Consider the following 268,789-nt stretch of genomic DNA (forward strand, 5'->3'; position numbering starts at 1 on the left):
TGACTTCAGGATATATCCAAAATCTTCCAGAGTTTGTATTTAAGAACTTGAACTTTCCCCAGATAAACTCTCTCCTATAAAACAGTTCGGTGGAAGAAAACAGCCAGAGTTTGCCTCTGGTGTCAAAGGTTCACTCTAACTGAAGGCTGAAGGGTGCAGAGTTAACACTGTGAAGATGGGGGTTTTTTTCTCATGTCAAGTGCAGAACATACCGGTACCTTGTTTACTGTGTATGGGAAATATGGATCAAACTGGGGAAGACCATTTCTATCATTGCAAATATAACCTGGCACCCGGGATGGGGGAAGCCTTCATGGGGGGGGGGGGGGCATGGCAGGCAGAAACAACACAACAGTAGTAGGAAAAAAGGGACAGGGACACCAATGAGATGTGGCACGTGGGTGGAGAGCTGAGTGCTGGGGCCATTGAAATATTATAGCAGCAGCTTCAGAGAGCATTTTCCATCTCACAGATAGGCTGCAGAGAATACCTTCTCCTGCTTTAGACTTACCCCTCTACCCACCCACCCCTAGAGTGACATGTCTTATATAACCTCCCTATCAATCCACTCATTACTTTACCTCACCCATTTCTATTCTTCTATCACCTTCTCCCACTACTCCAACCAGAGTTACACCTAATCACACTGACCACCCTTCAACATCTTCAGTCCTTCTGTGACTGTTCTCTTGTGCTTGACTGCTTAAATATTTTAAATTTAAATGCTTTACTTTTTGTCTATTAGATTGTAAGCTCTTTGAGCAGGGACTGTCTTTCTTCTGTGTTTGTACAGCGCTGCGTACACTTTGTAGCGCTCTAGAAATGTTAAATAGTAGTAGTAGTAGTCTGTTAAAATCCTATATAATAATTCTCACCTCCAACGTTCTAATCTTGCTGCCTGTGTCCGTGGCTCCTTCGTAGTTGCTGAGCTAGGCTCCGTAGTCAGGCTGACGTCACTGTTGCAATTATGCTGTGAACTTCAGAACCCGCAAAAAAAGAAAAAAAAAAACATTCCATGCCTCACAGCTGATCCATGTCCAGCGACCCTCCTCTCTCCCCTGCCCCCCCTGCAGCCACCCATGTCCAGCAACCCTCCTCGCCCCCTGCCCCCCCTGCAGCCACCCATGTCCAGCGACCCTCCTCTCCCCCTGCCCCCCCCTGCAGCCATCCATGTCCAACGACCCTGCTCTCTCATCTGCCTCCCCTCCAGCCACCCAGGTTGTGTAGCGAATTCTTCGGGGCAGGCAGAAAAAATCCCCGGTCCTGCCTGCCCACTGCTGGCGCTGACCCTCCCCCGCTGCTGGATCGCTATTCAAAATGGCCACCGACACTTACAAGGGCGGCCTCCAAGACTATAGCAGAAGTCTCGCGAGTCCGCCATTGGAAGTCTCGGTGGCCATTTTGAACAGCGATCTGGCAGCGGGGAAGGGTCAGCACCAGTGCCAGCAGCGGGCAGGCAGGACCGGGGATCTTTCCTGCCTGCCCGAAGAATTCGCTACACAACCTGGGTGGCTGGCGGGGAGGCAGGTGAGAGAGCAGGGTCGTTGGACATGGGTGGCTGCAGGGGGGGCAGGGGGAGAGGAGGGTCACTGGACATGGGTGGCTACAGGGGGGGCAGGGGGAGAGGAGGGTTGCTGGACATGGGTGGTTGCAGGGGGGCGGGGGAGAGAGGAAGGTCGCTAGACATGGGTGGCTGCAGGGGGGCAGGGGAGAGGGAGGGGGTGAGGGGTGTCCTGAGACCAGAGAGGTGGGGGTGAGGGTCCTCAGACCATAAAGGGGGGAGGAGGTCCTGAGAGAGGGGGGTGGGGGCACATACTCACTCACTCTCTGTCTCTCACATACACTCTCTCTAACACACTCTCTGTCTATCATACTCTGTCACACACATACAGTCTCACACACACGGACACTCTGTCTCTCACACACTCTGTCTTTCACACAAACACACTCTGTCTCTCTCTCTCATTCTGTCTCTGACACACTCTCTCTCTCTCTCTCTCTCTCTCTCTCTCTCTCTCTCTCAAACATACACTCCGAGGAAAACCTTGCTAGCAACCATTTCATTTCTGACAGAAACGGGCCTTTTTTACTAGTATAATATAATGTAACTTGAAAATCCCACATTTTGCTATCATGCCAGTATCATGTTGAAGCAGAACATGGCTAAATACTAAAGAATTTTGTTCTAGTTTTTTTTTGGAGTAGGAAATAAAACAGTGGTTCTCAAGCCTGTCCTGGCGGATCCAAGCCATCAGGTTTTCAGGATTTTCATGAAGAATATGCATGAGAGAGATTTGCACGCACTCTGTCCGTTGTATGCATATTCATTGTGGATACCCTGGCTGGGAGTCCCCCAGGACAGGTTTGAGAACCAACATACTGTAGTCAGCATTATGTGATAAGCCACTGACACCTCCCCCCTCCCCCATTTGTATACCAGTTTTTCTGGAGATTTTATGTGGCTAGTAGGTTGTAAGGAAGATGAGAACCATACCATACCATATCACTGAGAATCTTATATTCTGCATATTCCACACGATTCTATGCGGATTACAAAAGAATGAAACCTCAACAGTTGAGGAATGGGAATCCCTGTCCAGCATGCATTTGCATGCAAGCAGGCTACCCCATCTCCCCAACAGGACTGGAATCCAAGCCCCCCCCCCCCCCCCCGCAGGAGCCTAAACTCCAGTCCCCCTGACTTCCTCCCCCCAACACAGGGTATGGGGAGCTGGAGATCCAGTGCATCTCCAGCTCCCCTAACCCCGTCACACCCAAAAAATAAGGCCCTAGTGGCCCAGTGGCCTTCAACCCCAACCTCCCCACCTGGTGGTCCAGTAGCCCCCTCTCCCCCCCATACCTTTGAGGTGGAGGAGGTAGTAGCACACTCCCTCTTCTTTAGCACTGCTTTCAAAAAATGGCGATGCCCAGCCCTGCCTAGTGCATCCTGGGGGATGCTTTTGGTGGGGCCTCTCTATTATATACCATATACCAGGTGGGGGAGGGGGTTGGGCTTGTGGCCCACTGGGCCACCAGGGCCTTATTTAGTGTTTATAGGGCACTCCCTTCTTACCTCTAAAAGGGAACTGAACAGAAGAGACTAGAAAAAAGCAAGCCCTTCTGGCAAAGGAAAAACACTTTAGAGTTCAGGTTTTCTCTTTTATAATAATGCTAAAATTTATTAGAGTAAATAAATGGTTACAATAAAAAATTTTTTATCCCAGTATTACAGAAAACTGAATTCTTATTTATATCAGTCCAAATTTCAGTATAATGAAAATAACATTTTTCTCTCTCTCTCTGTATTTACGTTGGAAGCTGTCAGATTCTGACCTAGTACAAGATGTGCTTAGGCAGAATACTGTAGCTTAATTTTGTCCAATCACTTAATGCCTTATATTTTCTCTCTTACTTATCTGGTATTCTTCAACTCTGACCTCTAAGGTTACCTTCACATAATTCTGTTTCTTTGGTATTTTTCTCAAATATTCATCATTTGCCCTTTGTAACCTCTTTACCTATCACTCATTGTGGTCCTTCACTGAAAATGTCCCTGTGTTACATTCAAAGCCTGTTTGAAACAAATAAACAAACAAACAAACAAACAGACAAACAATAGCCCATTACTAGGGTTAAACAAGCCTGTCAATGGTCTGTGAGAAAACCAAGACACAAGCTAGCTAATTGCCCTACTAGATCAGAAAAAGGAATGTTATACAAAGCTGACTGATTTGAAAAACCAAACAGCTCCATACATCTCCCTCGTTATGGGCCCTTGAAACGATAAGTGAAAAGGGACCATAACTCAGTGAGGTTCTTCTCGAGTGGCATCTTATTCAGAATTGGCATGCAAAGCAACAAAGGGCAAAAGTTCATTCTAAATCAGAGGTTTAGAAGGTGACATAGAGGGAGCATGGAGTACCATAACTTTACTAACTGATAACATGTTGCACTTAAAAAAAGGTAATAAGGCAAGAAGCAAAACAACAAAAACACATAGCAATAAGGCAAAAGCCCAAGAGAGAGAGAGTAACAATGTTTTAAATCCAGATCTCAGAGAAGCCCACCAAGGGGAAAGCACATTCATAAAATTGGAAACAAAAGCATCTCCTGTAACAGCATATTTTAAATTCTGTGCTAATTTATGCAGGTCTTGTAATTTCTGTTCTATAAGCAGACCATTATCAGTTAAATTAAAGCAGCACATAGCTTCAAATTGGTCACAGCCATGATTAGCGCGTAATAAAAGGTAATCTATCACTAAACGATTTTGCACAACTGCTTTGCGAAGGCTATGTGTTTCTTCTGCAAGAGCAGAAATTAACGTGGAAGTTGTATTAATAGTTTTTGCCAATGCACAGGCTAGCTTGAGGACAGCAAGGTGGGTGTGAAGAGCTAAACCAGGAACACCTACCAGAGAGACAGCAAGTGCTAAAGATTGCCCTTTAGAGAAAAGATGTACATCTGAATCACAGTTAGAGTCAAAAGACGTAAATATAGAGCGAGTCCAGCGATGCTGGGTGAAATTCACAGGCCTAGGAAGAAAAGCACCAGTAGTGAGCCTACCAATGGTACAGGGGCCTCCTGAAGCATTTACAGGAATATAAGAAAAGGCCATTCTTCCACAAAGAAGGTACCAGCCAAGAGGAAGATAAACAGGAGCAGTGGCATAGGAGACAGGTCTAATTAAAGCAGTACAATGTAAACCAGGATATGTAACATTGTTTACGTGAACAGAAGCATTAACAAACATGAAACAGTCAGTTGCTTTAGTAGTGTTAAGCAAAAGAAAAGAAAAAGGTTGAGAATGGGTATGTAATGTGGGTGTTTTTACAGCACCCAGAGAATACAGAGTAGATGCGAAACTAAACTGATCAGTGATAGCATCAGGGTAAATTCTAAACTGGGTAACGTTTTTAATTTCAGTAAAATTAGAAGCAACCCCAATAAAACATGCAGCTAAGGTTTCACTAGCAGTAAAAGTACTATGAACACAGAAATCAGAAGAATTTAAAGCTGTTTGTGCTAACTGAATAAAGGAATTAACATATGAGTTTACACCTAGTAAGCAGAAAGGACTTAGGGTTAGAAGGAGAGAAACAAAGAAAGAAATCATCATAACTCAAAATGTAACTTAATTAATTAAAGATTATACAAAAAGAGTAATATGCCTTCAAGTCAGACCAACAGTTTAAATGCTGGATTAGAGTTTAACAGTTCATCCAGTAAACGGAGCAGGTCTTAAATCACACAAATGAGTCCAACTAAAGTCTCCTCCCAGCAATATAGCTGTAGGAGTCACTGTTTGGATACTATACAGTCCCGTACAGATTGGGTCTTGCCAAGTTTTATGGGTGAAGTTCTTCTTATATACCAGCTGGCCAGGCTGATATTTGTAAACAGGATCACCTAAGACTGTGGCAAAAGTGGATTCACGTAACACCGTCAACTGTTGCGTTGCAATCTGCAAGTTGCGAACAAAAAACAGACAATTTATCAGGTGATACAATTACATTTGGTAGGTGTGACGAAATAGGCAAAGGCATTTAAGTGCCCACTGCACAATTCAAAAGGAGTAACTCTAGAACCCCTTAAAGACGTGTTTCGCAAAGCATATAATGCTGCAGGTAATGCTTGAAGCCAGGTCTGAGGCTGTTATGGTCATTAGGGCAGTGGCGTATATATTCAAGGCGTATGTGTTGCGTACACACAGTTTATCTGCAGCAGGGAAGGGAGAATGCAGATAAACTGTCTGACATCTCTCACTTCCCTTCTCAGCAAAGCTCTGCAATTCCCCACCCCCACCCCCGCCTTCAAATCACCTCCACTTCAGTCTTCACCTGGGCAGGGGCAGCGGCACTCATAGGCTACGTGTGTCTGCACCAGGACACTTTCTCTCACTCTGAACCGTCCGCTCAGAGTGAGAGACAGTCCCGGTAGCCTATGAGTGCTGCTGCTCTGGCACAGACAGGAGTAGAGCTGATTTAAAGGTATGGATGGGGGAGGGGGCAGCAAAGAGGGCAGGAGATGCACCCCCTGTGAAAAATTCCTGGATATGCTGTTGCTCCAGGGCCACCCTTATTCCACCCAAGGAGCATTCCAATATTATTCAGATAGTGCCGAGGCAGTCTGTAGGAACACTCAGTAGCACTACCCAACTAGTGCTACTAGATACCCCAGTCAGCAGCACTAATCTGGTTAGCAGGGGCAGCAGGCTGGACAAGTGACACTGAATATTGGGTGGAATAACCAGCTGGATCCATGTCATAAAGGATAGACTGAGCCAGGCCTTGTTTTACCTCCAGAGCCCTTCAAGTTCCACTTTCTCTAAGCATGCATACACATTCAGGGCTGACATGGAATAAATCCACTGCTGACCTAGACTGTTGCTTGTGACATGTAGTCAGTGTTACCAGATATAAGCAGCACTTTACAGACATATATAAGATGCAGTCCCTGCTTTTGAAGCTTACCATATACTAAAGACGGACAAGATGCATAGACAAACACATCTGAGGGAACGTCTGAGTTAGCTGTCTCAAGGAAGCAGCCTGGGGTAAGTTAACGAGCAGTATCCAGGAACAAACAGGTACATCTTGCACAAGCAGCCTCAAAAGAAACAAGCCCCATTCTACGGAGCCCAAAATCCACAACACAGACACGCAGAGAAGAAAATTAGATGTTTGGGGATTCGGGGAATAGGCTTAAAGTCTCAAACTGAGTTAGAGCTTTCTCTTGTTTTGGCAGGTAAGTCCATTCTTTTCTTGATGCCAGAAGAGACCCACACTTGGAAGCCTGTACCTAGCTGTATAAAACTTTGATCACTTTTTTTTTAATCACGGTTGCTTGGGCAGGAACAATAGAACTGAAATTGAGACACAATACTCTGCTCAGAATCTGAAAGAATGGCAGTGTGGAAAAAGTGACGTGTATATGTTTTTTAAACATGATGTAACCCTATGGAGCAGTGTGTTTGAACCCAGGCCAGAAGCCTCACTTTCCACATCCCCAGAGGCATGCTGGGATATCTCCTCTTGTTTCCACAGCTTCTGTTTGCAGGTGTTCCTTTGTGGTGGTGCATCTAGACATCTGTCTTCAAAAACACCCCTCCCCTGCTATACCAATGAACAAGTAAGGGCGCTTGCAGACATAACTTTGGGATGCATTCCAACATAGATCTGTTGAAGGAGTGTCTGTGGGGGTGTAGTATATATGGAGATGAGTAGAGTTGTGGGTGGGGAAGATGTGCATAGATTGTTGGTTGAGTGTGAGTGGTGGGTATGTAGGAATGTGTGAGATGTATGTGTCTGGGAACTAGGGGGACAGGCGGAGGTATTGTGTATGTGTGCATGATGTGTATTAAGTATTGTGAGGAAGGAAGAAGAGGGACTGTAAGGGCCCTGCCACCTCAAGGTCAATGCTCTCCTACCCCTTTATGGAACCCCCAACAGAGGGCGCCCAGGTTCTTCTAGTAAAAGGTTGCCAGGCACCCAAGGAAAGGTGAAGAAGGTTCAGCAAAGATCCTGGTTACCCAGACAAGTTGGGAGGGAACCTCCTGAAAAGGGGGAAGGCATTAAAACTCTTAGAGCTTGGGAAAGAGAAGGGGAGGAGCATTTTCCCAAACACATGGAAGTGGAGGCCCTCAAGCCACTAATAGTCCAGATGAAGTAAGGGAGGAGCCCATGGAGTTTGAGAGCTTAGTCACTATAACATCTGAAGAATGTAAAGACATGGAAATAGAAAACTGACTCCTGGAAGGCTTGTGCATTTGTATCCAGCATTAGGTCCCTGTATCGTTCCTTGTCAATTGAGAAGCTGGAAGTTAATCCAGCTGCTTGCTTTGTAAGTAAAGTATTTTTGGGGGTTCTTTTTTTAATTGCTGCTAGCAGATGAGGGGTGGGCTTAATAGATGTCAGGTCTTCTTATGAGCGATTGTGCAAGGGATCTGCTAGCTGTTTGAGCCCTAGGCTTGTAAGAGGGGCCAAAAAGAAGATATGAAATAGATATTTTGGGTGCTGAGTAGTTTTTGTTTCCACCGGCATTTTCATGGAATGAGACTGTTTGGGAAGCAGGGAGTTTGGGAATTTTCTTTATTGCCTAAAGACTGAACCATAGACTGTTTCCCTGGTAAACTCTTTCAGGAAAAGGAAGAGGCATTAAGTTGTTTAAAAGGAAGGGACCTTTCTTGAAAAGCAGTAAAGGGAACTGCTATGGAGGAACTCATTTGCATAAAGCTTCCAAAGTCCTTGGTCAGACTTTTTTTTGAGAGGGGGGTTTCCGTACAAAGCAAATGAAACTGAAACCTAGAGTTGCCAAAGTGGTGCATGTAGCCACCAGGTTTCTGTGTTTATTTTTTTTCAAGTTGTGATGCCTTGACCATATGCTCCAATTTCACCCTGAGTTAAAGGGGGATCAACATAAGAACATAAGAGTAGCCATACTGGGTCACAGCAATGGTCAGTCTAGACCAGTATTCTGTTTCTAACAGTGGCCAAGCCAGGTCAGAAGTACCTGGCAAAACCCCAAATCGTGGCAACGTTCCATGCTACCAAGCAGTAGCTTACCCATGACTGTCTCAATAGCAGACTATGGATCTTTCCTCCAGGAACTTATCCAAACCTTTTTTTAAACCCAGCTCTGCTAACTGCTGTTACCACATCCTCCAGCAAAGAGTTCCAGAGCATAACTATTCGATGAGTGAAAACATATTTCCTCCTATTTGTTTTAAAAGTATTTCCGTGTTGTCTTCTTTAGGAGTCTGGTGTTGAAATTCCCAGGTGGTGCTAAGTTGTCATTGTTGAGTTCCGAATCCGCATCTCTGATGGCACTTTGGTGACAGGTGTCTACTTGAATGTTCATTTCACTTGGTGAAATGCTCTACTGCTCCACACAATTCTAAGAGTGGAATGATATGATTAGGTTGTGGTGCCAACTTGGCTTTGCCGAAGATGAATCCCACATGGGATAACCCAACTGCAGCTGTAGCTTTCAAGTAGGCCACTTCAGCTTTCAGAAGCATCCGAGACGATGCAGATCTCTTTGTGACAGGCAGTACTGAGCGCTGCAAGGATGTAAGTGCATGGGATGTGCAGTTGTTCAAGAGTCTTTCCATTTCTCCCGTAATATTTAGCCTTAATAAACTTCTTCAGAGAGAGTGTTTTCTATATTGGAACTGAGCGGGCTTCAGAGCTAATTAAGTATGCATCCTCTGAAAGCAGCACACACTGTGAACAGAGCACTGGACTTAACGCTACACAAGTTTTCCTTGCCCTTAAACTGATGATAGCATTCCTCTGTCACCACACATTTGATGCTTTGAGTAAATGCACTGAGACTTTATTAACTGAAGCCCGCTGAAGAATCCCAAGTTTTTCACCATTTCCTCCAAGATTTCACCGAGACCCTCAAGATTTCACTGTTCTGATGTCTCGCTGGGTGATTGGCATGCAGCTGAGCTTAAACCAGAGTATAGAATATCACTATGAGAAGACTCAGAACTCTTGAACCAAAATCAGACAAGGAAATATGACTTTACAGTTCAGATGTGCTGGACAAACGTTTTCTGTTCTCCACCAGCTCTCTCTCGCTCTCTCAAGCAAGAGAGGCTATAACTATTCACATGACTAATTCATCTACCTAACAAATTTTATAAATATTCATTCACAATTCCAAGCAATAATACAATAATCATCTTAAATGCCACTTGCTTAAAAGCATAAACTTTATTACACAATATAATCCCCAATAAAGTAACCTGTTAAAAACGACATCCACTCCTCAAAGCAGTGATATACCAACCCTTCACTTCAATGAAGCCACGGAGTCAGCTTCACAACGTTGCAGGTGCGTTTTGTTATACTACACAGCTCCCTAAGTTTTCACTTAAACATCGCAGGGTGGCTGGAGGAGGAGGGGGGAAGAGGGGGGCAGCTACCCTGGAACTGGGAGGGAGGGAGAGAGGGGGGGCAACTACCCTGGAACTTGGAGGGGGGGCCAGATGGACCCTGAAACTGGGAGGGAGAGGGGGGCAATGACCCTGGAACTTGGAGGGGGGCGGGCGGACCCTGAAACTGGGAGGGAGGGGGCCCCTGGCACACACTCTCATTCTCACACACACACACAATCACAGCTCCCTAATTTTTCACTTAAACATCGTAGGGTGGCTGGAGGGGAAGGGGGCAACGACCCTGGAACTGGGTGGGTGGGAGGGAGGGCGGACCCTGGAACTTGGAGGGGGGCCAGGCGGACCCTGAAACTGGGAGGGAGGGGGAGAGGGGGCAACAACCCTGGAACTGGGTGGGTGGGAGAGAGGGCGGACCCTGGAACTTGGAGGGGGGACAGGCGGACCCTGAAACTGGGAGGGGGCCCCTGGCACACACTCTCATTCTCACACACACACTCTTGCACACAGTCTCACTCTCTCTGTCACACACACTCACACATTCACGCTCTCTCTATCACACAGTCACTCTCACACACACTCTGAGGAAAACCTTGCTAGCGCCCGTTTCATTTTTGTCAGAAACGGGCCTTTTTTTCCTAGTAATAATAATAAAAAGCAGTTGAAGCACATTTTTAGCTGTAGAAGTGTGCAAACTTGTTCATGATTGAAGAAAAATGCAGTAGCAGAATTACATTCCATGTTCAGTTAAAAAATATATTAAACAAAATCGTTTCCCCTTTTCTGTGTCAGGCCTGGGCTCATGAGCTCTGGTCTTAAGGGCAGGTGGGACTCAATCCTTCCCGTGAACTGTAAATGCTGCCCGGTCAGGTCTCCCAGACACCAGTTATTAGATCAAGGAGCAGCAAATGAGGCTGGAAATCAAACCCCAAGGCCCCATCCTGCCTGCAACGGCACTGACCTCTGACATGCATTCTTTACAACCTGCCAAAATATTGCAAAGGGAAGATTGCAGCCCTACCTAAAATTGGTAAATGTCCGTTTCACACAATGAATAGGGATCAAGGGTTGTTCTTCCGCTTGGCTCAAGGTGCTGTACCTCCAACACCCACAGAGCATGCTTGCACAAAAACAAGTTGCCACTAGTCACTAGACCTGCTGCTTACTCAGTTTACATGTACAAGTTGAAAGTGGAAGTGGAACTTCAGCGGGAGAACGCGAGCAGCACTGAGCATCCAACCCGGTCTGCCATGCCGGGTTTTCCAGCAAGCTGCAGTGTCAGAGGAAGAGTTCGCGTTTACCCAGCAGCTGCAGCTCTGCCAAGCACTAGTCGGGATCAACTTTCCCACCCAGGGCAGTTATGCCACCAGCAGGAAAGTGAGTCTGAACAGGTAAGAGACAGATTCTAATCCGAATGAACAATTTCTTACATTTTCGTACACAATGCCGGTTTAATTCACAGCAGATCCTAAAATGTGCACCAGGTACAGTCAGTAGAGCAGGAACAGAGCTAAGACACGCTGCACCGGCGGTGACCGAGGTTCCCCAGGCGTGAGGGATACCGGGGAGGCAAACATTAGTTTTGGAGTTAGTCCTGGCCTGCGCCCACGCTTTTTTTCTGATGGAGAGCTCGCCAAGGGAGCTCTGCAAACAGACATGTGCGGGGTTTGTTTTGACATATGGAAGGGATAGGTTCTCGCATGTAATTTTCTATTCCTTAAATATTTTCCACCGCGTGAAAGTTGGTTTTTTTTTTTTCACCGAGGAAAAAAGATGGGGTTTTTTAATAGTACGATTTCTTGTCCACTTCTGATGTAAGTTTTATATCGATTTTATTCACATGTAAGACTGCCTGGAAAGCAAACAAACAGCTTTTTTTGAGTAGCTGGGTTTTGTCTCTATGACAATGAAGAGCGTTTTTCTGTTTCATACTAGCAAAGAAACTGCCCTTTGTGCTGTAGAAAAAAAAATATTAGCAAGGATTCATTTCGTTAGTTTTTGTTGTTTTTTTTTTCAAAGAAATATGCAAATAGGATGTGAGATGTTTTCTGACTTTTTGTAATCAAATATTCACCCCGAATTCTTTTGGTCCCGGAGGGTGACTGTTGGAAAAATCTTGAATTGTGAATGTTGTGAAATCAGATATCCGGGCTACATCCTTCCGAAAAATGTGTTGGAAGGCTCAAAAGTCTCTCCCTTAACACCCGCCTCCGCCTTGTTCCTTGACCTGCCCACAAACACCTGTTTCACCCACTATATGCACGTATTATTTTCAACTTGGAGCCCTCATACCTGAAAATAGTTTGTGGCTGAGCTCAGTGGCAGAATGACTGATCCTCAGCCTGAATTCCTGGTTGCCACCACATGGCAATTATTTGAAGGGAAGCAAAGGTTAATGCTACATAAGAACAGAACATAAGTGTAGCCATACTGGGACAGACCGATGGTCCATCTAGTTTTATTTATTTATTTATTTATAGCATTTATACCCCGATCTTTCCCGCTCGATAGCAGGTTCAGTGCGGCTTACAAAGTGTGGTACAAAGTATCACAGAGATAATACAAAGTATGGTACAACGTATCACAAAGGTAACCCAGTTATAGAGAATAGGACGAGATGTGGGGGAGAGGATTGGAATGGGTGGTGCTAGTGGTGTGGATTAGGTTCGAGATTTAAGTTGGGTTGTTGGGGTAGGGTTGTTTGAAGAGGTAAGTTTTCAGCAGCTTTCGGAAGGGTGGATGTTCATTGGTTGTTCGGATGTGTCGAGGTATTGCGTTCCAGAGTTTGCTGGCTATAATGGAGAAGTTGGATGCGTAGTAGGTTTTGTATTTGAGGCCTTTGCAATTGGGAAGATGAAGATTGAGATATGTTCGAGAAGATTTGGACCGGTTCCTGGCTGGTAGGTCGATCAAGTCGGCCATGTAGCTTGGAGATTCGCCATGGAGGATCTTGTGGATCATTGTGTGGGCTTTGAAGTTTATGCGTTCTTTGATAGGGAGCCAGTGAAGTTTTTCACTTAGTGGTGTTGCACTTTCAAATCGTGATTTGCCAAAAATGAGTCTGGCTGCTGTGTTTTGGACGGTTTGGAGTTTTTTTCATGATTTGGGCTTTGCAACCGATGAAGATGCTGTTGCAGTAGTCGGCATAGGTGAGTACTGTGGATTGTACTAGATTTCAGGAAGTTTTCTGTGGGAGGAATGGTTTTACTCTTTTCAGTACCCACATCATGTTGAACATCTTCTTTGTTGCGGTTCATTATCCTGCTTCCAACAGTGGCCAATCCAGGTCACAAATACCTAGCAGAATCCCAAAGAGTAGCAAGATTCCATATTACCAATCCCAGGGACAGCAGTGACTTCCCCCTGACTATCTAAATAGCAGACTATGGATCTTTCATCCAGGAACTTGCCCAAACCTTTGAAACCCAGATATGCTATGCTTACTTCTGTAACCACATCCTCCAGCAACCAAGACAAAGCTAGGCTCTGATGAGACTTGAACCCATGACCCCAGGTTTACAGGCCCATTCCTTTTCACTGAGTCTAGAGGATGATGTTCAGCAGCGATCACAGAATTTCAGCGTTTTATCCATGCACAACTCTGAGCGTCTTTTTCAAGACACCCAAGTGTTCGACACAACCAAGTCCATTCATTCACATTAGGTACCGTCTCTACACAAAGGCCCCTGAGGCAGGCACTTGGCTGAAACACGGTGCCGTATCGGGCATTATAAATAAAGTTTTTTTTTTATTTGTTACTTCGTCGTCCTGTTGTTCCTGAAGTTGCCCTGCTGGTCACACTATTCCTTTGTTTCACGCGAATACCTGGAACTGTCATTCAGTGGAATCTAGGGGAGACTAAAAAGTGTCAACTCAAGCCAGGGCCTAGATGCTGGGTAAACGTTTAGTCTTACACCCGCTCAATTAACTTCCCCACGCACATTTTGATGATTAAACTTAACGGTTACGGTTACCCCAAAACCATCCTTCTTCTTAAACAACCCTGTAACAATGTTTATTTATATTTCCTGTTACTGCATTTACTGCAAAATATAGGCCAAGGCGGTTTATAATTCAAATCAATATAAAGAACTCCAATGAAACTATAGGAAAGATTCATAAAATGTTCATCCCTAAAACCGTCACCCGCTTCCATACAAAGAGAATAAACTGTGTAGGTTGTCTCAAGAAGACAGGGCACCCGTGTCTAACTCAGACCTCTAAAGGCTTGTCTAAAAAATAATCCTTTTTAAAATTGGCCAAAGACAATTCGCCTCAAATCTGAGTTGGCAAATTATTCCACTCAAAGGGTGCCACAAAAAAGAACTCACAATGCTTGAGTCCAGCCTGGCCAATCTAGGACAAGAAAATACTAAACGATGGTCATTGAAAGATCTAAGGCTTTCACTTGGAGTATAAGGTGTTGGTGATGAGGGGCAGTTCTAAAACAGGGCATCCATATGTACATGTCACTTTCACAAGCAAGTAGGCATGAATGTAAGTGGTAGCAGAACACCTAAATATTTTGTAAGGGTATATCAGGTAATTGCAAGGGCGGCGTTCACAAGGGTGAGGCACGGGCAGGGCTGCCACTTACAGAATACAATAAAACTTATGCGTACGCATGCCTCATTAGATCACCGTTAATTATTTTTTTTTACAAAATGGCGGCCATTTTGTTTTCTATGTAGGAGAATATCAGGCATATTTTCAAAGCACTTAGCCTTCCAAAGTTCCATAGGTTTCTATGGAACTTTGGAAGGCTAAGTGCTTTGAAAATATGCCTCCATGAGATCAATGAGAACCTCTTCCCTGAGGGAGTTTTGCGAAACCTGGCCACGTCGGTGGGGGTTCTCCTGCTACTAAGCACTGTTGCCGTCTTACTAAGATAAGTGCAATGTTGCAATGCATGTTTTTGTGAAAGAATTTTTTTTTGAAACAATTTTTTATTGATGACACATAAACACGATACATCAGATAATATACCATTTCTCATTTTTTACAAAAAAACTTCACTACCATTTTCCTGTAAATGAAGAAAGAATGATATGTTCATATGGAGTGAGTTGCATTAAGATCTGATGATCCCCTCTCCCACAAAATGTTTAAAGAGATTATGTTTGTTTTTTGATAATAATCTGTAGTATAATCTCCTGCTAAAATATTGATGTTTGGGACACTGTACATATTATATTGTAAATGATTATGAGGCATAATTTCAAAGCACTTAGACTTACAAAGTTTCATGGAGGAGCATTTTCAATATGACGTTTAAGTCGGACTTTGGACGTTTTGCCCTAAACGTCCCAAATACGAATAGAAAACATGACCATTTTCAAAACCCCACAAAATGTCTGTTTTTTGTTTTTTTTTAAATTACTGTTTGTAACAAGTTTTTGTGCTCTGTACGTTTATCTTTTTCATGCCATTTTCAAAAAAGAAAAAAAAAGTACAAGTGAAAAACTTATAAAATCAAGCCATTGTGATGTAGGAGGGGGGCCAGCATTTTTAGTAGACTGGTCCCCCAGACATCCCAGGAGAGCGATGGGGCACTGCTTTGGACTTCATATAAATGCTTCCAGATACTCATCTAACCATTGCTTAGTACATAAGTACATAAGTAATGCCATACTGGGAAAAGACCAAGGGTCCATCGAGCCCAGCATCCTGTCCACGACAGCGGCCAATCCAGGCCAAGGGCACCTGGCAAGCTTCCCAAACGTACAAACATTCTATACATGTTATTCCTGGAATTTTGGATTTTTCCAAGTCCGTTTAGTAGTGGTTTATGGACTTGTCCTTTAGGAAACCGTCCAACCCATTTTTAAACTCTGCTAAGCTAACCGCCTTCACCACTTTCTCCGGCAACGAATTCCAGAGTTTAATTACACGTTGGGTGAAGAAAAATTTTCTCCGATTTGTTTTAAATTTACTACACTGTAGTTTCATCGCATGCCCCCTAGTCCTAGTATTTTTGGAAAGCGTGAACAGAAGCTTCACATCCACCTGTTCCACTCCACTCATTATTTTATATACCTCTATCATGTCTCCCCTCAGCCGTCTCTTCTCCAAGCTGTATAGCCCTAGCCTCCTTAGTCTTTCTTCATAGGGAAGTCGTCCCATCCCCGCTATCATTTTAGTCGCCCTTCGCTGCACCTTTTCCAATTCTACTATATCTTTCTTGAGATGCGGCGACCAGAATTGAACACAATACTTAAGGTGCGGTCGCACCATGGAGCGATACAACGGCATTATAACATCCACACACCTGTTTTCCATACCTTTCCTAATAATACCCAACATTCTATTCGCTTTCTTAGCCGCAGCAGCACACTGAGCAGAAGGTTTCAGTGTGTTATCGACGACGACACCCAGATCCCTTTCTTGGTCCGTAACTCCTAACGTGGAACCTTGCATGACGTAGCTATAATTCGGGTTCTTTTTTCCCACATGTATCACCTTGCACTTGCTCACATTAAACATCATCTGCCATTTAGCCGCCCAGTCTCCCAGTCTCGTAAGGTACTCTTGTAATTTTTCACAATCCTGTCGCGATTTAACGACTTTGAATAACTTTGTGTCATCAGCAAATTTAATTACCTCGCTAGTTACTCCCATCTCTAAATCATTTATAAATATATTAAAAAGCAGCGGTCCTAGCACGGACCCCCTTATCTTATCTGCTGAAATAAATAAAAACCCACCCAAAACCTGTTACCCCCAACTGTACACCACTACAATAACCCTTGTAGGTGAAGGGGGCACCTTTATGTGGGTATAGTGGGTTTCTGGTGAGTTTTGGAGGGCTCACAGTTTCCACCACAAGAGTAACAGGTAGGGGGAGGTATGGGCCTGGGTCCACGTGTCCGCAGTTCACTGCACCACCACTGGACTATTCCAGGGGTGTACATGCTGCTCTAATAGACCTGGCTATAACATCTGAAGGTGTCATAGAGGCTGGTAAGTAATATGTTTATTCACATCTTTAGGGGGTGGGAGGGGTCAGTTATATACTGGGGGGAGTACAGGGGGGGGGGGTCATTCCTGATTCCCTTTAGAGGTCATCTACTTATTTAGGGCACCTTTTGGTGCCTTTTTCGTACTAAAAACAGTTTTAGATCTAGACCATAACATTGAAGTTTTAACCCTCGACGTTTTTGTTTTGTTCCATTATGGCTGTAAAACGTCCAAGTGTTAGGAACGCCCTAAGCCCGCCCCCAAAACGCCCCCCTTGTGATTTGAATGCACTGCAGACAAATTGCATAGACAAACATCTGTTACATCAATAATCAAGCAATCTATGCTCTCAATCCCTAAAATGTAAGTTGTTAATGGAGGAAAAGACTTCAGAAGCTCAACCAGCTTGTTAGCCTGTAAGCTTTTAACTTTGTGCGGTTGATGCCAAATTATCCAAACGTCAAGGGAATTCCTTGTATTAAATGGATATTGGGTTAGCTCTTCATTAGTCTAAAAAACCTCCGGGGAGTAATATAAACTTTACTCATATGCCAATATATCTTAATTGCACTTATCTGAGCTTAAACGTGGTTGAGCTTCTGAAGTCTTTTCCTCCATTAACAACATATATTATAAGGATTGAGAGCATAGATTGCTTGATTATTGATGTAACAGGAGTTATTCAGCAGTCACCCATCAGGTATTTGAAATAGATAAACATCTGCAAAATAGGTTTCAAAAACACTGATTTGGACGTTTTTAGAAGAAATTCGTCCAAATGCTGATTTATGACACTTTTTGAAGGTTTTTCTTTTTTGAAATTGAGGCCCATAGTAACCTATGGAACTTTGTAAGTCTTGAAAATGAGCCCCAGTGTGTATTTGTGGTTTCAAGTTTATTTCCATTTAATTTACTGCACCAGAGACATATATTATCTGAGCGGTTTGCAATATAACAAAACTGAAAAGGAAAGGAACTACAATTTATTTAGATTTTGCTCACACCTTTTTCAGTAGTAGCTTGAGATGAGTTACATTCAGGTACACTGGATATTTCTGTGTCCCAGGAGGGCTCACAATCTAAGTTTGTACCTGAGGCAATGGAGGGTTAAGTGACTTGCCCAAGATCACAAGGAGCAGCAGTGGGATTTGAACCGGCCACCTCTGAATTGCAAGACCAGTGCTCTAACCACTAGGCCACTCCTCCACTATAGCAACATTCCATCTAGAATCTCCAATAGTAGCAACATTCCATGTACAATTTCAGATAGCAACAGAATCTAAAATAATTTATTTGGATTTTGCTCACACCTTTTTCAGTAGTAGCTCAAGGTGAGTTACATTCAGGTGCACTGGATATTTCTCTGTCCCAGGAGGGCTCACAATCTAAGTTTGTACCTGAGGCAATGGAGGGTTAAGTGACTTGCCCAAGATCACAAGGAGCAGCAGTGGGATTTGAACTGGCCACCTCTATCTGAGTTCTAACTCAAAGCCTGAGACCAGATAATCAAAGATACGGAAATCATATTAAATTCAGAAGAAAAGTTAGAAACCAGTTGAATAAAGGGTGAGTTTAAGAGCACACATGGCATCCCACAGCGCATCCAATGTAACTATTGCCCACCTTACCAGTGTAGACACCAATGTTCCAGGAGCCCCTTCCCCCGCTTAAGCCTCTGTACTCACAATCAATTGTTCCAAATGCTGTTTGTGTGGGTCCATGCTTGGAATTTTCTCGAGGTAGGAAGTAAGAGCTGGAGAATCCTCCAAAGTTCAGTCCCGGTGGAAACATCCATTCTCCTGAGCTGTCCTCCTACACAGCACTTGAACAGCTTCCAGGTTGTGGTGGAGCCAACCTGGAAGCAGGGCTCAAGGAAACTCTGCTTGCATCACTGCTGGAAAAACCTTCACCCAGCACAGCTGAAGAGGTCCTTACCCAAAAGAATCCAGCCTAGACTGCCTCAGAGGACTGTCTGTAAACCTGATTTAAACCTATCAAGGTTACATTCCAATCGAAGATAAAGCGATAGAGAATTTCAAAGTTCAGGACCATTAATACTGAAGAGTTTTGCTCAGATTGTATCAAAAGAAATCTGCGTAAACGATGGAACAGGCAGTGGCGTAGCCAAAGGTGGGCCTGGGTGGGCCCAGGCCCACCCAGTAGCAGCACACTTATGGGGTGGCTGGCAGGGATTCCCAAGCCCCACCAGCTGAAAACTCCCAACAACTGTCCCTCCTGCATACCTTGTAAATAGCAAGATGGCATGCAGGTGAGACAAGGAGAGACCAAATCACCCGTGGGACAGGGAGGGGTTCTTCTGCCCACCCATCTTGGGTCCAGGCCCACTCAAAGTTGGGTGTCTGGCTACGCCCCTGGGAACAAGTAATAGATTTTGAGCAGAGGAGCGAAGGCTTCTAGTCAGTTCATATGGTATTTTGAACCTTGATAGATAAAGTTGTTGCCCGGAGTGCAAAACTGAAAGTCATAAGAATGAGCGATTGTGAGCATCTTGTCTTGCCCTGGCTTTTAGCTCTAATCATGCTCCTACTTGTTGGCTCAGATCTCCTTTTTTTCTTTTGATTTGCTATTTCTGTGGCAGATCTTTGCCTTTTTTTTGTTTCTGTCTGACAGTTATTGGGTGCATGAAAATCCAATTTCAATATATATGCCACCTGGAAAGCGTTCTAGTTCTGGTGACTAGTTTCATGGTTTTTCTTTCTGACCTTTGCCGCTTGTAAATATTAAAAACAATTTGGTTAATACAGAAAATATTTCTTTTCTTCATGCGTTTATCCTTTCCTCCTTCGATTCCTAAAAAGCCGCTTCCCTTCACTATCCTGTTATTTTTTGCAGAAGTCTAAAAAACAGGCACTGGTGGGGGGGGGGGGGGGGGGGGGGGAGGGAATTAAGTAGGACAAAGTTGCCTTTCAAAAACTTCTCTCGCAATGGGAAAGGAAAACATCCCGGGGAAAGTCCCTTAGAATTCACCAGTTTATGGCTGCAGCACAAAAGTTGTTGGTTTTTGAACTTAGCATAAACACTGAACTTGATAAAGTCAGTTTTTAAATTTGAAAGAGATTGCACAGGAGTGGCACTTTTTAAGTTTAACAATAGTTTAAAACACAGCCACAATTTTTAAAAGCAATGATTAAAAAATATACATAAATGATAGAAACTAAACACTGAGAAAATATCGTAACAGTGTTCAAACCAAGGATTATTTTCTTTGGTTTCTGAGGGCTTTTCTCCAATTATCCATATTAGTATTACAGCTATTTTGAATGTCACAGGCTAGTTCAAGCAATTGATAGTATTGCTTGAACTAGCCTAGTGGTTAGGGTGGTGGACTTTGGTCCTGAGGAACTGAGTTCGATTCCTGGCGCAGGCAGCTCCTTGTGACTCTGGGCAAGTCACTTAACCCTCCATTGCCCCATGTAAGCTGCATTGAGCCTGCCATGAGTGGGAAAGCGCAGGGTACAAATGTAACAAAAATAAAATAGATACTATTGGAGATTCTACATGGAATGTTGCTACTATTGGAGATTCTACATGGAATGTTGCTATTCCACTAGCAACATTCCATGTAGAAGCCTGCGCGGCCACATTGGTGATCTGCAAGGGCCGACTCCTACATGGAATGTTGCTAGTGGAATAGATGTAGAATCTCAAATAGTAGCAACAGTGGAGGAGTGGCCTAGTGGTTGGTCCTGAGGAACTGAGTTCGATTCCCACTTCAGGCACAGGCAGCTCCTTGTGACTCTGGGCAAGTCACTTAACCCTTCATTCCCCAGGTACAAATAAGTACCTAAGCCGGATTGAGCCTGCCATGAGTGGGAAAGCACGGGGTACAAATGTAACAAAAAAAAAATATTAGATGACCTATATCATACATTAGCCTTTACTGCAGTCGTTTGATTTGTAAGAAAAAAGTGGAGTTTTCTTGGGGTCCTGTTTACAAAGGCACAGTAACCGTGTAGATGCCCACAATGTTCCTGTGGGCGCAGTTAATGCAAGCTCATTTTTAGCGTGCGCTAAAAACGTTAGTGCGCCTTTGAAACGGCCCTTGGTTTGTTGGGGTTTTGTTTGTTTGTTTGTTTTTGATAACCTAATCTGTCAGTAAGATTGCCGTTATTTTGATTGTGTATGCTAGGTAACATGAGAGACAGCTAAAATGTGTTTGAGGCACATGCTGCAATGTTTTGCTTTGTTCTTTTGTCAATTTATGATTGTTGTATGTTTTCTACCGTGCTGCCAGTATACGATTTACTGACAAATTAATAAAGATATAGTAAAAAAAAAAAAAAAAAAAAGGATTCACCAGTTTTATAAGTAAAGTGCTGTGATCTCTGCAGCACTTGAAATGGTTCAGACTGTCCTAGAGAAATGGTTTTCAGTTAAAAGGAAAAGGGTTAATTATGCCGTCCACTTCTAGATCATTCTATTTGGATTTTACTGTTTTGGTTTTGAACTTAAGATTGCATGTGTAAATATTGAGCCCATTTATCTGAGACATTGTGAGTTTTAGCTTCTAATGACATTACAGTCATAACACACTCGGACCACGTTCTCTTTTCAACTCCAGATGTTGGTGACATCAGGGGAGTGACTTATCCCCAGAGAGGTAATAAGGCTCATTGTAATGAAGCTCGTAATGTCCTACGTAATTCCCAGTGAATAACTTGCTACCAGAAATGTTTCTAGGCCTCAAGTTCAGTGACTGCTCAAGTAATGCTGTAACAGAGGAGACGGGCTCATATCTTGATGCACTTGGACATAAACAAGCTTAGCTGCAGCGTTGCAAGGAAAGTTCACTGAGTGCAATGAAAGCCTTCAGCTGCATTTTAAAAGCGATTTTCTCTATTCAGTTCCAGATCTGGTCAAACATAGCAGGGCTGCAAACGCAGAGCAAATTGTTTCCTAATACATTTCATTTAAGAGTTAAATCAAGTCTTAAAAAATGAATTAACAGTTTCGCTTAGGAAAAAGGGAAATGGGACTTGATATATTGCCTTTCTGAGGTTTTTGCAACTACTTTCAAAGCGGTTTACATATATTCAGGTACTTATTTTGTACCAGGGGCAATGGAGGGTTAAGTGACTTGCCCAGAGTCACAAGGAGCTGCAGTGGGAATTGAACTCAGTCCCCCAGGATCAAAGTCCTCTGCACTAACCACTAGGCTACTCCTCCACTAGCAACATTCCATGTAGAATCTCAAATAGTAGCAACAGAATCTCAATAGTAGCAACATTCCATGTAGAATCTCCAGCAGTAACAACATTCCATGTAGAATCTCAAATAGGGAAAGGGAAATGGGACTTGATATACTGCCTTTCTGAGGTTTCTGCAACTACTTTCAAAGCGGTTTACATATATTCAGGTACTTATTTTGTACCAGGGGCAATGGAGGGTTAAGTGACTTGCCCAGAGTCACAAGGAGCTGCAGTGGGAATTGAACTCAGTCCCCCAGGATCAAAGTCCACTGCACTAACCACTAGGCTACTCCTCCATTAGCAACATTCCATGTAGAATCTCAAATAGTAGCAACCACTAGGCTACTCTTCCACTCCTTGGGATTCTGGAATCTTGCTATTTTTGGGGGTTCTACATGGAATGTTGCTACTCTTTGCGATTGTGCATGGAATCTTGTTAATGGCACTTGATATACTGCCTTTCTGTGGTTTTTGCAACTACATTCAAAGTGGTACTTATTTGTACCTGGGGCAATGCAGGGTTAAGTGACTTGCCCAGAGTCACAAGGAGCTGCAGTGGGAATTGAACTCAGTTCCCCAGGATCAAAGTCCACTGCACTAACCACTAGGCTACTCCAAAAAATGTATCAATATTTGCAGCTAACTTTCGCAAAGCTGGAGTAGTGCTACTGTGGCAAGGGCATTTGGCAAATTGGCCTGTAGTGCCAGTGTGTGCCGTGCATCATTTCTGGCGCTCAAAAATAATTTTATTTTTCAGCGCCAGGGGCCTAGCCGGCAGTAATCAGGCAGCACCGTGTGCTGCCCGGTTAGCACAGGACCCCTTATTGCCTCCTAAATAGGTGGTGGTAAAGCCTCCCCAGGGAATGGCAGTGTGGGAAGTGTTTTACCATACTACACAGCCATTTCCTTTCTTTTGTTTAAAAAAAAAGCCTTTTACCTGCTACAGTAAAAGGAAGCCTCAGCGCACGGCAAATCTACACACTGATGCCACGACAGCTTACTGCATTGACCCTTAACACCAAGTGCATGTTTTCCTAACACAAGCCTAGCACAAAGCTTTAGCTCCCCAATGTAGTAACCAAATGGTATGCAAATAGGCCCGGTGGATCAATACAATAGCTGCAGAATGTGTATATCCACTCCTACCGTAGCTGAGATTATATTCTTGCACCTTTCTGTCTTCAACTTTCTTTAATGTAATCCCCTTATTTTCTAACTCCTTTTACTCTATTTTATCTATCTATATGTTCCCCCTTTTCTTACACTCTATGCTGTCACATATTTTGGGGGGTTTTTAAAAAAAATTTTTTTTTGTTACATTTGTACCCCACGCTTTCCCACTCATGGCAGGCTCAATGCGGCTTACATGGAGCAATGGAGGGCTAAGTGACTTGCCCAGAGTCACAAGGAGATGCCTGTGCCTGAAGTGGGAATTGAACTCAGTTCCTCAGGACCAAAATCCACCACCCTAACCACTAGGCCACTCCTCCACTGTTGCTACTATTTGAGATTCTACATGGAATGTTGCTATTCCACTAGCAACATTCCATGTAGAAGTCGGCCCTTGCAGATCACCAATGTGGCCGCACAGGCTTCTACATGGAATGTTGCTAGTGGAATAGCAACATTCCATGTAGAATCTCCAATAGTAGCAACATTCCATGTAGAATCTCCAATAGTATCTATTTTATTTTTGTTACATTTGTACCCTGCGCTTTCCCACTCATGGCAGGTTCAATGCGGCTTACATGGGGCAATGGAGGGTTAAGTGACTTGCCCAGAGTCACAAGGAGCTGCCTGTGCCTGAAGTGGGAATTCAACTCAGTTGCGCAGGACCAAAGTCCACCACCCTAACCACTAGGCCACTCCTCCACTGTTGCTACTATTTGAGATTCTACATGGAATGTTGCTATTCCACTAGAAGTCGGCCCTTGCAGATCACCAATGTGGCCGCGCAGGCTTCTGCTTCTGTGAGTCTGACGTCCTGCACATACGTGCAGGACGTCAGACTCACAGAAACAGAAGCCTGTGCCTTCTACATGGAATGTTGCTAGTGGAATAGCAACATTCCATGTAGAATCTCCAATAGTAGCAACATTCCATGTAGAATCTCCAATAGTATCTATTTTATTTTCGTTACATTTGTACCCTGCGCTTTCCCACTCATGGAAGACTCAATGCGGCTTACATGGGGCAATGGAGGGTTAAGTGACTTGCCCAGAGTCACAAGGAGCTGCCTGTGCTTGAAGCGGGAATTGAACTCAGTTCCTCAGTTCCCCAGGACCAAAGTCCACCACCCTAACCACTAGGCCACTCCTTCACTCTTAATGTGTTCAAACATCTTTATTGAATTTTGTAATAAAATACAAAAAAAAAATACAATCATCGTTTCTACTGAAAAAAGAGAATCAATAAAGTAATAATTAACTATTACTTTAAAGCATATTGTGTTGACATTGTAATGTCACATATTACGCCATAGCTTGCATTGTTATGTGAATATTTTTACTGCTGTAATTGTCTATTGCCTGTGTTTGATTTCTTCTTGCTGTACACCGTCTTGAGTGAATGCCTTCAAAAAAAAGGGGTAAATAAATCCTAATAAATAAATAACAGCTATGGATGCCACTGTATCAATAATCAGCCTTGAGCTGGTGTAAAGATTTAGTACTTCAAAATGAATAATAAACTATGCAGGTTTTATACTTCAGGAGCTGTGTAATATCAAGCGATTTGCATGTGCTATGCTTGCTCACTGTGCTACCCTTTAGTGCAATGGTTTTACATGATTTTCCCATGCTAATCTCTCTTCCTCAAGACCCTTCACTGGCTCCCTATCCGTTTTCGCATCCTGTTCAAACTTCTTCTACTAACCTATAAATGTATTCACTCTGCTGCTCCCCAGTATCTCTCCACACTCGTCCTTCCCTACACCCCTTCCCGTGCACTCCGCTCCATGGATAAATCCTTCTTATCTGTTCCCTTCTCCACTACTGCCAACTCTAGACTTCGCGCCTTCTGTCTCGCTGCACCCTACGCCTGGAATAAACTTCCTGAGCCCCTACGTCTTGCCCCATCCTTGGCCACCTTTAAATCTAGACTGAAAGCCCACCTCTTTAACATTGCTTTTGACTCGTAACCACTCGCCTCCACCTACCCTCCTCTCTTCCTTCCCGTTCACATTAATTGATTTGATTTGCTTACTTTGTTTATTTTTTGTCTATTAGATTGTAAGCTCTTTGACCAGGGACTGTCTTTCTTCTATGTTTGTGCAGCACTGCGTACGCCTTGTAGCGCTATAGAAATGCTAAATAGTACTAGTAGTAGTAGTAGTAGAGGAGTAGCCTATTGGTTAGTGCAGTGGAGCTCCTTGTGACTCTGGGTAAGTCACCCTCCATTGCCCCTGGTACAAAATAATACCTGAATATATGTAAACCGCTTTGAATGTAGTTGCAAAAACCTCAGAAAGACGGTATATCAAGTCCCATTTCCCTTTCCCTTATGACATCACAATATCAGAAGTGAGCCAAGTATCAGGCAATCAAGCCATTGTGACATCACTGATGAGGTTGGCTCTTATTGGTGGACTGAGCCTCCACCTACCCTCCTCTCCTCCTTCCTGTACACATTAATTGATTTGATTTGCTTGCTTTATTTTTTGTCTATTAGATTGTAAGCTCTTTGAGCAGGGACTGTCTTTCTTCTATGTTAGTGCAGCGCTGCGTATGCTTTGTAGCGCTATAGAAATGCTAAATAGTAGTAGTAGTAGTAGTAGTAGTAGTTCCTGTATTTGGGAGTAAGAGATTAACCCAGGTAAACCAAGAGTAAACTGCTGCATTAATGGGTAGCACAGTTTACGGCATCATCCCCGTAATCCGTGGGTTCTCAAAAGGGAAAGGTAATAAACAGAAAAGAAAATAAGATGATACCTTTTTATATTGGACTAACTGAATACAATACTTAGTCCAGTAAAAAAGGTATCATCGTATTTTCTTTTCTATATTGTATTATTTCTATTTATTACCTTTAAAAGTGGACCAACACGGCAACCACATCACTTTACTCAAAAGGGAAAGGAATTTGGTCATGTTACCAAGCTGTGCCCGAACTCATCTGGAAAGAAAGGCAACACAACTGCCTTAGCCCTGCAGCAGGCACAGCCCTTCAGTCACACAGGCAGTTTCTCTAGTTACAGTACGAGCTGGTTAACTTTAGGAACCATCAAGCCGTACAAACTGGCTGTGTCCTCTTAGAGGAAACATCGCCCCCCCTCCCCAATCCCTTTCTGCCTATCTCAGTTTCCCAATCACAAAAAAATCCCTCTTCTCTCCTCTCCTCTCCTAATGCTGACTCCCTAAATTCCTAGCTCTGGCTCCACACCAACAGAATAAAACATATGCTGTTCGGAAGGCCATTGCATTCTTCCTCCATCCCTCTCTCCCTCCTGCCCAGCTCCAAAAAAAAAAGAAAAAAGTTTTTACTAGGGTTGGAAAAGTCTCCTCTCCCCGCTCAGTGCAATACAAAAATAAAAATGCTTTCCTGGGGTTGAAGCCTAACTGCAATCCGAAAAGTAAATATACTATGTTGGGGTTTATTTATTTTTGTTACATTTGTACAATGCGCTTTCCCACTCATGGCAGTCTCAATGCGGCTACCTGGGGCAATGGAGGGTTAAGTGACTTGCCCAGAGTCACAAGGAACTGCCTGTGCTTGAAGTGGGAATTGAACTCAGTTCCCCAGGACCAAAGTCCACCACCCTAACCACTAGGCCACTCCTCCACTGTTGCTACTATTTGAGATTCTACATGGAATGTTGCTATTCCACTAGCAACATTCCATGTAGAAGTCGGCCCTTGCAGATCACCAATGTGGCCGCGCAGGCTTCTGCTTCTGTGAGTCTAACGTGCAAGACGTCAGACTCACAGAAACAGAAGCCTGCGCAGCCTTCTACATGGAATGTTGTTAGTGGAATAGCAACATTAACATTCCATGTAGAATCTCCAATAGTAGCAACATTCCATATAGAATCTCCAGTAGTATCTATTTTAGTTTTGTTACATTTGTACCCCGTGCTTTCCCACTCATGGCAGGCTCAATGCGGCTTACATGGGGCAATGGAGGGTTAAGTGACTTGCCCAGAGTCACAAGGAGCTGCCTGTGCCTGAAGTGGGAATCAAACTCAGTTCCCCAGGACCAGAGTCCACCACCCTAACCACTAGGTCACTCCTCCACTGGTGTTCACCAGTGCACCCCTAAATTTTAGTTCACTATTTAGAGATGCACTGCAGAACACAGTATACGAGTACTACAACCCCCAGTGTTTAAGCAAAAGAATCATCTCTTAATTTCCAATTGTCTATTGCAAATAAGTAAACAAAGAACTTACTGTAGATAGTTGAAACCAAGAGGGCTGTACTGATTACAGTTCAATACAAATACAAAGGGTCTTTCTGCAGAAGAAATAACTGAATGCCGTTCAGTTGACTGATTGTTCTGGATGCTGAAGGACTGGTGAAAAAACGATGAGGACTCCAGGAGTGGAGAGGCAGAGAAAGGATGCGGAGTGCTTTGTTTCTGTGCCTAAGATGGAGATTTCTTGGAGTAGAGGAAGGGGGTGCAAAAGAAGACCAAAAGGACTAGAAGCTCAGGGAATGAGTAACATGCAGCATTTCACCTATAAAAACAGAGATTATGTTGCCGGAGGAGACGGAGGTAGCGTAGTGCGCTTGCTCGGGCGGGACATTCCCCCACCCCTGCTCCTCAGTTAACCTGTTGGGAAGGTTGAGCTATCTTTGGGCTCCTTTTGGGCGTGGGTTGGGCTGGGTCGGGAACCTAGCAGGATGCTGTTGCTTGCTTTAGCTTATAGGCTGTCAATACAGTACAAACAACGTAAATGTAGCCCTCTTCTCACCATACAGTTTGGGCTCCAGCTTGCTCTTCGTGAGTCAGCACCCGAGACCAGGGCCAGAAAACCAAGAGTTTCTTTTAGCTTCTTCACTCGCTGAGCTGGGCGCAGAAATCCGGTAGGGTGTTAAGTCAGGTTTTATCTTTTATTTTGCTTTTCTTCGTTAGTCTGGGAGTAAATAAACTTCACTCTCATGCAAAGAAAAGATACTTAATCTCTGCAACAGGCGGTTTGTCCAGACTTCAAGTATTCGGGACGCAAACAATCCTTTTTAGTATCCACAAATCAATTTGTATTCCAAAAAGATAACTTATTGAAACTGAGGTTAAGTTCCAGGTCAAGACTTTTGGTTCAGTTTAGCAGTCCATTTGTAAATCCTAAAGTCAGTCCATTACCCGTCCTTTTTGGATGAAAAATCTAAGGCTGGGCCTGCAGCAAGCTGTCTCCTCTTAGGACCAGACCTCCCTGTTGGTCCTCTCTCTCTCTCAAAGGCGTACTTCTCAGGGCTCCTTCCCTGTCCCAGGCTGGGCTCCATTGCTTCCCACCTGGAGCCCTCTTCCACTTCACAGTTAATGCGTTTACTATCAGAAACCTCCACCTGGTTCAGCCTTAGTTTATTGAACCCATCCAGGATACCCCGTGTTCATATGGGTCCTGGCGGGGTAGAAGCAACCAAAGACCATGTGCTCTTCACAACATCAAATTTTATCAACTCCAAACTCCATCCCTACTATCTTTTAATAACCAGAAACATTTCCCTCAGCACTTTCTCATAAATACTCCCCTTAGGGCTGGGCCTCTCACTCTCCCTTTAGAAACCACTTTCCTCCCACCGGTGACTCCAGGGAGGAGTTTCTCAACAGTTTAGTAATCCCCATTATAATGGGGGATTACATAAACATGCAAACACAAGCTTCAGGGGTAGAACAGGAGGGATGACCCCTTCCATCCTCCCTCCTGAGGCTGATAATCTTGTGCAAAATGTCTTCCTGACCAGATTCTTCTTACCGCCCTCCTTCCCAGCTGTCCGCAAAAGAAAAATGTACTCAGCTGCATCCCTTTATCATAGCTGCCTACAAAAACACAGTGCCAGCCTAGGATACCCCCTCCCTCCCCACTCTCCAAAAGTGATACCTTCACCCAGTGGTGTGCTGGTAAATTTTTAACAACAGGCTCTCTCTCTCCAGTCCACCTCGGCGCCCCCCCCCCCCCCCCGTCCACCACTGCGCCCCCCGTCCACCTCTGCGCCCTCCCGTCCACCTCTGCGCCCCCCCCCAAAATTGCAGAGCTGGCTATAGCCGGGGGGGGGGGGGGCAATGCATTACTCTCTCCAGGAAAAAAAAATTAAATGATCCCAGGTTCCAATCTAATTCATGTTTAATGTGGGATAAAATGCCATAAATAAGTAAATAAATATAAACTTTTAATGCTGAGCACCTGATTCTCAAAGTGAACATATTCCAAACGCTATAATGAAAATAAAATGATTTTTTTTCTACCTTTGTTGTCTGGTGACTGTTTTTCTGATCATGCTGGCCCAGTATCCGATTCTGCTGCTATCTGCCCTCTTAACTCCGTTTCCAGGGCTTCCTTTCCATTTATTTCTTTCCTCCTTTCTTCTTCATTTCTGGTCCTCAGCTTCTGCCTATTTTCTTCATCCATGTGCAGTTTTCCCTCATCTCCTTCCTCACTCTTCTCTCCCCTCCATCCATGTCCAGCATTTCTTCTCTCTCCCCTCCTTTCCCCTGCCCTGCATGCACCCATACCCAGCGACCCTCCTCTGCCCTGCCCTGCTTGCACCCAGATGTCCAGCAGTGACCCTTCTCTGCCCTGCATGCACCCAGATGTCCAGCATTGACCCTTCTCTCCCCTGCATGCACCCATGTCCAGCAGTGACCCTCCTTTCCCCTGCCCTGCATGCACCCATGTCCAGCAGTGTACCCTCCTCTGCCCTGCCCTGCATGCACCCAGATGTCCAGCAGTGACCCTCCTCTCCCCTGCATGCACCCATGTCCAGCAGTGTACCCTCCTCTCCCCTGCCCTGCATGCACCCATACCCAGCGACCCCCTCCACCCATGCCCAGCAGCGACTCCCTTTTCCCCCCTGCCACCCCCTCCCGAGTTGAATTGCGAATTCTTCTCCTCCCTCCCGATCCGGTCCCTCACCGCCTGCTTGTTTTTTTAATTCTTCGGGGCAGGCAGTCTTGCCTGCCCGCTTCCAGCGCTGACTGTCCTCCCTTGCCGATTCGCACTTCAAAATGGCCGCCGAGACTTCAGCCGAAGTCTCGCGAGGCCGCCTCTGGAAGTCTCGGCGGCCATTTTTAAAGCGCGAATCGGCAAGGGAGGACAGTCAGCGCTGGAAGCGGGCAGGCAAGACTGCCTGCCCCGAAGAATTCAAAAAACAAGCAGGCGGTGAGGCGGATCCGGAGGGAGGGAGGAGAGCCAGAGCCGGCTTGCTATTTTCAACAACCAGCTCGCAAGCTGGAAGAAAATTTAACAACCGGCTCTTGCGAGCCGGTGCGAGCCGGCTCCAGCACACCACTGCCTTCACCTTTATTGTTAAGCAGGTGTTGAGCCTTTCAACGGTGATGATGTCATCAGTGACCTATCCTGCATTTGTAAAGGATGAGTCTTCATGGAGTGCAGGCCTTTTTTTTTTTTTACCTTGTTTTCTAAGACAGAGGAGAAACTATGGTGTTATCTGATGCAGAGGCAGGATTTTGCGGCTTTCCTCATGATGGGAGTAGTTCCAAGCTTTTACCACTAAACATATGATCTAGGTTTCTGAATGAGCCCCAGGGAGGAATACGGGGAGACTAAAATGAAAACTCCTATCGTTCCAACGCCTTCCTTCCTTATTCCAACTTCAGGATTAAGTACATGGAACATGAGCGTGTGAGGATGGACTGTGCTGGTTTTCCCAGAATCTGTAGTCTTTGCAGATTGTAGACTGTTTGTTTTTCTGGTTACAAAGAGCGGTGACCGAAATAATAAAGGGGGTGGAATGACTCCCCAATGAGGAAACACTATGGAGGCTAGGGCTATTCAGCTTGGAGAAGAGACGTCTGAGGGGAGATATGATAGAGGCCCATAAATCATGATTGGGTTGGGTAGATGGGTAGCCGGTGGTGGGAGGCAGGGATAGTGCTGGGCAGACTTATACGGTCTGTGCCAGAGCTGGTGGTGGGAGGCGGGACTAGTGCTGGGCAGACTTATACAGTCTGTGCTGGGGCTGGTGGTTGGGCGGCGGGGATAGTGCTGGGCAGACTTATACGGTCTGTGCTGGGGCTGGTGGTTGGGCGGCGGGGATAGTGCTGGGCAGACTTATACGGTCTGTGCCAGAGCCGGTGGTGGGAGGCAGGGATAGTGCTGGGCAGACTTATAGGATCTGTGCCAGAACTGGTGGTTGGGAGGCGGGGATAGGGCTGGCCAGACTTATACGGTCTGTGCACTGAAGAGGACAGTACAAATAAAAAAGTAGCACATATGAATTTATCTTCTTGGGCAGACTGGATGGACTGTGCAGGTCTTTTTCTGCTGTCATCTACTATGTTACTATGCTTGTTTACTCTTTGCAAAAGTACAAGAACTAGGGGGCACACAATGAAGGTACTAAGGAATACATTTAGAATAAATTGGAAAAATATTTCTTCTCTCAGCACCTAATTAAGGTCTAGAATTCATTATCAGAGAATGTGATAAAAACAGTTAGTTAACAGTGTTTAAAAAAAGGTTAGGCAAGTTCCTCCAAGAAAACTGCATAAACCAGTATTAAGATGGACTTAGGAAAATCCACTGTTTGTTTCTGAGATAAGCAGCATTGAATCTGTTACTATGTTGTGATGGCCAGGTACTTGTTACCTGGAGTGGTCATTGTTGGAAAAAGAATACTGGGCTTGTTGGACTCTTGGTCTGTCCCAGTATGGTGATTCTTATGTACTTACATAAGAACCTCAGTAACCAGTGATGAAATTTGCATCCTACCCCCCCCCCCCCCATCAAATGGTTATAGTCATTTATACTTTTAATATCTGTGAAAATGTTGCATTAATTTTTAAAAGTTTGAATAAATCAATGATTCAGCTTACATAAATATTAATAAGGACTGCAGGCAGAGCCTTCTCTTGCAATAGCCCACGTACACAATTCTAGGTTGTGAATAACTCAATCAGTTCAAAATGAACCAAACCAAGTCAACACTTTCCTGTCAATACCAATCTCTTTCAGATCCGTATCAAATGCCACCAAGAGATCTAACAATACTATTTATGTGTTGCATTTGTATCCCACATTTTCCCACCTATTTGCAGGCTCAGTGTGGCTTACATTATGCCGCAATGGTGCTCACCATTCCGGATTGAGAAATACAAAGTGATATTGCATTAAAGTTCATATGTGACGGAGCAAATTAAGCAATCAAGTATACAGAATTCATTTCCGGACTGAGAACTAAGTGATATGGTGTTAAAGTTCATTAGTGACAAAGTAAATGACACACTTAAGTATAGAGATTTTGGTTATGTCCAGTTCTGGTATAAGTTTCATTGTCTGGTATTTAGGATGGGTCATTGTGGGATGCCTTATTGAACAGGTTGGTTTTAGTGATTTTCGGAAGTTTGTTAGGTCGTGCATTGTTTTTATGGCGTATGGTAGCGCATTCCATAGTTGCGCGCTTATGTAGGAGAAGCTGGATGCATAGTCCTTTGCAGCTGGGGTAGTGGAGATTCAGGAATGTGCGTGCTGATCTTTTTGTGTTCCTGGTTGGTAAGTCTATGAGGTCTGACATGTAGACCGGGGCCTCGCCGTGAACGATTTTATGAATCAGGGTGAAGATTTTGAACGCAATACGTTCTTTAAGTCGGAGCCAGTGTAGTTTTTCTCTTAGGGGTTTGGCGCTTTCGTATTTCATTTTCCAAATATGAGTCTGGCAGCTGTGTTTGGGCAGTTTAGAGTTTCTTAATGATTTGTTCTTTGCATTCGGCATCTAATACTAGGAGTGAACCCGCCCCCCCCCCCCCCCCCCCCCCCATCCCCATTCTCTCCCTGGTCTTCATACATTTGAAAACGACTGACTAAGTGCACAGTACACAGAGGGTCGATAATACAGAAAGGCCAAGGACTAGCAAAAGAGTATTAAAATACTGAAAATGTCAAAATCAAACGAAGTGTTTTATTAAATTAGATGAAACCCATGTGGTCACATTTCACCCTCAGGCTGTGTCGGAGGTAGAAGTTTCAAGTTTCAGGTTTATTTAGATCTTGATTTACAAAATTACATAAATATATAGGAGAGTTACTGAAAGGAACTACAATATGCATGAGAAAGTAAAGGAAGGAGAAATAGAGGAAGGGAGTGGGGCAGAGGGACAAGAAAGGGTGCAAGAGTAGGAAAGGCATAGTAATTCTCTACAGGCTAAGGCTCCCAATCCTGTTCCAAAATAGGACAAAAGATGTTAACGGCCCATAATGGTCAGGAAAGAAATAGGTCTCTAGAGCAATCTTAAAGTGCGAGTGTGACTATATAGAACAGAGATTGGGGGAAGGGCAGTGTTGTTCAAAGTACTTAAGTAAAAATAAATGCATATTTTGATACTTAAGTAAAAGTAAAAAATACAGTGAAGAACACATTTAAAAATGTACTTAAGTAAAAGTAAAAAAGTTATTGCCAAATAATATAATACTTTTTGAGTAAAAAGTAAAAGTATCCAAAACTACAATGAATGCAACTATTAACGTTTTATCCAACAACTTTATTGCTCTACAATTCAATCCACTTTGCTTTTAGCAAAACTAAAGGTTTGAAAATGACCGTCACTTATACGAGTGTGCTTGTGAGTCATTAATCCAGCACAGCTAAAAAGGTTCAACAACTAACACTTGCAGAAAGTGAATTGTTAAGTTTGATAAAAAAAAAAGTTCCTTCAAATCAGGCCAGGTCTGACTGAGTCTTCAGGTTTTGATCAAGGGAATCTCTGAAACACTTGATTTCCATATAGCAAAGACTACTTTTATCATCATTATTATATTTCTCATCTGCAATAGAAGTATAATGTGCAGCTTCATGTTTATCTTCATTACCAAGAAGGCTTTCACAAAGTTGGAACCATTGTCTGTTGTCATTCTAACATCTGATGGCAAACTCTGAATATCTTCGAGAATCAATGCAAGAACGTCAAATTTGTGGGAACCCTTCAGTTTTAATGCCAGCTAAGCAGACTTCCTTCGTAAAGACTCTTATCAATCCGGTGGACAGTTACCCCAATGTAAAATTTCCCATGGGATGATTTATCAGTCTGTTGTGGTAAAAACATGTCTGTTCACCAAGAATTGTTACAGCTTCATCTCCACTTTAAAGTGACCCAACTCATCACTGTTCTGTTGGGCTGGAGGCCACTAACCAGTTCAACAAACACAGGCAACTCTACTGTTCTTCTAGGTTATATTCACTGAGATGATCCACTGTTTGTGTGACGAGGTTTGCAATAGCTAAATCCTGCTCTGGGTTTTGCTGTTTTATTTGGTTTACTGAAGACTCATCAATTACATCTCCTGCTTTTACTTCTTACTTTTAAGTTTAATTTCTTTTATTGATTTTCGATACGAATATAATCAAGAGCTCACAACATAACAACAAGTAACATCTTACCAAGTATGGCAATACCGGAGCTCACATGTAAGAAGTAGCTATCCATATCTAGGTATAAAATTAAGTTAAGAAAAGAGAGAGGTAGAAAAGGGGGGGGGGGAAAGAGGGGGGAAGGGGGGGGGGGCTGGAGGGTACAAATCAAAGTATAAAGCATGCAAAGGCCATAAAATTTACCGATGGCTTCAGATTAGTTCCATGTTAAGAAAGAAAATTAAAGATAGATTACAACAGGGACGTAGCTACAGGTGGGCCCGCCCAGTTTGGGCTCAGGCCCATCCAGAGAAGACTCCCAACACCTTTGTCACTGACGTGTCTCCTCACACCCTCTCCCACCCCCACCTTAGCGCTTCTCTTTAACGCTATCGGTGCTGCCTCCTCACCTCACAGTCTTCGTTTTCCACCCCCGTGGCAGCGCTTGCAATTTGCTATCATCGGCGCGCTGCCTGACACAGCTGACAGACGCAGCGTGACGTCCTACTCCGGGACTTTCCCTCTGCCACGTGCGTTCTGCCCTGCGTAAACAGGAAGTTGAATTAGCGCAGGAAGGCCCCGGAGCAGGACGTTGTGCCGTGTCTCTCAGCTGTGTCAGGCAGCGCCGACGATAGCAAATTGCAAGCACTGCAGCGGGGTTGGACACGTAGACTGTGAGGTGAGGAGGCACTGGACTTGCAGGGGGGAGGTTGCAGGGAAGGGGAGACGGAGAGGTGCTGGATTTGCAGGGGGGAAGGGGAGAGGAGCTGCATATGCGGGCGGGGGGTTGGAGGGAAAGGGGAGATGAGGTGCTGGACATGTAGAAGGGGGGCTGGGATAGGTGCTGGATATGCAGGGGATTGGGGATGGCTGAAGGGAAAGGAGAGAGATGTGGACCATGTGGGGAGTAAGGTAGAGGTCCAGCATGGAGTGGGGTTAGGGACAGAGCATGGGTGCCCACCCATCCAACCTGCTGGCCTACCCCAAAAATTGCTTTCTGGCTACTCCACAGGATTACAAACACAGTTCCTGACCCAAACCCCAGAGCTAATAGATTTTAATTTGAAGCTTCAGCATACTGGTCACGCTGCTTCCCACATTTACAAATACCTTCTTTACTTTTTACTTTTAACTGCATCAGATGCAACTGAGTAAAAGTAGTAAAACTTGGCAAAATTACTACTACTACTACTACTTAGCATTTCTATAGCGCTGCCAGAGTTACGCAGCGCTGTACAAGTTTAAACATGGGGAAGGACAGTCCCTGCTCAAGAGAGCTTACAATCTAAAGGTAACAAACTATGTAGTCAGTGTAGGTATCATGAATGGGGAAGGTGGTTAGGCGCCAAAAGCAAGGGAGGAAAAGATGGGCTTTGAGTAAGGACTTGAAAATGGGCAGGGAGGGCGCATGGCGTATGGGCTCGGGAAGTCTGTTCCAGGCATAAGGTGATGCGAGGCAGAAGGGGCGGAGTCTGGAGTTGGCGGTGGTGGAGAAGGTACAGATAGGAGTGATTTGTCCTGAGAGCGGAGGTTACGGGTGGGAACATACGGGGAGAGGAGGGTAGAGAGGTAATGGGGGGCAGCAGATTGAGTGCACTTGAAGGTCAATAGGAGAAGCTTGAACTGTATACGGTAGCGGATCGGGAGCCAGTGAAGCGACTTGAGGAGAGGGGTGATATGAGAGTAACGGTTCACGCGGTAGATAAGACGTGCGGCGGAATTTTGGACAGATTGAAGGGGGGATAGGTGGTTAAGCGGGAGGCCAGCCAGTAAAAGTAACAAATGTTATCCTGTACTTCTTTACAAGTGAAAATAACAAACCTGTACTTAAGTACTGTAACTAGTTGCATTTACTTAGTTACTACACAACACTGGGGAAGGGCGCTCCAGAGCTTGGGCCCAGATATGGAGAACATGGTTTTCCTGACACTAGTGAATGAAACTTCTGGAAGCGAAGGAACAATAAAGAGGTGGTGTTGTAGTACAGCGAAGCTCCCGAGAGGGAGCATACCGGAGGAGATATTGAGAGAGGACAGATTGTTGGCCGGTAGTTAATGTTTTGTGAATCAGGGCAAGGATTTTATATTGGATGCATGTATTTTATTTATTTACTAGTAAAAAAGCCCCGTTTCTGATGCAAATGAAACGGGGGCTAGCAATGTTTTCTTCTGTGTGCATGTGGGAGTGTGTGTGTCCCTGCCCTCTGCCCTCTCTCCCCTCCCCCCTCTGAGTCCTTCACTGTTACAGAGCCAGCGATTTGATTTCGTGCTCTGCTGTTTTCCTTCACTGACTGTGTTACAGAGAGGGCGGGGCAGACACTCATAGGGAAACCGGATATCTCGCCCCCTTCACACTTCCGGCTGGAGGCTTCATAGAACGTTGGTGTTGCCTTTTATATAGAGAGATTTATTTATTTGTAGCATTTGTATCCCACATTTCCCCAACAATTTGCAGGCTCAATGTGGCTTACATTTGCCGTAATGGCGGTTGCCATTTCCGGTTAACAGAATTACAAATGGTAATGTGTTAAGTTGCATACAAACATGGTAACATACATGTAACATAACATACGTGAACAGATCATGGTATAGATATATATCATGTGCATATAAATGTTAAGGAAGAATAATTATGGTAAATACATGAAACGTTCCTGAGTATGAAAAATTGGGTTGTATCATTATTTAGGTCATTGACTATGGAGAGACCATATGCTCAGGTAGCCAGTGTTCTGGTGAAGGAGGGGTTACGTGATCATTTTGCGTCCTCCTAAAATTAGTTTTTACCACTGTGTTGTGTACTAATTGCAATTGGCGCAGCTCATAGTAACATAGTAACATAGTAGATGACGGTCAGAAAAGACCTGCATGGTCCATCCAGTCTGCCCAAGACAAACTCATACGTGTATACCTTAACCTTGAATTGTACCTGTCCTTTTCAGGGCACAGACCATATAAGTCTGCCCAGCAGTATTTTCCGCCTCCCAACCACCAGTCCCGCCTCCCATCACCGGCTCTGGTACAGACCGTACAAGTCTGCCCTCCCCTGTCCTCGCCTCCCAACCACCACCCCCTCTTCCCCCCACCTGCTCCGCCACCCAATTTCAGCTAAGCTTCTGAGGATCCATTCCTTCTGCACAGGATACCTCTATACATATCCCACGCATGTTGAACTCCGTTACCGTTTCATCTCCACCACCTCCCGCGGGAGGGCATTCCAAGCGTTCACCACCCTCTCTGTGAAAAAATACTTCCTGATATCTTTCCTGAGTCTGCTCCCCTTCATCTCATTTCATGTCCTCTAGTTCTACCGCCTTCCCATCTCCGGAAAAGATTTGTTTGCGGATTAATACCTTTCAAATATTGAACGTCCGTATCATATCACCCCTGTTCCTCCTTTCCTCCAGGGTATACATGTTCAAGTCAGCAAGCCTCCCTTTGATAAATACCATTAAATAGGGCATTGCAGTGGTCGATGCCTGATGTAACAAGTGAGTGTGAGAGTGCAAAGTGCACCTGTCTCTAGAAGTAGACAGAGAGACCTGATTTAATGAGGACGAAAAGAAGGATCTAGATACCGCAGAAGAGATGTGGGCTGAGAAAGTCAGGTTAGCATCAATCGTTACTCCTAGTATCTTCAGGGATTCTAAGAGGGGAATAGGGCCGCCAAGAAGAGTTTAATTGCGTAAGTCGGGTGGAAGAGGATCTCGAGAAAAAAGTTCACTTAGGTTGTGTTAAGATTTTCAGTTTCATAGGACATATCACAGAACTAAAAACAAAAATAAAACATATATGATTCAAATCATAAATAGCATGCTTGGAAATATATCAATATATAAATATTGAATCATAAATAACATACTCTCCACATACAATATAATGGAATAAATACAATAATAAAATCATTTATCCTATATAATAATTCTCACCCCCAACGTTCTATGCGTCTGCCTGCCTGTGTCCGTAACTTTCTTCACAGATGGGCTCCGAAGCCCTGAGGGTTGGCAGCGGGAAGGGGGGCTCGAGAGGGTTGCGGCAGGGGGGGTCCAGGGGTCAGGAACTCTGGGGGGAGGGTCAGGAAATCGGAGGAAGGGGGGTCTGCAAATCGGAGGGAGGGAGGCAGGGAGGTGGGGTCTGGAACTGCGGGAGGGGATCTGGAACTCGGAGGGAGGTCTGGAATTCAGAAGGAGGGAGAGAGGGGGTCTGGAACTGGGGTGGACGGGGGTCTGGAATTCGGGGGGAGGGAGGGAGGGGGGTCTGGAACTTGGAGGAGGGGATGAGAGGGGGAATGCACCACCTGTACAAAAACTAAAAAAAAACAAACAAAAAAAACAGGGGGACGACCCTGGAACTCAGAGGGAGGGAGGGGGAACGATGACCCTGGAACTGGGTGGGAGGGAGGGGCCCCAGGCACACACACTCTCTCTCACAGACACACTCGCACCCAGTCTACACTCTCTCCGTCACACACACACACACTTGCACATTCTCTCTCTCTCACTCTCACACACACTCTCTCAAAACATACAGGCTCCGAGAAAAACCTTGCTAGCGCCCGTTTCAATTGTGTCAGAAATGGGCCTTTTTAAACTTATATATATATATATATATATATATATATATATATATATATATATATATATATATACTAAAACATAAAATCCCATATATAGGATGCATACATTACTAGCAAAGCACACATATCTATGTGCACCAATATTTATCAATGAAAATTGTGGGAATATTGTTTTTATATAGTTTTATGTTTGTTTTTAGTTCTGTGATTTGCTCTACCCTGGACGCAGCCTAACTGGAAAACTTGGCTACATGGGTTTCTACCGTTGACTAAGGTCAACAGAACTGACTTGTGTCCTGTGGCTTTCAAAAACACGAACTGGAAGGCCTTTGGAACCCAGGCTTTGTCTAGGTTCAACCAGCTGTTGATATGCTACTTCGCCAGAAGTTTTGCTTAAAAAAAAAACAAAGTCAAATTAGAGACTAGGCAGTAGTGTTTTAAGCTCTGGCTCAGAGCCCTGTGTTGTTTTTTTTTTTCTTTCAAAATTGATTTCACCGCCATGTCCTTTCAGCAGTTGCAGTAAATAGTTTTGGGTTACTAGAGAATTAGTCAGCCTAACCAAGGGGTCAAACTCTTATAAGCTTGAGTTAATGTAAAGGCTAACCATATTGCTTCATGGTGGTGGTGGTGGTGAGGGAGGGACACAGATTTTGCCCTACTATGTGTAGGGATAGGTAGCTTTGATTTCCAAATTAAGTTTCCCAAGAGAAGCAAAACTATGGGCCCTGTTTTAAGGTGCGCTAGCATTTTTAGTGCGTGCTAAACATTAGCGCCCGCTAACCGTGTAGACACCCATAGGAATATTATGGGTTTCTACACTGTTAGCCGCCTCTAGCGCAGCTTAGTAAACAGGGCCCTATGTCTACTAGGTGCAATGATGATAAAGCCAACGCTCTCTTAGCTTGTTCTCTGGACGTGAGGCCGATTCGTCCTGGTAGTAATGCCAGAGGTTGTAGCTCCGTCACACTTCTTTCAATAGGGAAAAACATGACCTGTGAACTACCCTGAATAGTACGATAAACACGGATACGGTTAGAGAGTTCTTTTCACAGGAGTTTGCAGAATGCTACCTGGAAAAAAAGACATTGGCCAATGATACTACCTGTGTTTTGGGTGTTACCTAGTACAACAATTGTGGTTTTAACATAGAGAAGGCTTTATTGTATTAGAGAAGGCCATTCCCTGGCAGTGAAAGCGTTATTGGAGATGTCCTCCTGAGGCCTGTAATCTTAACAGAGTATTAATAAACTAGTGGAACCATGCCCGTTTCCTCAACAGGAAATGGGCCCAAGGAAGGCTGTCATGTAGCTTTTTTTTCCTCTCTCCCCTGCCCTCCCCTCCATGTCCAGCGATTCTCCTCTTCCCTGCCCTCCCATCCGTGTCCCGCGGATTCTTTCCTCTACTGTCCTCCCATCCCTGTCCATCAATTCTCCTCTGCCCTCCCCTCTTCCCTACATCCCTCCCCTCGATGTCCCACACGATTCTCTCTCCCCTTGATTTGTACCTGAATGTTCTCTGGCTGGCTTCCGTTCTGTTCGTAACATCCCTCCGACATCAGCCAGCCTCCAGCATTCCCTTCCTCTCACTATTCCGCCCTTGACATCAATACATCTTGACGTGAGGGCGGGACAGTGAGGGGAATGGAACGCTGGAGGCTGGCTGACGTCAGGAGGGATGTTACGAACCAGGCAGCCAGGCTTGGAACATTGGAGGTGCAAATTATTATATAGGACTAGTAAAAAAGGCCCGTTTCTGTTTTAAAGGAAACGGGCGCTAGCAAGGTTTTCCTCGGAGTGTGTGTGAGAGTGGACTGGTGAGAGAGAGTGAATGTGCGAGTGTGGTATGTGTGTGTCAGAGAGAGAGAGAGTGAGACTGGGGTGCGAGTGTGTGTGTTAGAATGAGAATATGTGCCATGGTCCCCACCTCCTCACAGTTCCCAGGGTCGTCGTCCCCCCTCCCAGTTGCAGGAGGGTCCCCTCCCTCCCTTCCTTCCTCCCCTTCGTTTTTCCCAGTTGCAGGGTCCCCCCTCCCTCCCAGTTGCAGGATCTGTCTGTCTCCCCCCTCCTTTTGTCCTCCACGTTTTAAAGGCACTGTCTATCCAGTTGAAAACAGCTTTACTTCTTCTTTCAGATGGAACAACCATTTAAAAACGACAATGTGAAGCCAGCAGCTCCTAGGTTTGCTTGTTTTTGAGTGTATACCAATGATGGCTGCATAGGGGAGTGGAAACAGAGATTAACCAATGGGCTTCCTTGCTTACCGTAGACTGCTTTGCTCACTTCCACTCCTGTCTATTAAACGTCCTGCAGCAATCTCATAGGTTTGCTTGCTTTGTTTGAGTGAACGGGGATGACGGTTTGCGCTGGAGTTGGTCCCGCTGCTCTTTCCCTCCCCCCTCTTTCGAGTCGCCACTGGACCCCGACCCCTGCCCTGAGCCATCACCCCGCCTCCTCCACATTGGACACTCGCCGCAGCCAATCACTTGCCGTCTCGCCGCCCTCCCTCTTCGTCCTCTCGACAGTCCGAATCCGGACTTGGAGAGGAGAGGGAGGGCGGTTAGTGTGCGCGGGTGGTTCGGGAGGTTGGCAGCCAGTCTCGAATGATTCCTAGGCAGGGGGAGGAGTAGGAAACACGCTCTGCGTGTTTCCATACTCCTCCCCCTGCCTGGGTTGCTGTTTGCTGCTGGCTGGGTCGCGGTTTGTTGCTGGGCGTCGGGCTGGTGACTTCACCTGAGGTGTAGCCAATCAGTGGCACTTCATTGGATTCGATGAGCTGTGTGGGATTCATGACGTCAGTGTTGATCTACCGCACCTAGCAGACCACCTCCGAGGGAGCCAGGGTTTCAGGCAGCCTCAGAACGTTGGATGGTGAGAATTATTATATAGGATGTTCATTCGTAATACTGTTAGACATTATTGGATGTAATCAAGCCTAAAATCTCAAGAAAGAGTTTGGGTCAATTTTTAAATCTCCGCGGACTGGCCTTTTCTTTCATGTGAAAAATATCTTTATTGAGTCACCAAAGAACAGAAGCCTCTGTCTTATATATATGTTTGCTCCGTCATCTGCTTAGACTCTTTCAACCTTGTAGTTTACCAAATTTAATCAGAAAATATTAAAAAAGAAAAATCAACTTGACCAATCATCTTTACAGAAACAAGCAAAGTCTTAAGTTTCTTATGAAATGATTAAGTAGTTATTATCAGTTCTGATAGTAGGAAGAGAGCTCCGATATGGAATCACAAAGCTAGAAAAGAATATTGGACTCCGCACGTTATGTAATCGTAAGGAAAATCTACCATAGGGGAAAGAACTAGGGGCCTGGTTACTAGGTGTGCTAGAGGCTAACCGTGTAGACGCCTATAGTATTCCTATGGGTGTCTACACGCGCTAGAAATGCTAGTGGACCTCAGTAAACGGGGCCCTGGGTCAGTAAACTAACTTGCAAGTTGCAGTTTCCGTTACAGGGGCTGCCGTAGACACTCGGCTATATCTACAATCTTCGATTGTCTCGCTTAACTCTACACAATGTAATCCTAACCAAGTTGTAACAAATTGTATTTCCTTCACTTATATCATATTGTAAGCCACACTGAACCCGCAAAAAGGTGGGAAAATGTGGGATACAAATCAATAAATAATAATAATACACTTATTTTTCTTCCAGATTGCTCACATTGTCCGTTTTTCCTCACGGCTCTGTGAAATTTGTTTATAGGTGTCAGGGTCTTAAGTCACGTTTGTTTATTTCATTTCTATCCCACTTTATCCAATCAGTTTGGTTTCGATGTGGCTCACAGGATATGATACTAAGAATACAGATCAAGCTCAATTAACAAAAGATAACAAGTACTGCAAATAATCAGTATGTACAGCACTGTATAATGATTTATAGGTTACATTACAAGATTGTTAAATCAGAATGATGATGAATTTATTATTGGCTTATTTTCCACCAAACTCGTTATACCCACACTAGCCCACTCCTCAAGTCCACTTTACTGTCTCCCTGTCCGCTTCCGCATTCAGTTTAAACTTCTCGTACTGACCTTTAAATGCATCCACTCTGCAGCCCCCCATTACCTCTCCACTCTCATCTCTCCCTACATTCCTCCCCGTGAACTCTGCTCGCTGGACAAAGCTCTCTTGTCATCCCCCTTCTCCTCCACTGCTAACTACCAGGCTTCGCTCCTTTTCTCTCGCAGCACCTTATGCCTGGAATAGACTTCCTGAGCCTGTACGTCTAGCTCCATCTCTACCTGTTTCAAATCTAGGCTGAAAACCCACCTTTTCACTGCTGCTTTTGGCTCCTAGCCACTACTCATTTGCCCTCCCCTTGTTCCTTCTCACCCAGTACTTCCCTCGCCTTTAATTGTCTTGTCTTTCTGTATTATTTTAGATTGTAAGCTCTATTGAGCAGGGGACTGTCTCTCTGTGTCAGGTGTTCAGCGCTGTGTGCGTCTGGCAGGGGCGTAGCCAGACACCCAATTTTGGGTGGGCCTGGGCCCAAGATGGGTGGGCAGAAGAACTCCGCCCTGGTCCCACAAGTGATTTGGTCTCTCCCTCTCTTGCCTGCATGCCATATGGTCTCTCAAACATCCCCCCCCTCCCTTTTAAGTACCAGATTTTCATTGCTCATGTTGGCCTCACAGCCTTCCCTCTGATGCAACTTCCTATTTCCGCACAGGCAGGAATACATCAGAGGGAAGGCTGTGGGGCTGATGCAAACAGTACGCATCAGTCGCTTCTTCGCTGCAGGCGAAGATCTGCTATTTACAAGGTATGCAAGAGGGACAGTTGTTGGGAGTTCTCAGCTGGTGGGGCTTGGGGATCCCGGCCAGCCACATCGTGCTTGTGCTGCTACTGGGTGGGCCTGAGTCCAAAGTAGGTGGGCCTGTGCCCACCCAGGCCCACCCTTGGCTACGCCACTGGCGTCTGGTAGCGCTATACAAATGCTAATAATAATAATTTGAAAGAGTAGCATATTGAAAGTAGAGTAGAAATGGTAATATTTTATATTGAGTTCTTTCCTTATTGGTGTCAATCAGTGAAGAATTTCTTGAAAAAGAAAGTTCTTTAGGAATTTCTAGAATTTCAGGGGCCCTTTTGCAAAGGTGTTCTGAAAAATGGCCTGCCGTAGTATAAAATGCATGTTTTGGGCACACCGGTAAAAAAAATGCCTTTTTGAAAGTTTTTGACGAAAATGGACCGGCGGCAAAATGAAAATTTTCCACGCGTCCATCCATTTTGGGTCTGAGACCTTACCGCCAGCCATTGACCTAGCAGTAAGGTTTCACGCGGTAACCGGGCAGCAAGGTCTATGCGCGCAGAATGACGATTACCAACCGATTACCGGTTGCGCGCCAGAAAATTACAAATAATTTCTGATGGCACCTAGCAGACGTGCATCAAAAATTAATTACCGCCAGGGCCACGTGGTAGCCGGGTGGTAACTCAAAATTGACCGCGTGTTGGGCGCACATAGGCGGCTTAGTAAAAGCGCCCTTCAGGCAGTTGTGCTCCCATCTGACTAATTTGGGGAGGAGTTCCACCGTTTGGTACATTGGTAGGGGAACCCTGGTATGAAAACAGCTTTATATACCACTGTTTTGGTTTTTTTTTTACAACTGGGGTAGTGGAGAGTCAGGAAGAGCATTATATAGGGGGGAGAAGAATAAGAGGTTACATATAGTAAGGGGCTGACCCTATAAAGTTTTGAAACAAGATCACAGAATTTAATATTGCATATCTATGTAGATGGCTAATTTGCCTTTTATCAGAGGCTAGCTCTAAAATATGTTATCTGTGGGAAATCTGGGAGATGGGACTGGTGGTTGGGAGGCGGGGATAGTGCTGGGCAGACTTACACGGTCTGTGCCAGAGCCGGTGGTTAGGAAGCGGGGCTGGTGGTCGGGAGGTGGGGATAGTGCTGGGCAGACTTATACGGTCTGTGCCGGAGCCGGTGGTTGGGAGGCGGGATAGTGCTAGGCACACATATACGGTCTGTGCCAGAGCCAGTGGTTGCGAGGCAGGGCTTATGGTTGGGAGGCGGGGATAGTGCTTGGCAGACTTATACAGTCTGTGCCAGAACCGGTGGTGGGAGGCAGGGCTGGTGGTTGGGAGTCAGGGATAGTGCTGGGCAGACTATACGGTCTGTGCCAGAGCCGGTGGTTGGGAGGCGGGGCTGGTGGTTGGGAGGCGGGGATAGTGCTGGGTAGACTTATACGGTCTGTGCCAGAGCCGGTGGTGGGAGGCGGGGCTGGTGGTTGGGAGGCGGGGATAGTGCTGGGTAGACTTATACGGTCTGTGCCAGAGCCAGTGGTGGGAGGCGGGGCTGGTGGTTGGGAGGCGGGGCTGGTGGTTGGGAGGTGGGGAAAGTGCTGGGCAGACTTATAAGGTCTGTGCCCTGAAGAGCACAGGTACAAATCAAAGTAGGGTATACACAAAAAGTAGCGCATATGAGTTATCTTGTTGGGCAGACTGGATGGACCGTGCAGGTCTTTTTCTGCCGTCATCTACTATGTTACTATGATGGATATGCCTGAATCCTTGGAGCTATTTCTTAAAGTGAAGGCAGTGGGAATTTGAGGCTTTGGAACTGGCAATTTTATGCTTCTAGTAGATTTGATGAAGGCACCACAGGCAGCGCATTTGGAAACTGTTCAGGCTCTTCCCTTCTGAATACAGAGTCCATGTTTGATTTGTATAGAGGTGAATCCTGACACTACAGGCTTTAGGGTACACTGTCAGTTTGTTGTTCTTCCATACTCTACTGTTTTAGTAAGCCTTGACAAAATGATGACAGCTTTTCCAATGCATAGATTTAACTCTGTTTCAAGTGACTTGGAGGCATATTCTCAAAAGTTCCATAGGTTACTATCCAGCTTATTTTCGGAGATCGCCGGCCATCTTCCGACACAAATCCCGTAGCCGGCCAAATTGGTATAATGGAAAGCTGATTTTGGCCGGCTCCAACTGCTTCCTGTCGCAGAGCCGGCCAAACTTCAAGGGGGCGTTTCGGCAGGGTAGCGAAGGCGGGATGGGGTGGGACGGGGCGTGGTTACAAGATGGCTGGCTTCAGATGATAATGGAAAAGAGATGGCTGGCTCTGACTAGCATTTCGCCGGCTTCACTTGGTCTATTTATTTTCAGGACCAAGTCTCAAAAAAATGCCCTAATTGACCAGATGACCACCGGAGGGAATCAGGGATCACCTCCCCTTACTCGCCCAGTGGTTACCAACCCCCTCCCACCCAAAAAAACCCCCATTTTTTACCAGCCTTTATGACAGCCTGAAATGTCATACCCAGCTCCCTGACAGCAGTATGCAAGTCCCTGGAGCAGTTTTTAGTGGGTGCAGTGCACTTCAGGCAGGTGGACCCAAGCCCATCCCCCCACCTGTTACACGTGGTGGTAAATGGGAGCCCTCCAACCCCCCCCCCCAAAACCCACTGTACCAACATGTAGGTGCCCCCCTTCACCCATAAGGGCTATGATAATGATGTAGAGTTGTAGGGAGTGGGTTTTGGGGGAGATTTGGGGGGCTCAGCACCCAAGGTAAGGGAGCTATGCACCTGGGAGCTGTTTTAAATTTTTTTTTTAATTTTTAGAAGTGCCTCTACAGTGCCGGTAGGTGTCCTGGCATGTCAGGGGGACCAGTGCACTACAAATGCTGACTCCTCCCACGACCAAGTTCCTTGGATTTGGCCGGGTTTGAGATGGCTGGCATTAGTTTCCATTATGGGCAAAAAATGATGCTGGCCATCTCAAACCCGGCCATCTTTGACATTTGGCCAGCCCCAACCTTATTATCGAAACGAAAGATGGCCGGCCATCTTTTTCGATAATACGGTTTGGGACCGCTTTTATGTAACTTTGTAAATCTAAGTGTTTTGAAAATACACCTCTTGGTATATTGGTAAATCCTGAGTATATGAACATATTGTTACCCTGTAGTGATAGAGGGAGCTTGTCAACTTCTTGTTCCATCACATTTGTCTAATGGTGATGCCAAAGTCCTGATATGCTTAGGGAAAATGATCTATGATGCAGTGGAAATATTCGTCAACGTGAGCTATGATAGCAGGTATCATCAGCAAGTAATAGTTCTCTAATGAGGACTTCACACATCTTGGTTTTTGCCTTGAGATGTGAGAGGTTCAATCAATCAGTTGTAATTTATGTCTTGCCTTTTCTTAGCAGCTCAAGGTGAGTTACAGCGTAAAATACAATTTAAATCAAACGTGAAGGATGAAGGCTGAACATTCTCTCATAGATCTTGTAGACAGACAGACTCCATCGATAGTTGATTCAAGTACACACTTCAACAAGAGTACAAAGAATATCCTGAAAAGTGTAGGGGCAAAGACACACCCCTGTTTGACCCTGCTGCATATGTCCAAGGCTTCTGAAGTTGAGGCATCATATTGGATGATGTTTCTCATGTTATCATGGAAGGACGTAATCAAGTTAAGAAGCTTAGGAGGACATTTCTCCTGCAACTGCCTCAGGGAACAGATCAAGGTGATGGTTGAGTGCTGATCTTGGAAGCAGCATGCAACTTGTATATGACTGTGTCAGCAAGGATGTGGAGTTGGTTTAGGATATAGGATTAGATTCTATGTGTCATGCCTAAAAAATTGGTGCCGAAATGAAATTTGCCTAAGTGTATTCTATAAAGCAGTGATTCCCAAGTCCGGTCCTGGAGTATCCCTTGCCAGTCAGGTTCTCAGGTTATCTACAATTGAATATGCATGAAAAAGAATTGCATATATTGGAGGCAGTGCAATCAAATCAAGTTCATGCATATTCATTATGGATATCCTGAAAACCTGACTGGCAAGGGATACTCCAGGACTGAACACCTATAAAATATGGCTTAATTTAAGCGAAGTTTATAGAATAAGCCTGCATTTCTGTATGGTATATAGAATACACCGAGTGATGCTCCTTGTGACTAAACTTTCTCACTGGCAATTACGCCAAGTAGAACTTGCTGTAAAGCCTACTGCCTAAATTATTCCCGGACCAGGTGTATTCTATAACAATGTGCATAGATTTTAGAAATACCCACTTTTCGACTACACGACTTAGAACTGACGGGCACCACGTTACAGAATACGCTTAAGACAGTTCTGCACATAAATTCTAATGCTTATTAGTAATGATAATTGGTTATTAACATCCAGTTATCAGTGCCGATGAGCTTGTTAACCAATTAGCTGAATCGCATTGTTATGGAAATATGCTTCGATTTCCATGCAGAAATCTCTGTGCGATATATAGAATCTGGGGATAGGGGAAAATTCTATAAATGGCACTAAAAAAAGTGTGTAGCGGTATTCTATAAACCATACCTAAAGTTAGGCACGCTTTATAGGATAGCGCTTAAGCCCAGGGATCACATCTACATTGAGGTGCATTAATTTGCACCAACAAAAAAATGCCCATGCACACTATTCCATAATGCTAGGTGCCCAAACTCCATAGCGTGCACCCCAAAAATTGGTGTAGCTATAGGAGGGGCATGGCGTGTCAGGGGCATTTCAAAAAATTGTGTGTGTTGTTACTGCATAATGGGTCATTAGCATAGTAAATGATGGCAGATAAAGACCTGAATAGTCCATCCAGTCTGCCCAACAAGATAAACTCATTTTACATGGTATGTGATACTTTATACCCGAGTTTGATATGTCCTTGCTTTTCTCAGGGCACAGACCGTGGAAGTCTGCCCAGCACTGTTCCTGTACTAAAAGTTCTGAAGATTCTGGAATCCTAAAGAGTTAAAGATTCTGGAATTCCAATTAGTAGCAACATTCCATGTAGAACCCCAAAGAGTAACGTGAGTAACATAGTAAATGACGGCAGATAAAGACCTGAACGGTCCATCCAGTCTGCCCAACAAGATAAACTCATTTTACATGGTATGTGATACTTTATATGTATACCCGAGTTTGATATGTCCTTGCCTTTCTCAGGGCACAGACCATAGAAGTCCACCCTGCACTAGTTTTATTCTCCAAATACCGGCATCGCCACCCAATGTCCGCTAAGATTCCATAGATCCATTCCTTCTAAACAGGATTCCTTTGTGTTTATCCCACGCATGTTTGAATTCCATTATCGTTTTCATCTCCACCACCTCCCGCAGGAGGGCATTCCACGTATCCACCACCCTCTCCGTGAAAAAATACTTCCTGACATTAGTCCTGAGTCTGCCCCCCTTCAACCTCACTTCATGTCCTCAATTCATGCCATTGCATCCAACTTGAGCATCAGGCATTTACACCAGGTTTCAGCAGGTGTAAGGTTGGCAGTCAAAGTTAGGGTACAGGAATTGGGGCTAAGAGCGATTTCTCTAAAGGGCATGTGCCAGTCTTTTCCAGCACTCATTTTTGAATGCCATTTATAGAAACCCAAAAACAAAAAACCAAGACTCGTTATCTGCTTATAATCCTGGCTAATTGCAATACAGATCCAGATGTCTCCTATTGATTACTATATATATCTCTCTATATAAAACGCACCTCCAACGTTCGAATGAAGCCTCTGTTAGCCAAAAGTGAAGGGGGTGAGATCGCATTGTGTCTGCCCCGCCCACGCGTCAAACGTGATGACGTCGAGGGCGGAGCAATGACACTCATCCAATCACAACGCTCGGCAGCGAAGCGTCAGGGAAGGAGGCGGCGCTCTCAACGTCTAGCCTTCCCTTCGCTGTGTTCCGCCTTCTTCTGACGTCAAGGATGACGTCAAAAGAAGGCGGAACACAGCGAAGGGAAACCTAGACGTCGGGAGCACCACCTCCTTCCCTGACGCTTCGCTGCCGGAACCGCCACGGAGGTACATTTAAAAACAAGACAAAAAAATAAAAACCATGTTGGGGGGAGCGAAGAGGGTGGCCACAAAAGAAAAACAATGGGAGCGGGAGGGCAGGGGAGAAACGACACCATGGATGCGAAGGGTGGGGGGGGAAGAAGAGGGCGGCCCAGGCTGGGACATGGGAGAGAGAGGAGCATGGATGCAAGGGGGGGTCATGGAAGGGAGACAGGGGACTTGCTGGAAAAGGATGAATGGAGGCGGCAGGGGACAGAGGAGCATGGATGGGCATGGATTGGGAGGGCAGGGCTCAGGGAGAGAGGGCAATTGCTGGAAAGGGATGAATGGAGGGGGCAGGGGACAGAGGAGCATGGATGGGCATGGATTGGGAGGGCAGGACTCAGGGAGAGAGGGAAATTGCTGGATAGGGATGAATAGAGGGGACAGATGGGCATGGATGGATATGGATTGCAGGGCAGGCCTCAGGGAGACAGGGCAATTGCTGGATAGGGAAAAATGGAGGGGCCAGGTGACTGATGAGCATGGATGGGCATGGATTGGAAGGGCAGGACTCAGGGAGACGGGAATTGCTGAATAGGGATGAATGGAGGGGACAGATGGGCATGGATGGATATGGATTGCAGGGCAGGCCTCAGGGAGACAGGGCAATGGCTGGATAGGGAAAAATGGAGGGGCCAGGTGACTGATGAGCATGGATGGGCATGGATTGGAAGGGCAGGACTCAGGGAGACGGGAATTGCTGAATAGGGATGAATGGAGGGGACAGATGGCCATGGATGGATATGGATTGCAGGGCAGGCCTCAGGCAGAGAGGGGAAATGCTGGATAGGGAAAAATGGAGGGGCCAGGTGACAGATGAGCATGGATGGGCATGGATTGGAAGGGCAGGACTCAGGGAGAGGGGAATTGCTGGATAGGGATGAATGGAGGGCACAGATGGGCATGGATGCATATGGATTGCAGGGCAGGCCTCAGGCAGAGAGGGGAATTGCTGGATAGGGATGAATGGAGGGGCCAGGTGAAAGAGGAGCATGGATTGGAAGGGCAGGACTCAGGGAGAGGGGAATTGCTGGATAGGGATGAATGGAGGGGACAGATGGCCATGGATGGATATGGATTGCAGGGCAGGCCTCAGGCAGAGAGGGGAAATGCTGGAAAGGGAAAAATGGAGGGGCCAGGTGACAGAGGAGCATGGATTGGAAGGGCAGGACTCAGGAAGAGGGGAATTGCTGGATAGGGATGAATGGAGGGGACAGATGGGCATGGATGGATATGGATTGCAGGGCAGGCCTCAGGCACAGAGGGGAAATGCTGGAAAGGGAAAATGGAGGGGCCAGGTGACAGAGGAGCATGGATTGGAAGGGCAGGACTCATGGAGAGGGGAATTGCTGGATAGGGATGAATGGAGGGGACAGATGGCCATGGATGCATATGGATTGCAGGGCAGGCCTCAGGGAGACAGCGGAATTGCTGGATAGGGATGAATGGAGGGGCCAGGTGACAGAGGAGCATGGATTGGACTCACACTTTCACTCTGACTCTCAAACACTCACTCTCACATACACTCTCCCAAACACACACACTCCGAGGAAAACCTTGCTAGCGCCCGTTTCATTTGTGTCAGAAACGGGCCTTTTTTACTAGTATATATATATATATATATATATATATATATATATATGTGTGTGTGTGTGTGATAAAGAGAGCCCTCAGCAAAACCCACTTTTTTTTAGGGCAATACATTTCTTTGCCAAGTGGTATAGCACTTCTTTCATCGGGCCTCTCTTAATTTTCTGTATGTGCTATTGCCTAACACCTTAGTACTCTATTCAAAATTAAATCAAAACATGAACTTATCTGAATCAAAATATGTTGTCTTATCACTTCACAACTTATTGGCCTCCCCTTGAAACGCCCGACTCTGCGGGTTTCATAAAATCTTTCTTCAGGGACTCAGGTTAAAGCCGTGTAGATACATAATGTGAAGTCATCTTCTCTCGGCAAGTTTTACTTGAAAGAAGTGCTATACCACTTGGCAAAGAACTGTATTGCCCTAAAAAAGTGGGTTTTGCTGAGGGCTCTCTTTATCACTCACACACACACACACACACACACACACACACACACACACACACATATATATATATATATATATATATATATATATATATATATATATATATATATATATAAAGTAATCAATATTACTGTTTTGTACATAATAGGAGACATCTGGATCTGTATTGCAATTAGCCAGGATTATAAGCAGATAACGAGTCTTGGTATTTTGTTTTTGAGTTTCTCATGGTACCATAGACTGAGGGATTTGTTCTGATTTATAGAAACCGGCTCTGTCTGGAAAGTACCAGCGGTCAGTGCCAAATCTGGATAGCCAGTGCCAGCCATTATCTGGATACCAACCTTGAATCTGGCAGTTAAAAAAAACAAACCACTGACCACCCTGGCTGAATATGGAACTGGGTTTCCTTTTATGTAAAATAAATGATATCACCAGATGAGATGCGAGTGTCTCAGAACTCTGTGCCAAAACCCAGTTCTACAGCGTTTCCGTTGATTTTATTTATTGGTCTTATTTTACTTGTGCATAGAGAGAAACATGTAAAACCAGTTTGGTTTTATACAAGCACGGACTACTCTGGGTTGAGAGTTGACAGATAAGCTACCTCTCCAAAGAATTAAATATCTTGAAGTATGCTTTTACAGGAGGGGAGGGTAATCATGTAATTGGCATAAAAAACCCACCCTACTTAAATAATTAAAACCTCTGTTCAATGCTGGTTTACTGGTAACTCACCAAATCTGTGACTATTGAATAAACAAGTGATGTAAGGACTGATGCACAAAGAGGCGTATTTTCAAAGCACTTAGGCTTACAAAATTCCACAGTAACCTATGGAACTTTGTAAGTCTAATTGTTTTGAAAATGAGCCCCAAAGCTTACCGTGCTGTCAATCTTTGCTTTAGCCTGGTTGTAACCAGGCTAAAGCAAACGTTATTTAGCGAGTTATAAACAAAGGGGTTTTCTTTGGCTCTAATGTGTGCCATTAGCAGCCACCGAGAACCCTATGCAAATGTATTACAGTGAGCTCATTAGTATTCTAATGAGCATTCAGTGCCATGCACAGCTCCAGAGCACCTAGCCTTAACGAGCTAGATTCTACAGCTGCTCTGGAGCTGTTGCAGAGGAGGGAAATGGGCAGCTGCAAAGGCGGCCTGCTTGTACTCCCTACCTCTCCCCCCCACCCAGCGCCCCCTTGAACCAGAAATCCCTGGTGGTTCAATGGACTGCCTCCCAACCCCCCCCCCCCCCCCACTGTAAACATCAATCCCTGGTGGTCTAGTGATCCCCCCATCCTCCCTCACTCCCCCCCACATACCTTAAATGTGCAGGAGGGCAGGAGCAACACCTCCTGCCCGTGGGCCTGGCCCTCTCAAAGTAATGGTACCTAGCCCCTACTCGGTGCATCCTGGGATGCACTGGGAGGGGCTAAATACCATATAAAGCGTATTTTCCCTGGGATGCACTTGGCAGGGGCTGAACACCGCCCTCCTGCCTCCTGCACATTTAAGATACATGTGAGGGGGTCACTAGACCACTAGGGAGTGATGGTTACAGTGAGGAAGGGATCGGGAGGTGGACCACTGGACCACCATGGCTCTTTTGCTTGGGGGGAGGTCCAGGATGGGGTGGGGAATTTTTTTAATATCTTGGGGGTGGGTGGGTTGTGAGGTGGTCACTAGACCAGGGAGTTTTTTGAGTAGTGCAGGAGGGGGCTCGAGGGAGGTTCACTGGACTTCAGTGGACCCTCTCTTGCTCCGCCCCCACACATATCTAAAAAAACTGGTGGGCAAGCTGTCAAATACATTTGACAGCTTTGAGTTGCAAACAGCTACGGATACACAAAGGGGATCCGTGCGTCTCATTTGTATGTGATCCCCTTTGTGCACTGGTCGCTGTTTGCGACTTGATAAATTTTCCGGCAGCACCCATATTTAATGGGTGCCTTTGTACATCTGGCCCTTAATAACTGTTTTAAGGTGTCGCAGATCAATCTACTACTCTTGATTCATAAATCTTAATGTGGTGAGAGGGTTTCTTTCTATATGACAGAAGCCAGTAGTTGAGAAATTTTGCCATGGAAGTAAGGGTTCATTTTCAGAACTGTTAAATTAAGATTATGCCACCCCTGAGGAAGATCTGAGTAGTGCCATAGCAATGACAATGTGTTAATTTGCATGAAAATGGCAGCCTGATGCATTTAAAACATGCATTGCCATCTGCAGTTAACAAACAAGACAGAGGCATGAAAAGCTTCTCTTAGTCATTTCCCAGCAAAATCCATCCTCACATGGGTTTAAAGCATGTTGTACAGAATGAGAACAGATCTCGGTTGATTTCAGCCCTAGGGCTTTTAAATTGGTAATTTACAGTTTAAAAATCACATTAACCTGAGGAAGTTATCTACCCATGGTGAGAGAATTGAGAAGGAATAATTAAAAAAAAAAAAAAAAAAGTCTAGCCACCTTTCAAGGACAAAATAATTGTATTTCAGGAATGTACATTTTAGGTCTTCCAGTGAATGTTTCACTTTGTGGAGATGATTAATCTTAACAAACTCCAGGGATTACCAGGTGTACAAAGCAGTCAATCCCCTTTTATCTAGTAACTAGTAAAACAGGCCCGTTTCAGACACAAATGAAACGGGTGCTAGCAAGGTTTTCCTCGAAGTGTGTATGTTTCAGAGAGAGAGAGAGAGAGAGTGTGTGTGTGAGAGAGAAAGTGTGTGTGAGAGATGGAGTGTGTGTGTGAGTGAGTGAGTGAGAGAGAGAATGAGTGAGACAGACAGTGTGTGTGTGTTTGTGTCAGAGAGAGAGAGAGAGAGTGAGTGTGTGAGAGACTGTGTGTGTGTGTGTGAGAGAGAGAGAGTGTGTGAGAGAGAGATAGAGTGTGTGAGAGTGTATGTGAGAGACAGTGAGTGTGTGTGTGTGTGGGGGGGCTCTGAGTTCCATGACCCCCTCCTTCCCTCCCTCCCTCCCTCCCTCTCCTCCCCTCCAAGTTCCAGGCCCCCCTTCCGTCCGAGGTGCAGGCCCCCTCCCTCTCCTCCCCAGCATGTTCCTTGCCCCCCTTTCCTTGGAGTGTGTGTGGGTGAGAGATGGAGTGTGTATGTGAGAGAGAATGAGTGAGAGAGACAGACAAAGTGTGTGTGTGTGCTTGTGTCAGAGAGAGAGAGAGTGTATGTGAGAGACAGAGAGTGAGTGTGTGTGTGTGAGAAAGTGAAGCCTTCAAGCCTTGAAGCATTCGTGCGCTCTGTAAGGCTCCATCTCCTCAACTGACAACACGTAGTTCCGGAACGTTGCAGGAATTCTTCAAGGCTTCACTTTCTCGGCTTCAGAATGTTGGAGGTGCGTTTTATTATATAGGATTTGAGTGTTTAAATTTATGACTGAGTCTGTATTTCTGTGCTGCATAATTAATCTGATTATTGGTTTCATCTGTGGAGCAAGCATTTTCCATGTTTAATGCTTTACAAATCAAAGCCAAAATTGTATGACTCCACTATGCATGATATTTAATATCTAGCTGAATAAAATTCTAGTTTTCTGATTGTTTCAGCCTTGATTAAACTCTAATAGAACTAAGGAGGTCTTGGTGCCTTGTTTTTTGTCCTGTTTTCTCTGGAGCACAGCTGCCAAAAATAGATCCTGTCCAGCCACAAAATAAAGTCACTATTCACAAACAGATTAATGCATGACTGAGTCTGTGTTTGGTTTGGATAGGTGTATATTGAACATGGCGAAGGGCACACCCTCAGTTAGATGGGGGCGACCAGGTCAGAAATCTTCCAATATCTGCTGGTTTGCTTAATTCCCGGAACACTGCTGGCGGGGAACGGGCAGAACCAGGATTCATAGGATTAGGAGAGATTCCTTTATACCGCAGCATCTGTGTGCGCTTTACAGGACAAGATGTGAACACAGGGAGCTTTGAAAACATTCCACGGGTCACAGCCAGTACCTCTATTATTTAAGAAGTTCTTTTGTTTTGCAATTTTGCTGTCAGAAACAGTTACTAGGAGATCTCCGTTCCCTTGGGGGGGGGGAGGCTGGGCCAGCTCCGGTTATAAAACTTCCACGTGGACTTCTGGCTATATTTTTATTAACTGAATTGGAATGACAGATCCTGTTCAAAAAGTCAAAACCCAGGACTGACTCCATCTATCCCCAATGACCTGCAGCCATCTGGTGAATCCCGGTATAGACTAGATTGGGCTGTTGTCCACGGGATCTATAGGTGTCCTGGAGACCTGCTGTACAATCCTCTTTCTATAAGCGAATTGTCAAACTGGGTTGGAGGATGAGAGGATGTGGTTTCACTGACTTGACCGTCTGTGATGTTAGATCTTTCTCTTCTGAATTCTATGAAAGATAAAAACAAATCGTCAAACAAGGCTCCAACTTTGAGAACATAGTAACATAGTAACTGACGGCAGGTATAGTAATATAGTAGATGATGGCAGAAAAAGACCTGCACGGTCCATCCAGTCTGCCCAACAAGATAAGCTCATATGTGCTACTTTTTGTGTATACCTTACCTTGATTTTTATCTGCCATTTTCAGGGCACAGACCGTAGAAGTCTTGTCCAGCACTAGCCCCGCCTCCCCTCACCGGCTCTGCCACCCAATCTCGGCTAAGCTTCTGAGGATCCATTCCTTCTGAACAGGATTCCTTTATGTTTATCCCACGCATGTTTGAATTCCGTTACCGTTTTCATCTCTACCACCTCCCGCGGGAGGGCATTCCAAGTATCCACCACTCTCTCCTGTACGGTCCATCCAGTTTTCCCGCGATCCGAGTTTGATTTGTCCTTGCCATTTTCAGATCACAGACCATAGAAGTCTGCCCAGCACTGTTCTTGTACTAAAATTTCTGAAGCTAACATCGAAGCCCCTTAAAATTTACACTCCAGGCCATCCCTATCTATTCAAGTCACGATCAGGGCGTAGACCGTAGAAGTCTGCCCAGCACTGATTTTGCTTCCCGATTACCGGTGTTGCCACCCAATCTCGGCCAAGATTCCGCAGAACCGTTCCTTCTAAACAGGATTCCTTTGTGTTTATCCCATGCGTGTTTGAATTCCATTACCGTTTTCATCTCCACCACCTCCCACAGGAGAGCATTCCATGTGTCCATTCCACGTATTGATAGCTAAAACAGCAGCACAACAAAAAGAAAGAGATGGCTGGAGGTCACATAGCAGGGTATTCAATAAATGGTGCCAAAATTTCAGTGCCGTAAAAAAATCGGTGGAACGTTAGTGTATAAATGGCATTCCGGGTTGAACGCCATTTATAGAAAAGCACTTAGAGCCCATTTTCATGTCAAAAGTTGGGCACTGGAATTTATGCCAACTGAAACCTGGTATCAATGCTGGCACCCAACTCCGGGCATTTTGGCGTGGAAATGGGGCTATTCTGTAAGCCTGCGTGCAACTTTGAGGATCTCCCCTGGCCACACCTCATTTTGAGTTGCACTGTATGGGACTTAGGAGCGCAAAGTTTTATAGAATAGAGCGTGGGCAGAAGCGCATGCAAATTTCAATGATTTCCGGTTAATTGCATTAAGTGTTAACATTAATTGCGATTCATTGGTTCGTAAGCTAATTTGCAGATCTGCATGCGAATTTTGGCGCCAAAAATCTCAGCGCCATATATAGAATCTGGGTGATAGAGGGTAATTTTACAGAGGGTAGTAAAACTTATGTTCTAAAGTATTGAGCGCTGGGCTTGTTTTCTATAATGGGATCTGGGTGCCAGCAGCCACATACTTACATGTAAGTGTAACCACTTATGCCCTCTCTATAGCTGACGTAAATGTGCACACCTAAATATTGGCACTTGCGCAACATACAGGGACCCTTTTACGTAGCTGTGTAGGCATCTACGCACATCCAGTGCGCATCAATTTGGAACTACCGCCCGGCTACTGTGTGGCCTAGGCGGTAACTCCGTGTTTTTTTTAATGTGCGTTGAAAAATATTTTTTATTTTCTATTGCGCGTCCCTAACCGGGCAGTAATTGACTGTGTACATGCTTTGACAATTACTGCCCTGTTAACGTGTGAGATCTTACTGCTAAGCCAATGGGTGGCGGTAAGGTCTCAGACCCAAAATGGACGCACACTAATTTTTATTTTGCTGCACATCCATTTTCGATTTTAAAAAAAGGCCCTTTTTACAGGCAGATGAAAAATGGATCTACGTGCATCCAAAACATGCACCTACACTAATGCAGGCCATTTTTCAGCACTCCTTAGTAAAAGGACCCCACAGTATTTTATAAGCTTTGCACCAAAGGGGGTGACCTACCCATGCCCCTCCCATGTCAACACCCCCTTTGCAGTGCCACGGTATAGAAGTTAGGTGCTAGGTTTATGGAATACAGTGGTAAGTCAGTTGTACGCGTAACTGCAAATTAATGCCAATTAATGCTTGTTAAAGCTAATTATTGTCAATTGAGTGCCAATTTAGTGCCAATTATTACCAATTGAGTGCCAATTAGTGCTATTTATTGCCAATTGAGTGCCAATTAGTGCTAATTATTGCCAATTGAGTGTCAATTGAGTGCTAATTAACTAATTAAGGGGCCCTTTTACTAAGCAGTAAGGCTAATGCATGGGGAGCATGCCAAGTTGGCAGCACTGCCAGGGTAGCAGGAGCACCCGGTGGTAATTCCGAATTTGGCATGCAGTTTCCCGCAGTAAAAAATAATTTTCTATTTTCTACCACAGGGGATGTTCCCGGTGGTAATCAACAGTGCGGCCACATTGCCTGGTTACCACGTGAGTAGCGCGTGAGCCCTTATTGCCAAGTAAAAAGGTGGCGGTGAAGGCTCAGGCAGTAAATAGCCAGCACTACTTTTAATTTTAGTGCACGGCCATTTACTGCCCCCATTTAAAAAAGGCCTTTTTACCCGCTGTAGTAAAAAAAAAATGGCCCAGTGTGCGCCAATTTCACATGCCCACACTAGCGCATGGCACTTTTTTACTGCAGTTTAGGGCCCCTATGTTACATGCATAACTGATGTTATTGTATAACTGGATGCTCAATTGTGTGCCTTTCTCCATACGTCCTATGTAGAATGAGAGGGATACTGCCCGTCCCCCCAATATTTAAAACCATTTAACCAGCCCCCAAAACACCTCAGTGCTGGTGCCTCCTCACTCCCCTCTTTCCCTCTTCTCCATTCAGGGTCCAGCATCTGAGCCTCCTTCTGCCCCTCCCCCCCGGAGGTCTACCTCAGAGCCATCACTGGCAGAAATTCCTATAGACAACCTGCACAGGTCCTTCAGGCTTCACTCTATTGTGTCCCACTGGTGGAGAAACAGGAAGTGGCGTCATCAAGAGTGGGATGCAGTACAGCAAAGCCTGCAAGGCTGGAGCAGTTTGCCTATAGGAATCACCGCTGGCGACGGCTCTGAGGTAGATTGGGGGGGGGTTCAGAGACAGATGGGCAGATGCTGGGCTGCAGGTGGGGGGGGGGGGGGGGGGAGGAGCAGAAGCTGGAAATCTGTGGCAGAGGAGAGGGAGAAAGTTGAAGATGTGACTAGGGGCAGATTGAATGTGAGAAGGAGAGAGGGATGAAGGGGTGGAGAAGAAGGTTAAAAAAACCTGTATTTTATAGTTGTATGGGGAAGGGCCCACCCAAAATGCAGGTCATATATAGGTACTTATTTTGTACCTGGGGCATTGGAGGGTTAAGCGACTTGGCCAGAGTCACAAGGAGCTGCAGTGGGAATTGAACCCAGTTCCCCAGGATCAAAGTCTGCTGCACTAACCACTAGGCTACTCCTCCACTAGCAACATTCCATGTAGAATCTCATATAGTAGCAACATTCCATGTAGAATCTCAAATAGTAGCAACATTCCATGTAGAATCTCAAATAGTGGCAACATTCCATGTAGAAATCTCAGATAGTGGCAACTTGCCATGTAGAATCCCAAATAGGGAAAGGGAAATGGGACTTGATATACCGCCTTTCTGTGGGTTTTGCAACTACATTCAAAGTGGTTTACATATTAGATACAGGTACTTAGGGGCAATGGAGGGTTAAGTGACTTACCCAGAGTCACAAAGAGCCGCTCTGCATATCCTAGTACTCAGGGATTAGAGCCTGTGAGCCTTCACTGGTTTATAGACTCCCTACCTTCAGGGCATAGGTAGGTCACAGTGCCAGTCCATCTGGGGTCTCAACCCACAGTTTGGGAACCACTTCTGTTGTACTAAAGCAAAGCAAAGGTATGTCTGCTAACCATGTAAAGACACTCAAAGAGGAAACGGGAACATGCGCACAGCCTGTTACTTAATGTTCTTGGGGTTTTTTTTCCATTTATTTGCTGGAGAGTAGGTTTAGGTTACTGATTGGTCTAATGAAATGTGTTTTTCTTTTTACCAGAGGCAAAATAAATATTCTGCTACTGAGATGAACATCTTCAGGGCTGATCCTGTCTGCTGTTTCCTTTTGTGGGGGGTAGAATGAAAAACTTAAAAAGCTCCCGCTGGCTCAGCTCACTGAAACAACCGCCAGACTTAAATGCAATTAATTCACTGCAATCGGCAGCTATTTGTTCAGAATAATTTTGTGGTTGTTGTTGGTTTTGAATACTTGGAAAGTTTTGAAAGCTGATAAAAATGAGTGTTTCTGAAATGAAGAGTGTTGTCCCTGTGGGATGAAGATTGATTGATTTAGGAACTGAATAGCACATCTGATTTGTATGGCTTTTCTGAGAGCTACGTTCCTTCTTTTGCCTTTACTGAGATGCTGAGTTTATGGGTCTGTGTGTCTGTAACATGAAGGCTTAATCTTATCATGGAACAGATGGGGCTGGTTTATGGTTACTTTTTATCTCTCTGTGCCTTTGGGAACCAGGGGAAAACAAGGTGCTTGCCTTAATAAGGTTACTCAGTCAACAAATTAACGTCTGGGTTTTTTTTTTTTAACTTCCTTCTTTTTTTTATTCTCCATCCTATAGCAACCTAGAATTGACCCACTTCGGGATACTGATTTTGGGGGGCATCTTTTGGGTGAAATGTTCGTTAAACAGAATGGTTGTAAGAGCATTTGGTTTGCAAAGTTACATTTTGACCTACTTGGCAAAGAAAGAGACGGATGAGGGGAGATATGATTGAGGTCTACAAAATCCTGGGTGGTGTAGAACGAGTAGAAGTAAATCGATTTTTTTACTCGTTCCAAAAGTACAAAGACTAGGGGACACTCGAGGAAGTTACATGGAAATACTTTTAAAACAAATAGGAGGAAATATTTTTTCACTCAACGAATAGTTAAGCTCTGGAACTCTTTGCCGGAGGATGTGGTAACAGCAGTTAGCGTATCTGGGTTTTAAAAGGGTTTGTACAAATTCCTGGAGGAAAAGTCCATAGTCTGCTATTGAGGCAGACATGGGAAGCAACTGCTTGCCCTGGGATTTGTAGTATGGAGTGTTGCCACGATTTGGGTTTCTGCCAGGTACGTGTGACCTGGCTTGGCCACTGTTTTGAAAACAGGATACTGGGCTAGATGGGACCATTGGTCTTACCCAGTAAGTATTCTTATGTTCTTATGTAACTTGGCTCTTTATGTTTTAAAGAAAACAGCCTTACTGTTTGGGCCATCCATCAATGTGGTGAGACAGAGGTATAATTACTGCAGGTTGGTTTATTTCCCTATTTTCAGTAGGAGGTTTAATGTTCCATCTTGGGTAATGGTTATAATTTTATCCTGTCCCTAGTGGGGGCATCACATGGCCAGACATTAACCCTCCCCCACCACATCAGGATTGTACAGGTCCCCTTAATCTTAGCCAAATGGCAAGAAGGGACCATCCGCAGGCTTTGTGCCTGAATCTTAGCCAAAAAGATACTGATTCATAAGTAAAGATCTACAATGGTGCTCACCAGGACACAGAAATTAGAGACATAGATATAGTGATAGAATAGACTTTTTCAGCCATTTATTTTCTAAAACGAAATAACGAGTACTGTGATTTGCAAACTTGTTCTTGGTACCTCCAGTTTGTTGAGCTTTTGGGATACCCGCAGTGACTATGCATGAAACATATTTACATATATTTAACCCTTTACACACCTTTGAGACCTCTAAGATCCTTCCAAGGATCATCGCTATCTGTCCCCTCTTTAAAAGAAATTGTATGATGTGATACACGCCAGCGAGCCTTCTCGGGAGTAGCTGCCACACTCTGGAATTTACTCCCAGTGAAGCTATGTCTAACTTGAGACTACCTCTAATTCAGGAGGCAGGTGAAAGCCTGGCTCTTTTCCCAAGCCTTTAATACATAGGGTGACCGACTGTACACTCATTCTGCATCTGGACTAGTTTGCTGCACACTGTAACTTAGACCAGTTCCTTATATCGTGATTAACTATATAAAGAACTTGCCTTTAGTTTAGCCAACCATCTAATTATCCCAAATGACACTGTACCACCCATTTTGTCCCCATCTATACATAAGTGTACATAAGTAATGCCACACTGGGAAAAGACCAAGGGTCCATCGAGCCCAGCATCCTGTCCACGACAGCGGCCAATCCAGGCCAAGGGCACCTGGCGAGCTTCCCAAACGTACAAACATTCTATACAATCAAGCCATTGTGACATCACTAATGAGGTTGGCTCTTATTGGTGGAATGAGCCACTATGACATCACAATAGGTTAAATCACTGCTCTATGTAATAAAAGTGAGCCAAGTAGAGGACATAAGTACATAAGTAATGCCACACTGGGAAAAGACCAAGGGTCCATCGAGCCCAGCATCCTGTCCACGACAGCGGCCAATCCAGGCCAAGGGCACCCGGCGAGCTTCCCAAACGTACCAACATTCTATACATGTTATTCCTGGAATTGTGGATTTTTCCCAAGTCCATTTAGTAGTGGTTTATGGACTTGTCCTTTAGGAAACCGTCTAACCCCTTTTTAAACTCTGCCAAGCTAACCGCCTTCACCACATTCTCTGGCAACGAATTCCAGAGTTTAATTACGCGTTGGGTGAAGAAAACTTTTCTCCTATTTGTTTTAAATGTACTACACTGTAGGGGTCACGTGGTGCTATGCAGGAGGGAAGTCGCGTCTGAGCGGAGCTCCTGCGTTTTCCCCTTAACTTTGTCAATTATCTGACCTCCCCGGGATCCTAAACTCTTAGGGAGTACCTGGATTGAAGTGCTGGTTGGAGCGAAAAGAGTTGTCGAGTGGAAACGAATCGCAACTGGGAGATGGCGGCGAAACTCCAAAAAAAGGACAAAAACAAAGTAGCGGAGCCCAAGATGGCGCCCGCTCCGCAGTCGCCGAACACGAGCGTCTGCTCAGTGTGGACTGCCGAAATTACAGCAGAAGTAACGGCGGCTGTGGAGGCGGCATTGGATAAAAAACTACAGGCGATCTTTGACAGAGCAGACTCGGCTCATGAACGCCTAGATGGATTTCACCTGGACTTAGATCATGTTCAACAAAGGGTCAGCGATATCGAAGACCGCATGGTGAACACCGCACAACCTACTGAAGCCTTACAAAAAAAAATAACAGACCTGGAAAATAAAATTGACGACTTGGAGAACAGATCTAGACGCAACAATTTGCGATTGATTGGGCTATCAGAACAGATTAAAGAATCGGAGCTGGGCAGCTTCCTTGAGTCCTGGATCCCAACGGTGTTGAAAATGAATAATCAGTCAGGACCTATGCGAATTGAACGCGCACACCGATTGGGACCGAAAAATCAAGGCCAGAACCGACCAAGGGCGGTGATTATGAAGCTTCTTAATTATGGGCATAAACAAGCTATTTTACAGGCCCTGCGTACAGGAGCGGAACTTAAGCATGATGGTCAACGTGTCCTGTGCTTCCAAGATTACTCGGCGAGAGTGGCAGCGGCAAGGAAAGAATTTGCGCCGGTTTGTGCGGCACTTCATGGAAAAAAGATTAGATTTGCTCTAATTTACCCGGCGAAACTGAGGGTGCAGCATGGAGGTACCGAGAAGTATTTTGTGGATGTACCAACAGCTAAAGATTTTATTCGAAACCTAACACCGGTGACAACAGACTGACGGAGGCTGAAAGGACAGAACATAAATTACTGAGGTTTGACGTACATTTGTATGTACATGCCTGAGGCAGACATGCAAGAGAACTGGCTACCCTTGTTGGAGCTTGGGGGTAAAACTGTTAACTGTATGAAAATGAAAATGTTTTTCTTTTTCTCTTTCCTTCTCTTTAATGGGTTTATACAGTATGTTGTTTCTACATTGTATTAATATAGAAGGTAGACACATGGATGTGGAAGGTCTCCTGGAAGGCCTTGGTTTAGATCTTGATAGGGGATCCCCGGAAAGGGGTTAAAGGATCATGCAAAGGGGATCAAGCACCTTTACGTGACGAGTTCAAAGGTGAACTCAGGGATGGGGGAGGGGGTTGGGAGGGGGGGAGGGAGGGTAGAGAAAGAGCTTTGGAGAAGAAGGGGATTGGAGGGGAAGGGAAAGAGAGGGTGGGCGAGGGTGGGGGGAGGGGGGATGATATACCAAAGTGCTTTAGACCTAGAACTCAGAAGTAGGAATGGGAGAACACGGGAAGATGAGGAGGAAAGAAGGGAGAGGTGGAGGCTGGGTCACCTTTCCCTTGATATAAGTGGTATCAGCCTAATTGGAGTAATGCTCAATGACCATGGTTAAAGTGGTTTCTTGGAATGTTGGGGGAGTGACATCTCCGGTAAAACGCAGTAAGATATTACAGACCTTAAATAGGAAACGGGTCCATATAGCCATGCTGCAGGAAACGCATCTAACTGCCAAGGAACACAAAAAACTATGTAGGTGGTGGGTGGGAGATTATGTGGACAGCCCCTCCCCAAACAGGAAAGCGGGGGTGATTATTTTGTTCCGTAAAGGGCTTACATTAGTAAAGAAAAAGGTGGTTGTGGACCCTAAGGGTAGATTTGTTATGGCAGAAGTACGGGTGCACAATCGGAATGTACTTTTGGTAAATGTATATGCACCGAATCAATATGACAAGCGATTTTACCGAGAGTTGATGAGGCGGGTGCACTCTTTTGATCACATGCCCATTATTATGTGTGGTGACTTCAACTCAGTTGTTGATCCTCTGATTGATAGCACAGGTACCTCGAGGGTGGGGCCTATAGACCTTTCAAGGGGGATCCCGAGGCTGTGTTCTTCAATGGATTTGGTGGACACGTGGCGTTTGTTCCACCCGGGGGAGAGGGATTACACTCACCTTTCTAGGGCGCATGGTACACTATCGCGTATTGATTATATTCTGATATCAGCTAGTGAAGTTAGCTCATTGCTTCAGGCGGAGATAGGAGCGACCCAGGTGTCAGATCATGCCATGGTGTGGGTGCTCCTGTCCCTTGGGGGAGGGGGGAGTCGGAGACCTGGATGGCGCTTCCCCAGGGAACTTTACTATGATAGACAATTTTTGCCCTACATACAGGCCCAATGGAAGGAATATACTGAATTTAATGAGGACACATATCTGAGCGACCCGGTGCTGTTTTGGGAAGCAGCCAAGGCGGTACTGAGAGGCTCCATTATATCATATCATGTACATAAGAGAAGGTCTAGGGACGCAGAGATCCTCCGTATGGAGAAAACAGTAAGACATGCTAGACAGAGGTTTGGGGCCATGCCTTCCAGCTTACACAAGACACAACTGTTGGAGGCTCGGGCTTCCCTGAACCAATTAATACATGCCAAGGCACAAAAATCAAATCAATTCTATCGCTTCCAGTTATATAAATATGCCAATAAGCAGGGGAAAATGTTGGGCCGCTTAGTGAAACAAATAGGGGGCTCGCGATTTATATCTCAAATAAAAGATACAGAGGGAGGGCTTCATCACACTTCTGCAGAGGTGAATGAAGTCTTTAAACAATTTTATGAACAACTGTACTCAGTCCCTGAGGAACAGGGTTTGCAGGCGGAAGGGTATATAGAGGGTCAACAGTTGCCCCAAATCACTGACCAGCAGCAAGAAAGTCTTAATGCAGACATTTCGGAAGAGGAGGTAAGCTGGGGTATACGAAACAGCCCATTGCATAAATCACCGGGAGGGGACGGACTTACGGCTGAATTTTACAAACTTCTCAGCCAAGAGGTTGTGCCTTGCCTAACGGAAGTGTTTAACCGATACGTACAGACAGGAATTCTGCCCGAGTCCTTGCGAAAGGCACAAATCGTGGTGCTGTTAAAAGCAGGTAAAGATCCTCTACAAGCTGGTTCGTACAGACCTATTTCCCTTCTGCCGTTTGAGACCAAACTGTTTGCCAAGATCTTGGCAAACAGATTAGGAAGAATTCTCCCAAGCATAGTAGAGGAATCACAAGTGGGTTTTGTGCGGGGGAGAACAGTGATACGAAATATGAGAAAAATCTTGGGGGCTTTGGAGACATTGCACCGATATTCAACCCCAGCTTTAATAATAAGTTTTGACGCCGAAAAGGCTTTTGACCATGTCAACTGGGATTTTATGTTCGCTATATTGAGGGCCTATGGGGTGATGGGATTTTTCCATGCAGCAATAAAAGCCCTATACCAAGATAATACTGCTGAAGTTCTAGTTAATGACCAGATGTCAGAACCATTTGAAATATCTCGGGGAACTAGACAGGGCTGTCCTCTTTCACCCCTCCTTTTTGTAATGGTGATAGACCCCCTGATTAGGGATATTAAAGGAATGGAGGAGGTGAAGGGGGTACAGATAGGGGAGGAATCCTTTAAGATTTCTGCGTTTGCGGATGACCTATTGGTGATAATCGAAAATCCACAGGTGTCCTTGCCAGTTCTCATGGAAATATTTGCCGAGTTCAGAGATTTTTCTGGGTTTAGTCTTAATCTAGATAAAACAGAGGTAATGTCTCTATTTATGAGGGATCACCAATGGGAGAGCTTACATTGCCCCTTTAGGAGGCAGGCTGAGGCGTTTAAATATTTGGGAATATTACTTACTAAGGATCCTAGACAACTAGGCGAATATAATATAGCGCAGCTGCTGAAGAGTACCAGGGAAATATTGGAGAGATGGGATGGATTGCCGTTGTCGTTGATGGGGCGGATTGCTCTGTTTAATATGGTGTTGTTTCCCAAGTGGCTTTATTGCATGCAGACGATCCCACTTTACCTCAAACAACGGGACTTAAGAGCACTTCAAAATATGCTTTCCAGATTCTTTTGGGCTAGGAAAAGGCCTCAGGTCAAGTTTGAATTTCTCAAAGGGAAAAGCGGGGAGGGAGGATTTGGAGTCCCAGATATTAAACTTTATAATATGGCTTGTCTCTTGCGTCACTTGGGGGACTGGTATCAGCAGACGGAGAGTTTCACTCCCCTGGCTATGGAAGTGGAGCTGTGTGGTCCCCTACATATTTTTTATGTACTGCAGGCACTGCGGAAAGATCTGCCCACATACATACGGTCTAGTGTCTTGATAGAGCCCTTAAGAAGAGTATGGAAGATTTGGCGAAGATCTGGTCTTTCGACTGCAGATGTAGTAGCTTGCTCCCCCTGCAGGGCAATGAGGCATTTCGTCCGGGCATGGATAACCAAGTGGTGAGGTCCTGGGGTGAGGGGGGGATACTGTTCCTGCACCATGTGTTGGGACCAAATGGCGAGATGAAGTCCATGGAAGACCTTGGGTTAAATTCATTAGACTGGGGTAACCGTTTCGCATATGAACAGATACGACACTATGTGACTTCTCTTACGCGCAGGGCATTGGGTGTTGATTTGACCACCAAATTGGATGCCCTGTTAGAGATGCCGTCGGGAGATCCTGTTTCCATCTCCATGTTATATAAGAGACTGATTATGACCAGACCGCAAAGAGACCTGGGCTTGTTGGCAACCAGATGGGCGGGAGATATACAAGCACCAATTTCGTCTCGGGACCTACTGAAGGGGTTGAGGGGAGTTTTGAAATGGACACGAAGTGTAGAGCTGCGGGAATGTCAGATCAGAGTTACTTACCGTGCTTACACCTCCCAATCTAGACTATATCACATGGGATATTTAGAGTCGGCAGCTTGCAGGCGATGTGGAGGGTCCCAAAATGACTTTTTCCACGCCTTTTGGAAGTGCGGGGCTATTAGAGCGTTTTGGGTCAGGATAACTAGGTTTATGGGTAGTATCGGGGGACATCGGGTCCGAATGTTACCTCAATGTATTTTGCTGGGTTGTCTTCCCCCGATTGAGGGAAACACGAATCACCAGAGTGCACTCGTTCATAAGGCTTTCTTGGTGGGTATGAAATGTATCTTAGTGAACTGGATCTTAGATCACGGTCCCTCTTATTGGCAATGGCGAAATCGTTTTCATGCTTTGCTTTTGATGGAACTCCAAGACTCCTTGCTTAACTTTAAAACCCAAAATAATTTTTACCTGACCTGGAGGAGATACCTTCAGGTGATATCTCCTAAAGCAAGAAGCTATGTTCTTAACAAACTCACTGCTTTGACTAGTTCTCCTTCAATAGCTGGCTCCAACTAGAAGAATTTGAGGCTCCCAACTATAAAATTGGATGGTTCTCGGGTAGAAGGGTATGAGAGGATAATTGGATAATGGGTCAGTATCGTGGATAGGTGGGGGGGGGGGGGGGGTGGGGGGATGGGAAGGGGTTCGATTAGTATTAGCCCTTTTAGATGCTTATTTACGAGGATGATTCCAACTGTTAATGGTACAGAATTCGTTTACTAAGCTATGTTACGGGTTGGTGTATGGGAACTGTTGTTGGGCTGTGAATTGGGGAAAATATATTCAACGATCGGATATTGTAAAGGACAATAGTAATATCCATTGCCGAGGGGAGTAAAGGGGGAGAGCTATAAGAAAACAGGCTCTATCTCCTAGCTCTTGAATGCGAGGATTTACAAGCATGGACTGAAAATGTGGACTTTGCTGATTAAACAATTCCAGACACAGCCCTCAACATGCAAGAATATTTATTAATCAAGGACCAGTGGGAGAGAGGAGGGTATAATACAAAATAATTGATGATAAAGCATTAACTTGTATCTAGTTGGAATATATAATCTACATGTTTAAGATTGCGAAATGTTCAGTCTGTTATATCATCAATAAAAAATTGTTGAAACTTAAATGTACTACACTGTAGTTTCATCGCATGCCCCCTAGTCCTAGTATTTTTGGAAAGCGTGAACAGACACTTCACATCCACCTGTTCCACTCCACTCAATATTTTATATACCTCTATCATGTCTCTTCTCCAAGCTGAAAAGCCCTAGCCTTCTTAGTCTTTGTATTATTAGGTCTCAGTTTGCTGTTTTGAAGCTTTCCTCTTTCATTGTATTTATGTTTATACTTCATTTTACTATTATGCTGTTAGCAAAATTCTAAGTTTGATGTTAAACTGTACCTACTGTACACTGCTTTGGGTGAATCTCTTCATAAAGGTGGTTAATAAATCCCAATAGATAAATTTGTATTCCTTGTGGGTATGTAGAAACCCCAACTGGCTGGAGGTATCTGAGGACGTTTGGGAACCATTACCTTGGAGTTCAGCTTAAGTGCTTCCTAATCTTTGTGTGGCCATGACCCCATTATCACAGCCTGATAAAATTGTGTGACCCCCCCCCCCCCCCCCCCCCCCCCCCCCCCGAGATGCAGAATAATGGTGTACCTGTGGAGAACCCAGCCAGGTGGCACACTCAAATGCAGGTTTTGTGGCCCTATTGAGGTCTGTACCCACAGTTCGGGAAGCTGTTTCATAGATGCTGTCATGGGGCTTCTTAAACTTGTACTGGTGATACCAGAACCAGCTGGGTTTTTAGGATATCCATAACGAATATGTATGAGATCAGTTTTCATACGTACAAATTAATCTCATGCATATCCATTGTGGGTATCATGATCCCTTTGGGGTCACCACAAGCTAGATGGGACCTTTGAAAAGAAGAGATATATGTGCCATGCATTTCTGTTGCAGTTGGTGCCTTAGGTAAGAATCGTCAATTGTGCTCCACTCAGCTGGTTCCTGTCCTGGTCTGTGGAGGGTTTAACCAGGGGTGGGAGGAGAGTGAATGCGAGACCTCTGACTCTCCCCTTGGAATGGTGAGTGGCAGGGAACAGATTTCCCCTTCCTGGCTCATGCACATGCCAAACTTCCCTCTCCTCCCACCTCCCTCCCCAGCCTTCCGGCATCCAGGTCCTTCGTCTGACCTGTGCCAGATGGGAATCTGTTTGCAAGTTTACATCAACTATAAGCAGTTTGGTATAAGTTTATGAGTCCCTGCTTGTGGAACCCTTTGTCCCATGATGCACCAGGTAACCACCCTGTCTTGAAGTCACCACTGCGCACAGCAGCTTGAGATTAGAAGGGGATAAAAAAAGGCAGAGAATAAACTTCAGCTAGATTTATACATTTTCTCTCGGCCTGTTTACTCTCTCTCTGTTTCTAAAGAAGAGCACACAATGAGGACTGCCTCAGCCATCTGTCAACCCCCCCCCCCCCCCACCCAGTATAGTTTGAAGTGCACCTGTACACTATATCTTGCAGTTGGTAGTTGCCTTTCACGGCCTATATCCTTTGCAAATAACCTCCGCCTGTGTTACAAACAGAATTTGCAAATATTTAAACTAAAACACCAGATTAACAGTTTGTAAAATACCAATTAAGCCTCCTATTGATGATGTTGACGCTGGATCATATGTTGCCTCAACTCTGCAAAGGGGAAGAAGTCCAAACCGCCATAAAACAACAAGAAACAAAGGAAGGTGGATAAAAATACACATAAAAGGGTGTGCGACTAAAGTTGCCTTTATTCATTTGGATTTATCAACCGCCCCTATGAAGAGATTCACTCATATGACCGTATTATCGAAACGAAAGATGGATGTCCATCTTGTTTCAAAAATATGGGTTTCCCTGCCCCTGGATGGGGACGTTTTGCAAGGTTGTCGAAATCGAAACGAGGATGTCCCTTTCGATTATGCCCCGCCACATATCCTACCTCCCGTTTGAGTTGTTGGAGGCCATGCCATGCCAAATGAAATGACTGCTGTATATACTGTCATACCACAAGCAGTTGGATAGAGCACTGGTATTGGAGGAGATCTTGATAGATCTTGAGGAGCTCTTGATAGAACCCATTCCTTGTGGAATTGTGTTTTCATGGTTGTGTCCTTTTTAGATTGTAAGCTCTGTCGAGCAGGGACTGTCTCTTCATGTTCAAGTGTATAGCGCTGTGTACGTCTAGTAGCGCTATAGAAATGATAAGTAGTAGTAGTAGTTAAAAGATTTGACACGGTCACCATGCTTCGGCTAAAGGAGCCTGCATCAGGAGTCAATATCAACTCAGGCTGATGATACAAAGATGCATAATCATAGACGCATAAAACACATAGCACAACGCTGTGTGCTGCAACCAAAGTTTGCCACTCTGGCGAATGGCTTTAGTCACATGCTGTTGTTACTAAAGACGTTCATCAGATCGGCAAGCTTTGGTTGCAGCACAGAACAAATTCTATAAATGATGCCTTAAAAATTGGCACCAAAAAACCACACGGTTAGCGTGATTCTATAAACTACGCCTAAAGTTAGGTGGTGTTTATAGAATATGCGCATGCACCTTTCTTGCAACTAAAATTTAGGCTTACCCATTTAGGCCACCTAAAACCAGGCCTAATTACCTGCACCTAAGTTAGGCACAGATTGGGTGTATTCTGTAATAGCGTGCATAATTTTTTGACACCCACAACCCGCCCATTCCACACCTATAGCCATCCCCCCTTTTTGACTGCGCACATTAGACTTTACATGCGCCGAGTTATAGAATACTCCTAGAAAGTTGTGCGCGTACATTCTAATTAAAGCCAGTTAGTGCTGATTGGTTGTTTGGTACCAATTATTGGCACTGATTGGCTTGCTAATTAAATTCTGCACGCAGTTTGACCATGTGGCCAAATTAGCGTACATAATTCAGGAAAAAAAAGCTAAAACCCCACCTGTTTCAAAAGGCTTACCCCACCAACCCAACTTAAATACCTGAACTCCACGACACTGTAACACCACAGTCCGTACTGATCACCAAACAATCTCATCTGTTCTTGCTATCCTCTTTATGGTCCCACCCGATGTTCCTTCATGTGGTCCCTACCCTTCCTACCTCAACTTAACCATTATTTGGATTTGTTTTACTCCGGAGTCTATCAACACCTCTCCGGTACCATGTAAGCCACATTAAGCCTGGAAATGGATGGGAAAATGTGGGGTACAAATGTAATAAATAAATAAAATAACTTGAGGTGCTATATATAGAGAATTTTGGGGTGTGTATTTTATGCATCTGTGATTGTACATCTGGATAACCTCAGCCTGAGTTGATATTGACTACGCGTGTCACGTCTTGTAAACAAAAGCTATTTTATCTCCACCTTCCTTTGCGCCTCATAACTCTGACCAGAAACTAATGTAGTGACTCCAAATAACATCCTTGGGCTGTTTTATGAAGAGTTTAGGTGTCTATCTTTGGCAGCAAGTTTCCTAAATTGATTCTTTTGAAAATTTAATAAGGTTGACTTCCTAAATTTAGGTTCACAGTGTTATTAGGGTCCCTAAGTTTATGCTCTTAAAAGGTAGGTGGCCACAGGGGCAGAGTCGAGGTGCGGAAAGGAAGATAGGTGCTAAGTACTTTCACTGTTCCCCTAACTTAAGGGTCCTTTTACCAAGCTGCAGTAATAGGGGGCCTGCTTAAGCGTCAGCACGTCTTTTTGACGCACGCTGAGGCCCCCTTTTACCGCAGCAGGTAAAAAAGCTGTCTTTTTTTTTTCTGAAAAGAAATGGGAGTGCGGTAAGTGAACTTATTACTGTGTGGCCGTTTTGGTGGGGGGGAGCACTTCCCGCCACCCACTGAAGTAGCGGTAAGGGCTCCTACGTTAATCCGGCGATAACCAAATGTATTTGTAGCAGTGGAGATGGTGCGCACTGAGGGTGGGAACGGTAAGCCTGTGTTATACTTACTTCCGCTTAGTAAAAGGGCCCCTTAAGATTCCTAAATGTGGGTACATGAATAGAGTTGTGAAGAGAAAGAGGTGGGAGGTTGACCACGGATACGAAAGACTGGCGAGATGAACACTTTTACTCAAGCGGCCGAGACACAATGTTTGTGTCGAGTCTTTTTTATCAATCAACATTTGATAACAATGCAACTCCTCCTGTCCATCCAGAACTGTGTATAACAGTCTCGCCCCTTTGTTCCAAATCCAGGAAGTGGGAAGACATTGGGGGTGTGACCAGGTGGAGTTAGGGGCATGGCTGTGATGAGTGGGGTGGAGCTAGGGGCGTGGTTGGGAGTAATGATATGGAGCTAGGGGAGTGGCTGAAATCTCTCTCTTGGCTATCCGGCCCCCTTGGCAGCTCTGTATACAGCTCCTCCTGTCCATTTATCCATCCCTCCGGGCTACCAATAATCCAAGGCTGCTCCTGATACTCCTGATCACAATCCAGTTCTCTTTCAGGCACAGACCCTTTTCTCTGTCCTCATTCCAGCTCTGCACTCCTCAGAGCTGTACCCTGGCCTTGAACAGGCTCCCCCTGCTCTGGTTCCTTGCTCCCGGGCTGGGTTCCCCTTGCCCACCCAGAGCTCCTCGCTCTCTCTCAGTTGCTACTGTTAGAGGCAGCATCTCTCCTTGTTTCAGCCTTAGTTTATTCTACCACTCCAAGACCCCCCCTCCCCTCCAAGGGTCCTGATGGGGGTACAGGCAACCCAAAACCCTGTGTTTCCCCTCTGCAATCCCTGTTATCAACTCTTCCCCAACTATCCATTATTGTAAGCCACATTAAACCCGAATCTGTTTGGGATAATGTGGGGTAACATAGTAACATAGTAGATGACGGCAGAAAAAGACCTGCACGGTCCATCCAGTCTGCCCAACAAGACAACTCATATGTGCTACTTTTTGTGTATACCCTACTTTGATTTGTACCTGTCCTTTTCAGGGCACAGACCGTATAAGTCTGCCCAGCACTATCCCCGTCTCCCAACCACCAGCCCCGCCTCCCACCACCGGCTCTGGCACAGACCGTATAAGTCTGCCCAGCACTACCTTCGCCTTCCAACCACCAGCCCCGTCTCCCAACCACCGGCTTTGGCACAGACCGTATAAGTCTGCCCAGCACTATCCCCGCCTCCCACCACCAGCTCTGGCACAGACCGTATGAGTCTGCCCAGCAGTATCCCTTTCTCCCACCACTGGCTCTGGCACAGACCATATAAGTCTGCCCAGCACTATCCCCGCCTCCCAACCACCAGTCCCGCCTCCCACCACCGGCTCTGGCACAGACCGTATGAGTCTGCCCAGCACTATCCCTGTCTCCCAACCACCAGCCCCGCCTCCCACCACCGGCTCTGGCACAGACCGTATAAGTCTGCCCAGCACTACCCTCGCCTTCCAACCACCAGCCCCGCCTCCCACCACTGGATCTGGCACAGACCGTATAAGTCTGCCCAGCACTACCCTCGCCTTCCAACCACCAGCCCCGTCTCCCAACCACCGGCTTTGGCACAGACCGTATAAGTCTGCCCAGCACTATCCCTGCCTCCCACCACCGGCTCTGGCACAGACCGTTTGAATCTGCCCAGCAGTATCCCCACCTCCCAACCACCAGTCCCGCCTCCCACCACGGGCTCTGGCACAGACTGTATAAGTCTACCCAGCACTATCCCTTTCTCCCACCACTGGCTCTGGCACAGACCATATAAGTCTGCCCAGCACTATCCCCGCCTCCCAACCACCAGTCCCGCCTCCCACCACCGGCTCTGGCACAGACCGTATGAGTCTGCCCAGCAGTATCCCTGCCTCCCAACACTGGCTCTGGCATAATGTGGGGTACAGATGTCATAAATAAAATAAATGAATCACTCAACAGCACTTTCTTTCTGCAAATTATTCCAGAACCCACCCTCTTGGGCTGGATCCCAACTCCTCTTTCACCTGTAATCCTCCTCTCGCTGACCCTGGAGAGTTTTTACTCCTACTTCTTAGTAATCCTCCATTATAATGGGGGGATTACATTAGCAACAGGTAACCATGATTCGGATTATTCTTCCCAATGTGCGTCATTTTGCATTTGTCCACATTAAATTTCAGCTGCCGTTTGGATGCCCAGTCTTCCATTTTCCTAAGCTCTTCCTGCAATTCTTCACAATCCGCCTGCGTTTTAACAACTTGGAATAGTTTTGCCGTCTGCAAATTGAATCACCTTACTTCTTGTTCCGATTTCCAGATCGCTTATAAATATGTTAAATAGCATGAAAGAGATTTGCGTGCACGCTGCCTCCATGGTATGTAAATCTATCTCATGCATATTCAGTAAGGGTATCCTAAAAACCTGACTGGCTACGTGTATCCTGAGGACTGGGTTGAGAACCCCTTGTTTTAGTTTAATCTGCAAGAGTACAAATGAAAAGTACAGCACAAGAAAGAGGGCATAGATTTAACCAGGGGCGTAGCTAGGAGAGGGCATGGGCCCCCACAGATTTAGAGCTGGCCCTCTGCTTTCACTTCCCCCGCCACCGACCTTCCCCCGCTACATTAGACCCCCCCCCCTCCCACCAACCCTCCCCTGCCGCCGCCGTCAGGTACCTATGCTGGCGGGGGTCTCCAACCCCCCCCCCCCCCCCCCCGCCAGCTGGTCCTCTTCAGCGCCGGTTTCCGGCATGTTGCTGATCTGGATTTTACTACTACTACTACTACTTATCATTTCTATAGTGCTGCTAGACATACGCAGCACTGTACACTTGAACATGAAGAGACAGTCCCTGCTCGACAGAGCTTACAATCTAATTAGGCCAGACAAACAGGACAAACAAGAGATCAGGGAATATTAAAGTGAGGATGATAAAATAAAGGTTCTGAACAAGTGAATAAGGGTTAGGAGTTAAAAGCAGCGTCAAAAAGGTGGGCTTTTAGCTTAGATTTGAAGGCGGCCAGAGATGGAGCTTGAGGTACTGGCTCAGGAAGTCTATTCCAGGCATATGGTGCAGCAAGATAAAAGGAGCGGAGTCTGGAGTTAGCAGTGGAGGAGAAGGGTGCAGATAAGAGAGATTTACCCAGTGAATGGTGTTCCTGGGGAGGAATGTAGGGAGAGATGAGAGTGGAGAGGTACTGAGGAGCTGCAGAGTGAATGCACTTATAGGACTCACAGAAACAGAATCCAGATCAGCGAACGCGCCGGACTCAGAGACCGGCGCTGAAGGGGATTTCGGCTGGCGGGGGTTGGGGACCCTGGCTGCAAAGGTACCTGCCAGTGGTGGGGGAGTGTTGGCGGCAGCAGGGGGGGGGGGGAGGTCGGTGCCGGGGGTGCGGGGCCAGGGTGGCTTTGAACCCCCCTCCTGCTGAAGTCTGGCTACGCCCCTGGATATAACAATTAAGGGTTGTTTTGTACAGCAATAAAACAATAACTTCATGGATCACCAGCTTAGTAATTCATTTTTACATGATAAGTCAGTTCAGAGGAAGACTAATTAACAAAACCTTTTTTGTTTTTAAATAGAGCAAATTGGTTCCTGAATTTTTTTATTAATTTTTAAACGACTGTGTGCCTATACCCACATTGTATTTCTGTTCTGAAAGTTGGTAATTTGAGCTCCATCTGGCAGGTTCACTCTCTCCGCATACAATTCTGATGTATTAGAGTTTGAACATTTGGTGCCAAAATAATCAGCCAGTCACCAGAGGGAACAAGCGAAATAAAACAAGGTCGAGATGGACACAGTGAACCACTAAAAAAAAAGCTGCGTATTAGCTCGCTATAGATTTCAAAAGTCTCCCCTGCAGACTGTAGTTACTAATTAACCCACAGAGCATGCAGTGGCCCTGTCTGCTTGCCAGTGTCGAAAACTTCGATTTCCTGGGGAGACGGTTTAGAGCAGAGAATGAGTCGCCTTTGTCCCCACACTGAAACGTGTCCTTCAGAGGTAGAAAACTTTCAAAAAGGGGAGATTTTTATGGGTCAAAAAAAAAAGAGAGAGGGAAGCTATTGTCCTGAAGATTGGTGCCATAGGCTGGCATTTTAGGCTTGCTTGGCTGTGTACCTGATTTATGCAGTGCTGCCATGGGACTGTTGATGTGGGAGTGAGAAATCTGGAATGCTTTTAATCTTATGCTACTGCTTCACTGAATACTTTACTTTACAAACTGTTAACTCTATGAACTCCCTCCCCCGTCCCCCTGCAGCCATTTATTCTAGAACAAACGACCAAAAAAAAAGAGAAAATGATTGAATTTCTAATCAACGCAGAATATAGTAACAGAGTAGATGTCGGCAGACAAAGACCTGCACGGTCCATCGAGTCTGCCTAACAAGATAAACTCATTATGTATCGTATGTATACCCTGTTCTTGATTTATCCTTGCCATTTTTATATTCACAGTCAGAGGTAAAAGCCAGCATTATTAGGGTGATTCTGTAAAGAACTATGCACCCACATTAATACGTGCCCTTTCTGTTTGCAAATCAGTAGCATAGCCATGGGGGGGCATCGGGCTCAGGCCCCCTCTAAAATTGTGTCACTGAATGCGTGGCTGGCAGGGATGCTCAAGCCCTGCCAGCCAAAGAGATTTGCCACCGCAGTTCCCGCCCTTGCTGTCTGAGAAGCAGGAGGTCAGCAGGGTGCTCTAGCTGCCAGCACTTCTGTGCATGCTCATTTCATGTACAATTGACTGCTGGCATAGGAAGCTGGAGCAGCTTGCTTGCTTCCTTGCTTCTCAGGCAGTACGGCCCCAGGCACCAGCAGAGAATGTATTCAACTGGCAGGGCTTGATCATCCCTGCCAGCAAAGGTATGATTAGGGGGGGAGCAGCAGCAGGAGGGGAGACTGAGAGGAAATGCTTGGCCCTCCCAGTCCACCTCTAGGTCAGGGGCGTAGCTAGGTGGGGCCACGGGGGCATGGGCCCCCACAGATTTAGCCCTGGCCCCCTCTTCTTTCGACCCCCCCCCCACACCAACAACCTTCCCCCGCCACTTTCGATCCCCCTCCCGCCGCTGCAGACCCTCCCCCACCGCAGCTTGGTACCTTTGCTGGTGGGGGTCCCCAACACCCATCTCCAGCGCCTTCGCTGATCTGTTTCCTGACGTGCACACATACAGGACGTGCATGCAGGACATCAGGATTCAGAAACAGATCATCAGCGAAGGTGCTGGAGTCGACCGGTGCTGAAGAAGACTTCGGCTGGTGGGGGTTGGGGACCACCACCAGCAAAGATACCTGGCAGTGGCGGGAGGGGGTCCAAAGTGGCAGGTGGGGTCGGCAACTGGGGGAGGCGGGCTATACTGTGCCCCCCCCCCCACCTCTGGCTCTGGACGCCCCTCCCACCGAGGTCTGGCTACGCCTCTGCTCCAGCCAGTCAAGTTTTCAGGATATCCACAATGAATATTCATGAGAGATATTTGCATGCAGTGGAGTCAGTGCATGCTAATCTCTCTCATGAATATACATTGTGCATATCTTGAAAACGTGACTGGCTGGGGTGCCTCCAGGACCAGGTTTGGGAACCACTGGTCTAAGCATAATCTATAACATGATGCATGTACATTTTAAGTCACATAGTTGAAAAGGAGGCATGGCCATGGTCGTGGAATGGGCAGGTCATGGGCGTTTCTAAATCTATGTGTGTTGTTATAGAATACACCCGGTCTGCACCTAATTTAGGTATTGGGATTTACGTGTAACTGCCTGCAACTAAATTTAGTTGCACGGACAGGCACTCAGCGTATTCTATAATCTGCACAGAAATTTAGGCTTATTCTATAAAGTACGCCTAAATTTAGATGCACTTTATAGAATATGCCCAGGCGTATTTATTTTCAGTGTGGATTTTTCAGACGCCATATATAGAATCTAACCTTATATTTTAAAATTGTTAATGTGGGTTCATTTCATTTCCATGTATAAGTTTTATAAAATGATTGTCTATATGCCCCTACACTTAGAATTCTGTAGGGAGATAGGTCCGTTCAGGTTGGTTGACATGTCAGAGAGTTCAGGGCACATTGTGATGTCATAGTGCATTATGGAGATTGTCTTGGATGGAAATTTAGAACGTTCAGAGCACATTGTGATGTCATAGTGGATTTTTAAGGCTTCCCTGGCATTGGATATTGCCGGTGACTGAAGGTGACTCCATTTTCTTTTTTGATACTTTTTCTTCCAGTTGGTTTGTACTTCCATCCAGGGGCGTAGCAAACTTCAGCGGGAGGGGGGGGGTCCAGAGCTCGAGGTGAGGGGGCACTATTTAGCCCCCCCCCCCGTGCCGCCGACCCCCTCCCGCCATTGCCGACTTTGCCCCCCTCACTCCCGCCGCCAACCCGCCGTCGCCTACCTTTGCTGGCAGGGGACCCCAACCCCCGCCAGCCGAGGTCCTCTTCTTCTCACAAAAGGCTTCCTTCTGTTTCTGACGTCCTGCATGTACAATGTCAGAAACAGAAGGAAGCCTTTTGCGAGAAGAAGAGGACCCTGGCTGGCGGGGGTTGCGGTCCCCCGCTAGCAAAGGCAGGCGACGGCGGGTTGGCGGCAGGAGGGGGGGTCAGGCGGGTCATCTGCAGGGGGTCCAGGGCCAAATCTGCGGGGGCCCAGGCCCCCCTTGGCCCCACATAGCTACAGCACTGCTTCCAGCACAATTACAACCAGAGCTGGGTTCTCTTACTATGGAAATGAACTGGAAATGAACCCACATTTACAGATGTCCAAAACACGAATAGAGCTTCTGAAATAAGCACCTTAGGCTTCTAGGTTTGGCTGAAAATAGGGCAAAAAGTTAGAAGCTCAGCTTTTTTTTAAATATTAGGCCCTATTTTTTAATATTGTTTGTGTGAACTTCTGCTTGAGAAGCCTGTAGCAGTTAGATTGTTGGTGGAATCTCTTTTTGTTGTTAAATAGACATATTCCTCCTAATAATTTAACTGGCCAGAAAAGGCTCCTGGCTGGTTAAATGGCACTTAATTGGCTATCCAGCAATATTGCCAGTTAGTACTTAGCAGGTAGCCAGTTATATTGTGCAATATAACCAGCTATCCGCCAATATATTCAGCACATTGCCAGCTAAGGTTTGTGGCCAAACAGCACTGCTATCTTTGCCCAGTTTCAGCTTAACCGGCCAGTGCGGAATATTGACTTGGCTGGTTAAGCTGAAACCGGCCCAAAATAAACCAGATGTTCAATGCTAGTCACCAGGAACAGCCCGGCATTGAATATCCAGGTTCAGCTCCGTCCATGGGAGGCAGCCCGGCTACCTCCTACAGACTAAATATCGGCCCCATTGAAACCAACTTTCACGCGTGTGGACGTTTGGGTCCACTGAGGTGGATTTTGCCAGCTAGGTGTGGTCTTTTTAAGGAGCGTTTTCCACTTAGGGGGAAGGATGAAGTCTGCTTTTGTTATAGAGGAAAAAGAATCTGTTTGCTTTGCAGCTGAGACATTAATTGACCCTGGTTCTTTTATTGTATTAGATTTTATATTACCAGTGGTTAATTCTGGGATTTTGCTAGTATTGCTGAGACATTAATTGAGCAATCCCTCAGTCCTGGTCCACTACATCGTTGGCTCGACCACCTTCAAAGAACCCAGTAGCCAGGAACAGGATTAGAACCCCGTCACCAGTACAAATCACATTTTGTGTGGCTCCAGCTGAGTTTGCAGATATTTATGGTTTTTTTACAGTTCTTGGAGAACAAAGACCATTTTCCCCAACATTTCTTCGTATGGCACAGTGAAGTGAGATGCTAGGAGAGTGATTTTTCTGAGACCTGGACTACTGTATTTTGATGATTATAACATGCTTGGCGAGGTGAGGTGCGACACAAGAATAAATTTAGTATTATTATTATTATTCCTCCTAAGCGCATCCCGCCTTCGGCGCCCTACCTCCCCCACCCTTCTCCGCTCTCTCTTGCTCCTTCTCCTGCTATCCGCGGGAGACATCAATCCCAACCCAGGTCCACCACACATGTCCTCATCCTCGTCTCATCTATGCAAACGTTCCCGCGATATCTCCAATCTCATCTCCATTCCCCTCCTCCCCCCTTCCTCCCTCCCCTTCTCGTGTGCCCTGTGGAATGCCCACTCAATCTGCAACAAACTTACCTTCACCCATGATCTCTTCATCTTCCATTCCCTTCAACTGCTCGCCCTAACTGAAACCTGGCTCACCCCCGACGACTCTGCCTCAGTCGCAGCCCTCTGCCACGGAGGCTACCTTTTCTCCCATTCGCCCCGCCCAGTTAGCCGCGGTGGCGGCGTTGGCCTACTACTTTCGCCCTCCTGCACTTTTCAACCCCTCCTCCTACCACAGTCTCACTGCTTCTCATCCTTTGAAGTCCATTCCATCCATCTATTCTACCCGCTGCCACTCCGAGTTGCAGTCATTTACCGCCCCCCTGATAAGTCCCTCCCCTCCTTCCTTACTGACTTCGATGCCTGGCTCTCCGTTTTTATTGAGCCCTTATCCCCATCCCTCATTCTTGGTGACTTCAACATACACACTGATAACCCATCCGACTCATAAGCTTCTCAATTCCTCACTCTAACCTCCTCCTTCAACCTCCAACTGAGCTCCACCACCCCTACTCACAAATCTGGTCACTGTCTTGATCTCGTCCTCTCTTCTACCTGCTCGCCCTCCAATTTCTGCACCTCTGCTCTTCCCATCTCTGACCATCACCTGATCACATTCACACTTCATCACCCTCCCCCTCAGTCCCGCCCAACACTAACCACTACCTCCAGGAATCTCCAGGCTGTTGACCCCCCCACCTTATCCGCTAGTATCTCTGATCTCCTCCCGTCCATCATGTCCTCTGAGTCTGTCGACAAGGCTGTTTCCACCTACAATGCCACTCTCTCCTCTGCCCTAGACACCCTTGCATCGTCCGTTTCCCGTCCCACAAGGCGCACTAATCCCCAGCCCTGGCTTAACCCTTGCACCCGTTACCTTCGCTCCTGCACCCGATCGGCTGAACGCCAATGGAGGAAATCTCGCACCCATACTGACTTCATTCACTACAAATTCATGCTATCCTCCTTCCAGTCCTCCCTATTCCTTGCCAAACAGGACTATTACACCCAATTGACTAATTCCCTCAGCTCTAACCCTCGTCGTCTCTTCACCACCCTCAACTCCCTCCTCAAAGTGCCCTCCGCTCCCACCCCCCCTCACTCTCTCCTCAATCACTGGCTGACTGCTTCCGCGACAAGGTCCAGAAGATCAACCTCGAATTCACCACTAAACCTTCTCCTCCTCTTCATCCTATCACCCACTCCCTCAACCAACCAACCCTGCCTCCTCCTCCTCTTTTCCTGATATCACCGAAGAGGAAACCACCCATCTTCTCTCCTCCTCGAAATGCACCACCTGTTCCTCGGACCCCATCCCCACCAACTTACTTAACACCATCTCTCCTACTATCACCCCCCCTCCCATCTGTCATATCCTCAACCTCTCTCTCTCCACTGCAATTGTCCCTGACACCTTCAAGCATGCTGTAGTCACACCTCTCCTCAAAAAACCTTCACTTGACCCTACCTGTCCCTCCAACTACCGCCCCATTTCCCTCCTACCCTTCCTCTCCAAAATACTTGAACGCGCCGTTCACAGCCGTTGCCTTGATTTTCTCGCCTCCCATGCCATCCTCGATCCGCTTCAATCTGGCTTTCGCCCATTACACTCGACAGAAACGGCATTATCCAAAGTCTGTAATGACCTGTTCTTCGCCAAATCCAAAGGTCATTACTCCATCCTCATTCTCCTTGACCTATCCGCCGCTTTTGACACTGTCAATCACAACTTACTTCTCGACACACTGTCCTCTTTTGGGTTCCAGGGCTCTGTCCTCTCCTGGTTCTCCTCTTATCTCTCCTATCGTACCTTCAGAGTACACTCTCATGGTTCTTCCTCCACCCCTATCCCGCTCTCTGTTGGAGTCCCTCAGGGTTCTGTCCTTGGACCCCTTCTTTTCTCAATCTACACCTCTTTCCTGGGCTCCCTGATCTCGTCTCATGGCTTCCACTATCATCTTTATGCTGACGACACCCAGCTTTATCTCTCCACACCAGACATCACTGTGGAAACCCAGGCCAAAGTATCGGCCTGCTTATCTGACATTGCTGCCTGGATGTCCAACCGCCACCTGAAACTGAACATGGCCAAGACCGAACTTCTTGTCTTCCCACCCAAACCCACTTCTCTTCTACCTCCACTCTCTATCTCGGTTGATAACACCCTCATCGTCCCCGTCTCATCTGCCCGCAACCTCGGTGTCATTTTCGACTCCTCTCTCTCCTTCTCTGCGCATATCCAGCAGATAGCCAGGACCTATCGCTTCTTCCTCTACAACATTAGCAAAATCCGCCCTTTCCTCTCTGAGCACACCACCAGAACTCTCATCCACTCTCTCATTACCTCTCGCCTTGACTACTGCAACCTATTCCTCACTGATCTCCCACTTAGCCACCTATCCCCCCTTCAGTCCGTTCAGAACTCTGCTGCACATCTTATCTTCCCCCTGAACCGATACACTCATATCACCCCTCTCCTCAAGTCACTTCACTGGCTTCCAATCAGGTACCGCATTCAGTTCAAGCTTCTGCTACTAACCTACAAATGTACTCGATCTGCAGCCCCTCCTTACCTCTCAACCCTCATCTCCCCTTATGTTCCTACCCGTAACCTCCGCTCTCAAGACAAATCCCTCCTTTCAGTACCCTTCTCCACCACCGCCAACTCCAGGCTCCGCCCTTTCTGCCTCGCCTCACCCCAAGCGTGGAACAAACTCCCTGAGCCCATACGCCAGGCCCCCTCCCTGCCCATCTTCAAATCACTGCTTAAAGCCCACCTCTTCAGTGTCGCCTTCGGCACCTAACCACTATACCTCTACACAGGAAATCTAGACCGCCCCAACTTGACATTTCGTTCTTTAGATTGTAAGCTCCATTGAGCAGGGACCGTCCTTCTTTGTTTAATTTGTACAGCGCTGCGTAACCCTAGTAGCGCTCTAGAAATGTTAACTAGTAGTAGTAGTCATTGCCCCAGATCTCACCCGATCTGTTCACAACTGATGCTGCTTTGCCAGTTCTTTATCTAGGGACCAGTTAGAGTCAAGGCAGTGTTCTATTTTTCATTTCTTTTTCTGTGTTGTTTGTCTTCTGTACCAGACTTCCTAAATAGATGATTTCTGGCACCTTTTCTAGTTCAGATTCTTTTAATTTGATTGATGTGTTATTTTCCTAGTCATAAACTTTGTCATTTTACTGGATGCAGTTAACACAATCTGTTTACCAGTCTGCATTGCCTGAAGAGAACTTGCCAACAGGGCCACATCACCTGCAAAATCCAGGTCTTCTAATTTCATGTTTGTTTTTAAGCCATGTGATTCCAGTATGTTTAACTCCTGTTGCATTCCACATTAATCGGTCTTTGGCTAAGCTGAATAACAATGGTGACAATACACAGCCTTGCTAGACTCTAGTTATTTATTTATTGTTACATTTGTAACCCGCGCTTTCCCACTCATGGCAGGCTCAATGCGGCGGGCAATGGAGGGTTAAGTGACTTGCCCAGAGTCACAAGGAGCTGCCTGTGCTGGGAATCGAACTCAGTTCCTCAGGACCAAAGTCCACCACCCTAACCACTAGGCCACTCCTCCATTGTTGCTACTATTTGAGTTGCTACTATTTGAGATTCTACATGGAATGTTGCTATTCCACTGTAGAAGTCGGCCCTTGCAGATCAACAATGTGGCCGCGCAGGCTTCTGCTTCTGTGAGTCTGACGTCCTGCACATACGTGCAGGACATCAGACTCACAGAAACAGAAGCCTGCGCAGCCTTCTACATGGAATGTTGCTAGTGGAATAGCAACATTCCATGTAGAATCTCCAATAGTAGCAACATTCCATGTAAACTCTCCAATAGTATCTATTTTATTTTTGTTACATTTGTACCCTGCGCTTTCCCACTCATGGCAGGCTCAATGCGGCTTACATGGGGCAATGGAGGGTTAAGTGACTTGCCCAGAGTTACAAGGCAAGTGCCTGAAGTGGGAATCAAACTCAGTTCCTCAGGACCAAAGTCCACCACCCTAACCACTAGGCCACTCCTCCACTGTTGGTGCTATTTGAGATTCTACATGGAATGTTGCTATTCCACTAGCAACATTCCATGTAGAAGTCGGCCCTTGCAGATCACCAATGTGGCCGCACAGGCTTCTGCTTCTGTGAGTCTGAGAAGCCTGCGCAGCCTTCTACATGGAATGTTGCTAGTGGAATAGCAACATTCCATGTAGAATCTCCAATAGTAGCAACATTCCATGTAGAATCTCCAATAGTATCTATTTTATTTTTGTTACATTTGTACCCTGTGCTTTCCCACTCATGGCAGGCTCAATGCGGCTTACATGGGGCAATGGAGGGTTAAGTGACTTGCCCAGAGTCACAAGGAGCTGCCTGTGCCTGAAGTGGGAATCGAACTCAGTTCCTCAGGACCAGAGTCCACCACCCTAACCACTAGGCCACTCCTCCACTATTTTAAATCAATTCCTTTAACCATATTCCACCCCTAGCACCGGATTGACTGTTCTCATACAAAGTTTTGATTACTCTGATGAAGTTGGCAGGTATTTCTTTTGATTTCATAATACTCCATAAACCACTACTGTTGATGCTGTTGAATGCTTTTCCAAAACCCACAAAATGTATAGCTACTGAGATTTTATATCCAGTAACCTTTTCTGATATTCTCCATAGTGTGAAAATTTGTTCTGCGTAAGATCTGTCGGCCCCTGAACTCTGCTTGTTGTTCTCATAGTGAGTTGTCTTATCTTCCGCCTTAACCGATATACTCATATCACCCCTCTCCTCAAGTCACTTCACTGGCTTCCGATCAGGTACCGCATACAGTTCAAGCTTCTCCTACTCACCTACAGATGCACTCGATCTGCAGCCCCTCCTTACCTCTCTACCCTCATCTCCCCTTACGTCCCTACCCGTAACCTCCGCTCTCAAGACAAATCCCTCCTTTCAGTACCCTTCTCCACCACCGCCAACTCTAGGCTTCGCCCTTTCTGCCTCGCCTCACCCCATGCTTGGAACAAACTCCCTGAGCCCATACGCCGGGCCCCCTCCCTACCCATCTTCAAATTATTGCTCAAAGCCCACCTCTTCAATGTCGCCTTCGGCACCTAATCACTTCATCTCTTCTCATGAAATCTCATCTACCCCAACTTGACATTTCGTCTTTTAGAATGTAAGCTCTTCTGAGCAGGGACCGTCCTTATTCGTTAATTTGTACAGCGCTGCATAACCCTTGTAGCGCTCTAGAAATGTTAAGTAGTAGTAGTAGTTGTCCACTTGAGCCTTGAGCTTGGCTAAGAATCATCCAACTGTAAACTTTTTCGTGTACAGATAACAGAACAATTCCTGTCTAGTCATTGCAGTTCAATAAATCTCCTGTTGCTCAGCAGCTTTACAGTTGTACCTTTCTTCCAGTCACTTTTCCCTTTCCCATTCTGCATTATACAGTCATCGTGACCATTCTGTCATTTGATTTGATCTTTTCTTCAAGAGTTAGGCATGAAGATTGGTAGGTTTAATAGCTCTGTGCAGGAGCATAATCAGAACCTGATTTTTGGGAGGAGTCTAGGGGTGGACTGGGGGGGGGGGGGAACCAAGCATTTCCTCTCTCAGTCCCTGTCCTACTACTACTATTTAGCATTTCTATAGCGCTACAAGGCATACGCAGCGCTGCACAAATATAGAAGAAAGACAGTCGCTGCTCAAAGAGCTTACAATCTAATAGACAAAAAATAAATAAAGTAAGCAAATCAAATCAATTAATGTGTACGGGAAGGAAGAGAGGAGGGTAGGTGGAGGCGAGTGGTTACAAGTGGTTACGAGTCAAAAGCAATGTTAAAGAGGTGGGCTTTCAGTCTAGATTTAAAGGTGGCCAAGGATGGGGCAAGACGTAGGGGCTCAGGAAGTTTATTCCAGGCGTAGGGTGCAGCGAGACAGAAGGCGCGAAGTCTGGAGTTGGCAGTAGTGGAGAAGGGAACAGATAAGAAGGATTTATCCATGGAGCGGAGTGCACGGGAAGGGGTGTAGGGAAGGACGAGTGTGGAGAGATACTGGGGAGCAGCAGAGTGAGTACATTTATAGGTTAGTAGAAGAAGTTTGAACAGGATGCGAAAACGGATAGGGAGCCAGTGAAGCGACTTGAGGAGAGGGGTAGTATGAGTAAAGCGACCCTGTCCCCCTGCTGCTGCCGCCCTGCCCCCCATTATACCCTTGCTGGTGGGGATGCTCAAGCTCCCCAAGTTGAAGACATTCTCTGCTGGAGCCCAGGGCTGTGCTACCTGAGGAGCAAGGAAGCAAACCGGCTGTTCATATACATTGATTGCTTTATATATTTTGATTAAGAAAATGAAAAAAATATATCTCTATATATAAAAGGCACCACCAACGTTCTAAATGAAGCCTCCAGCCGGAAGTGTGAAGGGGGAGAGATATCCGGTTTCCCCATGAGTGTCTGCCCCGCCCTCGCTCTCTCTGTAACACAAACAGTGAAGGAAAACACAGCAAAGTACGAAATCAAATCGCTCTCTCTGTAACAGTGAAGGACTCAGAGGGGGGAGGGGAGAGAGAGCAGAAGCCCTCACTATCTCTGTAACACAAACACAGCACAGCAGGAAACAACACTGAAGGACTCGACTCCCAGGGGGGAGGGGACAGAGAGGACAGACAGCACAGGGGAAGGGAGAGAGGGCAGAGGGCAGGGACACACACACTCCCACATGCACACAGAAGAAAACCTTGCTAGCCCCCGTTTCATTTGCATCAGAAACGGGGCTTTTTTACTAGTATATATATAAAAGATTTTAAAAGATTTCAGATTGATGAAGACCTGAGGTGAAACACCTACTTCCATTATTTCCAAAGCCGACTGCTTAAGTGGAAGGTCACCTCTGAAGAACCGTTTTCTACATGTTTGTTAGATTTTTTACAACAGCAATCATCATTTTAGTATTTTGAGGTTGCCGGCAGTGGCATCAAATAAAACAGCCTGTTTCAACCCAGCCTTGCAACTTTCTATGGGTAGTACAGTGGTACGTGACAGAGGGAAGGCCCTAGTGGGGCCAGCCTGAAGCAACCCGTTTTAATTGGTGCCACAGCCAGCAACCCAACATAAGTGTGGAAAATCATGTTGGGGGGGGGGAGAGGAGATATGCTGAATCCATGGAAAGTATGGAACTTACATTCCATTATAGAAAAGGCTCCCACCAGGTGCTCTGTGGGCACCTAATGATAAACCCCCTGTTATAGAATTGCCCTCAATGAAATGCAATTCTACCTCAGCTTCATCCAAACTGCGGCCCTGGAAACACCTAACAGCAGACTGCATATAAGCAGGGGCGTAGCTGCGTGGGGCCACGGGGGCATGGGCCCCTGTGGATTTGGCCCAGCCCCCCCCCCGCCGCCAACCCCTTCAACCTCCCCCACCCACCGCCAACCCTCCCCCACTGCCACTGGCGGGGGTCCCTAACCCCCACCAGCCAGTCCTGTTCTCCAGCGCGGCCGCGTTACTGATCTGCAAGGGCAGGCTTCTGTTTCAGTGAAGCCGGCGCGGCCGCGTTGCTGATCTGCAAGGGCAGGCTTCTGTTTCTGTGAGTCTGACGTCCTGCACATATGTGCAGGACGTCAGACTCACAGAAACAGAAGCCTGCCCTTGCAGATCAGCAATGTGGCCACGCCGGAGAAGAGGACTCAGGCTGGTGGGGGTTGGGGACCCCTGCCAGCAAATGTACCCGACGGTGGCGGTGGGGGGAAGAAGGGGTTGAAAGGGATGGCGCTGGGGGGGGGGTCAAAGGTGGCTGGGGGGGGTCAAAGGTGGTGGTGGCAGTGGGGGGGGGGGGGGTCGGCGGCGCTGGGGGGGGGGGGCTAAAATGTGCCCCCTCACCTCGGGCTCTGGACCCCCCTCCCGCCGAAGTCTGGCTACGCCCCTGCATATAAGTAGATGCTGTCTTTTGGTGCACCTGCTTTTTAAGTGTGGATACCTACGCCATTTAACAATATAATGACCTACCTGTAAGACATGCTTCATACCTGGAAAATGCTGTATAAAATGACCCTCTTAATGGGACTTTATTTTCAGGACTGGGGCCCGGGCATTTCAGATCGATCCACACTGTTTTGCAGGCTTGTCCTGGTTAACTCTGATTATCTGTGAGAGGAAATCCGCCAGCAAGCGGAGAACTCAAACGGCCCACGGTAAAGTCAACAGTACACAAAAAGTGGGAGAGCGACCAAGGATACCAGAAACAGGAAAATGTTCTTCAAAACAAAGATTTATTGGAGGTTTGAAGACTCGACACCTCATCACCATCAAGTCATCTGTGACATCTTCAAGGCGTTTTAAACATCACTCTTCTGCAGCACCTTGCACAGCAGACTCCTGATGCAGGCCGAAACACGACGTTGTGTCGAGTCTTCAAACCTCCAATAAATCTTTGTTTTGAAGAACATCTTCCAGTTTCTGGTATCCTTGGTCGCTCTAACTCTGATTATCTGACACCTTCCTCGTCCAGTTCTCATAGGTTATGGATTTCATTTCAGTTGGTTTGCCCGTCCCTAGTTTCTGTTATGGAACTTAGTAAAGATCACCATTTCTTTGTGCATGTGATCACGTTGACGTATCCATCAAAATAACCCCCTCCCTTTATCTCTGCCACATTTACAAGTCACATCTTGATATGATCACAGGTACCCAAGTCACTTGAATAGTGGCATTCTCTGGGTGTGCCATGTCACAAGAGCCATAAAGGTGTCTGGTGCGTGCAAACAGCTCTAGAGTTCATCTTTGCCACCAGTAGAAACTCCTCTGAAAACAGAAGGGCCATTATCTCTCTGGGAACTTAGTACCATGGACTGTAGGAGGAAGCAGTCATTTTTCTTCATCAGTGAGAAGTGTGACAAGCAGCGGCTGTAATAGAGTAATTAATGCTTACTCATGCCAGGCTGTGATATGTTAAGAAATCCCTAAATGGAAGTGACATTTCATACAAATGAAAGCAAAAACAGAGTAGCCCAAAGTGATCTTTAATGCTCTGATTCCTATACTGAGGGGGAGATATCTTCTATTTCTACTACTACTACTTATCATTTCTAAAGTGCTACTAGACGTACGCAGCGCTGTACACTTGAACATGAAGAGACAGTCTCTGCTCGACAGAGCTTACAATCTAATTAGGACAAAGAGTAGCAAGATTCCATGCAGAATCCCAAAGAATAGCAAGATTCCGGAATCCCATAGTAGCAAGATTCTGTGTGGAATCTCAAAGAGTAGCAAGATTCCGGAATCCCAAAGACTACTACGTATCATTTCTATAGTGCTACTAGACGTACGCAGCGCTGTACACTTGAACATGAAGAGACAGTCTCTGCTCGACAGAGCTTACAATCTAATTAGGACAAAGAGTAGCAAGATTCCATGCAGAATCCCAAAGAATAGCAAGATTCCGGAATCCCATAGTAGCAAGATTCTGTGTGGAATCTCAAAGAGTAGCAAGATTCCGGAATCCCAAAGACTACTACGTATCATTTCTATAGTGCTACTAGACGTAGGCAGCGCTGTACACTTGAACATGAAGAGACAGTCTCTGCTCGACAGAGCTTACAATCTAATTAGGACAAAGAGTAGCAAGATTCCATGCAGAATCCCAAAGAATAGCAAGATTCCGGAATCCCATAGTAGCAAGATTCTGTGTGGAATCCCAAAGAGTAGCAAGATTCCGGAATCCCATAGTAGCAAGATTCTGTGTGGAATCCCAAAGACTTCTACTTATCATTTCTATAGCCCTACTAGACGTACGCAGCGCTGTACACTTGAACATGAAGAGACAGGCCCTGCTTGACAGAGCTTACAATCTAATTAGGACAAAGAGTAGCAAGATTCCATGCAGAATCCCAAAGAATAGGAAGATTCCGGAATCCCATAGTAGCAAGATTCTGTGTGGAATCTCAAAGAGTAGCAAGATTCCGGAATCCCAAAGACTACTACGTATCATTTCTATAGTGCTACTAGACGTACGCAGCGCTGTACACTTGAACATGAAGAGACAGTCTCTGCTCGACAGAGCTTACAATCTAATTAGGACAAAGAGTAGCAAGATTCCATGCAGAATCCCAAAGAATAGGAAGATTCCGGAATCCCATAGTAGCAAGATTCTGTGTGGAATCCCAAAGAGTAGCAAGATTCCGGAATCCCATAGTAGCAAGATTCTGTGTGGAATCCCAAAGACTTCTACTTATCATTTCTATAGCCCTACTAGACTTACGCAGCGCTGTACACTTGAACATGAAGAGACAGTCCCTGCTCGACAGAGCTTACAATCTAATTAGGACAAACAGGACAAACAAGAGATAAGGGAATATTAAAGTGAGGATGATAAAATAAGGGCTCTGAACAAGTGAATAAGGGTTAGGAGTTGAAAGCAGCATCAAAAAGGTGGGCTTTTAGCTTAGATTTGAAGACGGACAGAGATGGAGCTTGACGTACCGGCTCAGGAAGTCTATTCCAGGCATGTGGTGCAGCAAGATAAAAGGAACGGAGTCTGGAGTTAGCAGTGGAGGAGAAGGGTGCAGATAAGAGAGATTTACCCAGTGAACGGAGTTCCATTTGAACCTTTTTTTGTTCGCCATTTTATGTCCATAACCCCGTGATAAATTGAATCCAGTGGATTTTAGGCCTGTCGGGTGGCAAGTAACATGAGGCCTCATAGTACAATTGGGGACAGAGAAAGTACCTGTGTATAATACTCAAAGCCCATCTCTTCTCCCTTGCTTTTGGCGCCTAACCACCTTCCCCATTCATGATACCTACACTGACTACATAGCTTATTACCTTTAGATTGTAAGCTCTCTTGAGCAGGGACTGTCCTTCCCCATGTCTTAACTTGTACAGCGCTGCGTAACCCTTGTAGCGCTATAGAAATGCTAAGTAGTAGTAGTAGTATAATATATGTAACCCACTTTGGTTGTATCACAGAAAGGCAGTATATCAAATCCATGACCTATGACCTGAGTTCCTTTTCTTCCTTTTCAACCACAGATACAGCACTTCCCACTGCATTTGTGTCTGAGAGTCTTATGTATTGTCCTTTTCAAAGTGACGATCGAGTGGAGATTTTGTCCTAATCTAGGAACACGTATTGATTGACAATTTCCTAGACCCCTGATGCAGGCAGGCCAGTTAGGCCGAAACACGAGTCGTGCCGGGGTTTTTTAATAAAGACATTTCTGAACACCATCTGCGAGAGGTTCCATTGCTTTGCTAAGTTCAAATCCTACACTGGGATTTATAACAGATACTCAGCCTCTGGTCAACTCTATAATCCATCCACTCACAATTGGTAAATGAGTACATGGCTTTAGCCAGGGGGTAAAGATGACTGGGGAAGGCAATGGCAAACCACCCTGCTCATAGTCTTCCAAGAAACCGTCATGCGAGTGGCAGTTTTCATAAGTCAATCACAATTTTCGTACAGGGCATTAAATTAACCTTTTTACATGATGACAAGTATGTAAGGGTCCCCCCCTCCCCATGGAAAGAGTCAATTAAACCATCCCTCCTGCAGCGTCACTCAAGAGTACCATTAAGAACTGAATGCACCACCCTGGCTTTAAGGCTTCATACATACAATACACTTCCCACTCTGTAACCTTTTTTTGCAGCCTACTTGACCCCTGCACAATCCATGAGCAGCTTCCATAGGGTGTAGGGATCAACTAGGAAACCAGGAACAGGGAAAAAACAAATATTACAAAGGTAATAACTTTTTTCCTTAAAGAAAAAAAAAAGTGGTGGGAGGCGGGGCTGGTGGTTGGGAGGCGGGGATAGTGCTGGGCAGACTTATACAATCTGTGCCAGAGCCGGTGGTGGGAGGTGGGGCTGGTGGTTGGGAGGCGGGGATAGTGCTGGGCAGACTTATACGGTCTGTGCCAGAGCCGGTGGTGGGAGGCGGGGCTGGTGGTTGGGAGGTGGGGATAGTGCTGGGCAGACTTACACGGTCTGTGCCAGAGCCGGTGGTGGGAGGCGGGGCTGGTGGTTGGGAGGTGGGGATAGTGCTGGGCAGACTTATACGGTCTGTGCTCTGACAAAGACAGGTACAAATCAAGGTAAGGTATACACAAAAAATGGCACATGTGAGTTTATCTTGATGGGCAGACTGGGTGGACCGTGCAGGTCTTTTTCTGCCGTCATCTACTATGCTACTATGTATTAAGGATACAGCATTATATGATATCACTTTATATCCGCAGAGGAGCATTTCAACATAGCCAAGCATAGATCAGCTGTAATTACTGCTTCAGTGGAGGGGAGGGGGGAAGGTATTGATATGTGCCTACCAGTAAATAGACATCAGGGTAATTGTGTTTGATGCTCTCAAGGTAGTGAAAAACTGCAGCAGGGCAGTGGCCAGAGCTAGAGGGATGCTAAAGTGTATGAAAAGAGGGAGGTATAGACATAGGTATAGTGCCTCTGTATGGGTCAGGGCTGCCGAGAGACAAAGCTGGGCCTGAGGCAAACAACCTTCAGGGCCTCACTGCCACCTCCCTTACTGCCGCCGCCGCTGCTCCACCCCCGCCGCCCCCCCCCCCCCCCCTCTGCTGCCACCACCGCTCCGCCTCCCGCAGCAGTGAACGAACGAGAGTGCTCTGCCAGCTACAGGTCCTTCTTCCTGCCTCATCCCGCCTCCTGTGAAGTAGCTTCCTGTTTCCTCATAGGCAGGAAGAAGGACCTGTGGCTGGCAGAGCAGTCTCTTGATCATGGCACCAGGCCCTCCTTGGAGGCCTGGGCCGTGGAATCTTGCTCCCCCCCCCCCCCCCCCCCCCCCGACGGCCCTGGAACAGGTAATTGTACCTGGAGTGTTGCATGCAATTCTGGAGGCCTTTGCAGGAGCATAGCCAGACAACAGATTTTGGGTGGGCCTAAGCAAGAAGTGGGTGGGCACCAAGTGGTCTCCCCCCCCCCCCCCCCCCCCCCACTACGACCTGAAAAATATCTCACCTGATGGGAAAACACGTCTTTCCACCTTGGCAGTCTGCAGCAGGCATGCACTGAAAACTGAGCATGTGCAGGTGCCGGTATCTTAGAGAGTAGCGTTTTCATTACGGCAGAGCTTGGGATCCCTACCAGCTACCCCTAAATATGTGCTACTGTTGGGTGGGCCTGAGCCCTAAGTGGGTGGGCCCTGGCCCACCCAGGCCCACCTGTGGCTACGCCACTGGGCCTTTGGTAGGATATAGACAAGGTGGAAGCAGTACAGAGAAGGTTTACTAAACATATAGGAGGGAATTCAATAAATGGTGCTGAAAATTTGGAGCTGAAAAGAGTGCTAAGCGCTGTTCTAGAAACGGAGGACGCTCTTTCTAGAATAGTGTTCAGCACGGATCCAGTGCCTAACTTTGAGGTGCATTACTTATGCCTGTTTTAAAAGCAGGTGTAAATGCCGGAGCCCAGCTTAGGTGTGCCCTGACACACTCTCTTCATGTCCGCTTTTCAGATAGGTGCAGTTGAAGCTGGGTGCCGTGCTTTATAGAAGAGCATGCAGGAAGATGCACACGCAGATTTTTAAGACTGCCAGTTAACATCAATAATGGGTTGTTAGCGCCCAGTAATTGATGTTTCTGAGCTCATTAGTCAGTTTATTTGAGGCTCATGCACAAAGCGGTGCAGAAATTTGGGCACGATATATAAAATCTGGGGGAGCACCTCTGAATATATAAATAATTTGAAACGTCTACATTAGAAGTTTCAAATTGTTCCCTGCACATCCTGCTGAAAATTGACTTCCTTAGTGGTAGTAAGAGATAGAAGATAACGATGACATATTCATTTTGATAATTTAATAAAATAATGTCAGCTAAGTAGAAATCTGGTTTCCAGCTAGCCCTTGTCATCAACCGAAGTATTTAACAACTGTTTCCTCCTATGAAAATGCAGACACGTGTCATATGTGCAACTGTGTTTCTCTTTCTATTCAGCACCATAAAAGACTAATTTTTATAATTGCATTTGGTTTTACATATTAAGTTTTATATTGTTTGTGTTTTATGACGGTGCTTGTGCCAATTGCTTTTATAACTGTGCAGCATTCACTGAGCTCAGTGTAGGAAGTGCGTGCATAAGAACATAAGAGTAGCCATATTGGGTCAGACCAGTGGTCCATCTGGACAGTATCCTGTTTTCCAAACACTGACCAAGCCAGGACACAAGTACATGGCAGAAACCCAAATCGTGACAACACTCCATACTCCAAATCCCAGGGCAAGCAGTTGCTTCTCATGTCTGTCTCAATAGCAGACTATGGGCTGTGCCATGACAGAAACGATTGGCCAAATATTTAAAAACCATGATCCAGATACCAGCACCTGTTGTCCGGATAAATGTTGGTGTCATGACCTGGTCTATCGAGTACTTTTCAGCAGGGTTATCTGGAGTGGAGGAGTGGTCTAGTGGTTAGGGTGGTGGACTTTGGTCCTGAGGAACTGAGTTCGATTCCCACTTCAGGCACAGGCAGCTCCTTGTGACTCTGGGCAAGTCACTTAACCCTCCATTGCCCCATGTAAGCCGCATTGAGCCTGCCATGAGTGGGAAAGTGCGGGGTACAAATGTAACAAAAATAAAATAGATACTATTGGAGATTCTACACGGAATGTTGCTATTCCACTAGCAACATTCCATGTAGAAGCCTGCGCGGCCACATTGGTGATCTGCAAGGGCCGACTTCTACATGGAATCCGACTTCTACATGGAATGTGGCTAGTGAAATAGCAACATTCCATGTAGAATCTCCAATAGTAGCAACATTCCATGTAGAATCTCCAATAGTAGCAACAGTGGAGGAGTGGCCTAGTGGTTAGGGTGGTGGACTTTGGTCCTGGGGAACTGAGGAACTGAGTTCAATTCCCACTTCAGGCACAGGCAGCTCCTTGTGACTCTGGGCAAGTCACTTAACCCTCCATTGCCCCATGTAAGCCGCATTGAGCCTGCCATGAGTGGGAAAGCGCGGGGTACAAATTAAAAAAAAAAATCATTACTGACTGCTCCAGTACTATCCATATAGAATGTACTTCTATAACAGGGCACCAACATTTAGGCTGCGAGCGTACACGAAATCCGCAACATTTTTCTGACCTCCATGAAGAACATGGGCCAAAAAATCAAAAGACAGAACTGACGGGGTGGTGTGCTGGAAGAATGCGGCTGTTGAGAACATGTGGTTCTGTGCTAAAGGAAGGTAGAGCTGTGACTAGGTCTGAGAAAAAATAAGTTGTATCCGCACGCATCCGCTCATGAGTTGGAGTGCTGTTCTTTGCATAAATATCAGTAGTGCAAAAATGTTATGCACAGCATTTGCATACACGAATACCAGTACACATTTTCTGCTCAGACCAGGACACAAGTCTGGATGCCCTTTTGCAGAGGGTATATGAGAGATGTCCGAGATGGAGCCCTTTTTGCACCAGTTGACATAACCTTCGGATTCTCAGTGATTTCTTCACTCAGCCGTTGCTTTCTCTGGAGTGGAGGAGTAGCCTAGTGGTTAATGCTGTGGGCTTTGATCCTGGTCAGTGGGTTCAATTCCCACTACAGCTCAGGGGCATAGCTACGTGGGGCCACGGGGGCCTGGGCCCCTGTAGATTTGGCCCTGGACCCCACTGCCGATGACCCTCTCGACCCCCCCCCCCCCTCCTGTCGCCAACCCGCCATCGCCATCTGCTACCTTTGCTGGCGGGGGACCCCAACCCCCGCCAGCCGAGGTCCTCTTTTTCCTTCATACAATGTGCAGGATGTCAGACTCAGAAACAGAACGAAGGAAGAAGAGGACCCTGGCTGGCAGGGTACCCCCGCCAGAAAAAGGTAGAAGATGGCAATGGCGGGGGGTCGGTGGCGCCGGGGGGGGGCTAAAATGTGCCCCTTCACCTCGGGCTCTGGACGCCCCTCCCGCCAAAGTCTGGCTACGCCCCTGCTACAGGTCCTTGTGACTCTGGGCAAGTCACTTAACCCTCTATTGCCCCATGTAAGCCGCGTTGAGCCTGCCATGAGTGGGAAAGCGCGGGGTACAAATGTAACAAAAATAAAATAGATACTACTGGAGATTCTACATGGAATGTTGCTACTATTGGAGATTCTACATGGAATGTTGCTATTCCACTAGCAACATTCCATGTAGAACGTGCAGGACGTGAGACTCAAAGAAGCAGAAGCCTGCGCGGCCACATTGGTGATCTGCAAGGGCCGACTTCTACATGGAATGTTGCTAGTGGAATAGCAACATTCCATGTAGAATCTCCAATAGTAGCAACAGTGGAGGAGTGGCCTAGTGGTTAGGGTGGTGGACTTTGGGTCCTGAGGAACTGATTCCCACTTCAGGCACAGGCAGCTCCTTGTGACTCTGGGCAAGTCACTTAACCCTCCATTGCCCCATGTAAGCCACATTGAGCCTGCCATGAGTGGGAAAGCGCAAGGTACAAATGTAACAAATAAATAATCCATCCGAGGCACCCTTCAACTAATTCCAGCTACCATATGTTATGAACAAACCCTCTGAATGCTAATAATCACATCATCAAAATATCTGACCTTTCTCCCTCTTACCCAGTCTCCCCACCCGTCCACCCCCCCCTTCCCGATTAGTATTGTCCACATTATATTGTTCCACATTAACTGATCTTATTCTATAATCAGTGCCTAAATTTAGGTGCCGATTATAGAATATGCTTAGTCAGTGCCGATTTCGTTTTTTAAGCACTATATATAGAATCTCCCCCTATATTCAGGTGCTTTCTCTTGTCCCTAGAGGGCTCACAATCTAGGTTTTTGTACCTGGGGCAATAGAGGGTTAAGACGCAAGAAGCTGCGATGGGAATTGAACCCAGGTCACTAGGATCAAAGCCCACTACACTAACCATTAGACTACCCCTCCTTCTCAATTGGGGAAGACTTATTCCTTTCTGAGGTATATATATGTATGACTATAGGCGATAAATTAGATTTACAAACCTAACACTGTGAGCTAAGGCAGTAATATAGGAGGGCATTTTTAAAATAATATTTTTATTAACAACATACCAGCAAGCAACATATAAATCAACAGCCAACAAAGAAGTTAAACTGGAATAACGTAAAGCGGCTACATAATGGGGCTGAAGTTCAGCTGGCAGCACGGTTAAAGCCCGCTGCCAGGGCTGAACCTGGAAATTCAATGCCTCGGTGCTGTTTTATGTTGTTCCGCACTGTGGCATTGAATTTCCTGGTTTTCACTGGCTGGCTAGCACATGCCCTGTTAAGGTGATATTCAGCACTAACTGGGCATCAGCTGGTGCATAAAGGGGTCATTTTACTAAGGTGTGCCGAAAAATGGCTTGCGCTGGTGTAGACGCGTGTATTGGACCTATGCGGGTCCATTTTTCAGCACATCTGCAAAAAAGGCCTTTTGGGGGGGGGGGGGGCGAAAATGGACATGCGGCAAAATGAAAATTGTCTGGGTCCATTTCGGGCCTGACAGTTTACCATCACCCATTGAATTAGTGGTAAGGTCTCAAGCGTTAACCGTGTGGTAATCGTCGGTGCATGTACAATGCCGATTACCGCCTAGTTAGCATTGCGCGTCAGAAAATACAAAATATTTTCCTGCGTGCGTAGCGGACGCGCGTCAATAAATGAAATTACTGCCCGGGCTACGCAGTAGCCGGGCGGCAATTCAAAATTGATGCACGCAGCTTAGTGAAAGGGCCCTAAAGATAGGTCAGCACTGAATATTGGGGCATAACTTTGACCTGCTCCCCCTCCCCCCAAGATAGCTGTCTCACGGTTACGCGCTAACTACAAATATTCAGCGGAGATAACTGGTTATCCCTTGCTGAATATTCGGGGATAGCCAGCTATCTGCAATGTAACCGGTCAGTGGCCATCGCTGACCGGTTAAATTGTTTTGAAGGGCATTTTAAAAGGAACGTTCAAATGGGAAATCAGACAGCCACGTTGGGACGCCTGAAGTTCCCTTATTTTAGAACAGGATCTGCTGACATAGATCTTGTTCTGAAATGGACATCTGTGTGCAGCTAAAGTGAAGCAGGAATGTCCATTTTAGAAACCAACACTTTCAAAGTATGGCCACAGGAACGGTAGGCCTCAGTCGTCCACTTCACAGCACATGACTGTCTGTGTTGTGAAATATCAACATAGATGTTCATTAAGGCTCCAGCTGTCACCTAACCCACCCCCCCCCCCCATCAACAACAATTCTTCATCCACCTCCAACAGTCCCCATGCTTTCTGATTCCCTTCCCAACCCCCCATGCTCTCACATATCCCTTTGAATCCCCCCATTGATCTCCAATGTCCCCCTCACAAATCCTCAGACAGTTTGCAGCCCCTTGAGCATTTCTGTCTCCTACTCCCCACCCATCAGGAACTACCCATGGTGTAGATGGGCCCGTGTCAGTATTCTCAGGCGGCAATGGTCCCGTCCGCTCCTAGCACTGTGTCCCATAGGGTGGTGGACTTTGGTCCAGGGGAACTGAGGAACTGAGTTCGATTCCTGGCACAGGCAGCTCCTTGTGACTCTGGGCAAGTCACTTAACCCTCCATTGCCTGCCGCATTGAGCCTGCCATGAGTGGGAAAGCGCGGGGTACAAATGTAACAAAACAAAATACAGTTGCGTAGCTATAACAACCCAGATAGGCCGCAAGGCAGGCCTCCTATCTGTTAAAAGGGCTAGTAGTTCAATCATATTGCCCCCTTACCAGACATCACCACTTGCAACATCCCACACCTCTTCTTGATCCATCCCCAGCTCTTACCAGGGTTCTTCGTGGTGTCAAGTAGGGGGTATGAATGAGCCCTGGACCCTCCTGTCCTGTTGTCACCCTGGTTCAGAATGGCATCTCTGACCCCCCCTAGTGGTAGTCTCAGAATACCACTGGTAGGGGGCATAATGCCAAATAATGGACACCAGAGAAGCTCTCAGTAAGAGTCGGGGGGGGGGGGGGTGTCCAGGAGGGAGATGGGAGGGTTTAACTGGTGATATCTGGGAGGAGTTCAGGAGGAGATGAGGGGCAAATGGTGATGCCAGGGGGTTCAGAAGGGTCGGGGTTTCATTTTGTTTCAGTATGGGGGAGGGCATTGTGCGATGAGGGGTAATATTTTTTTGCACCTACCCCACTGTTTAGATCTCAGGTCTAAGCTAGCAGCTGATACTCATGTGTGCCTCGGGATAGGTGCTCTCTCCAACAGGGAAAGTTTTAAAAAGAGACATCTAATCACAAACCAGTCGCCCACCAGGCTTCCTTAAAATCTTCGCCCTAGGAATGTACATGGAAACAGTACAGAATACAAAAGATATTGGCTCTGTCCCTTGGAGGGTGAGCGCTCTCTCCACCGCAAGCGCAAACTCTTTCTAGCCCAGTGAGTTATAATTTACCTAACACCTGCAGCTTTTATAGTTCAAAGTGCCAAAAGGAAAAAAGAAAAAACCCTACCTTTAGGATGATAAGAGAGCTTACTTGATAGGACTGAAAATGTTAATGTGTATCTTATGCTGATTTCGTGATAGAAATTTCTTCGGAATCATGACAGCATTGTTTAATTATGTCTGCAACTTGATCAAATGAAATATCTCAAAGCAAGTCCGAACACTTTGCTAAAACAAGCCATTGAGCATTAGAGTGGCATTTTCCATGAATACGTATTTAAAAACTCCTCAGAGCGTTCTGCCAAGGGACCTTCCAATTTTGTATGTGATCCGCCCCTAGGCCCATTAGCAATTGTTAACTAGCTTAATTGTGGCTCATATTTCTTTTTTTTTTTTAGAAAACAATGTGCCTGGTTAGTAGCTGTTTGCCTTCCCTGATACAGCAGACTTAAATACAGTGCTAACCTGACCATCTTGATAGCACAGGGAGGTATGCCAGCGGTATGGAAATAAGCAGGACAGTTTGCATTGGAATGGGTAACACGGAACCAGAAACCACCCCCAGTGTACACATACCATCACCATCTGTTGTGTTTATCTTATTAAAAAAAACTCATTAACGTTTCTTTGCAGCTACGCCTTCCAGACTGCCTGCTGGAGAAGAGAGGACACTGGGCTGGTGGTTCAACGTTTGTCTTTTCCGAAGCACCAAAAACCGATGGCTCTTTAGCTTTCGTCTCAACATTGCTTCACCAGCACGGAGACTCTGTATGGGGACAGCGAAGGAATGTAGCTTCTTGAAGAAACTTTCCCACTACAGACGAAGCACTGTACAGTGGGGTACATGAAATAGCCACCGACCCCTGACTTGCACCTGCAGCTGGAGTGTTAACAACATTTTGACAAATGTGAGACTGGTCTCAGGTGTTCCTCGTAGGCAGTTGGCACCCAGAGACGCTGAACCCCAAGGCCGTGGATGTGAAACCATTTCTGTTCCCGGCCCGGTTTCATGAAGACTGATACAGACGCAATGCTGGACCTCAGCTTTCTGACGAAGGAGGAATACGAACAGCTTAGGAAGGTTCTGCAGAGGGATGAGGAGCTGAAGAAAAAGGACACTGACCGAATCAGGTAAAAAAAACTCTAAATATACCAGATTTAAAGAGAAGACAGTTTCCTAAAGCAGGGGTCTGAAGCCCCAGTCAGTCAGGTTGTCAGATACCCACGATGAATATTTTTGACATAAATGTACATTGACATCTATCTCATGCAGTGGCGTTCCTAGGGGCACTGACACCCGGGGCGGATCGCCGATACGCCCCGCCCCCCTGGGTACAGCGTCCCCCGTGCAGCGCGACCCCCCCCCCCTAGCGAAAGGACACCCCCCCACCCCGGCGAAAGAACCCCCTTACCCCCGGGTGCACGCCGCTGGGGGGGTGCCGCGCGCCGGTCAGCGCCGTTCATTTCCACACTCCCTCTGCCCCGGAACAGGTTACTTCCTGTTCCGGGGCAGAGGGAGCATGGAAACGAATGACGCTGACCGGCGCGCAGCACCCCCCCAGCGGCGTGCACCCGGGGCGGACCGCCCCCCCCCCCCCCCTTGGTACGCCACTGATCTCGCGCATATTCATTGTGGGCATCCTGAAAACCTGCTTGGTTAGGTATGTCCTGAGGACTGAGCTGAGAGCCCCTGCTCCAGAGGCTTGTGGTCTGCTGTCTTTACATTTTTCTTTATTGTTTAATTCCTGGTGAAAAACTGCATTCAAATATTCTTGATCCTTGCTGTCTGAAGCTAAGAGAAGTTATTTAGGTTCTCTCAAGCCAGCTGCTTGCCTGTGTTTACAGTAATGCCGTATGAAGAGCTAAGCAGAAAACAGGAGCGCAGAACGTTCCGATTCCAAAGCCAAAGCCCTAACTGTGATAAATGTGAGCCAAATCAAATAGTGCTGGAACGGCACTTCTGTCAACCCTTTCCTGAGAGGGTGAGGAGAAATGTGGTAGAAACAGAGGAAAAGTGTAGGCAGATAAAGACCATATGGCCTATCCATTCTGCCCATCCATACTGTCTACTCTCCCTATCACTCCCTATGTACTTGTCCCAAGCTCTCTTTCATTTAGATGCTGTTTTTCGTCACTTCCACCGGGATGCCGTTCCTTGAATTTCACCGTCTTTTCTGTGAAGAATTATTTCCTCAGGTGACTTCTGAGTCTGTCTCCTTTCACTTTCATCCTGTGCCCACTCGTTCCAGAGCTTCCTTTCAATTGAAAGAGATTGGTTTCCTGTGCTTCTATGCTGCATAGGCATTTAAATGTCTCTGTCATATGTCCCCTGTCCCAACTTTCTTCCAAAATATACATATTGAGACATAGGAGTCAAGTGGAGGAGTGGCCTAGTGGTTAGGGTGGTGGACTTTGATCCTGGGGAACTGAGTTTGATTCCCGGCACAGGCAGCTCCTTGTGACTCTGGGCAAGTCACTTAACCCTCCATTGCCCCATGTAAGCCGCATTGAGCCTGCCATGAGTGGGAAAGCGCAGGGTACAAATGTAACAAAAATAAAATAGATACTATTGGAGATTCTACATGGAATGTTGCTACTATTCGAGATTCTACATGGAATGTTGCTATTCCACTAGCAACATTCCATGTAGAAGCCTGCGCGGCCACATTGATGATCTGCAAGGGGCCGACATCTACATGGAATGTTGCTAGTGGAATAGCAACATTCCATGTAGAATCTCAAATAGTAGCAACAGTGGAGGAGTGGCCTAGTGGTTAGGGTGGTGGACTTTGGTCCTGGGGAACTGAGGAACTGATTCCCACTGCAGGCACAGGCAGCTCCTTGTGACTCTGGGCAAGTCACTTAACCCTCCATTGCCCCATGTAAGCCGCATTGAGCCTGCCATGAGTGGGAAAGCGCAGGGTACAAATGTAACAAAAATAAAATAGATACTATTGGAGATTCTACATGGAATGTTGCTACTATTCGAGATTCTACATGGAATGTTGCTACTATTCGAGATTCTACATGGAATGTTGCTATTCCACTAGCAACATTCCATGTAGAAGCCTGCGCGGCCACATTGATGATCTGCAAGGGGCCGACATCTACATGGAATGTTGCTAGTGGAATAGCAACATTCCATGTAGAATCTCAAATAGTAGCAACAGTGGAGGAGTGGCCTAGTGGTTAGGGTGGTGGACTTTGGTCCTGGGGAACTGAGGAACTGATTCCCACTGCAGGCACAGGCAGCTCCTTGTGACTCTGGGCAAGTCACTTAACCCTCCATTGCCCCATGTAAGCCGCATTGAGCCTGCCATGAGTGGGAAAGCGCAGGGTACAAATGTAACAAAAATAAAATAGATACTATTGGAGATTCTACATGGAATGTTGCTACTATTCGAGATTCTACATGGAATGTTGCTATTCCACTAGCAACATTCCATGTAGAAGGCTGCGCAGGCTTCTGTTTCTGTGAGTCTGACGTCCTGCACGTATGTGCAGGACGTCAGACTCACAGAAGCAGAAGCCTGCGCGGCCACATTGATGATCTGCAAGGGGCCGACATCTACATGGAATGTTGCTAGTGGAATAGCAACATTCCATGTAGAATCTCAAATAGTAGCAACAGTGGAGGAGTGGCCTAGTGGTTAGGGTGGTGGACTTTGGTCCTGAGGAACTGAGTTTGATTCCCGGCACAGGCAGCTCCTTGTGACTCTGGGCAATTCACTTAACCCTCTATTGCCCCATGTAAGCCGCATTGAGCCTGCCATGAGTGGGAAAGCGCGGGATACAAACGTAACAAAAAAAAAACTTTTCAAAATGGTTGGGGGTGCTGAAAAATTTTTTTTTTCATGGCCAGTTCGTTCTCTCCCCCCCCCCCCCCCGCCCCACCTTAAAATCCTGTCTGCTGCAGTCTTCACCTGGGCAGTGGCAGCGCCACTCACAGGCTGCCTAAAATCTGCACCAGGACTTCTTCCCCATAGGAGCCAACTTTTCAAAATTATTGGGGGTGCTAAGCCCAATGGAAATAATCCCTCCCTGGACACATACAAGGAATTTTTCCAATATTGGGGGTGCTCAAGCACCCACAGAGTTGGCTCCAATGCTCTCAGTCCCCCTGTACTGTGCAAATATAAAGAGTTGCAAATTTCAAAAACTGACATATTTCAATCACTATACTATAGGTTAACAAATACAAATAAAACAAGAAATGGAAAATATGATATCATTTTTATTGGACTAAATACATTTTTCAATTAGCTTTCAAAGGCCAAAACCTCTTTCCTCAGGTCAGGACAGTATATTGCTGTTATGGTATTCTGTTCTGACACAAGAAAGGAGGGTTTGGTCTCAAACATTAGTCAAAAATGTATTAAAATTAGTCCAGTAAACATTACTTCCATTTTCTGTATTTATTAACACAGCTACCACACTACTTTATCCTAAACTAAAAATAAAATTCATTTTTTCCTACGTTTGTGGTCTGGCCGTTTACTGTTTCTAATTGTGTTGGTCCCAGTCTCTTGTTTCTTCTTTCCTTGATCTTAATTCTCCCCCCTTTCCATCCAGCGTCTACCCCCTCTCTCTCCCCTTTCCTTCCAGCATCTGCACCCTCTTTTCCCCCTTTCTATCCAGCATCTGCCCCCTCTCCTCCCCCTTTCCATCCAGCGTCTTCCCCCCTCTCTTCCCCCTTTCCATCCAGCGTCTGTCCCCTCTCTTCCCTCTTTCCATCCAGCATCTATTTTCTCTATCCATGTGTAGTTTTTCTCCTCTTTCCCTTTCCCTCATATAATAACATAGTAGATGACGGCAGAAAGACCTGCACGGTCCATCCAGTCTGCCCAACAAGATAACTCATATGTGCAACTTTTTGTGTATACCCTACTTTGATTTGTACCTGTGCTCTTCAGGGCATCTCTGTCAGTATGCATCTCCTTCCTCTTCCTTCACTCCCCTCCATCCATGTCCACCATTTTTCCTCTCTCTGCGCCCCGCCATCCATGTTCATCTCACTTCCTCTCTTCCCTCCCCTCCATCCATGTTCAGCATTTCTCCTCTCTCCCCTCCTCCATGTGCATCTCACTTCTTCTCTTCCCTCCCCTCCATCCATGTGCATTTCACTTCCTTTCTTCCCTCCACTCCATCCATGTGCATCTCCTTCCTGTCTTCCCTCTCCTCCATCCATGTCCAGCATTTCTCCTGCCCTCCCCTGTATCCATGTCCAGCAGCTCTCCTCTCTCCCCTGCCCTCCCCTGCATCCATGTCCAGCGACTTTCCTCTCTCCCCTGCCCTCCCCTGCATCCATGTCCAGCGACTCTCCTCTCTCTCCCCTGCCCTCCCCTCCATCCGTCCAGCAACTCTCCTCTCTCTCCCCTGCCCTCCCCTGCATCCATGTCCAGCGACTCTCCTCTCTCTCCTCTGCCCCCCCTCCATCCATGTCCAGCAACTCTCCTCTCTCTCCCCTGCCCTCTCCTGCATCCATGTCCAGCAACTCTCCTCTCTCTCCCCTGCCCTTCCCTCCATCCATGTCCAGCAACTCTCCTCTCTCTCCCCTGCCCTCCCCTCCATCCATGTCCAGCAACTCTCCTCTCTCTCCCCTGCCCTCCCCCTCCATCCATGTCCAGCAACTCTCCTCTCTCTCTCCTCCATCCATGTCCAGCAACTCTCCTCTCTCCCCTGCCCTCCCCTCCATCCATGTCCAGCAACTCTCCTCTCTCCCCTGCCCACCCCTCCATCCATGTCCAGCAACTCTCCTCTCTCCCCTGCCCTCCCCTGCATCCATCCATGTCCAGCAACTCTACTCTGCCCTCCCCTCCATCCATCCACATCCAGCAATTCTCCTCTCTCCCCTCCCCTTCATGTCTAGTGATTTCTCCTCTGCCCTCCGCTCCCCTCCATGTCCAGTGATTTCTCCTCTCTCCACTGCCCTCCCCTCCATGTCCAGTGACACCCCAAACCCCACCTACCCATGAGTTCCAGTTCCAACCCCCCCTTCCCGACCTTTTCTCCCTCAACGGCCCTCCTTGCCTTCCTGCCGCCCAGCCAGCACTTAAAACTCATTTTACCTGACTGAAGTCGTGACTGCAAAAGAAGCAGAGTAGAGCAGGCTCGCTTTCAGCCTTCCCCTTCTCTGTCAGCGTCCCGCCCTCATTTCCTGTTTCTGCAAGGGCGGGATGTTGAGAGAGAAGGGGAAGGCTGACGGCGAGCCTGCTCTACTCTGCTTCTTTTGCAGTCACGACTTCAGTCAGGTAAAATGAGTTTTAAGCGCTGGCTGGGCAGCAGGAAAGCAAGAAGGGCTGTTGAGGGAGAAGAGGGGTGGGTGGGTCGGGCTGGGGACGTTGGAACCGGAACTTCGGATGACTGACGGCTGGGAAAATATTGGGGGTGCTCCGGCACCCATGGAGTTGGTGCCTATGTATTGAGATCTTTAAGTCTGTCCCCATACGCTTCATGGTGTAGACCACTGACCATTTTAGTAGCCAGCCTCTGGACCGACTCCATACTGTTATGTCTATTTGAAGGTGTGGTCTCCATAATTGTACACAATATTCTAAATGAGGTCTCGCCAGAGTCTTATACAGGGGCATCATCACCTCCTTTTTCCTATTGGCCATTCCTCTGCCCAAGCATCCTTCTAGCTTTCACTGTCACCTTTTCTACCTGTTTGGCCTCCTTAAGATAATCACATATGATCACACCCAAGTCCTGCTCTTCTTTTGTGCACAAAAGTTCTTCACCCTAAACCAGTGATGGCGAACCTATGGCACACGTGCCAGAGAGGGCATGTGCGCCATCGCCAGGGGTGTAGCCATGGGTGGGCCTGGACGGGCTCAGGCCCAGCCACTTTGCCTCCAGGCCCGCCCACCCAACATTCCCTTGCATGTCCTCCCCGCCGGTGCTTATTAACTCCGTCCAAGCGGCCATGTCTTTGAAAGCCCTGCCCGTCCCTAGCCTTCCCTTCGTGAGTTCGTTCCCTCAAAGTCAGTCCCGCCTTCTGACATCATTTCCGCGAGGGCGGGGCTGACTCTGAGGGAACGAACTCAGGAAGGGAAGGCTAGAGACGGGCAGGGCTTTCAAAGACATGGCCGCTTCGACGGAGGTAATAAAAAAGATTTACAAGCAGGGCATGGATGGAAGTGGGAGGGGAGGACAGGGGCAAGAAGAGAATCGCTGGGTGTGGATGGATGGAGGGGGAGGGCAGGGGAGAGGAGGGTTGCTGGACATGGGGGGAGGGCAGGGGAGAGAGGAGGGTTGCTGGACATGGGTAGATGGAGGGGAGGGCAATTGTTGGACAGATGGAGGGAAGGGAAGACAGGAAGGAGATGCACATGGATGGCGGGGAAGGGAGTTATCAGCATTCATGCAACAGCAAAAATCACATTAATTATTCAAATGCATGCCAAATGCTTTTAAAGTTCTGTTATTCAGATTAAATTGCCTTGTTGGGACTTTGCGATAAATAATTCGATTTTGGGTTGCTGTTTGGGCACTCGGTCTCTGAAAGGTTCGCCATCACTGCCCTAAACTGTACTGTTCCCTCAAGTTTTTGCAGCCCAAATACATGACCCTGCATTTTTTAGCATTAAATCTAAGCTGCCAAGTTCCAGATCATTCCTCTAGCTTCACTAAATCCTTCCTCATATTATCCACACGTTCAGATTGTGGATATTTTGGCCTGAAGGGGCTGGAGTTTTAAACAAACACTGACCACCATGGGCTCAGTATCAGGTGGGGGTGGGGGTGTATTTTTTTTTTGTAACATTTGTCCCCTGCGCTTTCCCACTCATGGCAGGCTCAATGCGGCTTACATGGGGCAATGGAGGGTTAAGTGACTTGCCCAGAGTCACAAGGAGCTGCAGTGGGAATTGAACTCAGTTCATCAGGACCAGAGTCCACTACCCTAACCACTAGGCCACTCCTCCACTGTTGCTACTATTTGAGATTGAAGTTGGCCCTTGCAGATCACCAATGTGGCCGCGCAGGCTTCTACATGGAATGTTGCTAGTGGAATAGCAACATTCCATGTAGAATCTCCAATAGTAGCAACATTCCATGTAGAATCTCCAATAGTATCTGTTTTATTTTTGTTACATTTGTACCATGCACTTTCCCACTCATGGCAGGCTCAATGCGGCTTACATGGGGCAATGGAGGGTTAAGTGACTTGCCCTATGCAGCGTCACTTTTATGGTAGTGTTTCCATGTCCCTAACAGTACAAGAGTTAACAGGGGGTATAAGTGCTATATTATTGTATTCCTCAGTAGATGATAAAATCTTTGCATTGAAAAATTATTTCCTCTGCATTTTCTAGATGGATTGATTTAGTGGCCCCTTCAGTACACTGCAGCAAAATCTGGGCTTAGCACATCTTAACTTTCCCATACGCTAAGCCCAGATTTACAACAGCATATTTTAAGGTTTCGTTTTTAATTTTTTTTATGTCCTGTTCTAATTTTCCCATTAGCGTATGGGACTTGCAATCAAATAAGCTCCTATTTAGGAAACGCTGAGTGCTCCTGCGATAAGTTTTGAGTTATCTAGTTAGCACGCGCTAATCAGAATGCGCCACCTGGATAACACTTCCAATGCCACGCCCCCTCGCACAAAATATATATATATTAAACTTTATTTTTATTGATTTTCAAACATCAAGAAAATACATTACAGAACTACAGTTGGCTACATAAGCAGTACAGTATAAAACTTTCATCAGGAACAGACCGCTCGAGCCATTTTCTGCATATAAACCCAACAAAAGAAACCCCAACCCCCTCCCCTCGTTCAAGTCTGTACGCTATGAGAATGAACTAGAATATAGAATTAAATAAGGGAGGGTGAACTCAAACACAAGAGGGGATGGACAAGGATACAACACATGACAGAGCATCTCTAAAGGGGCCAGACACACATTCCGGGGAGGGGGGGGTATGGGGGGGAGGTCCGACCTTTCAACAGTAAAAGATAAATAGAGTAATTAACAAGGGGAAACACAAGGGGTTCTAAGGGTGGAGGGAATTGGACAAGGGAATTAGGGGGGACTAGAGGGAAGAAAATGTGATTCGTACGTAGAAATATGTGGACAGTCTAGGGATAGATACAACAAGTGCTGAGTACGTTAAGGATTGTTGGTTATAAATGTAAGTAATCCAAAAGAAGTAACTAGAAGTAGTCGACTAGTCCGAATGTAAAGATAAAACTTAGAGACAGGCACAAGAATTGATGTTTAATTGATGTTTATTTAAGGATGGGAGGTTACAAATGTAAACATATGATAAAATACAATAAAAAAATATAAAGTAAAAAAAATATATATATATATAGAATTAATTTTTTTTTTTTTTTAGCCAGGGTATGAGTGCAAGATACAATACAGAACCAGTACGTCCAAAGTATCCCTTTATAACATGAAAACATAAAGAACTAGCCTGGCCTCGATATTCAGATTGTGAGAGATAGCCGGGCTGTCTCCCGCGGTCCGCCCTGAACCCGGATATTCAATGCTGGGCCATTTGTGGTGACTGGCACTGAATATCCGGGTTTTTTGGGGGGGCGGTTTGAAGACAACTAGCTATGTCGATATTCAGACGTAGCCGGTTATCTTGTCGAAGATATACCAGGTTTGACGCAGCCAAATATGACCACCAAAAAAATCAGCAGATAGCTGGTTATTGTGCGGATATTCAGCGGAGGATAGCCAGCTAAGCGCTATTTAACCGGTGGCTTGTGGTTAGCATGTGCTGAGAGGCAAACTATTGCAAAGCATTTAACACATTTTGCAGTAAGCCTTTTTTCCCCCACGTTAAACGCACATTAGCGCTTAACACGCTTTACTAAAAGGACCCCTGTGCTGCTCATGGGCATGTATGTTTATTAGATACTTTTCCTATTACAATAGCTTTTCTTTTTAATTCTGCAGACGACTAAAAGGCTCCTTGAGGGATGAAAAGAGGAAAAAATGTATAACTGGTGAATGGTTTGATGATGTGAAAGCCCAGCGTTTCCAGGAGGAATTGCAGGGATCAGACCTCCTTCGTGCCTCAGTCCGGAGGAAAAAGAACAGGACTCAAAGTAAGGCTGTTTCTCAAAGACTTTGGAGGGTAAATGAGGGAAACAAATTACAAACCCTGCGAAATTCAGTGCTATTTATCTAGCCAGGAGCCGTTCCTGGCCGGTTAAATGGTTCTTAACCGGCTATCCGCAAATATTCAGTGCTTTGCCGGCTAAGTTTGGCGGCCAAATCAGGCCACTGAAATAGCAGGCCTGTCTTTGGCCAGTTAAAATAAACCAGTTATTCATTGTCAGTCACCGGAGTTTCTCCCTTATATGATAGGGAAGCCCTGCCCAGCACATCCCAGGATGCACTGGGCAGGGTAGGGCGTCGCCATGTTGAAGGCAGTACTGGAAAGAAAAGGGAGTACTACTCCCTCCTCCAACGCAGAGGTATGGGGGGAGGGCAGGTTGGCCACTAGACCACCAGGGAGGGTGGGGGGAGGTTGGGTCGGCAGCCCATTTGGGCCACTAGGTATGTTTTTTGGGGTGTGGGGGGGGGGGGTTAGGGGGGCTGTAGATCCACCAGACCTCCAGCACCTATGTCGCCGTCCCAAGGGGCAGTGTGGGAACTTGGGGGGCACTAGGCCACAAGGGCCTTGCTTTTGGAGGGGGGTCCAGTGACAGCCTGGGCTACCTGACCGTGATTTGGGGGGGGGGGGGGAATAGAGCCTTAATCCTAACACCAGCTCTGAGCTGGCGTAGGGTTAAGGCGCTATTCCGGCCCTAGGATCCGAGTGCTGTTTTCTGATCATAGGGTTGGAATACAAGCAGAGCTCATTTAAATCTAGTTTAAATGAGCTCTGTGCTATTGCCTTGTTCAGGCGCTGTTTGCCTGATGGTCATGGGAGAGCAGGTAAATGCGGGCGCTAGCAGCCTCTAGTGCCCGCATTTACCTGTGATCATCGGGGCCTTAGTGCACCTTAAAAAATGTAGTGCATGCAAAGTCAATTTATGAATGTATAAACAGTTTGTGATGCACATTAAAATTGTTTTAACAAATTGAAGGTGTGAAATTGGCTGTGAAAAATATACCCAAAATCAAGAAAATTTCTGAAAATTGCAAATAAGAACTGAAAACATTTGGTAGTACACATCCCTGTAGGTATTTCCTTCTCTGGAGTGTTTATAATCTGAGGACCCTATTTACTATGCATTTTCCCCAGAAGATACAATAAGGCCCCTAGATTTGTACCTGAGGCAATGGAGGGTTAAGTGATTTGCCCAAAATCAAGGGCGCCGATGAGTTCCACACAGTCTCACTAAACAAAACCAAAGAAGTGGAAAAAACCAACCAAAATGTCCAGGATGACCAAAGTTTATTTTTCAGAAGAATTCCTGGTAAAACAACCCAACACGGGCTGTGTTTCGACAAACAAATACGTTGTCTTTTTGGAATTGCCATAACAGCATTTCTTCAGAAGTCTTCCTAGCTGCTCCCCTGTCACATGATCGCCCTCCTGTCACGTGAGCTCGGTTACTGTGGTGACAAGCGCGCCCAGGGTTTCATAGGTCTTTAGAATGCTGATTTGAAAGATACCCCTGTCGAAGACTGTGTTTCCGTGTTGGGTTGAATTACCAGCAGTTCTTTAGAAGAATAAACTTTGGTCATCCTGGTTGGCTTTTTCCACTTACTTGCCCAAGTTCACCAGGAACAGCAGTGGGATTTGGACGCTGGTTTTGCTGGTTCACAACCTGCTACCCTAACCACTAGGCTTATCCTCTTTCTTGAGTAATACAGCATACACCATTTTTTACTTGCTGTTTAATGGGAAGGATTATTTTGTACCTCTCGCACTTTCGAATATTGTGTTCAATTTGGGTCGCGGCATCTCAAAAAAGATATAGTGGAATTAGAAAAGGTGCAGAGAAGGGCAATGAAAATGATAAAGGGGATGGGGCGACTGCCCTATGAAGAAAGGCTAAAGCAGCTATGGCTCTTCAGCTTGGAGAAAAGGCAGTTGAGGGGAGATATGATAGAGGTCTATAAAATAATGAATGGAGTTGAACGGGTAGATGTGAAGCATCTGTTTACGCTTTCCAAAAATGCTAGGACTAGGGGACACGCGATGAATGCACAATGTAGTAAATTGAAAACAAATCGGAGAAACTTTTTCTTCACTCAACGTGTAATTAAACTCTGGAATTCGTTGCCAGAGAATGTGGTAAAGGCGGTTAGCTTAGCGGAGTTTTAAAAAGGTTTGGATAGCTTCCTAAAGGAAAAGTCCATAGACCGTTATTAAATTGGACTTGGGGAAAATCCACTATTTCTGGGATAAGCAGTATAAAATGTTTAGTACCTTTTTGGTATCTTGCCAGGTATTTGTGACTTGGATTGTCCACTGTTGGAAACAGGATGCTGGGCTTGATGGACCTTTGGTCTTTCCCAGTATGGCAATACTTATGTACTTATGTAATCACAGGTTGTCAAGAGATGGCAGGGTTTTTTTTTTATACACTTCCAAGGTCTCTCTACATTATGCAAATCATTTATGAGTCCTACAACTAGCTTAGCATTATGTCAGCATGATCCAAAAGAGGTGACTGGGACAAATAAAGATGTCATAGTTAAGCTTCTTAGTCATTTGACATTCCATCCTTGCTCCACACCCAGGGGCGGACTGAACATTGAAACAATAGGGTACTGCCCAAGGGCCCACAGCAGTGGGGGGGGGGCACTCTCCCCTTGCTTCCATATAAATTAATCACTTTGGACAGGTGTTTAGGGGCCCATGACCCTTATTGCCCAGGGGCTCAGATCACTGTCAGTCTGCCCCTGTCCACATCACAGACAAAAGTGGAGGGGAGCAGTATTAACAGGTAGTTGTGAATACGTCTCTGGCAGAAAATTAATTTACATCATCTCTGATGAAGACAGTTGCTCAGCTTGTACTTAAGCCTTCTTTAGATGAACGAGGTCTGAGTGATTTTAGATCAATTTCACGTTTGCCTTTTCTTCCGCCAGTGTCGTTAGGCTCATGTTAGCCTTCTCCTCAAGTCACTTCACTGGCTTCCTATCCATTTCCGCATACAGTTCAAACTCCTCTTATTGACCTATAAGTGCATTCACTCTGCAGCTCCTCAGTACCTCTCCACTCTCATCTCTCCCTACATTTCTCCCCGGGAACTCCGTTCACTGGGTAAATCTCTTTTATCTGCACCCTGCTCCTGCACTGCTAACTCCAGACTCCGTTCCTTTTATCTTGCTGCACCATATGCCTGGAATAGACTTCCTGAGCCAGTACGTCAAGCCCCGTCTCTGGCCGTCTTCAAATCTAAGCTAAAAGCCCAACTTTTGGATGCTGCTTTTAACTCCTAACCCTTATTCACTTGTTCAGAGCCCTTATTTTATCATCCTCACTTTAATAGTCCCTTATCTCTTGTTTGTCCTGTTTGTCTGTCCTAATTAGATTGTAAGCTCTGTCGAGCAGGGACTGTCTCTTCATGTCCAGTGTACAGCGCTGCATACGTCTAGTAGCGCTATAGAAATGATAAGTAGTAGTCTTTGGGAATCCGGAATCTTGCTACTCTTTGGGATTCCACACAGAATCTTGCTACTATGGGGTTCCGGAATCTTGCTATTCTTTGGGATTCTGCATGGAATCTTGCTACTCTTTGTCCTAATTAGATTGTAAGCTCTGTCGAGCAGGGACTGTCTCTTCATGTTCAAATGTACAGCGCTGCGTACGTCTAGTAGCGCTTTAGAAATAAGTAGTAGTAGAAAGGTCATTAAGCCAACAGCGCTACCTCATGTACAAGATTTTCTGGACGATAATCAAATTCTTGAACCCCATCAGTATGGTTTTAGTCCATTGTCGACTCTACTTGGCATGCGATGATTAAAGGAGATGCAGTACTGATGATGTGTCTTGACATTTAGCCTGCCTTTGACACAATTAGTCATCCTATTCTGCTTCAACAATCGGCAGATATTGGGTTTGGTTTGTCTACTTTACAGTGGTTTAGGCCCTTCCCTATACAGTGAATCTGGAAACTTCTCTTATTTACTCTGCCTCAAAGCTCAGCATTGTTAGCTATAATTTTTAATGTATTCATTTACAGTTCACTCTGTACCTTGTACAAGGCCCTGGAAGTTTATTACAGAATATATGCTGACAGTATACAATTTTATTTTCTTGTTCAATGTGATATCTCTTCGTCTTGTACTCTTTCTGTAAATCACATTGCCTGCAACTGGTTGGATGACAGCTAATCAGATTGCCTTGAGTCTTTGGAGGTTTTGCTCATTTGTTGCCCTTCTTTCTGTTAGCCAAAGGGCCCGTTAGCCTTGCAGCTCAATTCTCAGGTGATTCCACTTTCAGCTACAGTTAGTAGTTTGGGTGTCGTAACTTCTTTAACTCACACCATTGGTCAAATCAGCCTTCTATCAGCTGTCCTTCATAGGCGCCCGGTATAAGAGGCTTGGAGAGGCTAAGCCTCCCCTGCTGTGCTCTGAGGGGTTTAAATAGTTGATTTACCTCCATCCTCACAGCAGGAGCTGCAGTGAAAGCCCTCTAGCCTTGTGTAACCAGTTGTAGAAATTGGTTTATGGTTTAATTTGTTTACTTTACTGCTGGAAGAGCAGGGGGGGGGGGGTGTTGGCTGGAGGTGTCCTGGGTTGCCAGGGAGATATTTAACGAGGATGACTTCCTGATCTGCACTGAGGACAGATAGCAGCAGAATCCAATACTGGGCCAGCATGATCAGAAAAAGTCACCAGACAACAAAGGTAGAAAAGATCATTTTATTTTCATTATAGTGTTTGGAATATGTCCACTTTGAGAATCAGGTGCTCAACATTAAAAGTTTATATTTATTTACTTATTTATGGCATTTTATCCCACATTAAACATGAATTAGGATGTTTTGTGGCTCTACATGAGAATTGTGATGATATGATCCCTTGTTTTATATTGTTGACGGTCTGCATTTTCCGAATGGGTGGTATATTGGTGTATTAGGTTCTGCCCAGTGTAATATTTATGGTACAGTAAGGTTCTGAGTGTGTTTTTGCACAAAGTTGTGCATAGTGTTTTGCAGTTAAGCAATTGTGGTTAATATATGATTTGAGCAACCACTTTATTCTTTGACATATGATACATATCTAATATCTAAATTTAATAAAAGGTATTGTGACTTTTTACTTATTTTTTCTGTGTGTTATCAGACAATTATGGATTTAAGCTCCACCCCTGGACCCACCCCTAACCCCACCCCCTTTAGCCTCCCCAAACAGTTGGGCCACCGACCGCCTATGCTGTCCTTGTTGGGTCAGATGTGAACATGATTGTTGCAGTTGTCTGGGTCTTGCCATGTCTGAGTAAATGGAGCTGACGTTTCAGCCATCTGTGAAGAAAGCCACAGCACGATGGCTGAAACGTCAGCTCCACTTACTCAGACACGGCAAGACCTGGCAACAATCATGACACCAGCCACGGAAGCCTAAGAGAGCAGATATGACCACGTCAACTAATTAGTATAGAACTGCTATTCAGTCCTCGTATTTGCTTCATTTGATTAGTGCAATTCTCTGTATCTTGGCCTCCCAATAGGTTATTTAAGTCTCTATAGTGGATACAAAATACGTCAGTCTTACTGCCACCCCGTACAGCATCGAGACTATGTAATTCCTACTCTGTAGCCTTCATTGGCTACCAGTTAGTTGGAGTGTAGAATTTAAGGTATTCACAGTGCATTCTTTCTAGCGAAAAAGTTGCCGGTACTCAAATGCTAGGCCACCCTTCAGGGGTGGGGGTGATCACTGAGGAACCCATCCCACAATAGCCAGGCCCCCTGCAACCAGTCACAGAATCTATGACAAGACAGAATTGGTGTGTAGGGCCTGAGCTCTTTCATTAAAACTTGGGGTCCATGGGTCAATTTTAGCAGAACATGGGAAAGGTGCCGGTACTCAGTACCCCCAAGTTCCCCCTCAAAAACAGCCCTGGGTATTTACCTCTTACAGACGGTTCTGTATTATTTTGGCAGTGTTGACTAAACATGTCCCAGACTGATATCTTCACTCAGCTGAGCAAGCGCTATTAATTGTAATATCTCCAAAGTAGTCATGCTTACAGTAGGTGAGACTCAGTCATGGACTTCGATGGGCACTGGCCCAACAATTTGGATTCCAGAAGTGATCTGATTGGAAGAGAATTGATTTTTTTTTGTGTAAAAAGTTGAATGTTATCTTTTAAGCGTGCTTTTTTTTTTTCCTGGTCTTTAAAGGTTTTCAATTCTGGTTCTCCAGAATAACCTCTCAAACGTCCTAATTTCTTATGTACCAACCAGAATTTTGTGTTCACGCCAACAAAACCGAATGTCAGTCCCATCTTTTTGTATTATTCATTTAGGGCCTCTTTTACCAAACCGCAGTAGCAGTGCCTATGCAGCAATATTGACGAAGCCCATTCAAAGTGAATGGGCTTTGTCGTTACTTCCGAACTGGGAATCGCTAGTGCAGTCTGGTAAAAGACACACTTAGATACTATTAGGGAAAAACTTTTTTAGTGCTTCTGGGCCTTCTCTTTGGAATACTCTCTTTCTGCATCATTAAGACTGGAAGCATCCTTGGAAGTTTTTAAGAAAAACTTTAAAACATTCCTATTTCAAGAAAATGCATTTAATCAGCCGTAAGGTTTTTCAGCCATCGCAAAATGGAGACCATTGCTACTACTAAGATAGATTGCGCTGGCTGATTTAATTTCTAGTGCAGATGTAATTCCCCATTCTGCTGAGGCTGAAGACTTTTTGACCTATCCCTTTTCCATGTTGCCCAACACGACAGGGGATAAGATATTGCTGGTTACTGTTGTTTTTGAGTTTGTGGATTTTTTTTTGTTTGTTTTACTGCTGTTTTATATTGTAATCATTCTAATTGGGCGGTATAACAGACTCATGTGTGGTTTGCAGGACTGTGCAGTTTTAACTTTTTAAGGCAGATGTGTTACTGCTTCTTCTGCATCAAGTGTTGTCTTTTGTTTCTATATAAAATATATATTTTTTTATTGCATTCCATTGAAGGCAAGCTTTGGATCTGCAGTATATAAATGTTTTAAAATAACTATAATGGCAATACCTAATATCCAGATTCAGGGTGCATGCGTACTGTACTTCAGAGCAGTGGCGTAGCCAAGGGTGGGCTCAGGTGGGCCCAGGCCCACCCACTTTGGGCTCAGGCCCACCCAGTAGCAGCACACCTATGATGTGACTGACAAGGATCCCCAAGCCCCACCAGCTGAAAACTCCCAACAACTGTCCCTCCTGCATACCTCGTAAATTGCAGATCTTCGCCTGCAGTGAGATGCAACTGATACATACTGCTTACTCTGGCCCCACAGCCTTCCCTCTGATGTATTCCTGCCTATGCAGAAACAGGAAGATGCATCAGAGGGAAGGCTGTGGGGTCAACATGAGCACTGTGTATTAGTTGCTGCTCGCTGCCGGTGAAAATCTGCTATTTAAAAGGTATGCAGGAGAGGGGAGGACGTTTGATAGACCATATGGCATGCATGCAGGCGAGAGAGGGAGAGACCAAATCACTTGTGGGGACAAGGCAGAGTTCTTCTGCCCACCCATCTTAGACCAAGGCCCACCCAAAATTGGGTGTCTGGCTAAGCCCCTGCTTCAGAGGAGCCACAGGTTCTGGTCCCCGACTAAGGACTTTTACTGCAATGACTGGGCTGGAGGGGGAGAGACCCACAGGTAACTGTGAATGAAGAGCTGAAGGCACCATGGCCGGGTAGAGACGGGATCTGACTGAGCTAGAAGCTTAAAGGAGCACAAGAAACAGATCAAAACAAAAAGTCTGACTTACAGCAGATTTGGGAGAGCATCCTGGAGCTTTAAGAGCATATAAAGCAGATAATCTTGTGAAAACAAAGTCTGTTGTGAAAAGGGTGCCTGCCCCTTTAAATTCAACAGAGGCACAAGAAGTGCCAGTTTCAACTTACAGGATGTGTAACTGGTTTAACCTGTCAACCCATTTCACTTTCTTTTATTATTTTTGAATAGTGTTTAACAAATTGTCAGGCTTTAATACCTTACACACAACTCACCTTCCCCTAGTTATCACATCTGTTGGAGAACGTCCTGTCTAATCTAGAGTAAAGTGATGAGGTCGCCGCTGTGTTAGTCCACGTTTAAAGGTAATAAACAGAAATAAAACAAAACAGAGAAAATAAAATAAGATGATACCTTATTTTCTTTTCTCTGTTTTGTTTATTTCTATTTATTATCTATCGAATGTAGAACAGCACCTCCTGTAACAAGTTAATTTTCACCTATTGCTAAAGAAAACATGACATCCTTACACCACAAGCAGCGTCACACCACAGATATATTACAGCAACAGGAAGGGCAGTGAGCTTAGAAACCTATGGAACTTTGGAAGGCTACGTTTTTGAAAATATGCCTCATAGGCTCTGGAACAGGGGAAGCCATAGGTGCCATGGCACTCCCAAACTTTTCCTACCTCTCCTCTCCCGATGAGGACTTTCTTCTCTTACCTTACATCTGCACATACTTAAGGCTCGCGGGCTGGCCGGCCGGATTCCATCCCCTCCGAAACAGGAAGTTTGGAAAGGTCAGGAGTCAGCAGGCCTTGAGCATCTGAAGGCCCAGCACTGGTCTGGCTGTGCGGTGTCTCCAACGTAGCTTATAGAGTTGCCACCCCAGGGGACCATGGTAAGAGAATAAATACTTTGTGGACACAGCAGGAAAAAAGAGAAATGCTTAAAACGGGGGGGGGGGGGGGGGGGGGAAGAGGTTTGAATGACGGATACCAGAAGTGCTCCCCACTTCTGCTATCCGTCATTCAAACCTCTCCCTAAATGAAGGGGAGGGGAAGGGGGAAGGAGAGATATGCTGGAGAGTGGAAGGTGAGAGGAGGGAAAAGAAAAGATGCTGAAGACCATGAGGGGTTGAAAGTTAGGAAAGGACAGAGATGCTGGAGACCATGGGGGGGTGGAATGTTGAACACCCGGAGGGGGGGGTTGAATAATGGACACCACAGGCAGAGGGGGAAAGGAAGGAGACAGATGCTGAAGAGGGGAGAGATGCTGGAGACCATGGGGGTTGAAAGAGAGGAAAGGAGAGAGATGCTGGAAACCATGGAGGGTGGTGGAATGCTGGACACCATGGGGGGGAGGGAAGAAGGGAAAGAGAGATTTGCAGGAGACCATAGGGTTTAGGATTTGAACATCACAGATTTGGGGGGGGGGGGGGGAGAAGTGAAGGAAACATGTTGAAAAGAAGAAGGGAATTGAGAGATGCTGGACAGGATGGGTTATTGGGGAGGAAGGGAGAGAGATGCTGAAAACTACGGAGTGGGTGGACACTGGACATCATAGACATGGGGAGTACAAGGGAAGGAGAGAGAGATGCTGGAGAGAGCAGGGGGGCGTAGATGCTGTAGAGCATGGGAGGGAAGGAGAGAGATGCTGGAGACCCTCGTATTGTGGAATGCTGGACACTACAGGCAGGGGGTGAAAGAAGGGAAAGAGAGATGCTGCAGACCATGGGGGAAGGAGAGATATACTGTAGAGGGGTTGAGAGGGAGGGAAGTAGGAAGATGCTGAATAAGATGGTGGAAGGGAGTGGGAAAGGAGAGAAATGCTGGATGCCATAGGAGGGGACTAGGATGGCATGGAAGGGTTGGGAGTGGAGCTTGGGCACCCCCAAACAAAAAAGCGCTCCTCTGCCCCTGAGTTGATATACTGCCTCTCTGTGGTTACAATCAAAGGGGTTTACATATTACACACAAGTACTGATTTTGTACCTGGGGCAGTGGAGGGTTAAGTGACTTGGCCAGAGTCACAAGAGCTGCAGTGGGAATCAAACCTGGTTCCCCTGTCACGGCACTACCCATCAGGCTACCCCTATCATCGTGGAAGGCTGTTGAGTCCAGACACATCAAGGCCAACCTCTCTTACCACATAAGAGTGTCACCACATGCACATGAAGCCAAGAGGACTGGGAAATAACTGCAGTGAGGCACGCAGTTCAACGGGACACATGTGAAGGCAATAGTCCAAGAAGACCTCAACTTATGATAGAAGTCTTATAGATTGTAAGCTCATGAAAATGTTCTTAACCGACAGTCCACCTGCTGTTACAGAATTACCAGTGTAAGTCGGCATTTATATGACTGCATTAGGCACAGCCAGTGTAAATGTAGATGATGGCAGATAAAGACTTGTATGGTCCATCTAGTTTATTTATTTATTTAGTTTTGTACCCCGCACTTTCCCACTCATGACAGGCTCAATGCGGCTTACATGGGGCAATGGAGGGTTAAGTGACTTGCCCAGAGTCACAAGGAGCTGCCTGTGCCTGAAGTGGGAATCAAACTCAGTTCCCCAGGACCAAAGTCCACCACCCTAACCACTAGACCACTCCTCCACTGTTGCTACTATTTGAGATTCTACATGGAATGTTGCTATTCCACCAGCAACATTCCATGTAGAAGTCGGCCCTTGCAGATCACCAATGTGGCTGCGCAGGCTTCTGCTTCTGAGTCTGACGTCCTGCACATACATGCAGGACGTCAGACTCACAGAAACAGAAGCCTGCACAGCCTTCTACGTGGAATGTTGCTAGTGGAATAGCAACATTCCATGTAGAATTCTCCAATAGTATCTATTTTATTTTTGTTACATTTGTACCCCACGCTTTCCCACTCATAGCAGGTTCAATGCGGCTTACATATTATATATAGGTACTTATTTGTACCTGGGGCAATGGAGGGTTAAGTGACTTGCCCAGATTCACAAGGAGAGGTGCCTGTGCCTGAGGTGGGAATCGAACCCAGTTCCCCAGGACCAAAGTCCACCACCCTAACCACTAGGCCACTCCTCCCCTTGCTCAACAAGATAAACTCATAGAATAAGGTATGATACTTGGTCTTGATTTGGCCTTGCCATGTTTAGGGCACAGACCATGGAAGTCTGTCCAGCACTGGCCTTGTTCTCCAGTTATGGAAGCTGAATCTGTCCACGCCTAAATGTTACAGTTGCACACCCTTGCGGTTTCACACTATAGAATTTGCAAACTCTAAGGTTAGAGAATACCACTGGAAGTCCCAGAAGCCATTTTTACCTAGAGCAAGTGAGATGCTCCTGTGCCCTCTGCTCACCAACGAGAAGGTAGGTCCAGGAGGAGACTACCGCTGCGGAGGCTCAGGAGGGGGATCTTTATGGTCGAGGAGATGTGGAGTCAGGCAGGAGCGAGGGCTAGTTTTGGTTCTAGCTGAAATGCACAAGCATTTTTGGCCAAAACCAAAATGAGGCTGATCACAGATTTTGGGCTGGTTTCGGCACAGAAATAGAAAATGAAATTCGATCAGTACTACTACTACTTATCATTTCCAAAGCGCTACTAGACGTACGCAGCACTGTACACTTGAACATGAAGAGACAGTCCCTGCTCGACAGAGCTTACAATCTAATTAGGACAGACAAACAGGACAAACAAGACATAAGGGAATATTAAAGTAAGTATGATAAAATAAGGGTTCTGAACAAGTGAATAAGGGTTAGGAGTTAAAAGCAGCATCAAAAAGGTGGGCTTTTAGCTTAGATTTGAAGACGGCCAGAGATGGAGCTTGACGTACCGGCTCAGGAAGTCTATTCCAGGCATATGGTGCAGCAAGATAAAAGGAACAGAGTCTGGAGTTAGCAGTGGAGGAGAAGGGTGCAGATAAGAGAGATTTACCCAGTGAATGGAGTTCCCGGGGAGGAATGTAGGAGAGATGAGAGTGGAGAGGTACTGAGGAGCTGCAGTGTGAATGCACTTATAGGTCAATAAGAGGAGTTTGAACTGTATGCGGAAACGGATAGGAAGCCAGTGAAGTGACGAGGAGAGGGCTAATATGAGCATAACGACACTGGCAGAATATTAGTCGTGCAGCAGCAGAATTTTGAACAGATTGAAGAGGAGAGAGATGGCTAAGTGGGAGACCTGTGAGAAGCAAGTTGCAATCTCTTACTCAGCCTCTCTTACTGTTACTAGCAGGACCTGTGTTAGACCCCTGGTTCTATCTGTGACTCAAGTGCCATGTCAGCCAGTCTTCGTCTCCTGTCCTGCCCTAGCCTCAGCTTCGAGCTTCCTCATTTCTCTGAGACCTCCTTTATTGTGTGCCACAAGTGCTATGGTCCTCTCCAGGCAATCTTCGTATGGTCTGACCCATACAGCACATCTCTATGGTGAGACAGGGACTGGGACAAAAGGAATAAGGAGAGAGAGCGAAACAGCTGTGTCACTTTTAATTCTGGTCTGGTGTCAGTGTGACTCGTAGCAATGCATAACTGAGCTTCTGCTGTGAAGCCTCTTCTGGTGTGGGAACTCCAAACTAGAGGTGTTCACGTGAACAGAAATTGGTCCCCATCCCCTGTCAATTTGTCCTCCATCCCCACCATATTGCTACCTTCCCCTCACTATCCCCACGGTTTTCTTTACCATCCGTGTACCCAACTCGCATTTAAAAGATCTTATAAGTTTAAACAAAACATACAGTGCGTCCTATCACTTGTTAAAATTTAACACAAAACATAGAAGTGTCGAAAATAGGCATTGGTTTGTTAAATATGCAAGTAGAGAGGTGGTGTAGCCGTGTTAGTCCACTCTTAAAGGTTATCAATAGAAATCAAGCAAAATAAAACATGGAAAAGAAAATAAGATGATACCTTTTTTATTGGACATAACTTAATACATTTCTTGATTAGCTTTCGAAGGTTGCCCTTCTTCCTCAGATCGGAAATAAGCAAATGTGCTAGCTGACAGTGTATATAAGTGAAAACCCCATCCCTCACCTATCCACACCCATCCTGTTAGAATATCAATGATATGCTTTGATGTCCCCATGCATACCTCCGACCCCACCCACGTCCTCCCACCCTGTCAGACTGTCATAGTAATGCTTGAATGTTTTCACTTATATACACTGTCAGCTAGCACATTTGCTTATTTCCGATCTGAGGAAGAAGGGCAACCTTCGAAAGCTAATCAAGAAATGTATTAAGTTATGTCCAATAAAAAAAGTATCATCTTATTTTCTTTTCCATGTTTTATTTTGTTTGATTTCTATAGATTCTACATGGAATGTTGCTATTCCACTAGCAACATTCCATGTAGAAGTCGGCCCTTGTAGATCAGCAATGTGGCCGCGCAGGCTTCTACATGGAATGTTGCTAGTGGAATAGCAACATTCCATGTAGAATCTCCAATAGTAGCAACATTCCATGTAGAATCTCCAATATAGCAACATTCCATATAGAATCTCCAATAGTATCTATTTTACTGTCATAGTAATGCTTGAATGTTTTCACTTATATACACTGTCAGCTAGCACATTTGCTTATTTCCGATCTGAGGAAGAAGGGCAACCTTCGAAAGCTAATCAAGAAATGTATTAAGTTATGTCCAATAAAAAAGGTATCATCTTATTTTCTTTTCCATGTTTTATTTTGTTTGATTTCTATTGATAACCTTAAATATGCAAGAAAACCATATTCTTCTTATTAACATTGTTTTCTTAAATATCAAAGTCCATAATGTTCTGGCAGTCCATCGTCCTGGTGATGTGCTGGAGGCAGGAGTTCCAAGGAGAGGCACATAATCTGGTGGCCGTCCCCACCCCATCTCCGTGGATTTCCCATTGTACCCGTCTCTGTCCCCAACACCTGTATCCCAAACTGTTCTGCTCCTTCACTCTCCTCCCCCCCTCCCCCAGCTTGGGCTCCAATTACTACTGCTACTAAGGAAGTCTCTGGTAGGAGTAAGACCCTGAGATTTTGACCCCCCTTCCTTCCTACCTTTGCCTTGTGGATCAGTTATGACAGAGTCCGGCCAGGAATCTATAAGGAAACTGTGGCTTCTTCAAAACACAGCGAATCGTTTAATTTTTAGAATCAGTAAGTTTACAAGTGTATCTAGTTATGTCATTAAATTGCACTGGTTACTAGTAATATTACTTAAAGTTGCTTGTTTATTTAATCAGATTTTATATAAAACATAGTAACATAGTAGGTGTCGGCAGAAAAAGACCTGTACGGTCCATCCAGTCTGCCCAACAAGATAAACTCATATGTATCTACCATTTTCAGGGCACAGACCGTAGAAGTCTGCCCAGTACTAGCCCCACCTCCCAACCACCGGCGCTGCCACCCAATCTCCGCTAAGCTTCTGAGGATCCCTTCCTTCCGAACAGGATTCCTTTGTTTATCCCACGCATTTTTGAATTCCATTACCGTTTTCATCTCCATCACCACCTCCCGCGGGAGGGCATTCCAAGCATCCACCACTCTCTCCGTGAAAAAAATACTTCCTGACATTTTTCCTGAGTCTGCCCCCGTTCAACCTCATTTCATGTCCTACCGCCTTCCCGTCTCTGGAACAGGTTTGTTTGCGGATTAATACCTTTCAAATATCTGAACGTCTGTATCATATCATATATATCAACCCTGTTTCTCCTTTCCTCCAGGGTATACATGTTCAGGTCAGCAAGTCTCTCCTCATACATTTTGAACTTTAAATATTGTTTCCTTCTACTATATAGATTCACCTCTCATCTGAGTGACAAGCTTTTTCTTCACCCCCCTGCCACAAGAAATGTATTTATTTATTTATTAGAATTAATTTATCGTCTGCTGAAGGAATTCACTCAAGATGGTGTACAGCAAGAATAAGTCAAACATAAGCAATAGATAATTACAGCACTAAAAATATTCAAACAACAATACAAAGTATGGCATAGTATGCTACATTATAATTTTATTTTATTTATATTTGTATCCCACGCTTTCCCACTCATGGCAGGCTCAATGCGGCTTACATGGGGCAATGGAGGGTTAAGTGACTTGCCCAGAGTCACAAGGAGCTGCCTGTGCCTGAAGTGGGAATCAAACTCAGTTCCTCAGGACCAAAGTCCACCACCCTAACCACTAGGCCACTCCTCCACTGTTGCTACTATTTGAGATTCCACTAGCAACATGCCATGTAGAAGTCGGCCCTTGCAGATCACCAATGTGGCCGCGCAGGCTTCTGTTTCTGTGAGTTTGACGTCCTGCACGTACATTCCATGTAGAATCTCCAATTGTATCTATTTTATTTTTGTTACATTTGTATCCCACGCTTTCCCACTCATGGCAGGCTCAATGCGGCTTACATGGGGCAATGGAGGGTTAAGTGACTTGCCCAGAGTCACAAGGAGCTGCCTGTGCCTGAAGTGGGAATCGAACTCAGTTCCTCAGGACCAGAGTCCAACACCCTAACCACTAGGCCACTCCTCCACTCCATAATGCGAACATAACACACAATAAAACATTTTAATAGACAGCATAGGATGTAAGCAAAGATAGAACACATAGATAGATAAGATAGAGTAAGAAAATAAGGGACTAGTGAAAGAGAGTTGGAAATGAGGTCAGAAAGGTCCTTGAACATGATCTTGGCTAGGGTAAGAAATGTGCATTTTCATAGTTATGTTATGTTAGGATTGAAAAGAATTATTTTGACATTTTGTAACAAGGTTAAAACCTTCTCGTTTGATGACCATTGACTTACGATGCCTGTTGATTTCTTTTTAGTCTATGTTTACTTGTGTTTGTTATGCTAGGATAAGAAAATTATTTCTAACTAGTAAAAAAAGGCCCGTTTCTGACCCAAATGAAACGGGCGCTAGCAAGGTTTTCCTCATTGAGCAGTTGCCTGTGAGGTGCGATGCCCCCCCCCCCCTCCCGGCACCATCCCACCCACGACGATGCATCCGGCCGCAGCCATCCGACCCACCGGGCCTATCGCACCCACCTTCGCGTTGGTTTGGTGGCGGGGGACCCGGAACCCCGCCACCACAAGTCCTGTGTGCTGAGTACGGCGTCATCGTCGGCGTTGGTAGCTGTGCAGGGCGGAGTTCTGTGCGTCTGACCTCATGCACGTGCAGGACGTCAGACGCACAGAAGCCCTGCCTCCACAGGCTAGGAACGCCGAAGATGACGCCGTAGTGAGCAGACGGGGCTTGTGCTGGCGGGGTTTCGGGTCCCCCGCCGGCAAAGCAACGCAAAGGTGGGTGTCTCAGGAGGGGAGTTGTTGCGGGGGGGGGGGGGGGGTGCTGGAGGTCCTTGTGTTGAGCTGCAGCTTTAGGGGGGGGGTGTCAACCGTTTGTTTAGGTGATTTTTTTTTCCTGCCCTCAACGTCATGACGTTTGACGCGAGGGCGGGGCACGGGTCTGTGGGGTGGCTTCACCACCATGAATCCACGAACCGTTCTGGGAGACTGACTGACTTCAGTGACATCAGTGTCCTCAGAACGTTGAGGTTGCTTTTTATTATAGTAGATTACTCAATATGATTGAAATCTTCTTGCTACATAAGTAATATTTATGCTGCTTGATAATGTTTTTCAGACTTTGTGTATTTGAATTTTACCTTTAATTTGTACACCGCGCTGAACCCATGCGAGGAAACAGCAGTCTATAAAAATCATATTGATATTAACAACGTACAGATATACACCGAGGGGAGAGAGCGTTCTGACACTAATGGTTTCACTCGAACAGAAGGCAGTAGAATAAATGAATATGCAGCCACCTCTGGAGTGGACGACACCATGGAGGAGTGGCCTAGTGGTTAGAGCACAGGTCTTGACATCCAGAGGTGGCCAGTTCAAATCCCACTGCTGCTCCTTGTGATCTTGGGCAAGTCACTTAACCCTCCATTGCCTCAGGTACAAACTTAGATTGTGAGCCCTCCTGGGACAGAGAAATATCCAGAGTACCTGAATGTAACTCGCCGTGAGCTACTACTGAAAAAGGTGTGAGCAAAATCTAAATAAATTATTTGAGATTCTACATGGAATGGGCCTGCCCTTGCAGATCAGCCGCGCAGGCTTCTGTTTCTGTGAGTCTGACGTCCTGCACGTGCAGGACGTCAGACTCACAGAAACAGAAGCCTGTGTGGCTGATCTGTAAGGGCAGGCTTCTACATGGAATGTTGCTAGTGGAGGAGTGGCCTAGTGGTTAGAGCACAGGTCTTGCAATCCAGAGGTGGCCAGTTCAAATCCCACTACTGCTTCTTGTGATCTTGGGCAGGTCACTTAACCCTCCATTGCCTCAGGTACAAACTTAGATTGTGAGCCCTCCTGGGACAGAGAAATATCTAATGTACCTGAATGTAGCTCAAGCACTACTAATGAAAAAGGTGTGAGCAAGATCCAAATAAATAAAGATTCTAGAATTCTAAAGAATAACAAGATTCCATGCAGAATTTCAAAGTGTAGCAACATTCCATGTAGAACCCAAAAGAGTAACAAGATTCTTTGTGGTGGAGGAGGAGTGGCCTAGTGGTTACAGCACCGGTCTTGCGGTTCAAATCCCACTGCTGCTCCTTGTGATCTTGGGCAAGTCACTTAACCCTCCATTGTCTCAGGTATAAACTTAGATTGTGAGCCCTCCTGGGACAGAGAAATATCCAGAGTACCTGAATGTAACTCACCTTGAGCTACTACTGAAAAAGGTGTGAACAAAAATCCAAATCCCCCTCCCCCCCCAAAAAAAATGCTGCAAACCACAATCTGAAATTGTAGCTCATTTAACTAAGGATTTTTTTTTCAAACCTACAAAGTCTTTGCTAAATTGCATCACTAGATACAGTCAATATAGGGGTTGTGATTCCCTTTTTTACAAAATGATGGTTTTGTAAAATGAAGGCAGTTCTGAAACTTAGAAGTACAGAGTTAACTTTCCATGTGATTTTCTTTCCAGTGTGTTAAAGTTGATCACGAGTTTTTGAGGCACATAGAAAAGGGATTCAGTTGTTTTCATTGGTGTGATTTAAAAACAAACAAACAAAAAAAAAGAGATGATTTCCATTGTGGAAGAGGTCACAAGCTTGGGAGCTCAGCTATGAGAGAAAGTTTTGGAGGGTGGCCTGAGTTTCACTGTTTGTCTTTTGCTTGGTACCTGCCTCAGAGTGCGACTCCAGCCTGAACAGAAAAGGCTGGAGCTGCAAAGGCAAACAATGTGAATCCCCTTGCTCTTTCTCCTCTGTTTACTGACATCAGGTGACTGACTTTCCCTCCAAACAAGAAAGGGCTGAGGGAAAGCCTGGAATGGATTTTCTGGGTCAGCTGCAGCTGGAGCTCTTGCCCTAGAAAATTATTGCCAGACTAGATGATGACACCGTCCACTGGATCTGCCAGAAGAGACTCAATTCTTTTCAGTGAGAATAAGGAAAAAGAGATTATGTGTTTTTCCATAGTTTTATATCCAAATGAGAGATTCTGAGAGCTGCCTAGTTCTATTGTGTAATTTTTACTGGAGGGTCAAGAGGGACAGGAATAGGAGGGGGACGGAGGAAGAAAGAAAGCGAGAGAGGAGGGACTAATAAAGAGAGAAAGGAGAAGGAAGTTAGATCAGGAGGCCCTCTGGACTGTAGAGTAAAGAGTTGCATGGGGACAAAAATTTCATCCTTCCCCACCCATCCCCAGTGGACTCTAACCCATAACCCACTCGTACCCACTAAGATCCGTTCCATCCCCACCCGTTCCCGCAGCCCTCTGTTTCCTCCCAGCCTCCCGTGATTTTTTGCACGGTATTCACTATTCAACCAATGACTGTTCCAAGCCTCAGTCTAGTGTTCCAGCTGCCTCTCTGAGCACTCCAAGTCTTATACTGGCATTCCAGTTGCCACATTCTGTATGTTCCAAGCCTCATTCTAGTGCTCCAATTGCCTTTGCCAGTGTATTCCAAGTAGGGTTACCATATTTGCACTAAGAAATAAAAGGACATGCCCCGCCTCTGTCTCACCCCACCCCGTCACTTTGAACCCCCAAAGAAAACCAGATTCCATCTCTTCCCCCCCATGTAGATCTCCTCCCAAGTTTCCAGCCTCTCTCCACCCACATGACTCCATTCACTACCCTTCTCCTCCCCTCCTTTACCTTAGTGTGGTGCTCTGGTGGTCTAGTGACCGCGTCTGCAGACTGTCTTTCTCCCGGTGCCGATTCAAGATGGCTGCCGAGAGTTCAAGCAGTGACCTTGCAAGACTTCTGCGGAAGTGTCATGAAACCACTGTCAACTACAGATACAGGAGTCACCACCATGCTGCTGTCAAAATAGAGTCATGGAATAGGAGGCAAGGTTCTGGTGTGGATTAGGAATTGGTTATTGGACAGAAAATAGAGGGTAGGGTTAAATGGTTATTTCTCTCAATGGAGGAGGGTGAACAGTGGAGTGCCAAAGGGATTGGTACTGGGACCAGTGCAATTTAACATATTTCCAAATGATATGGAAATCGGAACGACAAGTGAGGTGATGAAATTTGCAGATGAGACAAAACTGTCCAAGGTTGTTAAAACACATGTGGACTGTGAAATATTGCAGGAAGACCTTTGGTATCTGGAAGACTAGGCATTCAAACGGCAGATGAAATTTAATTTGGACAAATGCAAAGTGGTGCACATCAGAAAGCATAATCCGAATCATTTTTACCTAATGCTAAGGTCCATCTTGGAGATGAGCACTCAAAAAAAAGATCTAGGTGTCATTGTAGATAATACGCTGAAATCTTCTGCTCAGTGTGCAGTGGCGGCCAAAAAAGCAAACGGGATGCTAGGACTAATTAGGAAAGGGATGGTGAATAAGACCGAAAATACTCCATGGCAGTGGCGTACCAAAGGGGGGGCGGTGGGGGCGGTCTGCCCTGGGTGCACGCCGCTGGGGGGGGGTGCTGCGTGCCTGTCGGCTCTTCATTTTCATGCTCCCTTTGCCCCGGAACAGGTTACTTCCTGTTCTGGGGCAGAGGGAGCATGAAAACGAAGAGCCGGCAGGCGCACAGCACCGGCGATCCGCCCCGGGTGTCAGCCCCCCTAGGAACGCCACTGCTCCATGGTGCAACCACACTTTAGTATTGTGTTCAGTTCTGGTCGCCGTGTCTCAAAAGGATATAGTGGAATTAGAAAAGGTTCAAAGAAGAGCGACCAAAATGATAAAGCGAATGGAGCTCCTCTTATATGAGGAAAGGCTAAAGAGCTTAGGGCTCTTATCTTGGAAAAGAGACGGATGAGGGGAGATATGATTGAGGTCTACAAAATCCTGAGTGGTGTAGAACAAGTAGAAGTAAATCGATTTTTTACTCGTTCCAAAACTACAAAGAGTAGGGGACACTCAAGGATGTTACATGCAAATACTTTTAAAACAAAGAGGAGGAAATATTTTTTCACTGAATGAATAGTTAAGCTCTGGAACTCTTTGCCAGAGGATGTGGTGACAGTGGTTAGCATATCTGGGTTTAAAAAAGGTTTGGACAAATTTCTGGAGGAAAAGTTCATAGTCTGCTATTGAGACAGACGTGGGGAAGCAACCGTTTGCCCTGGGATTTGAAGCATGGAATGTTGCTAGTCTTTGAAATTCTGCACGGAATCTTCCTATTCTTTGGGGTTCTACATGGAATGTTGCTACTCTTTGAGATTCTGCATGGAATCTTGTCACTCTTTAGGATTCTAGAATCTTGCTATTCTTTGGGGTTCTACATGGAATGTTGCCATGATTTGGGTTTCTGCCAGGTACTTGTGACCTGGCTTGGCCACTGTTGGAAACAGGATACTGGGCTATATGGATCATTGGTCTCACCCAGTATGGCTACTCTTATGTTCTTATCAGTGGCGTAGCCACAGGTGGGCCTGGGAGGGCCAGGGCCCATCCACTTAGGGCTCAGGCCCACCCAACAGTAGCACACGTTTAGTGGTAGCTGGCGGAGATCCCAAGCTCTACTAGCTGAAGACATCCCCCTGATGGTAATGAAAACGCTACTCTCCACAATACTGGCTTTGCGCATGTTCAGTTTTCAGCGCATGCCTGCTGCAGACTGCCAAGGTGGAAAGAAGCATTTTCCTGCCAGCTGAGATGTCTCTTTGTGGTGGTGGGGGAGAACACTTCTTGACTAGGCCCACCCAAAATCTGTTGTCTGGCTATGCCCCTGGTTCTTATGTAAACACTATTCTGGATGGGCACATGTAAGTGCAATACTCCCTAAATGCAAGGGGGAGGATCATGGGAGGGGCATGTGCATAGGGGCAAATACGTGAGTGGAGCATGGGTGGGGCATGGGCGGAGCTGCCACATGTACATAGAGACAGACACATGAGTGGAGCATGGGTGGAGCATGGGCGGAGCTGCCACCTATGTGCGTAGGGATGGATACATGTGTGGAGCATGGGAGGGGCATGGGCGGAGCTGCCACTTATGTATGCAATTTATAGATCAGTGTGAGTTACATGTGATTCCACCAGATTTACACAACTACAGTTATGTCAGGATTATGGTCGGTGTAACTGCAGTCTCATACATGCTGGATTACACCAGTATTCAATGAAAGGATCTGGGCACCCAGATGCCATTATTAAATAGGTTCATACTGTGTGGTATCAGGATGCCTAAAAGGAGGTGCCCAGTTATGGAATTGCTACCTTTGCGGGTAATTTTATAAATGGGTAACTTGCTCCCTAAGTGCCTCCCTCTTGCTGATTTTGTTTTATCGTGTTAACATCATAAAGAACACTTTTCATTTCTTGTTTCTTTTCAAAGAAGATGAGAACACTGAACAGGTCGATGACGGTGAACAAGGGAAACCCCACCCACCACCTGCACCGTCAGCCAGCCCATTGGAGCCGAGCGCTGTCCTGCTTACAAATGAAAGGTAACCGGTACATCAAATGCTAGTATTTTAGAAGCCAGACTGTTAGACCTACCGTGTTACAGGATGCAGTAGACTCCTTCTGGTTTGGAAGGTGGGTTCAACTCAGTTGCTTACCAACTGCAACTTGTGTCCCCCTCCTCCAAACAGGGCCGTGCCAAGGGTCTCTGGCGCCCCCCTGCAGACTACCAGTTGGCGGCGCCGCCCCCCCCCCCCCCCCCCGCACCTGCCTGGCTCCAAGGCAGTGATTCCCCTCTCTCCCTGAGCCCTACCCTCCCACCCATCCATGCCCATCTGTCCCCTGCCCCCGCCATTCATCCCGATCAAGCAATTCCCCTCTCTCCCTTCCATGAACCCTGCCCTCCCATCTATGCTCCTCTCTCCCCTGCCCTCTCGCTCCCATGTAGGAACTGCCTGCCCTCTTCTCCCCCCCAAGATCCCTTTCCTTTTTTTTTTCTTTTAAATTTACCTTCCTCCGGCAGCGCAGCGTCAGTGAAGGCGCTCTCAGTCCCGACGTCTCTAGCCTTCCATTGGTTCGCTCAGTGTCCCACCTTCTTCTGACGTCAAGGAGAAGAGGGTGGGCAGTTCCTACATGGGAGCGGGAGGGGCAAGGTAAGCATGCATCAGCGGCGCCCCCCAGAAGATGGCGCCCCCCTGCGGCGCTTACCGCATCGGCACGGCCCTGCCCTGCCCCCAAATGTCTGTACTCTGTATGCCTACACCCCAGTAAGTTTAGAGACATCAGATATCAAGTAATGCACAAGAGGTAGGAAGTTCTACAACAAAGGGCTGGGGTAGGAGGCTCAGATGGCAGAATAGACGGGAATGACTGAAGGAAATAAGTCTTCACAGAAGGATATATGGAACTGCAATCTGCTTCTTGCTGGCCTCCCACTTAGTCACCTCTCCCCTCTCCAGTCGGTTCAAAACTCTGCTGCCCGTCTCATCTTCTGCCAGGGTCGCTTTACTCATACTACCCCTCTCCTCAAGACCCTTCACTGGCTCCCTATCCGTTTTCGCATCCTGTTCAAACTTCTTCTACTAACCTATAAATGTACTCTCTGCTGCTCCCCAGTATCTCTCCACACTCGTCCATCCCTACACCCCTTCCCGTGCACTCCGCTCCATGGATAAATCCTTCTTATCTGTTCCCTTCTCCACTACTGCCAACTCCAGACTTCGCGCCTTCTGTCTCGCTGCACCCTACGCCTGGAATAAACTTCCTGAGCCCCTACGTCTTGCCCCTTCCTTGGCCACCTTTAAATCTAGACTGAAAGCCCACCTCTTTAACATTGCTTTTGACTCGTAACCACTTGTAACCACTCGCCTCCACCTACCCTCCTCTCTTCCTTCCCGTTCACATTAATTGATTTGATTTGCTTACTTTATTATTTTTTGTCTATTAGATTGTAAGCTCTTTGAGCAGGGACTGTCTTTCTTCTATGTTTGTGCAGCGCTGCGTACGCCTTGTAGCGCTATAGAAATGCTAAATAGTAGTAGTAGTAGTAGTAACGGCCTCCCAGTGAAACTGATGGAAGCAAAAACAGTAGCAGAGGTAAAGAAAGTTTGGGATAAGAAGTTGAAATCTCCAAGATCATCTATTTCTTATAGATCATTTCCAGGCACAAGCCATGTCTTTCCTAAGGGGCCCTTTTACTAAGCTACGTAGGTGCCTAGGCGCGCCCAATGTGCGCCAAATTAGAATTACCGCCCGGTTACCACACGGCCCTTGCGGTAATTTAAATTTTGGCGTGCATCCGCTACGCACGTCTGAAAAATATTTCTTTTTTTCTGGCGCGTGCCAGCTACGCGCGTCAAGTGGCATTTGACCCGCATAGACCATTACCACCCGGTTACCGCGTGAGACTTTACCGCTAGGTTAACGACTTGCGGTAAGGTCTCAGACCCAAAACGGACGCGTGGCAATTTTCATTTTGCCGCACGTCCGTTTTCGGCAAAAAAAAGGCATTTTTTTGTAGGTGCGCTAAAAAATAATTCTGCGTGCAACCAAACCATGCATCTACACTACCACAGGCCATTTTTCAGCGCACCTTAGTGAAAGGACCCCTAAGTTTATTTGGCTATGAAGTTGTTACGGATTTTCCTTCAGAAACTTGTCGAAACCTCTGTAACCCTTGGTTTGTATATAGCATCTTCAAGGCACACAAGTGTGTTTTTTTGGACTGGTTGAGAACAGAGCCGGGGCACATAATTCACTCACTCCTCATACTTTCTCAGTCATACAGTAGTCCACAGAATCACATATTCAGATAGCCAAATAATTGGGAAATGCTTCTCAATTATTTACACCACTTGTATATTCCAGTAAAGGTAAAGAAGTTCAACAGAGGTGTTAACAATTATTTATTTATTTATTTGGATTTATTTGCCGCCTTTTTGAAGGAATTCACTCAAGGCGGTGAAGGGACTTAACCCTATGCCACTTCTTCCTAATTCTCCTTCCTCAGTTGCAGTTCTTCAGATGTAAATCTGTTACTCCCAAGAGAGGTTTCTGGTATATTTTATTTTTTATTTTTGTTACATTTGTACCCCGCGCTTTCCCACTCATGGCAGGCTCAATGCGGCTTACATGGGGCAATGGAGGGTTAAGTGACTTGCCCAGAGTCACAAGGAGCTGCCTGTGCCTGAAGTGGGAATTGAACTCAGTTCCTCAGGACCAAAGTCCACCACCCTAACCACTAGGCCACTCCTCCACTGTTGCTACTATTCGAGATTCTACATGGAATGTTGCTATTCCACTAGCAACATTCCATGTAGAAGTCGGCCCTTGCAGATCACCAATGTGGCCGCGCAGGCTTCTGCTTCTGTGAGTCTGACGTCCTGCACTTATGTGCAGGACGTCAGACTCACAGAAACAGAAGCCTGCGCAGCCTTCTACATGGAATGTTGCTAGTGGAATAGTAGCAACATTCCATGTAGAATCTCCAATAGTAGTCTCCAATAGTAGCAACAGAATCTCAATAGTAGCAACATTCCATGTAGAATCTCCAATAGTATCTATTTTATTTTTGTTACATTTGTACCCTGCGCTTTCCCACTCATGGCAGGCTCAATGCGGCTTACATGGGGCAATGGAGGGTTAAGTGACTTGCCCAGAGTCACAAGGAGCTGCCTGTGCCTGAGGTGGGAATCGAACTCAGTTCCTCAGGACCAAAGTCCACCACCCTAACCACTAGGCCACTCCTCCACTATAGAGAGTTTTACCTTGGTTCGAAAGTTCTTTCTGCTGATTTTGTTGCATTTCTTCTCTATTTCCTCTTACTGACAGGCATAGGCGGTCGGTGGCCCAACTGTTTGGGGAGGCTAAAGGGGGCGGGGGTGGGGGTGGGGCCAGGGGTGGAGCCTAAATCCATAATTGTCTGATAACACGCAGAAAAAATAAATAAAAATAAAAGTCACAATTAATACCTTTTATTAAATTTAGATATTAGATATGTATCATATGTCAAAGAATAAAGTGGTTGCTCAAAGCATATTCTAAGCACAATCGCTCAACTGCAAAGCACTATGCACAACTTTGTCCAGAAACACACTCAGAACCTTACTGTACCATAAATATTACACTGGGCAAACCTAATACACCAATATACCACCCATACGGAAAGTGCAGACCGTCAATAATATGAAACAAGGATCATAATATCACAATTCTCATGTAGAGCCACAAAACATCCTAATTCATGTTTAATGTGGGATAAAATGCCATAAATAAGTAAATAAATATAAACTTTTAATGTTGAGCACCTGATTCTCAAAGTGGACATATTCCAAACACTATAATGAAAATAAAATGATCTTTTCTACCTTTGTTGTCTGGTGACTTTTTCTGATCATGCTGGCCCAGTATCCGTTCTGCTGCTATCTGTCCTCAGTGCAGGTCAGGAAGTCATCCTCCTTAAATATCTCCCTGGCAACCCAGGACACCTCCAGCCAACCCCCCCCCCCTGCTTTCCCAGCAGTAAGGTAAACAAACCATAAACCAGTTTCTACAACTGCTAGAGGACTTTCACTGCAGCTCCTGCTGTGAGGATGGAGGTAAATCAACAATTTAATCCCCTCAGAGCAGCTGGACTCCACAGCTGATCCATTCTGCTGCAGCAGGGGGGAGGCTTAGCCTCTCCAAGCCTCTTATACCGGGCGCCTATGAAGACAGGGTCCCCGTACCGGTGCTCCCTGAACCAGCCAAGCAGCTTTACAAGCTCTGAGGGACATCCCACTCCTGAGACTTTATGGTTTAAGACTGTCCAAGTCAAAGCCCTTCTCTTTAAGAAGTAAGAAGATCCTGCAGGTTAAAATATATTTCAGTCCTCCAGTATTGATGTTAGGGGAGTGGCCAGGGGTTTTGCTTACATAGATGGTGCGCCAGTTGGGGACCTGAACAAAAGACAGTGACTCCCTCCATCCTAGCCCCAGGTTTGGTATTTGTACTAGACCCGGTTTCCCTGCAAGGGATGGATCCTCCTATCTTGTCAGGAAGGAAGGAACATGCGGCCCCCTGTTCTAGAAAGCTTCCTTTCTGGAAGACTGCTGAAGGTTCTGGGTACTGCCACACAGTGAGAATCTAGGCCACCTCTACACCACTTTTGAATCCCGCTGTGTCCTCTGGCAACAGATTCTACAGCTTAAGTGTGTGCTGTGCAAAAAAAAAAAAACAACTTTTTATAATTTGTTTATCTGTTGGTTGTTAGTTTCATGGAGTGTCCTTTTCTTTTAGTTTTGTTTGGAATGCTAAATGACCGCCCCCATACTTAACCCTTCCTCCCCACTCACGATTTTATAAACTAACCTGTCTGGTAGTTCTTTTTTCTGTCTCCTTTATCATTTTTTTGTTGCCATTCTCTGAACCTTTTCTGATTCTGCTCTGTCCTTTGTAAGGGTGACCAGAAGTGCACACAGTTCTGTCACGCCAGCGACCTAAGCAGAAACAATGATATACTCAGTTCTTTGCTCCTCCCTTTTCAAATAATCCATAATGTTCTGTTTGCTTTTTAGCAGCTGCAGCATGCTGGGCTGAAAATTTCAACACATGGTCCACAGTGACTCCAAGGTCGTTTCTTTGGGTGGTGACTCCTGTACCTGTAGTTGGAAGTTATTTTTCCCTATGTGCATCACTTTGCACGTGTCCATATTACATTTCCTCTGCCCTTTATAGGCCGGATTCTATAAACGGTGCTCAAAATTAAGGCACAGGAGAAGAATTGGTGGTAACTTCCAAATTCTCTATATAGGGCCAGATTCTATATATGGTGCCTGAAAAATCCAAGTGGTAAAAAAATACGCCTAAAGTACGTCTAAATGATATAGAATGGGTTTAAATTTTTGCGCGGTATATAGAATACGCCGAGCACCTCTCTACACAACCAAATTTGTTCACATCCATTTAGGCCACATTTTACATGGCGTAAATACCGGTGTGTAGATTTAGGCACAGATGACTATAACATCCTATATAATAAAAGGCACCTCCAACATTCTGAAGCTGACTGCATGGCTGAGGCATTCCTGCTCTCTGTATCCATCTCCTGAATTGATATCACGTACTTCCGGGTTCGTCACAAGCAGAAGTGACCAACCACGCGAGGTTTCTCGGCTTCAGAATGTTGGAGGTGCATTCTATTAAATAGGATTGGTCAGTTCCTTGAAGCACAGCCAGAGCTCAGCATCCTGCACAGTAATGCTCAGACACCAGCGAGAGGGGGGGGCTGACACCAGAGGGGGGGGGGGTGGAGGTATCTCTGTCACACACACACTCTCTCTCTCTCTCTCTCTCTCTCTCTCACACACACTCTCTCTCTCACACAGTCAATGTCTTTCTCTCTCACTCTCACACACTATCTCTCACACACTCTATGTCTCACACTGTATCACATTCACTCCCTATGTGTTACACAGTCACTCACACACTCTCTTGGTCTCATACACTCAGTCTCACAGAGAGTCTGTGTCTCACACACACACACTCTCTCTCACAGTCAATGTCTTTCTCTCTCACTCTCACACACTGTCTCTCATACACTCTATGTCTCACACTGTATCACATTCACTCTCTATGTGTTATACAGTCACTCACACACTCTCTTGGTCTCATACACTCAGTCTCACAGAGAGTCTGTGTCTCACACACACACTCTCTCTCGCACACACTGTATCTGTGTGAAACACACACTCTCTCTCACACTGTGTCTCACATACGCACTTGCACACACTCTCATTCTCACACACACACACTCTCTCTCTCACAGACACACTCGCACCCAGACTCACTCTCTCTCTCTCTCACACACACTCACACATTCACTCTCTCTCTCACACACACAGTCACTCTTACATACACTCTCTCAAACATACACACTCCGAGGAAAACCTTGCTAGCGCCCGTTTCATTTGTGTCAGAAACGGGCCTTTTTTACTAGTAAGTACATAAGTATTGCCATACTGGGACAGACCAAATGTCCGTCAAGCCTAGCATCCTGTTTCCAACAGTGGCCAATCCAGGTCACAAATACCTGACAAGATCCCCCAAAAAAGTACAAAACATTTTATGCTGCTTATCCCAGAAATATTTTCCCCAAGACCAATTTAATAATGGTCTATGGACTTTTCTTTTAGGAAGCCGTCCAAACCTTTTTTTAAACTCTTCTAAGCTTTTACCGCATTTTCTGGCAAAGAATTCCATAGCTGAATTACATGTTGAGTGAAGAAAAATTTTCTCCGATTCGTTTTATGTTTACTATTTTGTAGCTTCATTGCATGCCCCCTACTCCTAGTATTTTTGGAAAGCGTAAACAGATGCAATGTGCGTAAATTTTGGAACGTTCCCAAAATGCCCATTTCCCCACCCATAACTACATTTCTTTTTGGCTGCGCACATTAGAATTTAGGTGCTTTCTGATACAGAATACACTTAGCGAGTTGAACGTATTAATTCTAATTATTGCCAATTAGTGCTCATTGATTCTTAAGTGCTGTTATCCATGCTGATTAGCTTGTTAAGCCAATTAAGTTACATTGTTATAGAATACGCTTGGATTTTGGCGTGGATCTCTGGGCACGCCAATCTGGGGAATAGTGCCTAAAATTGTGTGCACAAATTTAATTGAACAATGAGCTAGTTAGCCTCAATAATTGGGCGCAACCAATCAATTATTGGAGCTAATTGGCAACAATGAGAACTTACGCAGACATCTTCCTAGTTGGGATTCTATAAACATGCGTGTGTAAATTTTTCCACCTGGGTCAGAACAATGGGCTTGGTCATAGGTGGGCAGATCACAGGTATTTCTAGAATTCACAAGCAGTGTTATAGAATATGGTAGATTCGCGCCTAATTTAGACGTGAGGATTTATACCAGATTTAATTGAAATGCTGCCCTAATAATTAGTATTATTGTATCCTAAGCTTGGGTTGAACGAGTTGTATGGTCATTTTTATTAAGTTAGCCCTCTCCTCAAGTCACTTCATTGGCTCCCTGTCCGTTTCCGCATTCAGTTCAAACTCCTCTTACTGACTTACAAATGCATTCACTCTGCAGCTCCTCAGTACCTCTCCACTCTCATCTCTCCCTACATTCCTCCTCGGGAACTCCGCTCACTGGGCAAATCTCTCTTATCTGCACCCTTCTCCTCCACCGCTAACTCCAGACTCCGTTCCTTCTACCTTGCTGCACCGTATGCCTGGAATAAACTTCCTGAGCCGGTACGCCAAGCCTCATCTCTGGCCATCTTCAAATCTAAGCTAAAAACCCACCTCTTCGATGCTGCTTTTAACTCCTAAACCTTCAACTGTCCCCTATCCCTGATATGTCCTGTCTGTCTGTCATAATTAGATTGTAACCTCTATTGAGCAGGGACTGTCTGTCCATGTTCAAGTGTGAAGCGCTGCTTACGTCCGGTAGCGCTATAGAAATGATAAGTAATAGTAGTAGTAGTAATCTGATATTCATGATAAATAAAGATTAATGTTTAAAAAAAAAACAACAACCCAGTTTTGTCCTGGAGACCATCTGAAAATGACACTTACTAACACAGTGAGTACTGCCTTAGGTCTCATGACACCCTTAATTGTACTTATAGTATGAAAATGGTGTATTTTCATGTGCAAACAGGGTACTACTAGGGTCTGGTATAAGCTGGGAGATACGAGTTATATTACTTTCCTTCTTTGGTATTCTACCCATGTGATTTGCATATTTATCTGTCAGATAAGGAACCAGTGGGGCTGTAACTTATTAAATATTTAGCCACAAGGACTTCTTCACCTTCTTTTATTTTACTGAGGCAATTTCAAATCACTGCAGGTCTGTGAGGGTAGGAAATGGTTTTCAGGATACTGAGTTTCGTTTGTTAATATTGTTTTCATATTATGTTGGGAAGAAGTCCTAATCGCAGTGGCTGTACATTACATCTTGGACAGCTGGCCAGTAAATCAGAAATGAAAAGTGACTCTATTTTGCACCAAGAGTGAAAGCTGGATGTTAGGCACCTGGCAAACAAGTACAGTAAAACTCAACATGTTTAAGAGATTGTGAAGGTGGATCGGAACCACGCAGACATGCAGCTGGAACAAATTATGCTAAATGTTGTGTCTGATGACTTGGTGTTCTATAGATCCAGTGAAACGAAGGACAACAACAATGAAGAGGAACCCGAAACCTTGCCGAAGCTAAAGGTGAAATTACCCGTACTGGAAATGTCAATAGCAGCCACATCTCTCCCATCAGAGAAGGTAATGCACACGGTATCACAAGAGACAGATCTTACAGAAATATTCTGTGGGGAAATGACACAGGAGTTTGGTACAGAAGAAAGTGGTGGTTATGAGGCTTCCTTTTAACTTCTCGCAGGGGCGTAGCCAGACTTCGGTGGGAGGGGGGTCCAGAGCCCGACGTGAGGAGGCACATTTTAGCCCCCCCCCCCCGGCGCCATTGCCGACACCCCCCCAGCGCCGCCAACACCACCACCAACAACAACTTTGACCCCTCTCCTGCCGATGACCCTCTCAACCCCCCCCACCCCCGTCCACCCGCCGTCGCCGTTGCCTACCTTTGCTGGCGGGGGAAACCAACTCCCGCCAGCCAAGGTCCTCTTCTTCCTTTGTTTTGTTTCTAAGTCTGATGTCCTGCACGTACAACGTGCAGGACGTCAGCCTCACAGAAACAGAACGAAGCCTTGCGATCTGCAGGGCTTCGTTCTGTTTCTGTGAGGCTGACGTGCAGGACGTCAGACTCAGAAACAAAACGAAGGAAGAAGACTTCGGCTGGCGGGGGTTGGGGTCCCCCGCCAGCAACGGTAGCAGACGGCGACGGCGGGTTGACGGCGGGAGGGGGGTTGAGAGGGTCGTCGGCAGGGGGGTTCAGGGCCAAATCTATGGGGGCCCAGGCCCCCGTGGCCCCATAGTAGCTACGCCTCTGCTTCTGCGTGAGGAGAAGGTATAATGAGTGTAATTTATAACAGGGTGCCTAGACTGGCAAGTCATGTAAAAGCAACGTGTGTGTGTTCACCTTGATAAAATAGGCTACTCAGATGTTTCTGCAGAAAGCTTCACCCACTCAAGGCAGGATACTTTGTGCATATATGCATGTATTTTATATAAAATACATATATAAATGCTCATCCTGCCTTCACACTACACATTCTTAACCGCCATGAGAGAGAGAATATGGCTGACAAAGGACCTCGTCTCAGTATAGTAATGAGAAGGGTGCTTTGGCAGTAGAGATCATATTTCTCCGATAATGGAACATCCCCACCAGGAGTTTCGAGGGAAATTCAAACCGCTAATGCTTTTGATTAACTAGGAGTGATATGGGGCCAGAATGCCTACGGGGCTCATTTTCGAAAGAGAAAAACCTCTAAAAAGTGGCATAAAGCAGCATTTGGATGTTTTTCTCACAAAAACGTCCAAATCGGTAATTTCGAAACCTATTTTCAGACGTTTTTCTAGGCTGTTCTTCAGCAGTGCGTCCAAATCTCAAGGGGGCATGTCAGGGGCGTGTTAAGGGCGGGATTTGGGTGTTCCTAAGACCTGGGACGTTTTTCAGCCATAATGGAACAAAACCAAACCAGCTAAGCCTGTTTTTTTTTTTATAACATATAAGGCACAAGAATGAGCTCTAAATGACCAGATGACCACTGGGGGGGGGGAGGAAAGGGAGGTCATCCTCAGTTCCCTCCAGTGGTGGTCATCTGGTCATTTAAAGCTCATTTATACCAGATTTAATTTAATGACCACTGGAGGGAATTGGGGATGACCTCCCCTTCCTCTCCACAGTGGTCACTGACCCCCCTCCCACCCTCCAAAAATGTGATTAAAAATATTATTTACCAGCCTCAGATGTTATACTCGGGTCCATTAGAACAGCATGCAGGTCCTTGGAATAGTCTAGTGGTGGGTGCAGTGCACTGCAGACAGGTGGACCCAGGCCCATACCTCCCCCTACTTGTTACACTTGAGGTGGAAACTATGAGCCCTTCAAAACATCACCAGACCACTGTACCCACAAATAGGTGCCCCCTTCACCCATAAGGGCTATTGTAGTGGTGTACAGTTGGGGGTAGTGGGTTTTGGGGTCTCAGTAGACAAGATAAGGGAGCAACGGTGAGATGTGTACCTGGGAGTTTTTATACGAAGTCTTCTGCAGTGTCCCGTTGCTTTCCTGGGATGTCTGTGTGGCAACTCTATTAAGAATGCTGGCTCCTCCTACATTCCAATGGCTTGATATTCTATGTTTTTCAACTGGACTTTTTTTCGTAAATGGTAAAAAAAAAAAAAAAACCCACGTACAAAGCACAAAACCTTGTTCGAAACTATTTTTGAAAAAAAAATGATAAGACATTTTTCTTCTTCGAAAATGACCTTCTTTCCTGTTCAGATTTTGGATCATTTGTGCAAAACGTCCAAAGTCGAACTTAGACATCATATCAAAAACGCCACGTCAATGAATTGTGCCTTTCATACCATCTTATAATTGGCAGTCCTCTTGAGGTGGAGGGGGGGTTGCTTAAGAGACACACCAACAAAATTTTGGGAGGAGGTGCTCTCATTACTTCTCTTCAAATGAACCTATGTAGTTACACCTGTCTTTAACTCATAACTGGCACTTTAATTGGTACCTACGCACCCAAGGGCAATATCCCCCTAATTACGTAAAAGTCACCAAAAATTGCACATGCAAAGTTGAGCAAACTCAATTTAATTGAATAATGAGCTAATTAGCGCCAATAATTGTTTTTTTTAACACAAATTTATTGCCATTAATTAGATCGAATTGGCATTTATGCAAGTACATTTAGGCATGGGATCTGAACCTAAAATTTAAGCGTGATCTGAAAAAGGAGGCACGGGCATGGGAGGATGATGGACCTAACGGGGGCATACCTAAAAGTAACACGTGTTGTTATAGGGTAACGGGGACATGTGCCTACATTTGCACTACATTTCAGTTGGTGCAAACGGTCACGCCTAAAGTTAGGCGCGATTCCCGGGCATAAGTGCTATTCTGTAAACTGTGCCTAATTTTGAGTGCGGCATATAGAATGGCACTTTTTTGGCACCATATACAGAATCTAGCCCTATATGGTGTTCTATAGGGCAGGGGCTTAGCCAGACTTCGGTGGGAGGGGGGTCCAGAGCCCGAGATGAGGGGGCACATTTTAGCTCCCCCCCCCGATGCCGCCGATCCCCCCCGCCATTGCTGACACCCCCCCTCCGCCGCCACCACCACCAACAACTTTGGCCTCCCCCTGCTGACGACCCTCTTCAACCCCCCCCCCCCCCCACCGCCAACCCTCCCCGTCACCTACCTTTGCTGGCAGGAGACCCAAACCCCCGCCAGCCGAGGTCCTCTTCTTCCAGCGCAAGGCTTCGTTCTGTTTCTGTGAGTCAGATGTCCTGCACAACGTCAGAAACAGAACGAAGTCTTGTGCGGGGAGAAGAGGACCTCAGCTGGCGGGGGTTGGGGTCCCCCGCCAGCAAAGGTAGGCGACGGCGGGTTGGCGGCGGGAGGGGGGTCGAGAGGTTCGTCGGCAGGGGGGATCCAGGGCCAAATCTACGGGGGCCCAGGCCCCCGTGGCCCCACGTAGCTACGCCACTGCTATAGGGTAGCGCATAAGTGCCTTAGCATGTAATTGCAAGAGGGGCATATACATGGGAGGAGCATGATCGTTTTTCCACCCTATACATGTAACTTATAGACTGCCATCACTTATGCGCGGAGCATGGCACACTTAGGCGTTCGTCGACCTGGCATAAATGACTGCACCTAAATGCCGACTTAACGCTAGTAGTCTATAATGGCATCTTGGCGCACAGACTCTTATTTGAGAGACGGATACCCCGATATTCAAAACTATTTAACAGACCAGGAACGCTCTTGGCCTGGTTAAATAGTGTTTAAGTCAGGGGCATAGCCAGACAGCCAAATGTGGGTGGGCCTGAGCCCAAAATGGATGGGCACAGAATTCAGTCCCTCCTGGCCCCCCTCCACTCTGCTCTCTGCATTCTGCCTCTCCCCCTACCCTCAAACTCAAAATGTTAAATACCTGAGCTGATGGGGATCCCCAAACTTCACTAGCTGAAGATTTCCTCCTCCGCAGGCAGCCAGTGCTCTTTCCAAACAGCAGGTGGCAGCATTTGACTTGAGCTGACACCGCTGCCAGTAGTACCTCAGTCTGAATTAGCAACAGCAGGACTGTGAATCCCAGAAGGTTTAGAGATGGAAGTTTAAAAATGAGAACTTAAATTCTTGACAGCTTGAAGCCATTTGGGAGTTTGAGTAAAGCAGGTACTCAATAAACCAGACAGTCCCCTGGCCCGTATTCCTCTGTACAAATGTGAATATAAACAAATCCTGTGATAAAGTCCTTCCTTCTTTCAGTAACGTGCTAGAGTGTTAATTGAAACTGGAGGAAAAGCCTCACGTGGCGTGATGTGACTCCTAGCTTCGCAGTGTACACTGTCATATATCTAAGGAGTAATCGCTCGCATCATTAGCATAAAAACCTCCAATCAATCATAATGTGGTATTCACTAAGTATTCGCTCTATATCAAGCCTATATCACTCTGTTACAATCAGGGGCGTAGCTACGTGGGGCCACGGTAGATTTGGCCCTGGACCCCACCTGCCGACGACCCTCTCGACCACCACCCCCCCTCCCGCCGCCAATCTGCTGTCACTCTCTGCTACCTTTGCTGACGGGGGACCCCCAACCCCTGCCAGCCGAGGTCCTTCTCTTCCTTTTTTCTGTTTCTGAGTCTGACGTCCTGCACGTACAACGTGCAGGACGTCAGACTCACAGAAACAGAACGAAGCCCTGCAGATCGCAAGGCTTCGTTCTGTTTCTGAGTCTGACATCCTGCACGTACAACGGGCTCTGGACCCCCCTCCCGCCGAAGTCTGGCTATGCCCCTGGTTACAATTCAATGGAGTGCTCAGACAATTTGAGACTTATCTTTGCAGTTATACAGTCAGATTTCTATCCACGGCCAACTGTGGCCAGAGTTTCGGGTCCTGCTTCAGGGTCTATGCTCACGGCTGTCTACAAAATATCAAAGCTGAATACATAGCCTCCACTTCTCACTCACGCTTTCCCTGTAAACATCTCAGCAAAACCTCACTTCTTATCTGCAAACATTCCTGCTTCTTGTCCCGGTTCTCTTTTACTACTACTACTACAAATCATTTCTATAGCGCTACCAGTCGTACGCAGCGCTTCACACTTCTTATTATAAGGTGACAACAGACGCCTTTCATCTGCATCCACCAATGAGTGGCCTACATCTGGCACCCGCAAGGCTTCCGGAGGCAGGCAAGGTTCTATCCCCTCAGTCTGTCTCTCTCCTGTACCTGTGTACTGGGACCCGGGTGATCGCGTTAACGCAATCACCCAGGTCCTGGCAAACAGGAGCTGGAGAGTGACAGACCGAGGAAGGAGCTGACGTAGGAGGGGAAGGGGGGCTGAGGGTGGTGGGTGGTGGTGGCCCAAGTGTGTGGGGTAGAGCAGGGAGTGGCGGCGGCAGTGGCCCGGGGGCGGGCCCTGCTCTGTCTCTCGGCAGCCCTGACTGTTATTAGTTCTGTGTGTAACACTTGAATTTTTTTGTTCTTGTCATTCTAGGTTTGCAGTCTAAATGATGTCTCCCCGGCAGACAGTGGCATTGGGTTAAGTCCCTTCTTGTCTACTAACAATTCTCAGCTGCTTGAAAAAGGTATGACTGGTGTGCTAAGCTCTATTTTTCTTTCTGAATTATCACTCTCTCTCTCTGACAAGTTCTGTTTTATAAGGCTTCCTCATGATAACTCTTCCCACACTCTGACCAGTAATTACTCTGTCAAGGTAGTATAACATAGAAACTGGCTATTTGTCTTCAGAAAGAACTGAAAGGCAAACAACCGTTGAAGCAAATTACATGATAAATAATGCAAGCAGAGGGGTTCCTTTCACGTTATACTGTCAAAACACTACCACACAAAAAAAAACCCCAGCATAAACGTAGCACCAATCTAGTTAATTTAACCTATGATTTTATATTTTTAATATAAATGTAGCTGCACTGAAATGAATTAGTGGGAACATAGAAAAATGGCCTGGGCACATAGCATGGTAACATAGTAGATGACGGCAGAAAAAAGACCTGCACGGTCCATCCAGTCTGCCCAACAAGACAACTCATGTGTGCTACTTTTTGTGTATACCCTACTTTGATTTGTACCTGTGCTCTTCAGGGCACAGACCTTATAAGTCTGGCCAGCACTATCCCCGCCTCCCAACCACCGGCTCTGGCACAGACCGCATAAGTCTGGCCAGCACTATCCCCGCCTCCCAACCTCCAGCCCCGCCTCCCACTACCGGCTCTGCTATCCAATCTCGGTTAAGCTCCTGAGGATCCATTCCTTCTGAACAGGATTCCTTTATGTTTATCCCACGCATGTTTGAATTCCGTTACCGTTAAAGTGAAATGAGAACAATCTGCTCGGTATTCAGCCCATGGCAGTCAGTGTTTTTTAAATGCTGACCACCGCAGGCAAAAGTAGCCTCGGATATTCAGTGCCGGGCAGGACCCACATAAGACATTTATAAGGGCCTGGCATCGTGTCTGATTTCCCCCTTCTCCACCCCTGACATCATGAAGTCCCAATCAAGTCACCCCTATCCCCCGCCACTCTCTCCCACCTCTATAGACTCCCCCAGTCCTACCTTGTAGATTCCTGGTAATCTTATGGGGTCCTAGGGCAGGAGCGATGCCCACTCATTCCTCCCTGTTGTGGTTCCTTTCACAAAATGGCTGCCGCAATCTCTAGGAAGAGCACCAGCTGGACTTGAGATTCTTTGTTCTAGGGATCCCTTGGGGCCCCCGATAGTGATGGGATGGAGGACATAGGAAGTATATAGTCAGATCATGCGGCGTTAAGAGTTTTTGATTTCTGCAATGAAACAGAATATAGAATTGAAGAAGAACGGTGATAAGAAATTATTGGGAGGAAGAATAAATAAGGAACATCTTTGGAGTTTGATGGAGTTAAGACTGAGTGATTTAGGGGAGGATAATGCACAGGGCATGACACAGAAAAGGTGCTGCTTTTCGGAGGAGAAAGCTTTTGAAGCTGCCTGTAGAGAACGAGAACATTTTTTATTGAAGAGATATCTGTGGATAGTGTTGGTCAATTTTTTTGAATCTAAAGTGGGAAAATTAAGGTGTACGTTCTGCAGTTTTGCCACATGGGACATGGTCCTAGCTTGGACCAGGAAAGAGAAGAATTTGTACTATTTTTTTTTTTTTGTTACATTTGTACCCTGCGCTTTCCCACTCATGGCAGGCTCAATGCGGCTTACGTGGGGCAATGGAGGGTTAAGTGACTTGCCTAGAGTCACAAGGAGCTGCCTGTGCCTGAGGTGGGAATCGAACTCAGTTCCCCAGGACCAAAATCCACCACCCTAACCACTAGGCCACTCCTCCACAGAGTGTGTATGGGAATAATATACATTTGCTTCATAGTAGCATAGTAAATGACACCAGATGAGGACCTGTATGTTCTAGTCAGTCTGCCGTACAATTTGGCTACAGCATAGCTTAATTGTGTAAAATCAGCATACAAAAAAAAAGTGCCATTATAGCCATCCCTATACTATGCTTGATTACATGGTGAGCTAGCTTCAAATTCACACACGGTATTTAAAAGCTGCTAACCATCGTACTTTATTCTAGAATGAAGTTGTAAATGCCTGCGTATGGACTGTAGAAGTCTGTATGATGCCATCTTTTCGCTTAACTGCTTCGCTTCAGGAGATTACAGGATTAGTTAACCAAATTTGCGAAAGGGATATCCTAGATCAGGCATTTTGAAGGATTTACCGATTGGTGTGTATTTAATTATTCACTCTTTACAAACCAGTTGTTTTCCTAGTTGTATTTGACAAAGGTTTCTGGTTTCTCCTTTAAAAGGGAGGGGTTTGGAGGTTTTGTCTCATTAAAATTATTGGCCTGTTGCTACTCTTCCAGTTTTGGCTAAAATATTCGAGGTAGTACTGGCAGCTTGTCAACAACATCTGGTTTCTGAAACAGAGAAAAATACAGGCAGATAAAGACCATATGGCCCATCCAGTCTGCCCGTCCATGCCATCTACTCGCCTTATCACTCCGTTAGAAGTCCTATGTACTTGTCCCAAGCTCTCTTGAATTCAGATACTGTTTTCATCTCTACCACCTCCACCAGGAGGCCGTTCCACGAATTCACAACCCTTTCTACGAAGAAGTATTTCCTCAGGTTACTTCTGAGTCTGTCCCCTATCACCTTCATCCTTTACCACCTCGTTCCAGAGCTTCCTTTCAATTGAAAGAGACTCGCCTCCTGTGCATTTATTTTATTTATTTATTTACACTGCCAAATCACAATAAATTTCCACTAGATGAAAATGTTAAAGTATCCAACAGTAATACCGTTATGTGTATCTGAAGGAAAAAAGGCCTCTCAGAGCTCCTAGATAATGACAATCTATCGGAGCTTAAACGGGTCTGTGTAGATCCTCTGTTCATCATTGGCCAAAACCCTTCTGTAGTGTGTGGTGTTTAAAGTATCCTTCACAAAACTTAAACATGATGCTCAATTTCAGATTTCACTCAAGTTGTCACACTAGCAAAATCACTCTACACGGTAAACAGTGAATATATAATGTTTGAAAGAACACTTACCTTTCAAACTGCCAGCACTAGGGAATTCCACGATTCTAACTCGTTCTTTCTCTCCCTCGCCCCAAGCCAACGATGGCCAGCGTTTCATCTAGCTGCTTCAGGGTCTTGGTGGCGGGACTGCTTTGGAATCGGCCTTTAATGCTGTCTTCTCGCGCCTGACCAATTCCAAAGCAGTCCCGCCAACCAAGACCTTTTCCTTCAGATACACATAACGGTATTACTGTTGGATACTTTAACATTTTCATCTAGTGGAAATTTATTGTGATTTGGCAGTATCTTACAATTATATATTTCCACACCCTAAATATTATTTATTTAATTTATTTATGACATTTATATCCCATATTATCCCAAACAAGTTCGGGTTCAATGTGGCTAACAATAAACATTTGCAAACAGTACAATACAATTAGCATTAGCATATATAGTAGTAAATACAATACACAAACTTCAGTACTATTGAATAACAAGAGCAGAGTTCCAAGCATGTCTTAGAGCTAACGATTACTAGTGTGAGTAAGGGATTCACTAAATAAAAATGCTTTCAATAGCTTACCAAATAAGAGGTAATCGGTAACGTATCTTAATGGATTAGGCAGAGAATTCCATATCTTAAAATGGACTACCTACACCAGATGTCAAAAATGACAGCGATTCATAATGGACAAATAACTCAATTCTTTAAAATTTGGGGCAAATACAAAACGTGGAGGTCGCAGACTCGGGTGGAGCTAGATGCCCCTCAGCTAATGGTACCTCGATTATGAATGAGATGGACTGTAAGAGACTTGTACTCCAGAAAATAAGAGATCTAGATAACATATGACCAGGATAACTATATTATTCAGCAGAAATGACGGGAATATATGAAAAGATGTTTAGGGGGAGGGAGGGTAGGGTGTGGGGGGGGGGGGGGTAAAAGCTGATGAACAGATTATGGGATATGTTGAGCAATATATGTGATAGGTATAATATGTTACAAAATAGTTAAACTATGACATAGGAGCCAACTTTTCAAAATGAAAATAACCCCTCCCTGGACACATACAAGGAATTTTCTCAATATTGGGGGTGCTCAAGCACCCACAGAGTCTGTTCCAATGAACTATGATGTAATGTTATAATTTCAAGCATTTATAAATAAAGATTAAAAAAAAAAGATAATTCCATATCTTCATACCTTATAGGTAAAGCCGTAAAGCCCGTTAAAACGGGCGTCATTTTTGTTGTGAAAAATGTAATGAAATAGCCAAAGGAAGAAATGAGAGTGGATGCTGCTTTGATATTGTTTCGCACATATAGAACTACTCTTTCACCTTTTCAGCCATCTCCATCCTTCTTAAATAGATTGTATGTTTGCGTCCCTTTCATAGGAGTCATTGAACCATGTCTCCATAAATTATGCTCTTAAATTTAGGAAATACCTCCATTAAAGGCAGAAAGTCAGGTGATATTCTATTCCTTCATATGCAAGTTCCATCATGTGGTGCAAAGGGTATCAGACACTCTAGATAAACCTTCTGCTTCGCACCTCACCTCCACCCAATTAACTTTCAGGTTCCAAGTACCCCCTAAGTTTGTTACAGTTAAACTCAATAATCATGTTCACTGCAACACTTCCTCTTCCAGAATGATCCTGCAAAAATAGATAATAGGGTATCATACATAATTAAATTTAATTTAACTTTAACAGTTATATTCCAGTTAACCAAAATAGTTCTATGCGGAAAACAATAAAGTACAAACAAGCACAAAGTACTAATATAGTAACAATCTAAATACATAAACAGAGAATACATAATACTTAAGAAAATATAATAACTAGAAAATACTAGTGAATAAAATACATTTTGGTTTCTCAGCTGCACATTGTTTTTTGTTCACATCTTAGTTTATGTTCACTCATAATTAGGGCAATTTCCAAAAGCCACTTGCCCAGCTAAATAGGGTATTTGAAAACTGCCCACCCTCCCAATGAGTAAAACATATGTATTGATGGGTCTTAGAATCCCTTGTTTTGCTTTGACTGCATCTTCTTTTTCACACCCCCCCACAGGCGAGTGGTGGACTTTGGTTGTGGGGAACTGGGTTCGATTCCCACTGCAGGCACAGGCAGCTCTTTGTGACTCTAGGCAAGTCACTTAACCCTCCATTGCCCCATGTAAGCCGCATTGAGCCTGCCATGAGTGGGAAAGCGCAGGGTACAAATGTAACAAAAATAAAATAGATACTATTGGAGATTCTACATGGAATGTTGCTACTATGGGAGATTCTACATGGAATGTTGCTATTCCACTAGCAACATTCCATGTAGAAGGCTGCGCAGGCTTCTGTTTCTGTGAGTCTGACGTCCTGCACAGAAGCAGAAGCCTGCACGGCCACATTGGTGATCTGCAAGGGCTGACTTCTACATGGAATGTTGCTAGTGGAATAGCAACATTCCATGTAGAATCTCAAATAGTAGCAACAGTGGAGGAGTGGCCTAGTGGTTAGGGTGGTGGACTTTGGTCCTGGGGAACTGAGGAACTGAGTTTGATTCCCACTTCAGGCACAGGCAGCTCCTTGTGACTCTGGGCAAGTCACTTAACCCTCCATTGCCCCAGGTACAAATAAGTACCTAAGCCACATTGAGCCTGCCATGAGTGGGAAAGTGCGGGGTACAAAAAAAAATAGTTTAAATCAGTCTTGCATGTGACAGTCCCATAACTGACTGAACAACTCATCTGTTACAGGTCAAGAAATTATTTCTTCTTCCCCTCCAAAGTTCTCAGACAAAGATGTTGTCCAACCTCATCATTCTGTTCAAGAGAACCTCTGCGAAAACATATCTAACCCTGCAATAACAAACAAACATTCCCATGAGGAAACTGGTCCACTCAGCAAGATACCAGTCAAGAGGAAAACAAGCAAAGCTCGTCCCCAACATGATTTAGTTCTAGGCAACTTCGAACAATCAAACGGTAATTTAAATAAGACAGTGTCAAACCATGGTTCAGGCTTATCGTCACCAGAGACTGAAAATAATACAGTCTTAAAACAAGGATCTAATTATACAATTTCTTCAATGAAAGATAAACCCAAGAGTGAAGAAATCATTCCAGGTCAAAACCACTTTATGTCACTGAAAAGGTTTTGGGAAAAAGGAGCTGATTTGACAGGAGGAAATGGTGACGTCTTCGGTGATCCTTCACAGGAGTCATCAGAGAAGCTAAACCCAGTAGAGTCCAGTAGGAGGCCGTCTTTGACCAGGAGTCGAACTCTTTCTGTACATTCCAACAAGAGCCAAAGTGAAGAAGAAAAGTCTGTTCCAGATGTGTCGTACAGAACAAGACATGCTCACCAAAGAACAGTGACTTTCTCTTCCAGTGAGGATGAGCCCAGCTATGTAGCATCACCAAGGAAAAGCATTCCCTCTTCAGTTCCCAGATCTACGTACGGGAAGGGCAAAGGCTCGCCAGTGACCAGAAGTATTTCCATTGATGATTGCAATGGAGGACATCCTGAGGACGAGGAGAGCAAGAGACAACACAGAAGCTCCAAGAAATCAAAGCTGCCTGTGAGATCTCCGTCTGTCCAGTTGAGTAACAAAACCGAGCTTCCTTCTCCCACCAAAGAGAGGCCACCAAATATTTCTGCGCCCAAGGCACCTCTGTGCACAGAAGAATGTATCATGCCAGAAAAAGTCAGGCGGAATGTGGACTCTTTGCAGAACAAGGTTCGGATTTTAGTGGACGCAGCCACTTCCGATGATGAAAAAGATAAAATCTCAGACTTGACTAGGCAGTACCATGTGGAGAAGCCAATCTTAATAGTCAATGGAGAGGAGGCACATATGGAAGATCCCGACTGTGCAGGTAAGAGAAAACTTTCCACCAGCAGAGGAGGGTTTGTAGAAGTTACCCAGGATTTGTAGTGTGAAAGGATAGAAAGTCACTAATGTGATACACCTCAAGCCCATCAGAATGAGGTTGACATGTATGTTGATGGTTTTCCAGATCATTTCATTTATAATTTTGTCTTAAACAACAACTTCAGAACCACTGTGCATATAAGTTTATCATTATTTTTTCCTTTAAAGTTTTGCTAGTCAGGTTACTTTCTGGAAACTTCCAGGTTTGTGCATGGCTTTTTGTAGTCCTGTTCTGTGCTGTAAGGCTTGACAAATCCCAGGCCCCAGGTCACCCTGGCGCCTGAGATCTCTTGCCCCCGAATGTTTCTTACTTATTTTTGTGCTGCCTTAGAAAACATTCCCTACCTTCCTGCAGCCGTTCAGTTCACTGTTGAAATCTTGAGCCACATAGTACAGGAAGCTCAGATACTCTTGCGGTTTCAAGTCTCATGAGAGTACCTGAACTTCCTGCACTACATGGCTCAGGCTTAGAACAATGAGCTGAACTGCTGCAGGTAAGTAGAAAAGTAGCAAGCTGCCCAAAGGCAAGATGCAGTGGTGTACCAAGGGGGGACGGTGGGGGCGGTCCGCCCCGGGTGCACGCCGCTGGGGGGGTGTCGCGCGCCAGTTGGCCGAGTCCGCTCGTTCCATCCCTGCTGCTCCCTCTGCGCGGAACAGGTTACTTCCTGTTCCGGGGAAGAGGGAGCAGCAGGGAACGAGCGGACTCGGCCAACAGGCGCACAGCACCCCCCCCCCCCCAGCAGGTAAAAATGCGCCTTGGGGGGTGTCGCGCTGCAGCTGGGGGGGGGCGCATCAGCGATCCACCCCGGGTGTCAGCCAGCCTAGGAACGCCACTGGCAAGATGCGAGAGAGAGAGAGAGAGAGAGATTACATGAAAGCTGGAGGGGGTGAGTTATGAGAGAGACTGTATGAAAACTGGAGGGAGGTGAGTCAGGGGCAGGGGACAAGATTCCCCCGGGCCTGGCTCCAAGGGGGGCCCGGCGACAGGGTTTCTCTCTCTCTTGCTCCTGACAGGACCTGGGTGATCGCGTCCTGACAGGAGCAGGAGAGAGAAAACTCTGGCACTGGGTCCCGTTTAGAGGATGGGGAGGAGCACACAGAGCTTTGGGGCCTCTTTTTGACTGGTGGGGGTCCCCAGGCCTCGCCAGCAGACGCCTTCCTCCAGCACTGTTCTTCATTCCGCCGCACTGCCTGCCCTGCCTGCCCTGCCTCTGCGGCTGCTTTTCCTCTCACATTGCGCATGCTCGGTTTTGATGAAATTGAGCACGTGCGATGTGAGGGGGAAAAGCAGCCACAGGGGCAGGGCAGGCAGTGCGGCGGAGTGAAGAACAGCGCTGGAAGAAGGTGTCTGCTGACGGGGCCTGGGGACCCCCCTCGCTAGCCAAGGTATATGGAATTGCAGTGGGGGGGGGGGGGGGGCGGCAGTGGGGGCCCTGCCCTGGGCCCGGCTCAGTCTCTCTAGCTACATCCAGTTTGAAATATTACGCGTTCATGTATTGTTCTTCTTGTAGAAGACGGGGATGAGCAGTCTCTTGTTCTGTTGGCTTTAGCTCGTGCCAATGTCCTGAGCAACGCACGGAGCATGGTGAACATTTACACGAGTACTGAAAGTGAGTAAACTATTGAGCAAGCTGCTCCCTGCTTTATTCCAAAGCTTATGTTAACGGCCAGGCATTACAGCTCTATTACTGGCCTTTTTCTTGACCTTGCTTCGGACGCTAATTGTTTTTCTTTACCCCCCCCCCCCCCCCACACACACACACACACAGTGCATTATGTATCACACCACCTCCTGCGTCTAAATCTCTCTTCTTTAATGACTGCTTTCCAGTTCTTTTTGAACCTGAAGGAGGTGATTCTTTAAGGATCTACCTAGCGTTAAGCAGTGTTCTTGTCATTCACGCATGTATGTGAACGCATACACGTGTAAATAACAATAATCTGGTTATGCTGTATTCTAATGTGCATATCTTTTACTGTCTTCTTTGCAGGTGGGCGATCACACGGGCAGAGTCTGGGCAGACTATTATTTTTTTGAATTTTTTTACTATTTTTAAAAATATTTTATTTTAATCTATTTTATGTAAACCACAGTGAACTCAGAAGGGGATATAGCAATATTTAAATGATACATTGAGATGGGCAGGGCACACACTTATATGCATAACTTAAAGAACACTGGGGCCCTTTTACAAAGGCAAGTAAGGGTCTATGCGCATCCAGCGTTCGCGGAATCGCCATTACTACCCGGCTACTGCGTGCCCCGGGCGGTAATTCTGAATGTGCTGTATACTGAAAACATGCAGTAGAAAATATTTTCTATTTTCTTCCGTGTGGCACTTACCCGGCGGTAAACAGCATACCTACCGCCCGGGTAGAGCGTGAAACCTTACCACTAAGTCAGTGGGTGGCGGTAAGGGGCTGAAAATGGATGCACGCTGGTTTTTATTTTGCAGCAAGTCCATTTTCCAGTCCCCTTAAACAAGGTGCTCTTTCCAGGATGCGGTAAAAACTGATCCTGCGCGCACTTAAAAGACACACTCGCACTTCCACAGGCTACTTTTTGCCGTGGCTTAGTAAAAGGGCCCTTCTATAAGTTATCCCCCAGATCCTATACATTGCAACCAAATTTCCGTGACCAACTTAGTGCTTAAGTCCCGGGGGTCTCACTTAAATTTAGGTGTTTTCATTTGCACCAACAAAACGTGTAAATACTCACGCCTATATGTAAGTGCAGAGCCCCCTTATTCTATAATTGCACCTGTACCCAAAAACCACACCCATGATCAGCCCCCAAATCACCCATGACCCTCCCATTTCTGCGCCCCCTTTTAGAGACGTGTGTAAAATTTAGACGTGGATCCCGTGCCTAAATTTATGCAAGTAAATGCCAAGTAAATGAAAAGCCAATTATTGGTGCTAATTAGCTCATTCTTCAATTAAATTGCATGCATAATTTTTGGTGAGTTTTTTTTTTTAATAGAATTAGGTAGTTAATGCTCAAGTTTTTTTTGTTGAATTTCCTCCTGTGTGCACATCTTCCTAATCTAGGCATGAGGATGGCTAGTGTAAGTTCTCATACTTAAACACAGATCTGCAGAAGTACACAGTTACACTAGTAAGGTATAAAGCAAAGTACTTTCATTGATAGAATAGGATCAACTAGGCACCCTCTAGATACCTACATGTAACATAGTAAATGACGGCAGAAAAAGACATGTATGGTCCATCCAGTCTGCCCAACAAGATAATCTCATTTTACACGGTATGTGATACTTTATATGTATACCCGAGTTTGATTTGTCCTTGCCTTTTTTCAGGGCACAGACCATAGAAGTCTGCCCAGCACTTTCCTTGTACTAAGTTCTGAAGCTAATGTCAAAATCCCTTAAAATTTACACTCCAGCCCATCCCTTATCTATTCAGTCACGATCAGGGCATAGACCGTAGAAGTCTGCCCAGCACTGGTTTTGTTTCCCAATTATCGGCGTCACCACCTAATATCCGCTAAGATTCCGCGGACCCATTCCATCAAAACAGGATTCCTTTGTGTTTATCCCACACATGCTTGAATTCCATTACCGTTTTCATCTCCACCACCTCCCGTGGGAGGGCATTCCACATGTCCACCACCCTCTCCGTAAAAAAATACTTCCTGACATTAGCCCTTTATAGAAATGCCTTTTTTTTTTGGTAAGCGCGAGGATGTGCTTACCAAAAAAATATATATTTTAGTTTATGAATGAATTAGAGAGCAGAAAGTGCAAGGTGGATATTAGTGTTTTTTTCTTCCCACTGATAAATGAATAGGACAGACAGACAGACAGACAGACTAGGCCAGCCAAATGGCTGAGTGTGGTGGGGCTGGGGTACATGGAGACATTCATAGGAGCCCTTTTACTGAGCTGCCTAGGCGCGTACGCGCGTCCTACATGCGTCAATTTTGAACTACCGCCTGGCCACCGCGTGGCCCAGGCAGTAATTTCATGTTTTACATGCACCTGCTACACATGCCGGAAAATTTTCTGGTGTTCGGTGCTAACCGGGCGGTAACTGGCATTGTATGCACGCTGGTGATTACCACCCGGTTAACGCGTGAGACCTTACCGCTAAGTCAGTGGGTGGCAGTAAGGTCTCAGGCCCAAAATGGACGTGTGCCAATTTTAAAGGCCTTTTTTGCAGGTACGCTGAAAAATTGACCTGCGCGCATCCAATACACGCGTCTATACCAGTGCAGGCCATTTTTCGGTGCACCTTAGTAAAAGGACCCCATAGCCTTTATGCAAGGCTGACACCTAGTGGCTGTATTTAGGACTCATGATTGCAGGGGAAGATCGCTAAGAACTTGCAAATGAAGGTTCATGGTGCTAGACCCTAGTACTGGTTCCATGTAAGCTGGAAGCCCAAAGGAACAGGAGAAAACAGCCAAGACAAGGATTATAGATAGATAGATAGATAGATAGATAGATAGATAGATAGATAGATAGATAGATAGATAGATAGATAGATAGATAGATAGATGGATAGCTCCTGTGAAACCACTGTCAGCTGCAGTGTGAAGTCTGTTTCTATAATGATGCAATTAACCATTTTATTCTGTTCTTATCTGTAGCGTACAATAAACCTCAGACAATAACCCACCAGCTTCTTGAACCTGAACGAGCCAAAGAATTGAGCAGATCTACCCCTGCACTTATCTCTGAAGTAAGCACACCCAGGGCTTGATTTTATAACAGAACACCCGTGTGAGATGTCCAGAAACACACCTGTTTTATAATAGTTTAGCAAAAAAAATATCTCGCTGGAAAACGTATATTCTCATCTACCGGTATGTGTTGGACCTCAGAGGTGTCACTTGGATATAAAGAAAGTTTTACCTAGGAAAATTTATCACAATCGTCATAAATCCACTTTTCTTAGAAATGCACTTGCCGCTAAACACTTCGACATGGCAGCCTGCGCATTTCTAAAGGAGACGATTCTTGATACAGCCTTGAGTGCAACATGATTTCGTGTCAGATTTGAGTCCCCGTGACCAACCGTGAAAGATGAGCATTTTTTTTACATATTTATTTATTTATTAGGATTTATTTACTCCCTTTTTGAAGGAATTCACTCAAGGCGGTGTACAGTAAGAATAGATCAAACATGAGCAATTGCCAATTACAGCAGTAAAAATATTCAAACAATACAAAGTATGGCATAGTATCCTATTTACAATGCCAACACAGTATGTAATAGAACATTTTAATCGATAGTGAAGGGTATAAGCAAAGATGGAACATATAGATAGGTAAGAGAATAAGAAGAGTTTGAAAGTAAAATGACTGATTTAAAGAAAGTTGCATATGAGGTCAGAGAGATGGTTAAATGTTATCAGAGCTAGGGTAGGAGTGGATTAACATGTCCCGCTGCAGTATGTGCAGCCCGAGTCAATCCTTGTGTGTGTGAGTGAGACTAACAAGTTAGTTACTCAGTGGCGTACCAAGGGGGGGGGCAGTGGGGGCGGTCCGCCCCGGGTGCATGCCGCTAGGGGGGTGCTGGGCGCCTGTTGGCTGAGTCCGCTCGTTCTCTCCCTGCTGCTCCCTCTGCGCGGAACAGGTTACTTCCTGTTCCGGGGCAGAGGGAGCAGCAGGGAGGGAACGAGCGGACTCGGCCAACAAGCACGCGGCACCCCCCAGCAGGTAAAAATGCACCTGGGGGGGGGTGTAATTTTGCCGGAGGGGGGGGGGGGTAATTTCACAGGTGGTGGGGGGCGAATCGGCGATCCGCCCCGGGTGTCAGGCAGCCTAGGAACACCACTGTAGTTACTTCTTCCATTAAAGGCTTGGTTGAAGAGCAAAGCTTTCACCTGCTTCCTGAAGTAGAGGTAGTCTTGTGTTAAGCGGAGCCTTGCAGGCAGTGCATTCCAGAGTGTGGGGGCTACTCCGGAGAAGGCTTGTGAGAAATTTGTAAAAAATGGAATGATTTCTGAAGAATTGTTAAATTTGAATAATAGAAATACTAAAAATTGAGAGTAAATTTTGAGAAAATTGGACTTATGACAGTTGTGGCATTTCTATATATCTGAGTGACACCTCTGAGGCCCAACATATATACAAGAATACACTTTTTCCAATGAGGTATTATTTGGTGAATTAACCTCCCTGTTTACTAAGCCATGCTAGCGGCTGCAGTGTGGCAATGCTGACACACAGACCCTTCAAAGTGAATGAGCTGGGTCGGCATTAGCTTAGTAAATAGGGAGGGGGGGGGTAAGTCTCCTGGATTCTTATAGATATTTATGCCTGGTCTGTGTTTTACAACAGTAACATAGATGCCTATAGGCATTCCCAGGAAATGGTTAGGCCCTGCATTCAGCAGTAGCTTGCGTAGAGGAGTGTGGTAGCCGTGCTAGTCCACTCTTAAGTTTATCAATAGAAATCAAACAAAATAAAACATGGAAAAGAAAATAAGATGATACCTTTTTTATTGGACATAACTTAATACATTTCTTGATATCAAGAAATGTATTAAGTTATGTCCAATAAAAAAGGTATCATCTTATTTTCTTTTCCATGTTTTATTTTGTTTGATTTCTATTGATAGCAGTAGCTTGCCAGATTTACCTGCTTGACTCTGGTGATCAGCGCTGGCTAGCCGAATTTACATGTTTTACTCTAATCAGCTAAATAGCTGAACAACCCTTCTGCTACCTGCTGTTAAAATAAAATTGCCCACTGTTTCCTCCTTCATCCATTTATCCCTTCCATCCTCTTTCCCCGTCTACAATAGTAATTTGAAAAATACTTTGCAGTCTCATATACTGGGGCGTAGCCAGACACCCAATTTTGGGTGGGCAGAAGAACTCTGCCTTATCCCACAAGTGATTTGATCTTTCCCTCTCTCGTCTGCATACCATATGGTCTCTCAAACACTCCCCCCCCCCCCCCCCCGCCGCATACCTTTTAAATAGCAGATTTTCACCGGCAGCGAGCAGCAACTAATACACACTGCTCACGTTGGCCCCACAGTCACTGCTTGCTGCTGGCGAAGGTCTGCTATTTACAAGGTATGCAGGAGGGACAGTTGTTGGGAGTTTTTGGCTGCTGGGACTCGGGAAGAATCCCTGCCAGCCACATCATAGGTGTGCTGCTACTGGGTGGGCCTGGGCCCACCCTTGGCTACGCCACTGCTCATATACCCTCCCTCCTTGCTTTCAGATCTGCAGAGTGCCAGCCAGGGATCCTTTCCCCCTCCAACCCCAGCACCTCCCCTGCTGTCTTAAAAAGGCAAAGTTCCAATGGGTATCTCCCTCCCACCCACCCTGCTATGCCAACAAGGACAACACCAGTGGGCAGTGGCGTAGGAAGGGGGGGCGGTTCACCCCAGGTGCACGCCGCTGGGGGGGGTGTCGGCTCCGCTGGTTCCCTGCTCTCTCTGCCCTGGAACAGGTTACTTCCTGTTCCGGGGCAGAGAGAGCAGGGAACCAGCGGAGCCGACGCAGCTCCCAGCGACGACGTGCACTTGGGGCGGAGCGCCAGTGGTAAGAATGCGCTCCAAGGGGGGGGTGCGCGCCGAGGGGGGGTGCGCAGCGGTGACCCACCCCAGGTGTCAGCCGCCCTCGCTACGCCACTGCCAGTGGGGGATTCCTCCTGCCATCCCTCCTTGCAAAAATTAAAAGTGTAGCACGTTCTGATATGTAACTCCTTGGTTAGATATATGTAAACTCCTTTTAATTTTATACTAATTGGAAAATGCATGTTAAGATTTGTTTTTGTTTAAAAACAGGAAAGTGAAGTTATATTGAAAGTTGCCCTTGTTCATCCCCATTTTTGTAAGTTTGTGTGTGTTAATCTTTACAGCTCCAATACTTATTGCCCACTTGGATTGACATTAGGGTTTCCTACTGGATCTAGATTAGCCCGACAGGGTTGATCCAGTCCTGGGTTTTTCCCTACCACACGCAGGCACTTGTAGTTTTGATTTCCCCATTGTATTCCCTAAGACAGGGGTCCTCAAATCCGATCCTTGAGGTCCACAAGCCTGCCTGGTTTTCAGGATTTCCACAATGAATATGTATGAAATCTATTTGTACGCAGTGGAAGCATTGAATGCAGATAGATCTCGTACATATGCATTGTGGAAATCCTGAAAGCCAAGTTGGGATGTGGACCTCGAGGACTGGATTTGAGGATCCCTGCCCTAAGAAAACCAAGACGACAAGTCACTGCAAGCAACCGGGTAAACCTGGGACTGGATCAACCCTTTCAGGCCAACCTGGATCCGTTTGGCAACCTTCATTGACATATTCCACTCTGATAAGAAGTGTCTAAGGCATTAAATGTTTACAGACCCCGCACAATACTGCTGTGAGTTTCTTGGGGAAGGTGAATAAATCTGATCGTATTACCCCTTTTTTTTTTTAGAACTTTTTATTGGTTACCGATGCATTTCTGTATTTTGTTTAAGATTTTGACTTTCGTTCATAGAGCTTATTATGAGTGCATGCCCCTCCCCCATATCCTTTTACCAAGCTGCGGGGAAAAGGGCCTTTCGCTAGCGTCAGGGGCCATGTTTCCTGAGCGCCAGGGCCCTTTTTACCGCAGTGGGTAAAAAAAACCCTAGACACACATGGCCATGCGGTGCGAGAACTCTTACCGTATGGCCATGCAACGTGGAGCCCTTACCGCTACCCACTGAGGTGGCGATAAGGGCTCCCACCCTAACCCGTTGGTAACCGGGCAACTCGCGGCCAGAGGCGTAGCCAGACTTCGGCGGGAGGGGAGTCCAGAGCCCGAGGTGAGGGGGCACATTTTAGCCCCCCACCCGGCACCACCGACCCCGCCGCCACCACCACCACCAACTTTGCCCTCCCCCCTCTGCTGATGAAGTTCAATGTTGACAAGTGCAAAGTGATGCATGTGGGTAAGAGGAACCCGAATTATAGCTACGTCTTGCAAGGTTCCGCGTTAGGAGTTACGGATCAAGAAAGGGATCTGGGTGTCGTCGTCGATGATACGCTGAAACCTTCTGCTCAGTGTGCTGCTGCGGCTAGGAAAGCGAATAGAATGTTGGGTGTTATTAAGAAGGGTATGGAGTCCAGGTGTGCGGATGTTATAATGCCGTTGTATCGCTCCATGGTGCGACCGCACCTGGAGTATTGTGTTCAGTACTGGTCTCCGTATCTCAAAAAAGATATAGTAGAATTGGAAAAGGTACAGCGAAGGGCGACGAAAATGATAGTGGGGATGGGACGACTTTCCTATGAAGAGAGGCTGAGAAGGCTAGGGCTTTTCAGCTTGGAGAAGAGACGGCTGAGGGGAGATATGATAGAAGTGTATAAAATAATGAGTGGAATGGATCGGGTGGATGTGAAGCGACTGTTCACGCTATCCAAAAATACTAGGACTAGAGGGCATGAGTTGAAGCTACAGTGTGGTAAATTTAAAACGAATCGGAGAAAATTTTTCTTCACCCAACGTGTAATTAGACTCTGGAATTCATTGCCGGAGAACGTGGTACGGGCGGTTAGCTTGACGGAGTTTAAAAAGGGGTTAGATAGATTCCTAAAGGACAAGTCCATAGACCGCTATTAAATGGACTGGAAAAATTCCTCATTTTTAGGTACAACTTGTCTGGAATGTTTTTACGTTTGGGGAGCGTGCCAGGTGCCCTTGACCTGGATTGGCCACTGTCGGTGACAGGATGCTGGGCTAGATGGACCTTTGGTCTTTCCCAGTATGGCACTACTTATGTACTTATGTACTTATGACCCTCTCGAGCCCCCCCTCCCACCGTCGCCTACCTTTGTTGGCGGGGGACCCCAACCTCCGCCAGCCGAGGTCCTCTTCTTCCCACAAAAGGCTTCCTTCTGTTTCTGACGTCCTGCACGTACAATGTGCAGGACGTCAGAAACAGAAGGAAGCCTTTTGCGGGAAGAAGAGGACCTCGGCTGGCGGGGGTTGGGGTCCCCCGCCAGCAAAGGCAGGTGACGGCAAGTTAGCGGCGAGAGGGGGGGTGAGAGGGTCGTCGGCAGGGGGGTCCAGAGCCAAATCTACGGCGGCCCAGGCCCCACGTAGCTACGCGGCGATGCCCGATTACCGACGGGTTACCGGCGCACAAGCCATTTCCAGGGGTTTTCTTTTTCCCCCGGAAATGGCGCACTTTTGGGGCAGGAGTACCACCGGCAGCTGTGTTGGGCCTGAGAGGATTCTTAGGTCCTTTCAGGATTTTAGATTAGTATTGCTGCACTTCTGTAGGGTTTGGTGGGAGGCAACTAAAGCTAGTGCATTTTTTTTGGTTGACTCCAATGCTTTGGAATAACCTGCCAAAGGGTATTCGCGCTGAAATTAATTTTAAGGCTTTTAAAAGATTGTTAGACACATTTTTTTTTGGTGTTAGTTTTTAATAGTGTACCAGAGGGGGAGGAAAAATATACTGATATAGGATGGGAAACACATTATGTTTTTTGTTTTTGTTTTTTTTTTGTCTTTTGGAGGTTATGGAGTTTTTCTGTTGTGTTTAGGCCTGTCCTATCAAGTTTCTGGAGTTCTTTTTTATTTTTATGGTTTGTTTTTTTTTAATTTATTTTAAACCGCCTTGATCTGGTAAAGTATTGGTATATCAAGTTTTAATAAACTGTAACTGTTTTTCCTAGATGGTTAAGCTAAGGTCATTTGTTTGATTTCTTTTTTTGGGGGTTGGGGGGGAACAGACTGAATCTGACACAGCATCAGAAGTGAGCTTTCAGTTGAATAAGCACAGGAAGACCCTCAGCGTTGGCAGCCACTCCTCCGACATGGCCTCTGTGTCCTCGGTACGTATCACGCAGATTATATGCATGTTTAGAGCTAGCTTCTCTTTATGCACCAGCCAAAGGGGGTTCCAGAGAGTTCCTGACAGCCACTAGTTAAACTGGTCTGTATAATCAGATTCACCAAGACACCAACTCCCAAATTCAATAAACTTGAGCGCCTAACTATACCTTACTGCAAAAAGTTGTGTGCGGACGTTATAGAATAAAGTCAGTTGTGCCGTGTAGATTAATATAATAATGAGCTTATCATTGATGTTAACTAGCAATAATTGTCACTAAGTGTTAATTGCTGCTAAATAAATTTGATAGGATTTCACAATATTATGTTAATCTCCATTGGTTGCCTAGAGAGGTGAGAATTACATTCAAATTTGCCTGTATTTTATATAGAGTTGTAAATGGGGATTGTCCAGGATATATGTTTTTGCATTTTCAATTTTGTAATAGAAATAGGAGAGTGCATAATAATTCCCCTTTTTCCTTTCCATCAGTGAAGGGGAAAAAAGATTTAAACTTCATGAAAAACTTTTAGCTTTTCAAGCTCCAAAATTCTGGAAGGAAATTGCTTTATTATTATTATATTTATTATTATTTGTTACATTTGTATCCCACATTTTCCCACGTATTTGCAGGCTCAATGTGGCTTATATAATACCGTGAAGGCATTCGCCAAATCCGGTACGGGATAGGTACAAAATGTTGTATTGGGATAGGGAAGATAAGATTCAATCAAGTTGGATTGAGGTAAAAGAGTTCATTAATGTCCAATACGATCTTTAATAGTGAGGTGTTGCAGGGTTGAGTCATTTAAGTTGGGTCATTCGGACATGCCCTTCCGAATAGGTGAGTCTTTAAGGACTTTCTGAATTTTAGGTAATCATAAGTTGTTTTCACCACTTGTGGCAATATGTTTCGATCATTCAAATTCCTATTTAAATTTCAGGAAAAATGTGAAAACAGAAAAGTTATGGCCTTACCTGATAACTTTCTTTCCTTTAGTCGCAGCAGATGAATCCAGATGCTTGTGGGTTGTAGTGCTGTGCGATTCACTCAAAAAGTTTTTGATTCGATTCAGTTCGATTCGCTCATATGAATTGTTTTTTCCACTCGATTCAGCTTTACTGAAATATAGGTGCCCAGAGCCTCAGACCTATGCTAATGTTATAACAGACAGAGTAACACAAACAGGCAGCAGCGATTAAACGTTTTAAACATTCAAGAAAGCATTTGCGATGACAGGTTAAACTGCACCATCCTCTACTTCTCTAAAATGATTTACTATCTCCACAATTATTGTTCAGTATTAAGTAGAGAGGTGTGGTAGCCGTGTCAGTCCACTCTTAAAGGTTATCAATAGAAATCAAACAAAATAAAACATGGAAAAGAAAATAAGATGATACCTTTTTTTATTGGACATAATACATTTGTTGATTAGCTTTCGAAGGTTGCCCTTCTTCGTCAGATCGGAAATAAGTAAATGTGGTATCAGATAGTATATATAAGAGAAACATCAAACCATTACTTGTTTCTCTTATATATATTATCTGCTAACACATTTGCTTATATCCGATCTGACGAAGAAGGGCAACCTTCGAAAGCTAATCAACAAATGTATTATGTCCAATAAAAAAAGGTATCATCTTATTTTCTTTTCCATGTTTTATTTTGTTTGATTTCTATTGATAACCTTGTTCAGTATTAAAATTAAGTTCAAAACGTACCCCACCACTACCACAAAAGGGCCTTTCATTAATAAATATGACATGATATCAAATTCAGACATATGTTTTCATAAAATAGTGATCCGAAAGTTAACATATGGCCAGAGGAAACCGAGAACCGGAAACACCATGCAGTCTAGCTCAGTTCCTTGAGTCTGTGGGACAAAGGGCCAGAAAGTCAGCAGTCTTAGGGCTGATAGGAAATTTAAAAGTATTCCTGCCATGAAGCTCTTCCTGTCACCAAAAAAGCAGACAGACAAGAAGAGCTCAATGACATTTTTTGTCTTTAAAAACTCATTAATACAGAGCCAACAACAACAAAAAAAAAGCATGTAAGGACTGGATAAAGGAATTAAAACAAAGTTTAAAGCAAATGCCCTTAATATGTAATACTTAATAGCAATAATGAAATAGCAGCCTGAGTCAGCAGATTTCTTTTCCACTGAACATAATTAACTTTGTATGAACTTGGCGGCTAATAAGAGCAAGTTCCCACGTGCCATCTTTTCCTTTTGATGTAGGCACAGGAAAAAAAGATGTTAAATTCTCCCAGGTTTCAACCTAAATTAGTTTTTTTTTTAAATTGTAGTTATAAATAGTAAGTCTGTTTGTTAAGCACCTGATTGTCATAACTTGAGGCCCGAGCCCAGGGAATTTTATCCCCCCTGCCCTCCCCTCTCGGCAGCCCTGCCTAACTGTAAATGCCGTGTTATAGAATTGCCCTTCAAGAACCCCTGACTGAGAAACTAGGAGCATGCCTATGCCAACCACATTGCTTTCTGAAACAGCAACTTAATTGGCAATATCAATAAATGGTGATGATGTACTCCAGTGGCGTAGGAAGGGGGGGCGGTGGGGCGGTCCGCCCCGGGTGCACGCGCTGGGGGGGGTGTCGGATCCGCTGGTTCCCTGCTCCCTCTGCCCCGGAACAGGTTACTTCCTGTTCCGGGGCAGAGAGGGCAAGGAACCAGCGGCACCAACGCAGCTCCCAGCGACGTGCACTCGGGGGCGGATCGGCCCTCTCGCCCGCCCCTCGCTTCCCAATTAAAGTAAGAATGGCACCGGAGGGGGGAGGGTGCGCGCCGGGGGGGGCACCATGCTGCACCTGGGGGGGGTGCGCAGCGGCGACCCGCCCTGGGTGTCAGCTGTCCTCACAGGACGTCAGACGCACAGAAACAGAAGCCTGCGCGGCCGCGTTGCTCATCTGCAAGGGCAGGCTTCTACATGGAATGTTGCTAGTGGAGGAGTAGCCTAGTGGTTAGTGCAGTAGACTTTGATCCTGGGGAATTCCTTGTGACTCTGGGCAAGTCACTTAACCCTCCATTGTCCCAGGCACAAATAAGTACCTGTATATAATATGTAAACCGCTTTGAACGTAGTTCAAAAACCACAGAAAGGCGATAAGTCCCATTCCCCCCCCCCCTAAATGTCTGCATCAGGAGTAACAGATAAAACAAACAGTGAAATATTGCAAAGATCAGTTAATAAAATATAGAAATCATACAAATCAATACAGCCAGGAAGCACACTTCAAAAAACATAAATCTAGTTCACCAGCAGAGGTCCCAACCAGCTGATTTCTGAAGTGTGCTTCCTTGGCAGGGCATAAAAATCGTGAAGTAGTTCAGAGAAAAGCGATGAAAATGGTATGGGGTTTCATCACAAGATGTATGAGGAGAGACTTGAGGACCTGAACATGTATACCTTGGAGGAAAAGAGAGACATGGATGATGTGATACAGACGTTCAAATATTTGAAAGGTATTAAACAAACCTTTTCTAGAGACAGGAAGATGGTAGTACTAGAGGACATGAATTGAGGTTGCAAGGGGGCTGACTCAGCAATAATGTCAGGAAGTACTTTTTGACGGAGAAGGTGGTAGATACCTGGAATGCCCTCCCGCGGGAGGTTGTGGAGATGAAAACAGTAACGGAATTCAAAACTTCGTGGGATAAACACAAAGGAATCCTGTACAGAAGGCATGGAACCAAACAAGCTTAGCAGTGAGTAGATGCCAACACCAGTAATTGGGAAGCCAAGCCAGTGCTGGGCAGGATTCTGTGGTCTGTGCCCTGATCGTGGCTGGACAGATTTGGATGGGCTGGAGTGGGGCTTCGACGACAACTTCAGAAGTTGGAAAGCAAGGACAATGCCGGGCACACTTCTACAGCCTGTGCCCTGAATATGGCAAAGTCAAATCAAGATCATCATACCTTATGCTACGAGTTTATCTTGTTGGGTAGACTGGATGGACCGTACAGGTCCTTATCTGCCGTCTTCTACTATGTAACTATGACCATAGGAGCCAACTTTTCAAAATGATTGAGGGTGCTGAATTTTTTTTTTTTTTTACAAATGGTGCATTCCCCCCTGTCCTCCCCCTCCCTCCTCTCCCCCTTCCTCCACCTCCTCCCCCTCTCTCCTCTCGCCCCTCTGAGTTCCAGGCCCCCTCCCTCTCCTCCGAGTTCCAGGCCCCCCTCCCTCTCCTCCGAGTTCCAGGCTCCCCCTGTCCTCCGAGTGCCAGTCTGACCCCAGCCCGATCTCTTTTCTCTCAAAACAGTGCTCTGCCTGCCCCTCGCCTTCCTGTGTGCCGCCCAGAATTTAAAAGTCATCTTACCTCGGGGTCCGGCGGCAGCAGTGAAAGGCGAGCAGGCTCAGCGCTTCAGCCTGCCTTCTCTTCTCACCTTTCACTGCTGCCACCGGACCCCTAAGATGACTTTTAAATTCTGGGCGGCACACAGGAAGGCGAGGGGCAGGCAGAAGACTGTTTTGAGGGAGAAGAGGGTGGGCAGCGCAGGTTGGGCTGGCTCCTGTCTGGGAACGTCTGGTTCCGGCGGGTAAAATATTGGGGGTGCTTGAGCACCCACAGCACCCACGGAGTCGGCACCTATGACTATGACAGTATTGGTTTGTAGGATTGCCATATTTTATTAACTGATCTTAACAATATTTTGCCCGCTTGCTTTATCTGTTACCCCTGATGCAGATAGTTGGGCAAAACGTGGCCATGTTGGGTGTTTTATTCTCTTGAATTTTAGTAAAGTATTTACAGAATAGACAGTGGTTTTCCCTACTTTGGTTTGAGAGACCACTCCACTTTTCTTCCGTTTCTTTGTGATCTGTTGCCTCTCCCATTTTCTCATTTGCTTCCCTCAGGTCAGCAACAGCGTGCTGAGTGTCTACAGTGGCGATTTTGGAAGTGTGGATGCGCAAGGGATGGTTCAGTTTGCCCTGGATTATGATGAGAAGAACAGAGAGTTTCAGATTTATGTGGCTCAGTGCAAAGATCTGGCTGTTGTGGATGAAAGGAGGGGGAGATCTGACCCGTACGTAATGTTTTCATTTAACGTTTGATAAAAGCGCATTTCCCTGGTGAATCTCCAGGTTATAGCTGCAACATTTGCTTTTGGTAAAGACCAGTGGCGTAGCTAGGTGGGGCCACGGGGGCCTGGGCCCCCCCAAATTTCCTCTGGGCCCCTGGTTGGCTGGCAGGGGGTCCCCAACCCGCTGAAGACTTTGTCCAGCGCTGGTCTGTGGCAGCGCCACTGCATTGCCTGCCTTGCTCTCTCTTCCCCTCACGTCGGACACGGTTACTTTCAAAAGGAGCGTGCTGGACATGATGGGAAGAGAGAGCAGGGCAGGCAATGCGGACCCCTGTCAGCCAAAGTATTTGCGGCGGTAGTGGGCAGTGGAGGGGAGATGGCGAGGCAGCGGAGGGGGGGCAGTGGTAGGGCAGCGACCAAAATGTGCCCCCTCCTTCTTGGGCTCTGGCCCCCTCCCACCTCGAGGTCTGGCTACACCCCTGGTAAAGGCACAGTCATATTGTTGGTAAAATGCATGGTGAGGTGGCATACCATCCATATATGGAAGCTAATTCACTAAGGGGTATGTTTACTAAGGTGCGTTAACCTTTAAATTTAAGGCGCATTAAACGCTCACGCCCATATACATTTCTATGGGTGTGTTAGCGTTTAATGCGCGTAAACCATTTACGTGTGTTAAAAACGCGGACGCGCCCATAGCGCACCTTAGTAAACATAGGCATAAAAAACGAGAAATTGAATATGCAGATTGGAGCAGGCAGAATTGAAGATGAGTTGTAAAACCTGTTTACTTTTTTTTTAAATGAGTTCACACCAGAAACAAAGTGCTTTTTTAGTCATAAGATTTCTGAAATTTGCACAAAAAAGCATTCAGTCGTAAGGTATATGATACTCATTTAAAAAATAATCCTGTGTTGGATAGAATTCTTGAAAACAAACGCTTGCATTTATCTGGAGAGCAGCTTTTTGTACTTATCAGGTTTTGGAACTCACCTCTTCAATTACTTATCCCCAGTGCATTTTTTTCTAGCGAAAAAGGTGCCGGTACTCAAATGCCAGGCCACCCTTCAGGGGTGGGGTGATCACTGAGAGACCCATCCCACAATGACCAAGCCCCCTGCAACCAGTCACAGAATCTATGACATGGCAGAATTGGTGTGTAGAGCCTGAGCTCTTTCATTAAAACCTGGGGACCATGGGTCAATTTTAGCAGACAATGAAAAAGGTGCTGGTACTCAGTACCCCCAAGTACACCCACACAAAAAAAGCCCTGCTTATCCCACTTGCACATAGTAAATGCCTACAATTACAAAACCAGGAGCCAAAAAATAACGGGGACTAAATTGACTCCTGCGTATCCATTGTCTCACATACAGAAAGTGCTTCCTTAAGTGAGCTGTTGCACTTAGTGTCCTTTTACTAAGCAGCAACATATGGGCAACTCTAGTGTTTAGCACCCTAATAAACATGGCCCTTAGAATCTTACACAGAAATTATGTTTTCCAGAGTTACAAAATGGGGAAAAATGCCCTGTTAAATAAGAACTTAGAATCATACCCCCCCCCCCCCCTCAATACTTCAAAACCATTTGTCCTGGCCAGGAACAGCATCTGGCCAGTTAAATGGTACTTAACCAGCTATCTGGCAGTATTCAGCGGGAGATAGCTGGTTGGCTTTTCTTGATACCCACAATGAAAGGCATGCATAGTTTTGTGTAGCCCTCATCTAGGTATGCATTACTTAGAGGGCTTACTGGGTTCCAGCCCCCATGGATTCTTTGGAGGGGACATGGAATAATCAACTTCAAGACCCTAGGCATAATGCTCTTACAAGAAGGACACTCCAGAAAATGATGTGGTGTCCTAAAATTAACATTTCCTTCAAATCAATAGAGAAAATCTGGGAAGCATTGCGATATGGCAGTGGTTTCCAAACCTGGCCTTGGAGGAACCCAGCCAGTCAGGTTTTTGGGATATCCACAATGAATATTCATGAGAGAGATTTGCATGCAAATCTCTCTCATGAAGATCCATTGTGGATATCCTGAAAACCTGACTGGCTGGGGTGCCTCCAGGGCCAGGTTTGTTAACCACTGCAATATGGTGAAATGATGACACCCCCACTCCCATGCTGTGGGTTTTGATGAGAAATAAGGGGAGAAAAGAAATACGTACAACATGCAGGACGTCAGAAACAGAACAAGGCCTTGCGCCGGAAGAAGAGGACCTCGGATGGCGGGGATTGGGGTCCCCCGCCAGCAAAGGTAGTACACGACGACGGTGGGGGAGGGTCAGCGGCAGGAGGGGGTCGAGAGGGTCGTCGGTGGGAGGGGGGTTGAGAGGGTTGTCGGCAGGGGGGTCCAGGGCCAAGTCTATGGGGGGCCAGGCCCCCGTGGCCCCACGTAGCTACGCCACTGATGCAGAAGATCAAAAAGCAGTAGCAGCCCTTGGGAGCAGGCTCAAAGCAAAGAAGGTCAGGGCAGAAGAAAAGAGCCTGTGGGAGCACTATCGGTGCCTAGAGCGGAGAAGAGCAGAGATAGCCCTCTAGTGGGGAACTCTGGAACTGGCAGTTGCAGAGCAGGGAGAAACCCCCCCCCCCAGAGGCTCCTCTTGAAGAAAGTACCAGCGAGGGACGGCCTCCAGGGTGCAATTGGCACTAGAGGCCCAGCTAGGGTGAAGGCCTCCGGGGTGTGATCGGCACTAGGGGCCCAGCAAGAGTGGCTCTCCCTAGGAGCCCAGTGGAGGACAACTCTTGGAAGAACGAACGGTCCCCAGAGCCCAGAGAGAGCTTCCAGGAAGTCGCAGCAGGGATAGGCTTAGCCAGCCTGGGATCTAGCATAGCAGGAGCCAGCCCAAGAAGTCTCCTGCAGGAGGGGTGAGATCTGAGGGAACTGGGAGAAGGTGGACTTGCAAGGAAAGGAGAGGAGGGACCTAGGCCACACAGCCACGCCCACACACTGATTAGACTAAGGAGCAGGGAAGAGCTTACAGCTACTACCTTGGCAAGCAAGGCTGACGGGGTCTGAATGGTATTCGAAGGATTAACTCACTGATTCTGAATACCTGAGTCAAATCTAACTGTTAATACTACAGTGTATATGGCATAGGAAGTGAAGTGCCAAGACCATTGATGTTTGTGTATAATAGCTGAATATATAAAGATCTGTGAACATAGTTAAATAAAATCTGTTTAATTTATTAGTCAGCCCTGTTCACAGCGGTTCTCATTTTTTTTTTTTTGGGGGGGGTGACTTTTCCTGGGGGGGTGAAGAGGGTAATCCCACCCGCTAACATTTTTCTTCAATAGCCTTTGGGCTTGTAGGTGGTATATAAAAAATAAATTTAAAGAAAAAATTTAGTGTTAGATATTCAGGGGCCCAGGTCAGAAACTGGGGAGGGGGGGCCTAAAGTCCATCTGTAGACTATACCTCCTTCAACCTGAGGCAGGCTTGGGGGCCCAGGGCAGTTGCCCAGTTTGCCCTCCCCTAACGCCGGCCCTGAGTGTCATACAGCTAACTCGTTCCACTTCCGTGCTGTGCCTTTGAAAAATGTAATGACTCGGTGAAATCTATTTATGGGCTGTTTCATAAGCCACTATTTCCACAGATATTAAAACAATATTTTAAACTGTCTGATGTGTCGTCATACTGATAGCCTGATGGGCGGCATTATCTGTGTTTCACTTTCTCTGTGTTTTAAGATATTCAGCAGCGGATGTCTGGCAGAGCGTCCTGGGAGACTTATGAACACATTTATTTAATGCGATAGCATAAAACGCATGCAAAGGTTTGAAATGCACGCACACACTCTGAGAAAAAACAATCACATTTATTTCAGTTATTGTTCCCAAGTGCCAGATACAGGCCTGTCACTTTATTATATTGGAATAACAGTGTAGGGGTGTAGAGGAACAGTCTAGCGGTTAGAGCAGTGGGCTGAGAACCAAGAAGCCAGGGGTCAGATCCTGCCGCTGATCCACCCTCTGTTGCTCAGATGCAAAATTGCAACCCACCTTGGGATAGGAAAATACGTGCATGTAACTTGCTTTGGGCTACAGCTGAACAAAGTGTGAGCTAAATCCAAATGAAATATTCCAGATAAGTGAGAATGCAGAATATTAATCTTAACTTTGCCTGCTATCATAAATCCTTTTGTTTACAAAGTAAGTTTGTTTATTTATTTATTGGGATTTATTAACCGCCTTTATGAAGAGATTCACCCAAGGTGTTGTACAGCAGTTACAGTTTAACATAAAACTTACAATTTTGTTAACAGCGTAAAAATAACCAAGAATAAACACAAATACAATAAATGAGGTAAACTTGAAAACAGTAAATTGAAACCTAATAATAACAGAACTACCATAAAACAGTTTCAAAAATATACATATTTAATAGCACTGGAATTCAAATACCAGAGATATAATACAATATTAGCATAATACTAATGATACCCCTAATAAGTATGCATTTGAACAGTCAACTAACATAGATATGATGCTAAAGATTTTCTGCAATATCGCTTACCATATAACTGAGGGACCAATAAGGAGGCAGAACTAGAGGTCATGAAATGAGGTTGAAGGGGGGCAGACTCAAGAAAAATGTCAGGAAGTATTTTTTCACGGAGAGAGTGGTGGATACTTGGAATTCCCTCCTGCAAGAGGTGGTGGAGATGAAAACGGTAACGGAATTCAAAAATGCGTGGGATAAACATAAAGGAATCCTGTTCAGAAGAAATGGATCCTCAGAAGCTTAGCGGAGATTAGGTGGCAGCACCTGTGGTTGGGAGGCGGGGCTAGTGCTGGGCAGACTTCTACGGTCTGTGCCACGAAAATGGCAGATACAAATCAAGGTCAGGTATACATATAAAGTAGCTCATATGAGTTTACCTTGTTGGGCAGACTGGACCGTGCAGGTCTTTCTCTGCCGTCATCTACTATGTTACTATGTAAGAGCAAGATATATGATGGGAACAAGATGCGTGGAACTATCGCTCTGTGTGGTATAATCAGTGACGTTCTTAGGGTGGCTGACACCCGGGGCGGAGCCCCCCCCCCCCCCAGGTGCAGTGCGACCCCCCCGCCCCCCGGCAAAAGGACACCACCTCCCCCAGGCAAAAGGACACCCCCCCCCCCCCGGGTGCATTTTTACCTGCGGGGGGGGGGGGTCCACGCGCCTGTCGGCTTCGCTCGTTCCATGCTCCCTCTGCCCCGGAACAGGAAGTAACCTGTTCCGGGGCAGAGGGAGCACGGAACGAGTGGAGCCGACAGGCGTGCACCCGGGGCAGACTGCACCCACCACCCCCCCTTGGTACGCCACTGGGTATAATGTTCCTCCCTCCCCCTCTTGCCTTTTGTTGAAAATCCCTCTTGTTCATGTCTGATGTTGAATCTCCTTCCTATCTGAAAAACATTTATTAGTGCCTTACACAGCTCAGTAAAAGGACCCCGCGGTCACTTGTAGCAAACTAGAATTTAGTGAACCAAATGGTGTCTGTACACATCAAGGCTGTTTATGTATTCCAAGCATTCTTGCAAACTGTACTGATTTTAACGTTAAACATTATGTTTTACTTGTGCTCAGTGTCTGACAGTATTAATACTGGCTGCTAATTCTATCAGAGATTTGTGTGGCCATTATAAGATGGTCTTCCTTGTGTAGGGAGGGACGCTAGGAATCAATATTGCATTTAGTAGGTTTGAATATGCTTAGCTGCTGTGACTTTATTATTTTACTCAAGTTGCCTTGATCACTTTTTAAGGACTGTTGATTGTGATAATCAAAATCTCCACCTAGGCTAGGCAAATACTTAGATGATAATTTGTGGTCCATAATCTATACTTTTGATCCATCTCTGCTGCTGGTTGCTGTGCAGTGAGACCCATCTGTCAATAGCCACTGGATCACCATTAGCGTCTGAGCACGTTTGACTTCACTGTTGAAGCATGCAGTGTGCCTGTTACTCCTTGCTTTTCCCGCTGCTGCCACTGCTCATTAGGAAAAGCAGCTGTGCCCACAGGAGATAGGTGGGGGATAAGCGGGGAAGGAATTCAAATCTTATTAGTGGCTATCAAGAATATTACACATAATACAAAACAATCAACAAATGAACATAGCATATGTAAGCAGAATCATATTCAAGATATGGTGGAGTAAATATTCAGCCGCGGAAGTGAGCACTTTTCTGACCGCCTCTGGCATCATTCCCGGATAGTGCCAGGCCATGATCTGCCTTCGGCATTGAATATCTAGTATATTCAGTGCTTTTTTTGTAGGAAAAATGGTACCGGTACTCATACAGGGCCAACCTTAAGGGCGGGGTTACTATCTATGGCTCCACCTCTACACCGCTCTCTTTGTTGTTTTATGTGTTTTTTGCGGGAGACTTGGACCTTCTTTTTGTTGGCTCCACCCCTACAGTAGCCACACCCATTTTACCCACCAAAGAGCAGCTAAAAAGGCATAATTGAAAATAGTACACTAGTACATAAGTATTGCCATACTGGGACAGACCAAAGGTCCATCAAGCCCAGCATCCTGTTTCCAACAGTGGCCAATCCAGGTCACAAATACCTGGCAAGATCCCAAAAAAGTACAAAACATTTTATACCGCTTATCCCAGAAATAGTGGATTTTCCCCAAGTCCATTTAATAATGGTCTATGGACTTTTCCTTTAGGAAGCCGTCCAAGCCTTTTTTTAAACTCCGCTAAGCTAACCGCCTTTATCACATTCTCTGGCAATGAATTCCAGAGTTGAATTACACGTTGAGTGAAGAAACATTTTCTCCGATTCGTTTTAAATATACATTGTAGCTTCATCGCATGCCCCCTAGTCCTAGTATTTTTCATGAAAGGACGATGGATGCATGGAATGGCTTCCTAGAGCGGGGGCTGGAGACTAAAATATAAAGAATTGTTGTGGAACTTTGTGAATAGACACAGCAGAGGGAGTGCATGGTGTGACTTTGAATCTTGTCAGGAGTGAATTTACTTTGAAGTCACACTGCCAGCTTGAGATGTCCCTCCTTTAATGGTGGAATTTATCTCCACTGGCATCAGGCAGAGCAGCCCATTGGGCTGACACTAGTCCCTAGATCCAACAAAAGAACCCCTAAGAGTGACCATAAATTAATAAAATATATAGATGAAAAAATCAGCGGAAACCCCCCCCCCCCCAAAACCAGGCGCTGGCATGCAGGATAACACCAGAAAAACAAAAATACTTTCCTTTTGTACTGTATATTTCAAAAACTGACACATTCCATTCACTACATTACAAATTAACAACTACAAATAAAACAAAAATTAACACAGCTACCACACTACTTTATCTTAAAATAAAATTATGTTTTCCAATTTTATTGTCCGGCCACATACTTTTTTTCAGTTATGTTGGTCCCAGTTTCTGGTTCCTACTTTCCTCCTCTTCTCTTAACTCTATTGTCAGGATTTCCAGTTTATTTGCCATTTTTCTGTCCTTTTCCTTTCCTTTGATTTTATTTTTTGCCTTTGTCCACATTTAGTTCTTTCTTACTAGCCAATTTTCAATTGCCCTATTTTGACTGTGCCTACCTACCGCTTGCCCCTCTCTTCCCCACTTCTATCCAGCATTTCCCTCTTCTCTTCCCCACTTCTATCCAGCATTTCCCCCCTCTCCTTCCCACGTTCATCCAGCATTTCCCCCCCTCTCCTTCCCACGTTCATCCAGCATTTCCCCCTCTCTCCTTCCCACGTTCGTCCAGCATTTCCCCCTCTCTCCTTCCCACGTTCGTCCAGCATTTCCCCCTCTCTCCTTCCCACGTTCCTCCAGCATTTCCCCCTCTCTCCTTCCCATGTTCCTCCAGCATTGCCCCTCCTCTCCTCCCCATATGCATCCCACGTTTGCCCCCTGTCTTTCCTCCCCACTTCCATCTAGCATTTGTCCCCTCTCTCTTGTCTCCTCCCCACTCCTTTCCTTTGATTTTATTTTTTGCCTTTGTCCACATTTAGTTCTTTCTTACTATCCAATTTTCAATTGCCCTATTTTGACTGTGCCTACCTACCGCTTGCCCCTCTCTCTTCCCCACTTCTATCCAGCATTTCCCCCTCTCTTCCCCACTTCTATCCAGCATTTCCCCCTCTCTTCCCCACTTCTATCCAGCATTTCCCCCTTCTCTTCCCCACTTCTATCCAGCATTTACCCCTTCTCTTCCCCACTTCTATCCAGCATTTCCCCCTTCTCTTCCCCACTTCTATCCAGCATTTCCCCCTCTCTTCCTCACTTCTATCCAGCATTTCCCCCTTCTCTTCCCCACTTCTATCCAGCATTTCCCCCTCTCTTCCCCACTTCTATCCAGCATTTCCCCCCTCTCTTCCCCACTTCTATCCAGCATTTCCCCCTTCTCTTCCCCACTTCTATCCAGCATTTCCCCCTTCTCTTCCCCACTTCTATCCAGCATTTCCCCCTCTCTTCCCCACTTCTATCCAGCATTTCCCCCTCTCTTCCCCACTTCTATCCAGCATTTCCCCCTTCTCTTCCCCACTTCTATTCAGCATTTCCCCCTCTCTTCCCCACTTCTATCCAGCATTTCCCCCTCTTCCCCACTTCTATCCAACATTTCCCCCCCTCTCTTCCCCACTTCTATCCAGCATTTCCCCCTCTCTTCCCCACTTCTATCCAGCATTTCCCCCCTCTCTTCCCCACTTCTATCCAGCATTTCCCCCTCTCTTCCCCACTTCTATCCAGCATTTCCCCCCTCTCTTCCCCACTTCTATCCAGCATTTCCCCCTCTCTTCCCCACTTCTATCCAGCATTTCCCCCTCTCTTCCCCACTTCTATCCAGCATTTCCCCCCTCTCCTTCCCATGTTCATCCAGCATTTCCCCCTCTCTCCTTCCCACGTTCGTCCAGCATTTCCCCCTCTCTCCTTCCCACGTTCATCCAGCATTGCCCCTCCTCTCCTCCCCATATGCATCCCACGTTTGCCCCCTGTCTCTCCTCCCCACTTCCATCTAGCATTTGTCCCCTCTCTCTTGTCTCCTCCCCACTCCCAACCAGCATTACCACTTCTTTTTTTTCTCCCCACTTCCATCCAGCATTTCTCCCCTTGCCCCCTCTCTCTCTCTCTATCCAGCATTTCTCTTCTTGCCACCTCTCTCCCCATCCAGTATTTCTCCCCTTCCCCCTCTCTCCCCATCCAGCATCTCTGTCCCCTTGCCCCTCTTTCCCATCCAACATCTCTCCTGTAGTCGCTGCTGCTTCTCCCAATGAGCAACAGCAGTGGTCAAATCAAGGCTTAAAAGGTGGGGCTTCAGAGCTCAAACGTTCACCGTTGGCTCCCCTGCCCCTCTGACGTGAACTTCCTGTTCCGGGGCAGGGGATCGGCAGAGCCGACAGTACGTGCCCTAGCACTGCAGCCCCGTGCCTGCTACTCCTTGCTTTTCCTGCTGCTTCTATTCATTGGGAAAAGCAGCTGGGGCTGCAGGAGAGAGGTGAGGGATAAGTAGGGAAGGAAAAAAAAGGTGCTGGTACGCCATACCGGTGCGTACCAGCACAAAAAAAGCCCTGAGTATACCTGGCACTGGCTAACACATATCCAGAGAACTTAACTGGCCATGGGTTGCCACATAAAGATAGGACTGTGTTTTATGCGGTCCCATTTATGTGGTTACCTTGGCTGGTTAAGTGCTGACTTTGCCCCAGAACACCCCCAAAGTAGCTGGTTTTCATATAGGCGCTAATCGCTGATTTTCAGCAGCGATTGCCAGTTAGGCGCCACTGAAAATTAGTGGATAGCCCTGAACAAGTGATGTAATTGGTCATCATCGATTTCTGACCTGCTAAATTGTTTTGAATATCCACCAGAGTAATTTTAAGTATTGCCATTGAATGTAGACATATACCCTCTGTTTACTAAACCGAGGAGACGAAGCGAAACAGAGGAGTAGCGAGACCAGCAGGAAACCTTCAGGAACAACAGGACGACTGGGTAATAGAAGAAAAAACTTTAATTGATAATGCCCGACCGTGTTTCGGCCAGATGCCTGCTTCAGGGGCCTAAACAAATAAAGCAAGTAATAATAAAAATGAAAAAAAATAAATACATAATAATCAAATAATAATAATGAATATAAAAACATATATATATAAACCACATTGCTTTTCGGACAGAATATATGAGATGACACTTATATACATACGCGCAAATGATTTTGTGACAAATTCCTATAGTTATACACATATATTGTAGAAAACTGAATGCAGAATCTTAACAATAAAAAAAGATATATGATATTGAAACATATGTAGATGATCATAAATTGTACATAAATACAGAAAAAAAAAATTCAGAAATAAAACTTGATAAATGTGATCATGTACAGAGAGATAACACACAGTAAATGTACAAATTGTAAAAGAATAAGATGTTATTGATGATACCAGATCACCATGGATGGAACCACAGCATATGTATATGGTCTTAAAAAATACATGAATGTAAAAAGCAAAACTCTACAGTAAAACTTAGTACATGTACAGTATACATATGCAAAGAGGTCGTATTGAAAGGTCATATATATAAAAAAAGAAAGAAAGACAAGAAAAAATCATGAACTGAGAGGTCATATGCGAAACCACAAATAAAAAAAAATAAAAATGAACATAAAAAAATAAATAAATAAATATATATATATATATATATATATATATAAATAGAAAATTAAAAAATAAAATTAATTTTTAATTTTTATTTTCTATTTATATATATTTGTGGTTCCATCCATGGTAATCTGGTATCATCAATAACATCTTATTATTTTACAATTTGTACATTTACTGTGTGTTATCTCTCTGTACATGATCACATTTATCAAGTTTTTATTTCTGAATTTTTTTTTTCTGTATTTATGTACAATTTATGATCATCTACATATGTTTCAATATCATATATCTTTTTTATTGTTAAGATTCTGCATTCAGTTTTCTACAATATATGTGTATAACTATAGGAATTTGTCACAAAATCATTTGCGCGTATGTATATAAGTGTCATCTCATATATTCTGTCCGAAAAGCAATGTGGTTTATATATATATATTTTATATTCATTATTATTATTATTTCATTATTATTTTTTTTTTCATTTTTATTTTTATTTTTATTTATTTATTTATTGCATTTGTATCCCACATTCCCCCACCTATTTGCAGGCTCAATGTGGCTTACATAGATTATTATTACTTGCTTTATTTGTTTAGGCCCCTGAAGCAGGCATCTGGCTGAAACATGTCTGGCATTATCAATTAAAGTTTTTTTTTTCTTCTATTACCCAGTCGTCCTGTTGTTCCTGAAGGTTTCCTGCTGGTCTCACTTCTCCTCTTTTTCGCTTCATTACACGTAGTGGATTACAGTCCTCCGCTCCTGCGGTTCCCTCACCATTTTGGTTCCATTTTTACTAAACTGAGGAGCAATGCCGACACAGCCCATGCAAAGTGATTTCTAATTTCACAGTTTTGTTAGTCAGAAATTGTTATTGGAAGCTGAATGACAATAAAAAAAAAAGAGTCTGGATCCATGATAAATATATCCACAGTGTAGGTGTGCTGGGAGAGCTCAGCTGTAAGCCGCCATCTTGTCTGTGGCTCACGTGCACCCTGAAAATCATATATTGTCAACTGTATTTCAGCTATGTGAAGACATACCTTCTACCAGACAAAGCTCGAATGGGCAAAAGGAAGACATCGGTGAAGAAAAGAACATTGAATCCTGTTTACCATGAGGTGTTAAGGGTAAGATCAAGAATTAATGAGATTCCTGTCTCCAAATAATACTGAGTCCTGCTGGCACTTAGGAGGATTAAACTCTCAGCTGATAAGTTTCTGCAAACTGTGTGATATATCGATTATCTACCACGTGACCCTTTTTATATGGCCAAGTCAGTGATTCTGAGAAGGGTCGACTAACACTTTCACTGTGAATACCTAAAAGTAAGTGAAGGAACACAAGTGTGACATTCTTGTGATGTATAACTATGACTGTGGGGATCAATGAGCTGATGTACTAAAATTTGTGAAGGATAACATGGGATTAATTCACGTTTAACATGTGTTGACAACAAATTAGCCTTAACACTTTTCTGTTAGTCTGCTCTTCACCCTTGTCCAACTTCGATGCTAAAACATCTTTCTCCTGAGGAAATTTCATGGCTATTAATATTAGCTAATTTAATGTTGAAACTGGTACATTATCCCCATGGTATTAGTTCCGTAATTCTCTTTCCCATTATTAAAGATAATTCTAAATCTACTACTACTACTTATCACTTCTATAGCGCTACAAGGCATACGCAGCGCTGTACACCATACATGAAAAGACAGTCCCTGCTTAAAGAGCTCACAATCTAAAAATGGAATGTTGCCAGTGGAATAGCAACATTCCATGTAGAATCTCAAAATAGTAGCAACAGAGTCTCCAATAGTAGCAACATTCCATGTAGAATCTCAAGTAATAGCAACATTCCAGAATCTCAAATAGTAGCAACATTCCATGTTCCACTGCACTAACCACTAGGCTACTCCTCCACTAGCAACATTCCATCTAGAAGCCTGCCCTTGCAGATCAGCAACGCGGCCGCGCAGGCTTCTGTTTCTGTGAGTCTGACGTCCTGCACGTATACTCACAGAAACAGAAGCCTGCGCAACCGCGTTGCTGATCTGCAAGGGCAGGCTTCTACATTACTACTACTTATCACTTCTATAGCGCTAAAAGGCATACGCAGCGCTGTTCACCATACACGAAAAGACAGTCCCTGCTCAAAGAGCTCACAATCTAAATATGGAATGTTGCTAGTGGAATAGCAACATTCCGTGTAGAATCTCAAATAGTAGCAACAGAATCTCCAATAGTAGCAACAAAATCTCCAATAGTAGCAATATTCCATGTTGAATCTCAAATAGTAGCAACAAAATCTCCAATAGTAGCAACATTCCATGTAGAATCTCAACTAATAGCAACATTCCAGAATCTCAAATAGTAGCAACATTCCATGTTCCACTGCACTAACCACTAGGCTACTCCTCCACTAGCAACATTCCATCTAGAAGCCTGCCCTCGCAGATCAGCAATGCGGCCGCGCAGGCTTCTGTTTCTGTGAGTCTGACGTCCTGCACATACGTGCAGGACGTCAGACTCACAGAAAGAGAAGCCTGCGCGGCCGCGTTGCTGATCTGCAAGGGCAGGCTTCTACATTACTACTACTACTACTTATCACTTCTATAGTGCTACAAGGCATACGCAGCGCTGTACACCATACATGAAAAGACAGTCCCTGCTCAAAGAGCTCACAATCTAAATAAGACAAGCAAACAGACAGAACAACTAAGAGGTAAGGGAATTAAAGAGGTGGGGATAAAAGGGTACAGGGCAAGTAAGTAGTGGTTAGGATTCAAAAGCAGCATCAAAGAGGCGGGCTTGTAGCCTGGATTTGAAAACGGCCAAAGACGGGGCTAGACGTACAGGCTCGGGAAGTCTATTCCAGGTGTGAGGTGCAGCGAGATAAAAGGAACGGAATCTTTATCAGAATGCTCTAACTGCAGACCTGTTGCTAAGATTTTCTTTTTTTGGCAAAGATCACTGGAGCCATTGTGAGAATACAACTTCAGGAGTATTTAGATTTTCATAAAATACTGGACTGTTGCCAGTCAGGACTTTAAAAATATTATAGCACCGAAACATGTCTTTTAGCTGTTCTGTCCTTATGCAATTAGATCTCTCAGCTGCTTTTGATGTGGTTGGTCCCGAATTGATGATGCTTCATTTAAGTGCCATTGTATGACTGGTAAAATCTTTAAGGGGCTCTTTAACTAAGCCGCGTAAAAATGGACGTCCTTCTCTTTCGAAAATGAGCCTGTTAGTCGGCATGGATTACAACGCCAATTTTTTTTTGGCCATATATAGAATCTCCCCCTTAGTGTGGTGTTTTGTGGTCGACAAATCCATCCATTAATGAGTGCTACTGGAAAGTTTACCGCAGCTTAGAACATACGCCAAGCCCCCTCCTTGCCCATCTTCAAATCTTTGCTCAAAGCACATCTTCAATGTCGCCTTCGGCACCTAACCATTATACCTGTATTCAGGAAATCTAGACTGACCCAATTTGATTGTCTGCACTTTTTGTCCTTTAGATTGTAAGCTCTTTGAGCAGGGACTGTCCTTCTTTGTTAAATTGTACAGCGCTGCGTAACCCTAGTAGCGCTTTAGAAATGTTAAGTACTAGTAGTAGTAGTAGTATTACATATAGCAGTGATTTAACCAGAGCTGAGATTGTGATGTCATAATGCCTCATTCCACCAATGCCTAAGAGCCAACCTCATCAGTGATGTCACAATGGCTTGATTGTCCTATATTTGTCTCACTCTTATCTATTAGATTGTAAGCTCTTTGAGCAGGGACTGTCCTTCTTTGTTAAATTGTACAGCGCTGCGTAACCCTAGTAGCGCTTTAGAAATGTTAAGTACTAGTAGTAGTAGTAACTGCCTCAGAGTTGGCTAAAATCATCTGACCATATAGAAATTGCAGAACTCCCATAATGCTTAGCAAGGAGTTCAGGCCTCTGTTTAATATTCTAGACCAGGGGTTCTCAACCCAGTCCTCAGCACACACCCAGCCACTTAGGTTTTCCAGATACCCATAATGAATATGCATGAGGTACATTTGCATACAGTGGAGGCAGTGCGTATTCATTGTGGGTATCCGGAAAACCTAAGTGGCTGGGTGGCTTGAGAACCCCTGTTCTGGACTTGAAAGTAAGGGGCTTAAGGGTTCAATCCCAAAACACTGGCCTTTGGAAACAGGTTGTTGGGGGAGGGGGGGAGGATATTCTCTGCTCCTTCTAAAGCTAGGACAGAATGTTACCTGCTTACTTTTCCTTTAGTACAAAATAGAGAAAATGGTTTTGCTGATCCAGAAGCTAAGTCTGTCAGTGTGGCACAACGACCCGCTGGGACGTAACAGCTTTCTGGGAGAGATGGAAGTCGACTTAGCAAGCTGGGACTGGAGCAACAGAAAGCTCAACTGGTACGCACTGAAACCACGGGTATGTGTGCATTTATTTAATTAAGGAGTAATGTTTTAAGGCATTTCTTTGGGTAAAACACTGCTTAGACACGGAAATAGCCTTTTATGAAACTGCCCAGATTATATGGAGAAATTGTACCACAGGGTGCCTATTCTGTAAAGGGACAGTAGGCGTCTGGGTTCCATTGCAGAATACAAGTGTAACTGGATACTGGGGTGCCCAGCATGTAGGCACCCAATCTTAAAGCTGGGATAAGCACAGACTCCTAAATGCGACAGTATTTCTCATGCCGGAATTGGCGATTGCCATCACGGTATTATGTAAGCCACATTGAGCCTGCAAATAGGTGGGGACATGTGGGATACAAATGCAACAAATAAATAAATAAAATTTCTGCAAGTTACTGGTGTGAGTGGGAGCCCCTCCCCTGCTCCACCCATGCTCCCTAAATGGACGATAAGCAGGCATTTGCAGAGTAGCACATAGTTTCTCTTACACACAGCTCTGGAATTCTCGACCAAAACGCCTGAAATCTACGAATAATCATCTAGAATTCCGGAAAAAAAGCCAAAAAACTCACCTGTTCAAGAAGGCATACCCCACAGCATCTGACATAAATACCGAATAATGAAATATGGCATTTTTAATCAGGAAATGGACAGTTTTTTACCCTGACGCATGATCGCACCCTAACATTTTGTCTTTATCACCCCAACCTATTTACCGATACTTCTTTACTGTACTTGTCACTGTAATAGTACCCCTATACTGTATTTGTTCACACCGGAGTCTGTAACCACCTCTCCGGAACTATGTAAGCCACTTTGAGCCTACTAATAAGTGGGGAACGGTGGGATACAAATGTAACAAATAAATAAATAGCATAATTTCCGTGTGCGTTAATGTGAGCGTCCTGTTTTTACAATTGCCCTTGATGAGTTTCTCCCCCCACTTTTCCTGTGTATGTGGTCCTGTGATTTACAACGGCTCTGACTGCCTTCATTTGCCTACACAAAAATTATCACATTCATTTCATATCTGCCAAAACCATCCAGTGTTCATCTGTCTTTTGCAGAGCCTTTCTGCCAGCAGCGCTGTGGATCACCGAGGAGTAATGTATCTGTCAATTAGATACATCCCACCAGGAAGCCTGGGTAATATGCAAGCTGCACATTAAAATATATTGCCTGTGCCCAGAGAGCTATGTTGAACTGCACGAACAGTAATGTTGCAATAAGTTGATACTGGAATAGAAAATGAGCTTTGTAATTAATATAATTATACAGTCACAGGCAGTTCTCAAAGGCATCTGGCTGGGTAAATCAGTATTTACCTGGGTAGACTGTCCTTTTTGGAAATTGCTTCCTTAGTGTGGCTAAAAGAACTTGCAGATTTGCACACCATGGAATGAGGGAGGGTGTGTGTTCAATAGGCTTGATAAACATGCATGCAGACTGGATTTTCAAATCTCTGTCTGTTGGTTATTGGCTATTTCCTGCCCACACAAAATGGAGGTGAAAATAGGGTTACCATATAGTCCGGGCAACCGGGCGGGTTTTGCCAATCTGCCCGTTTGTCCGGATTTCTGGACAAATGGTCAGGCTGGTGGGTGGGCCATCCTATAGGACGGCCCGCCCACCAGCCTGCCCATTTGTCCAGAAATCCGGACAAACGGGCAAATTGCTAGCCTCCCCTCCCCTTACTTACTATTGCCCTGGTGGTCTAGTGACCTCTTCCGCCTTTAGGGCAGGAAAGAGCCCCCGCTTTCCTGCCCGGAGCGCTGCCCTGCATGCATCCTTCCTGTTCGTGATCTCGGTGCCGATTCAAAATGGCTGCCGAGAGTTGAAGTGACCTCGTGAGACTTCAACTCTCGGTGGCCATTTTGAATCGGCACCGAGATCACGAACAGGAAGGATGCATGCAGGGCAGTGCTCTGGGCAGGAAAGAGGGGGCTCTTTCCTGCCCCGAAGAGGTCACTAGACCACTAGGGCAGCAGTAAGGGGAGGGGGGTAGGGGAAAATGTGACAGGGGGCGAAGCGAGGGCGTGAAAGGGGTGGGGCAGGGCATGGAAGGGGGTGGGGCATGTGTCCTCCTTTTGGGGGGACAAAATATGGTAACCCTAGGTGCAAAGTGCAGTGGTACTTTCTTTTTTTTTTTTTTTTAATAACTTTTATTGAGAAATGCAGCAAATCACAACAATAAATAGCCCACCTAGGCACACTATCAACCACAAACATAGCAAAACATGTCTCGTCAATTATCTTCCCGCTGGCAAGCTATACAAACATCATTTAAATCCCCTTCCCTAAACAACTCCCCCCCCCCCCCCCCAAAAAAACTCCCCACCCATATCCTCAGCAGTCTTTATACGCGAAGAAGGGCGGAGTCCGGGCAGGCAGACCATTTCACATATGCGTCCCAAATGCATTGGTACTTTCAACACAGGAACTGCGTAGGTGATTTTCAGGGGGAGCGACCTGCATAGTTTCCTCTTCAGAATTCCCCTGCAAAGTCTGCGGTTTACAAGTAAATGAACCACTAAAGTTTTTCTTCCTTGTACCTTCCTTGGCAGCTTGTTTTGATTTCTCACTAACCTCTTGACCCAATAAAATTAGAATTTTTATTATTTCTCCTCCACCCCCCCCCCCACCCCACACATATTCCAGTATGAATGATTTATGATACAAAGAACATTTTCCCAACTATTTCTGTAATGCATCTCCTGCTGTTCCATGAGTTCTGTTTGAGTTCCATGAAACAGGATGTGTGTGTGTGTGTTCTTTCCAAAGAAATACCCTGTATAAGTTAACAGTTCTATCTCTGAGGCACTCTCTTCTCATGCACAAGGTCGTGGTGTTGGCATAGGCATCCATATTGCACCCCATTCCCCCAAGGTCATTGGTATATGGGGAAAGGTGGGAACACACTTCCAGGGCCTAACTTTGAGGATCTTGCCATCCCAAATCTTGAGATGGGAACATCAGTAATCAGAAAAGTCCAGTGAGACACAGGTTTAAGCTTTGCAAAACAAAGGATGTGTTAGTGACATAGGCAGAGGAATGGGGGGAGCCACAGTCCTACCAATATCTTGCACAACACATCGGCAACTAGAAAGCTTGGGGCAGGACTAGAGATTGGTTTCTTTGACTCTTCCAACCAATGAAGTGTTCTGCTGGTCCCACTTACTGGAGAACCCTTTGGGGAACAAAATCCATAAATTCCAAATCGACATGTTATGGTCCAAGCTTTAGTGTCGCACAGTAAGAGGGACCAGATCCTTGTAGCAGGTGGACTTGCTGGGTCTGGAGATCTTCTCCTCTCTGGAAGATTCTAATCACTTTCCTACAGGTTTAGCTAGACACCTGTAATAAAACATCCCCTTGCTTCTTTCTAGACCAAGACCTGCCTCTTCAGTATGCTGACCAGACTCATCTTCCATATTATTTTCTTCTCATTCTTACAGGGATTTATGGTAAAACAATTCAAAAGTACAAGGTCTTGGCATTAGGTAAGGGCTTCCCAAAACTGTACTGGGAAGCCTACAGCCACTCAGATGTTTAGGACATCCACAGCACATATGCATGAGATAACTGCGTATACTGAGCATTCCGTGTATATAAATTTATCTCAAGCATATGTATTGTGAATATCATGAAAACTTGACTGGCTATGGGAGATCCCAGGACAAGTTTGGGAAGCACTGATTTGGCCCTTGTTGGCCCCTTCTTCCCAAGCCCTGGGTCACCTTGGGCCTTAGGGGCGCACTCTTTTGTGAGTGAGCAAGCCCCCTAAGCCCCTCAAAAAGGGTGGAGAAGAAAAACAAGAGGGTGTCTAATACTTCAGTTTTGTTAAAAATGGTTCTCCTTTGAAATTTTTGAGAGCATCATAAGTTCTTCTCGTCCCACACAGATATCACCACTCTTGGAGCTCGTTGAAATTTCATAAGGGGGAAATTGTTGACTATTATACAGTTATGACAAACAATTCACTCATCCGTTTTAATTTATTTGGGATTTAACTCATGCCTTTTTCAATAGTAGCTCAAAGTGCATTACATTCAGTTGCGTTAGGTATTTCCCTATTCCCTGGGAGTTTACAATCTAAATTTGACTACTGCACCGGCCTCCCACTTAGCCATCTAGCCCCCCTTCAATCCGTTGAGAACGATGCCGCACGTCTTATATTCCGATATACTCATATCACCCCTCTCCTCAAGTCACTTCACTGGCTTCCGATCAGGTACCGCATACAATTCAAGCTTCTACTCCTTACCTACAAATGCACCCGGTCTGCGGCTCCTCACTACCTCTCTACCCTCATCTCCCCCTATGTTCCCGCCCGCAACCTCCGCTCACAGGACAAATCCCTCCTTTCAGTTCCCTTCTCCACCACTGCCAACTCCAGGCTCCGCTCATTCTGCCTTGCCTCACCCTATGCTTGGAACAATCTTCCTCAACCCCTACGCCAAGCCCCCTCCCTACCCATCTTCAAATCTCTGCTTAAAACTCACCTCTTCAATGCTGCTTTCAGCACCTAACCTTTCGAGAAATATAGTATGCCCTATCAGACGGACTCTACACTTGTCTTTAGATTGTTTAGATCGTCTTTAGATTGTACACCTGTCTTTTAGATTGTAAGCTCCTTGAGCAGGGACTGTCCTTCCATGTTAAATTGTACAGCGCTGCGTAACCCTAGTAGCGCTTTAGAAATGTTAAGTAGTAGTAGTAGTAGTAGACAATAAAGGGTTAAGTGACTTGCCCAAGGGCACAGGGAGCATCAGTGGAGTTTCAACCAAATGTACTGATTATGAGCAGCCATGTGGTGTTCTATGGCATTCCCATAAAACTGTGAGGCCCCTCTATATGGCATTTGAGTGAACTATTCCGTCTTGTTTTCTTTTCCCAGACCTTCTTCCTAACCCTTTCTAATTTGGATTTTTTAGATTTAATTACCTATTTCTTTCAAATCTGAGCTGGAGGGGAGTTACAAGATAAACAAGTGATTTCCATTCTAAGTTGTACCTAAGCCAACTGAGAGTGAAGGGCGTTGAGCTGTCTTCATAGTAAATGTCGGCAGATAAAGAACTGAACAGTCCATCCAGTCTGCCCAACAGCCATACTCTTTATCAAGTCATGATGAAAGTAACAATGAATGTGAAATAAAATACTTGATCATGGTTTCTTTGGCATTTCCGGGACATAGACCACGGAAGTCCGCCTGGCCCTGTCCTTAGGTTCCAACTACTGAAGTTGCTGTCGAAGCCCACTCTGGCCTATCCACATCTGTCTTGTCATTTGTGGGTCACAGACAGTAAAAGTCTGCCCAGCAGTGTTCTTACATTCCAAATTACTGGAATTTCCTAAACTGGATTGCCAAATACGAGACCCAGACCGTACAAGCTTGCCCAGCACCAGCCTTAGTTCTTCACAGCCGGAGTCGCCATCTAAGCGCCACTTGACGTGTAACAATTTAAGTTTTGTTTTGTTATACCATTCATTTTCTAATTGGTGATCCTCTGTGTTCATCCCATGCCTTTTTGAATTCTATTACCTTTCTCCGCCACCTCCCGCAGGAGGGCATTCCGGCATGGAATGGCAGCCCTCTGTGGTATCTTCTCCTGCAGCAACGTTCTGTACTCATGAGGGCAGGCGCTCCACCCAAAGCTACTCTAGTTGGTCCTTAGGTCATATGAACAGCTGCCTGTTTCCAAATGGATCACTAGTGCATCTATTTATGTAGCATTTCATATACTACTACTTATCATTTCTATAGCGCTACTAGACGTATGCAGCGGTGTACACTTGAACATGAAGAGACAGTCCCTGATCGACAGAGCTTACAATCTAATCAAGACAGACAAATAAGGCAAATAAGGGCCAAGGACAAAGAGTAGTAAGATTCCGGAATCCCAAAGAGTCATAAGATTCTATACAGAATCCCAAAGAGTAGCAAGATTCCAGAATCCCAAAGACTACTACTACTTATCATTTCTATAGCACTACTAGATGTACGCAGCGCTGTACACTTGAACATGAAGAGACAGTCCCTGATCGACAGAGCTTACAATCTAATCAAGACAGACAAATAAGGCAAATAAGGGCCAAGGACAAAGAGTAGTAAGATTCCGGAATCCCAAAGAGTCATAAGATTCTATACAGAATCCCAAAGAGTAGCAAGATTCCAGAATCCCAAAGACTACTACTACTTATCATTTCTATAGCACTACTAGATGTACGCAGCGCTGTACACTTGAACATGAAGAGACAGTCCCTGATCATCAGAGCTTACAATCTAATTATACCACTGTTCTCAATAACAGCACAGCAGCGTACAAATCAAAAGGTATACAACTAGAACACAAACCTTCCCCCCCCCCCCCAAAAAAAAAAGCCCAACCCTTCATGCACCAAAAAAGGTATATGCTGTTTGGTCCAATAAAATGTGGACAAAATCCTGTCTTTTTCTGATCCTCAGGGATGAAGAATCCTCCTTCCGGTGAAGTTCATATTTGGGTTAAAGACATCAAAGACTTGCCTCAGCTACGACCTTCTGGAGTTGACTCTTTTGTGAAATGGTGAGTTCACGAGCTGTGTTTCTAAGCCAATATCTTCATGAAATAATAAGTAATCACAAGTGGAAGATCAACAAAAACATTTACCATCCATTCAACCATGCAGGAAGTTTCAGAAGACATCATTTTGACACTTTCTTTTGGCCACATACTAAAAGGTTTTCTGGTATTTTTGGGTGTGTTTAGTACAAAAGCCATAGTTCCTGTGTTCTCGAGGCTATGACTGTCTGTCTGGTAGTCCATCCATCTATATACGTGTTTTTGTGCTTATGTCCAGCCAGGACAGCAAGTCTGGGCAGGAATTGCACACGTGTCCATGACTAATCTTGAGGTGCCCTGGTACCATGCAGAGCTGCCAAGGGGGTCAGCCTCCCGAGAGGGAGATTTAGGGCCTGCCCATAGCTCCACCCCAACCCACCTATTGCTCCACCCTGAATCACCCATAGCTCCGCCCACAACCACCACAGTTCTGCCTCAGCACAGCCTCCCTTTCCAGCGACAGCAGGAGACACCTTGTAAAACATCATTTCCTGCTGCTGCGAGACCAACGGCAGCAGGAGATGACATTTAATGAAGTCATTTCCTGCTGCCCCTGAAAAGTGGAAACGGAGCTGTTCAGCGGGAGATCCCGGCACTCCTGCGGGAGATAACTCGCAAAAGCGGGACTTGGCAGGTCTGGACCATGGTGGCATGAGTTCAAGTGCTTCTGGGTTCCTAATCCACTGAAGAATAGACCCAGACACATGAGACTGCAATTGTCAGCAAGGCAAAAGGGAAAGGAAATGAAAGAAAGGGAAGCTGAAGGGGGGTGCGGGAAAGGAGACAGAAGGGAAAATTGGAGTAAGAGAGGGAAGGGAGGGAGGAAAGGGCAAGGGAATAAAGGAGATAGAAAAGAAGGGAGGTAAGACAGAAGATGGAAAGGAAGAGAAGGGAAGGGCTGACTCTGTGTGCCTCTCTCACGCACCCAACTACAGTTATATACCCCTTCACTTGCACATTCTTGCACGCACACAACCCCTCTGCAGGACCAGTGCAAGGCTATTGGGTTCTCTAGGCGAACCTCTCCCCCCCTCAACTGCCACAACCCACTTCCCTGCAGCTCAACAAGATTTTAGGGGTGGCAAAAAAGGCAGTTATTTGAAAATTCTCGCCCTCCTCCAGAGGCTTATCCCAGTTCTTCCCCTTGCAAGTTCAGTCTCTGGGGCGAGCAGGAGGAAGGCCATGGAATAGTGCATCAGTTTCCTCTGCTGTGGGGGCCAATTTCATGGTATGAGTCTCAAGGTTATGGAATCTCTCAGCTGATATTGTGAGAGGAAACCAAAGCTTAGAATTGCTGTCTTCTCCTGAGCTGAAGGGTCCAACAGAGCTCCATTTCAGAATCGCTCACTTCTTCGGAACCCAATGCTTCAATCCATCAAGAGAAGAAAGGTGGTTCGCTACTGACAAAATGGTGGATGGTGTCTAGGAGTATGAATGAGAGCCTGATGTGAGGCCATATTCATTAAATGGCTCCAGTTTTCTGAAGTGTCACAATTTAACTAAGGGCTCACACATAACACACATGTATACACACATAGTAGGGAACTAAAAAATATTATCACTCATACAGAGACATTCTGTTTTATCTTGATATAGAAGATGGTCAAAGAAACTGCACTATATAGAGAGAGAATTTTATTGTTGCTGGTTTTTCCATTGTTCTCTTTGTGGTTTGGGTTCGTTGTGATAAAATTCTTAGGGGCCCTTTTACTAAGCCGCATAGCTGCCAATTCACACCAACTTGGAACTACTGCCCAGCTACCTGGGTGATAATTTAACTTTTTACGCAAATCCAATATGCACGTCAGAAAATATCTTTTATTTTCCAATGCATGGCGCTAACCGGGCGGTAATCAGCAGTGTACGTGCGCTGACGATTACCATCTGGTTAACGCATGCAACCTTACTGCTAAGTCGATGGGTAGGGTAAGGTGTCGGACCCAAAATGGACACATGCCAATATTTATTTTGCCACACGTCCATTTTCGGCCAAAAAAAAAAGGGGGGGCCTTTTTACCTTGTTGGGCAGACTGGATAGACCGTTCAGGTCTTTATCTGCCGTCACTTACTATGTTACTCTTTGGGGTTCTACATGGAATGTTGCTACTAATTGAGATTCCGGAATCTTTTAACTCATTAGGATTCCAGAATCTTCAGAACTTTTAAGAAGAGTGCTGGGCAGACTTCTACGGTCTGTGCCCTGAGAAAGGCAAGGACAAATCAAACTCGGGTATACGTATAAAGGGAAATGGGACTTGATATATACTGCCTTTCTGAGGTTTTTGCAACTACATTCAAAGCAGTTTACATATATTCAGGTACTTATTTTGTACCAGGGGCAATTGAAGTATCACATACCATGTAAAATGAGTTTATCTTGTTGGGCAGACTGGATGGACCGTTCAGGTCTTTATCTGCCGTCATTTACTATGTTACTATGTTACAGGCGTGCTGAAAAATGGACCTACGCGTGTCCAAAGCATGCGCCTACACTAGCGCAGGCCATTTTTCAGCGCATCTTAATAAAAGGACCCCTTAGACACCAACAGAGAAGACTTACCTGAGACCTTGATTTTCTGATAGACTATCAACCATCAGTATCATCCGAGTCTCAGACTCAAATGTTTTCCTGTGGAACACACACGTCTCTGTAGTGTTCAGAACTTGAAATAAGTGTTGTGCAAGAGAGGGATGTAATCTACTTGTCCTTTGAGACTGATGCATATGGAAAGGACTGTGCCAAGTGTGTACAATGTGGGTAAACAGTGTGTTACATTACTGGCATTCTGAATGGAGGAGCAGAAGAGTAGGCCTAATGATTAGAGCAGTGACCTGAGAACCAGGGCCAATTCCCACTGTTGCTCCTTGTGACCCTGTGCAGCCTGCTTAATCCTTCTTTGCCTCAGGTACAAATTTAGGGGTCCTTTTACTAAGGCGCGCTGAAAAATGGCCTGCGGCAGTGCAGGTGCGTGTTTTGTGCGCGCGCAGCTATATTTTTCAGCGCAAAAAAATGCCTTTTTTAAAAATTTTTGCCGAAAATGGATGTGCAGCAAAATTTAAATTGGCGCGCATCCATTTTGGGTCCGAGACCTTACCGCCAGCCGCCGACCTAGCGGTAAAGCCTCACGCGGTAACCAGGTGGTAATGACCTATGCGCGTCAAATGCCACTTGGCGCGCGCCAGAAAATAAAAATTATTTTTTTCAGACGCCCGTATTGGATGTGCGCCAAAAATGAAATTACCGCAAGAGCCACGCGGTAGCCGGGCGCTAACTCCATTTTGGCGCGCATTGGGCACGAGTAGACACTTACGCGGCTTAGTAAAAGGTCTCCTTAGATTGTGAGCCCACTAGGGACAGAGAAAATAGGATACCTGTATATAATATGTAAACCAAAGAAAGTGAAAAAACGGGGGGAAGAGGGGTTGGTGGTTGAGAGGCTAGGATAGGGGAGGGCAGACTTATACGGGGTCTGTGCCGGAGCCAGTGATGGGAGGCGGGACTGGTGGTTGGGAGGCGGGAAATACTGCTGGACAGACTTATATGGTCTGTGCCCTGAAAAAGACAGGTACAAATCAAGGTAAGGTATACACATATGAGTTTATCGTGGGCAGACTAGATGGACCTTGCTGGTCTTTTTCTGCCGTCATCTACTATGTTACGTCTGAACAGTCTCACTAACAGTACTGGGCAATATCAGGCCTGCTTGAAAACAATACAGGTTTGTGGTATTTAGCAGAACTCGGGTTCTGATGTATTTTTCTCTTTATAAAAGGGAGAATAATTGTGGCCAGTTTGCCCTTCGGTTGATGTTGATCAAGGGTTGTGCTTTGTCCACTGCAGTTACGTGCTTCCTGACACCAGTAAAAAGAGCTACCAGAAAACCAGGGTTATCAAGAAAGACCCAAACCCCGTTTTTAACCACACCATTGTGTATGACGGCTTCCACACAGAGGATTTAAAAGACGCCTGCGTTGAACTGACTGTGTGGGATCACGAGAAGCTAACCAATCACTTTTTAGGAGGGATCCGCCTGGGGCTTGGCACAGGTAACTATATTCTCCAGTTCTACCTACCATGGTCTTTTGTTAAAATGGTTTTTTTTTATTACTTCTGTTTAGAGGAGAGAAGAGAGTCATACAGATCAAAGCTATAGGGCCACTTAGGGGACATTACACTTTCACTGGGATCTTCAGCTGGATGCCCCAGCAGGTTCATGCAAAATCATGATGGGGACGAGCTCTACCTTGGAGGTGGGCGTTGAAGGAGCTTCCCTACTAGACTTTCTCAAGGGGTTCCCTTCTAGCCTTTGAGCCGGCAAATGATGCCCAACTCTCTCAGGCACACATAGATGTTACTATGGGACGACATTGCCACCTCATAAAATTGACTTGTTACCCCCATTGTCACTGCACCCAGAACCAAACAATGTGGGCCAATTCTCTAACTGGGTGTCACAAGTTAGAAAATAAAACAGTGAGGTAGATTCGAGGAGGATATAAAATAGTCTTTATTGGGAACAGGTAAAAGACGACCCGACACGGCTGTGTTTCGGCCCGAAGTCCTGCCTCAGGGGTCTGTTGTATCTACGTGGAAACAGACATAAATATGTAACATCCATAAATAAGTATCATCAAGTTATGATAAAATGAATAATGTAAGAAAGCAATAAAAACAATAAGGTTCAAATGATGTATAAAATGAGACATAAAATGAGTGGAGGAGTGGCCTAGTGGTTAGGGTGGTGGACTTTGGTCCTGAGAAACTGAGTTCGATTCCCACTGCAGGCACAGGCAGCTCCTTGTGACTCTGGGCAAGTCACTTAACCCTCCATTGCCCCATGTAAGCCGCATTGAGCCTGCCATGAGTGGGAAAGCGCAGGGTACAAATGTAACAAAAATAAAATAGATACTATTGGAGATTCTACATGGAATGTTGCTACTATTGGAGATTCTACATGGAATGTTGCTATTCCAGTAGCAACATTCCATGTAGAAGGCTGCGCAGGCTTCTGTTTCTGTGAGTCTGACGTCCTGCACGTACGTGCAGGACGTCAGACTCACAGAAGCAGAAGCCTGTGCGGCCACATTGCTGATCTGCAAGGGCCGACTTCTACATGGAATGTTGCTAGTGGGACTCTGGGCAAGTCACTTAACCCTCCATTGCCCCATGTAAGCCGCATTGAGCCTGCCATGAGTGGGAAAGCGCAGGGTACAAATGTAACAAAAAAAAAAAAAAAAGAAGTGACACTTGTCCTTGTTCTGTGTGGCAAATGTAACACCAATTTTTTTAAAGGGTTCCAGAAGTGATCCCAGAAATTATAGACTGGTGAGCATGACGTTAGTGCCAGGCAAAATAGTAGAGACTATTATGAAGAACAAAATTATAGAGCATATACATAAACATGGATTAATGGGACAAAGCCAACATGGATTTAGTCAAGGGAAATCTTGCCTCACCAATCACATTTCTTTGAAGGGGGGAATAAACATGTGGATAAAGGGTGAGCCAGTCGATATTCTGTATCTGGATTTTCAAAAGGAATTTGACAAAAGTACCTCCTGAAAGATTCCTGAGGAAGTTAGAAAGTCATGGGGATAGGAGGTAATGTCCTATTGTGGATTAAAAACAGGTTAAAAGATAGAAAACAGAGTAGGGTTAAATGGTCAGTATTCTCAATGAAGAAGGGTAGATAGTGGGGTTCCCCAGGGGTCTGTGCTGGGAACACTGCTTTTTAACATATTTATAAATGATCTAGAAATGGGAATGACTAGTGAGGTAATTAAATGTGCTGATGACACAAAGTTTTTCAAAGTTGTTAAATTGCAAGAGGATTGTGAAAAATTACAAAAGGATCTTACGAGACTGGGAGACTGGGCATCCAAATGGCAGATAACGTTCAATGTAAGCAAGTGCAAAGTGATGCACGTGGGAAAGAGGAACCCAAGGTTCCACATTAGGAGTCACCACCCAGGAAAAGAATCTAAGTGTCATCATTGATGATACACTGAAACCGTCTGCTCAGTGTGCAGTGGTGACTAAGAAAGCAAACAGAATGTTAAGAATTATTAGGAAAAGAAAGGAAAACAAAAATGAGATTGTCATAATGCCTTTGTATCGCTCCATGGTGCAACTGCACTTGAAATACTGTGTGTAATTCTGGCCACTGCATCTCAAAAAAGATATAGCAGAATTAGAAAAGGTACAAAAATGATAAAGGGGACAGGACGACTTCCAGACCATGAGTCTGAAGTGTCCCTGTGTAAAATATTTCCGTATACATCTGAGATTATGCAGTTGGAAGAAGCAACACTTGACTGTCGTATTCACCTGTGTTTCCCAAGATAAGTTTTGGTCTGTTGAGGAAGAGTGCTAGTTTGTAAGGTAAACCATTCACTACGAAGGAACTATTTTGTTCTATGGTTTGCTACGGCCTGTCAGCAGGAATTTTGTTTTATCGTTTTAGTTTTAATTGGCTCATTGCCGTCCATTTTGTGATTAGGGTGATGCAGTCCTTTGTATGTTGTTTTATTGAGTGAATGTCGTCATTTGTTGGACTTAGTAAGGTGATGTCATCTGCGTATATAAATGCTCTGAAGCCCGCTGCTTTGAGGGTGTGTCCCAGGGAGGCCATAAGGACGTTGAATAGAACGGGAGAGAGTGGGAACCATCTTTCTGAGTATGTTCCATTCATCGTAACTAGGTAAGATCAGCTTGTTAGGAAGCAGCAAAGCCAGTTTAGTACGTGACCTGTTTATGCCAGTGTTGTTTAGGATCATTAGGAGTAATTTGTGATCTACCACATCAAAGGTGCTTGAGAGGTCGAACTGCATGATGAGTACTTTCTTCCCCTTGGCCCGAAAGGTATTTATGTCATGTATCAGAGCACATAGAGTGGTCTCGGTGCTGAAATTAGCTCGGAATCCTGATTTTGAGCTGTGTAGTATATTGAATCTCTCCAGGTATTCAGTTAGTTGTATAGTGACTATTCCTTCCATTAGCTTTATCAGGAATGATATGGATGCTACAGGTCGATTGTTGTTCACATTGGCCCTTGATTCTTGTTTTTCAGTATGGGAGTGAGGATATTTCCCATTGATGGTGGAAAGGAACCTCTGGACTTGGAGTCTGTCAGCCAGTTGTAGATAATGGGTTTGAACTTTGGAGAGGTGCAGCTCACGATGTTTGTTGGGCATATATCTAGTCGGGAGTGGGATTCGGAGAATTTCCCAATTAGTCGATCTAATTTGGACCATCTGATGGTGTGGAAGTTACCCCATGTCCTATCCATGGGTATCGCCATGTCGGAATATTTGGTTATTTCGTGTTCCTTGCTGGTATTATTGTTGACTTGTGCTCTGATTTGGGTGATTTTTCTCTCTGAAATGGAGGGCTAATTGTTCTGCTGTTGGGGCGGATTCCTAAGTCAGGATGGTGATTCCGTTGACGTCCATTAGGTTAGCAACTATTGAAAAGAGACGTTTGGTGGTGTTGATGTCATCAATCAGTTTGGAGTAATAGAGTTTTTTTTATTATCAGTTAATTTGATTTTCTATCTGGATGCTGCTTTTCTCCAGTTTAGTCTATTTATCTCAGTTCTCTCTTTCTTCCAGATTCTCTCTAGGCGTCTACATGTTTTCTTTAGTAGCAAGAAATCTGCATTGAACCATTTGTTCTTACTAGCTTTAGATTTTACCCTTTCCTATAACGGGCTCACTTTATTAGAATAATCAATATATATATATTTAAAGTTTGCTAGTGTTGCTGCTTTAATAAGTTTTAGTTAGACTAGTAAAAATTAATGCTATAAATAGTGAATTAAAAATAAGAAATATTTTTGTAACTTCCTTTATGGCAGCACATTCGGCTGAATAAGCGTAATTAGATGGTCTTTGGATTGTCAGGTTACAACAGAACAGTGATGTGGTGTACAATGATTAAACTGTAGCTAAGTCAGAGAAGAAAGAAAATATTTCTAAATGTCTTTTACATACGAGTGTCTAATAATTGTCTTCCTCATCTCACCTTCAGGTTACAGTTATGGTATAGCTGTGGACTGGATGGATTCCACCCAGGAAGAGACAGCTTTGTGGCAGGAAATGATGTCAGCCCCTAGCGAATGGATTGAAGGCTCACTTCCTTTGCGATCTCTTGCAGGCAGAAGAAAACTTAAATAGGACATTTGTCTCCTCCCCCCCTACACTGCAGCTATTCATCTTTCTATATCAATGCTAAATTTACTGACCAGTCCATAAAAAAAGCATCCTGGATACATTGTGTGTATAAGGAGTATTTACAGCATTTAGAAAGATGGATTTTTAAAAACTGTTTTGTCTGAGAAAGTCTCATTAGCTTAATTGTGACTGTTCCACATCAGCTTTTGCCTTCAAGAAATGTTCTTGGTCTGGCCATTTGTGTGTGTCACCCAATGGGTCCATAAAAGGGTGAAAAACGAAGAACCACATGGACTGTTCCGGGGTTCTGGGGATGTGAAGTGCCATCTTTCTTTCTGCTGTGTAAATTTCCTAACAACCATTCCAGATTGGGATTTGAAGGAGGTTTATGAACCCGTAAGTACATGGACAATAAATGAGACATTTCTTGGAAAATAAAAATTTGTTAATGCTGCAATCCATGAAAGATGGAAATTCCTCCACTCAGCTCAGAATTTAACAAAAGGAGGAGTTACCTGCAACTGTGTGATTCTACTACTACTTATCATTTCTATAGCGCTACTAGATGCACGCAGCGCTGTATACTTGAACATGAAGAGACAGTCCCTGCTCGACAGAGCTTACAATCTAATTAGGCCAGACAAACAGGACAAATAAGAGGATAAGGGAATTATTACGGTGGGGATGATAAAATAAGGGTACTGAACAAGTGAGTAAGGGTTAGGAGTTAAAAGCAGCATCAAAAAGGTGCACTATGGGGGTAATTCTCTATGGTGCCACCCAGTGGTGTAGCCACGGAGGGGCCTTGGGGGCCTGGGCCCCCCACTTTGGGCTCAGGACCCTCCAGAACTGCAGCACCCTTTTACCTTTGCTGGCGAGGAGATACCGAAGCCCCGCCAGGCAAATACATACAGTGCCTATACTCCCCTCCTCTGCTGTTTCCTTCCTTCAGACGCCGGCGGTGTGGGTACTTCTGCCAGCAAAGGTATGGTTAGCGCACACGTGAGGTGGGGGGGAGGAATGCATTGCCCCCCCTCCAGTCCACCCCTGGGCACCCCCAAAATTGGAAGGCTGCCTATACCCCTGGTGCCACCTAGATTTAGGCAAGAGGAAGGTGAGTCAGTGACAGTATTGTAATCCTTTATGGGCATTAAGTGGCTACGTGTGTGTTAATAGCCTCTTATAAAATACTGAGTAGCAAAGAAGTCCGTGCCTTGATTTGATGGGCGTGCACATGGGCGGAGTTTGGACAAAGCACACAGGTACTTGCCTAAATTATAGAATTCATCAATTTGTGAACTAACGTCTAGGCATGGGCATTTGTGCCAACTATAGGGCTGATGTAAGTGATTGCAGTTTAAAGGACGCATGTTTTTGGCCATTTGATTGGTATTCTATAAAGAAAAATTGGCACCTGTTTTTGGAATAGGTTTAAAATAGGCGCCTTAACCAAGTGTCATGTTTAGAATTAATCTCTTTATGCTGAAAACTTGCGCGAATTTCTTTTAGTACAAGTGTCGCTACAGTGCAACATCTTTTCTGGTTTTCATTTAACTTGGAAGGTAGAAACCAAGCTCAGGAAACAGCAACAGCTTGAAGTGATTTGTGTTTAAATTCATTTTTACGATCTTTGGGCTCTTCTGTATATTTAGGATTTTGGCACTTGGGTGCCTGCTGCTGCTTCCGCCTCCTCAGATTTGAAATGTAAGCTCAGAAACTACCGGCATCGATTTTGAGTCACTGCCACAGCTTGTCTGTCTGTCTTCTTCCTTGTACTAAAAACGGGAGCCCAAACGCAAGAAGATGATAAAATAGAGATATGTCAGTCATTTTCTTTACAATTTTTATGTCTGCAAAAATTTGTGGAATATTTCTGCTTTGCTTACATTTTTCATAATTAAATTTAAAGGGGAACTTTTTGTTGCCGTATATTAAAGAAACCAGAAAGTTATGCCTCCTCAGTCTATCACTGGGGGTTTATTAAGCCGCTAGCGCGGCTGGCTGTGCGCTAGTGCTGAATGGGCTGTGTCTGCAAGGCTGAGCGGAAGCTGCTAGCATGGCTTATTAAACAGACTTCTATGTTTGGTTAGGTTTGTGCTGAATATGGTCAGTCAATGAAACTTATGAAATTGAAAAGAAAAAAAAAACAAAGGAAACAGTAAAATACCAGAGAGAATGAGGGATTTCAGTACTTTGCACCTCTCATGTGATAATTCTCTCCCTGAAGCCCGGTGGAAGGTATTACACTAACTGACCATTTTTACATTGCACTAAGTGGAAGTGTAGCCAGAGAGCCAGGATTCAAATCCTGTTTTTCCTGCTGATCATCCTTTTGACTTTGGGGAGACCACTTCAGGCACTATTAAGTACATAAGCATTGCCATGCTGGGACAGACCATGGGTCCATCGAGCCCAGCACCCTGTCACCGACAGCGGCCAAAAGAACAAGCCATCCCTCAGGAAGCAATCAGCACTCCCACCCTCCCTGGACAGCAACCAACCCAACGATCAAGCTCCCCACAATCAGAATCCCCAGTCCTACCAATAGGAAACACTCCTCAAGTACCACAAGACTACCACCAGGGGTCTCTGCTGCCATATTGAACCCAACGGTTAGTGGAGCAGGATTGGAGGGGCACTGTTCCTGCCCTACTCCACTAGCCTACTAGGAAAACCACCAGGTTTAATTCTGGGGGGATATGGAGAGGCTTGGAGTATGCTGGGGGTGGCTTCTGCTTGGGGGGGGGAGGTCCTTGTTGGGTGTGATCCAGGGAGGCCATATTATGGGGAGGTCTGATCTTGGAGGAGCCTTGGGTGAATCTCTTCATAAAGGCAATTAATAAATCTCAATAAATAAATAAATTGTTGGCTCGGTTGCTGCCGGGGGGGGGGGGGGGGGGGGGTTGATCGGAAGGGGGTGGAACTGACCCTTGGCAGGATCAGGCCAGGGTGGCTACCATGCCCGATGTTTTTCTGTATGTGGGGCGATACCGATTCCATTTCCTAATGAGACCTCAAGCAGGAAAAAGCGGTTTTAGAAATATATAATAAACATTAACATTGGTACTTTGTAGACCAAAGGTTGCCAAGAGCTAGAACAGACAAAAAAAAAAGGTTCAGCCTTTCATGGTCTTCATTATCCAGCACTTTATTGACGTTTTTTTTAATGTTTAAATCTTTTTTTATTAAACAAGGAAACACAACGATCTGGCTTGACACTGCCAGATAAATCAGAAAATATAAGTTTTCAACCACCACATTCCATTCGTGTGCAACAGAAAAATTTTATGTTTATTCCCTCCCTCCCATACCAACCCCCCCCCCCCCCCCACCACCACCAATCCTCCCACCTATTGACGTTTTTTAAAGCACTAATATCTAAAGGTGTGCAGGGCAAACATTTTTGTTTTGTTTTTTTGTTTCCTGTGTCATTTATAGGATTTTTAATTTCATTCAGGGTTTTCCTTTTTTTTTTTCACTTCAGGGACAGTGTCCTCAACAGGGCACCATATCACACCAGTGTACTATTAAACAGTCTGCCCTGTCGCTGAAATCGTTTACATCATTGCTCAATAGGGTGGGGGGAAACAAAATTTCATTTTTTTTTCTGTCAATTCAGGTTAACAATGACATAAAACACAGGAAGGGTTGTTCGCCTGTCCTATGTTATTTCAAACAAATGCGCATCCCTTAGACTGTGGAAGTCTAGCAAATATAGTTATCGGTAGAGGCTGCAACTTGAAATAAACTTTGTATTAACAGCAGATCCTTGAACTCGCTCCCCGAGAGGGGGGTAGGGGCTTTGGTGATGCGCCAGGGCGGAGGGGCTTGGGTGTTGCGCCAATGGGGGGGCACTGAGAGCTGATTGGTAGGCAGGGGGAGGAGTAGGGAAACATGCCCCCCTTGTCTTGGAATCAGCTGTCAGTGACATCACTGACGTCAGTGCATTCTAAACTGCCTAGCAGACCACCTCCGAGGGAGCCACGGTACCAGGCACATTAGAACATTGGAGGTGAGAATTATTATATAGGATGTGTGAAACTTTACACTGAAGAGAAACTCACCCTGATGTGGTTGTGGGAGAGTTGGAAGATCTGTTACATTACTAATGAGTGTGCCTGTGGCTTATGTATAAAAGAACAGAATCTCTCTCTGCACCTCCAAGGTCCTTCCCAAGGAGTATCCCTAACCCATACCCTTCTCCAAAAGAAACCACGTGATGTGACACCCGCCAATGAGCATTTTCTGGAATAGCTCCACACTCCCAGAAAAGCTTCGCTTAACGCAGCAGGTGAAAATTTGGTTCTTCTCCCAAGCCTTTAATGGAAAAAGCAACTAACAAGCTTAGTCACTCGCGTGCAGGGCAGCTGGAATCTTGCAGCGTGGGGGGGGGGGGGGGCTTGGCCTGTAGAGATTTTCAGAGCCTTTGCTGAAAGCAGTATAATTTTACTCAGGGCCTTTTTTAAGGGGGTACTTGGGGATACTGAGTACTGGCACCAGGGGCGTAGCCAGACAAGATTTTGGGTGGGCCTAGGCAAGAATTGGGTGGGCACCAAGTGTTCTCCCCCCTCCCCCCAAAAAATCTCAGCTGGTGGGAAAACGCTTCTTTCCACCTTGGCATCAGGAATGCACTGAAAACAGCAGGTGTCGTGGAGAGTAGTGTTTTTGTTACCATCAGGGGGAAATCTTCAGCTGGCGGAGCTTGGGATTCCCACCAGTTACCACTAAACATGTGCTACTGTTGGGTGGGCCTGAGCCATAAATGGGTGGGCCCTGGCCCACCCAAGCCCACCTGTGGCTATGCCACTGACCGGCACCTTTACCATGGTCTGCTAAAACTGACCCATGGACCCCAAGTTTTAATGAAAGAGCTCAGGCTCTACACGCCTGCCTTGTCACAGATTCTGTGACTGGTTGTAGGGGGCCTGGCTATTGTGGGGTGGGTCCCTCAGTGATCACGCCACTCCTGAAGGGTGGTCTGGCATTTGAGTACCGGCACCTTCTTTGCTAGAAAAAAAATGCACTGATTTTACTGTATATGTGACATCAGCAGTTGCTAGGCAAAGCATTACTCAGTCATTGTACTATCCAGCCTCTTGAAGGAGAGAGGAGGATCTCATGTCTTAAGATTATAAACAGAAGGAGGGGGCAGTTTTAGCAGGAAACTCACCAGAGTATAAAAGCCTGTGCTACGTTTTTATAATGGTCTTTGGTTCTTTGCCTCTCCAACCTCCAACCATACACAGAGAAAGAGCAAGAGCCCTTCAAGCCTAAAGCCTTAGTCCTGTAGATTCATAAGTTCTACAGACTTTATAATCTGCTGCTGTAATATGTCAAGGAGCAAATCAGAAGTGCACAGGTGCCAGAAGCCTCTTCTGCCCTGTTGGGTGCCTGAGGGAATGGGGAAACCTCTGCATCCCTTCTGAGAAATTAAGGAGAAAGGAGAGTCTGAACTACATGTATATGTTCCAGCAAGCCACCTGGACTTTTCCCGTTCCATTGATGGCCCAGGAACAGCTAATAGGGCTGAAGGAAGTTTTACCACCTAGACCCGTGCAGCATTCCTGGGAATCCAAAATAGAACTCAACTGATTCAAACTTCAAACACCTGCATCAGAGCATCGAGTGTCCCTGAGCCTCAGCGCAGAGGTAACCAGAAGTGGAATGTACTGATCGGCAGATACAAAATGTGGTAGGTTTAAAAAGGGAAGAGTTGGACTTCTCTGAAATTGGGAGTTAGATGTATAAAGCACCAGAGATATTGTATATAATTCGGATGCTATTGGTTACCTTTCCCTCATACCTGCCTCTGCCACACTGTTTTTGTTTCGTCAAGACACTTACAGCGTTTCAGTAAACGGTTGGTTCAGAACCCAACCTTGGACCTGCCTGAATTATTGAGAGTTGAATAAAGGCAAGTGAGAGTGTGGACAGCTCCTGGAGAGGTCCGGTCCCAGGCCTGACCAAATACCTCCCCCCCCCCCCCCCACCGATATTCAAAAGCATTTAATCGGCCACGATCGGCATCAGGCTGGTTAAATGCCTCATAACCACCTACCTATCTAGCAATATTCAGCAGGGGATAGCTGACTGTCTTCTGCTTAATATCACTGGTTAGTGGAGAGCTGGTTATGGGGGGATCCTTTTACTAAGGCGTGCCGAAAAATGGCCTGCGCTGGTGTTGGATAAGCACAGGTCCGTTTTTCAGAACGCCTGCAAAAGCCTTTTTTTTTGTGGCCGAAAATGGATGTGTGATAAAATTTAAACGAGCGCACGTCCATTTTGGGCCCGAGACCTTACTGCCACCTATTGACTTAGCGGTAAGGTCTCACGTGTTAACCGGGCGGTAATCATCAGCATGCGTACACTGCCGCTTACCGCCTGGTTAGTGTCACGCGGTAGAAAATAGAAATCATTTTCTGCGCGTTGTTTTGGACGTGCGTCAAAATTAGAATTACTGCCTGGGGCACGCGGTAGCCAGGTGGTAGTTCTAATTTGATGCAGGTTGTACATGGCGTAGGCGCCTACACCTCTTAGTAAAAGGGCCCCTATATTGGGTAATATAACCGGCTATCCGCCGATTTTCAGCTCCAGTTTTGCGGCTACATTTGGCCGCGTGAATACATGGGATAGCTTTGGCCAGCTTGGAGTTAAGTCTGAATATGGACTTAGCTGGTTATGTTCCAACTGGCCAAAAATAAACCAGATAATCATAGGCAGTCAGTGGCCCAACTGTTTGGGGAGGCTAAAGGGGGCGGGGTGGAGCTTGAATCCATAATTGTCTGATAACACACAGAAAAAATACATAAATAAAAATAAAAGTCACAATTAATACCTTTTATTAAATTTAGATATTAGATATGTATCATATGTCAAAGAATAAAGTGATTGCTCAAAGCATATATTAACCACAATCGCTCAACTCCAAAACACTATGCACAATGTTGTGCAAAAGTACCATAAATATTACACTGGGCAGAATCTAATACACCAATATACCACCCATATGGAAAATGCAGACCGTCAACAATATGAAACAAGGGATCATAATATCACAATTCTCATGTAGAGCCACAAAACACCTTAATTCATGTTTAATGTGGGATAAAATGCCATAAATAAGTAAATAAATATAAACTTTTAATGCTGAGCACCTGATTCTCAAAGTGGACATATTCCAAACACTATAATGAAAATAAAATGATTTTTTCTACCTTTGTTGTCTGGTGACTTTGTTTTTCTGATCATGCTGGTCCAGTATCCGATTCTGTTGCTATCTGTCCTCTTAACTCCGTTTCCAGGGCTTCCTTTCCATTTATTTGTTTACTTTCCGCCTTTCTTCTTCAATTCTTGTCCTACATCTGTAAGTAAAAGCTGGGTCCTCCGCAGACTTGACTGTCCAGTGGATCCAGCTTCTGCCTATTTTCTTCCTCCATGTGCAGTTTTTCTACTCTCTTCCTTTTCCCTCATCTCATTTCCTTCCTCACTCCTCCCTCCCCCTCCATCCATGTCCAGCATTTCTTCTTCTCTCTCTCTTCCCTCTCCTCCATCCATGTAATGCAACCCTCCTCTCCATCTGCCCACCCATGTCCAGCAACCCTTCTCTCCCCTCCCCTCCACCCATCCACCCACTTACGCAGCAACCCTCCCCTCCCCCTGCCCTCCCCTCCATCCACCCACCCATGTCCAGCAACCCTCCTCTCCCCCTGCCCTCCCCTCCATCCACCCACCCATGTCCAGCAACCCCTGCCCTCCCCTCCATCCACCCATGTTCAGCAACCCACCTCTCCCCTGCCCTCCCCTCCATCCACCCATGTCCAGCAGCCCTCCTCTCCCCCCGCCCTGAGCCCTCCCTGCACACCAGCGACTCTTCACTCCCCTGCCCCCCCCAGCCATCCGTAGCTTTCGCTCCCCACCCCCCTGGGGTCCTGTCTTTTCCGTCCGCTCTCACCCATCCGTGTTCTCCCTTGCTCCGACGCCGGCGATTCTCATAGAAGCCAGCCTTAATCTGCCTGCATCGAAGCCTCTCCCTCAGACGCGTCCCACCTCTGCGTAAGACAGGAAGTAATATTACAGGAGGCGGGACGCGTCTGAGGGAGAGGCTCCGACGCAGGCAGATTAAGGCTGGGTTCTATGTGAATCGCTGGCGTCGGAGTGAGGAAGAACGCTTCACGGAGTGACCATGTTGATGGGTGAGAGCGGCGGGGGCAGGAGGCAGAGACCGGCCATCTGTTTGGGGGATCGACCGCTCCCCCTGCGCCCCACCTTGGCCAGCAGCCAAGGAAGCCTCTTATATGGGGCGCCTATGCGGATAATCCATGCTTGTCACCAGAAGCAGCCCGGCATTGAATATCCGGGTTTAGTGCTGACCGCAGGAGTTAGCCGGCCTAATTCCCGTGGTCTGAATATTGGCCCCAAACTGTTTAGGTAGGAGGTTTATACAGAATCTGGTTATACCATAGGCAGCCGCCTAGCACTTCCCTACCTTACATACACAAGAACTAATACTGGCTGTATATACTGTAGCAGGACTTGTTATCCACTCGTTCTCCGAGGTCATTTTCTTGCACCTTTTCTGATTCCGCATGCAATTTTTCCTTGAGGTAGTGCATTCAAATTTGTCTCGTGCATTGTTAGGTCGCTGTCTATTGTCTCTGTGCCCTGTCCTAAAAATTAGCGTGCATTAAATGCTAGAGACACCCATATATTCGTATGGGTGTCTCTGATGTGTAGCGCGGCTTAGTAAACAGGGCCCTAAATCTTGTTATTCTTGTCTCTGTGTCGCACTTCCACTCATACCCTAGGCTATTAAAACGTGTATTGTGTTGACGTAAGTAGCAAATTATGCCATAATATTTATTGTTACCTGAATATTTTCACTGCTCTGTCTATTGCTTGTCTGGGTTTATACTTTCTGCAAACTGCCTTGGGCAAATTTCTTCAAAAAGGCAGTAAATAAATCCAAATAAATAAATCCATCATGCTGGAAAAGTGTGCCCTCTGAGAAATTCTGATTTATTAATATTTTTTCCATTTTCTAGACCACGTATGTTGTTGTATAAGCTTTGCGAGGCGTAAAATATGGTAATACAAGAACTTCAATTGATGTATTGGGAGCTGACATGCAAATTCATTAGGTCCTAGTATTTAATACTGAGATGATTATTATTAGGTTTGAGCATTTAATACTGAGCTGTTCATGGTTATGAGATTCATGACATACTGTATTTCCATGATACAACCAAGGTCGTTCCCATAGTACACAAAAGTTACAGTAGGTACAAAATACTGAGATACACCATAGACCCATTATAACGTGGCTCAATATAACACGGGATCGGTTACAATGCGGTCAGAGCATGGACCCCAGAACTTCATGTGTTTCAGGTGCGAGCTAATTATTTCTGATCTAGTTCTTCAAATTGGCGCAATGCAGTACTGGTTAACATGGAAATTTCTAAGGAAAAGAAAAGGATGGTCAATACAAGAAAAGCTACAAGCCTTAGACCTTTTAAAATCAGGAAATGTGGACATGATTCATATTCTTCATTTGAAATTAATTTATTGAAATTGCAAAATGGGAAAAATGAGAAGCATCAAAACAGTCAACTCTGGACTCACTTACTAAACCAGGAAATTTTAGCCTGTTTCTTTCTGTGTTGTCACCACGTCCACGTTTAGTGTGTGGATATGATATTTAATAAAGTCCATTTGATTTTTCAATGACACGTCCAACTTTTTAGCGAACTGGAGTGCGGGGGCCAGTGTGGGTAACAGACCCGATATAATGCAGACTCGCTTACAATGTGGTATAAAATTTGGACCCCCGTCTTCCGTGTTATATTGGGTCTATGGTGTATTATATTAGGCCCTGGTACTTTTAATGTTGGATTACTTAGACCTGGAATTTAACCATGAGATGTATTCTTAGATGCTGGTATTTAATACTGAGGTATTTCCAGTAGGCCCTGGTATTAAATACAGAGATGTTTTATTAAGGTCCTGGCAGGGGCGGACGGAGAGTGGTCTGGGGCCCCCGCCCGACACTTCCCTACCGCCGTGCTGCTACCCCCTACCGAAGCAGCTGACACCCCCACTGCCCCAGTCCTACCTGAAGGGCCCATCAATGATGGTCTAGTGGTCTCTGCAGGGGGGGTACATGTTCTTTCCTGCCCACGGCACCACCGTGTTTTCAAAATGGCATCTTCCTGCAATAACAGTCTGGCAAGACTTCTGTAGGGAGATACAGCCGTCATTTTTAAAATACGGTGGTGCTGGGCAGGGGGAATAGCGGCAGCACAATGGACAAGAAAGAACATTCCCCCCTCCCCAGCAGAAGCCACTAGATCACCGTTGAGGTGCCTTTAAAAGTAGGACTGGGGAGGCCTGTTGTGTGCAGTGGGCCCTCGGGCACTGCCTGGTTGCCCGAATGGTCAGTCTGCCCCTGGGTCCTGGTATTTTTTAATGTTAAATTATATTTATTAGGCTCTGGTGTTTAGTACTGAGATGTTTCATTAGGCCCCAGTATTTATGTAGTTTATAGTATATTAAGGTGGTATAGGTCTTACCTGAATGGATGGGTCTAAGCAGTTTACAGACTAAAATCTCACTGTTTTCATAAAACATTACTACTGCTACTACTACTAATCATTTATATAGCGCTACTAGACGTACGCAGCGCTGTACACATTATATACAGGTACTTTCTCTGCCCCTAGAGGGCTCACAATCTAAGTTTTTTGTACCTGGGGCAATGGAGGGTTAAGTGACTTGCCCAAGGTCACAAGGAGCTATAGTGGGAATCTAACTCAGGTTACCAGGATCTACAATATCTTGACAGGAAAGAAAATGATACAGTCATATCAGGTCCTTCATATCAAAAGATTAAAAATTCAAAACAAATACATTAAAATTAAAAAGTTAAAAAAAAAATTCTCCTGTGGTTGATGAGCAAATCTTCATCCACATGCAGGGACCCTTTTACTAAGCAGCACTAAAAAGTAGCCTGTGCGTTCTCCAGCTCAGGTCTTTACTGCACGCTTTACTTTTAACGCTGCCAGGAAATGGCTGATTTCTTTATTTTGCCAATAATGGCCATGCACTCGTTTTCCCATTAGAATGTGAATCCAATCCAAAAAAAGAAGCAGAAAGGGCTCTCAAGAAATGGTACAACTGTGCTTTATTTATGACCCGACACGGGCCGTGTTTCGGCATAAAACAACGCTTGCCTCGGGGGGAGGAGGGAGGGGTCAATTCAACAGGACAGCACAAATAACATGAGCTGTTACTCAAAATGTAATGCTCAGTGTATTTATTTATTTATTTGTAGCATTTGTGTCCCACATTTCCCTACCTATTTGCAGGCTCAATGTGGCTTACATTATTCCGTAATGGCGATCACCAATTCCGGAATGAGAAATACATAGTTATAAAGCAGGTGACAGAGTGGATTAGGCAATCAAGTAAAGAGAATTCATTTTCGTAATGAAAAATAAAAGGTATTGGGTTAAAGTTCAATCCTGATAAATTGGCTTAAACAGTCAGGGATAGAGAGTTCCATTTGTGCAGTTCTGGTATGAAATTTGTTCTCTGGTATTTAGGATGGATCTTTCAGGTATGCCTTATTAAATAGGTTGGTTTTTAGTAATTTTCGGAAAGTAGTTATATCGTGTGTTGTTTTTGTGAGTTTTGGTAGTGCATTCCATACTTGCGTGCTTATGTAGGAGAAACTGGATACATATGTTAGTTTATATTTTAGTGGAGTAGTGGGGTAGTGGAGATTCAGGAATGTACGTGATGATCTAGTAGAATTCCTGGTTGGTAAGTCTATGAGGCTTGACAAACTACTTTAAGAAAAATAAATAAAAACCATAGGAATCCATGATTCTTCCGCTTTGAATCAAAATAAAAGAACCTATGAACAGAGAAACACCAACTTGCAACTATGTGTACTAAGCTGCGCTATAGGCGTGCTAGCATTTAACGCGCCTTAACTTTAAGGGCACATTAGGAACTCTAACACACCTGGAGATGAAAACGGTAATGGAATTCAAACGTGCGTGGGATAAACAGAAAGAAATCCTGTTTAGAAGGAATGGTTCCGCGGAATCTTAGCCAAGATTGGGTGGCGACGCTGGTAATTGGGAAACAAAATGGGAGCTGGGCAGACTTCTATGGGCTACACCCTGATCGTGACTGAATAGATATGGAGGGGCTGAAGTGTAAATTTTAAGGGGCTTCGACGTTAGCTTCAGAACTTAGTACAAGAAAAGTGATGGGCAGACTTCTACGGTCTATGACCTGAGAAAGGCAAGGACAAATCAAACTCGGGTGTACATATAAAGTATCACATACCATGTAAAATGAGTTTATCTTGTTGGGCAGACTGGATGGACCGTACAGGTCTTTATCTGCCGTCATGTTGCTATTGGGCTCATTTTCGAAAGAGATGGACATCCATCTTTCGACATAAATCGAAAGATGGAGGTCCTTCTCCCAGGGATGCCCAAATCCGTATAATCGAAACCTGATTTAGGATGTCTCCAACTGCACTCCGTCGCAAGGACAGCCAAAGTTCAAGGGGGCATGTCGGAGGCATAGCAAAGGTGGAACTTGGACGTGCCTAACACTTGGACATCTTTGACCCCTAATCGAAAAAAACAAGGACGTCCCTGACGAACACTTGGACGTTTTCACCCGGACCTGTTTTTCTTATGACTAAGGCACAAAAAGGTGCCCGAAATGACATGACCACCAGAGAGAAGCGGGGATGACCTCCTGTTACTCCCCCAGTGGTCACTAACCCCCTCCCACCGTCAAAAAACATCTTTAAAAATATGTCATGCCAGCCTAAGATGCCATACTCAGGTCCATGACAGTGCATGCAGGTCCCAGGAGCAGTTTTAGTGGGTGCTGCACTGCACTTCAGACAGGCGGACCCAGGCCCATCCCCCCCACCTGTTACATTTGTGAAGAAAACAGCAAGCCCTCCAAAACCCACCACAACCCCACTGTACCCACATCTAGGTGCCCCCCTTCACCCATAAGGGCTATGGTAGTGGTGTACAGTTGTGGGTAGTGGGTTTTGGGGGGCTCAGCACACAAGGTAAGGGAGCTATGTACCTGGGAGCAATTTATGAAGTCCACTGCAGCGCCCCCTAGGGTGCCCAGTTGGTGTCCTGGCATTTCAGGTGGACCACTGCACTACAAATACTGGCCCCTCCCACGCCCAAATAGCTTGCATTAGGACGGTTTTGACATGGACGTCTTTGGTTTCGAAAATCGCTGAAAGTCAGAAACATCCATGTCTAGGGACGTCCAGATTTAAGGATTTGGACGTCTCTGACGGTATTTTCAAAACGAAAGATGGACGTCCATCTTGTTTTCAAAATCCAGGTTTCCCCGCCCCTGGATTTTGCCGTTTTGCAAGGACATCCAAATCACAACTTGGACGTCCCTTTCGAAAATGCCCCTCTATGTTACCTTAGTAAACATATCCCTTGATGCGGTACAAACCACTCTTTCTAACAGATATCTATTTAGACAGAACAGGCGAGTTCTTAAAGGAGCTGGTTGTTTTGAGTTTAACTCTATACAAATTCTTACGTTGATTCCTTCCATGCTCAAAAGATTTTGGCCAAAGCCCAGGGTGGAAAAGAGAAACTGGCTTTACAGATCTCTGGTAATGTTTGTACATTTATCGAGGACACGGATTTGTAAATAACTGGATGATTTCAGGCAGAATCTACCACAGCCATGCTGAACATATTCCAACGTAATCAGGAGAGTAACTGTTACACTTTTCGAAGAACAAAACTAAAGTGTTTTCTGAAGAATGATACCTCTGTGAAGTGTTTCCTCCCCAAATTACCTTCTCATATTTTATAACACTTTGGGCTGATTTACAAAGGAATGTTCAAAAAAAAAAAGCTCTGCAGTGACCTCTAGTGACTACCTTTTGACTTACACTAGTTTCTGCCTGTAATTGACAGTGGTAGGAGACCAAGACACCCTTTAAAAGGAACCCCAGTAGGAGCAGCCTCCTCTACAGCAAGGGGAAAGAGACTTGGCTCTTGCCTCCCTAATATACATCTACAAAAAGGAAAGAGGATCTCTGGCTACTACAATAAGGGAAGGGTTATAGGAAGAAGCTGAATATAAACATATTAATTGCCACCACTGTGTCACCCCCCCCCCCCCCCCGGAAGATGCTTAGGCTTCCTAGTGGTCAGGCCAGCCCTGGACCACCTGCAAGGGCTTTGTGCTTGACAGCTCGGAAAGCCATACTATTCGATAAGAACATAAAGAGCAGCTGTCATCTAGAAGAGGGATGAAGAGGGGGGAAAGCTACAAAGGACATTTCAGAATCTCTACCAAGGCAGAGAATTCAAAAGGAAACTTATTAAAAACTAAGCGATTTAACTGGCCACAAATGGCTCCTAGCTGGTTAAATCACTTATTTGGAGGTAATAGGAGGAGTAGCCTAGTGGTTAGAGCGCCAGTCTTGACATCCAGAGGTGGCCAGTTTAAATCCCACTGCTGTTCCTTGTGATCTGGGGTAAGTCACTTAACCCTCCATGCCTCAGGTACAAACTTAGATTGTGAGCCCTCCTGGGACAGAGAAATACCCAGTGTACCTGAATGTAACTCACCTTGAGCTACTACTGAAAAAGGTGTGAGCAAAACCTAAATAAATATATGGAATGTTGCTACTTTTTGAGATTCTACATGGAATGTTGCTAGTGGAGGAGTGGCCTAGTGGTTAGAGCACCGGTCTTGCAATCCAGAAGTGGCCAGTTCAAATCCCACTGCTGCTCCCTGTGATCTTGGGCAAGTCACTTAACCCTCCATTGCCTCAGGTACAAACTTAGATTGTGAGCCCTCCTGGGACAGGGAAATATTCAGTGTACCTGACTGTAACTCACCTTGAACTACTACTGAAAATGGTGTGAGCAAAATCCAAATAAATAAAGATTCTAGAATTCTAAAGAATAACAAGATTCCATGCAGAATTTCAAAGTGTAGCAACATTCCATGTAGAACCCCAAAGAGTAAGAAGATTCTTTGGAGTGGAGGAGTGGCCTAATGGTTAGAGCACCAGTCTTGACATCCAGAGGTGGCCAGTTTAAATCCCACTGCTGTTCCTTGTGATCTGGGGTAAGTCACTTAACCCTCCATTGCCTCAGGTACAAACTTAGATTGTGAGCCCTCCTGGGACAGAGAAATATCCAAAATACCTGAATGTAACTCACCTTGAGCTACTACTGAAAAAGGTGTGAGCAAAACCTAAATAAATATATGGAATGTTGCTACTTTTTGAGATTCTACATGGAATGTTGCTAGTGGAGGAGTGGCCTAGTGGTTAGAGCACCGGTCTTGCAATCCAGAAGTGGCCAGTTCAAATCCCACTGCTGCTCCCTGTGATCTTGGGCAAGTCACTTAACCCTCCATTGCCTCAGGTACAAACTTAGATTGTGAGCCCTCCTGGGACAGGGAAATATTCAGTGTACCTGACTGTAACTCACCTTGAACTACTACTGAAAAAGGTGTGAGCAAAATCCAAATAAATAAAGATTCTAGAATTCTAAAGAATAACAAGATTCCATGCAGAATTTCAAAGTGTAGCAACATTCCATGTAGAACCCCAAAGAGTAACAAGACTCTTTGGGGGTGGAGGAGTGGCCTAGTGGTTAGAACACCATTCTTGCAATCCAGAGTGGCCAGTTCAAATCCCACTGCTGCTCCCTGTGATCTTGGGCAAGTCACTTAACCCTCCATTGCCTCAGGTACAAACTTAGATTGTGAGCCCTCCTGGGACAGAGAAATATCCAGAGTACCTGAATGTAACTCACCTTGAGCTACTACTGAAAAAGGTGTGAGCAAAATCCAAATAAATAAATTTTCAGAGGCACTTAACTGGTTAGTGCCACTGAAAATAACTGGTTAGCACCAACCTGCTTTTATGGGGATGGAGTCGGCATTTAAGAGGACAGGTTAACCACACAAATAGGACCACATGCATGTCAGTCCTATCTTTATGCGGTAACCCATAGCCAGTTAAGTGCTGAATACCTCACTTAACCAGCTACGCATTAGCTGGCTCTGGAAACCCAGAAATTCAACATCGCTGCCCAGACATGGCCCAGCATTGAATTTCTAGGTTTAATGCCAGCGGCAGTCAGTAAAATGCTAATTGCCATCGGCTGAATGTTGGGCGCTGTTTGCAACTACTTTATTTTACTACAGATCAGAAGCGTAGCCAGGCTGTGGTGCCAGGGGGAGCGGAGAGTGGACTGCGCAGGCCGCACACCGTGTAGGTGCGACGGGCCACCTAAAAAAATAGGCACCAGCGGAATGGGAGCAGTCATTCCCCTAGTGCCCCACCTAGCTACGCCTCTGCTACAGACATAGGGGGGCCTGATATTCAAAGGGTTTATGCTCCTAACTTTGAGAATGATGCTGATAAATTGAGTTCTTTGAAAATGTTACTAGAACTGAGTGCAGACATTTTTACTCAACAGTTCACTACTCTTAGGGGTCGATGTTCATGTAATTTCACCAACCATCCTGGCCAGTTAAATTGCCTGGTAGGGGTAACTGCTAATTTAACCGGTTAGTGCCGCTAAAAAATAATTGGTTAGCACCGAACTGAAAGCCGGCTGTTTTGGGGGAGCACCGGGGACAGAGTCAGCACACTTAACCGGCAAGATCAACCACATAAATTTCTGTCCTATATGTGGTAGCCCATAATCGGTTAAGTGCTGAATATCCCACTTAACTGGCTATGTGTTAGCTGACTCCGGAAACCCAGAAATTCAATGCCAGTGCTCAGACATTCCCCAGCATTGAATTTCTGGGTTAACACTGGCAGCGGCTGAATATGGGGTCCTTAAATTTAGGAGCATAAAAAGTGGGTGACAACAGAGGCAGATTTAGGGCAGGGAAAAGAAGCTAGGTGCTTGGCACGAATGGCAGCCCTAAATGTATGCAGTCTTATACGAAACCACCAAATCAAATCACAAAATAATTCATGATTAAAACGTATTGTTTGCCTCAGCAGTGCAACTCATTGAACTTAACTGTTATCAACGAGATTTCCAGCACCCACCTCCTCATCGGCCAAACAGTATAACCAAGCTCTCAAAATATAACTTAGTAAACTTTCAAGTGATTCACAAAAACTTATCTGTTTTGAAATCCTATAGGAAACTTTTCACTCAAAATTTCACTGAACTCTCAGTGGGGGGGTCAATGTTCAAAGTGATTTCACCAGCCAGGATTTCAAAAAAGCAAAATGATCCAACAGATAAGACACAGCTAATCCATGCAATATTTTTTAAATAAAGCAGAAAATTTTAAACACTATCCTAGCCTGTGCCAGAAGCCAATGAAGTTTTCTATAACACGAACAGACACTATCGAATCTTTTTAATGAACAGATCAAACGTAATGCGACATTTTGAATAGCATGGAGTTTTTTTAGTAGTTGTTTCGGAGCGACTAAATAGATTATATTACAATAATATAATAACTTATTTAAGAAAGCATACAATAACAATTCATCCTAAATGCAAATGAATAAAACATATCTATCCAACATGTATTCTTTATATCTTAACTGTTTTTTGCTAAATTATCTTGATTTGTAGTTTAATGTTTCCTAATTGTTCAAGTTAATTTTTTTTATCATGAATGAAGTTTAACCTATTACCTTCAGCTCTTATCTTAAGACGAACTTTCCTCCTGTAACCTAACCCACTCTGTCCCTCTACCTCAACTATGTATTTCCCCTTTCCGGAACCACTTAAGGAACTACGTAAGCCACATTGAGCCTGCAAATAGGTGGGAAAATGTGGGATACAAATGTTATAAATAAATAATCTACTAAACTTAAAATCAAAGCTTGAACTATAAGCCGGAAATGATCTTGGTCAAAACATTTCCGAACACATCGTAAATTGCACGTCATAAAAAATGATTTTTGAATAAGACTATTAGTCTGAAATTCTAAGGATAACTTGTTATTTAACAAAATCCTCAATCTATATATATAAAACTCATCCTCAACGTTCTATTGGCTTCTGACGTCACTGAAGCCAAGGTTCATATGTTCGAAGCTCTGAAGCCTCGAAAAATCACAGTCTCTGGGCCCCGCCCTCGCGTCAAACGTTATGACGTTGAGGGCGGAGGCGGAGCAATTCACCCACATTGACGATGGGTGGGGGGGCACAGGAAAGCCTTGCTAGCGCCCGTTTCATTGGCTCCAGAAACGGGCCTTTTTTTTACTAGTATCCTTATAAAAGGAGAAAATTGATGCAATGTCTGATTTACCATAACACTCTTCATCTGTTTATGATGCCGACAGTAGGACCTCCTTGAGCACAGCATCAGTAACCAGCGGATGCCTGCACTGAGTCCAAAAGAACGTAAATACTGGTCTCCTGGTGCTAGAGTCTGTTTGCTTATCTGCGCTTGGCTTTGGGTACTTTGAAAGACAGTTCTTCATCCAGGATCTCCCTGGAATGGAACATACCAAGCTCTGACTTTGAGTGGATGTTATCCAAGAGTTGTGGGTCTGCAAAAGAAGTGAGTAGTGGCTTGGCTTTCGTCCCTTCAGCACAGCCTTGTCCAAGAAGAGACCAGACCTAACACAAGAGCCCATACCACAGACTAGAAACATCCGGTCAATAGACTCGGTGGAGACGGTCAGAATTTCCTTATAATTCTACCACAACATATCCACAGGCAAAATTGGGAGGGGGGGAGGATTTGGGAAATTTAATAAATCTTAAGGCCAGGATCACGCCGCTCCCTGAAGGCACAGGCCGAGTCTCCGCTCACTCTGCCACCCACCCGTCCACATGGGCTGAGCCTCCTGTTATTCACACCACCCACCTGTAAGCATGAGCACAGTCTCCGCTTGTTGAACTGCCCACCCGGTAGCATGGGCCGAGTATCTGACGGTCTTTTCCTGCAACTTGGCATAAACGTAGTCCAGGTGCTCGATGGTCCACAAAAAGAATCCAAATCAATCCTACTTGACTATCACCATACGTTCAAACAGGGCCCAACAGTCAGCCACTGGCGGGCAGCGCGTTTGCTGTCCGCTGCTGGTGTTAAACCCAGATATTCAATGCCAGGCTGTTTCCAGCGACCAGCATTGAATATGAAAGGTTTATTTTGGCAGCTAAAAATGTTAACTGGCTATGCCGATATTCAGCACTAACCAGTTAACTTTTTAGCGGTCAAAGGCCTGCTGTTTAAGCAGCCTATTTTGACCGCTCAACAAAGCCCGTTTAGCAATGAATATCCACGTCTAACTGGCCATGTCATACGATATAGCTAGTTAGTGTCTATCTACTAACCGGTTATCTCCAGCTAAATATCCCGGTAATCTCCTGCTGAATATCCATGGTTAGGCACTTAAATATTATTTAAATGGCTAAGAACCATTCCTGAATGGTTAGATAGTTTTGAATATCGGGGGAGGTGGGTTAGTGTTTAATCATCCAAAATAAAAGTGGACCTAACAACTGCACTATTGATTCAAATCAATCAACAAAGATTCTCAGATCAGGGCTAGGCCTTGCTTTGACCTGCCCTTCTGCCAGTAGGAAAAATCCTACAATCTGGGTTTCTTCAAAAATCCCTTCAAATTAGATACTTTTTGGGGGGACAAAACAGTGGAGGAGTGGCCTACTGGTTAGGGTGGTGGACTTTGGTCCTGAGGAACTGAGTTTGATTCCCACTTCAGGCACAGGCAGCTCCTTGTGACTCTGGGCAAGTCACTTAACCCTCCATTGCCCCATGTAAGTCGCATTGAGCCTGCCATGAGTGGGAAAGCGCAGGGTACAAATGTAACAAAAATAAAATAGATACTACTGGACATTCTACATGGAATGTTGCTAATATTGGAGATTCTACATGGAATGCTGCTATTCCACTAGCAACATTCCATGTAGAAAGCTGCACAGGCTTCTGTTTCTGTGAGTCTGACGTCCTGCACGTCAGACTCGCAGAAGCCTGCGCAGCCACATTGGTGATCTGCAAGGGCCGACTTCTACATGGAATGTTGCTAGTGGAATAGCAGCATTCCATGTAGAATTGAGGCAGCCATGGCATAATTATATATATATAAGAAATCATATGAAGGGTTAATTCTGTTAAAAGCTTGGTATTTGAATTGAATTCTTATTTCAAATTTCAACTTTTACTTTGTAAGTAAAGTGAAGGTATGCCAGATGGTTCAGATTATATTGAACTCTAGCGTTTGCCGGGCTGGGTTAGAAAGGTCAGAGAAAGGAATTTCTTTCACCCTGGTGAATGATGAAAGCTGGCTCAACATCTGTACATTATTAGGCATACTGAATAGTTTTGTAAGCAGGCAGTTTGTTTAGGATTAAATAGAAAAATGCTTAGATAGAAAATACTATTTAGAGAGAGAGAGGCAATAGATTAGTATTTACAAGTTTTTGATATTTAGAATATGTGTTATAAGGATGCTTACTTTAGAATATGTTGTATTCTGTGTAAATTAATAAGGTTTGTGTCTGTGTAGAATATCTGTTAAATTCTGTATTACTCTTTGTCTGCTGTTTAAGAGGTCAAGCAAGGACTGCAGTGAAGAGGTCAAACATGTGTTTTGACTTATTTGCAGTTCTGGCTGGTTCAATGTATAAGCTGATAGGTGAACGAGGTCAGGGCTAGTCAGCTCTCTTCTCCTTGATTAATTATAGCTAAGGGTAGGACTGGCCTCCTGAAAGTATATCTGTATGCTATTAAGTAAGATTGACTTTTGACCCCTTTAATGAATACCAGAGTTTAGTTAGCAGTTAGTATGAACCAGACTAGGAATATGAGAATAACCAATCTCACTAGGGCCTCTTGGTCTCTAAGTGAACCCAGGTTAAGCTATAGATGAGACATCAATCATAATGAGAAATGTAAGAGTTCTGGAGACCAAATGTCTGGCTTGAGGGGCCCCAGGTCACAGGTCAGTTTAGGATGTCTGAAACCTATGTAACTGATATTTCAAAAGTAATGATTGGTTGAGGCAAAGTGACCAATCTATTCCTTAACCAATTGGAGAGTAAGGGGGCTGGGCTAGGCTAGGCTGGATAGAACAGTATTTAAGTAGGAGCAGAAGCAGTTTACGTCAGAAGGAGCTCAGAAGAAAGAGAAGGACAGAAGGAACAGACAGAAGAAGGAGAAGACAGCATAAGAAGAGAAGCAGCTGAGACAAAGACAAAAAGAGCTGAGAGAAAGAGAAGAGAGCTAGAACTGATGTCTTGCTTTGTTTGCTGGCAAATAAAGAAGATTTCTCCCTCATTCTGGTGTGTGCTGTCTGACTCCTGAAGCATCACAAATTCATGCATCCATTCCTGCAACAATTCTTGGTGGCAGCGGTGGGATGAATCCTGCATTAATCCCAGCACCCAACTGACTGGAGAACATTCGCCGGGTATGTATTCTGTATTCTGTATTGTAATTCTAGCTAGAAAGTTGTAAATCAGCCCCTCAAACAAATTGAGGAAGGAGAGCCTGATCAACTCTCAGCGAAGGCCCTAGTACCTTCTAATCTAGAGGAGATTAGAAGCGAAAACGCTTGAGCTTATCTGTATCTGAGAAATCTGAAATTGTTGGGTGGGATTTTCTGTATGGAATGTGTGATGCGTGAATGATTAACTGAGTGCGGACTTCTTATAGCTGCATTTCCAATTAACGCGAGTTCAATTGGTCAGCAACGGAAGGAAGCGATTGCTGTCTGTCTACCTAGTGTTTCGAGAGTGCGGACCCCTTACTGCACTTTCAAAAATTCCCTCCCTTTTTGTGTGTTGTAACTGTAAGCATTATGGGTGGGACATCATCTAGACAAATTGATACCCCCCTAGATTGTATGCTTAAGAACTTCAAGAAAGGATTTTTAATTAATGACTATGGACAGACTTTAAGCTCAAGTACTCTAAGAACCTTGTGTGAAGTTGAGTGGCCACCTATGGGAGTGGGGTGGCCCCCTAGTGGCAGCTTAGATATTGAAGTAATCCGGAAGGTCTACAGCATAGTTGTAGGAGAACCAGAATATTCTGAACAACTCCCTTATATAGATTCCTGGGACAGCCTTGTGACTGACCCTCCCTCGTGGTTGAAAACTTATATGGGATCCCCAGTAAAATTCATGTTAGGCCGTGTTCAAAGAAAGATTAGAAAATCTAAACTAGAAGAGGGAAAGAGCCCTAGGAAGCCTACCACCCAATCGGTGGCTTCCGCCCCTACCCTGTCCGAGAAACCCATACTCTCTGATGACCCCTCAGACCTTGAGCCACAACCTTATGGCCCATTGTTGGGGTTCCGTGCTACCCCCAGAGATCCACGCCGCCCAGCCCAAGCCTCTCCAGCACAGGCTTCTCCGGATAGTTCTTCCCCTCCTGTGCAAAACCTGCCACACCCTAGGTTGGACTTTTCACCCGGCCTCTACCCTTCTGTGCCACATCCTCTCCTGTTAACCTCTGAAGACCCGCTTTGGGTTCCACTCCCTGACTCCTCAACTCCTGACAGCCCAGCCTCTCCCTCTAATACCCCTACCCACTCATCAGGGGCCCGGCATCCCTTTCAATGGACTGAATCACCTGTGACCACCTCTCAGTCTATGAGTACCCCTCCCCATCCCTCAGGGGTTCAACATACCTCCACTGAATGGGTTAGACCCGCTGCAATCACCTTTGAGCATGATAGGAGGGTAGCTCCTAGCTCTACCTCAGGTTCTATTCCCACCTCCTCGAGAGTTCTGCCCCTCCGCCAGGTAACTACCACTCGACCGGATCCTAATAATCAGGGTCAGGTTATACAGGCACAGGCCTATCAGTATGTACCCTTCACAACCACCGATCTCCTGAATTGGAAGACGCATTACCCCTCTTATACTGAAAAGCCTCAGGCAGTGGTGGACCTAGTGGCTAGCATTATGGCCACCCATAACCCAACCTGGACTGATTGTCAACAACTTCTCCTGACCCTCTTCACAACTGAGGAGAGGCGGAAGATTTTGCAAAATGCTGAGGCCATCACGCGAGCACGTGCTCCCGAGAGGACACCGGACCTAGAGGGGTGGGTTAGAGCTCGGTTTCCTCGCGCAGCTCCAGTTTGGGATCCAAATGATGGGCAGCACTATGAACTGTTGTCTGGCTATTGCCGGGACTTGCTGGAAGGTATGAGGAAAGGCATAAAGAGGCCCATTAATCTGGCAAAGGTCTCTGAAATTCTCCAAGGGGCAACTGAATCCCCTGGGGCCTTTCTAGAGCGACTAATTGAAGCCTACAGAACATACACCCCATTTGATCCTGAAGCCCAAGAAAACCAGAGAATGGTGAATAGTGCATTGGTGGCCCAGAGTATGCCAGATATCCGGAAGAAGTTGCAGCGTCAGGAGGGATTCGCAGGGATGAATACCACCCAGCTAATTGAGATCGCAACTAAGGTTTTCATTAATAGAGATCAGGAGGTGCGCCGAGAGGCTGACCGGAAGATGCAGAAGAAGGCCGACCTTTTAGCGGCAGCCATTACTAATTCCACCCTTAACCGAGGTCGACCTCTAGCTAATGGGAAGCCAAAGTGGGACCCCGGACCACCAGCCAGGCCCCGAGATTCCTTCAATCAATCCCGGCCAGGGGGGAGAATCCCAGACCAAGATTGGAGAGGGATCAGTGTGCCTATTGTAAGGAAAGAGGGCACTGGAAAGATGAATGCCCCCAGAGGCGCCAGGGACTGAGAAGGGGACCAGGAGATCGAGGAAGCCGAGGCCGAGTTCGAGAGGGAAGATATGAGCCTCCTGAATCTGACATCATCGGGATAGCCGAGATGGCAGAATGGGACGAATAGGACAGACCGGGTTCCTACAAACTGGGCTCCCAGGAACCTATGGTCAAGTTAACTATAGGGAGCCGCTCAATTCCATTCATGATTGATACAGGAGCTGAACATTCTGTTGTGACGGAGCGATTAGCGCCTGTGTCTGGAAAAACTGTCCGAGTGGTGGGAGCCACGGGGGTGCAGAACCGGAGGCCCTTCCTGACAACCCGTAGATGCCAATTAGGCTCACACATAGTCACTCATGAATTCCTGTATATGCCAGACTGTCCAATCCCTTTGTTAGGTCGAGACCTGCTGTCCAAGCTTAGGGCCCAAATTTCCTTTGACTCTGATGGCCAGACTTCAGTCTCCTTTCGGCCCCCGATATCCAGCCCTAAGGGTATATTGAGTTTCTGTTGCCCTCTTGAAGAAGAATGGCGGCTGCATCAGTCACATGGCCAAGTTGACCTACCCCTGGCAGACAGCTTTCAGGTCAGTGGAGTATGGGCAGAAGATAATCCCCCAGGGTTGGCCCGAAATATTCCTCCTGTCCATGTAGATTTACTTCCAAATGCCCGGCCAATCCATCTTCGCCAATACCCAATTCCCAGAAAGGCTCTGGAAGGGATCCAAGCACATTTGAATCGTCTGTTATCCTATGGAATTATTCGTCCTTGCCAGTCTCCATGGAATACGCCACTATTGCCAGTTCAGAAGCCAGGGACTGAGGACTACCGGCCAGTCCAAGACTTACGAGTGGTTAACAAATCCACTATCTCATTACACCCTGTAGTGCCTAATCCATATGTCCTGCTAGGATTGATACCTTTTGGAGCTACCCATTTCACGACACTAGACCTAAAAGATGCCTTCTTTTGTATTCGGGTGGCCCCAGCCAGTCAATTGCTTTTTGCCTTTCAATGGGAAAACCCAGTAACAGGAAGGAAGCTTCAGTATACATGGACCCGCCTGCCACAGGGGTTCAAGAACTCCCCCACCATTTTTGGGACAGCCCTAGGACAAGATCTTAAGACTTTTAAATCTGAGCCTTCCAGGCGAGTTTTACTCCAGTATGTAGATGACCTCCTGATTGCAGCAGTGACCCAGGAAGAGTGTTTTGAGGCTACTAGAGAATTGCTGGAGCTACTCTTGGATGCAGGCTATAAGGTATCACGCTCAAAGGCCCAACTTTGTCAGTCAGAAGTGAAGTATCTGGGCTTTTGCATTTCCCAGGGAAGTCGGAGACTGGATGCTAGTAGGAAGCAAGCGGTAGCTGCAATTCCCCAACCCAAGTCCAGAAGAGAAGTTAGGGAATTCCTGGGAGCAGCTGGATTCTGCAGAATTTGGATTCCAAATTTTGCATTGATGGCGAAACCCCTTTACCAAGCCACAAAGGGGGGTGAAAAGGAACCATTTGAATGGGGACCTACTGCTCAACAATCCTTCATTGCCATAAAGAAAGCCCTACTCCAAGCCCCTGCGTTAGGCCTTCCTGATGTGGAGAAACCTTTCTCATTGTATGTCCACGAGCGACAGGGGGTTGCTCTAGGTGTGCTGACCCAGATGATGGGATCTTGGCAGAGGCCTGTTGCATACCTGTCTAAACAGCTGGATGGAGTGGCTAAAGGATGGCCAGCCTGCATGAGGGCCATTGCAGCAACAGCCTTACTGGTCCAGGAAGCTGATAAGTTGACCTTGGGGCAAGAACTGGTTGTTAAAGTCCCCCATGCAGTTCTCACCCTCATGGAGTATAAGGGCAATCACTGGTTTACAAATAACCGCATGGTTAAGTACCAAGCTAGCTTGTGTGAGAATCCACGGATACACCTGGAAACAGTGGCTACATTCAATCCTGCTACTCTTTTGCCAGCATCTGAGGGACCACCGGATCATGACTGTATCCAAACCATGGATGAAGTGTACTCCAGTCGACCAGATCTTAAAGATGTTCCGTGGAGGGACCCAGATGTAATTTATTTCACAGATGGAAGCAGTTATGTGGAGAACTCTAAGCGACTGGCAGGCTATGCTGTGGTGACAGAGGACAAGGTGATAGAAGCAAGAGCCCTGCCCCAAGGAACTTCAGCCCAGAAAGCAGAACTTGTGGCCCTCATACGAGCTCTGGAGCTAGCAGCAGGACTGGTGACTAACATTTATACTGATTCTAAGTATGCCTTCACAACCCTACATGCTCATGGAGCTTTGTATAAGGAAAAGGGACTCATAAATGCTGCAGGCCAACCTGTTAAGTATGGACCTGAAATACTTCAGCTGCTAGAGGCTGTGTGGGCCCCTAAGAAGGTAGCTGTCATTCACTGCAGGGGACACCAAAGAATAGATACTCCAGTGGCCCGAGGGAACCGCCATGCTGATCGGGTGGCCAAGGAAGCTGCTCGAGGACCCCCAGCAAGTACTGTGACTCCCCTGTTCCAAATTCGATTGCAAGAATGGACGCCTATGTATACCCAAATGGAAGAGAAATGGGCTCAAGAGGAAGGTGCAGTAAGGAGACCTGATGGCTGGTTACATCTCCCTGATACCAGAGTTCTGGTGCCACGCCACCTAGCTTGGCCTGTAGTGTCTCAAGCTCATGACCTATCACACTTAGGGAAAACAGCACTAGCCCGCCTACTCAGTCGAGTAGTGGTGCTGGAAGGATTGGATAGTCTGGTTGCCACTGCCTCTGCCCGATGTACTCTCTGTGCCCAGAATAATGCTCGTCAGGGACCCCGTATTCCACCAGGAGTTCAGTCTAGAGGACTAACACCCTTTGAGTCTTTAGTTATAGACTTCACAGAAATGCCCAGGAGCGGTAGGCTCCGATACCTCTTAGTCATGGTCTGTACCTTTTCTGGGTGGGTGGAAGCATATCCTACAGTCACTGAGAAAGCCACAGAAGTAGCTCGAGCTCTCCTTAGGGATGTCATCCCCAGGTATGGACTGCCCCTTGCCATAGGTTCAGATAATGGTCCCGCCTTTGTTGAAGCTACACTTCAGGCCCTGTCCCGCGCATTGCGCATTACCTGGAAATTGCATTGTGCCTATCGTCCCCAGAGTTCAGGGCAGGTTGAGCGGGCAAACAGAACCTTGAAAAATAGCCTAGCAAAGATTTGTCAGGAAACCCAATTGAAATGGCCACAGGCATTGCCACTAGCCCTTTTCCGCCTCCGATGCACCCCAACTAAAGGAACAGCCCTCTCTCCCTTTGAAATTGTGTATGGGAAGCCCCCAGCCATTTTACAGGGAATTAAGGGAGACATAGGGATTTTAGGGTCTGCCCAGGTGCAGGAGCAGGTAGCCCTCCTGGGTAAGATAATTTCTGAGCTTCAGTCTTATGTGAGAGAAATAAACCCTGTCCCCTTCCAGGCTCAGGTACATTCCTTCCTGCCAGGGGATAGAGTTTGGGTGAAAGACTGGAAGCTCCAGCCTTTGGGGCCCCGATGGAAAGGACCTTTTACTGTTTTGCTTTCTACCCCTGCAGCTGTGAAGGTCGCAGGGATTACTCCATGGGTCCATTGGTCTCGAATTAAGTCTGCTGACCAGACTGAGCCCAGCACGGATCAGACGGAGCCTAGACAGTGGAGAGCAGAAAGAGATCCAGCGGAGCCATTGAAGTTGCGCTTGACCCGAACCAAAGAATCTACTAGCTGAAAAGAAGGGTCAACTGCATACTGCAGGAGCGGCTGAACTTCGGCTTCACACTGAGACTCTTTCTTGCTCTGATTCTGGCTTTCTTGGAATTTGAGAGCTTGATCCTTATCAGTTGAGGGTCTATCCCAACTGGTATAAGAACTCAAAGACTGAGAACACTATATGAGAGTAATCTGTGATTAGCACAGACTGTTGAAATATTATTGCTTAATTAGTTTGCTGTATTTGTTTTAGATTAGGAAGAAAGAAAATGTTAGTAGTTTGGATGCTTTTGTTGTTTTCTACTCCTTGCCTCCTTGTTCCTAATACCCCAACTCGCTCCAACCTTTGGTTACACTCAGTCCAGGAACTAATTAGCCAGGCAAAGATTACTTCCCCTTGTATTGTGTGTTCCCGATTTTCTCCTTATACTACAGATGTCCCAGCTGTACCTGTCCCTGTGCAACTCCCAGCTCTTATACCTCCCTACTTTTCGAGTTCAGGCCCTTGGAGCCAGGATTATACTTGGTGGTCCTTTTATAATGCTACTTCCCCCTCTGACTCTTCTCTAAGGCCAGTTTTTACGTCTCCCTATCCAGCCTCTGGAGTGTTTTGTTTAACAAGAAGCATCTCAACTGTTCTTCCCATTCCCTGTAATTATACTAATGTTCTCCCAGAAAAAGGAGAATCTGTGTGGGTAGTTTCTCCAGGTACTCCTATGTGCCCTGCTACCATACCTGCAGATTATGACCCAGGTGATTATCTGGCTCCTAAGCGTACCACTGAGAAGACTATAGTGTCCAAGCTTATTTTCTACTTTCATAAGTCCCCGGGGTATGAAGAGTTACTAACAAATGAGCAGCCTGTCACAATTGGGGATTGGCGCCTATGGTGTGCAAAGTCTCCATTTCGTCTTCGTTCCCCCTGGGATAGGGGCTCGCATTATGGGCACCCTAAGTACCCTGTCCAGCCTGAGCCAACATTTATTGGGAACTTTCCTCACCCTCTCCTTGGTCATTACTGGCTCTGTGATAATGTCCTCCACATGATTCTTCCCCCTACATATGATTTTTGTGTATTGGTAACCTTGAATTATTTTCCTAAAGTTATTCCTCTTAAGCCACTATCCCTGCACCGCTCTAAGCGAGAGGCTTTGTCCTTACCTTCCTCCGTTGCCACAGAGGATGAGGCGATTGAATTAGCCCTCCAGTATATTAATTCTACTTATCCTCTGACTAAAAAGAGACTTGTAGCCCTTTCTGCCACAGCCTGGATTCCAATTGGAGGCCCGGTAGCGGGTATTACTGAACTAGGTATGGCTACTCGGAGACTTCAGTCCCTACTCCATGTTTTAGTTCATGAGCTGAACGTGGTAGTCAATGCATTGCAGGATCAAATTAATGAATTAAGTATAGTTTCTAGGTATAATCGTATGGGTCTTGACTATCTCTTTGCAGCCCAGGGTGGTCTCTGCACAGTGCTAAATTCTTCAGAGTGCTGTACTATTGTCATAAATAGGACGCATGTAGTTAGGCATGCCATGGATAAAGTCCTACAGTTGGCTAGCCTTAATGTGGAGGATTACCGAGGAGGATTAGACCTTACCTCCTGGTGGTGGTCATTGACCTCCTGGATACGTCCTTTGTTCATTTCCCTAATAGTCTTAGTTTTAGCAGGGTTGTTGTTTTGTTTCCTGGCCTCATGTGCTTCGGCAGTATGCCGTCGGACCTTAACAAGTAGGGTAATGGTGATTCACAAGTCTATTCCCAGTTAGGATCACTATAATCTCCAGAGTTTGAGTTGTGAGACTTATCTCTGCATAAGCTGATTTTAGTCTCAAAGGGGGGAATGAGGCAGCCATGGCATAATTATATATATATAAGAAATCATATGAAGGGTTAATTCTGTTAAAAGCTTGGTATTTGAATTGAATTCTTATTTCAAATTTCAACTTTTACTTTGTAAGTAAAGTGAAGGTATGCCAGATGGTTCAGATTATATTGAACTCTAGCGTTTGCCGGGCTGGGTTAGAAAGGTCAGAGAAAGGAATTTCTTTCACCCTGGTGAATGATGAAAGCTGGCTCAACATCTGTACATTATTAGGCATACTGAATAGTTTTGTAAGCAGGCAGTTTGTTTAGGATTAAATAGAAAAATGCTTAGATAGAAAATACTATTTAGAGAGAGAGAGGCAATAGATTAGTATTTACAAGTTTTTGATATTTAGAATATGTGTTATAAGGATGCTTACTTTAGAATATGTTGTATTCTGTGTAAATTAATAAGGTTTGTGTCTGTGTAGAATATCTGTTAAATTCTGTATTACTCTTTGTCTGCTGTTTAAGAGGTCAAGCAAGGACTGCAGTGAAGAGGTCAAACATGTGTTTTGACTTATTTGCAGTTCTGGCTGGTTCAATGTATAAGCTGATAGGTGAACGAGGTCAGGGCTAGTCAGCTCTCTTCTCCTTGATTAATTATAGCTAAGGGTAGGACTGGCCTCCTGAAAGTATATCTGTATGCTATTAAGTAAGATTGACTTTTGACCCCTTTAATGAATACCAGAGTTTAGTTAGCAGTTAGTATGAACCAGACTAGGAATATGAGAATAACCAATCTCACTAGGGCCTCTTGGTCTCTAAGTGAACCCAGGTTAAGCTATAGATGAGACATCAATCATAATGAGAAATGTAAGAGTTCTGGAGACCAAATGTCTGGCTTGAGGGGCCCCAGGTCACAGGTCAGTTTAGGATGTCTGAAACCTATGTAACTGATATTTCAAAAGTAATGATTGGTTGAGGCAAAGTGACCAATCTATTCCTTAACCAATTGGAGAGTAAGGGGGCTGGGCTAGGCTAGGCTGGATAGAACAGTATTTAAGTAGGAGCAGAAGCAGTTTACGTCAGAAGGAGCTCAGAAGAAAGAGAAGGACAGAAGGAACAGACAGAAGAAGGAGAAGACAGCATAAGAAGAGAAGCAGCTGAGACAAAGACAAAAAGAGCTGAGAGAAAGAGAAGAGAGCTAGAACTGATGTCTTGCTTTGTTTGCTGGCAAATAAAGAAGATTTCTCCCTCATTCTGGTGTGTGCTGTCTGACTCCTGAAGCATCACAAATTCATGCATCCATTCCTGCAACAGAATCTCAAATAGTAGCAACAGTGGAGTGGCCTAGTGGTTAGGGTGGTGGACTTTGGTCCTGGGGAACTGAGGAACTGAGTTCGATTCCCACTTCAGGCACAGGCAGCTCCTTGTGACTCTGGGCAAGTCACTTAACCCTCCATTGCCCCATGTAAGCTGCATTGAGCCTGCCATGAGTGGGAAAGCGCAGGGTACAAATGTAACAACAACAAAAAAATACAAAAATAAAACCCCTACAGGTAAAAACAAACAAGAGCACCTGTACCTTCTATCCCATGCTGCAGGCTTTCTCCTCCTCACAGGGCACCTGACTCAGCTATGTACTCACTTCCCTCTTTTATAGGACAGTAGACTCCTCCCTTATTCTCTACCCACCATCTGATTGGAGGGCACTGCTGATGGATGGCTTCTATTGGAAGGGTAAGGGGGCCTGCCTGTAAATGTCATGTGATCTAGCTGTTTCCCTGGGAACTGGTTTTGTGATTCACAGGACTGGTGAAATCTATTTTCCCTTTGCAGAACTGAAGCTGATTCTTTGGTGTCAGTCCCTGTCTTCACCTTTTCCTCCAGGCCCTGCATTTTCTTATGGGGCAGGACATAGACCCTGTCACAGACAGAATTTTTAACATAGCTCACAAACCCATTCCTCTTCTGATGTAGCACAGCAGGGGCTTTAATCAGAGCTAGATTAATTTCTTTAACTCCGATTTCTGCAGAGTCAAAGAACGCACATTAGTTTCAAAATCCAAATGTTGCTTTTCCAAATTATCCACCCGGACCTCAGTAGAGTCGAGGGACCCATCTTCTATCCATTCTTATAACAAGGGAGGCCATTAGCCAAACCAAGGCATCCTATAAGAATCTAAAGCCACAGTATCTGGTTGAACTGGCAAAGCATTCACATACTGTATAGTCCAAAAGTATTGCCACACTGGGACAGATCAAAGGTCCATCAAGCCCAGCATTCTGTTTCCAACAGTGGCCAATCCGGGTCACAAATACCTAGCATGATCCCGAAAAAGTTCAATACATTTTATGCTGCTTATCCCAGAAATAAGCAGTGTATTTTTCCCAAGTCAATTTAATAATGGTCTATGGACTTTTCCTTTAGGAAGCCGCCCAGACCTTTTTTAAACCTCACTAAGCTAACCGCCTTTACCACATTCTCTGGCAACAAATTCCAGAGTTTAATTACACGTTGAGTGAAGAAACATTTTCTCCGATTAGTATTAAATTTACTATTTTGTAGCTTCATCGCATGCCCCCTAGTCCTAGTATTTTTGGAAAGAGTAAACAAACGATTCATGTTTACCTGTTCCACTCCACTCATGGGGTAGGGTAACCATAGCCTTAGATCTCACATCTTCTTTACTTCCACAACAGACTCAGCTCTCTCATCTTCTCCAACAACTTCCAAGAAACCTGTACACAGAGAGCTGAAGCATGAACAATCAAAACAGGCAAAGATGATAAACCTTGCAGCAGGCTCTCCCCCATCAGCAGCAGCTTTTTGCTGAATCACACACACCAACTGCACTGTCTTGACCAGTACTAGGGCCATGCTGAACCCTGGACTGAGAGGTGCGACATGACTGAGCATTTTACATGCAGAAAAAAAGTGCCTGCCCACACTCTGCTATCCTGGACAAAGAAGTCTGTATTGTTTCTGCTGGAACAACAGAGCAATGGATGATCGTAGACTGCACAAGCCACAGATGCTGTGGGGCAGGGACCAGAGAAAAAGAACCCTTCAGCTGATCCTTTGGCTTTCCCATCAAGACAGTGGAAAGAGCTCAGACAGGTGCCCTAGAGCCCATACTGGAGCCATCTATATCCACTGTTACTAATTTTAAGGTCCTAACCCAGGGGTGGGCAACCATTGATCTTGAGAGCCACAACCTAGTCAGGTTTTCAAGATTTGCACAATGAATTTGCATGAGATTGATTTGCATGCACTACTTCCACTGTATGCAAACCAATCTCTTGCATATTCATTGTGGAAATGTCAAAAACCTGACTGGGTTGTGGCCCTCGAGGACTGTGGTTGCCCTTCCCTGTCCTAAACCCTTGGCCTTCACCCCCAGTCCTTGAGGGCTGCCAATGGTTTTCAGAATATCCCTAACAAATCTGCATGAGAAAGATACCTATTCAGTGGAGGTAGAAAAGCATGCAAATCTCTCTCATGCATATTTGTGAGGTTTATCCTGAAAATCTAACCTATTGATAGCAGGGGCATAGCTACGTGGGGGCATGGGCCCCCGTAGATTTGGTCCTGGCCCCCCACCGCCAACCCCTTCGACCCCACCTCCTGCTGCTAACCCTCCCCTGCCACCGTCGGGTACCTTTGCTGGCGGGGGTCCCCAACCCAGCCAAAATGTGCCCCCTCACCTCAGGCTCTGGACCCCCTTCCCGACGAAGTCTGGCTACACCCCTGGTTGATAGCCCTCAGAGACTGGGACTGAAGACCAAGGTCATAGTTAAGGTTGTAACCTGACTCTGTGCAATAACAAACAGGCTAATCCAATCCTGGTTTTACCCTTTCTGCCGTCATCTACTATGTATGTTACCCTGTGGCAGGCATGGACTCCTAATTCTGATTTTCTTGGGAAACCTAATGCAACAGCCAAAGCTGTAAATCCATGCCTGCCACAGGGTAAAACCCATCTGGATTAACCTGTTCCTTAAGACATGGAGACCGTGGGGGGGGGGGGGGGGGGGGGGGGGGGGAGGCTGTGCTGTTCCTGTTAAAATGCCAATATCTGGCTTTCAGCCTGTAGCAGTGAAGCTCCAGCAAGGATGGGTGCTTCTCTTCCAGGCACTAGGGCAGGCTGCAGCCTCTCTATCCTGCTAATTACGGTAGCCGCTGGTGCCAATGATGAGTCAGGTTGTTTGGTGCCGCTGGTGGTGTTGCTGTTTCATCAGATCTCTGGTCCTCAGCATCCTATATTTTGTTTTCAGCATCTCTCCATCTCTAAAAAGAAACACGTTAACACATGTATCCTGAATATCCAAAATTAAACTGCAGATCCAGGGAGAGAGACACGGTGCAAGGCTTTCCTAAGGGGAATAAAGCAGTCGCTCGAGATTTCCTGGCGCCCTTGAGGTTGACTTTCCTCTGAAGCCTCTTCGTTTGATGAAAACTCAGGAGAAAGATAAAAACCCGGGGAGCATCGCTTGTTTGAGAGCCAGGAGAAGAAGTACTTGGTAAATCCGTGGCTGCCGGTGTGGTTCAGTAGTTCTGGGCGGTTGACCCTATGTTGTATTTGATATTTCCCTGTAACTCCGAAGACCTTGACACTTTGTTATCAGGGAGGACAAGAAAACCTAACCCTTCTGCAGGAAATTGTGCATCGTGAATTCCTTTTAGATTTAAAAAGGCAGCAGGACTGATAGTTTTCTTTTTTTTTTTTCTTAAATTTTAAAGTAAAATAAAAAGCGCCCCGATCGATTTCAGAAGCTCGAATTGGATTTAGTAGAAATGGAAGCCATCTGACCTTTGGATCTGAAAGGAGGTCTCGGTGGTGGTGCTCGAAGATCAGAGGACCAGCACGAGTTGGGAGACAGCCCAGTAGCTTCTGCCTAGAGTAAGGGGGGGGGGGGGGGGCAGCGCCTGTCATCTAATTTTCTTTCCCGTGCTGCAGGAGCCCAGTGGACAGCGCCCCCTGGAGGTTGCTGGGCAGCTATTCAGCTATTGTATCTTACAGGCGAGTGTTTCTGCAACCTGTAAAATGCCCCTCGCTCGCCGTGTCAGATCAGCGCTGCTGCAGAGCTGCTCTGCGGCTTTGGCCATGGCCCGGGCTAAACTCTCGGCACACTAACGAGACCTCACATCACAAAAGACTGACGTGCATTTATTGCAATTTCACTGAATATTTTCCTGCGCGTCTCTGGTGAGGGGGAAGTCCTGGGAGAGACCAGGATTCGGGTTCTGTTATATATATATTTTCAATTGTTCTTGGAAGATGGAGGCGATCTGGCTGTACCAGTTCCGGCTGATCGTGATCGGAGACTCCACGGTGGGCAAATCGTGCCTGATCCGCCGCTTTACCGAGGGACGTTTCGCGCAGGTGTCCGACCCCACGGTGGGGGTGGATTTCTTCTCCAGGCTGGTGGAGATCGAGCCGGGTAAACGCATCAAGCTGCAGATCTGGGACACGGCGGGGCAGGAGAGATTCAGGTGAGCTCCAGATCTTCCTAATCCTCCACCCTCACAGGCCACGGGGAGTTTGTGGGGTGGGGGATGGACAGGTACCCAGGCAGAATTGGAAAAGTAGGGCAAGAGTGGCCAGCTTTAAGTCCCCTAATTAACTTTCAGGCCACACGCGCACACAGAAATTGAGTTTGTGTAACTGCTGGGAGGGACTTACTGTTGTTCATTAACTACAGCGGCGCATTGCTGTCCTGCAGAAGCGGTTACCCTAGGCAACCACCTAATTTTGTCTAGTGAGTGGTTCCGGCCTTGCGTGAAAGAGTGGCACGCACGTTTTTCTTGACTCTCCCTCCCATTCTCCACATCAGCGTCACAATTCTTTTCCTTCATAGTCCCTGACCCTTTTCGCTCTGCCATTCTTTTAGCTTTTCTGCTTTATCTCCCTGGATTTAACCGTTTCCTCTTCACTCTTTTCTGCACCTTTCCAGAGCCACCCCCAAGAGCATCTTTACACCCTCAGTGAATCTTCAGTGGTTGTACCCCCTCCCTCTGCACCAAGTGACAGTTCAAGGCCCTCCCCCTATGTCCAGCCTCTCCCTTTCCCTTCCATACCTCTACTACTACTTATCACTTCTATAGCGCTACAAGGCATAGGCAGCGCTGTACACCATACACGAAAAGACAGTCCCTGCTCAAAAGAGCTTACAATCTAAATAAGACAGATAACAGACAGAACAACTAAGAGGTAAGGGGAATTAAAGAGGCGGGGATAAAAGGTACAGGCAAGTGAGCAGTGATTAGGACTCAAAAGCAGCGTCAAAGAGGTGGGCTTTTAGCTTGGACTTGAAAACGGCCAAAGACGGGGCTAGACGTACAGGCTCGGGAAGTCTATTCCAGGCGTGAGGTGCAGCGAGATAAAAGGAACGGACTCTGGAATAAGCAGTAGAGGAGAAGGGGACAGACAAGAGAGATTTATCTACAGAGCGGAGTACCGGGGGGGGGGGCTTAGGGAGAGATAAGAGTGGACAGGTACTGGGGAGCAGCAGGGTGAATGCACTTATAGGTCAGTAAGAGAAGTTTGAATTGAATGCGGAAACGGATAGGGAGCCAGTGAAGTGACTTGAGGAGAGGGCTAATGTGAGTGTAGCGACCTCTCCCATAAGATGTCCAAGATCTTTCCCCTTCCAATAATCTCTGTGTCCAGGATCCCTCTCCTTTCCTGCCCCCCCCCCCCCAAGGTGTTCAGCTTCAGCATCTTTCACCTTCCCTACACCCCTCCCCTCCTCAAGATGTCCAACATCTCTCTTTCCCTACCTCCCATGGTGTTCAACATCTCATGACCACCACCCCCAGGGTGTTCATTGGCTTTCTTTCTCTTTACTTCCCTACCTCCTCCAGAGTGTACAAAAGGCCCATTGCAACTGATGCTGGGCTTTCAGCATCCACACCTGCTCAAGGCCTGCTGGATCCCATCCCCCCTCCAAAACAGGAAGTTTGGAGGGGGTGGGACTCAGTGCTGCATTGGTGCCACCCTAGGTGGACACCCAGTCTGCCTGTTAAGGACTACTGAATTTTTTTTAAGGCCAGGTATTTTCTTTCTTTTCATTTTTTTCCCATTAGACCCTTGTATGTATACTGAGGTGTTTTATTAAGACCTAGCAATTAATACTGTTAGGCCCAGGCAGGGCCGTGCCTAGGGTCTCTGGCACCCCCCTGCAGACCATCAGTTGGCGCGCGCACGCCCCCGCCTGGCTCCAAGACGCGTGGAAGAGCTGGGCGGTGCCAAAGAGCCGAGCGCTGCTCCCCCCAAGCTGCCGTCTGGGGCACAATGGAGGAAATGGCTGGGTTTGGCCTGCAGAGGAGGCTCTGAGCATACTTCTCATTCAACCTGAGCCTCCTCCGCTCCATCCCCGATTCCCCGGCGCTTTAAATTTACCTCTCTCCGCCTCCGGCTCCGACGTCTGCGCAGCGTCAGTGAAAGCGCTGCCTGTCTGACGTCTCTCCACCAGCCTTCCCTTTGCTCGTTCGTTCCTTCTGTGTCCCGCCTTCTTCTGACGTCATTTCCTTGAGGGCGGGACACAGAGGGAACGAACGAGCGCAGGGAAGGCTGGTGGAGAGACGTCAGACAGGCAGCGCTTTCACTCACGCTGCGCAGACGTCGGAGGTAAATTTAAAGCACCGGGGAATCGGGGATGAAGCGGAAGAGTAAGCTTCTTTTTTTTTTAACTACAACTCGAAGGCGCGGCGCCCTTGAAGGCAGGCGCCCCCCTGCGGCGCTTACTGCGCTTACTGTGTTGGCAAGGCCCTGGGTCCAGGTTTAATACTGAGATGTTTTATTAGGCCTTGTATATTTATCACTCAAAGAGCCTGGTTTGTATACCAAGATTTTTCATTAGGTCCTGGTATTAAATGCTATTTTCATTAGGCCCTCATATTTCACATTGAGATGCTTTATGAGGCCCCGATATTTAATAGTGAGATAGTTTACCCAGTGTACCTGAATGTAACTCACCTTGAGCTACTACTGAAAAGGTGTGAGCAAATTCCAAATAAATGTTGTTAAGGGAAGGGAAATGGGACTTGATTTACTGCCTTTCTGAGGTTTTTGCAACTACATTCAAAGCGGTTTACATATATTCAGGTACTTATTTTGTACCAGGGGCAATGGAGGGTTAAGTGACTTGCCCAGGGTCACAAGGAGCTGCAGTGGGAATTGAACTCAGTTCCCCAGGATCAAAGTCCACTGCACTAACCACTAGGCTACTCCTCCACTCATTCCACCAATAAGAGCCAACCTCATCAGTGATGTCACAATGGCTTGATTGCCCAATACTTGGCTCACTTCTGATATTGTGATGTCATAAGGGAAATGGGCCTTGCTATACCGCCTTTCTGAGGTTTTTGCAGCTACATTCAAAGCAGTTTACATATATTCACGTACTTATTTTGTACCAGGGGCAATGGAGGGTTAAGTGACTTGCCCAGGGTCACAAGGAGCTGCAGTGGGAATTGAACTCAGTTCCCCAGGATCAAAGTCTGCTGCACTAACCACTAGGTTACTCCTCCACTGGCAACATTCCATGTAGTAACCTGCCCTTGCAGATCAGCAACGCGGCCGCGCAGGCTTCTGTTTCTGTGAGTCTGACATCCTGCACGTACGTGCAGGATGTCAGACTCACAGAAACAGAAGCCTGCGCGGCCGCATTGCTGATCTGCAAGGGCAGGCTTCTACATGGAATGTTGCTAGTGGAATAGCAACATTCCATGTAGAATCTCCAGCAGTAGCAACATTCCATGTAGAATCTCCAGCAGTAGCAACATTCCATGTAGAATCTCAAATAGGGAAAGGGAAATGGGACTTGATATACTGCCTTTCTGAGGTTTTTGCAACTACATTCAAAGCAGTTTACATATATTCAGGTACTTATTTTGTACCAGGAGCAATGGAGGGTTAAGTGACTTGCCCAGCGTTACAAGGAGCTGCAGTGGGAATTGAACCCAGCTCACCAGGATCAAAGTCTGCTACACTAACCACTAGGCTACTCCTCCACTAGCAACATTCCATGTAGAAACCTGCCCTTGCAGATCAGCAATGCGGCCGCGCAGTGTGAGTCTGACGTCCTGCACGTAATCAGACTCACAGAAACAGAAGTAACCTGTTCCGGGGCAAAGGGAGCATGAAAACGAAGAGCCAACAGGCGCGCGGCACCCCCCCAGTGGTGTGCACCCGGGGCGGACCGCCCCCACCGCCCCCCCTTGGTACGCCACTGCAGCCCAGCCCAGCCCAGCCCAGCAGCTGCCAGCAGGTAATAAAATTGTAAATGCTTTTTTTTTCATCATAATCATCTCTCTCTATATATATCTATATATCTATATCTATCTATATATCTATAGATATATATATAGGGCCCACCCATATTAGCTCTCTGGGCCCACACAGAATCTCAGGTCTGGCTACGCCACTGCTCTGCATTTGGTGAGGAGCTGTCTGTATTTTGTGTGCCGAGGTGTGGTATTCTGCAGATGTTACTTTCTATGTAGGGCTCTGAAGCAGTCCTGTGTGCTCTATTTTCCCAATACAGGGTTTTTGCTGTTCTGGGCCCCAATATCATCTCTGTAGTGCTTCCTTTGTAGGTATGGTTGGTGCTGTGTGAGTTCTTTCAGTGTTGTTATGGTGTGGCAGGTTTCCTGTAGGGTTTTGTAGTAGTTCATAATGCATCTGGCAGTTGGCACTGGAACGGAATAGTATGAAATCTGTTGCCCTTACTCCAATCCCACTTCATGCATAAAGGGTGTTCAGACTCTAATGAGGTTATTTGTTGAAACAGAAGAGGGGGGAAGCACAGTAGTCGTTCACAAAAGCCAAAATATATAAAAACTAGCCGTTGAGCCCGTAAAAAACGGGCTGGTATTGGGGTTTTCTTTCCCCCCCCCCCCGTGAGGTCGCCACCGCTCCCCCCCTCGGAGTCACCGCCGCTCCCCCCCCCCCTGGAGTCGCCGCCGCAGCCACCCCCCCCCCCCCCCCATGGAGTCGCCGCCACCCCTCCACCCGGCCCGGGCCCTCTCTTCGCTTCTGAACCTACACATCCATTTGCCGAACGCAGCAACGCACATCAGCTCAGCTGCCGTGGGCCCTTCCTTCTCTGCCTGTGGCCCCGCCCTCCTGTGACGTAACGTCAGCGAGGGCGGGACACAGGCAGAGAAGGAAGGGGCAGCTCAGCTGATGTGCATTGCTGCATTCGGCGAATGGTTGTGTAAGTTCAGAAGGGAAGAGAGGGCCCGGGCCGGGTGGAGGGGTGGCGGCGACTTCGAGTGGGGGGGGGAGCGGTAGCAACCTCGGCGGCGCAGTTTCCCTCTCTGTCCCGCCCCCGCCCCCCGTCATCACGTATTGATGCGGGGGCGGGACAGAGAGGGAAGTCTCTACTGCGCATTTGCGAGTGAGTCGGTCACTCGCCGTTTATATGTTTGATGGCCAAAAAAATTATAAAGCATCGATAAGTAATTGGTTTAATTATCACCCACCATACATGACAACTGTTGCAGACTAGCTAGAAATCCATTGTCAGATACACTTGATGACTTTTGTTGATAAGAGTGTAACTATGTGGTTCGGGTCTGTTGGCCTAGTACCCCCCCCCCCCCCAGGTTAACATTGCATCCCTCCAACAAATCAGTTCTGGCTATTCCACTGGTGCAAATAGAAAACAGGGGAGTAGCCAGACACGGTGGGAGGGGGCCAGAACCCGAGGTTGGGGGCACATTTTTAGTGCTGCCCCGCTGCCCCCCCTCCCACTGCCACGCTTCACCTCCGCTCCCCCCCACCATCACCTTGCGCCTCCTCACCCCCCCCCCCCCCCCCCCCCCCCCCGGTTACAGGCTTTGAATATTGGGCACTGGGGTTAGGTCAGCTCGCGGTTGTGAGCGGCTTACAAGCTGCTTATTGCTGTGGGCTGAATATCGGGCCCAAGATGTTCATAACGAGTGTTTATTGGGTCTGTCTTCATGCATTTGGTCTGAGAACCAGCTAGCTTCATTTGCATATTTTAGTTATCCTGGCAGACCAAGCTGTTTACCCTGATATATAAATCAAACATCTACAGAACTCCAGAATTCTTCAGAATGATATTTATAAACCAGTCCCCAGTTCTATTTTGAAATTCTCTCATAGTCTGGATCAGGGGTGTGCAAACTGGTTTTGGGGCCTCCCCATCCAGTCAGGTTCTGTTTCTGGTCTTCTTCTTTTGAATATGCATGGTGTATTTGCATACATTGGAGGTAGTGCATACATATACACATACTAGAGCTGGCTAGGTGATTGAAGGAGTTGGTTTGAGCAACACTGGTGTGGATAACAAAGGCTGAGCAGGGTTTATATATCCTAATATTTCTAAGAGTTCTTCCCTTAAATTTATGGAGGACAAGGGATTTGTTCCTGAAATCCTTCAGTTATTTACAGTCGACCATAGACATGCTGAACGTATTCCAACATGGCCTGGAAGGAAATAACCTTTTTGCTCAGCCAGTAGCTGTTTCACTTTTAAAAGGATAAAACTGAAGGGAATTTTCAAAAGCGTTTACTAGGTAACTGGTATAAACCTAGGGGAAGGGCCCTAAATGGAACTCACTCTACTTCAGTGTGGCTGACAGTGCGTTTAGGGACCCTGCGGTAAAAAGTGGGCACGTGAAATTGGTGTGCGCTGGTTTACCGCAGCGGGTAAAAAGGCAGTAAATGGCCGTGTGCTAATATTAAAAGTACTACGCGGCCATTTACTGCCTGAGCCCTTAACATCACCTATTTACTTGGCAGTAAGGGCTCTCGCGCTACTTGTGCAGTAATCAGGCAGCGCACAGCAATATGACAGCGCTGCCGATTTACTGCCGGGAACGCCCCTCCCTCCCCCCAGTAGAAAATAAAAAATCATTCTCTAGCGCGGAAAACAGCGCATGCCAGCTTAGGAATTACCACCCGGTGCCCGTGCTACCTCGGTGGTAGGGTCGATTCGGCATGCGCTTACCCCTGCGGTAACCCTACTGCAGCTTAGTAAAAGGGCCCTTGAGGTTCCACATTGTGAGAACCTTTGCTGCATCTTGCAGTGTGAATAGGTATCTGATGGGTGCAGTGGCGATCCTAGGTCAGCTGCCACCCGGGGCGGAACGCTGCTGCACCCCCCCCCCCGGGTGCAGCAGCGTCCGTCCCCCCAAGTTGCAGCACGGCACCCCCCCCTCGGCGCAATGACACCCCCCTCCCTGGTGCATCAAGCCCCCCCCCCCCGGGCGCATCAGGCCAACCCTCCCCCCCCAGGTGCTTTCTTGGCTGCTGGAGGGTGCAGAGAGCAGCCGCGTGCCTGTCAGCTCCACTGGCTCCCTGCTCCCTCTGCCCCGGAACAGAAAGTAACCTGTTCTGGGGCAGAGGGAGCAGGGAACCAGCGGAGCCGACAGGCTCGCGGCTGCTCTCTGCACCCTCCAGCAGCGTGCACCCGGGGCAGACCGCCCCCACCGCCCCGCCCTTGCTACGCCACTGGATGGGTGCATTGGTCAAAGGAGGGAAAAAGAATGTATTAGTTAAATTTTGAAAGGAAATGCACTACTCTCCCCTCCCCACACCACCCACACAAATAGAGGCTGCATCGTACTATCTATGGAGGCTTTTGTTAATGGATTCTGTATGGCATGTCTAGAGGTCTGTGCTGAAATCCAGGCATATTCTATAAAAATGCATGCAACTTAATTGGCTTAACAAGCTAATCAGCATTTGATAACAGCACTTAACAAGCAATAAGCACTAATTGGCAATAATTAAAATTTACGGGCACAACTCGCTAAACATATTCTGTAATGAACTGTGCCTAAATTCTAATGCACGCAGTTCAAAAGTGGCGTGGCTGTGGATGGGGAAATGGGCATTCTGTGAGCAAAATTTACATGCGTAGTTATAGAATATGGCCCAGTGCGTGTAAACCTACGCACGGGGGATTTACACCACGTTTTCGTTGGTGTAAATGGAAGTGCGTAATTTCAGGGGCTGGGATATCAGCTAACAGTATTCTATATACGGTGCCTAAATCTAGGCTTATGGAATACACTTAGGTGCAAGGCTTCGTTCTGTGAGTCTGACGTCAGAAACAGAAGGAAGCCTTTTGTGAGAAGAAGAGGACCTCGGCTGGCGGGGGTTGGGGTCCCCCGCCAGCAAAGGTAGGCGACGGCGGGTTGGCGGCGGGAGGGGGGTCGAGAGGGTCATCGGCAGGGGGGTCCAAGGCCAAATCTACGGGGGCGCAGGCCCCCCAGGCCCCACGTAGCTACGCCACTGGTTCTCATACACCCCTCAGCAAAACAAGCCCAATCACACACCCCAGAATAGTGTACTCACTAGGAGTGCACTAGGAGTAGCTTAGTGATTAGTGCAGCAGACTCTGATCCTGGGGAACTGAGTTCCATTCCCACTGCAGCTCCTTGTGACTCTGGGCAAGTCACTTAACCCTCCATTGTCCCAGGTACAAATTAAGTACCTATATATAATATGTAAACCGCTTTGAATGTAGTTGGAAAAACCACAGAAAGGCAGTGTATAAGTCCCATTCTCACACTCATCCCTCAGTACCAAAACCCCTCTGACACCTGTTCTCACACATCCCAGAGTGGCACACCTCCACCCTCAGCATACTTATATGGTGTAATTACACACAAATAAACCTTGCTTTTCTCAATTACAAAGTACTAATCTATTGCTGAGCAACGCCAGTGGGAACAGCTAGTATATATGGGCAGATATATTTGCCCTGGATCTAAAGTATTGTTAAGTATAAGTTATATTTACCATTCTTTAGATCCAGTACAAAAAATGTAAAGCCTAATATCAGTAGAAGTCAGAGTTGGAGTCAGATAGTAGAAAAATAGAGGAATCGGAGTCGAAGGTTTGATGTACCAACTCCACAGTCCTGTGCAATACTGATGAGATTGATAGTAGTGGTATTGATTATGCTGGTATACCATCTGCCTCAGGTGATTTTTTTTCAGGATAAAATCAATAAGATCAGATTGCATATAACTCCTCCATGATTCAGACATGGTAGTAGAAGCTGTATCTCAACAAACCGACTTCGGAAAACTTTTCTCCAATACATTGAGAAGAGCTTAAAAGTTTTCTAAATAGGTTTTCCTCCTCACATTGTGATCTGGACTCCCCCCCCCCCCCCCCCCCCCCCCCCCCATTTTTTAGACTGGTTCTTAGCTTGGGTAAAATCTGTTTTTAACCCAGATCAATTTTGATCTAACAGTGGCCAATCTACCTGGATTGGCCACTGTTGGAAACAGGATGCTGGGCTCGATGGACCTTTGGTCTTTCCCAGTGTGCCAATACTTATGTACTTGGGATTCTGAATGGAATCTTGCTACTCTTTGGGGTTCTACATGGAATCTTGTTACTCTTTAGGATTCCGGAATCTTGCTATTCTTTGCAGTTCTACATGGAATGTTGCAACTCTTTGGGTTTCTGCCAGGTACTTGTGACCTGGATTGGCCACTGTTGGAAACAGGATGCTGGGCTCGATGGACCTTTGGTCTTTCCCAGTGTGCCAATACTTATGTACTTGGGATTCTGAATGGAATCTTGCTACTCTTTGGGGTTCTACATGGAATCTTGTTACTCTTTAGGATTCCGGAATCTTGCTATTCTTTGCAGTTCTACATGGAATGTTGCAACTCTTTGGGTTTCTGCCAGGTACTTGTGACCTGGATTGGCCACTGTTGGAAACAGGATGCTGGGCTCGATGGACCTTTGGTCTTTCCCAGTGTGCCAATACTTATGTACTTGGGATTCTGAATGGAATCTTGCTACTCTTTGGGGTTCTACATGGAATCTTGTTACTCTTTAGGATTCCGGAATCTTGCTATTCTTTGCAGTTCTACATGGAATGTTGCAACTCTTTGGGTTTCTGCCAGGTACTTGTGACCTGGATTGGCCACTGTTGGAAACAGGATGCTGGGCTCGATGGACCTTTTGTCTTTCCCAGTATGGCAATACTTATGTTGGGGGGGGGGGAGGCTTTTATTGACATCTGTTCTTAAAAATCCATCAGGAAAATAAAATCTGAGTTCTCTATTCCCTTATTCACCAAGGTGTTGACGAGTATGGCAACCGCTCAGTTGACAGATTATTTGAACCATCGTGTAATATCTTACACTCCCTCCCAATGTGGTTTCCTTCTGGATTTCTGCATGGAAACTCTTCTCAGTGCACTGGTAAATGACATTAGGCTTTTATTAAGTAAAGGGCATCAGGGGATAGTATTTCAGTTCGCTCTATCAGCAGCATTCAGTATAGCTGAACATACAAATTTATTACATATGCTGAGTAGAATTGGGATAACGGGAAAGATATGTAGTTGGTTCTCAGGGTTCCTCCCAAGTAGAACATGTGGAGGGGCATTTTCGATATGATGATGTCTAAATCTGATTTCGGACAGTTTGCAAAAAAAACATCCAAAAATCTAGTAGCGAACATGACCATTTTCAAACCAAAAAAAAAGTCAAACGTTTTGTTCCAAAAAATGGCCATTTGCGACACGTTTTTGTGCTCAATGTGTCTATCTTTTAGGACCATTAAAAAAAAAAAAAAGTCCAAGGGAAAAACACACAAAAACAAGCCATTGGGATATATGGGGGGTGGGGGGCAACATTCTTAGAGGACTGGCCACACAGACATCCCAGCAAAGTAGTGGGGCACTGCTGTGCACTTCACTTAAAAGGTTCCAGGCATACATCTCACCGTTACCCCCTTATATTGTATGGTGAACCTTCTAAAACCCACCAACATAAAGGTGACACCCTAAGGCATAAGGGCTATTGTAGTGGTGTATTGTTGGGTACAGTAGGTTTTTGGTGGGTTTTGGAGGGGGCTCACTCTTTCCACCACAAGTGTTACCAGTTAGTGTAGGGTATGGGCCTGGGTCCCTTCTCTACAGTCAACTGCACCGACCATTTAGACTACTCCAGGGACCTGCTTCCTGCTGTAATAGCATGCGTGGGATAAACATAAAGGAATCCTGTTCAGAAGGAATGGATCCTCAGAAGCTTAGCCGAGATTGGGAGGCGGGGCTGGTGTTTGGGTGGTGGGGCTAGACTTCTACAGTCTGTGTCCTGAAAATGACAGATACAAATCAAGGTAAGGTATACACAAGAAGTAGCACATATGAGTTTATCTTGTTGGGCAGACTAGATGGACCGTGCAGGTCTTTTTCTGCTGTCATCTACTATGTTACTATGTAATAGGACTGGCCATAAAATCTGAAGCTGTCATAGTGGATGGTATGTACCCGTTTCTTTCACATCTTAAGGAGGGTGGGAGGGTGTCGGTGACCACTGAGGGAGTAAGGGGGTTTATACCTTAATCCCTCCAGTGCTCATTTGATCATTTAGGACACTTTTTATTCTCTTAGTTGTGACTGAAACATATCTAGCCAAAAATGTCTTGATGTTGGCCTAGAAGCTTTCATTTTTTTCCATTATTGCAGAAAAACTCTATCTTTTGGTGCAGCCCGTGTCCCGTGGAGCAAAATGTCTAAAATCAGGGTGTTAAAAATTACAACTTGGGCGTTTTTGAGAGAAAAACATTCTTCTGCCACCTTATGATGTTTTTTGGACATTTTTTTTTTTGTTTTGAAAATGAGCCCCATAGAATGAAACAATGTAATTCTTTATCTCAACCATGATCAGCCAAATGTGGAGTTCTCCAAGGTTCTCCACTTTCATCAGTCCTTTTCAGCTTACTAATGAGTTGCCTTAGAAAGGCCTTGCAGGCAGGGGCGTAGCTACGTGGGGGCCTGGGCCCCCGTAGATTTGGTCCTGGACCCCCCCTGCCGACGACCCTCTCGACCCCCCCCCCCCCCCCGCTGTCGCCGTGGGCTACCTTTGCTGGCGGGGGACCCCAACCCCTGCTAGCCGAGGTCCTCTTGCTTCCCGTGGAAGGCTTCGTTCTGTTTCTGACGTCCTGCACGTTGTACGTGCAGGACGTCAGACTCACAGAAACAGAACAAAGCTGTGCAGGACGTCAGAAACAGAACGAAGCCTTGCGCGGGAAGCAAGAGGACCTCGGCTGGCGGGGATTGGGGTCCCTCGCCAGCAAAGGTAGGCGATGTTGGCGGCGGGAGGGGGGTCGAGAGGGGCGGCGGCGGGGAAGCAAAGTTGGGGGGGGGGGGGGTCGGTGGTGCCGGGGGGGGGGGCTAAAATGTGCCCCCTCACCTGGGCTCTGGACCCCCCTCCCGCCGAAGTCTGGCTACGCCCCTGCTTGCAGGGTTTACAAACAAGTGTGTGTGTGTGAGTGTGAGTGTGAGTGTGTGAATAATATTTTGAGTTTATTCCGTGAAGTGATAACAAAGTGTTTTTAGACTGGGATGGCAAAAGGAATTCGATATCTACAGTGGTGGAAATAAGTATTTGATCCCTTGCTGATTTTGTAAGTTTGCCCACTGACAAAGACATGAGCAGCCCATAATTGAAGGGTAGGTTATTGGTAACAGTGAGAGATAGCACATCACAAATTAAATCCGGAAAATCACATTGTGGAAAGTATATGAATTTATTTGCATTCTGCAGAGGGAAATAAGTATTTAATCCCTCTGGCAAACAAGACCTAATACTTGGTGGCAAAACCCTTGTTGGCAAGCACAGCGGTCAGACGTCTTCTGTAGTTGATGATGAGGTTTGCACACATGTCAGGAGGAATTTTGGTCCACTCCTCTTTGCAGATCATCTCTAAATCATTAAGAGTTCTGGGCTGTCGCTTGGCAACTCGCAGCTTCAGCTCCCTCCATAAGTTTTCAATGGGATTAAGGTCTGGTGACTGGCTAGGCCACTCCATGACCCTAATGTGCTTCTTCCTGAGCCACTCCTTTGTTGCCTTGGCTGTATGTTTTGGGTCATTGTCGTGCTGGAAGACCCAGCCACGACCCATTTTTAAGGCCCTGGCGGAGGGAAGGAGGTTGTCACTCAGAATTGTACGGTACATGGCCCCATCCATTCTCCCATTGATGCGGTGAAGTAGTCCTGTGCCCTTAGCAGAGAAACACCCCCAAAACATAACATTTCCACCTCCATGCTTGACAGTGGGGACGGTGTTCTTTGGGTCATAGGCAGCATTTCTCTTCCTCCAAACAGCGAGTTGAGTTCATGCCAAAGAGCTCAATTTTTGTCTCATCTGACCACAGCACCTTCTCCCAATCACTCTCGGCATCATCCAGGTGTTCACTGGCAAACTTCAGACGGGCCGTCACATGTGCCTTCCGGAGCAGGGGGACCTTGCGGGCACTGCAGGATTGCAATCCGTTATGTCGTAATGTGTTACCAATGGTTTTCGTGGTGACAGTGGTCCCAGCTGCCTTGAGATCATTGACAAGTTCCCCCCTTGTAGTTGTAGGCTGATTTCTAACCTTCCTCATGATCAAGGATACCCCACGAGGTGAGATTTTGCGTGGAGCCCCAGATCTTTGTCGATTGACAGTCATTTTGTACTTCTTCCATTTTCTTACTATGGCACCAACAGTTGTCTCCTTCTCGCCCAGCGTCTTACTGATGGTTTTGTAGCCCATTCCAGCCTTGTGCAGGTGTATGATCTTGTCCCTGACATCCTTAGACAGCTCCTTGCTCTTGGCCATTTTGTAGAGGTTAGAGTCTGACTGATTCACTGAGTCTGTGGACAGGTGTCTTTCATACAGGTGACCATTGCCGACAGCTGTCTGTCATGCAGGTAACGAGTTGATTTGGAGCATCTACCTGGTCTGTAGGGGCCAGATCTCTTACTGGTTGGTGGGGGATCAAATATTTATTTCCCTCTGCAGAATGCAAATAAATTCATATACTTTCCACAATGTGATTTTCCGGATTTAATTTGTGATGTGCTATCTCTCACTGTTACCAATAACCTACCCTTCAATTATGGGCTGCTCATGTCTTTGTCAGTGGGCAAACTTACAAAATCAGCAAGGGATCAAATACTTATTTCCACCACTGTAAGTCATGTGGTAAACAATGATGGATCGATGAAAGACTTTGCGGAGTTGCAAACAGAATACGTTTTGGCAAGGAGTGACGTACATATTCCTATTGGCAATTGAAACATTATGTTCGTGGTCTGCCAAAAGAGCATTTGAACGAGGAGGTGCAGAAAAAGTTTACTGTGATGTAGACATTAGGTTCCCAACTCAATATGCTATTAAAGTATCATCCTGTAGCTGTTCAGGAAGCAGCGCCTTCAGCTTATTTTGCTGTTCTAGCTGCTCACTGGTCGGAGGAGTTACACACAGATATCATAGTGGAACTTTCCCAGACCTGCTTAAAGCAGGGGCGTAGCCAGACTTCGGTGGGAGGGGGGTCTAGAGCCTGAGGTGAGGGGGCATATTTTAGCCCCCCCCCCAATGCCACCGACCCCCCCCACCATCACCTTTGACCCCCTCTTCCTGCCGCCGCCACCAACCCTCCCCTGCCACCGCCATCGGGTACTTTTGCTGGCGGGGGTCCCCAACCCCCGCCAGCCAAAGTCCTCTTCTCTGGCGCGGCTGCGTTGCTGATCTGCATGCAGGACGTCAGACTCACAGAAACAGAAGCCCGCCCTTGCAGATCAGCAATGCGGCCGCGCCGGAGAAGAGGACTTTGGCTGGCAGGAGTTGGGGACCCCCACCAGCAAATGTACCCGACGGCGGTGGGGGAGGGTTGGTGGCGGGGGGGGGGTCGAAGGGGTTGGCGGTGGGGGGGCCAGGGCCAAATCTACGGGGGCCCATGCCCCCATGGCCACACGTAGCTACGCCCCTGGCTTGAAGCAGCACCATAGTGCTTCGGATAATATTTCTTTGTGGGAATTACAATATAAATTCCTTATACAACTCTACATCTCACCTTGTAGAGGCCACGCAGCATCCATCCCTACAGCAAATGCAAAGCTCCAGGGGCACTTTTGGACCACTTGTCTTGGTCTTGTCCTCTTGTGGCTCGGTTTTAGACACAACTGTTGGACTTTGTAATCCAACAATGGAATCGAAAAATTGCGGTTAAGTTGTTTGGGGACTATAACATTCCTTTTCCTATTCCTAAAGGAATTAAATGATTTCTAGGAAAAGCTATTCTAATAACCAAGAAGGCAATAGTGCTCCTGTGAATAAGTGAAGAAACACCATTGCTTGCATTGTGACACACTCAAATGAACACTTGCTCACCGTGGAGAAGTATAGAGTGACAGATGTTACTTCAGTGAAAGGGGTGACATTTCAGCAGACTTGGGGACACTGTTGGGTCACTCTCACCTCTGTGGCACACAGCTGGATCTTGAACCTCCCGTAGGATATTTATGGAACCGTTAAATGGTTTTCTGGAGGAGTGGCCTAGTGGTTAGGGTGTTGGACTTTGGTCCTGGGGAACTGAGGAACTGAGTTCGATTCCCACTTCAGGCACAGGCAGCTCCTTGTGACTCTGGGCAAGTCACTTAACCCTCCATTGCCCCATGTAAGCCGCATTGAGCCTGCCATGAGTGGGAAAGTGCAGCGCACAAATGTAACAAAAATAAAATAGATACTATTGGAGATTCTACATGGAATGTTGCTACTATTGGAGATTCTACATGGAATGTTGCTATTCCACTAGCAACATTCCATGTAGAAGGCTGCGCAACTTCTACATGGAATGTTGCTAGTGGAATAGCAACATTCCATGTAGAATCTTAAATAGTAGCAACAGTGGAGGAGTGGCCTAGTGGTTAGGGTGGTGGACTTTGGTCCTGAGGAACTGAGTTCAATTCCCACTTCAGGCACAGGCAGCTCCTTGTGACTCTGGGCAAGTCACTTAACCCTCCATTGCCCCATGTAAGCCACATTGAGCCTGCCATGAGTGGGAAAGCGCAGGGTACAAATGTAACAAAAATAAAAAAAATAATATATGTTGGTGGACCTGTGAAAATGAAAAAGTGTCTGCAGCCATTTCAAAACACAGCAGTCAGAGACTGCTCTGCGGTGCTCGTAAATTTGATCGGGTGACACCACTCTTTCCAAGGCTGCATTGTCTGCCCCTGGAGACTAGATTAATCACTAAATCTTGTTATATGATATTCAGAACTGCACATGGATTAACCCCACTTTACAGTCTTCCTTTACAATCTTTTTCTTTTCAGGGAGAATTTTGCATAGAATATCTCAGTTCTTCCTCAACTTTCCTACGTTAAATTTAAACAGATTTTTTTTTCCTTCTTTGTTTTCACATCAAGCTGCAAAAGTTTGGATGTCACTCCTTAAAGCAGGGGTTGTCAACTCAGTCCTTCGGGGCATACCCAGCCAGTCGGGATTTTCAAGACAACCCCAGATATCCTGAAAACCCTGACTGGCTGGGTTGAAAACCTCTGCTGTAAGGACATGAAAACTGAAATACATTATGGACTAGATTCTATATATTACGCCTAAAACTTTGGCACCAAAATGAAATTCTATAAAGTACACCACAATTTAGGTGTACTTTATAGAATAAGCCTAAATTTTGTAGAATTATGGTACAGCTAGAAGACCCCACCGGAATGGTGGGAGGCCAAGTTTGAAGGGTCTGGTCTATTAGAAACAAGGTCGACATAAAGTTACATCGGCTTAGTCAGCCTAAGTCTGCTGGAAAAGCAGGGCCTAGCCTAAAGGCCAGACTAAGGCTTGAAACAGAAAAGATGGTCAGAGAAATATGAAACAAAATGGAAGATCAGAAAACAGAATGGAAACTCTAAAGTGTCAGTTACAAAGTGGATTTTCCCCAATTTCCCCATCTGAGTTAGAAAAAAAAAGTGTTTGTCTAAAAACACCATGCCCCGGCTGTATACCAATTCCCAGTCTGAGGGATTATTTTCTTTAGATTGGATTGGGGCCAATCCAAGATGGCGCTTGAGAAGGTCGCATGAACGCCAGCTCCTGCTGCCCATTGCGAAATTTCTAGCGGAGAACTTACCTATTTTATGATGGGTAAGAGAAAGGGGAAGCTTGGAACACCCTGCTCCACGGGTCAGGCGAACCCCCTAGCCGCTCGCCAAATGACGCTAGAGCAGTCGGGTCTGGTTGTTCAGAGGACCCAGGCCGGCGCTTCGAGTGGTCCAACGGAGATCTTGGACCTTAGTACAGAGGGAGTATCGTTGAGCCCACCTCTGAGGATAACCCCCTCGAGACCCGGAGGAATTCCGTTGGCGACGGCGAACCAGCCGATGGTGGTATCCGGAAGTGTGACCCCTGCGGCTGGTAGTGGAGACCCCGTTGCTACTTCGTCTCCGATCGGAACATCATTGCAGGCAGGCTTGATGCCGAAGGCCTCTCAGCCTGCATGGAATCGAGACGAATCCTCTGTGGGAAATCGGGAGATAGTGAAACCAACGGTTATCACCATGGACTCCATTTGGGAGGCAATTCAAGGGTTAAACGCCACGCTACTCCAGGTAGCAGGTTCTTTGGAGAAGCTATCACAGGCTCAGATCGAGATATCCGGAAAGGTAACTGAGCAAATATCTAGGGTGGACTCCATTGAAACTGAGGTAAACTCTAATAAGAACTTTATTCAAACTTTAATGAAGGATAATAACGTTCAAAAGAAAAAAATTGAATATATGGAGAACCAGCAGAGGAGAAATAATCTTCGGTTTTTGAATTTCCCCAAGTCCCCATTAATCCCTGCCATCGAGATGTTAAAAAAATATTTTAATGAAATTCTGGGGATTCCCTCAGAAGCTTTTCCTCCATTAACTCGAGTTCTTTACATCTCTGGGACAGGAAAGGGGATAACTTCTTCACCTCAGCTAAACTTAACTCAGTTCCTTGAAAATTCAATGGAGGTTATCACAGAGAGGACGACACTCTTGGTAACTTTTGCTCTGGAACTGGACCGTAATAACATTTTTAGGTTGTATTTCCGACATAATTCTACACTTTTTTTGGGCTCGAAAATTCAGGTTTTTCCGGATCTCTCTCGAGAGACTCAAAGAAAAAGGAAAGACTTTTTATTATTAAAAGCAAGGATCCTACAATTAGGTGGGACCTTTAATCTAAAGTTTCCATGTAAATGTTGTATTTCCTTACAATCAACTAATTATATTTTTTTCGAACCTGAAAAACTAAAAATATATATTGCTAGCAAGGAGTAATTTGGTGTTAACTTGAATTGTAATTATCGGCTGCCCCGACTTGTGTTCTCACCCTTTTCTGATTTCTTTTATTTTTGAGTTTAAGTACCTATATCTTGGATCAATAATATGTGGTCTAATATAATATATTGTTTGTTCCTTTCTTTATTTTTTGGATATATGTCTATGAAAATTAGACTCTTGTAATACCGTTTATGTTTATGATGTAAATGTAAATAAAAATTAATAAATATAATAATTAAAAAAAATAAAAAATAAAAATAAAAACACCATGCCTGGTGCAGGAGAGGGGAAATTTCTGCTGAAATAGAGGCGGTACCGGAGGTTGTGGTTAAGCGAGTTTGGAATAAACAACTCTTAACATTGAAGTCAATGTAAATGCATTGGTTTTGTAGTGGCCTAGTGGTTAGGGTGGTGGACTTTGGTTCTGGGGAACTGAGGAACTGAGTTGGATTCCCACTTCAGGCACAGGCAGCTCCTTGTGACTCTGGGCAAGTCACTTAACCCTCCATTGCCCCATGGAAGCCGCATTGAGCCTGCCATGAGTGGGAAAGCGCAGGGTACAAATGTAACAAAAATAAAATAGATACTATTGGAGATTCTACATGGAATGTTGCTACTATTGGAGATTCTACATGTAATGTTGCTATTCCACTAGCAACATTCCATGTAGAAGCCTGCGCGGCCACATTGGTGATCTGCAAGGGCTGACTTCTACATGGAATGTTGCTAGTGGAATAGCAACATTCCATGTAGAATCTCAAATAGTAGCAACAGTGGAGGAGTGGCCTAGTGGTTAGGGTGGTGGACTTTGGTCCTGGGGAACTGAGGAACTGAGTTTGATTCCCACTTCAGGCACAGGCAGTTCCTTGTGACTCTGGGCAAGTCACTTAACCCTCCATTGCCCCATGTAAGCCGCATTGAGCCTGCCATAAGTGGGAAAGTGCGGGGTACAAATGTAACAATCAGTATGTACTCAGAATTGTATAAAAGACAGAGCGAATCTGGGTGGAGCTGGAGAAGTTCCAAATTCCATCCAGAGATACTGCCGGACAGACCTGAAGCCAGATTGATGTTCATGATTGCTCTGTATTGCTTTGGTAAGAATCAATAAATCTGTATATCTTTGCAACCTGTCTTATCCCCTTCTGAAATAATATTTAGAGGGATGCTTAACCTTTGGGGTTAAAATGTTCAATGGGTAGGACACATTCTCACTTACAGATACTTACAGATACCAGGAGTCAGATAAAAGAGATTATGGCCAGGGAGTACATTGAAAGCCTTCTGGGAGACCAGTGGCGTTTCTAGGGGCGCTGACACCCGGGGCGGATTGCCGATGTGCCCCGCCCCCCAGGTGCAGCACCCCCCCCCCTGGAACAGCGTGACCCCCCCCCCGGCGAAATACCCCCCCCCCCAGGTGCACGCCACTTGGGGGGGGGGGGGCAGCCGCACGCCTGTCGGCTCTTCGTTTCCATGCTCCCTCTGCCCCGGAACAGGAAGTAACCCGGATGAAATTTGTGGCCCCCCATAGCTACACCTCTGCCCTGTGCATAGTTTTCCAGAATACACACAACCCGACCATTCCACACCTGTAGCCACGCCCCTTTTTGGCAGCACGCATTAGAATGCACTTAGCAAGTAGTACGTGTAAATTCTAATTAATTCCAATTAGTGCTGATAATTGCTTGTTAACATTCAGTTATCAGAGCTGATTGGCTTGTTAGCTAATTAAGTTATGCACATTGTTATGGAATATGTTTCGATTTCCGTGTGGAAATCTCGGCGCAATATATAGAATCTGGCAGATTATGACTTCGAAAAAGATTAAAGACATTCCTTTTCTCAAAAATGCTAGAGATACAATCTTAATTCACTTCCATTTTATGTTATAAATTCTCAATGACTTTCTGGTCTCTTTATTGTAATCCACGACGAACCAAGGATCTGGAAATTCGTGGAATATAAGAAATATATTATAAAGGGGGGTACACTTCTACCACGTGGGGGGAAAGGAGCCTGCAGGCTCGCTGCTCCTGGATTTCTGGAACAAACATTGCTGACACAGGAACTCAGGATCAAGAAAGATTTATTAGCAGGGGATTTCAAAAACCCCTAAACCATATTATAGTGTCCACCAGGATAAGGCCCACATACTCTCTCACACACACTGTATCTGTGTGAAGCATAATCTCTCTCACACTCACTGTGTCTCACATATGCACTTGCACACACTCTCATTCTCACGCACACACTCTCTCACAGACACACTCGCACCCAGACTCACTCTCTCTCTCACACAGTCACTCTCACACACACTCTCTCACTCTCTCTCTCTCACACAGTCACTCTCACACACACTTTCTCAAACATACACATTCCAAGGAAAACCTTGCTAGCGCCCATTTCATTTGTGTAGAAACGGGCCTTTTTTTCTTGTTTTGCAATAAACAGTTGCAAATCAGAAAAAAAAAAACAAGTCTTCCTTGTAGGTGTTGGGCTGTTGGTTTAACTGGCTGATTAGCAATGCGTGCGCAAGTGTTGTGAGGTCAGCATAACGGCGTTCTTTTTGACAAAACAATTAGGGCCCTGTTGACTAAGCAGCGTTGTAGGCTCGTTAACATTTTTAACACCCGTTAACCATGTACGTGCCTACAGTATCCTTATAGGCGCCTTCATGGTTAGAGTGCGCGCCAAGTGTAGGCGCGCTAAAGTAAACAGGGCTCTTATTTTTTTGCCAAATTTGCATATTCTGTGCTTTAATGCAATACTTCAATTATCCCTCTACAACAAGGCCATCCACACATAATCCAGAGGATTTTATTTTTTACCAGTATATGAAATATCTATATATATAAAAGGCACCTCCAACGTTCCATTGAAGCCTCAAGCCGGAAACTTCACGCGCCCGAGATATCCGGTTTGGCCTGCAGGCTGCAGTCACTATAGCTCCGCCCTCGCGTCAAAACGCGATGACGTTGAGGGCGGGGCGGGTCTGCAGTCAGTGTACATACGCCCTCGCGTCAACACGCGATGACGCAGAGGGCGGGGCGGTGAAGACACAACGGACGACTTCCACACATTCTCTGACAGCTGCTGGGAGAGCGCACCGAACTTCGCAAACTCGCAACCACGTCACTGAGGGACGGAGGAAGGGAGAGGAGAGGTGTGGAACTCGGAAGGGAGGCACGGAGGGGGTGTCTGGAACTCAGGAGGGAGGGATGGAGGGAGGACGGTGAGGGGGATTAACTGCTAGTGCCCATTTCATTTTCCCCCGAAACGGGCATTTCTTACTAGTTTCCTTATAAAATGAGAGGAATATACAGTGGGGGAAATAAGTATTTGATCCCTTGCTGATTTTGTAAGTTTGCCCACTGACAAAGACATGAGCAGCCCATAATTGAAGGGTAGGTTATTGGTAACAGTGAGAGATAGCACATCACAAATTAAATCCGGAAAATCACATTGTGGAAAGTATATGAATTTATTTGCATTCTGCAGAGGGAAATAAGTATTTGATCCCCCACCAACCAGTAAGAGATCTGGCCCCTACAGACCAGGTAGATGCTCCAAATCAACTCGTTACCTGCATGACAGACAGCTGTCGGCAATGGTCACCTGTATGAAAGACACCTGTCCACAGACTCAGTGAATCAGTCAGACTCTAACCTCTACAAAATGGCCAAGAGCAAGGAGCTGTCTAAGGATGTCAGGGACAAGATCATACACCTGCACAAGGCTGGAATGGGCTACAAAACCATCAGTAAGACGCTGGGCGAGAAGGAGACAACTGTTGGTGCCATAGTAAGAAAATGGAAGAAGTACAAAATGACTGTCAATCGACAAAGATCTGGGGCTCCACGCAAAATCTCACCTCATGGGGTATCCTTGATCATGAGGAAGGTTAGAAATCAGCCTACAACTACAAGGGGGGAACTTGTCAATGATCTCAAGGCAGCTGGGACCACTGTCACCACGAAAACCATTGGTAACACATTACGACATAACGGATTGCAATCCTGCAGTGCCCGCAAGGTCCCCCTGCTCTGGAAGGCACATGTGACGGCCCGTCTGAAGTTTGCCAGTGAACACCTGGATGATGCCGAGAGTGATTGGGAGAAGGTGCTGTGGTCAGATGAGACAAAAATTGAGCTCTTTGGCATGAACTCAACTCGCCGTGTTTGGAGGAAGAGAAATGCTGCCTATGACCCAAAGAACACCGTCCCCACTGTCAAGCATGGAGGTGGAAATGTTATGTTTTGGGGGTGTTTCTCTGCTAAGGGCACAGGACTACTTCACCGCATCAATGGGAGAATGGATGGGGCCATGTACCGTACAATTCTGAGTGACAACCTCCTTCCCTCCGCCAGGGCCTTAAAAATGGGTCGTGGCTGGGTCTTCCAGCACGACAATGACCCAAAACATACAGCCAAGGCAACAAAGGAGTGGCTCAGGAAGAAGCACATTAGGGTCATAGAGTGGCCTAGCCAGTCACCAGACCTTAATCCCATTGAAAACTTATGGAGGGAGCTGAAGATGCGAGTTGCCAAGCGACAGCCCAGAACTCTTAATGATTTAGAGATGATCTGCAAAGAGGAGTGGACCAAAATTCCTCCTGACATGTGTGCAAACCTCATCATCAACTACAGAAGACGTCTGACCGCTGTGCTTGCCAACAAGGGTTTTGCCACCAAGTATTAGGTCTTGTTTGCCAGAGGGATTAAATACTTATTTCCCTCTGCAGAATGCAAATAAATTCATATACTTTCCACAATGTGATTTTCCGGATTTAATTTGTGATGTGCTATCTCTCACTGTTACCAATAACCTACCCTTCAATTATGGGCTGCTCATGTCTTTGTCAGTGGGCAAACTTACAAAATCAGCAAGGGATCAAATACTTATTTCCCCCACTGTACATGGTTTACATTAAAACAAGAATGCAAGTGCTGCCTGCAAGCAAACTGTTACCCACCCCCCCCCCCCCACCCCCGTCCCCACCCCACAACAAGCATGATGCGTGATTTATACACAGCGCAAGGTTAATGAATCTCAAATCTTTTCATTAACTTCTGATCTCTGGACTTGTGGTCTCTTCTGTTTCCAGAGCAGCTGACAGAAAGCTCCGACATGACTTTGCTAATGCCCACACGCCTTTCTTTCTTTCTTTGTCTTTTGTTGGCATTGCTTCTCCTCAGCATCATGTGAACTCCGCTTCTTCTCTCACTCTCAGATTGCACACACACACACCCAGCTATAAGTCAGTCAGCTCTGTACCAGCCACCAGAAGAACAGACAAATTTCCTTAAGAGCTATTTTGTTTGCTGCTCTTTGTCTGGATTTGAATCTATGCATGGCGTAATGCTCCCTGCCAGGCCTGCACATTCCCAGGCTTGAGATCTTGAACTGAGCATTTGCTTCACGTCTTTATTATTTTAGTAGAATCTCATAAGTACATAAGTATTGCCATACTGGGAAAGACCAAAGGTCCATCGAGCCCAGCATCCTGTTTCTAACAGTGGCCAATCCAGGTCACAAGTACCTGGCAGAAACCCAAAGAGTTGCAACATTCCATGTAGAAATGCAAAGAATAGCAAGATTCTAGAATTCTAAAGAATAACAAGATTCCATGTAGAACCCCAAAGAGTAGCAACGTTCCATTCAGAATCCCAAGTACATAAGTACATAAGTATTGCCATACTGGGAAAGACCAAAGGTCCATCAAGCCCAGCATCTTGTTTCCAACAGTGGCCAATCCAGGTCACAAGTACCTGGCAGAAACCCAAAGAGTTGCAACATTCCATGTAGAACTGCAAAGAATAGCAAGATTCTAGAATTCTAAAGAATAACAAGATTCCATGTAGAACCCCAAAGAGTAGCAACGTTCCATTCAGAATCCCAAGTACATAAGTACGTAAGTTTTGGCACACTGGGACAGACCAAAGGTCCATCGAGCCCAGCATCCTGTTTCCAACAGTGACCAATCCAGGTCACAAATACCTGGCAAGATCCCAAAAGATCTCTGAACTGTAGTTCTTATTTCCACTAGGTAACTGTGCATAAGAGACAGGGACAGGTGTGCAAGTACACACCCACCCTATCTGCCCCACAGATTGAGGTATTTGCCCCACAAGCCCGTGGCACCTTTTACTAAGCTGCGATAAAACGGGGCCTGCGCTAGTGTCAGCGCGTGTTTTTGAAGCGTGCTGAGGCCCACTTTTACCGCAGCAGGTAAAAGGCTGTCTTTTTTTCGGAAAAAGAAATGGCCTTGAGGTAAGTGAACCACTTGCTGCTTAGCCATTTTGGGGAGGGGGGAGCACTTTTACCACCCATTGAGGTGGCAGTAAGGGCTCCCATTCTAACCCAGCGGTAACCGGGCAGGGCGATTAAAGGGGCCCTGCAATGTCCTTGGCATGTGGATTTGCCGTTCATCAAGACCCCTTTTACATCACGATCATACTTAAACTTACATTGTCCAAATTGCAAAGGACTTAAATACAAAACAACATACGCATCCAGCTTCTCCTACATAAGCGCACAACTACGGAATGGACTCCCAAAAACTGTAAAAATAATCCATGACTACCTATATTTCAGAAAATCATTAAAAACCAACCTCTTCAAAAAGGCTTACCCCACCGATCCAACGTAAATCCCTACACCCAGCAACACAGCATAACCAATGATCGAACTGAACAATATACAATCTTCATTCCCTTCGACCTTCACGGTGCCTGACACGCACCTACCTCATTCGACCACAATACAACCTGTATTTGTTATCAACCGACTGGTGAGTGCCTTTAAGGTGTTATGTAAGCCACATTGAGCCTGCAAATAGGTGGGAAAATGTGGGGTACAAATGTAACAAATAAATAAATAACAGATCTTCAAACCTGTGTTTATATTGCACATAATACTTCTTATCGGGGCTTCCAGTTTACTGTTCCGGACACAATATTTATGCTCAGTCATTCTTGTTTTAAAGATCCGAGAGGTTTGGCCCATATATAACAAACCACATGGACACTTGATAGTATAAATTACATTTTTAGATGTACAGTCTGAGCAGTAATATTCTTCTTCACAGCCACAAAACTAGAACTATCCATAGTGCAAATCGAGCAATTTTGACACTTTTCTTGTCCGCCCTCAATGGGATCTTTCCCAGTCCAAACATCCAATTTGCACAATATGTCCGCCAATAAAACTCCCCAATGTTTTTTAATACATTGCAGTGTATTTCAGAATACAGTTGATAGCTCCAGTTTCCTCTTTAAAGAGGGGTTGAAACAACAAATCCCTGTTAATATACAACACCATTTATAGGCAGAGTTCACCACCTTGTGAGGATAACCATTTCTATAAACTTATCGCTGAGACCCACAGCCTCACAATGTATATCAATCCATGGTATCCCAAATCCTATGATACCTTAAGAATTGAGAGAACAGTAAACTGGTTTTAATATGTCAAGGATGCAGCCGTTCATATCTTAATAATGAATTTCTATCGGTGGGTTTAGTATACACCAGCGTGCTTAATTTTCCCACATCAACTCAAATCTTCACATCTAAGAGCATAATCTCTGTCATACTGTAGTTCATATCAAACTGGATAGTAGGATGACAAGTATTTAAATTTTCTATAAACGATTTCAACTCCAATTCCGAACCACTCCATATAACGAAAATATCATCAATACAGCAAAGCCAACAGTGAGCCAACTGAAAAAAATCGAGACGGATAGATCCATTGTTGCTCACAATCAGCCATGATAAAAAATTTTATTTTATATTTATTTTATTTGTTGCATTTGTATCCCACATTTTCCCACCTTTTTGCAGGCTCAATGCGGCTTACATGGTACCGTAATCGGCGTTAACCGATTTCGGTATGAGCAAATACAAGTTGCGATTAATAATATCAAGGTGATATTATGGTAGAGTAAGATACATGTAAGCAGTGGCGTACCAAGGGGGAGCGGTGGGGGTGGTCCGCCCCGGGTGCACGCCGCTGGGGGGGGGGGGTGCCGCGTGCCTGTCGGCTCTTCGTGCTCATGCTCCCTCTGCCCCGGAACAGGTTACTTCCTGTTCCGGGGCAGAGGGAGCATGGAAACGAAGAGCTGACAGGCGCGCGGCACCCCCCCCCCCCAGCGGCGTGCACCCGGGGGGGGGGTCGCGCTGTTCCAGGGGGGGGCGCTGCACCCGGGGGGCGGGGCGCATCGGCGATCCGCCCCGGGTGTCAGCACCCCTAGGAACGCCACTGCATGTAAGGTAAAGACAATTGGGGAGAGCTTAGAGAGGGAAGAAGAGTTAGGATATGTCCGTTACGATCTTTGGTTAAGTTGTGTCGCAGATGTCCAGGTTTTTTATGTTGGGTCGGTGGGGTATGCCCTTCTGAACAGTTCTGGTTTTTTGTGCTTTCCGGAAATTCATGTGGTCGAGTGTGGTTTTTACTACTTTTGGTAGTGCGTTCCACAATTGTGCGCTCAGGTAGGAAAAGCTGGAAGCATAGGTGGCTTTGTATTCAAGTCCTTTGCTGCTTGCGTAATCAAAAACAAAATGGTTATTCCACAAAGTAATTTGTAATAATTTTTCCAAAAATTCAGGAGGCACTGTGTGGGGATGAGGACGGGAATCTAAAGCTGTACATGTCATTTGCAGCACTTTCCTTTGAGGAATAGAAGTGTATAAACTCTGGACATCCAAAGTCAGAAGAAACCATTGTCCCTAAACCACTTGTAACAGCACTCCTGTGCAGAAGGAATGGATCCTCAGAAGCTTAGCCGAGATTGGGAGGCAGGGCTGGTGTTTGGGTGGTGGGGCTAGTTCTGGGCAAGACTTCTACGGTCTGTGTCCTGAAAATGGCAGATACAAATCAAGGTAAGGTATACACAAGAAGTAGCACATATGAGTTTATCTTGTTGGGCAGACTAGATGGACCGTGCAGGTCTTTTTCTGCCGTCATCTACTATGTTACTATATGTATGTAATTTGCAGCACTTTCCTTTAAGGAATAGAAGTGTATAAACTCTGGACATCCAAAGTCAGAAGAAACCATTGTCCCTAAACCACCTGTAACAGCACTCCTAGACTACTGAATTGGAATCTATGCTGGGTACAAAGATCAGATCTTAAGAAAATTACAAATGGCACAATACTCCACTGCAGGGCTAATTCACGAAAAATCTTACCACAACTGAGCCACACCACTACTCCAGGCTTTATATTGGCTTCCCGTCAAGGCAACAAGAACCTTCAAGCTATGTATACTGGTCTACAAAATCATATTCGGTCTAGCTCCAAAATACATGGCGGACCTAATAACCTTACCAATGCGCAATATAAACGGACTCGAGAAACTACCTTACACTCCACTTCCCCAACTGCAAGGGACTACGATACAAATCAGGTTACTCATCGAGCTTCACATATCTATGCACACAGAATTGGAATGCACTCCCGAAATCCTTAAACATTAAGAACAACTACTTGAACTTATGAAAACATCTCAAAACGTTCTTCTACGAAGACTCAGGGCAACTCTAAAACGGACCTGTTACTCACATAAATCCTTCTTAACTTGACTCTCGTTTCTAATCTGTAATCCACCTCTCTTTCCTATCACTGGCACAGATCATCCCATTAAATGTAAGTACTCTATTTGGTTTGTAAGCCACGTTGAAACAATGTCAGTTGAGCACCCCCCCCCCCCCCCCCAATATTGAGCAAACTCTTTTATTGTGTCCAGGAAGGGGTCATTTCCATTGGGTTCAGCACTCCCAATCATTGTGAAAAGTTGGCTCCTATGTTCTCCACGGCATCCAGGGTTGTGCTGGTAAATTTTTAACAACAGGCTCTTTCTCCGGATGTAGCCAGCTCTGCAGTTGGAAGGGCCAGGCTAGGCATACCTTTGCTGGCAGCCAATAAATGGACTGCCACCACTCCCAACATCTTGCTCTGAGTAGCTTGCTGAAACTTCTCACACATGCTGGAGAAGTCCCAGCCTGCTGCTCAGAGCTGGAAACAAGGAGTGGGGAGCAGCAGCAGTCTATCTACTTGGCTGGCAGGGCTCAGCATCTCCACCAGCAAAGTAAAAGAGAATTCAGCAGGGGGCCCAAGCCCACATTTTGGGAGCCAGTTGTTAAAGTAGCCATGGAGGGCCCTACTTTAACAACCGGCTCCCAAAATTCTTAAAAACTTAACCGGTTCTTGCGAGCCTGTGAGAGCCTGCTCCAGCACACCACTGGCGGCATCCCAATATCTGTGTTTCTGTCTCTGAACCCCGTCCTTCCCCAGTGTACCATACAGGCGTCCTCGGCGCCTGCAGTGATTCATTCTCGCTGCTTGTGCTGGCCTTGCAGGCTTCCATCTGCCACTAAGAGGGGTGAAAGTGGTGAACCCTGTGAGACACCACAAACGGATTCCAAAAATCAGACAAAACTTCCTGCAATTTTACTCTGTACTGACTAATCTGAAAACCTATGAACCAATTTAACACAGTGCTCTGGATACCAAAACTATCAAGCAAGCCTACCCAAAGGTCCCAGATTAATCATATGAACCCATCTATCTTACATATACTGAAGAGAAAACGACATTGACCCAGACTCTATCTCCCACCTTACCTTCCTCTCTATCACCTATCTCTACCTACCCTGATCTGAAGGCGACGAAACAGTGTGACAAGGCGGTGGCCGTAGCTAGAAGGCTGTTAGGCTGTATAGAGAGAGGTGTGACCAGCAGAAGAAAGGGGGTGTTGATGCCCCTGTATAAGTCGTTGGTGAGGCCCCACCTGGAGTATTGTGTTCAGTTTTGGAGGCCGTATCTTGTTAAGGATGTAAAAAGAATTGAAGCGGTGCAAAGAAAAGCTACGAGAATGGTAAGGGATTTGCGTTACAAGACGTATGAGGAGAGACATGATGGCCTGAACATGTATACTCTGGAAGAAAGGAGAAACAGGGGTGATATGATACAGACGTTCAAATATTTGAAAAATATTAATCCGCAAACGAACCTTTTCTGGAGATGCGAAGGAGGTAGAACGAGGGGACATGAAATGAGATTGAAGGGGGGCAGACTCAAGAAAAATGTCAGGAAGTATTTTTTCACGGAGAGAGTAGTGGATGCTTGGAATGCCCTCCCGCGGGAGGTGGTGGAAATGAAGACAGTAACAGAATTCAAGCACGCGTGGGATAAACATAAAGGAATCCTGTTCAGAAGGAATGGATCCTAAGGAGCTTAGCCGAGATTGGGTGGCACAGCCAGTGGCGGGAGGCGGGGATAGTGCTGGGCAGACTTACATGGTCTGTGCCCTGAAAAGGACAGGTACAAATCAAGGTAAGGTATACACAAAAAGTAGCACATATGAGTTTATCTTGTTGGGCAGACTGGATGGACCATGCAGGTCTTTTTCTGCCGTCATCTACTTTGTTACTACCCATCCATCATTACTATGTTATACTTAATTTCCTACTTTACATAACAAAATTCTGTGTTACCTATTACTGTGTAAGCCGCATTGAGCCTGCTTTTAGTGGGAAAGTGGGGGATACAAATGTAATAAATAAATAAATATCTAATATTAATAATAGTACTTATGGTCTTCAAGATGAAAAAGTCAAATTGAATAATGATGGAATGTTGACCTTGACTAAGCAAAGATTTCCCATAGGCTATCAGGGCTCCTACAACAGTTTCTGTATTATAACCTTTGTGGAACCGTGATTGAGAAAAGTGCAACAGGTTAAATTTACTTAAATAACCTTCCAGACCTCCAGAATTATTACTAATAATGGTATTGAGGCTACTTGTCTATAATTTGACACTTCTTGAAGATCTCCCTTAACATTGGAATGGGGATTAGAACAATAAAGCCACCAGTTTCAGGAAATAATCTCTCACTTAGATGGTTATTAAGATAATCTCAGCAGGAAAAGAAACGGAGTTGAAACGCCTTTCATTAAACTAGCAGGTCAAGAATCTAAAAAGCAAGTGGATTTTGCATAATTTCTGAACAATTTTTTTAACAATACCCATAGTAACACTTTCAAAATGACTCCAGATCCTATCCACTGGGATATTTAACATCCCTCTCTCAATATGACAGTCACAAGCAAGAATTTGCATCCTAATAGATTCTATTTTATTTCTAAAAAAACCAGGCCAAATAATATGAGGCAGGGAAGGTGGAATTCTCTGACCTAATTAGATGATCTACATTCATTAATGAATTGCCATTTAATTTTGAATAATATTCTTTCTTTTTAATGAAATAGCGCACACACACACACACCCCTAGTCATTCACCTCTGCACCAATACACACACAAAGGCCCAGTCACTCATGCACTTGTGATCTTGGGCAACTCACTTAACCCTCCATTGCCTCAGGCACAAACTTAGATTGTGAGTCCTCCTGGGACAGAGTTATATCCAGAGTACCTGAATATAACTCACCTTGAGCTACTAGTGAAAAAGGTGTGAGCAAAATCTAAATAAATAAATAAAGATTCTAGAGAATAACAAGATTCCATGCAGAATTTCAAAGTGTGGCAACATTCCATGTAGAACCCCAAAGAGTAACAAGATTCTTTGGGGTGGAGGAGTGGCCTAGTGGTTAGAGCACCGGTCTTGCAATCCAGAGGTGGCCAGTTCAAATCCCATTGCTGCTCCTTGTGATCTTGGGCAAGTCACTTAACCCTCCATTGCCTCAGGTACAAACTTAGATTGTGAGCCCTCCTGGGACAGAGAAATATCCAGAGTACCTGAATGTAACTCACCTTGAGCTACTACTGAAAAAGGTGTGAGCAAAATCTAAAAATAATCTCACTATATAAAACGCACCTCCAACGTTCTGAAGCCTCCACAAGTCCCAACGTTCTAAATGCATGGTGGTGAAACCAGGAATTCACCCATGAGTGTTGGTCCCGCCCCCCACATAAAACGTCATGACGTCGAGGGCGGACCAATGACACTCAACCAATCGCATCGCAAACCCATTACTAAGCGACGGAACGTGACATAAGACACATCGCGGAACAATGAAAACCAGCAGCACACAGTTGCTACACGACGTCAACAGCAACACTAAAAGGACCATATAGATCTCTGCTCTCCACACAAACAACAGACACGGAGGGCATATGAGGGACGGAAAAAACCAGCACATACACACACACTTTCACTCTTAACTGGCTATAATGAGCAACTGACCTGCCACTATCACAGGGACTGCTAGCACCTCTCTCTCTCTCTCTCTCTCTCACACACACACACACACATACACACGGGACACAGAGGGGATGGAAGACAAGGAACGAATCGTTGGGTATGGAGGGGGCGGCAGGGGAGATAAGGCAATAACTGCCTCAAATGTTTGTGCTGTGCTATGTACAATTATAATGCTGTCTCTTCATTTTGACCCTGCCCTTTCACACTCTCTTTCACACCAGACGCACACAAACACACTTACACTGTCTCTATCTCACACACACACGCACCCACACACATATACATACTCTCTCACACAGACACACAAACATGCCTCAAATGGTTCAGCTGTCTTATGTAAAATTTCACTGCTGTCTCTTCATTTTGACCCTACCCTTTCACACTCTCTTTCACACAGATGCACACACACACTAACACTGTCTCTATCTCACCCACACACGCACCCACACACATATACACACTCTCTCACACAGACACACAAACATGCCTCAAATGGTTCAGCTGTCTTATGTAAAATTTCACTGCTGTCTCTTCATTTTCACCGTACCTGTGCACACTCTCTTTCACACAGAGACACACACACACACTTTCTCTGTGTCACACACACACAGACACACATACATATACACACTCTCACTCTCTCTATAGCCTTGCTAGTGCCCGTTTAATTTGTTTACGAAACGGGCCTTTTTTACTAGTAAATAATAATACACACACATAATTACAAATTGAGCCTACAAATAGGTGGGAAAATGTGGGATACAAATGTAACAAATAAATAAATAATCACTCATGCCTGCACCAGTACACACACAGACACACAAGCGCAGTCACTTATCCCTGCACCCATACATATATTTATTTTAGTTACATTTGTACCCTGTGCTTTCCCACTCATGGCAGGCTCAATGCGGCTTACATATTGTATACAGGTACTTATTTATACCTGGGGCAATGGAGGGTTAAGTGACTTGCCCAGAGTCACAAGGAGCTGCCTGTGCCTGAAGTGGGAATCGAATTCAGTTCCTCAGTTCCCCAGCACCAGAGTCCACCACCCTAACCACTAGGCCACTCCTCCACTCCACATACACACACAAACTGGCCCTTGTTACACTACCTCTGCATCCACACACAGGCCTAGTCACTCATCCCCCACTCCCCCCCCCCCCCCCCCACAGGCCTAGTAACTCATCCCCAGCACTTTCTCTCTCTCTCACACACACACACACACATACACAGGCCTAGTCACTCAACCCCAGCACTCTCTCCCACACACACCCACACACAGGCCTAGTCACTCATCCCCAGCATTCTCTCTCTCTCACACACACACACAGAGGCCTAGTCACTCATCCCCAGCACTCGCTCTCACACACACACAGGCCTAGTCACTCATCCCCAGCACTCTATCCCTAGCACTCGCTCTCACACACATAGGCCTAGTCACTCATCCCCAGCACTTGCTGTCACACACATAGGCCTAGTCACTCATCCCCAGCACTTGCTGTCACACACACACACAGGCCTAGTCACTCATCCCCAGCACTCGCTCTCACACAGGCCTAGTCACTCATCCTTAGCACTCTCTCTCACACACACAGGCCTAATCACTCGTCCCCAGCACTCTCTCTCACTCACTCACTCACACACACAGAGGCCTAGTCACTCATCCCCAGCACTCGCTCTCACACACACACAGGCCTAGTCACTCATCCCCAGCACTCTATCCCTAGCACTCGCTCTCACACACATAGGCCTAGTCACTCATCCCCAGCACTTGCTGTCACACACATAGGCCTAGTCACTCATCCCCAGCACTTGCTGTCACACACACACACAGGCCTAGTCACTCATCCCCAGCACTCGCTCTCACACAGGCCTAGTCACTCATCCTTAGCACTCTCTCTCACACACACAGGCCTAATCACTCGTCCCCAGCACTCTCTCTCACTCACTCACTCACACACACACAGGCCTAGTCACTCATCCCCAGCACTCGCTCTCACACACACAGGCCTAGTCACTCATCCCCAGCACTCGCTCTCACACACACACACACACAGGCCTAGTCACTCATCCCTAGCATTCTCTCTCACACACAGGCCTAGTCACTCGTCCCTAGCATTCTCTCTCACACACACACACACCCCTAGTCACTCATCCCTAGCATTCTCTCTCACACACAGGCCTAGTCACTTGTCCCTAGCATTCTCTCTCTCTCTCTCTCTCACACACACACACCCCTAGTCACTCATCCCTAGCATTCTCTCTCACACACACACACACAGGCCTAGTTACTCATCCCTAGCATTCTCTCTCTCACACACACACACACACACACAGGCCTAGTTACTCATCCCCAGCACTTGCTGTCACACACATAGGCCTAGTCACTCATCCCCAGCACTTGCTGTCACACACACACACAGGCCTAGTCACTCATCCCCAGCACTCGCTCTCACACAGGCCTAGTCACTCATCCTTAGCACTCTCTCTCACACACACAGGCCTAATCACTCGTCCCCAGCACTCTCTCTCACTCACTCACTCACACACACACAGGCCTAGTCACTCATCCCCAGCACTCGCTGTCACACACACAGGTCTAGTCACTCATCCCCAGCACTCGCTCTCACACACACACACACACAGGCCTAGTCACTCATCCCTAGCATTCTCTCTCACACACAGGCCTAGTCACTCGTCCCTAGCATTCTCTCTCACACACAGGCCTAGTCACTCGTCCCTAGCATTCTCTCTCACACACACACACACCTCTAGTCACTCATCCCTAGCATTCTCTCTCACACACAGGCCTAGTCACTCGTCCCTAGCATTCTCTCTCTCTCTCTCACACACACACACACCCCTAGTCACTCATCCCTAGCATTCTCTCTCACACACAGGCCTAGTCACTCGTCCCTAGCATTCTCTCTCTCACACACACACACACACCCCTAGTCACTCATCCCTAGCATTCTCTCTCACACACACACACACACACAGGCCTAGTTACTCATCCCTAGCATTCTCTCTCACGCACACACACAGGCCTAGTTACTCATCCCCAGCACTCTCTCTCACACACACACTACTACTACAAATCATTTCTATAGGCCTAATCACTCATCCCTGCACCCATACATACATACACACACACACACACTGGCCTAGTCATTCACCCGTGCACCAACAGACACACACACATACACAATGGCCTAGTCACTCAGCCCTACACACACACAAACATACTCACAGGCCCAGTCACTCACCCCTTTACCCATTTATATGCAGACACAGACTGGTCAGTCACTCATCACTACACGTACACACACGTACACACACACGCACACACACACACACACACACACACACACTTGATGGAACAGGCTGAACAGCACCAAAGCTGCAAGAAATAGCAGCCCTCTGTACATACTTCCCATATCAGCAGTGTGTCTTCTGCATCTTCAGGTTCACTTCTGATTCCTGCTGAAGCACCCTCCTAAGCAGTTATTACAAGAAATAGGCTAATCCATTCCTGGTTGTAGGCATAAACTCCTAATTCTGATTTTCTTGGGAAACTCAATGGAGCAGCCAGAATTGTAAAGCCATGCATGCCACAGGCCTGACCTAGCCTGTTATTGTGAGGTGTTCCTTTTAAACACTGGCTTTAAGCCTGCAGCAGGTGAACTCCATCAAAGGATGAGGCACTTCTCTTCTAAGCAATACGGCACACAGCCTTTCTATCCTGGTTATTACAGTAGCTGCTGGTGCCAGTGATGAGTCAGAGTGTTTGGTGCTGGTGTTGCTGCCGTTTCATCAGATCTCGGGTCCTCCTCAGCATCCTTTTTTTTTTTGTTCAGCATCTCTACAAAGAAATGCATTTATATATATCCAGGATACCTAAAATTAAACCGCAGATCCAGGGAGAGAGACGACGCAAGGCTTTCTTGGGGGAAGAATAAAGCAGTTGTCGAGATTTCCTGGCGCCCTTGAGGATGACTTTCCTCCAAAAGCCTCCTTGTTGGATGCAAAGCCCCTTAGGA

The 268,789-nt window shown here is 45.8% G+C and overlaps 1 protein-coding gene across 4 annotated transcripts; it reads left to right on the forward strand.

Moving 5' to 3' along the window:
* Positions 1–11,092: 11,092 nt before the first annotated feature.
* LOC115473987 (synaptotagmin-like protein 2) lies at positions 11,093–199,190 on the forward strand. Of its 4 annotated transcripts, none has more exons than XM_030209231.1 (17): positions 11,093–11,292; positions 101,212–101,709; positions 110,499–110,650; positions 132,207–132,318; positions 140,944–141,061; positions 146,450–146,540; positions 152,255–153,376; positions 154,944–155,042; positions 158,045–158,136; positions 164,129–164,230; positions 169,108–169,277; positions 180,942–181,044; positions 184,188–184,349; positions 185,407–185,485; positions 190,806–190,905; positions 194,783–194,988; positions 198,971–199,190. In XM_030209231.1, exons 2-17 carry the CDS (start codon positions 101,588–101,590, stop codon positions 199,114–199,116), a joined length of 2,976 nt encoding a protein of 991 aa, XP_030065091.1. In that variant the 5' UTR covers positions 11,093–11,292; positions 101,212–101,587; the 3' UTR covers positions 199,117–199,190. The 4 variants fall into 4 exon arrangements, with proteins under 4 accessions (XP_030065091.1, XP_030065094.1, XP_030065093.1 ...); XM_030209234.1 differs by having other exon boundaries at positions 132,210–132,318; XM_030209233.1 differs by lacking the exon at positions 11,093–11,292 and adding an exon at positions 76,988–77,033.
* The last annotated feature ends 69,599 nt before the right edge of the window (positions 199,191–268,789 follow it).

This window comes from Microcaecilia unicolor, chromosome 7 (genome assembly GCF_901765095.1).
Source record: "Microcaecilia unicolor chromosome 7, aMicUni1.1, whole genome shotgun sequence".
Lineage (NCBI taxonomy): Eukaryota > Metazoa > Chordata > Amphibia > Gymnophiona > Siphonopidae > Microcaecilia > Microcaecilia unicolor.

What these genes read in the sequence shown, in the direction of transcription:
- LOC115473987 (XM_030209231.1), top strand. Translation starts at nt 101,588, where the DNA reads ATGAAGACTGATACAGACGCAATGCTGGACCTCAGCTTTCTGACGAAG. An exon ending in CATTTACACGAGTACTGAAA is followed by an intron (nt 155,043 to 158,044) that starts GTGAGTAAACTA and finishes TCTTATCTGTAG; the next exon opens with CGTACAATAAACCTCAGACA. An exon ending in ACATGGCCTCTGTGTCCTCG is followed by an intron (nt 164,231 to 169,107) that starts GTACGTATCACG and finishes TGCTTCCCTCAG; the next exon opens with GTCAGCAACAGCGTGCTGAG.